Source organism: Heloderma suspectum, chromosome 1, assembly GCF_057233095.1.
Source record: "Heloderma suspectum isolate Gila_16-S chromosome 1, 16-S_ref, whole genome shotgun sequence".
Lineage (NCBI taxonomy): Eukaryota > Metazoa > Chordata > Lepidosauria > Squamata > Helodermatidae > Heloderma > Heloderma suspectum.
In genome coordinates this window covers 301,618,534-301,906,891 of record NC_139458.1, presented here as the reverse complement: position 1 = coordinate 301,906,891, position 288,358 = coordinate 301,618,534, and the positions used below count along the sequence as shown (strand labels likewise).

The 288,358-nt window shown below is 43.8% G+C and overlaps 2 protein-coding genes across 6 annotated transcripts; one reads left to right on the top strand and one right to left on the bottom strand.

Annotated features, from left to right (window-relative positions):
• Positions 1 to 67,431: 67,431 nt before the first annotated feature.
• On the bottom strand, positions 67,432 to 130,083 carry TTK (TTK protein kinase). Of its 4 annotated transcripts, XR_014786605.1 has the most exons (23): positions 130,045 to 130,083; positions 114,529 to 114,672; positions 112,470 to 112,695; positions 111,861 to 111,967; positions 109,784 to 109,927; positions 105,993 to 106,089; positions 105,822 to 105,903; positions 105,632 to 105,741; positions 102,776 to 102,863; positions 101,949 to 102,072; positions 101,332 to 101,510; positions 99,270 to 99,439; positions 98,274 to 98,400; positions 96,614 to 96,706; positions 91,511 to 91,668; positions 91,267 to 91,418; positions 85,312 to 85,436; positions 82,479 to 82,559; positions 81,753 to 81,929; positions 72,481 to 72,571; positions 72,148 to 72,245; positions 70,499 to 70,661; positions 68,699 to 69,379 (listed from the first exon to the last, which is right to left on the bottom strand). XR_014786605.1 is itself a non-coding variant. In XM_084826977.1 (22 exons), exons 2-22 carry the CDS (start codon positions 114,668 to 114,670, stop codon positions 67,511 to 67,513), a joined length of 2,610 nt encoding a protein of 869 aa, XP_084683103.1. In that variant the 5' UTR covers positions 114,671 to 114,672; positions 130,045 to 130,083; the 3' UTR covers positions 67,432 to 67,510. The 4 variants fall into 4 exon arrangements, 3 of the variants coding, with proteins under 3 accessions (XP_084683103.1, XP_084683101.1, XP_084683102.1); XM_084826977.1 differs by lacking the exons at positions 68,699 to 69,379; positions 70,499 to 70,661 and adding an exon at positions 67,432 to 67,549; XM_084826975.1 differs by lacking the exon at positions 70,499 to 70,661 and having other exon boundaries at positions 68,651 to 69,379.
• A 451-nt stretch (positions 130,084 to 130,534) lies between these two features.
• Positions 130,535 to 231,951, top strand: ELOVL4 (ELOVL fatty acid elongase 4). Of its 2 annotated transcripts, XM_084826979.1 has the most exons (7): positions 130,535 to 130,847; positions 132,905 to 133,062; positions 198,763 to 198,950; positions 201,609 to 201,689; positions 222,288 to 222,459; positions 228,124 to 228,251; positions 229,702 to 231,951. In XM_084826979.1, exons 3-7 carry the CDS (start codon positions 198,789 to 198,791, stop codon positions 229,969 to 229,971), a joined length of 813 nt encoding a protein of 270 aa, XP_084683105.1. In that variant the 5' UTR covers positions 130,535 to 130,847; positions 132,905 to 133,062; positions 198,763 to 198,788; the 3' UTR covers positions 229,972 to 231,951. The 2 variants fall into 2 exon arrangements, with proteins under 2 accessions (XP_084683105.1, XP_084683104.1); XM_084826978.1 differs by lacking the exons at positions 130,535 to 130,847; positions 132,905 to 133,062 and adding an exon at positions 163,573 to 163,975.
• The last annotated feature ends 56,407 nt before the right edge of the window (positions 231,952 to 288,358 follow it).

Sequence of the window (288,358 nt, the reverse complement as noted above, 5' to 3'; positions counted from 1 at the left end):
AGCCTGCATGTTGCTAGAGTGTGGGCACCTGAAGAAAAGTCCATCCTATCCAGATAGGGTCACAGTTGGCATGGCAGTCTAAACTGGTTAAAAAAAAAAAAAAGACTCCTGGCCACCTCTGCCACCTGAGCTTCCCCAGAAGAACTCCCAAACTGCTTACTGGGCCCCATGACAGCCATTTTGTGAGAGTGCCCATGACACACACTCAACATTCCAAATGTGTCCACCAGCCAAAAAAAAGGTTGGGGATGCTGTTGGAGTGTCTATCTGTGTTGGGGTTGGGAGATATGGTGTTATGGTTGTTTCAGGCCTTCATGGAGGATCGGTCCCAGGCGGTGGTGCTGTGGACTATTGCTCTATCTCATGGCCATTGGCTTCTGGCATGCTTCAAGGTTCTATCTTCTCCCCTGTGCTTTTTAGTATCTACATGAAACTGCTGAGGGAAAACATAGAATCATAGAATCATAGAATAGTAGGGTTGGAAGGGGCCTACAAGTCCATCGAGTCCAACTCCCTGCTCAATGCAGGAATCCAAGTCAGAGCATCCCTGACAGATGGCTGTCCAGCCTCGTCTTGAACGCCTCCAGTGTGGGAGAGCCCACCACCTCCCTAGGTAATTGGTTCCATTGTCGTATTGCTCTAACAGTCAGGAAGTTTTTCCTGATGTTCAGCCGGAATCTGGCTTCCTGTAACTTGAGCCCATGATTCTGTGTCCTGCACTCTGGGATGATCAAGAAGAGATCCTGGCCTTCTTCTCTGTGACAACCTTTCAAGTACTTGAAGAGTGCTATCATATCTCCCCTCAGTCTTCTCTTCTCAAGGCTAAACATGCCCAGTTCTTTCAGTCTCTCTTCATAGGGCTTTGTTTCCAGTCCTCTGATCATCTTTGTTGCCCTCCTCTGAACCCTCTCCAGTTTGTCTGCATCCTTCTTAAAGTGTGGTGCCCAGAACTGGACACAGTACTCCAGATGAGTCCTAACCAGTGCTGAGTAGAGGGGAACTAGTACTTCCCGGGATTTGGAAGCTATACTTCTATTAATGCAGCCCAAAAGAGCATTTGCCTTTTTTGCAGCCACATCACGTTGTTGGCTCATATTCAGCTTGTGATCGACAACAATTCCAAGATCTTTCTCGCTTGTAGTGTTGTTTAGCCATGTATCCCCACCTTGTAACTGTGCATTTGGTTTCTTTTTCCTAGGTGCAGAACTTGGCATTGATCCCTATTAAATGTCATTCTGTTGTTTTCTGCCCAGTGCTCCAGTCTGTCCAGATAACTTTGAATTTTGTTTCTGTCTTCCAAAGTATTAGCTATCCTGCCCAATTTTGTGTCATCTGCAAATTTGATCAGCATTCCCTGCACCTCCTCCTCCAAGTCATTCATAAAAATGTTGAAGAGCACTGGGCCCAGGACTGAGCCCTGCGGTACCCTACTCGTTACCTCTCCCCAGTTTGAGAAGGTCCCATTGATAAGCACTCTTTGAGTCCGATTCTGTAGCCAACTGTGGATCCACCGGATCATTGTTTCATCTAGCCCACTTTGAGCTAGTTTGCTCATCAGGATATCATGGGGCACTTTGTCGAAAGCTTTGCTGAAGTCGAGGTATGTGATGTCTACAGCATTCATCCAGAGGTTTGGACTGAAATGTCATCAATATGCAGGTGACACTCACTTTTAATTTCCATCTACTCATCCCAGGGAGACCATGGAACTCTTGACCCAGTGTCTCATGGAATGAATAAGTGTGAACAAGGTGGAGGTGCTATGGGTAAGGAAACTGACTACTCTGAATGGAGGCTTGCAACTGATCCTAGATGGGGTTGCATTCTCTCCGATCCATACCCTAGCATATCTACCAGTATGACCAAGACTGTTTCTTTCCCCAAACTAGGTCTAAAATTGGATTGGTATAGATAAATAATCAACATCATCCAACACTGCCTGGAGTTGAAAGGCCATCATACACTCCAGCACCTTCCTCAGAATGGCAGATTTGTAATAATTCCAAACCACCGTATCTAAATTTGGTTTCCTTAATGAAGGCTTCACTGCTGCCTCCTTCAATGCAGTGGGGACAACACAATCCATCGAAGAGGAATTAACCACCTCTGAGGTCCATATCTCTAACCTAGACCTGGCAGATCTGAATCATCAGGATGGGCAATGATCAAGGCAATACGTGGTAGGCCTCAAACCACCATCCTTAGGCTGTGCAAACTGAAAAGTATCTATAACAACCTGACTGGGCTGTACTCTAGCTCTATCCATATTAAATTCTGTCAAAAGTATGGCATCTGAGTCAGAACGGATATGAGGAGACTATATACAAGAAGTCTGGCAAATTGGTTCTTTTGAGGGTTCCAGAGCCTACAGCAAGAAGACACTTCACCACCCAAAAAAGCTCCGCTGGATGACATTTAGCAGACACAATGGTGGCAGAGAAGAAGGTACTCAGATATTCCCCCCTGTACATGTGTAAGTGGTCTCCACATTGACTGTAACTCTTGCAATTTTCAGAGAGTCTGAGTAGTGGTGACTAAACTGATGTACAGAATACAGATGGATTCTCTCTATCAAGTACATACATACTGAGGAAAATGCATTTTACTGCTGCCAGCAGTTAAACCACAGAACTAAGATGCCATTAAAATGTGATTGCCTTGCCTGCAAGGTCAACTGCGCTCATAATTGCCATTTGGATTGTGGCTACAGGGATGTTGTGTGATTAATTATGGAATGGAACCTGTGCCATCTGTAGGACTACCACCTGAAGCCTCTCCTCTGCACCCATGCCATTTTGTGCCCTAACACAGCTATTTTAATTATTATATTTAAAGCTAATCTGAGCATGGATGAGCCCTCACGATATATACATTTTTAAAGGGGGAGAAAAGGCAAGGCTGCCTCAAACTCCTGTAAGCAATGCCCTTGCCATTCTCTCTGTTGCTCCACCCCCTACTTTGGGAGTATTTTGTTCCCAATCACTTTCCTGGCAGTTTTATTTGCTTTGGGGACCTACTGGAGTCCAGATGGTACCTTGATCACTCTGATGCCTAAACAGTTTTCAGAGCTTCAGACATTCTGAAGGAAAGCAGTTGGGAACTCTGGGTCTCACTAGTGCTGTCTGAGCACTGAGTGGCCAGGTGTCCTGTTTCAGAGGACAGTCCTCTGTTTTGGAGAGCTGGCAGAGGACAGTCCTCTCTCTGAAGGTGTCCTCTGTTTGATGGGCTGCCCCGTTCAAGCCTGATTTAAAGCCAAAGCACCATAAGGAAGGACAGCTGCAGCGGGGCCTTGAAGTGGCCCATCAACAGTTAGCACCTGGACTGATAGTTCTAAATTTTCACCTATACACATATATTTGCATATGCAAATACTATACAATTTGGTGTTCTGTTTTGGGGGTGATGCAGTTTCTCTTTTGGGGCAATGCATAAGTGGCCACCCTAAGAGAGTCACCAGCATGACCAACCTTCTTGGCTGCCTCTACCAAACAGTGCAATAAACTTCCTGCCTTTATTGGGGGGCTCTATTTGCCTGGCCTGGTAACCACAGCTTCTCAGCTCAGCTGTCTTTCCACCCATTCTGAAACCTTTGGTACCTTTTCTTCTTTTTAAAAACTTGATCCAGGGTGTATGCTCCTCCCTGCCTCCACCACCACCATCCCGAGCTCAAAAGCAGATAACAACTCTAACAGAAACAACAAATAGGTGCGCCCTTTGCATGAAGGTTGTGGTTTTAATGATATCATATTCTCAATGTGCCAAAGAATTTACTAAAGAATCCTTTGCCTACAAGTTATTCAAGAAGCTTCCTCATTTCTAAGGTCTTGGAACAGAAACATTCTTGAAGGTTAAAGGGATATTCTTCTGTATAGACCTGGGAGCTTTTCTCATATACACACCCTGTGGATAAATTAAATGTCGAAATCTCCTTTTATTATACTGCTTTAATTAGGTGTTCATTTACTTTATCACATGGGGCATCCACTATCTCCTATAATGCTATAGGAGTTCCATGTTAAAGACTTAAAATGGCAGCGAACCAGAGCTCCAGGAAACAGATTTTATTGTTCATGATAAGGCTCCAGAGTCTGGCTTCTGGAACTCTTGCTTCTAGGCCAATTGCAGTGGCACTAGAACACAACTTAGACCCAGGGAAACAAATCAAATCAAACCTGAACAATAAATCCTTAAGTATCCAAGGTGTGGTGTAGTGTGGTATAGTAGCTAGAGTATTGGGCTGAGAGCCAGGAGAGCCAGGTTCTAGTCCCCACTCAGCCAGGGAAGCTCACTGGGTGACTTTGGGCCAGTCACAGCCTCTCAGCCCAACCTACCTCACAGGGTTGTTGTTGTGCGCATAAAATGGAGAGGAGGAGGATTGTGTATGCCGCCTTGAGTTCCTTGGAGGAAAAAAGGCGCAATATAAATGCTTGCTATCTATCTATCTATCTATCTATCTATCTATCTATCTATCTATCTATCTATCAATCTATCTAATGGGCCTCTAAAAATCAACCAAAAAAGACACTATCTGTCAACAAAGTTAAAGCAGCCTATGAAGAAATATCATAGATATGTAACTGTTGCTGTTCTCTAAATACTGTGTGGCCTCTGGGAGACTATAACGTACCTGTGTAGGCCTGAAAACTAGTGTTGTTATGTGTTGAATGCCTGTTTTAGTAGTAGCTGCTTGGTGATGTTCTGAAGGGGGAACAACAGACTCTCTCTTTTAATATTTTTAGATGGGGCTTCAATCAGGTAAATTCAATTCTGATTGACTGGGGAGCCTAGCTAGGTGAAAAAGAGCAGCTGAGAAAGGACAGTTGACATTTAGGAGTGGAGTCAGTCTGTGGATAGCCAGTCAGAGAGAAGGAGTGGTGAGGTTTGGAGATGGTAGGGCCAATTTCTTTCTTTTGCTTGTGCTTAACATGCAAGGCTACAACAGTTGTAGCAGCACACATGTACAGCACACATGTACTTGTGTGTGTGAGTCTGTGTGTATGCACACTTTTGGATAAACTAGGAGTTCTTTAAGTTTCTACCCCAGGGCCCACTTAAGAGAGCTGGAAATGACCAAAAAATTGTGTTGTAGGGCCAGAGCCAGTCACAAACTGGTGACAGATGAAGGTGGAGTTTTGTATAATCAGCTGGCAATTACTGGTATCTTTTCATATTGATATCTAATCCCTCCTTGAAAATTGCTAAATTCTTTGCTACAGCTATTTCCTTGTATCAGGGAGTGCCATAATTCAGCTTTTCTCAAGTTAAATACAGGCATTGGCTCTGGAGGTATTATTACTCAGCCTCCTGATTTCAGGAAGAATTTGCTGATCCAGGTGCTCTAAGTCTGGGTGTGTTTATGGACACTTCTCTTGGCACCCACCAGGCTACCTGCCTCTCCTGGTTTTAATTTTATTTCTTACAATTATTTTTTTTTTAACTGGGAGATTGCCATGCTGCAAAGCAAAGTGCTCCCCTTTATTTGGGTTCAAAAGAGTGTTGTTTTGTTTTGTTTTTTGGTGCTCAGACTCACCATCTCTGCTTTATACCTAGGTTCTTAGGCTAGTTACTTTTTTATTACTTACCAGTTTGCCTTCTGGGAAATGACTGTTTTGTGACTGGCCGTGCCCCCAATGGCAACCATTTAATGAATGAGCAAGCCCCTCCATAGCAGCCATTTTATGAGAGTACCATGACACTGTCAAAATTCAGAATGTGCCCACCAACCTAAAAAGGTTAGGGACCACAGCTCTAAGTAGAGAAAACTGTTTATTTTGTATTGTTTTTCTCCTACCCCCACATGCCTCTCAAAGTCTTCTTACCTATGTCCTGTCATTTCTTCTCCCCTTCTCCTTTCACACTTAACTTTTACCTTATCCCCAACAGGCAGTTTCTTCTATCTCTCCCTCTGGCTGCTTTTACATTCACTTCCTCCTATAACAGCTTCCCTCTCTTATCCCATTCCTCTTTGTTCCCATCTTAAAAGTATTATTATTAATAATAAAAATATTAGTGTTGCCCTCTCTACCCAAATCCCAGAGCCACACCTGCCAGTGCAGTATGCATGGTGTGGCCACGGCACTGGGCAGTCAAGCAAAGAAGCACTGGGCAGTCTGCTCTGCAGCATGGACACCCAGCTGAATATTGGCTGAGGCCCACTGGTAGGTCCCAACCCACAGTTTGAGAAAACACTGGGATAAACAGTGCATGCCAAACAAAAGCCCTTCACTGGCACTTGCCCCTATAATGTGTTTTTCAAAAGTATTAACCTGCTACTCCTCTAGCAAATTACACACTTCTTGCATCATTATCACACTAGATCCAATTCTTATCCCTTATTTATTTACATTTTTGTAAATAAAGTTAGGCACCCCGAAGTCAGGCTATAACATACCTTTGGGATTGTTAAATCCCGAAAAAGATGAAGGAGTGATGACCCCTTACATAAAACATTCAAAGCTACAGTGTCTGCATGAAGTTAATATGTATCCAACCTGATATCACTTTATTCCATCTCCCCAAATAACCTAGAGTAAACTACTTTTATCATGCTGAATGAAATTATACCAGTGAAGTACTTATAAAATTCATATTATATAAATTATAAATACAATTTGATGATTATATATAATTTATATGTGTATAAATCAGTATTATATAGTAAAAAAAGTAAAGGTAAAGGTGTCCCCAACCAGTCGTGTCCGACTCTAGGGTGCGGTGCTCATCCCCGTTTCTAAGCCGAAGAGCCAGCGCTGTCCGAAGACGCTTCCGTGGTCATGTGGCCGGCGTGACTGAACACCGAGGTGCACGGAGCGCTGTCACCTTTCCCGCCGAGGCAGTACCTATATATCTACTTGCAATTTCTTGCTTTCGAACTGCTAGGTTGGCAGGAGCTGGGACTGAAGATGGGAGCTCACTCCGTCACGCGGCACTCGGGTCTCGAACTGCTGACCGGCCGACCTTCCGGTCTGCAGTTCAGCATCTTAACCACTAAGCCACCGCGGCCCTTATATATATTATATAGTACTAATTTATAAATATATAAATACTATTTTTATTCTCCAAACTGAATACCAGTCCCCATATTTTCTAAAGATGAAGGCTCTCCTACAAAACAAATATAACATATGGACACATTTCTATTGCTCACTCCACTTATGCTCAAAGTCTTTCAGTACCAGCACAGTACAATAAACAATCTCCATATTGGAGGCTGTGTGAGGCAACAGTACAAAGACAATACAGGGCACAACCACCACCACCTCAGGACCATAGTGCATAGGACCCCAGGACCCCAGTGACATTATGCCTGAAGATTTCCTTCTCCCAACCCAAATACTTTACACAATACCAAACTGCTAAACTGCTTTCAACAGCCTTCTGGAGATTAATGCTGATCCCTGGAGACTCCAGGCCAATCATGGAGGAGTGGCAACCCTCTCAGATCTGCACAAGTGTATACTTTTAAGAACATTCATGTTTTCTAAGGACTGCACTTTAAATGTACTGAGGCAGCAGTAACTGAAGCTGATGTACCCCATTCATCCATCATCCACCTTAGCTCTCCTCCTTCATATCTATGTGGGATAAAATTATACTAATTTATACTGACTTAAACTAGCAGCTAGAGAAGAAGACGAACAAGAGGCACAGTGGCTGCCTCACTTTTATTTTCTTTTTAAATTTTAAAATATACCCCATCTTTCCTTCACAATTGGCATTCCAAGTGGTTTATCATTTAAGAAAAATGCAGTAAAGCAGCCCTTAATGATACCCAGTACAATTCAAACATTGCCTCGCAGTGCAATCCTACCTGTCTGCAGTTAAGGGATCAGGCAACCCTAGCTACAACTATCTTTAACCACCAGAAGAAGCATATATGCTCTCAGTTCCTAGGGGCCATCTACATGGTTGATTTAGTGTGGAGTGGGAGCACTTTGAGGTCTTTCACGTCACATGACGTGTTGGTGTTAACATTCAAAGCCCTTAACGGCTTGGGGCCAGGTTATCTGAAGGATCGCCTCCTCCCATATGTGCCTGCCCGGACCTTAAGATCATTGTCAGCAGCCCTCCTCTGTGAGCCCCTGCCAAAGGAAGTTAGGCAGGTGGCTACTAGGAGGAGGGCTTTCTCTGCTGTGGCACCCGGCTGTGGAATGAGCTCCCTAGTGAGGTTCGCCTGGCACCTACATTGTATTCTTTCCGGCGCCAGGTGAAGACCTTTTTATTTTCCCAGGCATTTTAACATTTTAGCTTTTTAGACTTTTAGCTTTGCTGTTTTAAATCTGTATTTTAAATTCCTGCATTGCTGCTAGGTTTTATTCTGGTTTTATTCTGGTTGTATTGTTTACTGTGGTTTTAAAGTTTTATATATTTTGTATTGTTTTATTGTGTGCTCTTTGCTTTTAATTTTTGTGAACGGCCCAGATTGCTCCAGCTATTGGGTGGTATAGAAATGAAATAAATAAATAAATAAATAAATAAATGACATCATCTCCAATCCGCAGCCATCCAGTGGCTTCGGTCCTGAAAAGCCACATTTTCAGGAACTCCTTTTTTTAAGTTAAAGTGGGTAGCGGTCCCCCTACTGTGGGCCCCCCTCCTGCATTAAATCCTGGGCTGCCTCTGTGATGTGGCTCTGACCTGGCAGTGACATGGTCAAGGGGTGGGGCCGCCCTCCCCCCTTCGCTTTCCCCCCCATTTGCAGTAGAGGCTTTTGGAGGCTTCCTTCCCCGCTTCCCATTTGCAGGCTCTTTACATGATGCCCTGACCCTGCCATGACCCTGCTGCACTAAATTTTGCCCTTTGTTCCATTTTTAAATAGATCGCTGCTTGAGTTTGCTCGTGAAAAGAGGAAAAGCGGCAAAAAGAGCAGCGAGATCAAGAGCTGAAAGGCTGTGTCATGCAGAAGATAGAGCAGACTTGTTCTTCATTGCTCCTGAGGGCAAAACTAGAGCAAACAAGTGGAAAACGCAGGGAAGTAGATTTTGGCATAACTTTTGGAGAAATTTCCTAAGAGTGAGAGCTGTTCAGCAGTGGAACAGATTGCCGTAGGAGGTGGTGGGTTCTCCTTTGCTGGAGCTGGTATTAAAACGGCGTCTGGATGGCTACCTGTCAAGACAGCTGTAACTGCATCCTGCAGTGCAGAGCCTGCATTGAGTTGGATAAGATGATCTCCGAGGTCCAACCAACTCTAGGATTCTATTTAGTTTATTATATTCTTACTCCTGGAGAAAGTCCATTTGTTTTTCTGCCACAAGCACCTAATGGTCTCTTGGTCCATCTCTGCTGAGGAATAGGGGCCACTTTTTATTGGTCTTGTTTCTGAGCCTTTAGCAGCAGCCTGATACATAGAAATATAGGACGTTACTTTTTTCCTGCTATGGAGATAATGAAAGGAAAGCTTCAGCTGCAACATTTTTGCAAGTCGGGGCACTTCTGAAGGCACAGGAACGGGGCCAGAAAAAAAGTGATAAGAGCCTTTTTTTCACTTATGCTTTCACTTTGCAAATATATACAGTCAGGGCCAGAAATATTGGAACAAGGATAACTGTTTTGGCAGTTGGCCTCTGTACACCACCACATTGAAGTTGAAAGGAAACTCACCCAGATGGGAGCGAAGTCAGGACTTCCAGCTGTAATTCAAGGGGTTTGACATAAGTGGGGCACTAACCATTCAGGAAGGACAGCCAGTGGCATACCCCCCCCCCATCATTGGTGGCTCACAAGTAATGGAACAAATGGCTGACAAGCAGCTGCATGGCCAGGTGAGGCCTGTTTCCTGGGTACCCCATGACCAATCAAGCAGATTAAAGGCCTGGAGGTGGTTCTGAGTGTTCCATTTGCATTTGGTAGCTGTTCACTGGAACTCCCAACATGATGTCCAAAGAGGTGTCCATGTGAGTGAAGGAGGCCATCATTAGGCTGAGGAAACAACATAAACCCATCAGAGAGATAGCAAAAATATTGGGAGTGGCCAAGACAACAGTTTGGAACATCCTGAAAAAGAAGGAATTAACTGGCAAGCTCAGCAACAGCAAAAGGCCTGGAAGATCATGGAAGACAACTAAAGTGGATGACCGCAGAATTCTGCTCATGGTGAAGAGGTAGCCTTTCACAACATCTAGCCAGGTCAAGAACACTCTTGCGGAGGTAGGCATGTCATTGTCAACATCTACAGTCAAGGGACGGCTTTATGAATGTAAATACAGAGGCTTCATAACAAGGTGCAAACCACTAGTAACGCTCAAGAACAGACAGGCCAGATTAGCCTTTGCCAGCAAACACCTAAAAAAGCCTGCCCAGTTCTGGAATAAGATTCTTTGGACTGATGAAACCAAGAGTAACTTGTAGCAGAATGATGGGAAAAGTATGGAGAAGGAAAGGAACAGCTCATGATCCAAAACATACCACATCATCTGTCAAATATGGTGGAGGCAGTGTTATGGCATGGGCATGCATGGCTGCCAATGCAACTGGGTCACTGGTGTTTATTGATGACCTGACTGCTGACAAAAGCAGCAGGATGAATTCTGAAGTGTATAGGGCTATACTTTCTGCTCAGTTTCAGCCGAATGCTGCCAAACTGACAGGACGCCGCTTCATATTGCAGATGGATAATGACCCAAAACATATAGCAAAGGCTACCCAAGAGTTTCTCCAGGCAAAGAAGTGGGATGTTCTTCACTGGCCAAGTCAGTCACCGGATCTCAACCCAATAGAGCATGCTTTTCACTTACTGAAGACAAGACAGAAGGCAGAAAGATCCACAAACAAGCAGCAGCTGAAGGCAACTGCAGTAAAGGCCTGGCAAAGCATCTCAAGGGAGGAAACTCAGTATTTGGTCATGTCCATGGGTTCCAGACTTCAGGCGGTCATTGACTGGAAAGGATTTTCATCCAGGTATTAAAGGCGATCCTTAAGTTTGAAATGATGTTGGTTTGTTCCATTACTTATGAGCCACCAAGGATGGGTGTGTGTGTGTATGCCACTGGCTGTCCTTCCTGAATGGTTAGTGCCCCACTTTTGTCACACCCCTTGAATTACAGCTGAAAGTCCTGACTTCACTCCCATCTGGGTGTGTTTCCTTTCAACTTCAATGTGGTGGTGTACAGAGGCCAACTGCCAAAACAGTTATCCTTGTTCCAATATTTCTGGCCCTGACTGTATGTTTAGGAACCTAAACCAATATAAGTCCATTGTGTTTTCAGCATTTTAGCTATGCACCACATGGCCTCCATGTTTCAGAATGGTGTACAGGGCAAGGGGATGGGGAATGGGTGTTTTTAGGTTTTGGGTTTTTTTAAAGAAAATATTTTATTAGCCTAATTCTGAATCAAGCTGGGAAACATTTGCCCATGTTTCATTTCTGGCATCTTTGAAGTCATGCATAGGGCTTCCTTGCCTGCAAACGTGCTGCAGAATAAAGGTCTCAGCCGGAGGATATGTGAGTTGATATTTCACTACCTTCTAAGTACAAATGCATATGCCATCCCCCACCCCACCTCTGCCGCCAATAGCTTTTTGGAATGAAGAACCGTTACTCTTGCCAACTGACTAGGCTGCAGCTTGGATCCAATGACCTGCACAAAACTGTAAAATATCCAAGGACATAGAGCCACACATCTATGAAGTTTATGGATTTACTACAATACGTGAGCAATTCAATGTATTTGCTAAGGAACAACTGATAAGAGATGCCAATAACGTGAGTGTGGAGTAGTTAATATTTAACTGCAGTGCAATCAGAGAGGCATATGGTGTGGTGGCAACAATGGCACAAGCAGCCCTAGCTGGGCTCAAAAAACAAGGGGGAGGGAAATGCTTAGCCCCAAGGGTCACATTGGAAGTACAGATGGGGAGCCAGGGATCTTCTGATGCAGCCAGGGCCCAAGCATCAGTGGAAGGGAGGCAATACAAACTAGCAACAGAGCCCCCTCACACACATATACTCCAACCCCACCCCATACATACAATGTCCTGATTTGTAGGGAAAGCTGGAGTGCCCGGTTTTAAAAGAGAACCTTGATATAGTGGGCATTATGGAAACCTGGTGGAATGCAGAGAACCAGTGGGATACAGTCCTCTCTGGATATAAACTCTACAGGAAGGACAGGGAAGGGCTGGGTGACCAGCCAGATGGGCGATTAATAAATTTAATAATAAATAATAAATAAGGGCGTACTGGAGGAGGTGTTGCTTTGTACATCAAAGAGGGCATAGGGTCGAGCAGACTAGAACACCTATAAGGGACAGACGCTTCCAAAAAGTGTTGTGGGTGACACTATTGGACTCCAAAACTAATTTACTACTAGGAACATGCTATCGTCCCCCGGACAAGAAGGCTCAAGATGACCTTGAGATGAAAAACAAAATTAGGGAGGCCTCCAAATGAGGAAGTGTTGTAATAATGGGTGACTTCAATTATCCCCAGATTAACTGGATCAATGCATGTTTCAGCCACAACAAATCGGTTAAGGACACAATCCTATTTAGATGTCAGCCTCCGAACTTGGAGGCTGCTGCCTATCCTATGTAGGGCAGATGAAGCATGGAGGGGAACCTGTCCTCTGTGCTTTAGCCACCCTGTATTTGTGGCTAGATTTGTGTTTTCTCACGTCTAGTCACGGCTTTGAGGAGGGGGAGGGAAGGGGTCTGGAGACCTGATATGAAGCTGTCTAAAGCAGTGTCTGTGGTCTCCTCCCCTCCCTGCCCCAGGACCACCCCCTTTTCACCATTTATGAGTGCGGAGATGGCAGTGGTGCAGAAAGAACCTCATTGGCTACAAGGGGGTGGAGGAGGGGGAGGGGAGCGTGGTTTCTGGGAACCGAGGTCAGACAACCTCAGTTTCCAGAAACTGAAAAATCCTATGGCCATCTAGACAGTGTCTAGATGGCCATAGGATTGCTCTTTAAATTTCTCAGTGCCCTAAATGACTGTGCCCTAGAAAAGCTGGTCATGGAACCAACCAGAGGGGAGGCAACCCTGGATTTAATCCTAAGTGGTGTCGCCCAGGACCTAGTATGAGATGTAAATGTTGTTGAACCAACTGAAAACAGGGACTATAGTGCTATCAGATTTAATATATATTTAAGTGGAAAATGCCAAGGAAGTCCAACACACCAACATTTGACTTCAAAAGAGGAAATTTCTCTAAAATGATGGAACTGGTGAAAAGGAAGTTGAAAGGAGGTGTCAAGAGGGAGACTGAAGAACTGAGACAAATAGTGGTGACAAAAGATGATGTTCTCAATCTTATTGACAAATCGAAAGTAAATAAATCACTGGGTCCAGATGGTATCCATCGTGGTGTTCTGAAAGAACTCAAATATGAAATTGAAGTGAAGTGGCCAAGTTTGCCGATGACACCAAATTATTCAGGGTGGTTAAAACAAAAAGGGATTATGAGGCGCTCCAAAAGGATCTCTCAAACTGGGAGAATGGGCATCTGAATGGCAAATGCGGTTCAATGAAAGCAAGTGTAAAGCTATGCACCTTGGGGCAAAAAATCCCAACTTCAAGAATATCCTGATGAGATCTGAGGTAGCAGTGAACAACCAAGAAAGAGATCTTGGGGTTGTGATGGACAGCTCAATGAAAATGTCAACCCAGTGTGCGGCTGCTGTAAAAAAGGCAAACTCCATGTTAGGTATAATTAGGAAAAGAATTGAAAATAAAGCTGCCAAGATCATACTGCCCTTATATAAATCTATGGTGCAATCACACTTGGAATACTATGTACAGTTCTGGTCACCACATTAAAAAAAGATATTGTAGAGCTAGAAAAAGGGCAGGAAAGGGCAACTAAAATGATCAAGGGGCTGGAGCAACTCCCCTATGAGAGAAGGTTACAACAGCTGGGCTTGTTTAGCTTGGAAAAAAGTAGGGTAAGGGGAGACATGATAGAGGTCTACAAAACTATGCATGGCATGAAGAATGTGGATAGGGAGACATTTTTCCCCCTCTCACATAATACTAGAACCCAAGGTCAACTCATGAAGCTGATTGGTGGGAGATTCAGGACAGATGAAAGGAAGTACTTCTTCACACAGCTCATAGTCAAACTTTGGAATTCACTACCACAAGACGTAGTGATGGCCACCCATTTGGATGCTTTTAAAAGAGGGTTAGACAAATTCCAGGAGGAGAAGGGTATCAATAGCTACTAGTCCTTGGGCTGAAAGAAGTTTAATACTCTTGAACTAGAGGAAGAACTCCAGAGACAGACAGCTGGCTTCCACACCTGAACTCAGTTCTTACCTTGTCAATTCATACCTGAGCAAATGGGGTTGGTATGCTGATAAATAGTCAAATAACTAAATAATTGAAAGTGACAGGTTCTTCCCTTTCTGACACAGCTACTGAATCTGCAGCTTTTCCAAGTGCTGGCGAGGAGAACTACATTTCATTTTTCCAGAAGCAGCTCTAAGCGTTGCAAATTATCATCTAGGGCAGGGCTATGCAGAAGGTAGCTCTCCGGATGTTTTGGACCAACTCCCAGAAGCTCCTGCCAGTGAGGCCAATCGTCAGGAATGTTGGGACTTGAAGTCCAAAGCATCTGGAGATCTACTTTCTTCCCACCTTTCTAGGGAATTGGGTTTTACCGTAATAACTTTTATAGATTCTAAAAACCAGACACAGCTCTGAGGTAAGTGGTAGTTTATTACGCTTGCTTGGTTTCAGGTAGTCATCAACATCAACATTTATTATACAAAGCAAAAACCATGACAAAGAAGTATAATATTTGAAAGTACAGTAACTGAAAGTGTGCAGGGATATATACTATACAGTCCGGCCCTGGGCTGGGCAGGGTGCCCCAACACCCTAACAAAGTTTGCTCTAATTTTCTTTGCTGATAATGCAAACATTGCTACTCTATAGGTGGTTGCCACATCCTGATCTGACAGCACAGATTGCATCTACATATGAGGTAAAGTATGGTGATCCCAGAGTACCAATTATAAATTTACCTCTAATGCTGCCAAACATGGGACATTTCAAGAGGTCCTCAGCAAGTCCTCAGTCTGATGTGGGCATTTCAGACCCAGCTGCTGCTCTCTGGGCACCTTACTATAGCATCCTTCCACTATAGGAAGCCAGTGTAGCATAGTGGTGAGAGTGACGGACTGGGAGCTGGGAGATCCAGGTTCTAGTCCCCACTTGGACATGGAAGCTCACTGGGTGACTTTGGGCCAGTCACAGACTCTCAGTTCAACCTACCTCATAGGGTTGTTGTTGTGAGGATAAAACGGAGAGGAGGAGGATAATGTAAGCCGCCTTGGGTTCCTTGCAAGAGGAAAAAAGGTGGGTTATAAATGCAATAAATAAATAAAGGAAAGGAATAACAACAAACTCAGAGCCTTTGGAATCAGGTAGGGAGACACACTGGAGCCCCTTGAAGCTTGGCTTGTTACATGTACAACCCACTCTGCATTCAAGCTGGTGGTGCACTTAAACTAACAATAATCAACATAGGAATTGGCATACCTGATACCTGGTTTGCAGATGTAAATTAGAATAGACCAGTGAGACTTGCAACAAAATGTTGCAGCACTGAGTGCTCCTGTTCAGGATTCTAGCAAGCCAGCCACCTCTTCTTCCAAGATACTCCATTCCATACCACCCCCCATGGTTTTCTGTTCCTTCCCACAATCAGTCAGCATTCCATGCCCACTGAGCATGCTCAGCCCTCACTGGACTGTTCCCCATCACTTAGTTAGGGTTGTTTTTTCCTAAAGATTTGTTGTACTTCAAGCCTGCTGATACCTCCCTTTTGTGCATGGATGGTGCCATTTTGGCTCCATAAGAATCCACACTTGGAGAATGAGTTTGTTATTAGCATAAGGGATGGGCAATGAGGAGAGCATGGCTAAAAACTTCCAAAAAGAGCAGTAACCATGTTAGAGCAAATCACTGAGCCAGTTAGGATCCCAGGCATGTCTAAAGCAGGGGTGAACAGGAGGGAGACCTCCAGATGTTTGAAGCTTCAACTCCTAGAAGCCCCTGCCAGCATGGCCAATGGTCAGGGATGCTGGGAGTTGACTTCCCAAAAATATCTGGAGATCTACTTTCAGCCCACCCCTGGTCTAAAGAATAAAAATCAGTAGAGGTGACCAAGAACCTGCAAAGGTGTTGGGCTTTTGAAAGATGATAATGATTTTGTTATAGCGAGAGAAGATGCTCAGCTGAGTAGTTGAGACATTCCCAGAAAATAACAACAAAATAAAGGCAATCCCATCTCTCTCTCCAAAGAAAAGCACTTAACTGACCAACAAAATCTCTCCGTCTGGGACTTAACAGTGTCTCAGGCAGGGGAAGGGTGCCCTCAGGTGGATGCAGAATGTTTAGAAGCTTGATGCTTCCCTTCACTGTTGCATCTCTATTTTTAATCATCTTCTGGAAAGTGTGTATGTTTGTGGCAGCAATGCTTACTTGACTGATGAGATGGCAATGCTCCTGCCATAGGTGGCAAGAAAAGCTGCCCCAGGCAGGGTGCCTCTCGCCAACCTTTTTCTTTTTTCTAGTGCTCTATAGCAACACAGTAGCAGGGGGAGCCTGAGTATATTCACACGTTCGTGATTGATCAGGCCCAGACCTGGGTGACAAAGTTCTGACTGTCATCAGGAGATCTTGGAAGGCTACCACTGTGCAGTGGAAAGAAACTTGTTCTTATTGCATCGACAGGTACTTCTTAGATAAAAACTTTGGTGACCAAGATGGAATGTAAAGTCCTGCCATCTTAGGATACATGCATGAAAATGTAATGTATGAATCCTGCCTTGCACGTAAAACAGTCAAAGGAGTTGGCTTCTACTTTGTCAGGAGACAAAGAAGAAGAGAGGCAAGTAAACCATGATTCTGGGTCTGGAGTGAAAAGTTATTGAAGCATGGCAGGAGGGGTGACAGGCAAGCTTTGTTCCCAAGTGCCCCACCCTGTCCTCTGCTGCAACTAGCATGAGTATCTGATTAAAAGTTTGGAGCTGTAATATTTAATGTTCCCCATCCTCACTTCTGTGTGTATGTGTGCATCTCTGTATGTATTTTGAAATTACCTGAGGGAGGCGGAAGCATTTCCTGACATACACAAGGCTGGCCAATATGGTGCTGCGCAGTCTTGTTCTGAGAAAGTGTGTATGACTGGCCTGGTTCACACATAATGCTGACCCATTGTTTATTTAAATCATGATTTGTTGCCCTACCCAGGGTTTATCTGACAGACAACCAAACTGTTTGTTTTTTCAGTCCCTGGGTTGTTTGCTTTCCTCCTCATTTGCCTACTCTCTCCCTGTATCCTAAATGCCATTGTGGCAATGTAGTACTAGAATGTAGAGTGAGTAGTGTTGTTTTTTTACTGCTCTTTCCTGTTGCTTTTGTAGCCTGGCAAAACAACCCACGAACAACCCACAGTTCTGTGTTCACACACAACACGTTTCCTGCCTCCCAGCTGAGCAGAGCAGAGGAAGCTGCTCTAGCTGGTCCAGGGACTACAGAAGAAAGCAAGCTCACAGATAGCAAGTGACTAGAGCGAGCAAACAGGGGGAGCAAACAGGAGTTGGCCAGGGGAGTTGCAGTGGTAAAAGAGACAAAGGAGACAGAGGAGACAGAGGCAAAGAGGTAAGTGGGATGCAGGAAGCCCAGGAGGCTGTCCTTTTTCCTTCTGAGTGGCTGTGAGCAAACCAGGTGGTAGAAGAGACAGAGGAGACAGAGGCAAAGAGGTAAGTGGGCTGCAGGAAGACCAGGGGGCTGTCCTTTATCCTTCTGAGTGGCTGTGAGCTCACCAGGTGCTCCTGAGAGCTCTAACTGAATTGGGGTGTATGGCCTGAGTACTCCCAGCAGCTGTGGGCAGGAAGCTTCAGTCTGTTTCCCGCTTCCCAGCTGAGCAGAGCAGAGAAGAGCAGAGGAAGCTGCTCCAGCTGGTCAGGGACTACAGAAGAAAGCAAGCTCCCAGAGAGCAAGTGACCAGAGCAAGTAAACAGGGGGAGCAAACAGGAGTTGGCCAGGGGAGTTCAGCAGGGGAGGTCAAGGGGGAGGCCTCTAACATTTTTTTAAATTATTTTTCTTGTAACACACACTTCCACACCAGTGGGACTCTGCTTTTAACCTCTAGTGAGTAGAGGAGCAAGCACAGGCTAGTCTAGAACAATCAGAAAGCTAGACACAAAAAGGGAAAAGAGGCTATGGAAGAACAAGACTCTCCAGTGGTGGTGACCTGCATGGTGTGTGCCATGTTTGTGTTCTTGCCTGAGAACAACATGGCCTACACCTGCAACAAGTGCAAGTTGATCACACTGCTGGAAGAAAAAGTAAGAGGACTGGAGTGGTGACTGTCGACCCTCCTGGGAATAAGAGAACACGAAGAGTTTTTGGACAGAAGGGTGGAACTACAGCAGCAAAGGGAAGACCAGAAGCTTGAAGAGCAACAGCAAGCTGAGGCAGAAGTGGGAAATGCTGAGGTGAGGAAAAATGCAGTAGAGGATACTCCTTGGAAAAGGTTGAGAGTTAGGAGAAGAGAACTAGACACCACTCTGCACCAGTGGAAGCAGTGGAGCTGTGGAACCATTTCCAATTACTTGAGGATGAGACTGGAGGACAGCCTGCAGAGGAAGAATTACAGGGGAACCTGCATGAGAGTGAGCAAGAGGCTGAAGGCCAGTCACGCAGAGGCGATGAAACCCAGGCCTAAAACAAGAAGAAGAGTAGTAGTAGTGAGAGACTCCTTGCTGCATGGGATCGAAACCCAAGTATGTCGCAAAGACCCATGGACTTGCCAGGTATGTTGTCTCCTGGGAGGATGGATTAGAGGCGTGACTGAAAGGTTGCCTGCACTCATAAAGCTCACTGACAGGTATCCCTTTCCTCTCATCCATGTGGGAACAAATGATACCGCCAAGTGGAGCTACGAAGAAATCACGTCAGACTTTGAAGCTTTGGGAAGGAAACTCAAGAACTTTGGGGCCCAGATAGTTTTCTCATCCATCCTTCCGGTAGTCAGAAGAGGGATAGAAAGGGAAAGAAAAATACTCCGGGTGAATGACTGGCTATGAAGGTGGTGCCGACATGAGAGATTTGGATTCTGGGACTACGGGATATACTTCCTGGAAGATGGGCTGTTGGCAAGGGACAGGTTGTACCTCACAAAGGCTGGGAAGAATGTGTTTGGCCACAGCATGAAGAACTTCATCAAGAGAGCTTTAAACTGAATCCTACGGGGAAGGGAGATGTAAAGTTGGGGGTAACAATGGTTCATGCACCGCAAGGAAGAGAACGGCTCTAATAGCGCCCAATAATAGTCTTCAGAAACATGTAGGAAGAAAGCCAGACTATGAAGCACATGGTCTTCGATGTCTATATACTAATGCCCAGAGTATGGGAAACAAACAGAATGAACATGAACTCTTAATACAGGAGGGAAATTATGACTCGATAGGTATAACTGAGACTTCGTGGGATGACTCTCATGACTGGAATACAGCAATTGAAGGATATAACTTGTTCAAAAAGAACAGGAGGAACAGAAAGGGAGGTGGGGTTGCACTGTATGTGAAAAATACATATCTCTGCACAGAAATACAGGAGGATGAGCTTGGTAGCTCCATTGAGAGCATCTGGATCAAAATAAATGGAGCAAAGAATAAAAGGAACCTGGTGGTCAGAGTCCACTACCAGCCACCCAATCAAGGAGAAGATGAGGATGAAACTTTTGAAAAGGAAATAGCCAATGTTTCAAAGAAGCATAATGTAGTAGTAATGGGGGACTTCAATTTCCCCGATATTTGTTGGGAGACAAATTCTGCAAAACATGACCACTCCAGGAAATTCCTGACTTGTGTGGCGGATCACTTCCTCCTACAGAAAGTAGAGGAAGGAACTAGAGGATCGGCTATCCTTAACTTGATCCTAACCAACAGAGAAGACTTAGTGGATCAAGTAGCAGTTACAGGAACTCTGGGGGAAAGCGACCATGTTATACTTCAGTTCTTGGTTCTAAGGGAAGCAAAAGCCGCGTGTAGTCAAATGCGTACACTGGATTTTATGAAAGCTGATTTTAATAAACTCAGAACAATGATCAGTAAGGTCCCATGGCAAGTGACTCTTACAAGAAAAGGAGTCCAAGATGGGTGGGAGCTTTTAACAAAGGAAATTCTCAAGGCACAATTACAAACAATTCCAACAAGGAGAAAAGGTGGAAGACAACAGAAGAAACCAATGTGGCTTCACAAAAAGCTTAGAGCTGACCTGAAAAACAAAAAAGGACACATATGGGAAGTGGAAAGAAGGCCAAGCAACAAAGGAAGAGTACAGGCAGGTAGCATAGAATTGCAGGGATGGCGTCAGGAAGGCTAAAGCTGAGAACGAGCTGAGGTTAGCGAGGGCTGCTAAAAGCAACAAAAAGGCTTTCTTCAGCTACGTGCATAGTAAAAGGCAGAGGAAATAAATGGTGGTTCAGCTATTAAATAAGGATGGCAAAATGATAACAGATGACAAAGAAAAGGCAGTGGTGCTCAATTCCTACTTTGGCTCAGTCTTCTCCCAAAAGAGGGTCTATGACCCCCCTGGCAAAGGCGAAGTACAGGCTGAAGGGGCAGGATTGCAGCTTGAGATCGATAGGCATATGGTCAAGGAACATCTAATTACTTTGAATGAGTTCAAATCTCCAGGGCCAGATGAACTGCATCCTAGAGTAATAAAGGAACTGGCAGAAGAACTCTCAGAACCACTGTCTATTCTCTTTGAGAAATCATGGAGGATGAGTGAAGTGCCAGATGACTGCAGGAGGTCCCTATCTTCAAAAAGTATAAAAAGGAGGAACCTGGGAACTATAGACCAGTCAGTCTGACATCAATCCCTGGGAAAAGTCTGGAGCAGATGATAAAGCAATCCATCTGGAAGCACCTTGAAAACAATGCAGTGATTACTCGAAGCCAACATGGATTCGTCAAGATGAATCTGATCTCATTTTTGATCAAGTCACCTCCCTTGTGGACTGTGGGAATGCTGTAGACAAAATATACCTCGACTTCAGCAAAGCTTTCGACAAAGTACCCCATGATATCCTGGCAAGCAAACTAGTTCAAAGTGGGCTAGATGAAACAACGATCCGGTGGATCCACAGTTGGCTACAGAATCGGACTCAAAGAGTGCTTATCAATGGGATCTTCTCAAACTGGGGAGAGGTAACGAGCGGGGTACCGTAGGGCTCAGTCCTGGGCCCAGTGCTCTTCACATTTTTATTAATGACTTGGAGGAGGAGGTGCAGGGAATGCTGATCAAATTTGCAGATGACACAAAATTGGGCGGGATAGCTAATACCCTGGAAGACAGAAACACAATTCAAAGTGATCTTGATAGACTGGAGCGCTGGGCTGAAAACAACAGAATGAAATTTAGTAGGGATAAATGTCAAGTTCTGCACCTAGGAAAAAGAAACCAAATGCACAGTTACAAGATGGGGGATACATGGCTCAACAACACTACAAGTGAGAAGGATCTTGGCATTGTTGTCGATCACAAGCTGAAGATGAGCCAACAATGTGATGTGGCTGCAAAAAAGGCAAATGCTCTTCTGGATTGCATTAATAGAAGCATAGCTTCCAAATCCCGGGAAGTACTAGTTCTCCTCTACTCAGCACTGGTTGGGCCTCATTTGGAGTACTGTGCCCAGTTCTGGGCACCACATTTTAAGAAGGATGCAGACAAACTGGAGAGGGTTCAGAGGAGGGCAACAAAGATGATCAGGGGACTGGAAACAAAGCCCTATGAAGAGAGACTGAAAGAACTAGGCATGTTTAGCCTTGAGAAGAGAAGACTGAGGGGAGATATGATAGCGCTCTTCAAGTACTTGAAAGGTTGTCACAGAGAGGAAGGCCAGGATCTCTTCTCAATCATCCCGGAGTGCAGGACATGGAGTCATGGGCTTAATTTACAGGAAACCAGATTCCAGCTGAACATCAGGAAAAACTTCCTGACTGTTACAGCAGTACAACAATGGAACCAATTACCTAGGGAGGTAGTGGGCTCTCCCACACTGGGGGCATTCAAGATGAAGCTTGACAGCCATCTGTCAGGGATGCTCTGACTTGGATTCCTGCATTGAGCAGGGGTTTGGACTCGATAGTTTTATAGGCCCCTTCCAACCCTACTATTCTATGATTCTATGGTTCAACAAAGGGATCCATGCTCAGACTTGTTTCTTTGTGTGAATGGCCCTTGCTGGATTCGAGCGGGAGGCCATAGAAGTCAAGACGAGGTCCATGAAGGCAGTGGTGGGGAACCACTTTCAGCCTGAGAGCCCAATTCAATTTCAGAGCAGCTCTTTTCTGGATTGAGCTTCAGTGTACTGGCCCTCCTCCAATCCATTTCCATGGACAGGCAACAATATAGCACTTTGACCACTTCGCCTGAATTTGATGAAAAGGAGAAATGGAACTGGGTGTGATCCACCCCAGCCCAAAGCTCTATAGGACCTCACTCAGCAGTTTTATGGAGATGTCAGACAACATGGGGGGACAAAGGAGAACTCTGCAGGTCCCCATAGCCTAAATGCCAAAGAGTCAAGCAGTAATGTCCCACAACTTTCAGACCAAGAATTTGTTTTTGATACTGAAACTGAGCTTGCAGTCTTTTGTTGATACTGCTGTTAACCAACTGGGAGTTTTAAAAAATCCTGCAGATTATGGGGAAACTGCTCCTTCAATTGGCAATACCACGTATGGGAATTCTTATTTTTCTAGCAAATCCTTATATTTCAGGGCCTAAGGAATTTCCTGTCACAGTAACTCAAAGCTCCACAAGCTGACCCTTTTCTGCTACCACCAATTCTCTTAGAATATATTGAAACCTCCTAATAGCTTCGTATACGAAGCTTAGGCATGAGGAGTTTGGTATAAGAAGCTTAGGACTTCCAAAAGGCCTTTGACAAAGTCCCTCACCAAAGACTCCTGAGCAAACATAGCAGTCATGGAATAAGAGGAGAGGTCCTCTTATGGATCAGTAACTAGATAAAGAACAGAATGCAGAGAGTAGGAATACATGGTAAATTCTCCCAATGGAGAGATGTAAATAGTGGGGTCCTACAGGGATCTGTATTAGGACCAATGCTTTTCAACCTGTTGATGAATGATCTGGAATTAGGAGTGAGCAGTGAAGTGGCCAAGTTTGAGGATGACACCAAATTATTTACGGTGGTTAAAACAAAAAGGGATTGTGAAGAGCTCCAAAGGATCTCTCCAAACTGGGAGTATGGGCATCTAAATGGCAAATGAGGTTCAGTGAAAGCAAGTGTAAAGTGATGCACGTTGGGGCAAAAAATCCCAACTTCAAGTATAGCCTGATGGGATCTGAGCTAGTGGTGACCAACCAGGAAAGAGATCTTGGGGTTGTGGTGGACAGCTCAATGAAGATGTCACCGCAGTGCACGGCTGCAGTAAAAAAGGCAAACTCCATGTTAGGCATAATTAGAAAAGGAATTGAGAATAAAACTGCTGGTATCATACTGCCCCTATATAAATCTATGGTGCGACCACACTTGGAATACTGTGTACAGTTCTGATCACCTAAAAATTTACACCTAAAAAAACGATATTGTAGAGCTGGAAAAAGTGCAGTAAAGGGCAAACAAAATGATTAAGGGGCTGGAGCACCTCCCCTGTGAGAGAAGGTTACAACAGCTGGGATTGTTTAGCTTGGAAAAAAGGAGGGTAAGGGGAGACATGATAGAAGTCTACATAATTATGCATGGTGTAGAGAATGTGGCTAGGGAGAAATTTTTCTCCCTCTCTCAAAATACTAGAATCCAGGGTCATTCTATGAAGCTGATTGGTGGGAGATTCAGCACAGATAAAAGGTAGCACTTCTTCACACAGCGCGTAGTTAAACTATGGAATTCGCTGCCACAGGATGTAGTGATGGCCACCAATTTGGATGGCTTTAAAAGGGGTTGGCCAAATTCCTGGAGAAAAAGGCTGTCAGTGGCTACTAGTCTTGATGGCTATGTGCTACCTCCAGTACCAGAGGCAGTGAGCCTATGTACACCAGCTGCTGGAAAATATGGGTGGGAGGGTGCTGTTGCACTCATGCCCTGCTTGTGGATTCCTGCTGGTTGGCCTCTGTGTGAACAGAATGCTGGACTAGATGGACCCTTGGTCTGGTACAACACAGCTGTTCTTATGAGATGGGCACCACCACTAGAGACAAAATGAATTATTAAACAAGTTGGTTTATTCATGTGATATTTTATACAAAAGGATTTACTACTAATTACTTTGAGGTTTTAAAAAGAATGCTTGCTGACAGTTCTTAAGGGATTATTGCTAACACTGTTGCTAATACAAGCCTTTAATGACTTTGTTTATCTCAGGCCAAATTTCCTAAACCTCTACCCCAGCCAAATACACCCACAAACAGGATCAGCTCTTGGGTACAGTCCTTCTCTGACACCTAAGCTCCTCCTATTGTAATACTAGCTGCTTAGATAGCTTATTTGGTTAATACCTGCTTGTGTAAACTTTCTTTTGGTAAAGCCTTAGGGCAGCCTCCTGGCATAACACAGCCACCTCCTCCCTGCTTTTGATCTTCACCAGTCACATATCGTTATCACACAGAGCCAAGGAACAGCTTAATATTCAGGCCTTAGCTATTCACTTTCCCCTCGGCTCTTCCCTAGTTCTTCTCCCACATACCACACACCAACGAACTGACTCCCTCACCGACCACCCACTGACCAACTTCCAACTGTCAACTGCCCTTTCTAAACTGCTCTTTCCCACCTAGCTAGAACCCCCAGCCAACCAGAATCTGATGTTTCCCCAAAAAATCAAAAATGAATTTACCTGATCCAGGCCCCATCTATAAATAATAATAAAAAAAACCGATAGTCCTCTCCCCCTTCAGAACATGTCACCAAGCATTTACAGGCCTTCAACACAGTAATAATGGTAGGTTTCAGACCTACATGGAATCAGAGGTCACACAGAGTATTTACACATTGCAGGACATCAACAACAATATTTATATACATAGCATTTTTTCACACAGATCTACTGCAAATCACACAGTGATCTACAGTAGATCCCAGTCTACCTCCTGCCCTCCTCTGCTATAGTCAGTACAAAAAAAGATGTATAGCCATCATATCAAACTCTGAATCTGAATGCAGAATTAGCTTGGCTTCATTAACTTTCATGCAATACAATGCTCCCAGTTCAAGTCTGATCATGCTTTCTCTCATGGGTAAATGAAATAACAGAACTGCCCTACTTGTGTAAGTATTCAAGAGTGTTTAACTATAGCCTGAAACTGTTTTCACACCAAGCAAAGCTAATAAACTAAACAGAGTATCGTTTCATAGCAAAAAAGAAAACCTTCTGGATTTGTTCAACTGAATTGACATTATTCAGCTTAAAAACAAAATTGCTTACTGGTTCTTCTTCTTCTTCTCCTCCTCCACCTCCTCCTCCGCCTCCTCCTCCTCCTCCTCTTTTTTTGAGGTCAATAGCACAGAGGGAGTTTTCATGGTTGACACACCCAGCTCATGGAGTCAACAATAAAACAAAAATCTTTCTCACTTTCCTCTGACAAAGCCCACTTCAAAACAAATGTTTATCTGTTAATTACTGTTAAAACCACTGGGTGTCTCAGCTTTACAACAAAGATGACAAGTGAAAGAAGAAAATAAGTCATACAAAATAAAGGGTGGAATCCAGGATCTGCCTTCTGTGGACAGAAGGGCTCTGCTAACAGATGGTACCTCCACTTGATTTTTGGGGATCCCCCTTGCACCATACCTCATCCCATTCAGTAGGGCCCCCTAACCTAGGGATGGGCCAAAAGTAGATCTCCAGATGTTTTGGATTTCAACTCCCAACATTCCTGACCATTGACTATGCTGGGAGTTGAAGTCCAAAACATCTGGAGATCTACCTTCTGCCCACCCCTGCCCTACCCCTCAGTATAGCAATTTCAGGGGTCTGGAAAGGCTGTTGTAGGGAGGAGGGGTGGGGAAGTCTGCTTAACTAGCATACAGTAGTTGCATGTGCCTAAATATCAGGATCCAACCTATAGTAAAGAGTGTTCAAAATGTTGGGATTTTCAAAAGACATATGGTAGTCAACAAGGGGGCAGTAAACACACAAATTATTTACTTTCAAAAGATCCCCCCCCCCAGTTGTACTATCGGATACTGTTATTTACATACACAGTGTGTAAGTCTAACTAAGTTTATAATTAATATGAAAAATATGGCAGCTAGCCCACAGCAACTCAGGAAATAAAGGATGCATCTGACAAATTTATAGAATCATCAGCAACTAAAAGTTAGGAAAGGCATTATGAGAGAGAACCTTATTCAGATTTCTGTGATGAGGTATGTCTAGTCAAACCAGTTAAACAAACATGACAAAAACACATTTAATTGTGCCAAGCCTTTTAGTGGTACAGATATCAGTTCTAGTTGTCTCTGTTAGTATGACTAACAGAGTTATTATCATTTATGCTTTAGAGAGACTGAAACTATACTTGGATCCAATTTATGTAAGACAGTAATCTCGCATTAGAGGTTTACTCCAATATATCCTTAAGTAAACAGAGAATAGCCACCTCAAATGTAGGGTCACATGTAGGGAACAATATATGAGGAGAGGACATAATCAGTCAGAATCACATGGCCATTTCCAACCAATGTTTGACAAGGCAAAGTCATATGGACAGATCACAGGATTGTTTCAACAGAACACTGAGTGGCTGGTTACCTCATATTTACCAAACTACCGTCTTTGCCAGTTGGGTGAAATGTTAAAACGACCAAAAACCAATTCACAATCCAAGTTGAATTCACTGCATCGAATATTCAGTCAGGTCCAGAAATATTGGAACAAGGATAACTGTTTCGGCAGTTGGCCTCTGTACGCCACCATATTGAAGTTGAAAGGAAACTCACCTAGATGGGAGCGACGTCAGGACTTTCAGCTGTAATTCAAGGGGTTTCACAAAAGTGGGGCACTAACCATTCAGGAAGGACAGCCAGTGGCATACACATACCCCCATTGTTGGTGGATCATAAGTAATGGAACGAATGGCTGACAAGCAGCTGCATGGCCAGGTGTGGCCTGTTTCCTGGATACCCCATTACCAAGCAAGCAGATAAAAGGCCTGGAGTTGGTTCTGAGTGTTACATTTGCATTTGGTAGCTGTTCACTGGAACTCCCAACATGAGGTCCAAAGAGTTGTTCATGTGAGTGAAGGAGGCCATCATTAGGCTGAGGAAACAAAATGAACCCATCAGAGAGATAGCAAAAATATTGGGAGTGGCCAATACAACAGTTTGGAACATCCTGAAAAAGAAGGAATTAACTGGCAAGCTCAGCAACAGCAAAAGGCCTGGAAGACCATGGAAGACAATTAAAGTGGTTGTTGTTGTTCAGTCATTCAGTCGTGTCCGACTTTTCGTGACCCCAAGGACTATAGCACGCCAGGCCTTCCTGTCCTGTGCTCTCTCCCAGAGCATGCTCAAGTTCATATTCATTGCATCGGTGATGCTATCTAGCCATCTCATCCTCTGCCATCCCCTTCTCCTTTTGCCTTCAGTCTTTCCCAGCATCAAGGTCTTTTCCAGAGAGTTTTCCCTTCGCATTAGGTGGCCAAAATATTTGAGCTTCAGCTTCAGTATCTGTCCTTCCAATGAGCACTCAGGGTTGATTTCCTTTAGGATGGACTGATTTGACCTCCTTGCAGTCTAGGGGACTCGTAAGAGTCTTCTCCAGCACCACAGTTCGAAAGCATCAATTCTTCGACGCTCAGCCTTCCTTATAGTCCAGCTCTCACAGCCATATGTTACTACTGGGAAAACCATAGCTTTGATTAGACAGACCTTTGTTGGCAAGGTGATGTCTCTGCTTCTTACTATGCTGTCTAGGTTTGCCATAGCTTTCCTCCCAAGGAGCAAGCGTCTTTTAATTTAATGGCTACAGTCACCGTCTGTGGTGATCTTGGAGCCCAAGAAAATAAAATCTGTCACTGCTTCCATTTCTTCCCCTTCCATATGCCAGGAAGTGATGGGGCCAGATGCCATGATCTTCGTTTTTTTAATGTTGAGTTTCAAACCAGCTTTTGCACTCTCCTCTTTCACCCTCAACAAGAGACTCTTTAGATCCCCTTCGCTTTCTGCCATTAGGGTGGTATCATCTGCATATCTGAGGTTGTTGATAATTCTCCCAGCAATCTTAATTCCGACCTGTGATTCATACAACCCGGCGTTTCTCATGATGTACTCTGCATATAAGTTAAATAAGCAGAGCAACAATATGCAGCCTTGTCGTACTCCTTTCCCAATTTTGAACCAATTGGTTGTTCCATGTCTGGTTCTTACTGTTGCTTCTTGACCCTCGTACAGGTTTCTCAGGAGACAGGTAAGGTGGTCTGGTACCCCCATCTCTTTCAGAATTTGCCACAGTTTGTTGTGATCCACACAATCAAAGGCTTTAGCGTAGTCAATGAAGCAGAAATAGACGTTTTTCTGGAATTCTCGTGCTTTCTCCATGATCCAGCGAAAGTTGGTGATTTGATCTCTAGTTCCCCTGCCTCTTCGAAACCCAGCTTGTACTTCCGGTAGTTCTCGGTTCGCATACTGCTGAAGCCTGGCTTGTAGGATTTTGAGCATAACCTTGCTGGCATGTGAAATGAGCGCAATTGTACGGTAGTTTGAACACTCTTTGGTGTTGCCCTTCTTTGGAATTGGAATGTTCGCTGATTCCCAGGATGTCGATGTTCAGTCTTGCCATCTCATGTTTGACCACCTCCAGCTTACCTTGATTCATTGATCTGACATTCCAGGTTCCTAAACAATATTGTTCTTTACAGCATCGGACTTTCTTTTCACCACCAGACACATCCACAGCTGAGTGTCCTTTCGGCTTTGGCCCAGTCGCTTCACTCTTTCTGGCACTACTTGGAAATTCCCTCTGCTCTTCCCCAGTAGTATATTGGACACCTTCCGACCTGAGGGACTCATCTTCCAGTGTCATCTCTTTTAGCCTTGTGATACGTTCCATGGAGTGTTCTTGGCAAGAATACTGGAGTGGGTTGCCATTTCCTTCTACAGTGGACCACATTTTGTCAGAACTCTCTGCCATGACCTGTCCATCTTGGGTGGCTCTGCACAGCATAGCTTATGGCTTCACTGAGTTACGCAAGCCCCTTCACCACAACAAGGCAGTGATCCATGAAGGGGAAACTAAAGTGGATGAATTCTGCTCATGGTGAAGAGGAACCCTTTCACAACATCTAGCCAGGTCAAAAACACTCTTGCGGAGGTAGGCATGTCATTGTCACCATCTACAGTCAAGAGACGGCTTTATGAATGTAAATACAGAGGCTTCACAATAAGGTACAAACCGTTGGTAATGCCCAAGAACCAAAAGGCCAGGTTAGCTTTTGCCAGCAAACACCTAAAAAAGCCTGCGCAGTTCTGGAATAAGATTCTTTGGACTGATGAAACCAAGAGTAACTTGTAGCAGAATGATGGGAAGAGAAAAGTATGGAGAAGGAAAGGAACAGGTCATGATCCAAAGCATACCACATCATCTGTCAAACATGGTGGAGGCAGTGTTATGGCATGGGCATGTATGGCTGCCAATGGAACCGGGTCACTGGTGTTTATTGATGACCTGACTGCTGATAAAAGCAGCAGGATGAATTCTGAAGTGTATAGGGCTATACTTTCTGCTCAGATTCAGCCGAATGCTGCCAAACTGACAGGACGCCGCTTCATATTGCAGATGGATAATGACCCAAAACATATAGCAAAAGCTACCCAAGAGTTTCTGAAGGCAAAGAAGTGGGATGTTCTTCACTGGCCAAGTCAGTCACCTGATCTCAACCCAATAGAGCATGCTTCTCACTTACTGAAGACAAGACTGAAGGCAGAAAGACCCACAAACAAGCAGCAGCTGAAGGCAGCTACAGTAAAGGCCTGGCAAAGCATCTTGAGGGAGGAAACTCAGCATTTGCTCATGACCATGATTCCAGACTTCAGGCAGTCATTGACTGCAAAGGATTTTCATCCAGGTATTAAAGGCAACCCTTAAGTTTGAAATGATGTTGGTTTGTTCCATTACTTGTGAGCCACCAATGATGGGGGGGGTATGCCCCTGGCTGTCCTTCCTGAATGGTTAGTGCCCCCCTTTTGTCAAACCCCTTGAATTACAGCTGAAAGTCCTGACTTCGCTCCCATCTGGGTGTGTTTCCTTTCAACTTCAATGTGGTGGTGTACAGAGGCCAACTGCCAAAACAGTTATCCTTGTTCCAATATTTCTGGCCCTGACTGTAGCATAGTGACTGTAATGTGAAGTGGCACTGAGGTGTTATAAAAAGCTCAAGACAATTTATTGGAGCTTGGACTGGCTATTTAGTAAATTTCCCCATGAAAGCTTCATTCTTTGAATAGGAAAGAGAAGGTAGCCACAAATTATTTGTTTTAAATGGAAATGACATTTTTCTTCCCTGCGAGGCAGGATCACCATTTGCTCTAAACATTGCATCCCTTTTTTAAATAAATGGTGTTAGCTAGCTGTAAAATGTGTTTGTGTAGCACAGTGTCTAATTGCATCTTTGTGGCGGATGAAAGGAACAAACCAGATACACAGACTTAAATGGGTTATTCAATTGCCCACAACATTATTATTTATCTGAATAGGATTGGCAGAGGCAGAGGGCATGGATCCTGCCATCGAGCAGCCCAATTGCTGTCCAATTCCTCTTCCTGGCCCACCTGCCAGGAGCACTGGTGGTGGATGGTGGGGTCAGGAGCCCTCCACAGCACAGACCACTAATGTGAACCCCTTTCCCTCCACCCTGGATGTGGCAAGCTCGCAGCCCTCATGCTAGCCTGGTCTTGATGCCACATCCCCAAGATCCCTTAAGGGGATCCCCATCAGGGGGGATCGCGGAGCCCAATCCCTCTCCCCCTACCAAACTGATCCAGCCCAGTGCCTATCATGCCCACAAAGTTGTGACGTACATGAAAAACAGTACAACAGCCAAGACTGATCACCTACATATAGGTCAGCTTATTTACACATTGAATAATCTTGCAATGAGGAAGGTGAAAACCTGCCCCCAATTGCTAATTGGAAAGCAGGTAACATTCCTTCCCAGCCCTGACATTTGTCCCCTGCAAGATCTATGGTTACTGTCAGGAGCACCCTAGCTGCCTCTTGCAGTCCCCACCAATAGCCAACTCAGGACACAGACAACGAGGATTCTTTCCGAGGCTTTATTCCTTTATTACTTTATGACTCTTTCAGATACTAATCACTAGCGACTAAGCAAGGAACAGCACTGGGGAAAGATAGCAGAGTAGCCTAAGCTCCAGGTAAGTCAGTTGGTCCCCATTTGAAGGAGAACCACGGGAAGACCCTGAACTTATGGGCTAGGGAGAGATCCTCCCTCTTTTCCTTGGGTCCTCGGGACACGACCGTTGTTTGCGCGCCAAACGAGCAGAGCACCTCCTTTCGGCGCCCTCCATCTGTCGTCGCTCCCTGCGTCTGTGCCAAGCATCCAGCAAGCCCCCCTCTAGCGGTCTCTCACTGCCAGGGTCACTATCTATCCCAGGAATGCTGGCAGGAGGAATCTCTGCCAGCTGCTGTGCTTGTGAGAGATGAGCGAGCTCCTTTCCCATGGATTGCTGTTCCTCCTCAGAATCAGAACTGCTCTGGGCTCTATTGGCTCAGTTTCCACCCTGACAGTTACCAAGTGTGGGTGGGTGGGGACGTCAGTGATGGCAATGGCCGTCACCCATGAGGCCCTTCTTTTATGGGCCATAGGAGAACCTGAGTGAAAATTACAAGCTGCAGCTCTCACTTTTGCCCTCCTTTTTCTGGCCCAGCCCTTGCCGAGTCCATCAGCCTTTCAACTGGCTCAGTGCTCCAGCCATTGGGAGGTGCTGTCGCTGCCACGCAGGCTCCAGATCCCACTGGATCCCTTCCTTTTCTCCACCACCAGCCACACACATCCCCACAAAGATGGCTCCCTGGTAAGCAGGGAACTTTGTTTTGTGTAGCACAATGACTAATTGTGTCCGTGTGGCAGATGAAAAGAACCAACCAGATAGACCGACTTAAATGGGTTATTCAGTTGGCTACAACTTTATTATTTGTCTGAATAGGATTGGTGGAGGCAAAAGGCATGGATCCTGCCATTGGGCGAGCTGACTGCTGTCCTGTTCCCCTTCCTGGCACCCCTGCCAAGAGCATTGGCAGTGGATGGCGGGGTCAGGGCCCACCACAGCACAGACTCCTAATGTGAACCCCTTTCCCTTCACACTGGATGTGGTAAGCTCATGGCCCACGTGGTGGCCTGGTCTTAATGTTTCATCCCAAGATCCCTTAAGGGGATCCCCACCATGGGGGAGCAGAGCACTCAATCCCTTTCCCCCTACCAAACTGATTCAGCCCAATACCTTATCATGGCACAAGAAGCGGGGCGTATGTTTGCCTTACCATTCCCCTCGCCTCGCCACCAGACATACTCCAGCTGTAGCCATTTTTTTATGCCATATCAGATGTCATTTAACCAGATCTGATAGCCTACATCTGATAGGTGGACACCATCAAGCCTGTACAGTTCTTCCTGGCTAAATGCGATGCTGCGGTGCCTAATAACTCTCCTGCTCTGGGTTTCCACAAACACCGCATGGCCTTGTTCATTGTCCTTCTAGCACATCCACTTGGGCCGGGTCCTCTGCCCACCTCCAGACACATCTCCCCAGCAGTCCTGACCATATTATTGTTACTCCAGGTAGATTACATTCTTGAGAATGTCTCACTGAGCCATGCTAATCAAATCAAGGCCCTTATGCACCCCCAATTGTTCTCGCCCAGTTGGATGATGATGGTGTCAGGATAACTATGTGTTGCAGCATGACTTTACACCACTGGTTTCAGTTCATTCCAGAGCATGTCCCTCCTAGACAACCAGATCAGCTTTATCCCTTGATGTAGGCTTAATCCGAAGCCCAGTCTATACCATATTGTGTGTTGCCATGCCCAATGTATGACACCGTGCCTGAATAACCAAACTGACCTGGGTTTTTACCCTGAAACTATAAAACAGATAAAATTAATGATGAGAGGCACTTACTCGAACATATGATCTGAAGGCGGATGCCTTCCAATCACCAGTTGCCTGTATTTTTGCCCCTGGCATTCCCCATTCGGCTGCAGTTGTGGCTGCCCCAATCCTGAAGAAATGTGAGCTGAACCCATGAAGTGGGAGGCCCAGGCACTGGTGCCAGCCCTTAGTATGCTTACCAGTTAGCACCCGGTGAGCAGGGCTAGGTCCTGATGTATAAAGAACAGATCAGGGCTCCTGGGCTGCATGGCTACAAAGCTGCTTGTTGCCCTTAGGGGTCCTGTAGGGATGTTGGAGAATTCTGCCACGGATCTCAGTGAGAACGAAGCCCCCCGCCCCACCACCCTGTGCAAGGCGTGCGAAACTGAGCACTTACCTGGTGCCATTCGCGCTGCTTTGCGAATGGCGGCCACGTCTGTGGCCTCCATTCGCTTCTTCATTATTGCCATGATAGGCTACGTAAATCCTTACATAGCCTATCACGGCTAATGCAGGGACGCCATTTGTGTCCCTGCAGAGGCCATGATAGGTACGTAAATATTTTTTACGTATCCTATCATGGCAAAAAAGGTAACGCAAATGGCGACTGCCGTAGCCACCGCCATTTGCGTTCCTGTTTTTTTGCCGTGATAGGCTACATAAATATTTACGTAGCCTATCACGGCAAAAGACAGGGATGCAAATGGCTGCCGCTATGCCATTTGCGCCCCTGTCTTTCGCTGTGATAGGCTGCGTAAATATTTAAGTAGCCTATCACGGCAAAAAAACAGGAATGCAAATGGCGGCCGCCATAGCTGCCACCATTTGCATTCCCTTTTTTTTGCTGTGATGGGCTATGTAAATGTATACGTAGCCTATCATGGCAAAAAACAGGGCCACAAATGGCGGCGGCTATGGCGGCCGCCATTTGCATCCCTGCGCAGCTCAGTGGCCAGATGGCTGGCTGCGGGCAGCCCCAGCCAGCGGCTCCGCGGAGTTGCCGCAGAGCGGAGCCAGCCAGGAAGAATTTCAGGGGGAGGGACGGAGCACCTCCCCCCCCGCACGGATGTCCCTGGACGAAACCAGGTGTTTCATACATCCCTAGGGTCCTGGGTCCTCTGTCAGGGACTGCTTCAGGTAGACCAGGTGGCCCTCCCCCCTTTGATTGGTTTTTAAATGACTGATCTTAAGGCATATGCCCATTGACAGTATTGTCGTGTCCTGAACATCTAAGGCTCATCCTGTGCCATCTGACTTGGAACCAGCCATCAGTTCACTTACCCATGAGACCCCCCAAAAGGCCAAGGTATATGCTGTCTTGAATAACTTGGCTTCCTACCCAGACCAGCATTACTTGTCAGCGTTATGGCACAGCTAAGCCAGCAGTTTAAAAGTTATGGGTCTCCTCCTATCAGGTGTTGCTGGGCTTTCCCAGCACCAACCCTCTGCCACCCCTCACACTAGAAAAGAAGCACAGGGGCCAGGCCCCCTGTGTGCCTTACTGAAGGAGATGGCTGCTAGATGGATGGACATGGTTTGGGACTCAAGGCCCTGGTTCTGTAGGGATGTCAAATATTTTAGGACCATTGCTTCGGATGGGGTCCAGATGCCGCGTTCCCCTTTTTTACTGGCAAATGAACTAAATGTTTTGGCTGCTGATGTGTATGAGTGTTGATTTTGAGACCGAGTTAAATACTCCCTACATTATTCACTCCCAAGTGCCCACACCTCCTCTGGGAATGAATCCAGATTGATTCTCGCCTCTGGTGCCAAGGACCCAAATCTCTCCTCCTGGAACTGAGACAGGGCATCTGCAATCTTATTTATCTATCCCCAGGATGTGTTGTGCTGAAAACGGCACTTTGGCCAACAAGTAAGCCAATACAAACTTCCTGAGTAGCCGCAGACGTTTGTCTGAGAGTGATGTCTGGCTGTTAATGACTCTGACTACAGCTTGATTGTTGCGCTAGAAGCACACACACTTGTCCCTGAATCTTTCTCTCAGATATACACTGCCAGCAGAATGGGAAAACATTTCAGAAACGTGAGGTCTCTTGTGATGCTTGAATCATGCCAGTGAGAAGGCCATCTTTTTGCACACCATCACCCTTGGAAGAAGACTGTGAACCTCAAGCTCCCTGAGGCATCTGACTGAATTTGTAACTGCGCTCCAGCTAGGAGATGATCCTGCCAAAAGGATATGCCATTGTATTAATAATAATAATAAAATAATAATAGTAATATATTTATTTAAAAAGCACTTTGTTACAAAGTGCTGTACATAAAAGAATAACTCGACAATTTAAAATACATAATTACAGTGATTCTAGTACAACTTAACTCAACTTAATACAATATTATAACAATAGTCTTAATAACCCAAATACACCTAAAAGCCATCAGCATACTTTACTTCAGAAACAACCAACCACTTCCCTCCTACTCAAAAAGACAAGTTTTCAAACTTTTCTTAAACACCTCCAAACTCTCAGTTAGCCATAATGGTAGCGGGAGGGAGTTCCACAGCTGTGGGACAAGGTCCTGGAATGCATGATAATGAGACACCACAATCCGTGAAGTGGACTGGCTTAGAAGAGCCTGGCCCATTGATCTAGTGACCTGCCCTGGGACATACCAGGACAAAAGAGAAGATAGATAGGCTGGGTAATGCAACCTTAGGGCCTTAAAGGCCAGGACCAAAATCTTGTAAAGGGCCCTGGCCTTCAATGGAAGCCAGTGCAAGGCTCTACGATAACAGGTGATATGAACAAAACGGGGAAGGTCAAGAACAGTCCTAACAGCATTGTTCTGAACCAGGATTAAAGGAGGAGAGAGGAAAGAGGGAGGCCTGCTAGAAGACTATTGCAGTAGTCTAGACGTGAAACCAGTAAGGCCTGAACCAAAATGTCCGCAGTCTCCTGAGACAGGAACCTGCAGAGCTGGTGGATATTCATTAAGTAGAAATTACAAGTCTTCACTGTGCTCTCAATAAAGGAGCACAGCGAGAGACGATCATCCACCAGGACCCCCAGGACCCTGGCAACAGAGACTGGGACAAACTGAATACGTTGAAGGCAAAGGGGAGGGAAGGACGGAAAGGGGGAAGGACGATCAGGGCGGAAAATCAAAATTTCAGTTTTGTCCATGTTCATCTTGAGGCAGTGGGCAGACATCCATGAAGAAATCTGTAGCAAACAATCTCTCACCTATGCCCACTCTCTCTCCCCAAGCTGGTCAAAGGGCTGGTAAACCTGAGTATCATTGGCATACGTATGATGCTGAAAACCACAATCAGAAATAAGGGAGCCCAAGGGAAGGGTATAGAGAGAAAAAAGAAGAGGTCCAAGGACAGACCCTTGAGGCACCCCAACTGTGAACAAAAAAGATCTGAAACCGTGCCAGAAAAGGAAACTGAAAAAAGAATGATTTGACAAAAAAGAAGAAACCAGGAAAGAGCAATGCCCACAGATGCTAATCAAGCCAAGAGTATCCCTTGGTCCAAAGTATCAAATGCTGCTGAAAGTTCCAGCAGCACCAGCGCCGATGTATGGCTCTGGGACTTGGCCAAAAGGACGTAATTCAAGACACGAGGTAACGCCATCTTTGTTGAGTGACCAACCTGAAACCCTGACTGAAAAGGGGCAATAAAATTATGAAGAACTAGATAAGGTGCCAACTGGGAGAGGACCGCTCTTTCCAGGATTTTAGATAGAAAAGGTAGAAGTGAGACAGGACAATAGGCTGCACAAACAGACGGGTCCAAAGAAGGCTTCTTCAATGAGGGATGAAGAAGAGCGCGCTTAAAAGAACCAGGGAAATTACCGATGGAAAGAAAGCAATTCACTAGATAAGTCAAAAAAAAGTCAGAAGAAGAGGACAGAGAATAGTGTAAAGAGATGAAGGAAAATGATCAAAAGAACAGGTAGTAAGTGGGGAGGGGAGGAGAGGATAATATGGGAAACTTGATCCTCAGTGACTTCAGCAAACTCAAAGCCACCTGGAGGGTAAGAGACAGAAAGGAGGGATGGGGGGAAAGCATCAGCTAGGGGTGTACGAAATTCTCACCCTGTTCCGATTCGGGCGTCCACAGGGTGGGGGGAGGTGATCTGTCCCTCCCCCCCGGAATCCTCCCTGGCTGGCTGTGCTCCACAGCAAGTCCACGGAGCTGCCGGCCAGGCCCGTCCACAGCTGGACCTCCGTCCGCTGCCAGGCTGCAGACACAAATGGTGTCCGGCGTAGCGGATGCCATTTGCATCCCTGCTCTTTTCATAATAGGCTACGTAAATATTTACATAGCCTATCACGGAAAAGAGCAGGGACACAAATGGTGTCGGCTACACCGGACGCCATTTGCATCCGCAGTCCGGGGCAGTGGACGGATGGCAGCAGACAGACCCGGACCGGCTGGCAGCAGGTAGGGTCAGTCCGGGGAGAATTTCGGGGGGTGGCGCGGGGGACTGGTCCGTTCCGCCACGGACTCCGGGGGGGGGGTGGATTCTAAAGAATCCGGCCTCATTGGAGTCCATGGTGGATTTCTCTGCCAGCCCTAGCGTCAGCTGGAAAAATGGCAGATATCGTTGCCACCTTATTCACAAAAAACTCCCCCAGCTCCACTGCTGAAAGCACTGGAGAACCAGGAGGGTCAGAAGAAGAGGCTGTGCACAATAGCCCCTTAAAAGTTCTGAAGAGCTGGTGGGGTGTGTGAGCCTGAGCAGCGATGGTAGCCTGATAGAATTATTGCTTCACTGCCTTCATATGACTAAAATAGTCCTTTAATGCTGCAATATACTCTGTAACAACACTTTCCTCTCCTTTCCTATACTGCCTCTCCAGGTGGTGAACTTGTGCCCTCTCTAACCTAAGCTCTGCAGAAAGCCAAGCCGGGAGCACTTGGGACCTGGCTGGGGCAAGATGACCAAAAACTGACAGGGTCGCAGACAAAAATATCTCTGCCATTTTGTCAGCCGTCAAAGAATCATTGTTTCAGAACCTCGACCCAGCTAACATCTTGTGAAAGTTGGCCTTGAAAGGCCGCTGGTGTGATCTTTAAAATATCCCTGCAAATGACCTCTCAGTTAGGATGCAATGACAGGAAAGTAAGGTTAAAGGAACAATGGACTAGAAAATGGTCTGAATAACCAAAATCCAATCCCACTACTGAAGACCAGTGAGTTAACTCCCGAACAATAACAAGATCCAGCACTCCACTAGCTGAATGTGTAATGGGGGAGGGAAGGCTGTTAAAACCAAAAGAAGCTAAGATAGACTGAAAACTTGATCCAGTCACACTAGAGTCCAAATGGATGTTAAAATCACCTGCAATAATACAATGCTGCCCCAGGGGAAGAGAGGAAATCCATGCTATAAATTCCTCAATAAACTTCTCCCAGAAGGATGATATACACAAGCTACAAGCTGGCTGCATTTCTCAATACACCCTGACAGGAGCTCAAATGTGGAAGGGGCACCATCATTCAATGGTAATACTTTAAATAGACCCCAAACCTTTGCTATAATAATCCTGACTCCTCCTCCCTGACCTCTCTCCCTAGAGGTGTGAAAACAACTATACCCCAGGGCAGAGAAGACAGCACAAATAGCCAGCTCCTCCTGCTGGAACCATGTTTCTGTAATGAAAGAGATATATCATGCTCCAGGAGACAGTTTGCCAAGAGGTCTGCTTTTCATACTAAAGAGCGAGCATTCCATATAAGACAGTTGATAACTTGAGCCATAGCCTGTACATCAAGAGGAATCACTCTAAGATGACATCTTCTGTCATCTAAAGTCCTCTGAAGCCTTGCAGGGTGTCAATGCCCCACGACCACAGAAATAGCCAACATTGAAGAGATCCTCTAAAAACTTCCAGCCGGCAACAACCAGGACAAAGGTGTTCACAGGACACAAGTGGAATTAGGCCATTAGCCTACATAAGATAGTCCGAAGCACCGGTGGAGTTACACAAGCAATCGACGAAGGAGTCGACAGCATCAACAAACAGCAGTCAAAAGTAAATAAGTAATTAAGTCCAAAGGAGCAACACTGTGGTTTAGTAATAATTTGGTAGTATTACAAATTTAATAATATTTCTGTATTATGCAGTTCTTATCCAATACTACCGGTGGTTGTCACCAATTAGTGACAGTAAAGTCTTCTGCCAAAATGTATTTAGTCCTAAGGAGTAACAAACAAACTTTTGAATTCCAACTCCTTAAATTCCAGCTCCCTTCCAACTCCTTTTCATAACAAACATACACAGAGGCAGTTAACTCCCCTGTGTTCCAAACCAAAAACTTGTTAACCTTGTTGAAAACTTGTTGAATAACTTGTTATTCAAACAAGGGGTTAGCCATTTAACCCTCAAGTCCTCCTTCATGCCTTTTGTTATTCTAAGATCATGGTGTGGAGACGGGATTCTGGCTGTTGACCTTGGCAGGTGAGCACAGAATGCTCTGCCAGGTGAAATTCCCCTACATGCATAATTGAGGTGACCCGAGGGCCTGCATTTCCCTCTGAGTGCACTTTTTGCACTGAAGCAGCAGCTCAGTCATGTGCTGCAGAGCCGCTAACTTGTTTGGTGGCGGGCAAAAGTGGCAGTTCTTGAATCCAGTTGTATGCCTAAGTAGATCAGTTTTGTAGCTGGTCCTTCAGTTTTATCACGCACCAATGGAACCCCTAACCCTTGAGCCAAGTTCTGAAAAGCCTATAGGAAAACCAGGCACTCACCCATGTTTGCAGACCAGCAACTAGGAAGTCATCCAAATAGTGAGTGACCTGAGGGCGACCTACCCTGACTTTAACTGCCCATTCCAGGAAGGTACTGAATGCTTTGAATACTGCACAGGCTACTGAGCAGCCCATTGGCATGGCCTTATCCACATATTTATGGCCATCAAACTTGAAATCCAGCAAGTTGAAGTCCTCTGGGTGTACTGGTTGGTAGCAGCCTGAAGGCCGACTATGTCACATTTTGCCAACAGTGTGCCTGTACCACGGGATTTTACTATGTCTACCACCTGGTCAAATGAAGCATACCGTACCAAGCAGAGCTCTGGTGGTATGACATCATTGGCCAAGGCCCCTTTTGGGTACAATAAGTGATGGATAAGTCTAAATTCTCCAGAAGATGTTTTGGGCACTACTTCTGGTGGTGATACCCTGAGGTTTAGTATTGGAGGTGAGGAGAAGGATCCAGCCACCCTGCTAACCTTGCATTCCTTCTTATCTTAGTTGCCCCCACTTCTTGCTTGTCCCTAGCTGACCTAAGTTTTGCTGCATCCATGGCTATACGTTTCCCTCCAAATGGGATGAGGTGTGAAGCCCTCCCATAGATAATGTGCTGCCTCCTTTGTCCAGAGGGCAAAAGGCATCTGGGATAATTGGTTTGTCAGCTATCCCCAAGGCCCCTGCATCCATCCCTGGTTTGCTATGTCTTAAGGGCTGTGGCCAGATTAGGGGTGGGTGCAAGTAGTTGGGCACCATCACTTCTCTCCTAGCTACCTCCTGAACCTCTGGTGCCCCAAAAGGATGGATCACTGGATCTGAAGGCATGCGGCCCAAGCAGATTTCACAGTCATGATGAAATCTGCACTATGCTCTTTGACATTTTCCTTGATTGAACTCCCAGCATACTTTACAAAGGGATCCCATTTTGACTGGGGTCTGGTATGAAGAAAGGACTCCAGCCTATACTTTATGTATGGCCCCACTACCAAAAGCCATAATTTATCATTTAGGAGGGCCCACACAGCCTTGGGTTTGTGGGATGCTTTTCTGCAAAAGGCTTCATCATATTTGATGGTGGACTGTTGCCTGCTAATGTTTGGGCCCTCAGAAGCACACATGGTTAATTAAGTGCCACCTCCACTGGGGACAGGCAGATATGGCTACCCCATGTATATCCCATAGCTAGGGATGTACGAAACACTTACCTTGTTCCGTGCCGGGCAATCCACGGTATGTGGGGGGTGCTCCGTCCTTCCCCCCCCCCGGAATCCTCCCTGGCCGGCTCCACTCCGTGGCAGCTCTGTGGAGCCGCTGGCCAGGGCGAGCCGCAGCCAGAGTTCCGGCTGTGGCCGGGCTGCTGCGGCCGCAAATGGCGGCCTAAGTATTTACGTAGCCTATCATGGCAAAGGCAACCACGCAAATGGCGTAGCGGCCGCCATTTGCGCCACTGCTCTTTGCCGTGATAGGCTACGTAAGTATTTACGTAGCCTATCATGGTAAAGGCAGCCATGCAAATGGCGTAGCGGCTGCCATTTGTGTCCCTGCTCTTTGCCGTGATAGGCTATGTAAATACTTATGTAGCCTATCACAGCTGACTGCAAGGATGCAAATGGTGGCCGCTACAACGGCCGCCATTTGCGGCTGCAGCAGCCTGGCAGCAGCCAGCTAGGAGACCAGCCAGATCCGCCACTGCCACCCCATCCGCCGCCAGGTAAGCTCCATCCCGGGGGGATTCCGCAGGGTGGCGGGGGGTGGGGAGGCTGTTCCGCCACGGATTCTTTAGAATCCGGCCTCACTGGAGTCAGTGGCGGAATTCTCTGACATCCCTACCCATAGCCTGTGAGCCAGTTGAATAGAGACCTTTCCACTTCATCCCTTCTCCCCACCTTGCTGCCCTTCTTCCCTTTTGTCTCACCTTGCCCTTCCTCCATCTTCGCTTTTAACAGGGAGAACCCATCTACATAACCTCTGTCCAAGATGTGCTCCCTTGCCTTCCGCAAGGGATGAATGATGGGGGGGGGGGCCTCTTCATTGCTTCTGTATGTAGAGGTGATGGGCTCCTCCTCTAACCTGTTCTCTCTGGGAATACCTCCCGGGGATTCTTCTTTTCCCTTTCATTCTTTGCCCTGTGGTGCAAAGCCCACCTGAGGAGGCTGGGAGTGTGAGTCCCCACTGTCCAGTAATCCCTGCTCTGATGAGGGGACCTCACCTGACATTCCCCCACTGTCTGTCTCCCCTCTGTGTTTCTTGGTGCTCTCTTGTCTTTTTGGCCCCTCCAGGTTTTTTTGGCCTTGGCCCTACCCACCCTGGAGGTGGTGAATCTCCTCCTTGCTTGACTCTCCTGCTGGTACCTAGGATCCTTCCCTCAGCTGATCTGCACAAGGCTGTAGTCCCACTGCATGGTGCAGAGAGCTGCGCTGTCCTTGTAGGCTGATCGGCAGGAGCCACTGCAGTGGATGCCCCCACTGCTCCAAGTGCTTGTTAAAGTGGGCCAACGCCCTTCTGCATTATTACAGCCCCTAGTCACCTTGCCTCTTTGGGGGGTTGCAGCTGGTGGAGGCTTTGAGCTGAGCCTTCTGCTGCGTATGCCCCTGGTACAAGGTGGAAAGTGTGGTGCTCTTCCAGGCCCCTTGAGCTTGCCTTCCTTGGCGGCACCCTGTTGAATAAATACTATGAGGGAAGATAACATGAGTGCCTTGTTTCTTCATCTATCTTTTTGTTGTTGTCCATCCACCATGCACCGCCACCTGCCCATGCACATTCCCTTTTTTTGCTTGTTTGAAGGGGGATATTGGGGACACACCTGGGACCTACTGCATGTAAAGTCAGTGCCACCCCTTGTAGTGTTCCAAAGTCCCCTCCCCAACCATGCATATTGCTTGCTCTCCTGTGGCGAATTATCATGTCCACCCCATAATTAATCAATTTTCTCTTTCTTCTTCTTCGTACCCTCATTATTAATATTTACATACTGGCATAACTTTCGGGTATGCTGAGTGAAGTTGACCTGCCCCCATGATGCCCAAAGCCATTGCTCCTCTATCACCCCATGCTGGTTTTGATTGCCTTGCTTGTTACGTGTGTGTGTGTGGGGGGGGGGGCTATATATACATATACACACACACACATATATACAGTCAGAGCCAGAAATATTGGAACAAGGATAACTGTTTTGGCAGTTGGCCTCTGTACACCACCACATTGAAGTTGAAAGGAAACACACCCAGATGGGAGCGAAGTCAGGACTTTCAGCTGTAATTCAAGGGGTGTGACAAAAGCGGGGCACTACCCATTCAGGAAGGACAGCCAGTGGCATACACACACACACATCCTTGGTGGCTCATAAGTAATGGAACAAACCAACATCATTTCAAACTTAAGGATCGCCTTTAATACCTGGATGAAAATCCTTTGCAGTCAATGACTGCCTGAAGTCTGGAACCCATGGACATGACCAAATGCTGAGTTTCCTCCCTCGAGATGCTTTGCCAGGCCTTTACTGCAGCTGCCTTCAGCTGCTGCTTGTTTGTGGGTCTTTCTGCCTTCAGTCTTGTCTTCAGTAAGTGAAAAGTAGGCTCTATTGGGCTGAGATCAGGTGACTGACTTGGCCATTGAAGAACATCCCACTTCTTTGCCTTGAGAAACTCTGGGGTAGCTTTCCTCTCCCTGGAATCCTCCCCGGCCGGCTCCGCGGCAGCTCCGTGGAGCCGCCGGCCAGGGCCAGCCGCAGCCAGAGTTCCGGCTGTGGCCGGGCTGCTGCAGCCGCAAATGGCAGCCATCGTAGCGGCTGCCATTTGCGTCCTTGCAGTCAGCTGAAATGACAACACTCTGGCCCTGTGTGGGATATCACAATGGCTGTCACCACTTTTCCCTGCTCATCGCTCATGTCCCTATAGGGGATGGGAGTTCGGGGGTGCATACACCCCTTCCCCCCACAGCCAAATCATGCCCATTCTCACAGCCCGGGGGGGGGACCTGCTTTCCATCCCCCAGACCACTGCCACTACGCTCCCACTTGCCGCTCTGCAGGGTTGTGGGGGAATACATGCTTGCTCCAGCCTCCCAGGGGTGGTGGGAGGATCATGCTTTCCCACCCCTCCCACCAAGGCCTCCTATGCCATGTAGCCCTGACTACCAACCTCCTTATGCCAAAAACAAGTGAGACTCATGCTTGCTCCAGAAGTTGTATTGTTCCACCTGCTGGTTCTGCTATTGGCCAACTGCTCTTCACTTGTGTCTTCTGCCTTCGCTGGTCCTTGGTCCCCTTTGGTCTTCTGCCAGCTGCTGGTTGATGGCTGGACTTCCTTAATGCCCTCTTCCTCATCCCTGGCCCTTCCTTCTTCTCGGACAGGGTGTAGGCACCCTCTTCCTTCACAGTCTTCTTCTACAGAGCTTCTCTCCTTGGGAAGTCAGCAATGGCAATGGCCAAGCCATCCACAAGGCCCCTCTTTTATGGGCTTTAGGAGGACCTGAGTGAAAATCACATGCTGAAGCTCCCACTCCAGCCCTCCAGTTTCACACCCCGTCTCCACCAAGCCAGTCACCCTTTCAACTGGCTTGGCTCTCGAGCTGCTGGGAGGCACTGCTGCTGCCACAGTGGCATGAGATCCCTTCCTTTCCTCCTCCATCAGCTACCCATGCCCACAAAGACGGCTACCTAATAACCAGGGAACTTGGTTTCATTACGTTAAAAAACTGAGATGTTAACAACATTTGAAAGAGAAGGATCAAACAAGAAGCAGGGATGTGGTGGGTGAAGCAAAAGCATTTGTTGGAATATGAACAGCATTGCTAAGAAAATTAAGGTCATAAATACTACATAGACCCTACAGCCTGCATTTTTAAGCCTCTTAGGGCCAAAACAGGCATTACTTTAAATGTATGTCTAGCAGCTATGGGTTTGTTTGTTTTTTCATTTTTACTCTAAAGTAAGTGCAGGGACGATATCTAGATCTTACCCCCCCCCCCTCCTTCCCATGCTATTGTCCTAATCCAGATAGGGGGCTGCATCTACTCTAGTAAAAATGATTTTAAAAAACATAGCTGCTTAGACACATGTTTAAAGTAATGTCTGTTTTGGCCCTTAATCATCACATATTCAAAATACCTCCACCTCAACTCTGCTTCAATTGAACCGTGTGCAGAGTTTCTTCACTCTCTCTTGTGCCCTACCTGAAAATGAGGTTCTGATTTTGCCCTAGTGTAACCAATGGGAAGAGAGTGTAACAAAGCTGGCAAGGCTATTTAAAAGTTCAATCTGTTTGGAAATATATTTTAAAACTCAAGTAAGAAAACAGTGAATGCCTTTTAACTGGTTAAACAAATTAAAACATGCCACGCAGTAAATATTACGATATGGATGGCTTATAGCGAAAAGTAAATGCAAAAGAACATCATGTGCAGAAGGAGAACGTGAAACATGCAATGACTACAAAGAAAATACATTTGTATTCATGAATCACACAGGTTACATGCTAAGATTACACCATGCAAAATAAACTACAGTTTAACTCTTGCCAACGCCTATTAGAAAACAATTTTAGGGAAACTGTATTAGAGCTTCAAATGGAATAGCTATGACATATAAAAGCTTTAGGAGGCCCAGCAGTTTGAATTGCTACTTAGCTCCAAACTCATGAGGCTTACTGGCATCCAACGTAGAGAGGGAGGAGCAGTGGAGGCCATCTTTGCCTCCACACTCCTCCCACTCTGCATTTTGGCTAGACAGGCCTTTTCACTCACCTAGCTAAGGTGTATTGGAGCAGGAGGAAAGGAGACTGGGGAGTCTTGTTTTCACTATTGGGGTCATCAGAGATATGCTGTTGGAAGGAGGCGATTCCAGCAGATGCTTTTTTTGACTAGAGAATTAATAGCCGCTTTTCCGTGCCAAATTGTCTAAAACTTTTTTAAAGCCATCTTTCCCAGTGCCTATCACTCTATTTGGTGCTGACAAATTCTGTAAAAATTATGCTTTTCTCCATTTTTTAAAAAGCGCTGTTACACCTCTGCATGACAAGAGTTCCTCAGGGGCACTGTTGGGGAAAATAAGTGTTTGGCTATCTCCCTTCCACTTCTTCTGCAGTGAAGACTTGTGCAAAGAATTAATTTCACTTGTCTATTTCTCTGCCTTCCTTTGCTCTTCTTTTTACACCTTTCTCATCTAACAGGCCTGCTAGCTTTCTGCTTCAAGTGTCCTGGAAGGAATTGTTTTGTTTTCATATTGTGAGTTTGTGTGCTGTAGAAATTCCTTCTTGTCTTGGTTTGTCTTACTGTAAGTTTGCAATTGCAAATTTGGGCTCTGAAAAAGTCCTCTCTCTTTGGGTGAGGCTTCCACTTCTTAAAGGGGGCTTGGGGTCAAATCCAACTCACAGGGGTTCTTCAGATGGCCATGCCCCCACCCCCTGACCCAACCCCCTTTCTCCCAACCATTCATCATTTTGTGGTTTCCTGGTTTGGGTGCATTTTCTCCTCCATTCTAAAAGGTTGGAATGCCTCTCCTCAGGCTCAGTTACTGACAATACGAGCTTTAAGCTGGTATTTTTTGTATTTTGGGCCTAAACCTTTTGCCTTTGATGCTACCCCCTTTTCTTTCAGGTCTGTCATCATTGGAATGAAGCCCGCAAGAGCTTCTCTGAAATTGAATTGGGCTGTCAGGCTGAAAGTGGTTCCCCACCACTGTCTTCATGGACTTCTTCTTGACTTCTATGGCCTCCCGCCTGAATCCAGCAAGGGCCATTCTCACAAAGAAACAAGTCTGAGCATGGATCCCTTTGTTGGACCATAGAATCATAGAATAGTAGGGTTGGAAGGGGCCTACAAGACCATCGAGTCCAACCCCCTGCTCAATGCAGGAATCCAAGTCGGAGCATCCCTGACAGATGGCTGTCCAGCTTCATCTTGAATGCCTCCAGTGTGGGACAGCCCACTACCTCCCTAGATAATTGGTTCCATTGTTGTACTGCTGTAACAGTCAAGAAGTTTTTCTTGATGTTCAGCCGGAATCTGGCTTCCTGTAACTTGAGCCCATTATTCTGTGTCCTGCATTTCTGGGATGATGGAGAAGAGATCCTGGCCTTCCTCTCTGTGACAACCTTTCAAGTACTTGAACAGCACTATCATATCTCCCCAATTCTGTAGCCAACTGGATCCACCTGATAGTTGTTTCATCTAGCCCACTTCTAGGTAGTTTGCTAATCAGGATATCATGGGACACTTTGTTGAAAGCTTTGCTGAAGTCGAGGTATATGATGTCCACAGCATTCCCACAGTCCATAAGGGGGATTACCTGATCAAAAAATGAGATCAGATTCGTCCGGCAGGATCTGTTCTTGACAAATACACGTTGGCTTCGAGTAATCACTACATTGTTTTCAAGGTGCTTCCAGATGGATTGCTTTATCAACTGCTCCAGAATTTTCCCAGGGATTGATGTCAGACTGACTGGTCTGTAGTTCCCAGGTTCCTCCTTTTTGCCCTTTTGGAAGATAGGGACAACATTAGCCCTCCTCCAGTCATCTGGCACTTCACCCATCCTCCATGATTTCTCAAAGAGCATAGACAGTGGTTCTGAGAGTTCTTCTACCAGTTCCTTTCTTACTCTAGGGTGCAGTTCATCTGCCCCTGGAGATTTGAACTCATTCAAAGTAATTAGGTATTCCTTGACCATATGCCTATCGATCTCAAGATCCAATCCTGCCCCTTCAGCCTGCACTTCACCTTTGCCAGGGGGGTCATAGACCCTCTTTTGGGAGATGACTGAGCTGAAGTAGGAATTGAGCACTTCTGCCTTTTCTTTGTCATCTGTTATCATTTTGCCATCTTTATTTAACTACTTGACTTCTCATTCTGTATCATGGCATGCAATACATGATGTTTGTCAGCTCATGTGATCCTCCATGTTAGATAACTACTAGGAACACAGGAAGCTGCCTTATATTAGGTCAGACCATTTAGTCCAATATTGTCCATTTTGACTGGCAATGGCTGGCAATGGCTTTCTAAGATCTCAGGCAGAGAGGAGTGTTCCCCAATACCTGCTACTTGAATCTTTTAACTGGAAATGTCAGGGATTGAACCTAGGACCTTCTGTATGCAAAGGATTTGATCCAGGATCTGCCTTCTGTGAAAGGAAGGGCTCTGCTCATGGAAGGTCCCGCCAGCCAATTTTTGGGGATCCCACACGCACACACACCACAGATCACCCCATTCGGCAAAGCCTCCTGACTCTCTGTGTAGCATTTTCACTGGGCTAGAGCGGCTGCTATGGGAAGGAGGAGGCGGGGAAGTCAACTTCTGCCAGTAAATCTGGATCTAGCCCAAAGATTGTGCTCTGCCACTGAGCAATGGTCCTTTCCAGTGCAGGCTTCGGGTTTTGGAGGGTCCTTGCACAAGACACCTTCAATGGGCTCCTTCCTTCAGTGAGTCTACCTTCTCAGACCTATTGTCACCAGCTCCTATTGTTCCTCATCCACTTTCTCATCATTGTTTCCATTTGCTTGGTTGATAGGCAGGGAGGCAGGGAGAAAGTAGGCAATGTACTGCCCCTCCTTCTCACCACCCCCATTGTCTGGGCCAGAATAACTGGCAAGTGAAGGAGCAGCAGTTTCACCCTGCTGGGTGTGGGCCCTTGGCAAGTGCCTGACCATGCCTATCCTTGCCTTTCCCTTATACATTTCAGAGGTGTCAGGTGTGTCTGCCTTTCAGTTCTTGTTGAAGAAAGCCTCAAATCAGTAATCTCACACATGCAAATGTTCAACCTCCAAACAAAACCACACAGAAAGAGACTGCACCCACCCCCACTCAGCAGATAAATAACAGCTGATAGCAGACATCACCTATTAGGGCACAGCTGGGCACTTGTGGCCCTCCAGTTGTTTTGGCCTACAACTCCCAAGATCCCTCACCATTGGCTATGCGGGATAGCGCTGATGGGAGCTGTAAGCCAAAACATCTGGAGGGCCACCAGTTGCCCACCCCTGTATTAGAACTAATCCAGAACCTACCTTCCTTCCTACTGAACTAGTGACAGATGCTGTCAAAGATGCCAAAAATCAGTTAAAAAGCAGTGTACAGGCAAATGTTGATGCAGAGGTTAATGCCACACATGAAGATCCTTTGGTCAGGACTATCTCCTCTAGTCTTTGAAGCAGGTTTCAGAAACACATTTCCTTGCATTCATCCCTGCACACTAGAGGTGGGACAACTTGTGGCCCTCCAGATATTGCTGGACTGCAACTCCCACCAGCCTTAGCCAGACCAACCAACAATGTGGGATGATGGGAGCTACAGTCCAACAACATCTGGAAGGCCACATCTTACCCAACCCTGCAATATACACTCACATAAGGTATGCACCAAAAACAAGACTTGGTTTGGATTCTACTTCAACACTTCATAAAATGGATTGATTCAGCTTGGACTGTTTAGAAGGTCATACAGTGAACCTTAGGTCAGAGTAGGGCTGTATGGATTGTATAAAACCTATTCCGTCTGTGTTTCATGGATTATCAAGCGCCTTTCATTCTGTCATCCACTCATCCACAGAATCAGATTGTTTTTTGTTTCTGTGTTTGCACAAATGCGCAGTTGCACAAATTCGCATGTGCGAAAATGCACAAATTCCCCCCAAATGTGCGTTTTCACACTTTAGCCTATGGGGAAAATGCACATTTTTTGCCTGTTTTTTTATTTTGTGTATTTTTCTATGACGAAATTTGCACAAAATTCAGGAAAGTTTGAAAACCAGTCTGCAAGTCTGAGGAATCACCCGACAGGAGAAAAGCCAGTCTGCTGTGGAATCCATGGGTTGGAAAATCCAAACTTATTTGGTTCCATTGCAGATTTATCTGACATCCCTAGGTCAGAGTCAGAACCTCACTTCAGAAAATCCAAATCTTTGTGTCTCTTTTGGAAATAAACAAACAGTGATGGCTTTTTATGTTTTGATATAACTGAATACAGTTTGCAGGTATAGTATCCCCTTCTGAATGGATGAAGCCTGCCAAATTTCAGACAAATAGGTGCAGGTGTATTATCTATGAGCAGCATTTACATCTTGATTTTTATAAAAAGGGGAACTGTGTGTAACATAAATTCGCGCATGCCTGTCCATTTTAGTTCGCTGATTCCCAAGATGTCAATGTTCAATCTTGCCATCTCATGTTTGACCACCTCCAGCTTACCTGATTCATTGATCTGACATTCCAGGTTCCTAAACAATATTGTTCTTTACAGCATAGGATTTTCTTTTCACCATCAGACACATCCAAAGCTGAGTGTCCTTTCAGCTTTGGCCCAGCCGTTTCACTCTTTCTGGCGCTACTTGGAAATTCCCTCTGCTCTTCCCCAGTAGTATATTGGACACCTTCTGACCTGAGGGGCTCATCTTCCGGCGTCATCTCTTTTAGCCTTGTAATATGTTCCATGGGGTTTTTGGCAAGAATACTGGAGTGGGTGCCATTTCCTTCTCCAGTGGACCACATTTTGTCAGAACTCTCCGCCATGACCTGTCCGTCTTGGGTGGCCCTTCACGGCATAGCTTATGGCTTCACTGAGTTACACAAGCCCCTTCGCCACAACAAGGCAGTGATCCATGAAGGGGTTTTAATGATGTATTGTTTTGTAATATGTTGTGAACCACTTTGAGGTTTTAAAAATGGGATGCGATATATACATGTTCTAAAATAAAAAAATAGTCGTTAGGGAATTATGATGAGTAAAAAACAGTTTGAAGCTTTGTTTTTGTTTTCTGCTCAATGGACACCAACTCATGTTCTTTCTATAGCCTTTGCCAAAGCACTTGTGGCTTGAATTGAGATTACTGCATTGCAGGTACTAATTGCCTTATGAATGCCAGGATGCTTATCAATGCTGCTTTGTGTAAATATTTTACATACGTTGATGCTTCAACATAATTATCACTGTCTGTATTTCTTGCATCAAATTCTCTTCTGAGCTCACTGCCAACATTTTTTTTCTTCCACCTACCTCCATGTGCATGTGTGCGTGCGTGAGTACATGTATATGTATATCCAATGAGCAAAAAACCCTACTGGTTTAAAACCAGAGTTAAGGCAGTCTCACTTTGGCTCAAATGCCCCAAAGCCAGGAAACTGGAAGCTAAGGCTAATAATAGAAGTCAGGTGCCCTGTGATGTTTAGATGCTTCATAAAGCAATACAGAATCAGGACATGGGGCATCTTTGTTGGTCCTGGGCACTCCATCCTCCCCATCTGTATTTGGGCCTGAAAGACCAAGGAAAAGTGTGGGTGTATGGAGGGTAAGTTGTAAGGAAGCACAATTTGTGACACTGTACATTGTGACTGATTGCAGAGTAAATCAGTGAAGGCATCCCTTAGCTTCCAGTTTCCTAGCTTTTTGGAGTTTGAGCCAATGTGAGATAGCCTTAACTCTGGTCTTTTAAACTGGCAGGTTTTTATCACTGAATTTCCTTGGTTTTTCAAAAAGGAAATATCTCCCCAACGTATTTGTGTTAAGATTTGTCACTCTGGGCATTCTATGAACTGCTATACCTCACAGCTATACCATTTTGTCACCTGACATCTTCATGAAGGTATGATGGCTCAGCTTTTGACTATGTATCTTTGCTATCTAATAATAATTACTTAGAACTATGTGCCTGAATTTGTCAAAGCATCAATTAAAAAATGTTAATATGTCAATCTATGCTATATTTTAAGATCTATGGAGAAAGATCACAACTTTTAATCTTGTTTCTAATAAAAAAAAGCAATAGTAGACTTATAACTGGGGCAGAAACTTCACAGGTGGTTTAAACATGTCCAAACAACAGCATAATAGAATATATTGACAACTGAAGTTAGGCTTCAATCCTAAACACATATACCTGGGAGCAAGTCCCCAAAGGGATAGATGAATCTTCCAATTCAAGTTTCTCGGGGAGCAATCCTATGGCCACTAGACAGCAGGTAGATGGCCATAGGATATACTGTTTTCCGGGAACCGACCTCGGAGCCCGCACTCCGAGGTCGGTTCCCGGAAAACTGACCTCCCCCCATGTCCGCACTGCCTTGGAGGCAGCACGGAAAGGACCTGTCCTCCGTGCTCGGAAGAGTAGCGTGGAGCAGCTGAAAATGGGTGGGGCTAGGGGCATTCCGGGCGGGGAGAGTGGATCTGTCTGTATGACACATACAGCAGCCTTCTCTCCTGCTCAGCACCTCCATGGCTGGACAGCCAAAAACATCTGTCTAGCAGAAAAAGCAGGGCAGGAGTGGCACAGAGGGAACGATCCCCCCCCCCCGTGCTTCTCCTGCCTTGCTTTGGATAGGCAGTCGCCTCTGAGTTTGGAGGCAGCCGCCTATCTAGATAGGATTGCGCCCTTAGTTTCTCATTGTTCTCATTTTAATGTCATTCTTTCCCTTTTCTATATTAGTTTGCAATTTCTATAAACTTTTTAAAAGGTCTGCACACAAATTCCCAATATACATATTTTTGTATTTATTTTATGCATGGTTTCCTAGTAGATGCATTTTTGCAAGCGGTTTTCCTTAACGTATTGCCATTTCCACAAATATATGCATGTTTGTGCACATTTTCTCCTAATTAAGACATCTGTGTACACACTTTCCCCTAATGTACACATTTTTGAAAGAATTATTTTGTTCCAAGAACTGCACTGGAAAACTATGAGAGGTGAAAATACCAAAGGATAATTATGTTTTAGTTCATATAATGGTTTGGAAACTGTGAACTCAGTATGTTCTTATTGAAATGTGAACTGAGTCAAATTCTACTTCGAACAGAATGAGCCTTACTCAGGATTGTACTGTTAATATTTATCTGTATGTCAACATGATTTATCTGCATGTCTGCATTCTAGGTTACCATTCTGTTCCTCCTCTATGGAAGGAGAAACCATAAAAATATTGTGTGAAATTTCAGTGAAAAGTGTTTTTCTAAATATTCGATCCACATTTCTTAATCTTTGCAGTGACAATCCAGTAAGGATTAGCTACTTCTCTTCACTTTGACATCATAGTGGGAGGAAAAGTATTAGACCCATTTCAGTTGGGCTTCAGTCTTGGGCATGGGACAGAAACGGCCTTGGTCACCTTGGTGGATGATATGAGGAGGGCTCTGGATAGGGGTGAATGCTCCTTCCTTGTTCTCCTTGACCTCTTAGCGGCTTTTGATACCGTTGACCACGGTATCCTCCTGGACCACCTGCAGGGGTTGGGCATTGGAGACACCGTATTGCGGTGGTTCCGGTCCTTCCTCTCCGGCAGGTACCAGAGGGTAGCACAGGGAGAGGAGGTTTTGGTCCTGTGGCCACTCACTTGTGGGGTGCCACAGGGTTCCATCCTCTCCCCAATGCTATTTAACATCTATGTGAAGCCGCTGGGGGCTATCATCAGGAGGTTTGGGATGTGGTGTCATCAATATGTGGATGACACAGAGCTCTTCCTCTCATTCAATTCTTCACCAAGGTTGGCCATAGAATCCCTGTCCAAATGTCTGGACATGGTGAGTGGCTGGATGGGGAGGAATAAGCTGAAGCTGAACCCTGACAAGACCGAGGTACTTTTGGTGGGAGACAAGAGGAGGCTGGGGGATGTTGACCTGGTGTTGAATGGGGTACAGCTACCTTTGAAAGACCAGGTCCGCAGCCTGGGGGTCAGTTTGGACTCCCAGCTGTCCATGGAGGCTCAGGTGTCAGCTGTGAGCCGGACAGCGCTGTATCAACTCCATCTGATACGGCGGCTGCACCCCTTCCTTCCTGACCATCTGCTCCCATCGGTAGTACATGCCCTGGTCTCCTCTCGTTTAGACTACTGTAATGCGCTCTACGTGGGGTTACCCTTGAAGACGGTTCAGAAGTTGCAGCTGGTACAGAACGCGGCGGCTCGCCTGATTAAAGGCAGCTGCCGGCGAGATCACATCACTCCAGTGCTGAAGGAGTTGCACTGGTTACCAGCTGTTTTCCGGGCCAAATTCAAGGTGTTGTTTTTGACCTTTAAAACTCTATATGGTTCCAGCCCAGCCTATCTTTAGGAGCACCTCCAGCAACACCAGACAGGCTGCTTAACAAGATCAGCCGCGGATGGCCTTCTCTCTGTCCCATCAGCCAGGACAGCTAGACTGGTGGGAATGAGGGAGAGGGCTTTTTCTGTGGTGGCCCCCACTCTGTGGAACTCCCTCCCTAGGGAACTCCGCCATGCCTCCTCTTTAATGAGCTTCTGCCGTGCATTAAAAACGTGGTTGTTCAGGCAGGCATTTGGGGTGGGTTAGGGTATTTTAGAAAATGTTTTTATTGTAGAATTTTATTGTTTTAAACTGTTTTATTATATGCTGTACATCACCCAGAGTGGCTGGGTGACCAGCCAGATGGGCGATTAATAAATTTAATAATAATAACTATCCCATGTTGCTGTGTACTAGGAGGGCATTGTTGCCTTTGGAAATTGCATTGTACCCAACTATCTCTGGACACTCTCCTGCATAATTATACAGTTGGAGACATGTGTTTCCCTGCATATGTACATTCAGATGGAAGCTGTGTTAAATATTTTCATTATACGTATGTAGTTCTGGTCCAATCCGCTCCTCCCTCACCTGCCACTCAGTGATACCGTCTATCATGGTGAGAGGGAGACGGATATTATTTGGTCACAGCTGCTGGGTGGGATGGAGGACACTTGGCCAGCTTATTTCCTACTCTTGCTCCCTTAACCAAATAGAAAACAGTGTTGCTCTCAATGCTTTCCCTTCAGTCTTTTCATTTCTTTTTTGGAACAATCGGGGGGGGGGGGTGACCACGGAAGGGAGGAGGCCTTGTGCAAGGCCTCCTCCTTTCCCCATTACCCTGATCGCCACTTCGGCACTGCCAGGATTGCTGGGGAGTGAGGGCATCAAAAGAAGGGAAGAGGCCTTGCACAAGGCCTCCCCCCCCCCCGCCGGCAGCCCTGCAATGTGCTCTGGGTGATGAAAAAGGGAGGCTTTGCAAGGCCTCCTCCCCTCCCCAACACCATGATCACCGCTTCTCTGCCACGTGGCGACAGGACTGCCTGAGGAGGGGGAGCATCCGGGAAAGGGAGCAGACCTTGCACGAGGCCTGCTCCCTTTCCCAGATGCTCGGATTGCCACTGCAGCACCACTCACGAGGTGATGGGCCTGCCCGAGAGCAGAGGTTCCAGTCACCCTGAGAGGATCGCTCGCTCGCATGCACGCACAGCTCCCAGAAGCTCTCCACCACAGCCATGTGCTGCTGCTCCTGCTGCTTTCTCCAGCATGGCAGCTATTCCCCTCCCCCTCAGCATCCCAAATCAGATGTAAGGTGGGAGGGAGAAGGAGGCTTGTGATGCTGCACATTGTTATGAGAGTTCCAGGCCCTCATTACATGCTAAAAAAAGCTTTATTTATTTAGGTTACTGAATTGTGAAAAAAGCATTCCACCAACTACAATACAAGAGGAACCTGTAGGTCCAACCCCCCCCCCCTCCAAATAATGCTCAAAGAAAGTCGCCAGTCTGTTTGACTGAGCGAGGTGGGTTGTTTTGTTTTTTTTTCAATTTAAACTGCTCTTTCTCCCTCATACTTTCACCAATCTTCCTGAAATGTTCTGGGTATGTTAACCCAACAGTTTTTTGTCACATGTAAATTGCAGAAAGATTGGTGAAACCATTATGATAACAACCCACGTGATTACCATTTTATAGGGTGCAATGCATTTTTTCCTTCAGTGCCTTAATTATACCCGCTATAATCTGCCAACTCAGGATGATATATCATGCATCTGATTAATTGGGCTGTGGTCCATGAAAGGTTATGCTGATTAGATTAGTTCATCTTTAAGGTGCACAAGACTCTTCCCTGGTTAATACAGTTGACAACTTTGGAAATTGTTCCCCATAAAGCTGTGATTAGAAGTAAAAAGAAGGGCCATGGTAAAGTTACTCACTAGTTGGAAGCTAGAGCTGCCAGTCACAAAACTACACCCTGCTCACCTCTCCATCCTGGCTGCCTGTCATTTGCCTTTTATGGAGAGCTTGGGGGAAAATGTATCAATTTTCATAGACACACCATTGTTGTCTCTGTGTCCATTCCAAGTGGCTCCAAAGCTTCAGGAAGACTCCACTTCAGTTCAGGGTGCTTGGAAGACATTTGCTTCACTTCAGACAAGTCTCAAATCTCTTTATACTGACCCACTTTGGTACAGCATTCATCTGAAGCAAATATATATCCCATATATACACACACACACACACACACACACGCTAACTGCCATCCATGGCCTTGTGAGGAAGGAGGAGGAGCGAGGGAGACAGGAGCAGGCAAAGGGAACATCGAGGCCTGCTCCAGTTGGACTGCCCCTTCTTTGGGATATGAGAAGAGGGAGCAGGACCATCCCACCAGCCCTGCTGATGGTCTACGTAATTTTTCCCCTCTTCCCTCCCCATCGCCTTTTCCTTGTGTGTCATGTCTCTTTTTAGGTTGTAAGCCTGAGAGCAGGGATGGTCTTCTTTGTTCATTGATTGTAAGCCACTCCGGGAGCCTTTTTTTGGCTGAGCAGGATAAAAATACAATCAATCAATCAATCAACTTCTATATTGTTTAATTGCTTCAGCATGGTACAGCTAGAGCTCTTTTGTGATGGAATTGATAATATCCAAAGCGTGGACACTTGACTGTTTTTAAAAGATTGTAAGAGCGCATTCCTATGCATGTCTACTCACTGAATTCAATGGAAATTATTCTCACAGAAATGTGTCAAGGATTATATAGGTCCTAAGCACTCAGATCTTTTACACAGCCATGTCACTCTTAATTAGTCATTGCTTACATCTCAAGAGCCGCCCATATTTCAGCAATCCATCTGATGAGAGTTGGCGTCCCATAATTGCGCCACTCTGAGTGTGCTTTCAGCCAGTGTGAGGAATTGAGGTGAAGCGTCAGATTCTATCTTCAGTTCTGGCAGTTCCCAGGACAGCATGCAGAAAACACTAAAGCTCTCCTAATCAGTCCCTCCTTAGCACTTGGGCTGGGGCTCTACATTTGCTTGAAGCATTTCCATTGCTTTGCTGGGGAAGAACTCCTACACTTGCTCTCCCAGTGACATTCAGCCACTAGCAGCTTTCTCATTCTATATAACCTCAGAAGGCATAGCATCAAAGTCGTGCGTAAGTGAAAGAAAGGAAGCACTTGGCGTACATGTGCACACATCTGTCTGTTTTACTGTCTCCACTGAATTATCAGAAGCACAGTCTTCTATGGCACGGGTGAACAGATGTGACTATCCAGCACTAACTGCACTGTTCTTGAGAGATGAACACACTGTAAGGACGTTTGCGGAAAAACACCGTAACAGCTCAATCAGCATGTTTACTTGGAAAAAGCCCCCACTGAGTGCAGTGGCATGTAAATCTGCATAGGATTTCAGCCATGGACATCAGCCAAATCACACTGAACTTAGCACAGCTTACTTCCAAGCAGTTGTGACCAGGATTACACTTTTCTGTACATGTCGGGCTCTGAGATATAGTGCTTAGTGAAGTCTACAGGGATGCCTCTTTGCATGCGGAAGATCCAGAGCTGTGCCCAACCCTCATCTGTCTGTGCAGATTAGGCCTGTTCAGCTCATGAGCCAGCAAGGCCATCCACCATGTATGGTGTCTCTACAGGGGCTTGATAAACCACCTATTTTTGCTGCCTACCTGGCTCTGGGATCATTGGGGGGGGGGTGCGGAGTCATGAACCTGGTAGATCATCATACATGACTGGTTGGCTATGTTTGGTTTGATACATTACATCTGTCTTCCCCAACCTGGCACCCTCCAGATGTGTTGGACCGCAACTCCCAGCATCCCCCAGCCCACTTATACAGAACAAAATCAGCCACTTGTCAGCATATTATTCTTCCTTTCTTTTTAGAAGCCGGGGAGGAGGTATGAGATGTTATATAGTTAAACAGAAAGGCACAACACAGCTAGAGGATTGCTGTGATGGGAAATATGAACAGGAGGGGGCAGACATCACCAATGAATGCCACCAGTTCAGGGCCAATGCTAGGGTAAGGCAGGTGTTTGTTTAAATCTGTTTAGAAGACAATAGACTAGACTAGTCTTGTCAAACTCTAATCTCTTATGAGCAAGCTAAGTTCTTATCCAGTATCACACCCTTCCCCTCTCGGCTCCTCCTGTGCAGTGCCTTGGAGCTGGAGGACTCTGCCTGCTCTTTCTATTCCCATCCCTTGGGGAGGGAGTGGGGCTCAGTCACCACTGAGGATTTATGAGATCATAAAGCACTTTGGAGGGATGGGCTGTAAATCTGATTCAGAGCTGTGTTTATAAAGGAGCAATGTCATATACCCTAGTTAAGAGGGCTCTGCATAAGGTTACACAGCTGCCAGTTGAAGCTCCCTCCACTTAGACTGCTGCCCACATTAAAAAGTTCAAAATGGATGGCAACATATTGGCAGACATTGCACCATGGATGCAATTAGTACTACTATGCCATTGCACATTGCTGGCTGGGGGATTCTGGGAGTTGTAATCCAACACATCTGGAGAGCAACAGGTTGGGGAAGGCTGCATTACATCAAACACAGTGCAGGCTTGAAGCTCAAACAAACATTCCCTTTTTACTTTCCTGTGCTTACAACACTCACTTGACCTATTGGGTGGCATAGAAATGCTATATGGAGCCAGTCTCATGTGCCGTTTTTTATCCTCAAGGTCCTCTTTATCTCTCCTGGAAGGTTGGGGAAATATTTTAATGAGCGACACTTCAGATTACCAAAATAATCTTTACAAATACATGCAATGACTCAGCTAAGCACCATAGAAGTACAAATAAATTCTTGTGTCACTATCGATGAACCCCTTTGCGAAAGCTCACTGTTGTGAACAGAGAACTACCATATACCCCTAAAATAAGAATTACGCCTGCTAGCAACAGTTTCTTCAGTTCCCATGTTATCCTAAAGATTTTATGTCTGCATATGGTGGGTAAGAGCATTCCTCAGAGCATTCTGGAAAAGCATTCGGGGCCTGTGGTGATGAGGTTATTATTTTCATGCCTCTAACAATGTGCTTTGAGCTGATGGCTACAGCTGATGACTGTACTGAGGGAGAGTAGGGTTATTCCCCCTTCATGGATCACTGCCTTGTTGCGGCGAAGGGGCTTGCGTAACTCAGTGAAGCCATAAGCTATGCCGTGCAGGGCCACCCAAGACGGACAGGTCATGGCAGAGAGTTCTGACAAAATGTGGTCCACTGGAGAAGGAAATGACAACCCACTCCAGTATTCTTGTGAACAAAATCCCATGGAACATATCACAAGGCTAAAAGAGATGACGCCGGAAGATGAGCCCCTCAGGTCACAAAGTGTCCAATATACTACTGGGGAAGAGCAGAGGGAATTTCCAAGTAGCACCAGAAAGAGTGAAGCGGCTGGGCCAAAGCCAAAAGGACACTCAGCTGTGGATGTGTCTGTAGTGAAAAGAAAGTCCGATGCTGTAAAGAACAATATTGTTTAGGAACCTGGAATGTAAGATCGATGAATCAAGGTAAGCTGGAGGTGGTCAAACATGAGATGGCAAGATTGAACATCGACATCTTGGGAATCAGCGAACTAAAATGGACAGGCATGGGCGAATTTAATGCAGGTGACCATTCTATCTACTACTGTGGGCAAGAATCCCTTAGGAGAAATGGAGTAGCACTCATAGTCAACAAAAGGGTGGGAAAAGCAGTACTGGGGTACAATCTCAAAAATGACAGAATGATCTCAGTACGACTCCAAGGCAAACTATTCAACATCACAGTAATTCAAGTCTATGCCCCAACCACTGAGGCCGAAGAAGCTGAGGTTGATCGGTTCTATGAAGACCTACAACACCTTCTAGAACTAACACCAAAAAAAGATGTCCTCTTCATCATAGGGGATTGGAATGCTAAAGTAGGAAGTCAAGAAATCACCGGGATAACAGGCAAGCATGGCCTTGGTGTACAAAATGAAGCAGGACAAAGGCTCAGAGTTTTGCCAAGAGAACACGCTGATCATAGCAAACACTCTTTTCCAACAGCACAAGAGGCGACTCTACACATGGACATCACCAGATGGTCAATATCGAAATCAGATTATGTACTTTGCAGCCAAAGATGGAGACACTCTATACAGTCAGTAAAAACAAGACCTGGAGCTGACTGTGGCTCAGATCATGAGCTGCTTCTTGCAAAATTTCAGCTTAAATTGAAGAAGGTAGGGAAAACCACGAAACCATTCAGGTATGACCTAAATCATATCCCTTATGAATATACAGTGGAGATGACAAATAGATTTAAGGGATTAGACCTGATAGGCAGAGTGCCTGAGGAACTATGGACGGAGGTCTGTAACATTGTTCAGGAGGCAGCAACTAAATCCATCCCAAAGAAAAAGAAATGCAAGAAAGCAAAGTGGCTGTCTGATGAGGCTTTACAAGCAGCTGAGGAAAGAAGGGAAGCAAAAAGCAAGGGAGAAAGAGGAAGATATATCCAACTGAATGCAGAGTTCCAGAGAATAGCAAGGAGAGACAAGAAGGCCTTCTTAAATGAACAATGCAAAGAAATCGAGGAAAACAATAGAATGGGAAAAACTAGAGATCTTTTCAAGAAAATTGGAGATATCAAGGGAACGTTTTGTGCAAAGATGGGCATGATAAAGGACACAGAAGCAGAAGAGTTTAAGAAGAGGTGGAAAGAATACACAGAAGAACTATACAGGAAAGATCTGAATGTCCCTGATAGCTAAGGTAGGCTTCAGCAGTATGCGAACCGAGAACTACCGGAAGTACAAGCTGGGTTTTGAAGAGGCAGAGGAACTAGAGATCAAATCGCCAACATTCACTGGATCATGGAGAAAGCAAGAGAATTCCAGAAAAACGTCTATTTCTGCTTCATTGACTACGCTAAAGCCTTTGATTGTGTGCATCACAACAAACTGTGGCAAATTCTTAAAGAGATGGGAGTACCAGACCACCTTACCTGTCTCCTGAGAAACCTGAATGAGGGTCAAGAAGCAACAGTAAGAACCGGACATGGAACAACTGATTGGTTCAAAATTGGGAAAGGAGTACGACAAGGCTGCATATTGTTGCTCTGCTTATTTAACTTATATGCAGAGTACATCATGAGAAACGCCGGGTTGGATGAATCACAGGTCAGAATTAAGATTGCCGGGAGAATTATCAACAACCTCAAATAAGCAGATGATACCACCCTAATGGCAGAAAGCGAAGAGGATCTAAAGAGCCTCTTGCTGAGGGTGAAAGAGGAGAGTGCAAAAGCTGGTTTGAAACTCAACATTAAAAAAACTAAGATCATGGCATATGGCCCCATCATTTCCTGGCATATAGAAGGGGAAGAAATGGAAGCAGTGACAGATTTTACTTTCTTGGGCTCCAAGATCACCACAGACGGTGACTGTAGCCATGAAATTAAAAGACGCTTGATGCTTGGGAGGAAAGCTATGCAGAAGAGACATCACCTTGCTGACAAAGGTCCGTCTAATCAAAGCTATGGTTTTCCCAGTAGTAACGTATGGCTGTGAGAGCTGGACTATAAGGAAGGCTGAGCGTCGAAGAATTGATGCTTTCGAACTGTGGTGCTGGAGAAGACTCTTACGAGTCCCCTGGACTGCAAGGAGGTCAAATCAGTCAATCCTAAAGGAAATCAACCCTGAGTACTCATTGGAAGGACAGATATTTGAAGCTGAAGCTCAAATATTTTGGCCACCTAATGCGAAGAGTAAACTCCCTGGAAAACACCCTGATGCTGGGAAAGATTGAAGGCAAAAGGAGAAGGGGACGGCAGAGGATGAGATGGCTATATAGCATCACCGATGCAATGAATATGGACTTGAGCACACTCCGGGAGAGAGCGCAGGACAGGAAGGCCTGACGCGCTATGGTCCATGGGGTCACGAAGAGTCGGACACGACTGAACGACTGAACAACAAGGGTTATTCCACCAGTCCTGCTGAAGACCTCCTTCATAACACCTCCACCTCCTCAGCTGTCACCAGCAGCAGCCATTCCAGCAAGCTGGGCTGAGGTAGGTGAGAGGGAGAGCAGGGCTATTCTATCAGCCCTGTTAAAAGATTTTTTTCCCTCTCCCCTCCCCACTCCTTTTTCCTTATGTGTTGCACCTTTTCAGATTGTAAGCCTGTGGGCAGGGACTTTCTTGTTTAATTGATTATATGTAAGCTGCTCTTGGAGCCTTTTTGGATGAGGGGCAGCATAAAAATAATTCAAATAAATACATAAACCCCCTCAAAGTATCACGAACACTTCATAATATAGGCAAGGTAGCTCTCTTGTGAACCACAACTGAAAATCCGAAAATAAGACACCACTATTCTAAGCACATACACTTCATTTTGCAGCAACGCCCCACCGCCATGTGTTTGTGACTGTGGCTGGCCATTTCATGCACTAGAACGTCAAAGGAATCGATGGTACAGAAACTAGTGCATAGTCTCCCGCTGTCCCCATCACAACTTGTCCTTTGCTACACCAGGCATTATTAAAAGTATGAAATGCTAATCAAAGGATTCTTCTAGGTTTTGCACATTAATGTAGGTATGTGATAGCAGAAAATGACTTTTTTTTTAAGTGCTGTGCCATTGTTCATAGCTGTGCTGTTGTGTAGGGGCCCATTAGAAATAATAAACGGGGGGGGGGTTAATGACCCATCTTCCAGCCAGGTCAAGGAAGGTCAGGAAATGGAGGAAGTTGCTTATTTCCTATCCACAGAGCCACTTCCCCCACCAAAGGTGAGGTAAAGAGATCACCGCCCCGGTTCTGCAGGCTAAAAGCATTCCTGGTGTTGAATTCAAGTGTAATAATAGCAAGGCACTTGTCCATTCTGAGAAAACTCATGCAGCGGTAGAAAAACCACCACAAATCAAATCAGAAAAATAATGGAATGAAGAAGCATAAATGGCAGGAACACAACAGGTTGGCTATTGCACTGTGTGAATTCAAAGTGAAATGTTACAGTAGCATGGAAAGCTAGTATAGACTTGTCCTATAGCGTTGCTGAAATTATATCTGCTGCTGTCTCTTCTAAATAGCTACGAAATGCACAAAACCGGTGTTCTATATGGAACTTAGCATGCCTAGGGCCTGCATGAAGAACAGGGCAACACGTTAGCCTTTATATCAGTACCAGAGAAGGAAGATGATAGGACTTTGCTTCGCACTTGATGAGAATTAGAGCACTTCCAGGTATCAGAAAGCTACCTGTCAATATGAGCATTTAGAGCTCCATCTGCCTGAGGCAGCCATGGTACCCACAGAAACATGCCATAGCCTCTATGGTTGCAGGATACCCATACTCTGTGCCCCCTTCTCTTTTGATCTAATGAGAGGAGGCCTTTGGATTGGTTGGGAACAGTTCTGAAGAGAAGAGGAAGCAACATGGGCAGCAGTGGTTAAGATGAGCCAGGCTTGCTCGTGAAGGGAAGGAGGAAAGGTGGAAAAATAGGGAGGTGGGCACGGAACAGAGGAAGGCAATGGGTGGAAGGGAGATGTGTGTGTCTGTCTTGCATGGGCATGAGAGAGAGAATGGATGGGATGTGAGAAAGAGTGTGACAGGGTGGGCATTCCAAGGAGAAACAGGGCTATTAATGGCTACCAGTCATGATAGCTATCTATCACCTCCAGTATCGGAGGCAGTATGCCTCTGAATCCCCTATGCCTCTGAATCCCTTTAGAGAGGTGCACATACAGGGAGAAAAGTTCAGAATGATTATACACAAATATTTTAACTATGAAATTCAGTACTACAAGATGTAATGATGGCCACTGATTTGATGGCTTTAAAAGAGGTTTAGACAGATTCACGGAGGATAAGGCTATCAGTGGCTACTAGTCATGTTAGCTATACAGTTACCTCTAGTATTGGAAGAAGTACGGCTCTGTATCCGAACGCAGCTGGCCAATGTTTGAGGGTGGGGGGATTATTTGGGGATGATCTTCCTATTGGTTGGGTGAAATTAATTTTAAAGGAATTTAGAGGTGATTTTGAGAACTTAATTGGCTTGTCTTCTGTGAAATGAATGTTCAGTTTACAGCTAAAATTTGTGGGATCAAAGGGGTGGTTTTGTGTTTGAGGGTTCAGAACACACCTCTGCCTTGTACTCACATTCTTTGGCAAGGTACTTGTCTTTTAGCATCACCAGTTGGCCTTCTGTGAAATGGGTATTTTGCTTCAATAATAAAGTTGGCCTCATGGCAGCCATCTTGTGACAACACTCAACAGTACAAATGTGGCCATGGGCTCAAAAAGGTTGGGGACTGCTTTAGAGCTACCATAATTGGGTTGGCACAATAATTCCTGTTCAAGCCTCTAGTTGATCCCGCTAATCATTGGCAGTTAATGTCTTTCAGTTAGTGAAAATCAGCCCTGTGCTTGAGGGCAGATAAGTTTCCGGCCTGTCAACATATCAAAGCTTTTGGGAGAAGCCAATCAATGATAGCAATCCCTGAATGACTGCATCAAGAGGCTGCATAAGGGGGCTTTTTACAATTCTCATCTAACACTTTTCAGAGTACAAGCACCTTACAGTTGGTACTTATTCTCACAGCAGTGACTCAACTAAGGCCACCCAGTGAGCTTCATGGCTGAAGATTTGAACCTGAATCCCACACATTTATACCTAACACTCCATCAACCTACCCGTTATGAGACAGCCTATAGTGGTTTCTTAAAACTTTATCATTTTTAACTGTTAAAAATGTTGCAATTGAACAAACTGATGAACTACCCCCTCCCCTTTTGTAAACTTACCAGTCTTCATATAATAGCAGAGGATTCTACCACTATTACCATCCAGGAAGTCCCTGAAACTTAATTAAAATTAGGACAGAGTTCACAGAATTTTCAATGACAAGATGCTGTCACAATGATGCCATGAGACTGACGCAATTGAAACCCCCCCCCCACATTTAACTAAAATGTATCTACATATTTCTCTTGATTGCAGAACTCAGTATTTGCCAATGTGTGAATTTTGCCTCAAAAGTGGGAAAGAAGTAATCAGGGCTGAATAAAAAAGGACCTCATCTGAGATGTGGAGGGAGTGAGCTGGTGGAGCTCCAAAAAACCAAAACATGTAGGGCGCTTGTCTCCCCTCCATATTGGAGTAGTGATGGGGAAACAGAAGCTTCTCCATTTTCCAAGCTCACATTACATTATTTATCTCAGCTGTTCTCGGCCCTAACACAAAGAAGTAACTGGGTAACCTGGCATATCTCTAGTACATCCCAACTGTGCATACACTGAAGATCATGGAGAAGGGTTGTATCCATTTTAGATCTAGTCCTACAACCCTCCAAAAAGTCCTGAAGCCATCCTCACAGTACCTAGTCAAAGGATGCTGAGAGGCCCAGAACTGTATTACTGTAGTCCAAATGAAATGCGGTTTCAAACCAAGGTTTTGAAACCACTCTGAAACGGGTGGAAGGACTTCCTGGAGTCGAGCAGCAAACAATTGCTTTATAATAATAATAATAATAATAATAATAAGAAGAAGAAGAAGAAGAAGAAGAAGAAGAAGAAGAAGAAGAAGAAGAAGAAGAAGAAGAGGTTTGATACTTGCTAGTAACTATAGGAGTCAATCAGTTAAGGATATTATTTTCAAGAGGAACCTGATTACTACTTCCTTTATTTAAACCATCTTTCCCTCCTCTAGAATTTGTGCAGTCTCCCCATATCAATTTATTAAGGACACAATCCTATGCATGTTTAGACAGAAAAAAATGCTACAACCCCCAGAATTCCCCAGCCAGCATAGGATTGCTCCCTAAATCATTCCTTTATTACATTTCTACACTACCAAATAGCCAAAGCTCTCTGGCCAGTTCACAAAAATTCAAACCCTAAAATACAACACATAATATAAAACCTTTAACATAGAAAAATTTAAAACAGTTTGACAAAGCAGCGATCTTGGCCAGCTCAGAGTCACTGGAGAAGGCTGCAGCTTCCTCCCTTCCCCAGCAACCCAATCACTACTTTACCGATGCCATTAGCAACAGTAAAGCAGCAATCTCGACTGCTTCAGGGGTGCTGGGGAAGTAGAAAGACTCCTCTCTGCCCCAGGGCCCTTGACTTGGTTGCTGCTTATCTCCCGTCTCTGATGAGAGATCAGAGATAAGGGGATGGATTCCTTTGCTTATCTCTTATCTAAGATGGAAGATAAATAGGAAGCATTGTATGGCAGATGAAGAAATGTGTTGGTGGTTACACTCTTTGCACCCCTGATCTAAGATGTCAGTATATGGCAAGCAAACAGCACTTCTCACTTGCCTACAAACATTTCTTCCCTTGCCACACTTACAATCTGTTTAACTATAAGCCACCGCTGGCCCTATACCATTAGGTAGAGTGGGGCAACTGCTTCGGCTGCAGTGATAAACTTCCCAGCTGCCCTCAGGTGTGGGGGAGGATGCTATTCCGTTGCCACCATCAAAGTAAGATTCAAGAGCCAGTCCAGTCAGCTTCTGGGGCAGGGAGACCATCTTGTCCTTTGCCTCAGGCAGCAAGAGGTGGGGCTTGCTCTGCTGTAAGTCCAAAGGAGGGATTCCTGAATGTATTTATCAGTCAAGCTGATATACTGCATACCTAATAGCTGTGAACAAGGCTAGCATTTCAGGGTCTGCTATAGTGTGAGGGAGAGATGTTGGTCTAAAAGCCCTAACCATCAGAATAGCCTATTACTACTAAAGATTAAGCAGTTAGATACTATTCTTGCCAAGGCCCTCCATGGCCTTGATCCTTCACTATTTCAATCTAAGCAGCACACACTATGTGTTACATACTGGAAGGCAGGGTACTAATATGCTGTTCTGCTCTGAGGAGCAGTGTAGGATCTGGTGGCCTCCTCTGTATCAAGAACTTATCCCTGACGTGATGATTCTCACTAGGTACCCAATAAATACGTTATTGGGGACTTCTGAAGGAGAGACTAAAAGGCCACCACAGAGAAGACTTAATGCCATATATGACAATGTTTTTAAAATAACATGGTTGCACTCATGATAGGATGCATACATAAGATTGCATCCATTTATTTTTATCTGATCTGCTGCAGTCCCTTCCATGATATGCTGTATGGTTCTAGAAGGTTTCCCCAACCTTCAGCAGTAGTTTTGCAAGGGAGCACAGGGAGCTGCAGTTGGTGGGGTAAATCAGCAATAATTGGATTCCTGCCTTGTACAAGCAGAAGCACTTTCTGATAGCAAGAAGCAAACACAGGATAGAACCAATCTTCTCTAATGTTCAAGTCCTCTCTGTGTGAGTCTGCCCACTCTCCTGGTGAAAGCTGAGGATAATAGTTTAAGGAATCTGAGAGATTCCCATCAAAATGCCACAGTTCCCTAGAACACAAATAAGTTCTCAATGTACAGTGAGGAGCAGTTATGACATCACCAACCAGTACACGTATTCTCTCTCCCTGCCCTATTTCCATGACCCAAAATTCCACAGTCCAACTGCAAAACTGGTTTATGCTGCACAATAACAAGAGTTACCTGTTAGCTTTTAGAAGGCCTAGGAAAACTGCCAGAAATAAAGTGACAAACCTGGAGGAAGCAGGGGCTAAGAGGAAGTTGTGACTGCCATGCAACACATCCAACCCACCATGTTTCAAACTTTTTGTCGGCATCTTGCTAAAATTGGCCACAAGAAAGGGCTACTGCTGAATTGGCCTGAAGAAAAGAAAGGAACAAGGTCTGAGTTCAAATAAGGGAGTGAACAGGGGAAGACGACAAGGAAAGAATATAGGGAACGAATTGGTCTAAGGCAACCATAAGCACATTGCTGAAGTCACTGCTTTTCCTAAGGTTGATCGTGTGTCCTACTTTACAGAGGACAATTCTATATTTGAAGAGCTGCCCAGTCCAAGGCCAGTTTAAAGATAAAGAACCATAAGAAGGAACAGCAGGGGCCTAAAGCTGCCCAACAGTTAACACCTGGACACCAGACTGAGCAACAGCACACAGGTAACCTGGTCACAGTCTTCTCTACTAACTAGCATGCGATGTACTGGATTTCTGTTGAAATTATAGTAATTATCTCTAAACGTGCATCTACACATATAAATTAGCACATGCAACTTTTCTGCAAATCTATGTCCTCTTTTTGGCAATGCTTAAATGGCTACCCTAGCTTTTCCTCTTACCACTGCCACTGGAATGGGCCATAGCAGAACATAACTAAAGGGGAGCCAGAAGCTAGTGCCTGAGATAAGAGTGCGGCATAGGACAGGACCACAAGGGATGGAGAGGGAAGAACCCAAGGGAAATGGTGAAGCTTCCAGAGTTGGGAAGCTGAGAGCTGGCAATTCACTTACTAAGCAGCTGCTCTTGTTTACAGGCCTAGCTCCATACACATCCCCACTGTTTGGTGGCCGTTGTGATAAAGTAACGATTAAAACAGTGCTTAAAATAACCAGATTTGGAGGCTCACTACCTAAAAACAAGCAGCCATACCAACCCCCAAGAATTGCACACAGAAATAAGTGCAGCTACATTAAAGCAAGCCACATGGCATTTAAAAATAAAACGTTGCTATTCCAGAGACTGCAATGGAAACAAGTGATAACCTATGAGCTAAATTATTCAGCCACAATGCAGGCTCAATATGCCATAGAATGTTCTCTTTGCTTGAGTGATGTCATCGTTATGAGGAAACAGCTACCAACTGAACAGTAATGAGAAACCAATTAACAAAACTGAAAAAGTGAAATACAAGATTTCAAGGGAAGTATTATTATTTTGGTTACCTTTCCAAATTAGAAAGCAGATTTTCTAGGATATTGTTTATTTAAAACACACACACACACATTGAGAACATTAACACAGTATACATCATTTTATTTCTTTTATTTACAAGATTCAATTTCTTGTTTATTTGCACACCTGGTGTCACTTATAAATCAAAATGTTTCCATGACAGTATGTACAGAACACCACACGTGGGAGTAAAAGCAGCTAAACTGAAGTACTATTTTACACAGAGTTCCCCCACCAGCAGTATCTGAAAATCAATATGGCAACTAGACCTGATGGAAAAGAAAATAATGAATTCAATCTTCAGGATAAACACTGACAAGTATTAGAGACTCCCAACTAAATCTGTGTTGGAATGAAGTCTAAATGTTTTCTGCGCTACTTTAAGAACTGCAGCAAAATATCTTCCACTTTTTTAATTCATCCACAAGTATTTTCTATCCAAATCCTATACGCAGTGAACTGACCTGTTAAAATTATATGGCAATGTTGGCTATCCCATAGGACTGATATGCAAATATTAGACACAGAAATGGTGAAAAAAATTAGCTGAAACCACAGATATTAAAACAATTTTAAGAGGCAAGACAAATCAGTTTAAACAGGACCAGCCTTTGCCTACAATAGTGTATCATATCTTCCTTAATACATTTTTAAACTAAAGTTTGGGCTCCATGTTTACCGATCAGAGTTTGCAAAAGCAGACACATCTAAACCTTCGCCTTTGTTGCACTGCTCATATAAAGTCTGAAATTTTAAAAAAGCAAGACAAATTATCAGAAACGATCCTCTTTTCTTTCAAATCCCTTTTCAAAACTCATAACCTGGCATGGAACTTTTGACTTAATCCTTTTGACTTTATCCCCCTCTGAAAGAAAGCCCAAGTAAGTATATTATCTGTATTTTATCACATTATTTAACCTCGGCTCTCTTTCCTACTCTCCCCACACCAACCCCAGTTGTTACTCTTTGCTCTTCAGTCCTTTTGCTCCCTAACCCACTGTTGAAATGTAGGGTTGGAGCCAATTTTGTAGAAGTGGAAATCTGCTCATGCAATGGGATTTCCCCATCCTCTCTTTTTTCCCCTGCAGTCCCCATGCCCCCCCAAATCTGCTTCGGAGGGTCCCCAATCCTCCAACGCAGATTTGGAGGACACAGGGGAGGGGAAAGCCACTCCACCACCAGTGGTTTCCCTTCCGCTGGTAGAACTGCACCACTGGATCCAACCCTCTGATTCTAAGTATCTTTGGACAAGATCTTTTTTGCTTATGTGCTTTTACTCTTGTAAAAGTGCCATGTAGGTGTGGCAATGTATAAATAATAAATAAATGAAAGCACCATGTACATAAAATGTCAGCTCAGTGTGCCTCTTGGCACACTCTTGTCTGGGTTGAGGTTAAACATACACACTGGGAGTCCAATGTCACAAGGATTCTGTGGAGTATAAGAGCCAGCAATGGAATTCTGTGCAGAATCTCATTCTCCACTTTTCTCCTCCAGATACCCCTTGACTTTTCTACCAGAGAATAAAAAATTACGTTTAGCACTGAAGTATCTTTGTATAAGGGGTTTTAGATTTGCAACGCCTGATGTTAACAAGGCAGTTCCAAAATCAGAGTAATAATATTCTGGCCAGAGTAAAGAGCAAGCATTGGGGAAGTTTGTTTTTAAGATTTGACTAAAATATTAAAATCTCTCCGAAAAGGAGAATTTGCCATCACTTGCTGAACTTTAACAAACAAATCTCATTCATTCATGTATCCCTGAAAAGATTCAAGTGCTATAGAGTTTAATTAGGAGGACGTGGAATTTATGGGCAACATCCAATATCACGCAAGCAGACTTCCATTTGCAGAATGGGACTACCTCTTCCTCTCCATTGCCCTGCAGTTCTCCGAATCTGCTCCAGAGGGTCCCCAACCCTGCCGAGCAGATTTTGGGTTCACAGGGAACGGGGAATCCATTCCGCCAAACTAGCCCATTCCATTCACAGGTGAACACTGTTGGATTTCGCCCTACATTTCTACTTCTGAATGAAAAATGATAAAGCAATTGATCATTTTTTCGCATAAGCCTATATATAACCTTACCACTTGTGTATTTTAAATCAAAATTTACTCTTTTAATTTAATATTGTATTTGGCTTTAAAAACAAATCACAACCATTTTCATTATTCAACCTAAAACATATAGCTAGAAGACAGGAATGTCAGAGGGAATATAAACCATGTCCAGAAGCAAAACAGGTACTTGAATTCCCTGTGCTATTTTTTATTGTTCACTCCAACAGAACAGTGGGTATATTTCCAAATGCAATTTTACCTCCCTTTAATAGTCAAGGTTAAATTTAATTTGACTGGAGGGTGAGAATTTGTTTTTTGGAAAACAGACAAGCCTAGAGGAAATCCGATTAGATATTTCCATATTTAAGAGCTTGGTAATTTAAGATAGTTTTCTTCAAACCCCTGCAGCCCAGGCTTGTTTACAGAGGCAAAAATTAAGGATATTTTAGCTACATATCTATGCTTACAATTCACCACAAGGTTAGTGTTCCTACTGTGAATTTTGGATATTGAATACTGCTGCTCAAGATGACACCTTCCTAGGATAAAATGAAGAAATGTTTCCCCAATTATCCCATAGGTACTTTCCCCTGACTTTTAGTTCACCATTTTAATGTAATCCCTTAACTAGCTGTCCCCTTGGATTTTTATTGCAGGATGAGTTATCATTTAAACAAGCCCCCTTGAGGGAAAAGTGGCATAAACAATTAAAAATAGTAATTCCTACAAATAGATGACAGGTTGGGCTTCAGCAGCTATTTTCATATTGTACGCTGAAAAGTATGCATGAGAGAGAGAACCAGGGTTTTCCCCCTCTGGATCAAGGCTAAAACCATGAAATAGTTTCTACTTGTGTCCCGTCTTAGTTAAACTGCTTCAAAACAGCTAATATACACAACGCTGATAATGATGGCTTGTAAAATATTTTGGGAGAAAAAGATGTAGGTTTCATTTAACACTTCCTAAAAAGAAGTAAATCTCCAGAACAACCTCTTTTTGTTTTAAGTTAGAGCATTTTTGTGGGGGTAAGCTGGAGTACTCTTTATTTTAGGATTATGTAGCTTTTTTTAATTTGTTCTCCTACATTTGTTCTCCTACATTTCTTCAAAGATTCTGTGAGTTCACATCTTTTCTTTCCTATGCCATGCCACTTCCTATTACTGGAAGAACATCCCACAGTGTAAATAGCAAACAACTAGCGTTTCTGCCTTTTAAGATCCACTACTTCATCAGCAACACATTTCTTGACCCGTTATTTTTTTGTAAACTCTAATACCACCAACCGTGAATACCATTCCTCACTATACATTTGCTACACCCAGAGCCCACATACTCTCTTGTCCAAAATGGACTGCAAGCAGGAACTGTTTAACTTCTATATTATCTTAGTCCTAAGTGTTACAAATATTAAATTACTGTAGCAATACCACTATTTAAAATATATTTACTTACTCTAGCAGCTCTAGAAATAGAGTTAGGAGAATTCAAGCCAATAAGATGACCGAGGATACGTTTCATTTCCTCTGTTGTTCCTTTTGTAGCCAAATGCCCTAGAGGAATTTAAAATGCAGTTATGCTTTATACGTATGGCCAATATTTTTAGTTAAAATGTGTGAAAATTTGGATACCACACAACTTAGGGACGAACCTTAGGCTAACAGGTATACTTTAGTCTGTGAAAGTATTAGCTGAGGGAATGAACACAGAGGATCACTTTTCTATAAAATAACTCTGGTGAAATTAAGTGAAATGCAGTAGTAACATTTATTATAAAGCTAGAGTTACCTGTTTGTGATTTGGCTTGGATATGCACATAGGGATGAATCAACAATTCAGAGACCGATATTCTTTGTTTAGGATTCCTTACTAAACAGCGCTGAAAGAAATTGGGATGAATTTGAAAATTAATCTTCCAAAAAGAGCCAGTGTGGCGTAGTGGCTAGAGTGTTGGACTGGGAGTTGGGAGATCCGGGTTCTAGTCCCCACTTGGCCATGGAAGCTCACTGGGTGACTTTGGGCCAGTCACAAACTCTCAGACCAATCCACCTCACAGGGCTATTGTGAGGATAAAATGGAGGAGGATTATGTACTCTGCCCTGGGTTCCTTCAGGAGGAAAAATGGCAGGATATAAATGTAATAAATAAATAAAAATACACACTGTTTTCTGAAGATTATACCTACAAATAACTTAGATTTTCACATTTTACATAGGATTATATCTACTGAATGAAAGTTGCACTCCATTAATTTAGTTTGTGCCTGGTAGCACAGGGCTCAAGTCTGCATTTTAAAGACAGAATAGATTCTGTGAACATTCCATGTGACAGGGTACAATGGGCACACACTAAATGAATGCTCCTGCTATTTCAGAGAAATTGGTCACATCTGAATAATCATATCTCAGCTTATTAAATTAAAATATGCATGAGCCTTTTGTCCATGCATGCAGCCCCTCCGTGTGAATTGCAATTAAACTACAACATCTCTAATTAATAATAATTTCCCATTTCGTCCAAACTGGAAAACTATTTTACCAACTAGGGAACAAGCTAAACTTCTTAACTACGGTTAAAGATCCTGGCTTGTTCCAAAGCTGGTAAAGACAGGTTGCTTACCTGTAACTGTAGTTCTTCGTGTGGTCATCTGTGCATTCACATGTATGGGCTCTGCACCTGTGTGGAATCTTGTTTCGGGAAAAACTTCGATTGCTAAGACATTTTAGGTGGGAACCTTTCCCCACTGTCTAATGCACATGCTCCCATGGGTTCCCACCTATTCCCCTCACTTCCCTTAAGACCAACGTAGTGGCAACACTTGTTAGGAAAGCTTCTCAGCTTACCAGCTTGTCAACTTGACGTTTTATTCTATCTTCTCTCCTTCTGTCGTTTTTTCCTACCTATTTAGTTTTGCTTGCTTGCTTTTTGCAATCTCGCAATTGCCCGTAAAAGTGTATGGCCATCCGGGCCCCCTTTAGAAAACACATGCAGTGCAGGAGTAAATGATCTCTGTCAGATGGACATTCTCTCTGCCTCCTTTGTTTGGGAGAGAGACACAAAGTGGACTCCTGCCTGCACTGCCAAGCCTTTTCAAAGAAAACTAAGAGAACCCATCCTGACAGACTTAAAGTGGTGCTTTGGCAGAAAGCGCTACAGGCAGTTGAGGATCCAAAAGTTAATATGGCAGCCCCATCTGTGTCACGGCCACAGACTCCCCACATCAGCCAACCAAGCCCACTACTCAATCACCTGTCCAGATAATAGAAAAATCTCCTCATTCTGAGGACACCTCAGATGTGCAGGTTTTGCCTTCTACACCGGGCCGGTCATGCTTCTCTGGCTCCTCCTGCTAGAACCTATACCTCGCCATGGAGAGCTGAGATTACAGTCCGTTGCCATGGGTCTCCAGACTCAATGTTTTCCAAACCATTCACTCGAGGTTTTTCCACTACTTACTACTGAACCTGGGACTGATCACACTCCCCACCAAGTTAGGACTGATGCCCAGGCTGGGATTCCTCCTACGGTCACCACAATACTGTGACACTGACTGCTTTGATCCCTATCACGACCCTCACTACCGTAGATGGGAATATCTTGACAATGACTGTTATTACCATCAACCATCTGCTACAGTGTCTAGGCCACCTGCTGCAGAAGGTGTTTTCTTGGCGCCCCCACTGATTCCTTGAAGTCAGATGGTACCCTCCATGCCTGTGGGTCAGGAACGTCATTGCCACCAGCCACTGTCTTCAGTACCGAGGCTGAGGGAAGACACCGATACTTTACTGACCTCTCATACACTGGTGCCAGAACTTATGGTGTCGCTTCTACCAGGGGTGTCAAAGGCTCCAGTCTCCCTCAAATCGACACTACAGAATCAGGGCCCTACCAAGGAGATAAAGTACAAGCGGCTGATGCTGAATTCCTTGCGCAGCACCCAGCACCAAATTCAATCATCAGGGAAGCGGCCTTGGGAAAGTCGCTTCAACAACATTCATCCCCGGTGGACAAAAAGGATGGAGGCTCGTCCTGTTGGGCAGGTGTATCAATTCATCCACGTTGTTGAGTTTAAAAGTAGCAAACTACCAGGCAGCGATGTCCCAAAGGAGGAGCCGATAACCTGACAAGGTCGGCAAGTTGTCTGAGTACTTGCCAGATGATAAAAAGGAACTAGCTTGATTGTTCCAGGGCGAGGCCTTAAAGCTCTCCAGACAACAGATCCACACAGCAAGACATCATGTGGACTGCAACTCTAAAGTGCTTGCTGAAGCAGTTGCACTCCATAGACATGCATGGTTAAGATCAGCAGGACTCTCGCAGAAAGCACGATCCAGGACTGAGGACTTGCCTTTTGATGGTCTGAGGCTTTTCAGTACAAAGACAGATAAAACTTTGGATTCCATACAGAAAGCCTGGAGCAGCAACCACGACAGAGGCGCTGGTACTGACCACCACCTAGCCAATTTCAATCACAGCAGTCCACTGCTTTCCAACATACACATCAGAGGCAGACACTGTGCAGACAATACCCGGCACTGAAATTCAGAGGCTCCCAGAGGAAAGGGGATGGCAATAACAGGTGGTGGCTTTGACTCTGCCCTTCCCAGTCCCTTCTGCCTCTCCCCCCAGTTTGGCAACCTCCTTTTCAGCTTCCTCCCGGCATGGAAGGAAATAACATCGGACACCTGGGTTCTTTTGATTATTCAGTGAGCATACAGGATCAAATTCAACACCCTTCCTCCCACTGGTACTGTGAAAACCACCACTCCGTCTCCAGTTTTACATCAGGAGGTGCAGACATTCCTGAAAAAGGGAGCGATTGAATCTGTTCAGAAGGACTGCCTGTACAATAGCTTTTATTCCATGTATTTCACCGTACCGAAAAGGGATGGATGGCTGAGACCAATCTTAGACCTCAGAAAATGGAATACCTTCATCAACCCCAGGAAATTTCAAATGATTTCTCTGGCACAGATCCTTCCTCTCATCTTCCGGGAGATTGGTTTTCCTCCATCAGTCTCTAAGATGCATACTTCCACATAGCTATAAAGTGTCTTTATCACTGTTTTCTTTGTTTTGTCATCGGGGAAGATGCCTACCTGTTGTGTGTGCTACCCCTCAGCCTTTCCACCGTGCTGAGGGTCTTTACCAAATGCATGGCAGTTGTCTGTGCCCACCTGCATGTAAAGGCAGTAGAGATCTATCCTTGCATCGATGACTGGCTGCTGGTAGCACCAACCAAGAATCAGCTGTGGAGATCGATGGGGTTGACCTGTTCTCTCCTAGTGAGTTTGGGATGTAAGTCTGGTCCTGTTTAACTTCAGAACCTGAACCAAATAGGTCTGAAACGCCCCAGTGAGTAGCCAAGATAATCCAAACAAACATCACTACAGACAAAATTTTAGAAAAGTACAAAAGTATTTTAGAAAAGTACAAAATAAAAAGAAAGTGCTGGCATGGTGGTTATAGGAGTGTTAGAAACTTTATCTGTGATTACAGGGAAAGAGAATACAACAAAAATAGGAGATTATTTAAAAGACTTGCAATTGCCAAAGCTGGTACTATGAATTATCTGCTAATAAGGTAACGGCTTGAGCTTCTAACATTGTTATGACTCCTCCTTCCTATCCTCCTGCTTACTACTTGCAGTTTGAAGCTAGACTAAAACAAATCTAAACTAAAACATAAGGTTAACTCTTTTCTTCTTCCTGCACATTACTTGAATTATAAAAACATTACTAAGTTCCTGTAGGCATGTGAAGAATAAAGGTAGAAGTCAAAGTGAATGGAAAACCCAAGACTTGGAAATAATTCCATGTCCCATCCTCAGAAATAACTCCAAGTCTCAAGCTCAGAAATAATTCTATGTCCCAAACTTAGAAATAATTCTAAATACTACTTTCAGAAAAAATACTCTTAAGTCCTAACTTCAGAAAATATTCTAAGTTCTAAAGTCTAAGAGTCTAAAGAGGTCCATAGTTACCCAAATCCTGGGGTCTGGGGGCAAGGCAGAAAAAGCGAAGTGAGCAGAAGCAGCAGAAATGAGCTCTTGCTACCTGTGCTTTTATATACTTCCTCTGGATAAAGGTGGGGCCCCCAATGAGTAATGAGACAGCAATCTTGCAGTCAAGATAGGGTGCATGTGAGGCTAGACCACCTGCTCACCAATCAGAAGTAAGGTGTCTCACCTATCTCCCACAATCTCACATGTTCGGGGAACATTTCTGGCACTACTACAAATGGGTTACTTTGAAGTGTCTTAAAAGGTGGCCAAAAATCTGCCATCTGGGCATGTTATCTTGATTGACATATTTCTCCCTGGTTCAGCTTCTTTGAACTCATGGCCATCTTTGGTCATATTTAATGATATCCACCCGAACACCTCCCAATTGCCACTCCTGCTCAGGGCTACACCCCTCCCCCACACAACTGGCTTCAAGTAAGGATATTCTCTTATCAGCAGGTGGACACCATGAGAAGTCAAAATGGTACTTTTCCTCCTCTTAGTAGGCATCTGAGTATGCTCAGTTCTTCTGTTCATTTCGCTCATACACTCTGCCGTCACACTGTGGCCTTGAACAAGCTCCATGAAGCCACTTATAAAGACAGCTGCACTCCCCTCCCTTCTTCAAAGCCAGTCTTGCAAAATCTCAATTAGTGAGATAACATCAATTAGCATAGAATCAAAACTTCAAGGTCTTCTCGCCCAGGGGTCAAGACTCTGGAATATAAATCTGATTCTTAAATATGAATCTGAAGCCTTTTAGGGGCTCTTCTTGTAGGTTACCCCAAAGTCCTCATTCAGGTCATTCAACCATTCCAGATCAAGTTAGCCATCTTCAGTGTTTTGCTAGCAACATTTAACCCTTTTAGTACCAGATTAACATGGGGTTATACATCAACTGGGAGAAGTCCAACTTAAAGCCCGTGCAGGAGCTTTTGTTCGTCAGAGTGGCGTTGAACTCTTGCAAGGGCCAAGCATTCCTCCCCATCAATCGATGTCAAACCATTGCTGCTCTCGCTACAGAGCTTCAATCCTGACGGAAAGTCTCAGCATACCAGATGCAGAGCCTTCTAGAACTTATGGTGTCAACAACTGCAGTGTTGTATCAAGTCTGCCTCAGAAGGAGGTTGTTACAAGCCTGGTTCCTCAGCAACTTCAACAACCAACAGGATGCCCATCACACTCGTCTGTGGTTGCTGCTCGAGGTGAAACAGTCACTCCAGTAGTGGACTATATTGGACAACCTAAGGAAGGGCATGCCATTCCTCCAGCCGTTCCCCTCCAGAGTAGTCACCACAGACGCCTCTCTCATGGGGTGGGGAGCTCATTGTGCAGGCCTAATGGTACATAGTCATGGCAGCCCCAGAGAAATCACAGATCATATCAACCTGCTGGAGCTGCGGACAGTGCAGAAGGCATTGACAGCATTCAAAATGGACCTTGTAGGCAAGCTAGTCCAAATAACATCGGACAACACTGCAGTTATCACCTACTTGAACAAGCAAGGAGGGACAACGTCTGCACCAGTCATGACATTGATGCTTCAAACCCTTCTTTGATATGCAGACCATCACATCGGCATAGTTGCTGTTCATGTTGCAGGAGCTGACAATGTTCTCACCACCTGCTTAAGTTGCATGTTGCTGACCTCCCACAAGTGGGAGATGGACCGAACAGTGTTAGCAGATCTGTTCAGTTGCTGGGGTATACTTGTAGTGGACTTATTCGCCATGGAACATAATGCTGTCTCCACCACATATTGCAGCAGAGCTGGCCACAGGCAGAATTCAATGGGGGATATCTTTATCCTGCATTGGATGGGGGGCATACTGTGCTTCTTCCCCCTGATCCTGTTGATCACATAGGTGATACCAAAGATCAGGTCAAACAACACGTAATGCATTCTGATCATCCAGTGGTGGTGTCCATACAGCCGTGGTTTGCTCCTCTTCTGCGACTGTGACAAAACCAATACATCAGACTTCCATCAATTCCATCTCTACTGACCCAAGAGAGAGGCCGAGTGCAACATCCGGACTTGCTGACATTGCACATGACGGTGTGGAGGATTTGTTGATGGTTCACAAGACCTTACCACTGGCTTTGCAAAAAGTACTCGGTGCTGCCCATACACTCACAACATGCACCTCGAAAGTGGAAAGCGTTTGTAGCTTTTGCTGAAGAGTGGAAATTTGACCCTCTCAGGTGTGGTATATGGGAAATTCTACTGTTTTTACTTGCATTATTCAAGAAAGGTCTTTATCTTCCCTTCACGTTTACCTGGCCTCTGTTTCATCGGTTCACTCTCCTGTTGAGCAATGTTCTGTTTTTGAGCACCTTATCGCAAATGAATTACTAAAGGGAGTGAGGAATTTGGCACCACTGCTCCAGTCCCGACATGGAGCCTTGCGGTTGTCTTAAAGGCATTACTGTCGAAGCCATTTGAACCTATGGCGAGAATAGATCTGAGACTGCTGTCCTGGAAGGTCCCATCCCTTGTGGCAATAACATCAGCAGGACAGCCGGTGAGCTGTGTGCGCTTTGAGTGGACGAGCCTTGCCTTGTTTTCCATAGAGGCAAGGTCATGTTGCACCTTGATGTGTCCTTTCTACCTAAGATGGTGACCAATTTTCATATAAATGAGGACATTGTCTTACCAGTATTCTTTCCATCGCCCTCTACTCCTCTGGAGCCCACATTACATTCTCTGTATCTTCGAAGGGCTTTGGCTTTTTACAAGGACAGGATAAAGTTGTTCTGTAAGTCATCTCATTTATTTGTCTGTTATGGAGAAGGGTGGAAAGGACTGCCTATTTTCTCCCAGTGTTTTTCTTCATGGGTTGTCAAAACCACACCAGTTAGCATATCAGGTAGCTGGCCTTGATTTGTTGGCACCAATTCGTGGACATTTGATGCAGGCAGTGGCAACATCAGTTGCTTTCTTTATAAAGAAAGATCTTTGTAAAGCAGATCTTTGTAAAGCAGCAACATGGTCCACTCCATCAACCTTTATTCAGCATTACCACTTGGATGCCAGGTTGAGAGTCAACGCAGCGTTTGGATGTCCAAGTCCTGTCATCGATATTTAACTGAGACACCTACCCACCTCCAGTAAGTCAGCTTGCTAATCACCCATATGTGTGATGCAGCGAGACCACGAAGAAGGAAGACAGGTTGCTTACCTGTAACTGTAGTTCTTTGAGTGGTCATCTATGCATTCAAATAACCCGCCCACCATCCCCACTTCAGGTGTCAGTGTGAATCTTAGTACTGACACCTGGAGTGGCTTCTTTTTCCTGGTTTTTCCTCTCAGTTACAGGGCCACTATGCTGGTTTTAACGGAACTGAGAGGAACAGGCAGGAACCCACAGAAGTATGTGCAGTAGACAGCGGGGGAAGGTTCCCACCTAAAATGCCGTAGCTATAGAGGATTTTCTCAAAACAAGACTCCATGCAGGAAACCAGTGTTTCCCAGGTGAGCCCAAACAAGTTAAATATAGATTTTCAGGATTAATTACAACTCACACAAAAAGGGACTGTATGCACAGGCAAAAAGCTTTCCAAAACCGGGCCAATATATTCATAAAATAAATGGATTCTCCTGTTCCCTACTTCTTGCATATTTTCCTATATAGCATCTAATGTATCTGCTGCTCTCAAAGTGCTAAGAAGCAAGAGAGAAAACTGGTGTGAATTTTTTTGAGCTACATTTGTTTGGCTTATAATGACATGAAGACATATTTAGCAATACAAAAAGTAACTACAGCACTATTCACTGACTGTACAGAACTATGTCTTAGAACAAACAGTTCATTACCACCTTACTTATAACACGTTTTACATCATTTTCTCATTTTACAACATTTCTGAAGTTCTGTGAGTGCTGCTTATGTAGCCGTAATAGCACAACCTAGTTACAAGAGGGATATATCAGAAGGATCAGTAGAGCCCTGAGGTTTGCACAAGTACCAAACAACTAGTTTAAAAACCCTACATATTTCATTAAAATGCGTAACATTTAGTGTATCTTTAAAGAAAAGATGAACTGGACCAAGGTAGGTGGGGAGGTGAGTTCAACTATTTTCATCAGCATAATGGTATGCAATTAAACTTGACACACCAGAACACAGCCCACCCCCATGGCTACCAAGCTTTTTGGTTTTTAACGATACATTAAATGTGATCATATATTTAATATGAGTAGTTTGATCCTCAGATATAGTTGTCACCAAGATGGAACACATGTATCTGAACTATTACTTCAGACTGCAGGCAAGGGCTCACATGATTCGTTCATTTATGAAGTTTCCCTGTACAGACAAACTTGATTTTGAAGATCAAAAGTTCTAGGCACGCTTCTCCCACACAGGCTGGTTATCTATATACAGGCAAATTATTCAGTCATGTGAGCCATTGGCAGTTTTAAGTTGCAGCCAAGATGCAGGTTTAGCAATACAGTTTAGCTACTGAGGAGAGTATAGTATGTTTGTGTTTTTGGAATCTAAAATTAGAGCCAGCAAATGACAATCAGGAGGAAAATAAAGCTTTTCACAGAAGCATTTCTATGATGCTGTTTGCTATTGAACTCTTCAAGCACAAACACACCACATGCATTTTGTGATTCTTATTTTTCAACACAAGGGACCTGAATGGTTAGACCTGAATGGTTTGAGAGAAATCAACGTATGTAAAGGTACATTAGCTTGGTTCCCAAGAACCATGAGCCAAATGAAGCTTACAGTATTTTTAAAACTGCAACTCCCCAAAACACCCCTCTGCAGGGGTGGTGTCCCCCTTGCAGACTCTGGGTGATTCCTCCCTCCCCCAGCAGCCCACAAGCACCCATCCCATGCTGTTCAGGTGGGTCCCTATTCTCAGGGAGGCTTTTCAGGAGGTTGCATGGGGGAGAAGAGGAACCTTCTGCTCATCTCTATGCGATGATCTCCCCTACTAAAAACAGTAAGATGTCAGAAATGGTTTCCTATATATAAGTCATTTAACACTTAATGTGGCAAAGGAAAAAGTATAACTAAACAGTGATACAAAAGGATACCTTTAGGACATCCTGGAGATCTTTTTCCTCAATATCAGGAAATGCTATTTCATAATTAGGGTCAATTATGGCATGAAGTTTTGTGATCTGATTTGTTATGTGCTGAAATGGAGTTCTTCCATAAGTCATACAATATAAAATGCAGCCCAATGACCAGACATCACTTTTGGGACTGATCTAAAAACAAAAGCCAGGAGGAAGAGAAAAGATTTCCCACTATGATTTTGAAATTCTTGCCATGAATGACAATGTACCTGGTGCAACAGAGCCTCAATTAAAGAATAAGGACATTACAAAGCCTGATCAATAACACACTTTGTGATTATGCATATTGGTAAAGGCAGTGCATTCACCTATCAGGACAAGTCATTTTCTCAAAGTTACACCACAGAGAGAAATATACAACAATTTTAGAATTTAAAAGTCATTTTACAGAATCATTATTTTAAAAGAAAACAATTTACAATGAGTAACAGGTTTATAAAAATTGTTCAAGAAACTGATGCACTGATAAAGCATCCAATGGGGTACAACAGATTATTTAATAGCCGAAACCATAAAATTTTCTTTTTTTAAAAAAAAGCTCAATCTCCTATATATTTATGGGACTACTTTATTCACATCACTACATCCAAGAAAACCAATAATTTTGTGCCAGGTTTGCACAAATTTAGAAAGCAAGATGCAAAGCATTTCCCCCTTTCAACTATAGGGAAAATATATTACCTTTGACCTTGACATGCTGTTTTCTCCACAGGAGGACATGTCTTTGATTGCCTCTGGTGGCATATAATTAACTGTGCCAACCTAGGAGTATTAAAAATAACAATAGATTTTAAATGACAATTATGTTTAAGAATACTGTCTCGGATTGGCTGAAATTTTCTTTGAAAGCTCACTCTAAAAAGGCCTTGAGAAACAATGTTCTTAAAACCACAATTTTAAAATAGGTGGGTTTCAGCGAGGCAGACAATAAGCAGAATTCCGCTGTAATTCATTAGAAACATTAATGCAGAGATAGAAGTTTGTCTAGGGTGACTTCAAAAAGATCTGAACACACACACACAATGCTTTAAAACACACACTGTGTTTTGATTCAACAGAGGAAACAGTGATATGGGCAATTATAGAAAGTCCCTAAAAATGCTAATACTATTATTTCTTATTATTTATTAAATTTATTAATCGCCCATCTGGCTGGTCACCCAGCCACTCTGGGTGATGTACAGAATATATAATAAAACAGTTTAAAACAATGAAATTCTACAATAAAAACATTTTCTAAAATACCCTAACCCACCGCAAATGCCTGCCTGAACAACCACGTTTTTAATGCACAGCGGAAGCTCATTAAAGAGGAGGCATGGCGGCGTTCCCTAGGGAGGGAGTTCCACAGAGTGGAGGCCACCACAGAAAAGGCCCTCTCCCTTGTCCCCCACAAGTCTAGCTGTCCTGGCTGATGGGACAGAGAGAAGGCCATCCGCGGCTGATCTTGTTAAGCAGCCTGTCTGGTGTTGCTGGAGGCGCTCCTTAAGATAAGTTGGGCCGGAACCCTATAGGGTTTTAAAGGTCAAAACCAACACCTTGAATTTGGCCCGGAAAACAACTGGTAACGAATGCAACTCCTTCAGGACTGGAGTGATGTGATCTCGCCGGCGGCTGCCTTTAATCAGGCAAGCCGCCGCGTTCTGTACCAGCTGCAGCTTCCGAACCGTCTTCAAGGGTAACCCCACATAGAGCGCATTACAGTAGTCTAAACGAGAGGAGACCAGGGCATGTACTACCGATGGGAGCAGGTGGTCGGGAAGGAAGGGGTGCAGCCGCCGTATCAGATGGAGTTGATACAGCGCTGTCCGGCTCACAGCTGACACCTGAGCCTCCATGGACAGCTGGGAGTCCAAAATGACCCCCAGGCTGTGGACCTGGTCTTTCAAGGGTAGCCGTACCCCATTCAACACCAGGTCAACATCCCCCAGCCTCCTCTTGTCTCCCACCAAAAGTACCTCGGTCTTGTCAGGGTTCAGCTTCAGCTTATTCCTCCCCATCCAGTCACTCACGGTCTCCAGACATTTGGACAGGGATTCTACGGCCAACCTTGGTGAAGATTTGAACGAGAGGTAGAGCTCTGTGTCATCTGCATACTGATGACACCGCACCCCAAACCTCCTGATGATAGCCCCCAGCGGCTTCACATAGATGTTAAATAGCATTGGGGAGAGGATAGAACCCTGTGGCACCCCACAAGTGAGTGGCCACAGGTCTGAAACCTCCTCTCGCAGTGCTACCCTCTGGTACCTGCCGGAGAGGAAGGACCGGAACCACCGCAATATGGTGTCTCCAATGCCCAACCCCTCCAGGTGGTCCAAGAGGATACCGTGGTCAACGGTATCAAAAGCCGCTGAGAGGTCGAGGAGAACAAGGAAGGAGCATTCACCCCTATCCAGAGCCCTCCTCATATCATCCACATATACTATACTGAATGATGAAGGCAATAGTGTATAAATCTCTTTAAAAATAATCCTATGTGCTCAAAATAGTTGCCTGTGCGTCTAATCTTCCATCCTAGTGAAGGCAGGGGCAGCATTCCTCAGATTTTGGACCCAGCACACAAATAACGCATCCACAGGAATTAAGAGATCATGAGTGAGCTGTGGGATCTTGCATCCTTTCCCTGTCCTCTAAAAGCAAGTTCTTTTTCCTGACTTAAAGAAGTTAAAGAATATATTAGTAATGATGTTAACCATGGTTAAGGCCAACCAAGTTTGCTGTTGCTTAAGAAACCTGGTAAAATGGGAACCCTGGTTGTTTTGAACCACAATTAATGTCTGTGCCACTGTTAAGACAGGAGGGAGAAATCCAGGATAGGAAGAGAAGTTGCAGTCACACAGTCTGCTCCTGATCTCTTAACCTGAACTTGTAACCTTCAGTTGAGAGAGGACCACTGTACACATCACAAGCCCAAAGTGAACTGGATCGTGTTTTTGCTATTTTGTAGTCTTAAAAGTACAAAGCAGTATTTTTTCAACTCTGTAGAATTCCATGCCACCCCACCCTTTATGCTGGAGGTAGGTAACCTGTGGCCCTCCAGTTGTTGGATTTCAGCCCCCATCAACCTCAGCCAGACTGACCAATTTTCAGGGATGATGGGAGTCATAGACAACATCTGGAGGACCATAGGTTCCCCACCACTGTTTTCAGCTGTATGGGCTATATCAACCTGGTCCATCTCAGGTGAAATACACCTTATACATTCTCTCTCTCTCTGTCCCACACCTTCAGACCTCGCCTTGTAACACTTCAACAGCAGCCTGATGTAATTGGGGCTCTGACACTGAAAGAATCATAAGCTCACCAGAGGTGGCTGCGAATCCTGCAACATCAGTCTTATCACCCAGTCAGACAAAACATGCGAACACAAATAAAGACATGCAGAATTCTTTACATTCCTCCTGGTGACCACATGCTCATTATGAAAACACTGATACTAAGAACTCACCCAATGCAAATGTAATTTTTATTATTTATTTAAGGTAACACAAGGATGCCCCAATAGTCTCACCTGTGAATCTTTAACAATACTAGTCACATCTGGCTGCATTTGGTTTGCAATACCAAAATCTATTAGTTTTAACATTCCATCTACTAGCAGAAAGTTTGCTGGTTTCAGATCACTATGAACGATGCCTGGAAAATAATATTTTGTTCAATTAGCCCAAATTAAAATGCAATTTCAGAGTTTAATGGCCAGTAAAGCATGTACTTACTCTTTCTCACTCACTCTCACAAGGGGGGAGGGGTATTCCAAATCCTAGGCACCTCCAATCTAGGCAATTAAACATGGGATTTTTGCAGCCCTGACATGAGACTGTGAGCTGTAGAATTCATTCTTCTCATAGGAGTCCTTTAATCTCTTTGGAGGAAGGTATTTCTCTCTTTTATAACTGCAGAACCAAGCTAGAAGACTCTCTGGAACCATCTTGCAGCTTTGGCTGGTGCTCCAGCTGTGTTCATTGCTGGTACGGTCAGACCTAGCCATGGTCCTACATGCAGTAGTTAAATCTCAATAGGACCGCTGTTACATGCTCTACATTGGGCTGCCCCTGAAAACCACTTAGAAACTTGAACTAGTGCAGAATGCTGCTGCTGAAGTTTTTGAGCGGGGCAAATTCCAGGATCATGTAATCTTTATTAGCTGCACTGGCTGCCAGTTTGTTTCCAAGTACAATTCAAGGTGCTGGTTATTACCGTTGAAATCCTCAGTGCCTTGGGACCTGGCTACTTGAAGGACCATCTCCTCCCATGCAGACTGCCTGTCCTTTGAGATCAGCTGCTGTGCCCCTCCTTATGTGTGCCTTCACATACACGGTGTCCTGGATTTTTAGAAAATAGCTAATTTTGCTTTACTGGACTTGTTGAGAAGGCTATTGAGAAAATGCTAACCCACCTCTCTTAAAACAATATGTCTTACTATGAAATGCAAATACCAAATGTCAGTGATGAGTAATTCAGAATTAAATATGTAAATAAATAAGAAGTAGTAATTGTATTAAAGGGACGTTAATATAGTTAACACACAGGAACAAGCACGTTCACAATGAATTATGGGTAAGTGACATAAAAAATAATGATCAAGTTGACCTGGATCAAGTTGACCTGTATTATTCCAGGCCAAAAGTGTACTTAAAGCAGTTGCTTATCAATTAATGAGCAAAAAATACTCTGTAAGGTATAGACATCAAAAGGCTTGATATACAGATGTCTAGAAAAATTTATAGACTGATGTTTAATTGCCAAATTTTGAGTAAAGAGTTATCTTCTGAAAGGTATAATTCAAAATTGATCTTATTTAGCCTGAAAGGTGAATGTGTAAGCCTTTTTGTAAGTTCTAATTTTGTTTAATAACAATAAGATAATTAAGAATATGAACCCTAATTGATGGAACAGTAGATAGTATTAGCTATGAAGTAATTTCTATGCAAAAAGATATAAATGTGCTGATTTTAGAATGTGTGAGCTTCTTATTAAAAGCTCACCAGGCCTGTGTATCTGTCAGCTGGATAGCCTATTCAGTATTGAATGGGAAACTTGGTACTTAGAATGAGATCTTTCATTTTTAGGGCACAATCCTATCAAGATAGGCGGCCACCTCCGAACTCGGAGGCAACCGCCTATCCAAAGCAAGGCAGGAGAGGTACAGGGGGATCATTCCCTCCGCACCTCTCCTGCCCTGATATTTTCCGCTAGATAGCTGTTTTCAGCTGTCTAGCTGCGGGGGGCTAACCAGGAGAGGAGGCTGCATGTATGACACATAGGATGTGTCGTACATGTAGCTCCTCTCTCCCCGCCCCAGAATGCCCGCAGCCGTGCCCCTTTTCAGTCACTCTGCGCTCCTCTTCCGAGCGTGGAGGATGGGGCTGGGAGGAGGTCAGTTTTCTGGGAACTGACCTCAGAGCGCAGGCTCCAAGGTCGGTTCCCGGAAAAGAGCATATCCTATGGCCCTCTAGACAGTGTCTCGTGGCCATAAGATTGCTCCCTTAAACTATTAGGACTAGTAGTCTAAGAACAAGAAATGTTTAGGAAATTCTATTTCCTGTTAAGCTACTAAGATCTAAGAATTTTAGCAAAGCTCTGTTTAACAACAAAAATGGCTTATGTTATTTTATATAAGTTATTTTAATGTGGTGTTACAAGTATATTTCTTCTTTTTTTTTTTCAAAAATGGATCAAAATATTTTTCCTTTACTAACTCTTGTTAGTATAAAACCAAAACTGAATCTACCTAAAACCATTTTTGGTGGTATGCTTTGTTTGAAGTGTATTGATCAGCTATGGGTAGTAAACTACCAGCCAAAGGCTTCCTAAATACTGGAGCTGTAGTTTGAAAACACTCAGCAAATCCATAACAATTGCTGCCAATGCACAGGAGGGCTTTCTCAATGGCAGCACCCTGTATATGGGACTCCCTGCCCCAAGAGGTCAGGTCACCTTCCTGTTGATCTGTATTCCTCCAGCAACTGTGGACTTCTCTCTGAAAAAGCATTTGCCTTTGTTATTTAATTTTATTTACTGACAGCTAGTTTTGTTTGTGTTTTCATCTTTGCTATTGCTTTTAGCTTGTTGTAAATGTATTTTAAAAGCAAATGATGGTTGCATTTAGACTATTTATATTTTGTAAGCCCCTTTGAGCAGCTTCTTTTAAGGAGGGCAAAAGTGGGACAAACATTTTTTAAATAATTAAATATCAAGTTCACTGACAGAATAAGGCATAAATTTTTACTATGTAATGTAACTAAGTGCTGTACTTAAAATGCTCCATTCAACTGTTGATAAACTTCCTTATTATAGCTATTGTATGAAAAAAATGTAACTGAAGAAATCTTTCCATGCATTGTCTAGCATATTACTGGTCTCAAGAGGACACATGCATATTCAGCCTTGCACAGGCTTCAGTCAGTGGTTCTACACATGCTTTCAATCTTTAGGCATAGATTTTTTTAATTGAGATTAAGGGAGCAATCCTATGCGGATAGTTGACTGCCTATCCAAACCACGGCAGGAGGAGCACGGAGGGGATCGTCTCTTCCATGCTCCAGCTGCCCTGCATTTGTGGCTAGATGGCTGATTTCAGCTGCCTAACCGCAGGACACTGGAGCACAGGGCGGGCAGGCCGGATGACACATGGGAAGTGTTGTACTGACACTTACGAACTCCCCACCCCATCCCCGGGAACACCCCCTTTTCCCCTGCTCTGCGCTGCTCTTCTGAGCGCAAAGCGCGGGAAAGATCGGTGCAGCCTACGAGGCAGCAGGGGAGGGGGTGCGGAGGTGGTTCTCTAGCTACCATAGGATTGCACCCTAAGGTATACTTTACCATAAGGTATTCTATACTTCATTTGAACACTATAAGCCTTATTGGGGATTGCCTGCAGCTAGCTCTTGAATTCAGAGTTTTAAAACACAAACAGATGTGAATTGCCTTGCAGGCCAAGCTGGACTCCAGTTTACAGATAGATCATGAAGATGGAGGGAGGGAGAAATATGTAGGCTGGCACATTTAACTTCTTAGAACCAGCCTAGGAGGTAGGTCTTTGAAGACTTTTTCAGTGGCACACCACTGGCTCTGTTCCCTCAAACATTTTAAAGTTAGTTCTTGTGATGTGGGGTTTTTTTTAAACTCTTCTACCAGATGATTGTTTTATCCTTTTGTAATTTCGTTATGTTTTATTATCCTGTGTTGGTATGTTGGAATGTTTTATGCTGTGCTGGATTTTATTGATCTGTCATGTTTTCGTATTATAATTACTTAAACTGTACAATGCCTAGAGAATTTATTTTATCAGAGAATTTTCTTTAATGAATAAAGATGTGCATACTCAAATCCAGGTTGCCAACAACAGCAAACAAAATGGCCTTGACTTCCATCCTCAGATCTTCTGGGATTTCAGCCAAAAACCCACTCACATGTGCTCCTACAACCAAAACAAGGAACTAAAGCTAGAATCCCAAGAGACCTGGTGCTTTCACTTGCAGAGGGAGGAATTACTGATTTTCTTTTCCAACGGCAGCTCTTCATGCTACATTTAACCATGCTCTGATCTTCAGGAAGAGCTTGTTGGGCGTGGAAGGTGAAGCGATAACAGGAGTGCCAAGAAAGCCCCATTGTGTTCATGGTGAGCTTATTGGACTGGGAACCGGAAGATCCGGGTTCCAGTCCCTACTTGGTCATGGGAGCTCACTAGGTGACTTTGGGCCTGTCACAGACTCTCAGCCCAGCCTACCTCACAGGGTTGTTGTTGTTGTGAGGATAGAATGGAGAGGAGGAGGATAATGTAAGCTGCCTTGGGTTCCTTGCAAGAGGAAAAAAGGTGGATGTAAATGCAATAAATAAATAAAATGTCTGGCCCTTGGGATTCCAGGGAATAGCTTCTCTTTTAATATATATAATTGCATTGAAAGGAATCAAAAGTTGTAACAGCAACAGCTCATGCAAGCTTGTAGCATCAGAGATATATAGATGGAGCACTAAAAAGAGGAAAGGACTGGGCCAGTGCAGGAAAGAGAAACGCATGATAGGATGAGAGCTGGAACTGAGCAAAGCCTGCAAACAGCTTGATGGGCTTTGAATGGGGCATATGGAAGACAATGAGCTCTTGCTTCCATTGCTGCTATCTGGGCCTATATGTAACTCTGCAGCATCTAAGCACTGGCCACAGGTTTTTAATGTGTTCAGTTAAAAAATCCATCCATAAGGCCGAAGCTAAAAGCCCGTCCTCAAGAACACCACAGCACAATTAAAGCTAAGCCTTTATATCTCATTGCTACTAGTGGCATCATTAGGGCCAGACTACTGGACAGCAGTTCAAAGCCCTGAAGCTTCAAGAGCTCCCAAACAGAGAAAAATATTTCTGTGTTGTTGTTGTTGTTGTTTTAAATTAAATACTGTTAGGTCAGAGCAAAGCTCCAAAAAGTCATACTTGCCATCTTCATTTCCCAATTCCCAGAGTGCCTCTGAGCCCATATGGAGCAACCAAGGCATTTCAAGGGATGCAGGTGATGCATCAGCCAAGGTGATGCAGAGAACATCTTGCTCAAGCTTCCCTCAAAACTGACAGCACCACTGATTGGCACATTTTCAAATAAAGTGTTATCAGGAGTTAAGTGTATGAAATATCTATTAGTGTAGTGACCAAAGTGTATGTGCTGTCCTTGCTTTCAGGATTTTGCCAAAATGTAGAGATTGTATGGCAATTTAATATACCTGAGACTTAAACAGATAGAAGGAAAGACAGTGCAACAACAAAGCAGATGCAATACTTATAGGAAGTCCTAGAACAAAGCTTGCATACAATGTGATATGCGACAAGAATAACATACCTTTTAGAACTGTAAAGAAATTGAAGCAAATCTATACCGCCTGATAGCCGAAGAGAGCTTCGGCTATTGGGCGTATAGAAATGAAATAAATAAAAATAAATAAATCTAGAAAATCATTAGGGAAGCAAAGATCTAAATACGAACCCTCCAACTTCATTTATATCATGTATTACATTTATATCATGTATTCCTTTCCCATTACTCAAAGGCGTACATAAGGTTCCCAAGCAGACTTTTATCTGGACACTAATCAGACCCGGACCTGCTTAGCATCAGGAAGGTTTCTGAACCACTTGTCTTCAGACCATGTCCTGGAACCAGTCAACAGATTAAAAGAAATAAAAACATGCACCCTGCCTTTGCAGTGCCCTCCCCAAAAGAGGCTCACTTGGCACCAATTCTTAAGACTTTTCAGCACCACACAAATACCCTTTTATTATCACAGGCTTTTAAAAATCTTGCTTAATCTGATTTAATTCTATGGATAACATGCTATGCTTTTATTTCCCTACTGTTTTATTATCATCTGGCTATTTGATTGTATTGTCTTAACTGTTTATGTTCTTTGTTAACTGCCCCTGTGTGCAGCAATGCTGAAGGGCAGGGCAATAATCTTCCAAGCAAACAACTTTTATAGATACCATGTTGGTGAATTGTATGGACAGCTTCCAACATATTTTTCCAATAACTCTTCCGTTCCCACGGGTTAATTGTCTTTTTCTTTTTAAGCCAGCTATTAAGATCAATATTTCCACACTCCATCACCATGTAGATATTCTTCTCACCAATTTCACTAAAACAAGATTGTTATAAAAATGAAGTTATATTTCATGAAACAATTTTGGGAGAGCAGGATTAGACTGATTTGTAAAAATATTTACTCACTAGTCATAAAGTCGGATGATCTTATCACTATGTTGCTGAAGTTTATTTAAATGAGCAATCTCATTTTTATAGCTTTCCATGGTCTGTTGATCTGCCTCTTCTAGATCCACATATTTGATGGCATAAAGCTGCTTCTTTTCATCAAGTACTTGGAATACCTGGGGGCAGGGAGAGAATTACAGAAACATCAGGTTTGCTTGTTTTAAAATACACTCTCAACATTTACTCAATATACTTCCATGGATTTCAAAGTGCAAAGTAGAGAAAGATGGCAGTCTAGGATTGTATGCATGTGTCTTAAGTATGTGTGCCTCCACCAGGTAAGTAGAGTGCTGACCTTTCTCTGTCCTGATAGATACAGCACACATGGCTGCATTCTATGCCCCCTTTCAGTTAAATGACAACTCTGCAAACAATAGACTATTATTTTACTTCACCAATAGCACCTAGGTGTTTGCTTGTTTTAGAAACCTCTTTTAAAGAACCTTAAAACATGAAATGATTCTTGATTTGCCTGCATATGATAGGCACATGCCCCCAGCTGACTTGACTATTTCATTAATATGTACGTTTGCAATTATGACTGTAGGAGACTCAGATATTTATCATTGACTTAGGAAAAGTCACTAATATGTTCTGAGACTCCTTGAACTATATCAGTGATAGCAACTGAATAAAATCATAAAGCTATGACTTATATTATTACTGCTATTATTATTATTATTAGCTGCAGCTGCTGCTGCTCTTTGGACACATTTACTGGGAAAACAGGTATGATGACAACAATTTTAATTAAAACATTTATGGACAGATATTCCAGCCAACAACAATTTTAATTAAAACATTTATGGACAGATATTCCAGCCACAAAACAGTAGTAGTTTCATTTATCAATTTGTTCACAGTACTTCAATCTTCAAAATTAGGCAAATAATCAATATTCTAGACTGAATTAATCTATTAAGGGAAGTCCTTCTACTGAGAATGATATGCAGGTTATCAGTCAGCTATCAAATATCGCACACCAACTTCAGTCCTCCTAGGAGGAACATTATATAAATGTATTTTGTACAAAGCTTAACACGTCTTTAAGAAATAGGAGTTCAGGCCTACAGAGACAGAGTCATCACATCTACCTCAATAAGCTCCACTATTTGCCTCTCATATCACTGTCACAAAAAGAATCTAGATAACCTTAACAATAAATCCCCATATCTGACACTATAAGACTTTCTTCCTTTTGAAGGATTTTTAACAGATATGGAAATATTTAAATTAACGCAAAATCGAAATACATTTTTAAGGCTGCAATTCTATGCACACTTACTTGGTAGTAAGCCCATTAAACTCAGTAGGACTGACCTGGGTAGGCCTGACTTCTGACCAAACATGCACAGGATTGTACTACAAGTGCTTAAGAATCATGACCACGACTCATTCTGTGAAAACTGTGTTCATTAAAAAAACACACACAGAGAAGTTGAAAAACTAGTGAGTAATTGTAACAGGCTTTTCTTCCTCCAGAGATAGACCCCTGCATTCTGCCTTTAGCATTTGGTAAGGAAGGGCCTTACTGAACACACCTGGTTGCAATTAGTTCTGGCATGATGAAACCGGACATCTTCACTCCTCAGGAATGCCAGCTTCTCGGTTCCATCAGAGTAAACTCATGGAGAGTTCATATAGTGTAGTTCAGTGCTAATCTTGAAACGAGAAGAACCTGGGATCAAATTAGGCTTACTATGCAACCTTGGGCCAGTCACTGTTTCTCAGGCTAACCGCCTTTTAAGGGTTGACAGGAAGGGGGAAATAAGCTAGTATGTAAATCAATTCTTTAATGTATTTTTCTTTATCATTTAGTAGTAATAGTATCCCATCTGAAACCCTTTGAAAGAAGATTGATATACTGCTACTACTACTAAAAGATAATGCAAAAACATTAAAAAACTGATTAACATTTTGTTGAGCAATTATGAAATGATGAAATAAGTATCTGTTAACACTGAAACTGCCAGTTAACTTTTAGTTTAACAAGCTTTACTGGTGCAACAATCAATCAGCTTTGTGATACAGTCTATACATCTGTAGTGTACAGAAAGAATAGTGAATTAAGCTAACGTTTCGTATACTATTTCTGGGATACTTTCACATAAATAGAATCAGCAACCAATTGTGAAGTTATGATGACTAACAGCAGCAAACAGAAAGACAACAAAGTACTAAAAGGGAATATGTAAAACTAATTGTCCAGTCCTATGTATGTTTACTCAAAAGCAAATCCCACTGAGTTCAATGGCACTTACCACAGGTAAGTGTGCACAGGATTGTGGCCCAGCATTACAATGCTATGCATGTCTATGCAGAAGTCTTACTGAGTGAGTTCAATGGGACTCTCAAATAAGTTTGCAGAGGATTGCAGCTTTCTATCCACGTTTAATTAAGTTTACCTATGTTATGCAAGTATTTATTCAGCACTGATTTTTACAACAGCAATAGGCTAGATCTATTAGGGAGCACACAGACAATTGCGGGCCACAGGATACTTTGGACTCCTGGATTCAAAGTCAGAGACAGCGCTCTGACCACAAATTCGGGAATCCGCGCTCCAGCCTCCCTCCCCCTCGCAGCCTGCATGGAAACAACTGTGCCAGCTGCCACTCTGATGTTGGGAACTTGACCTTGGAGATGGGATAAAGGGATACCAGTGGGTGGGGAGGTGACTGGAGAGGCTGGGATACAAGCTATCCTGAAGCCTCTCCAGCCTCCTCTGGAATGTCTGAACTAGACAGCAAAAAAGCCTGTCTAGCGAACATGCAGAGCCTCAGGAGTGGCGGAAGTAAAGATCGCCTCTTCCGCTTCTCCCAGTTTGCTCTGGGTGCTTGTAAGCCTCCAAGTTCAGAGGCTTACGAGCATTGGAGGTAGAAGTAATAAGATTGTACCCTTATTTAGATTCAAACACTGCATGGCCTGATTTGTGTTTGTTCTATATTTTAGTTTATAAAATGTAATTTCCACTTTGCAAAAGCATAAGTAAGCATTGTTCCTGTACCACAGCATTTGTTAATATCATGAAATATTAAGTAAATTGGAGCCAGATGACAGAAATAGGGAGAAAGCTAGAGCAACACAGCAGATGAAGTGTTTACTAGTGTAAGCCTTTGCATATCTCCTCAGAAGCAAGTCCTATTGTATTCAAATAGGCTTTCTCCAAGTAAGCCGCTTGAATTACTCAACGCTTTTATCCAGTTTATAAATACCTAATTTTAATTAACCCATAGCTTATATTTTACTTTCCTCTGCTCCACATCCTGAGACATTATCTATGTGCCTGTTCTATATCTGAAATATCACTGTACAGGCTTAATTGAGCAGCGCTCTAGATATTCTGTGAAGTGATATTCATTCCCAGTATATGTATACTGCCTTTTAACAAAAAGTTTCCCAAGGCACTCCTCAGATCAAACAGTTTTATTCCCTCCACCCAAAATGAAGCAGTAACACAATATAAAACTAATTCAGACCAGTAGCCTAATACACATACTTCCAGTTAATTCCCAAAGGATTGCTGGAAAAAATGTTTTCACTTGTCTCTGAAAAGACACCAATAAGGAACATAAATGAATCTCTGGAGAGCGAGAATACACCACAACTGAAAAGGCCCTACTCCTCAACCAATCAGGAATAGAGACTCATCAGCTGATCTTCAAGTCCTGGGGGGCTCCATATGGGAGAAGTCAAGGGCCAGGCCATGTGGAGCTCTAAAAGTCAATGGCTGCACTTTGAACTAGATCTGGAAGCAAACTATCCGCAGTGAGTAACACCAAACTATGAACCTGCTCCTAAGGGGAGTGATCCCTTCTAGAACAGGAATTTTACTAACTAAGCAGTCTACTAAGCTCCATGCTATTTTCAACACAATCTTGTCTGGGTTGAGCTCCAGTTTAATCACCTTCAACCAACCCATGACGATTCCAAACACTTGTTCAAAGTAGCACTACCATTCTTGGATCTTAAGAGAGAGGAGAAACAGCTGGGCATTATTAGTATATTGGCAAACCCTTCACAACAAATTCATCCAGCAGTCGCATGTTGATGTTAAAAAGACCCCGTGGAACTATAGGGGAAACTCCCACAGGGAGGTACAATAGCATCTTATGGAGCCACGCAAGGGACGTACAGTTGGTCCCATCCACCATGATATTTAAAAGGACTTTGAAAACCCGCCTATTTCAAATAGCTTTTCACTGATCTTTTGTTTTCTGTCATATTGCTATTTTATGGATGTTTTATTGCTGGAACTCTGGAAATGGGTGAATAATGCTTGCTGAACTCTTTTTTAATGTATTGGGGTGGGGGCTTGGTATTTTAAAGTTTTATTATATCACTGTATTTTTATGCCTGTATTTGTTTGCTAACTTTGGCAGACTTGATCCAGAATGGCAGCTTATAAATCTTTAAATATATGAATGAATAAAACACCCCAGCATCACCATCTAGAACCTGCCAACCAGGAAGAAGCAAACCACCACAAATGGTTCCCCACTCCCAATCCAGAAAGGAAGATACCATCCTGGATGGCTTTTGATACCATCAACAGGTCCAGGAGAACTAATAGTGCTTTAAGTCTCCAACACAGCCTCTCTCATGGCATTAAGTCATCAGCCAGGGCAACTATGGCAGTCTTTGGCCCATCCCTATCATCACTGCTTTGGTCCATCCCCTCACCCGTCCAATCATACTTCACATGCATGGCAGGAGGCCCTGTCAGAGATGCAGGATGCTCGCCACAGCATTCTTTCCAGGCTCCACTGTCTCACAGCTGTGTACCCCCACCCCCACCCCACCTCCAGAAACCATAGAACTCTACCCAGAATTTCTTGGACTTATAATAGTGACCTGATTATGAGCACAATACTAAAAGAGTGCTACTATCTACAATACCAAAACAGGGATGTGGACACAACAAGAAATGTTCCCTTACATCATGTCTGTGATTACTAGCAGAGTTTTAAGGCCTTAACGGCTTGCAAGCATTATCTTCACATCATGTTCTACATGCAGCAGTTGTCACCAAATCAGACGGTTTTATATTTAAAACCTTACCTTACTTGATCCTCCACTGCCGATTTGTTTCAACACAGTGTACCATTTCCCTTTAATAGCAATGCATTCATTTGACCGTGCAGAACCTGAAATCTGAATACAGGAATATATATTACGGAATGCTCTCCCTGAGGAAGCTCACCTGGCACCAACACCATCATCTTTTTTGCACCAGAAAAAGATGTACTTATTTTCCCAGGCATATGAACATTAATTATGCCCCAACTGCTGTGGGTTGCTTTTGTGGTGTTCATTCTAGGCTGTGAGACAGTAAGAGAGAGATTTTGTGTATTGTGAGGAACACTTCATACTGTATTGCTTTTAGATTATGTACTCATAGTGTTTATTTTTATTGTGCTGGTTATGGTTTATATTGCTTTTGTGTTTTTCTGTTATTTTAATTGTGGTTTTCTGTACTGTGTATGTCGCTTTGAGACTACTTTTTGCAGTGGGAAGTAAAATATAGTTTTTTTATAGTAATAACAGGTGTTTGGTTGATATTGCCTGTCCTGGCTACATACATACATCTACAACACTATGTTAATACACTTCATTAAAATTCAAGTGTTAAATCACCTTGCGTAGTAATGACTGCTTTACATTGAATTCAATCATGGTAGAGAAAATTTGCCAACATGCTGCAGATTAAGAAACCAATTTACATCAACACACACTAGCTCAGTTTATTGGACACTGTAACCTGAGGCCAGTGTTTGAATAAGAATGGAAAGAGTTGTGTTGTGCATCTCTAAAATGCAGGAAAGCCAGGAACACGGAGAATCCTAGTACGTATATGGAGGGTAGAAATGGATTGGATTCAACAGTTCTGTGAGTGGAAGGGTTGCTCTTAGCACCTGCTACTGGAAGGCAGCTTCCACCAACACCCCTCACCCCAGATCTGCTCTGGGGGGGGGGACAATCAGTAAAAATAGTCTTCCCCTCTTTCATTAGTGAGAGCATCTTCTGGACTGTAGGCTCTTGCATTCAACAAAGGACCACTTCCATGAATGGAAGGGCACCTCTGGATGCAACCTGATGTGTTTGGAAAATAGCATGCATAGAAATGCTGAGTGCTCCACGGATTCCTACCCTTGCTAATGCAGCACACTGATGCAGTTCAAAGGAGAGATGCTATTCATATCAGAAGATTTAGAAATATACTTAAATATGGTGTCAATTGCACATACCCAACTGATCATTTAAAGAAGAGCGGGATTTGACAAGAGTTCTATATTCCTCAGCAGATGGACAACAACCCAATTCATAGACCAAACATGCATGTGGCTAATACACAGCAGATGGACCTTTAATACTGACATCCCCACTGTGTACACCAAAAACCATGCTCTCCTCTGCTAAGATATTCTTCCTAGCCAATACCTGAAATGTAAGGCATGCCCATATATTGATTATTTAAACATTCTTTCCTTCTACTGCTCCAAACTATTTAGCAATAGTTGAGTCAAGTCTGTCACTACGATTTCTTTTGCATCTGCCGGATTACTCCTCAATTAAAAGCTAAACATAGCTCTGAAGTCAGCATAAATTTAACTGACTCAATTCTTAACTGCTTGCTTGTCTAGATCAATGAGTTGTTATGCCCACTAGTTGTGAATCAATTCTTTTTTATCAGAATAACTTATTTTGGAAAGATTGTTACCTGCAATCTAGTCTGAACTTGGAATGGAGTTGCTGGCGTACAAGTTTGTAAATATGAGACCTGGTTATATGGTGTGGTTGTCTTTCCCGTGAGAAGAAAATCATTTGTTACAACAGGAGTACTGAAACTGTCAGAAACAATCAGTCATTACAATCCTTGCATACACAGTACTACTCTCTGCCAATCAACCATATCTTCAGGTATTGGTTTCCTTCTGAAAACCAGTATTTGAAGTTGAATATATAGTTTTAAAGTTTACTTAAAGTATTTTATAACTTCTGGCTCATTAAAAAGGTAATCTACCTTGCTCTAGCATTTTAAAGAATTGTCCATACAATACCATACAGTTTTATGGGATTGTATCCAATGGTGGCATTGCCTTAACAGAAAGCATTTCCACTAGTGTAAGTCAGGGTGGGAAGATTTTTGGTGATCCCCCTTCCTAACTGAAGTCCTCTGTAATATACCCCATTCTGTGCCAGAGGGTCCCCTAACCCTCAGGAGCAGCTTTTATGCTCAGGAGAGGGGAATGAGCAAAAATCAACTGCACTGTGTAGGGATGAGCAAAAATCAACTGCACTGACTTGTGAAAGCAGAAGAGCTTTTTGCACAAAGCCGCCATTGGTTGCAACCCTTAATCTTCAGAATCTTGATGTGGCTGGAGTCAGACCAAGAAGGTGACGCATATATATATTCCTAGATTATTTTTTTCTTACGCCACATAGGATTACTGTTGATCGGATGTCATTTCAATAATTTAAAGAATACTTTTAGTCTAAAGTTTAACCCAGTATCCAAGCCATTTCTTCAAATTAAGCTGCATATGAAACACTCCGAATATATTTCAGCCAAGTGTTAAGTTGATACATCTCTTTTCTCGTATACAAACTACTAATAACTTACTTAAACTGTACAAAAGCAAATTCCAACAGAAGTCTACAAATAAAATCAAATTTTAAGAAAGAACCACTACAGACACAGCCACACACAAGTTACCAGGCCATATAATCATGCAGTGAGCTGTTGTTAGGTGTTGCACCAATGAATGCCTGGCTGTTTCTCTTTGAAGCAGTCTCTGGAGGTGAACATTTTTGCACAGTTGGTTCTGGTGGTGAAAACCGTTTAGAAACTGGAAATGCTGGATGTTCAAAACTTGAGGTTTTTCCCTACAAAATGGGGAAAACCTTTATGTCACCAGTTCTCAAGTGAGCATATGTAGTATAAAATATACTTATTTCTACTGATCTACATTTGCTAAAAAAAAACAAAACAAACATAAGTGGGAATCAAAGGCAAACAATTTCACTTGATCTCTTTACTGCATACTGCTCTCCTAAAGTTTACCCCATATACGTTCAACAGTTTGCACGGCACCAGCATTTGCATGAGGTCATCATGCATACTAGAATCTAGGCAACACTAGGCAAGCACAAAGTTAGCCTGGGAGCTTGTCACAAATGTCTGGGCAACCAGTACCATCCTCACTCAGTTCTAGCTTACTAGAGAAGGGAATACTGGTAGGATCATGCTGCATATGTTAAGACAAGTACTGCCTTCACACAGCACATAGTTAAAACTATGGAATTCACTACAACAAGATGTGGCAATGGCCACCAATTTGGATGGTTTTAAAAGGGGATTAGACACATTTCTGGAGGAGAAGGCTATCAATGGCTACTAGCCCTGACAGCTAGATGCTACCTCCAATATCAGAGGCAGTATGCCTATGTACATCAGTTGCTGGGGAACATGGGCAGGAGGGTGCTGCTGTACTTGTGTCTTGCTTGTGGGTTTTCTGTGGGCAGCTGGTTGGCCACTGTGTGAACAGAATGCTGGACTAGATGGACCCTTGGTCTGGTCCAGCATGGCTCTTCTTACATTCTTGCTGGCTAGTCATATGTTGCCAATACCAAGTTTCAGTAACACATTTTACAGATGCCTATTGGGTAGCGTAAATTAAAAAAATGCAAACAAATAGCTACATATGAACTGGTTCCTGGGCAATTAAAGGCTGGCTGTAGGAGATCATACCACTCCCTAGGAGAAAATGAACAATTCTAACCAGTGTGCAGCAGCCACAGCAGCTTGAAGAACTTGATGGCTGAACATGGCCTTTCACATTTCACAGCTATTGACAATGGCTAGGTTTGTTGTCAGCAGGGGAAACTGCACAGTATAGGTCGTTTCCCCCACCCCTGCACATGCCCCTTGCACACCTGGCATTTCCTTAATTACCCATGCTGCATTGCAGGTTGCTGTGTCATCCAAATTCAGCACGCAGCATGACTGGGGTGGCTTCTAACTCTCCCCATAATCTCTACTACAAGCCTTGGGGTAGTGGGTGATCTTGAATCTTTGACAGGTGGGGAAAAAGCAGGGCACCCCAAGGGTCAGGCCAGCCATTTGAACCCTGGGGATAATCCTGTTAAGGGGGTGACCATCCCATTTCCCCACCTCTCAACTGTCAAAGGCTACCAAATAAGCCTCTATACAGTCTAGCGTTGCCTATAACCTTGTGTGTCTGACAGCTCAAACAAAGGTCCAGTCAAGGTAAGCCACTATATTTTGGATAGCCGCAGTTGTGCAAGTGCACAACTGCGAATAACTGATTAAAAGGGGGAGTTAAAATGGGGGGGATTTGCACACATTCCACAGGGCTGGGAAAATGTGAAAAAAAATCCCAGCCCTGCATTTGCGCAAAAAAAAAAGGGAAAGGGGAAAAAAAAGTTTAAGGGCTCCAATCATGATCAGAATCGGAGTGGGGATGGGGGATTTAGAAGCAGACAAGTCGGGTTCTGCCACCAAGTCCCCTGGGATGCTGGAAGGAGCTGGCTGGAGGACCTAGGGGGAAGGAGGGGGGAAACAACCCACGCCAACCCTGATCATCTGTTGGATGCTTCAACCACACACTGTGAATTGTTCACAAAACAACCCACAGCGTGTAGCTTGTCACCCACTGTGGATTGTCGTGCCACGCGAACATGCCCGATGCCAACAACTTCACAAAAACAAAAAAGGACTAAAACTTCACTTAAGAGTTTGAAGCAAACAAGATCACCTCAGAGTTTCTCTTATGCATCGCTTCAAGATGAGGCCATTTATTTCCAGATGGAGGACAATTTAATCTGAATTGCTCCTTTTCCTTTTGGTTGTTTCCAAGAGAAACTAAATGCTGCTGTGGTCTCTCCTGACAGCTCGCCTCTATGGTCCTTGGCTCCTCACGCTGTTCTTCAGTTTCTGAAACAAATTTACTAGTCATCCAAATGGGTATGGGGGAGGTCCCAGTAGGGATATAACAACAAAACAGCCAGTGGAAGAAGAGCTGTTGAGGGGGATAAAGGAGTAACTCGGGGTAGAAGCTGAAACCATCCTTAAGGAAAGGGGAGGGTGTGTATTTGGATAAAGTGACCTTTTACAGAAGCCCTAAGTTACAGCAGAGGCAGAAGGCCTAAAATTTGGGGCTCTGCGGCAGTTGACAAGAATCTGCACTGTGGACCTTGTTTTTGTTTAGTTGAAGGAATAGTTTTAGCTTCCTCCCCCACCACTTTTATTTCATTTTCAGCTAGGCTGACTATACTGTAGCTAATTCCATGCTCCACTAGAGAAATAGCACCAAGTTAAAAACCCACTGAGAACAGATACCTTTGTCAGCCCAACCACACAGTTAAAACAAACCTTTTCTTATAACAGTATAACTGGAATAATATTTATTCTTTAAGGTTAGAGTTGAATTGGTAGCTACTTCTGAGCTTTCTTCATCTGACAGCTGCAATTCCGTAAGCCGTCTGCTTGATAAAGGCTAAATAAAAGTAAAAAAAGTAAAAATAAGACCAAGAAAAAATCCCAAATGCAGATCTGAACCACGTTTATATATTAACAATGATTAATTTAGTTGATTATTTATTTCAGTATCATGCATGCAGATTTATAGCCTGCCCGCCTTTAAATGCTCACAACCAGGAAACACTATTTCCTTATAACAACCTTGACACAGAATACTACTATAACAAGCTGACTTGTTTCAGTACACCATAGGTAGGGTTAACTACAGTTTGTCCAGGCTCAGACATAATATGAAACTGCTGCTACTTAAAAACTGAAACAAGAACTTCCAGTGTTCTCATGACTGCCCTGAAGGAGGGGAGAGTGCAGGCCCAGCTCAACCAGACTTATTCCCATAGCGCTAAGAACCATGGGTTAGTATTACATCTGAACAAGGCCAGCATCTGTACCTGCGCATTTTTAAAACTTTGAAAGGAGCCATCTGCAGTTCACTGGCATAATGAATAGTCAAGAGCTTGTAGGAAATGGAACAGATCCAGTTTCTTTGTGAGTACAAACCCTACCTATATAGCCTCATTTAGTAGTAAGTTATTTTGGTTCTTGCTTCATGGTGTTCATACATTCCTAAATTGGCTACATAATCTGATTCCATTTCTTTGATCCCCACCTACAATCTTATCAACCGTAACTACTATCATGAAACAGAGCATTCAACTTACCTTCAAGTCCTCTGGTGGATTTGAATAATTTCCATTAGGCTTTGATTCATGAAATGGCAAGTGGATCAAATTACTGCCAGATATTTGCCTAAGTTATCAAAACATTAATAATAGTTAAAACAAAGCCCCACATGTAGAAGTAACTGTACTCGGACATTAGCATGGAGAACAAGCTAAACAAAACTGCATACTCTTAAAAAAAATTAATAGATTGCTGTTGACACAATAATATGGAGACCCCTGAGGTAAATATTGTCCATAGAAGTAAGAATAAGCCCAAATATCGTATGACAAATAAGAAGATACCACTAGGAATACACAAACAAGGCTAGTAAAAGATTGTGAAAACTGGCAGCTAGTGTTATGGGTGTCGTCAATGTGTGGCTGATGCTGAAATACAGTCAGGGCCAGAAATATTGGAACAAGGATAACTGTTTTGGCAGTTGGCCTCTGTACACCACCACATTGAAGTTGAAAGGAAACACACCCAGATGGGAGCGAAGTCAGGACTTTCAGCTGTAATTCAAGGGGTTTGACAAAAGGGGGGCACTAACCATTCAGGAAGGACAGCCAGGGGCATACAGGGGAAGGACACACACCCATCGGTGGTGGCTCATAAGTAATGGAACAAACCAACATCATTTCAAACTTAAGGGTCGCCTTTAATACCTGGATGAAAATCCTTTGCAGTCAATGACTGCCTGAAGTCTGGAACCCATGGACATGACCAAATGTTGAGTTTCCTCCCTTGAGATACTTTGCCAGGCCTTTACTGCAGTTGCCTTCAGCTGTTGCTTGTTTGTGGGTCTTTCTGCCTTCAGTCTTGTCTTCAGTAAGTGAAAAGCATGCTCTATTGAGTTGAGATCAGGTGACTGACTTGGCCATTGAAGAACATCCCACTTCTTTGCCTAGAGAAACTCTTGGGTAGCTTTTGCTGTATGTTTTGGGTCATTATCCATCCCCCATATGAAGTGGCGTCCTATCAGTTTGGGGGAAGTCGGCTGAATCTGAGCAGGAAGTATAGCCCTATACACTTCAGAATTCATCCTGCTGCTTTTATCAGCAGTCAGGTCATCAATAAACCCCAGTGACCCAGCTCCACTGGCAGCCATACATGCCCGTGCCATAACACTGCCTCCACCATGTTTGACAGATGACGTGGTATGCTTTGGATCATGAGCTGTTCCTTTCCTTCTCCATACTTTTCTCTTCCCATCATTCTGCTACAAGTTACTCTTGGTTTCATCAGTCCAAAGAATCTTATTCCAGAACTGGGCAGGCTTTTTTAGGTGTTTGCTGGCAAAGGCTAATCTGGCCTGTCTGTTCTTGAGCATTACCAGTGGTTTGCACCTTGTTGTGAAGCCTCTGTATTTACATTCATAAAGCTGTCTCTTGACTGTAGATGTTGACAATGACATGCCTACCTCCGCAAGAGTGTTCTTGACCTGTCTAGATGTTGTGAAAGGGTTCCTCTTCACCATGAGCAGAATTCTGCGGTCATCCACTTTAGTTGTCTTCCATGGTCTTCCAGGCCTTTTGCTGTTGCTGAGCTTGCCAGTTAATTCCTTCTTTTTCAGGATGTTCCAAACTGTTGTCTTGGCCGCTCCCACTGTTTTTGCTATCTCTCTGATGGGTTCCTTTTGTTTCCTCAGCCTAATGATGGCCTCCTTCACTCACATGGACACCTCTTTGGACCTCATGTTGGGAGTTCCAGTGAACAGCTACCAAATGCAAATGTAACACTCAGAACCACCTCTAGTCCTTTTATCTGCTTAATTGGTCATGGGGTGCCCAGGAAACAGGCCACACCTGGCCATGCAGCTGCTTGTCAGCCATTCGTTCCATTACTTATGAGCCCCCAATGATGGGGATGTGTGTATGCCACTGGTTGTCCTTCCTGAATGGTTAGTGCCCCCCTTTTGTCAAACCCCTTGAATTACAGCTGAAAGTCCTGACTTCGCTCCCATCTGGGTGTGTTTCCTTTCAACTTCAATGTGGTGGTGTACAGAGGCCAACTGCCAAAACAGTTATCCTTGTTCCAATATTTCTGGCCCTGACTGTAGTGCTTGCACAAGCAACAGTAGTGAGTCACGCGACATTATCTAGCTAGTGCAAGCAGCTGGAACCTCAGTGTGCACTTGTGTATGAGTATATGTTGAGAGACTAGGTGTTGGTTAACCTGACACATGCCAGTTTCCTCATACAACAAGTGATTGGAAAATTTTCTCCTTTTTAGTTATGGAAACTACTATCAGGGTAGATAAATATAAAGCTGTATTTCCAACACTCCACTACAAGTTCAACTTCTCCAGCAAAGTTTGACTTCTGATAAGCTATATGAACAATCCAAAACAATTACCTTGAGGGAGTGGACTACTACAGGGCTCAATGGAACCTTAATCCTTCTTCCTTGCTGGCCTTTTGGCATTCTTAAATCACAGAATACTAGCCACAATGGAAAACCAGTGCATGGCTCCCCAGAATCTCCCCCACTCCCCCCGCAACTTCTTACAATGTCACTGGACTTCAAGTTACTCCTGCTCTGTATCCTAAATATTTGTTTTCGGTCCACTGATTTGACTCGCTCATAATTCATTTTAGAAGCAACACAATTTTAAATGTTTATCTATAACAGGACTGGATAACTGCAGCCCTCGGACTAATTTTTAAAACCCTCAAGATTGATCTGTCCCTCCCCAACAAACCCCCCGGGGGGGGAGAAAGAGAGAGTGGGCAGGACTCTGGCCCCACCCACTACCGGCATGTGGCCCCTGACAGATTATCCCTGGAAATATAGCCCTTGACAGAAAAGAGGTTGCCCATTCCTACTCTACAACAAGTTTAATATAACCATACCTCTTTGGAGCACTGGTCATACGTGGAATATCCACCTTCACAGAATTATCTGTATCATCGCTCTCACTGTCACTTACTAATTTGATGGGAACTCTCCCAAAGGTGCACATCTAAATATTGAAACATAATGGAAGTTATCAAATGCTAAAATCAAATACAATATACACCAAAGAAATATCTATCTATCTACCTGGTTAGATTTGTTCAATTGCTTCAAGGGTTTCCGTTCACCCAAGACCAATTCACTCTCTTGAGAGAAATCATTTTTATCCCTGAAAAGAAAATGTGGGACATTGCATTTGTAACAAGGCAGTTGAAACCATAATAGAAATAATTCTATGCCGTATCTTACATTACTCACCCAGGACAAAGGCTGGAAGTACTGGCAGTAATCTCACCAGAATCAACATTTTTTTTCCTATTCAGGAGGTTTCCAGCTACATTGTACGAAATTGGTACTGCAGATATATAATTTATCAAGACACAACATTTTAAAGTTTTAACCGTGATAGCTTTAGCAAAAGTTGAATATTTAAAAATTAAAAAATACCTATATCTATAGCTATTATTTATTTATTTTATTTATTTATTAAATTTCTTAATCACCCATCTGGCTGGTCACCCAGCTACTCTGGGTGATGTACAACAGTACAATTTAAAACAGTAAAATTACACATTAAACATTATTTAAAAATCCCTAACCCACCCCAAATGCCTGCCTGAATAACCAAGTTTTCAGTGCGTGGCGGAAGCTCATTAAAGAGGGGGCATGGAAGAGTTCCCTAGGGAGGGAGTTCCAGAGTGGGAGCCACCACAGAGAAGGCCCTCTCTGTCATCCTCACCAGCCTAGCCGTCCTGGCTGATGGGACAGAGAGAAGGCCATCTGAGGCTGATCTGAGCAGCCTGTCTGGTGTTGCTGGAGGCGCTCTTTGAGATAGGCTGGGCCGGAACCATATAGGGTTTTAAAGGTCAAAACCAACACCTTGAATTTGGCCCGGAAAACAACTGGTAGCCAATGCACCTCCTTCAGCACAGGAGCGATGTGATCACGCCGGCAGCTGCCTTTAATTAGGCGAGCCACCGCGTTCTGCACCAGCTGCAGCTTCCAGACCATCTTCAAGGGAAACCCCACGTACAGCGCATTACAGTAGTCTAGAAGAGAGGAGACCAGAGCATGTACTACCAATGGGAGTATACCTATAGTATACTCCCTGTACCTATATAGTTTGCTATATTTCTCAATCCATGTATTAAGATACCATTTTACCATAATATTGTAAAGTCCTGTAAGAAATCTATTCCCCCCATCTAGTAATGAACAGATTTTAGACAATTGTTTGGGTTTGAGTGAGCAAACCATATCATGATCCCAAACTTAAGGTAGGACGTGAATGTTGAGCTTTTTCCTCCTCCTCCTCCTCCAATCATGTTCCGTGCTATATCTAGGTCTCTGTGTATGCTGCAATTCCAGACAAAAAGGTCTTGTGTGTGGTAACAAAAAAAAGGCAGAAACTGCAGGTTTCTTTAAAGCCCTTATGGTGATAAAAATAAGATTGTAATCATATGGGTGATGTCAGCTGAAATCTTAAGAGTCAGAGTGCTGGCTGAATATGATATACAGTGATTAGGGGTGGGGTTTCAGTGCCCTGCATAGGTTCTTGCCTTTGCCATGAGTAGCATCAGGAGAAGTTATGCAGGACAGTAAAAAAAACTTCAGAGCTATGCAAACAGAAGAAATTAAGCAGGCTGCAGAATTTAGCTTCTCTCAGCATATAATTTGTATTATCTAGGTCCAGAATGTTTTGTTCTGTTTTTAGCAAGAATTATATACAGCCTGACTAAACCTGAATAGAAGAAAAATTAAGCACGACCCATTTATACTTTGGCAAGAAGTAGAAGTTCAGAGAACTGTCCTTTTATCTGTCCTGAATTTCTGACCATTCAGCTTAATTGGATGACCCTGGGTTCTAGTATCATGATGGCGGGAGAAATATGTTCCCCTTTTCTCGTCCCCTCCCTCCTTCAGCCATTTCATGTAAACTGGGGTGGGGCAGAGTTAATATACATTAAAATAAAATGAGCCATGCTGGATCAGACTGAAAAGCCTATCTAGTCCAGTATTCTATTCACACAGTGGCTGACCACATGCCTATGGGAAGCCCACAAGCAGGACATGAGTGCAACAGCACCTTCCCACTCGTGTTCCCGAGCAACTGGTCTACAGAGGCATACTGCCTCCAATACTGGAGTTAACATATAGCCATCATGACTAGTAGCCATTGATAGCCTTAACCTCCAGGAATCTGTCTAACCCACTTTTAAAGCTGTCCAAGTTGGAGGTCATCACTACATATTGTGGCAGTAAATTCTATAGATTAATTTTCTGCTGTGTGAAGAAGCACTTCCTTTTGTCTGCCCTAAATTTCCGATCATCAGATTCATTGGATGACCTTGGGTTTTTGTATTACAAGAAAGGAAGAAAAACATATGGATGCCAGGGTAGAAGATACTTCCTGAAATGAAAGCGGGGAGCATCAGGACTTCATGGAAGTAACTTTTGTTGCAAGAGAATGTTGGCTACTAGGGGTACCCCCATGCCATGAGAGGTGTTATCTTGATTTAAACTTAACCAAAGGAATTAATATTTTAATCAATAAACCTTTTATCATCAGAAATATCTTTTAAGGGCCACTGTTTATGTACTGGTCAAGAAATTAAGGGCCTGGAAGAAAATACAATTATTACCCTTTATAATACAAACATACAAAATGTCAGGTGAGTTGGTTAGAAGACAAGGTTCTGGCTTCTTTTCTAAGAACATTCATTTTAAGGAAAATACTTGCCCTGAAGTGCCAAAAGGTTTGCCTGCAGGAGGTCAACCCTGCACCTGCTGATCAGAATGGCCATGACTCAGAAACCACACATGAAACTGCAGACACATCTATCAGCATTAGGAACACAGGAAGTTGCCTTATACCAAGACAGATCACTGGTCCATCTAGCCCAGTACTGTTGACACAAGCTGGCAGTGGCTCTCCAGGGTTTCAGGCAGGATTTAGTGAGACAGGACTTACTTTTGCAGAAGAAAGTTTCTTCTTCAACAGAATTTGTCTTTCTGTACCCTTGATAAATTCATCTTTAATAATGCTTTCTACCAATTTTCCCAGAATGTGAATTAATTGGCCTGTAATTTCCTGGACTAATTTAAAAATTGGTGTTGCATTGGCCACTCTCCTATCATCTTAGTACAGAGGCCAATATTATGGACATTTACATATTTTTGTTACAAGACCAGCAGTTTCACATTTGAGTTCTTAAGGGCACAACTCTATGGGATGCACCCTGGATACTCGTAAGCCCCCAAACTCAGAGTATACTATGCAGAGAGGGAGGTGCCTCGCACCTCCTGTGCTGCCTTTTTGCTAGATGGGCAGTTTCACCTTTCTAGCAGAGGTTTTGGGGAGGGGGAGGGAAGGAGGCTGGGGCGGTGCTAGGAAAAGGCATAAGCCAGCCCCCCCAGCCTCTTCCCCTCCCTGACCCCAGGAACGCCTCCTTTCTCTCCTCTCTGCACTCCATTTACCGAGCATGGAGAGGCAGCCAGTGCGGTTCTCTCCATGCTGGCTCTGAGGGGGAGGAGGAGAACATAGTTTCCTGGCTCCAAGCTTGAAGCCCTGTCTTCTCGAGTGAGGAACCAGGAATCTGAAAAATCCTATGCCCCCCAGACTCTGGCTAGGGGACATAGGATTGCTCCCTTAAGAACCCTCAGATAAATACTAACTGAACCTGAACTTGATTGTTTTCAGTAAGGTCTAGAACTTCACCTCGTCACCGCTATTTGCTTCAGTTCCTCAGACTCCCTTCCTGAAAATATCAGTTCAGGGACAAGTATCTGCCCTACATCATATAGGCTGCCTTGGGCTCCTTGGAAGAAAGGGGCGATACAAATGTAACAAATAATAAATAAATCATCTGCAGTGAAGAAAAATGCACAGAATTAATTCAGTTTCCTGCAATCTATCCTCCTTTAGCATGTTTCCGTGTGCAAATTTATGCTCACATAATACTGAAGTTTCCTCAGAGTGAAGATTACCTGAGTGCAATTATAGGCCTTTGAATTAAAAATTACAAGATCCCCCTTATTTTAATACTCACCTGTCAAATTCTCTTTTTTTTCAATAGAAAGCAGCTGCTTTTTTTGTAAGCTCAAGTTTCTTAGAGCAATGTCCAACATCTCTTGTGGAACTGCTCTACATTCTGCAGCTTTTTCAAGCAGCTGTTTAGACTTTTTTACATTTCCTAGTAAAAAAAGAAAGAAAGAGAATCAGCTGTGCTTTCCAGAGGAAAAAAGAGAACACAATGCATTTTTTAAAAATTAGCATCCCTTTCCAAGCTGTTGGATTTTCTTTCCCAACCACAATGCTCTGCCAAGTTGTTTTCCCTTTTCAGCATGCCCAGCCTTTGTTTCTCTGAAGTGAAGCTAATTTCGGGCATGAAAATTCATGCAGTACCCTTTAGCTTGCTTAAGTAAAAGCTAGTAAATCAGAGGGCTTAGAATTAGGCAAATAAGTTGCATAACTTACTCCAACAGCAAAATTTGGCAATGTTCATAAACACCTGTAGAGTCAACAGGTGTTCAGTTGCACGTGGACCATTTGGAGATAGAAGGTGCATATGTTTTCTCTATTTACAGATTACATCTCAGAGGGAGCAATCCTATGGCCGCTAGACAGCCAGAGGATATCTGGTTTTCCGGGAACTGACCTCCCCCTACCTCGAGCTGCCTCAGAGGCAGTGCAGAACAGCCCCATGCTCCACTCTTACAAGAGCATGGAGCGGCTGAAAAGAGGTGTTCCTGGAGAGTGTTCTGGGGCGGGGAGAGAGGAAATGCCTGTATGATACATCCAATGTGTCATACAGCAGCTTCCTCCCCTGCTCAGCCCTCCCGCAGCTACACAGCCACAATCGGCTGTCCAGCTGAAAAAGCAGGGCAGGAGAAGCACGGAGGGAACGATCCCCTCCGTGCTTCTCCTGCCCTGCATTGGGTAGGCGATCGCCTCCGAGTTTGGAAAGTGCGGAATATCTTAGGCAGAAGGGACATCTTTCTTTTTCATTCAACACACATCTAAAGCAAGTTGCCCCCTACTCCACAACAATTATCCTTAACTCACAGCACAAAAAGAAATGCCCATGTCAATTAAAAATGGGCTACTTATGATCAATCAACTAAAGTTTTAGTTAATTATTACTCAAGTAATAATTTAAAGCTTACAGCCCACCTCTGTTTTATTATTCTGGGGCACGATTCACTGGGTGGGAGAGGTTTTGAGAATGCAAGGTGAGGGAGGGCTTATAGGACTGAACATGAAGGAGAGCAAGACTAAGTTACTCTTCCAAACACACCCAGTCTGCTGGATGCAGCTGGCTCTGAACAAGGGCAGAAAAGGTCCCTTTAATCTTCTGTCATCCAAGAGGAAAAACAAAATGCTTTCTCTAGCTGGAGATCACCGTGGGCTGGGAGAGGCAAAAGCCTCTCCCACCCCCAGCGATCCTTAGATCTCAGCAGGCAGGGAGGGGAGGTGCGTTGGGGGGGGGGAAGTGTTGCGAGGGGAAAGTGTGGGTATGTGTGGGAGGTGTAGAGTGGAAGAATGTGTGCGCACTTGGGGGGGAAAGGGGGAAGTGTGTGAGCTGTGAATAGGAGAATATGTGCAGCCCCTGCCCCACATCAAACACCAGATGTGGCCCTTGGGGGCAAAATTGTGCACGGCTACTTTCTATGGATAGGCCAGGCCAAATTATGTTTTACAATGGTAACTACTCAGAGAAAATTTCAAATATTTCTAAGCACAAGACCAGAACATAGCACCAACATTTCTGCCCCAATGGTCAAGAATTAAGGCCACAGTCCTGATCATAGGAGAATACAGATGCAATCCTATATTTAGATACAACATGCTGGCCAGGGGATGCTGGGAGCTGGAGCACCTTTTTCTGTCTAAACATGCACAGGATTGCCCTAGCTAAGATAAAACCCCTAGAATGGAAGACTGAAAATAAGTTTAGCACTCAGATGCTACATTAAGCCTGCTGCTACCGGTTCAACACTTTGCTTTCTACGGTCTCTCATACCAAGACCACTATTACTCCAGGGAAGTAAAGATGATCAGTAACATATTTTTATAGTTAAGACTGATAAGCCGTGCTATATTTAATTGGACCTGTTTCTACAAACCTTGTGAGAGTTCAAATTGTGCAAAAGCTACATGAACAAAAGCAAATTTCTTGCAGTTCAGTCTAGCAAGATGGAACTGATCACGTGCCTCTTCCGGTTCTTCAATGCTGAAAAGAAATATTTATTTATGTAGAGCAAAAAGTATACATTCTTTTGAAAACTAAGTGTTCAGCAGAAGCTCAATAATTTAGCACAAAGTTCTATCCCAGAAAGGAGGGGTATAGCACTGAAACGGCTATCATCTAGTAACACTGCCATTCTGATCTCTGCCACCTCTCAGAATCTCTGTAATAAATCCTTTAATACAAAGGCGTACCAAGAAAACTACCTTCCAGACATGGTGCAGATACATTTCATTTAATATGATCATTATTACGAAAACAACCAACATTTTCAATATAATCTAATTTTCCCCATGCATGAACAATACAATACCAAAGAACAACTGACTGGGCCCCAATTCTAGAAACATACCAAGAACCATGTTGTGTGTTCTGTCAAGCCCACCAGAGGCATGCCATTAAAAGGCAACAGCTATTAAAAAGAAGCTGGAACAATCAGGCAGGAAGTAATTATCTCTGAAATTTTTTGTCAGACTTCAATACTTACGCTTTCAGTTCTGCAAATCTAACCAGAATATGAGCATAACTTTCATTTTGGCTGTATTTCTCTGCAGACAGTGCTTGAACTGCTTGACTGTAACGACCAATCAATCTATTCAATAAGCTAGTGTCAGTCTGAGGAGTACCCTTTTTCTCCAATTTAAGTAAAAAACTCAACCAATCTTCAGGATTATTTGCAGACATCATAATCTGATTGACTGTTCCAGAGTTATCTAAGAAAACAAAGAGAAATACATCTTATACAGAGCATGATGCTGAAATTCTATCCAACACTGGTGCAGGAGAAGCTTCTTTATACTAGCAGTATAATCTACAAACAGCTGGGTACAGTTAGAAAAACCAACACAAATGTACTGTTCACATGCCATGATACAACTCACCAAGCAGAGGAACCTTAAAGTGGCTTCACGGAAATGGGTTGCAAGAAGGATTTTGAATGAGCAAAACAAAAATTCTTTAGTTTTATACAAGCACCAAGCATACCTGCAAGTAAATACTGGACACCAAGATGTAAATGTGTGTCTCAGTACACGCTAACGGTACAATCTTACGCATGTCTACTCAAAAATAAGCCCCATTGAGTTTAATTTAGTTTATTCCCAAGAAAATGGGTATAGGGTTACAACCTAAATGAATCTCATTCAAAGTGAAAGAAATACACAGATATACAACAGGTTAAAATATGATTGAAAAATTTGAAGTGCCATGGATGAACTGTAGAGGTATTGTGCACATTGCTAAATTAAAGTACGGAGGGAGCAATCCTATGGCCGCTAGACAGCGATTAGACAGCCACAGGATATGCTGTTTTCTGGGAACCGACCTTGGAGCCCGCACTCCAAGGCTGGTTCCCAGAAAACTGACCTCTGCTCACGTCTGTGCTGCCTCAGGCAGCGCGGAGAAGCCCTATCCTCCACGTTCGGAAGAGGAGCACAGAGCAGCTGAAAAGGGGCAGGGCTGGGGGCATTCCAGGGCAGCGAGAGCGGATGTGTCATACAGCAGCCTCCTCTCCTGCTCGGGCCCCCCGCAGCTAGATAGCCAAAAATGGCTGTCTAGAAGAAAAAGCAGGGCAGGAGAGGTGCAGAGGGAACGATCCCCCCCATTCTTCTCCTGCCTTGCTTTGGATAGGCGGTTGCATTGGTTTTCAGTCCAGTGTGTCTAAGTACTTCAGTTGTTTCTTGCATATGTTCTTTATGAAGAGCACCTTCATAAATAGATACACCCTATTTAATGAACCTTAACTATGTTTTGCTAGGAAACTTTCAGGGTCTAGAAATTTTGCACTTACATCTCAATTAAAATAATATATAATTAAAGCAATCAATCTACTCTATTCTTAAATATTTTTCTATAGAATGGAAATTCAACACTGTGGAGGGGAGGTGCTTTGATTCTGATGAGATAGCTGCAGATAATTTTCTTCCCTGAGAGGAAGTGACCTGCCAAATGGAAATTCAGCATTTGGCGAGGGGGTATCAACTTTTCTATGAACTGAGAGCTAGAAGGTCCTTTAGTATACAAAACTGGCTCAACATTCCAAGAGGTGAAAAGATTCTATTTATTGCTGTCTGTTAGAAACATCAATAGAAAAGCGAGATATAAAATGCTCTAAGTTAGCCTATCAAAGAGAACAGCTTGCCATGTCATACAGAGCTAGTGCTGGAAAGAGGACCAGAATCTGCAAAAGGCAAAATCATTTTCCATAATTTCTTCCTGTTAAAGAAAATGAAGTTATAGAATAATCCTTCCTTATCTTTTAAGGCTCATGAGACAAGTGGAGCAATAAAAGTCACAATGCAAGACAAAATTCTTCTTTAGAAAAGACAAGGGGAAGTATAGAAAATAGTCTTACAAAAATGTAGATTTTGTGTATGCAAGTGAAGGAATTTAACAAGAGGAAATATACACTTTTCCATTGCAAATTTAAACAATCCAACGATTTCACTACAAAAATGCATTGTTACTAGAATACTTAAAATACAATTTGGGGGAAGCAATTCTTACTATTTAGTTGGTCACTAACTTACTTAAAAGATACTACATACCTGTTGTATCAGCTGATATCTTAGTCAAGTTAAGCTCATCTGTAATATTGTCCTCATTTTTATATTTGCTTTTTAGGTCTCTAACTCTACTCATAATAGAAGCAACAAACATCCCCGTTTCACTTAAATCTTCTTCCTGCATCTCTACAAAAGGAAAAGTCAAAGTTAAGTACAAAAGAGCTCTACAAAAATAATTTGAATCTAGTGGTTCTGAGAGAAAAGAAACGTCAGTTCCTTTATTACCAATATTTTGCTCCAATTGTTAAGCACAAAGACATCTTAGGGCGCAATCCTGTGCATGTTTAGGCAGAAAAAAGTCCTATAACTCTCAGCATTCCCCAGCTAAGAATTATAGGACTTTTCTCTATCTAAACATGCATAGGACTAGGCTCTTAAGGTAATTTCAGCAAAACAGAGTAATAGCTCTTTCAAGCATGCATAATTCTATGACAGCTATCCTAATCGCACACACTTAGAAATAAATTCAACTGAAATCAACAGGACTTACACATTTTCTTTAAGGTGTTAATTTTCATATTAAAATATCAAAAGAAATTAAGTATCTTGATAGGGAAAAACAGTTATTTGCCTTTGCCTTAGCTTTTAAAAAAATTAAAATGCAATACTTTGTATGTTCCCTCAAAGCTAGTCAAGCAACTTTTCTGAGGATGTGACACAATCATACATACATGTATGTGCCAATCTGCTGGCAAAACAGCAAGTTAACAATCTACTTATGACATATTGACGTGTCAACAAGGTTACAACATCTACCATCTGTTGAAACTATAAGGCCATCCAAGAGAGTTGCCACATTTGTCTCTCCCAAATCCACCCTTCAACCTATACTCATCCATATCTCTGAGGCGAAGTCAAAGATTATAAAAAGATTATGTCTTCATGCCTGGATGTGGAGTGGTATATAAATGTTGTAAGCAAATAAATAAATAAATGTTGAAGACGTGGGATTCTTTTTAAAATTGTATATACATTAATTAATTTTAGTTATATTTGGCTAGACACTTTTAGTTCTACTCTTACTCAAGATCCTCTATATCTGTCTAAACAAAAATAAAAAAGTAAACAATCATAATATTCTTAAACATTTTTCTATAGCTTGGAAATTCAACACTGTGGGGTGTGCATGCATTGGTACCTCTCTCTGCACCAACCAAAATGACTGAAGGGGGCTATTAACAGGTATGGTGGAGTGTTCCTCTGAAAAGGGATTTCAATTTGGTCATCTTCAAAGCCCTTTCAACCCTGTGATCTAATTTAAGGTTCTAATAACATAATTTATTGTGGTCAACAAGCCAGAATTAAAAGCACTCAAAAACATTTACAAAACAAAATACAGCAACATAAATAACATTACTCAAACATACAACAATACAAAAACAGAAACTCTAAGGTAGCCCCCCCCCCCCAACCTTTCAACATCAGACGCTAGTTGCTTCCTTGTTCTCATTGCCACTGAGAAAAATTTGGTCACAACTAATGAAACTGATGGAATTTATCTAACAACAGACATTTAACATAAAATTGGGCTGATCTGCCTGGTAGTGGCCAATAAAGGAGCAATCATTTCCTGCCTAGCTCCAACACAGAAATTATAAACAAGAGAACATCTTCCACCAATTCCACCTCCTGGTCATTACACACAGACAAACCCTCAAGGGCAGGGGGACACCATATCATCCCCAAAGCATTTGAGAAGGAAGCACATAAAACGAAGCCAAAATGAGAGTCCTGTGATATTTAGCTACATGGAAATTACTCAAACAATTGTTATTATTTACTAACTGAAAAAAGTTGTCATAGAGAATACCTAAAGAACAAAGCAAGCAAGTTGCACATGAGCAAGCAGAAAGATCTTGAAAGGAAGTATCCCAAAGTCTTTGCTTTATTAGAGCTATCACAGAATCAAAACAATCCTATTTGAAGAAGGAAAGAGGATAACATCCTGATACAACAAACTCTTTGAGCCACACTTCATCCAAGCGCTATTGTGGCTATCATCATCAGGGAGATAAGATAGAGGCCCCGGGTATCACTACCCTCTCAAAGATGTAAATCAATTTAAGATTCTGCATTAGTTTTCAGGAAAGCTAGTTTCTCACAGCTTTGAATCCTACTTGTAGTTGGAAGTTCTAAAACTCCAGAAGTTTCAATTAGTTAAGAGTGTGGTAGCAGTTGGCCGAGGGAGCATATAACCTCTGCTGATAGATCTACACTAGCCCCAAAACTTTCTGGCAGAATTTGAGCCACTGTTTTTAACTTTTAGAACTCTGAACAGCATGATTATGGGGGTATTCCAGGGAAAGCTGTTTTCCAAATGAACTGTCATTGGACAGGACCCGGTTCCAAGTGTCAGCATTGTCTGTTAGGCTGGTTGACACAAAGGGCAGGGCTTTCTTACTGTTGGCATCCTCCCTAGTATTGCCAGAGCACTTGCATTTGGTCTGCAGAACTCTATTTTGTCTTTTTGTAGCTGGCAAGGGCTAGCAGCTCACATCAACAGGGCTCAACTGTCAGGTCCCCCCTCTACTGAAATGGAGTGAAATTCTAGTAATACCCAAATGGCCTAGGACACCTTAATGCAATGAGATCAAGACCCTGCCATTCATTAATTTACAAGACTAAGTGCCCTGCACACTGTTGTGACCATTCCACCTGGTACCAGTTCACACATCATGTCTATGAACCATTTCTTTAAAAATAGCCTTGACATCTGTCCTTCTGTTCCCTGAAGGGAACAAGTAACTTATTAAGTTACTGTGCATGATCTAAATCATCCTGCTGCCCCGTCCCACTGCAGCCCTGCACCTGAGCAGTGTGCTATTTCACCCACTGACAACATTGCAGCAGCCTGTTTTAACCTTCCACAATAACCCAATTGTGGAGAGGTGTGGGGTGAATTACAGGGGCTTAACTCGGTGCTTCCAGCATCACCCCAACAAGGGGGGTGGCTCTAAAGCACTGGAAGTTTACAGGATCGGGACCAAACTTCATACACAACCTCCCCTAGTTTGAAGGCACCCAACGCACCATCAAAACCTTGCACAATTACTCACAAAGAAGAGGAAATCCTGTATGCACCAAAAAGTGGGTGGTGGCTATAACACCTTAGAAGTTTGCAGGATTGGGACCAAACTTCACATGCAGTCTCTCCTAGTCGGGAGGCAACTGATGCACCATCAAAACTCTGTCCAATTAGCCCAGAGGGAAAAAACTGGTGGAACAAAAAGGGGGTAGCACAAATAAACCCTTGGGAGGTTGCAGTATCGGGACAAAACCGTCAATTGCGCATTTCCCCCCATAGCCATTGATGGCACAGACACCTTTATTGTCCAAAATCAACAATAAAGTGGAGTTGCGCATTTCATCCCCCCTCCCAGACATTGCTAGCAGAGCTGCTTGTTTGCTATAGCGCTTTAGCGCAAAGGCACAATTGCACATTCCCTCCCAGCCCCATAGCCATTTTGCTTCTTCATGGAAAAGTGACCGAGAAGGAAGAGGGGGGTGGGAGCTATAACTCCCAGACAGTTTGCTGGAATGGGGCAAAATCGCACAGGTGGGGTGCCTTCATGGAGAGCGTCCAGATGCTGTAGTGAATTATTGCGGAACAGCGCTTCTTCATGGAAAAGGGAGCAGTTCTTTCCCTATTCCCCTATTTTTCCCCATTTCCCAAGTTGCGCAGTTTCAAGTAGCAATCAGGGAAGCCCATCATTGTATAACTTTGCTGTAGCGGGGTAGTGTAATGGTGTGAGGCTGTCATTGTACTCAGGGAAAGCTATCATTTTGTGACTGTAGCACAAAATTGGGGAAGGCTGTGCATATTGGGCTGCAGTGGTCCCTGTGCTGCTTGTAAAATCTCAGAAAAGGGCTCAGCAGGCTGGAGGAGAACTGCTCTTGCCAGGCAACTCTGTAGGCAATTAGAATAAGCCACACTGAGCCCCACACAACACGATAACTCACGGTGGGTTACTGCAGACCGTGGGTTATCAGAGTGACTTATTTTGGTCAAAAACATTCCTGGCAGACAACACGGTAACCAACAATGGGTTAAATAACCCATCATGGCTTATCGTGTCATCCAAACCCAGTCTATGCCTATTAAAGCTCCTAGCAGGGTACCCATCTTTGCACCCCATCATCCCAAATTTTTGCCCAGAGGCTTCCTGCAGCCTGGGAACACTTGATATTCCCAGATGGATGTGCCACTGTGGCCTGGGAATGTCCGACTTTACCCTTTGTTTTTGGACTTAACCTACCTCAGGACTCTCCTCTTTTCATAGCTATCAGCATACCAAGGATAGTAACAATCCCCTCCCTTTCACTCTCTTCCCACCACTAACCTTCTTTGACCTTTCACTCATCCTCTATTTCCTTCTCAAGCCACTCCCTCCCTTTCTGGGATAGCCTTCAACTCTTGCCTAGAAACCAAGCATGCATAAGTTAATGCTCTTTTGCCTGTCTTAATAAACTGTGTCTGATTTAGATCCTGATGTCTTGGCTCTGTTTTTCTTCTTAGAAACCTTATGATAATGCTCAAGTATCATCTACAGTTCCTTTTAGTTTGGTGTTAGTTTCTGACCCAGCGTTAGTTTCTGACCCAACGTTAGTTTCTGACCCTGCTCTACTGGACTGACAGTGGCCTGTCCTCCAGCAGGGATACAGCCAGGGGTTGCAGATAGCAGAGTTTCCCCTAGCACCAGACTAATTCCCCAATTACCCATTGTTCCTGCAGGAAACATTCAGAGGACATGAAGCTAAGTTCAAATTCGTGTTAATACATGTATAGCAGCACTACACCAGCATACCAGCACTACACAAGTTCAGTACACCCATGCAGGTTTGGTTTTTATGAGGATGGTTGAGAGCATGGGGATTCAGAGGAAAGGGTGAATTTTATTCCAGGTTTAACTGATGTTTTCTTGAAACCTGCCCCTATTATGGACTTATAACTGTTAGTTATGCTGGCTTTTACTTTTAATGTTTTTTAAATTGTTGTTGGGTGCTCCAAGGCTTTTTACAGTATATGGTAGGTTACAAATGTGATACAATAAATATAACAAGCAAGCAGCTATAAGACCAAGAGTGTATGTCAAAAATGAATATAATAAGGCTGTTTCACACTTTAGAATATGCCTGTCCTTATAGCTTTGAAGCCTGCAGACCAAGTACACAGGGCAATCTTTCCCTTTGAAAGGCTTTCAATATTGTCAAATAAAAAAGAGAAAGGGGGCAACAAGAAAAAGTACATGTAGCATTTATATACCATTACCTTTTGAACTCTGAATTATTGTTACCTGTAAATTCTTGCTCAGCAAGTGTCAGTTTTAAGTATTTATATGTTGCTTAATCCTCTTCATGAAATGAGCAAATGAAATCTTTTCAAAGAAATTAGGTTGTTTATCCAATTATTTAGGTTATCAGGAAGATGAACTTCCAAATACAAGATTTTACATGGAAAGGGCAGATCAGGTTTGGATCCTGTTTTAGTGGAGAAGTAGGCCAAGAGCTGCACAGCTCCTTGCCATAAGCAAATAACTCAGATTTGTAGCAAACCCTGTGTAAAAAACCCTGTAGTCGGAATTGCATTTCATTTGGGGCATGCTTGTGAATTATAGGTAGACATAACCTTAAGGGTGGGTGCCTATCAGCTTTACATAAAAAGGAGCGTCTGAGGTATTGCAAGACCTATTGCTTCATTCACAATACACTTGAACATATACACTTAAGTTATTAAATGCCTAAGAGGATTGACTGAACTAGACAAAATTGTTAGAATAATCTTAATATCAGGTTCAACTAAAATGGAGGGATTATCACATTAAGAATCAAGATCAGGAACAGATTAGGATTCAAAAGATGAAATGTCTCTGGATGCAATAATAGCGTACAATAAATTTCTATTTCTTAGTAACATGTCCCTCCCTATCAGGTTTGCAAATCATTTCTGAATATAATACATGGTTCCACTGTGCATTGTTACTTTAGGTTTAGAAATGTTATATACCTCTTCCCACCTTTCTTCCTTCAGAGAACAAGAAATGAAATACAAGAAACTCAGGGCATAGACTGAAGACTCACGATACAGTAACCTTGCTAAAGCGGACACATCAAAGTCTTGTTCGTGCCTGGATGGAATGCAGGCTATGTACACCACCTTAAGTTCTAGGATGCAAGAAAAGTGAGATATAAAATAAAACATCTCACATCATAAAAGTAAGATGTTCCTTTCCCTCTTAGCTCTAATTTGCAGGATATCTGCATTACAGAGTTATTTCTCAGGGCCATGGATTATCAGTAATTATGGAGTGTGAGAGTTATTCTGTAGGTTCATCATTCTCAAACTGGTGGTGGTGCAATAAGATATGTCCAGGTATGGATGGCCTCTCAAGGCAAGGACAGCCTTCCCACACCACCAGGCAAGACACTGGTGGACTGCCTTCTCCTTAGCAGAGGATCCACCACATTGGATCTGCAAGGGCTACTGCTAGCACACTTGCTCCCTCATCCTAGTCTGATTTAGGAAGACCTGCCACTTTATTCTACAGATGTTCAGGTCCCATTTTAGTCTTCTTCAAAGGCAAGGACTGGATTAGATGGATCCCCAGTCTACAGATCCTCACATTCATCAACAGCCTGTATGTACACAATTGTGAGCAAGGATCTCTATACACTCCTAGATGAAACAGACAATTCATTTGGGGTGGAGGCAGAAAGCTAACATGGAATACATTTACAGGAGGGGCATTTTCAAAGAAGTTTGAGAAAATCCATCAGTAAGTTAATGATATGTTTTATGATTAACCTTTATGTTTGATCAAAAATAGGCTTTGGCTATTTTAGGCTTTGGCTATTTTAACCACTATTCAAGAAATGCTTCCCACCTAACTCCAAGTTCAGGATCCAACACAGACATGCGCAAGTTATGACCCACCAAGCTAAATTTAGTCAATTAGAACCTAATAAGCTCCTGTCTGGAGAGCATCGGCTTTGGGGCGCTATAGAAATGTAATAAATAAATAAATAAAACAGGTATTTGATTAACAGAACATCAAATGCCTATAAGCAATATTACACTTGTAATTTAGGTCAGATGTAACTATTTTGCTACACTCTACAAAGCAAAGTCTTTAGGGCACTCTTTTATCTGATCAGACTCTGATTTTGAAAGGAATGGGTGAAGAAATTCTCATGTCACACACTGCGAATAGAATAAGAATCAATGATTATGAACACCAAGAATAGTGTGGGAATGATTTTTAAAAATATGTATAATAAGCCTGTCAAGAAAAATGTTAAACTGTGTCTATACAACTTGCCATCCACTAAGCTAAATGCAGCCCATTAACTCTGTATTGCAGCCTGGCAGATGCTTGACAACCACACTGGTTTTGCATCCCCGACAGGCTTATCAAGCTCCAATTTACTAAATGTAGCTTTGGGGGTCACAAGTTGGGCATGTCTGTGTTAGATACTGAACTAAGAGTTTGGTGGAAAACATTTTCTGAATAGTGGTTAAAGTAGCCAAGGCCTGCTGAGAGATCACAGATAAAGTTTATCATTTACTGTGGTATTTAGCCAGAGTAAGCCAAGAAATTATTTTTCTAAGTGAAGAAGCTTAACATACTGGCTGAGAAAATACTACACTCATTTGGTTTTGTTCAGGCTGAGGGAAGACAACAAGGATAAGCCTAACACGGTCCTATAAAGAGCATCTCCACTACCACTTGAAATGAAACTACTGAAAGGAAAATGGCAATAGTAGGCTCATACAATCTTAGATGGAAATGTACTCATAAAACACAAAGCACTAAGGGAACAACCTTAAATAATCCCTTGAAATTAGTCCCAAAGGACCAAGCTTACATATAGCTAGTTACAGAATTGCCCTTAACAGGCAAAGATTTCCCACACTCTCACATAAGGAGAATTAAGAACCACCCACTGTGTTATATCAACACCTAGACCCAATGCCCCAAATCTCATTCACACAGACGCAAGGGGAAGCCTCAAACATTTTAAATTACAATACGAGAAAGTTGTACAACTTTACCCATTGGCAATAAAGGATTTTGCTCAGTTTGCTCCACTGAGTGAACTGGATAGTTTTTTAAACAAACCACTCCCTCACTTTCAAGTGATCCCAGCATCTTGAGCAAATACAGACTTGTAAGAGTTTGGAAGCACACAAGCATTTTTTCTATCTCAATTGGCACATTTCCTGATGACACACTGTACTTTTTTATTCTAGGGTGGTAGCCATGTTAGATTGCTGCAACAGAAACAAATTGTCTTGCAGCACAACAGGTATGATGTGGCATAAACATGCATGGACTAGAGTTCATTTTGACAGGTGTCAAAGCCTTTTTTTCAGTTTGCAGATGCATTTTTCTACCGGTATCAGGTGATGAGGAAGAATGTAAACAATAGGGCAGTAAAGGCCACAAAATTCAAGACTGCACAGTCTGTGAGCCGCACTTCCACCAACTATAACGAATTCTTTTTTCCCCAATCTTTTATTGTGGATTTTTACAAAACAAAATAAACTGGAAACATACAGCCTAAAAAAAAAGAACGAAATAAAAATAAAATACAGCAACATGTTCAAAAATCCTGTTTCTAATATTACAATATTCAAGAAAGAAAAAGGGGGAAAAACAGGTTACACATAAACTTCAGTAAAAGCAGACCAAATATCCACATAAAGTCCATTTGCATGTTACGCCTATATACAAGTCTTTCAAACGTTGCTAGCGTTGTTAAGTCTTCAGTCCATTGCGTTATAGGCAATGAGCTTTTATCCTTCCAATATCGCAGTATCAGTCTTTTAGCAACCAAAAGGGCGTGAAAAATCCATTTACGCTGACCATGAGTTACATTCCAAGAGTGAGGGAAAAAGTTTAATACAACATTTACATCAGTAAATATTAAAGAGCTTTCCAATACAAAGTTTATCCATACAATGACTTCCTCCCAAAAGGAGGCGGCCATTGGGCATTTCCAAAACATATGAATAAAAGAAGCATTGACTGCATTGCACCTCCAACAATTAGCCAAATTTGACAAGCCTTTACTAAAAAGACATTGTGGCATCCAATAGACCCGAAACAAGAGCTTTTGCTGAATAAAGTGTAACCGAAGATCCATTGAAATGTCTGATACAGACACCAAAATGGCAGTCCATTGATTAAGCAAAATAAGACGTTCCAATTCCCTGTTCCATTCCTGCTATAAACCACTTGTATCATATTTATTCATTAATAAATGTTTATAAACATGAATCAGAAGTCAATACATCTGATGAGCTTCAATAAGTATTTCCAATAGCGAAGGAGACTCCGAGGCAGTAAAAGCAGCAAGACTGAATCTAGATACCAACAAATGTTTCAATTGCAAGTACTGCCATTCTGCTGTAGCCAGCAGATCAAATTGATCTCGCAAAGTTGAAAATAACAAAAACTCATCATCACCCCCCACTAACTGATCTAGAGATCTTATCTGTCCAGGTCCGTCATAAAAACATTTTCTTGCCAATTCTTAAATCTGGATTTCCCCATACACTCAATTTAGCATGGGAAAATGGATCAAACTGTAATTGACATGACATTATGCGCCAAACTTCCCTAACTGCCAAATCTGCGGGAGGAGCTCTGTCTACCTTAATATGCCGAGAACCTAACGCCTTCCATTTAAAGAGAGGCTCCAGACAAGAAGACTCCAATAATGACCAAGGAGGAAAATCTAATTTGAATGGAAAAGACCAAAATTTATTCAACAAATAGGCCCGGTGGTACATAGCTAGATCCGGAAAACCAAACCCGCCTTCATTAATTGGAAGTTGTATCCTTTTTAAAGATATTCTTGGTGGAGTGGAACCCCAAAAGAATTTACAAATGAAAACATTGAGTTTTTGGAAATATTTGCCAGGTATAAATATAGGGATCCCACGCATAACATAAATAAGTCAAGGTGTGGTATTCATCTTAAGTGTATTCACCTACCCCATAAACTCAACTTTAAAGATTCCCATCTATCCATATCTCGTAAAATATCAGTTATCAATTTGTTTAAATTTAAACTAATCATTTGAGATATATCTCTAGGAATAATTATTCCCAAATAAGTAATGAACTCTGGGCACCATTGAAACTGCCAATTGGCTAATTCACTAGAGTATATCCTATGTCCAATTGGCATTATTTCCGTCTTTGACCAATTAATTGAATAGCTAGACAATTCACCAAAGGTATTAATCAATTTAATCAAAGCTGGAAATGACAACTGGAGTCTCGATATAAACAAAAGGATCATCAGCATAAAAATTAGTTTTAAATTCTAATCCAAAATGGACAAATTTATTTATTTATGTATTTATTCGATTTATTGGCTGCCCATCTGGCCAGCTACCTAGCCACTCTAAATCCATGTATGCTATTATTTTGTCTAATAGCACACGCCAGGGATCCAAACATTAATTGAATATCTATGGGGAAAGTGGATAACCTTGTTTGGTGCCCTGCCCTAGTAAAAAAAACAAAGCTGAAAATAAACCACTGGTCATTATTCTCGCTCTAGGAGCTGAGTATAAAATGTTAACCCATTTCAAAAATTCTATAGGAAAACCAAAATTAGTCAATGTAGTAAAAATAAATTTCCAGTGAATTTTGTTGAAGGCCTTTCCTGCATCCAGGAAAATGATGGCCACCTGATCAGTTCTTTCAGCGCTTAAAGCAACCAGATCAACAACTAATCTAAGATTATCATCCCCCTGTCTATTTTTAATAAATCCCACCTGGTCTGGTCAAACCAATACAGCCATGACCTGTTGTAATCTATTGGCCAAGACTGCTGTTAATATTCTGATATCTACATTAATTAATGATATAGGTCGATAGTTTACACAATAGGTATGGTCCTTGCCTGGCTTAGGAACCACAGTAATATAAGCATCATTTAACGATGAAGAAAGGGAGCCCACTTCAAAAATATGGTTATAGAGGCGATACAACTTTGGGGCCAAAAAAATGAGAGAATGTTTTATACCATTCAATTGGGAATCCATCCAGTCCAGGTGATTTCCCAGTTTTCATCTTCATTATTGCATTCATAATTTCCTCTAAACGCAAAGGAGCTAGAAGACTTCTCATCATTAAGAAATGAAATGTTAAAATGCCAAAGACCGGGGGCCCTAGGAGTATCAGAAAATTGCAGTTCCAAACATACTAGGGTATGATCTGACACTACCAATGTGTCAGTATTGCAATCTTTGACATACTAAAGTTGTAGAAATAAAAAAATAGCCTAATGTAAAGCAATTATGGTGAACTGGTGAAATAAAAGTATACTCTGTCAGCAGGATGTGAAATTCTCCAAGCATTAAACCATATTCCATCATATAAGGCTGGAGCGCCAGTCTCACCGCAGACTGAGTCTTGGGAGAAGGTGTACTCCTATCTAACACAGGATCTAAGACTGCCATCTATGACTAACTCAAGGAATATTTGTGCCACACCACTGAATAGTGCTGCCACCCTCTCAAAGCTGTCATCCTCTCAATCTCACACACACACACAAAACTTCACACAACACATGCACGAAATTCACTGCCACAAGATATAATGGTGGTCATTAGCTTAGCTCCCTTCAAAAGAGGATTAGACAGATTCATAGAGGATAGATCTATCAATGACTGTTAGTCGCGACAGCTGTATGAAACTTCAATATTCGGAAGCAGTGTTCCTCTGAATATAATTTCCTGCAAGGCAACAGTGGGGGAGGATTTTGCACTCAAGCCCTAATTATGAGCTTCCTGGAAACATCTCATTGGCCACTATGGGAAACAGGATTTGATCCACCAAGGCATTTCATATGCTTCTTAAAGTGAAGGCAGGAAATATGTCTATACAGAGTCCTATATTTTGCTTTGTGCATTGGCTCCTCTATAACCTACAAATGCAGCTCTCCTCCTTCTGTGGACAGCTTTGCGTTCCTTGTCAATGGATATGGTGGTGAACAACCGACCACCATTTCTGATCCCTGAGAGAGGGAGAGAAGCAAACAGACTTTAACACACCATCCAATGTCATAGTTCGCTCATAGTGCCAATTCATAGTTTGTTGTTGGGTTAAGCTCTGGGCTGTTTAATTCTACAACAACCCATAGTTCTGTGCTCGAACATCACATCAAACAACCCAGGAATTCCTAGGTTCCTAATTAAAGCTGATTAAACGTGGAAGTGACGAGTTCCCAGGAATCGCTCGCTCCCTTGCTCACAGCCCTACCAATTCATGAGTTAAGCAACCCATGAATTGCCATTACAAGCAAACTAGGTCAGTGCCTTCGCATTCCAGGGAGGGCCAAAGCCTTGCTCAGCCTGCACCCACCCTCACATTATAAGACATAGATGTGAACACTTTTCTTCTGTCTCTGTCAAGGGCAGGCAAGACAGCTCACTAACACCTCTTGTCCAAGGTCCTGACAACCATGCCCATGTAAGAACAGGTGTTCTTCAACTAGCCCCACCCTCACTATCTGAAACTAGTGGCCTGTCTAACTATCATCTGTTTACTTCTTCAGATGGCCAGCCCAATTCCTATCTTCCACCCACATATAGCGATGTTATGTATGATTCTACTGTGCTATTAAGTGAACATAATGTTGAATGTTGTACTATTTATTTTCTGGCAAAAGGAGCAATGTTCCCCACCCCTTTGAGATGAAACTATGAATCGCATCCTTTTTTGCCTGAGCCGAAGAAATTACATGAATAATTCTGTAGTGATCTAGTTCTGTAATTTTGTAGTGGTCTATTTCTGTTCAGAAAATACATACTAAAGACTCAATTTCTATTTTACTTGACACTTTTGCATAGACCCTGTACATCACTCTTATCTTTACCCACATTTATGAGTACTTGAATCACATCTAGTACCCCATCACACCACTGCAGCGTTTTCTGAAACAAGGTTGTTCTGCAATATTCTTTCCAACTCAAGGAAAGAGCAACACAGAATTGCAACACATAATACAAAGCTATCCCAGTTGCTTCCCCAGGCTTTCAAGGTCCAGGAAAAGCAGCCAAAATATCACAGCATTTTTCCCTTAGCTGATAAGCACACCAAAGTGGTGGGCAGTAACTCAATTTTGAAAAGCCAAGAAGAAGCAATCCTAGCTGAGTGGCCCTCTGACTCCAGATAAAAAGTATTACTATAAGAAGAAATAGGCTGCTGCCCTAGTTATACTTACTTGGGACAATGCCTATTCTCCACACACAATTGACAAGCTGTACCTTAATTTTTAACAACTTATGCCTTACACTCCAACAGCTAGCAAAGTCAGCAGTATTCTGTTTTCAGACTATCAGCACCATCCTAAACATGCTTACTCAGAGGTAAATCTCACTGAATTTAATGGGAAGTATGCAAAGGAATTACAGCCAAAGTAGTCTCCAGAAAAACTTCAACCATTATTCAATGCATCCTTACTTGGAGAGTGAATCATAAGAGCTATGCTGGATCAGACCAAGGGTCCATCTAGTCCAGCATTCTAGTCACACAGTGGCCAGCCAGCTGTCGACTGGGAACTACAAGGAAGACACGAATGCAACAGTGCCCTCCCACCCATGTTCCCCAGCAACTGGTATACATCAGCATACTGCCTCTGATACTGCAGCCATCAGCACTAGTAGCCATAGATAGCATTCTCCTCCAGGAATTTGTCTAATCCCCTTTTAAAGCCATCCAAATTGGTGGCCATCACTACATTTTGTGGTAGTGAATTCCATAGTTTAACTATACGCTATGTGAAGAAGTACTTCCTTTTATCTGTCCTGAATCTCCCACCAGTCAGCTTCGTGGGATGATCCTGGGTTCTAGTATTATGAGAGAGCATTGGGACTGACTTCTGAGTAAATATGAATAGGCTTAAGATACATGACAGGTGTTTGTGTGGAAATTAAAGTACTGTCTGTCACTACGCAAGTTAGTTAAGCTTCAGAGGAACAGTAAAAAAATCTAGTTTCATCTGCACAGTGGTGCTATATCTTACCTCAGCAACTCCCTTCAAGCAACAGTTTGTCAACTGTTTCTGGAGTGGGAATATTTGAAACTCTCCTATTGACTACAAGGATATACTTATAATTCCAGTAAACAATTGAGCTGTACTAATGGAGTGGATCTACTTACACACGTGCCATTTCTACAGCAGAGAGCCAAAGCAAGCTTTGAGAGTTTGTTTCCTTGCCAACCATTTGAGAGATTGTTTCCTTGCCAACAATATTGTTTACTTGGAAGGCAGTCCCAATTATTGAAATGAAATTTGTTACCTATTTAACTGTGGTTAGGCTGCAGGCTTAGGAAGATTACATCCTGGAATATTAGTTGTTTGAATACCTAATCCTTTATAGCCATGAGCCACAGAGACAACATACAGAGCAACCAACACAAGAAGGACACACCTTAAAAGTAGAAGGGCTCTCCACCCCCAGCTTCCTCATCTACATTGAAATCCTATTGACATAAACTATAATTTTAGAAGAATAACTTATGGCTTTGTTTTTAATTTACCCCAGAAAACAGAAGATGGCAAAGATTTTAAGCACTGAATTCCCTACATTAGAAGAAAACAAGAAAAAAAGGTCTTTATATTTCATTTGTTTAGAACGGGGAAGAGCTGCAGCCCAGTGGTAGAGCATATACCCTAGATTCATAAAATCCCGGTTTCAACCCCTGGCATTTCCACGTAAGGCTGGAAAAAGGGTCCTGTCTGAAAACCTGCAGACCTGGTGCTAGTCAGTATCAACAATACTGAACTAAGGGTACAATCCTATGCATGTATAGCCAGATAAAAAGGTCCTACAACTCCCAGCATCCCCCAGCCATATGCCTGGCTTGGGCATTCTGGGAGTTGAAGGCCTTTTTTTTCTGTCTAAACATGCGTAGACTGCACCCTAAATAGACTAATGTAAGTTTCATACAGATAGCCTGTATAGCCCACCTTTCAACAGAATATTCCCAGGGTGGGGAAAACAATATAACCAGTAAATCAATTACCATAAAATCAACACACACATTTTAAATCTATATCTATCCCTCTAATTCTGGACGCCACCGGTGCTGGCAACCCAACCCCGATAGATGTAGAAGTACATAACATTTTGAAAGGATCCCACCCGCCCACCGGGTACTTGATTTCTTCGCATGCGTGTAAAATAATGCTCCGCTCCCGTTAAAACTCTCCCTGCTCTGGCCTCGTACGGGGCGGCGGCGCCGCCGTGGGGGTATTTTTGGCAGCCAGGGCAGCACACACACCCCAATTCTCTGGCATAGGGCGCCCCTGCCCCCCGCCCAGGCCTCTCTGACAGATACTGCAGGGAAACGAACGTCTCCTGGCTCGAATGCTGGCTAACAGGCCAGATATTCGCGGGCTCACGAAGGCGGAAGCTGAGCCGTTCCCCTCACCCGCTGCCAGACCACTGACAAGGCCGGGGAAGGTCGGACTCACCGCTAACGTGCTGTTGCTTCCTCTCTCCCGCAACGCTGCAGGGAAGCGGGCGGGGAGGAGGAACCGCTCTCCTGTGTTTGAATTTCGCCAACTGGCTCGTGATTGGCCAGCTCAGTAAACTGAAAGGAGATGCGTCCAACTGCTGGTTGGAGAATCACTCGGTGAGCGAGGGGACGGGCCGCTCTCTCCCGCCGCTTCCCTGCAATAAAATGACGGCAGCCACTTTCAGGGGTGAGCGCGAAGGCGACCGCACCGCCCACCTCGCATCGCTCCGCCGCCGCCGACCCTCCAGCCGATAGAACGCGCGCTTTAATGACGCACCGAGGCCCGGCCCATCGTGCCGCCTGGGCCCTCCGTTCCGCGCAACCTAAGGAGGCGGGGCCTGGGTGCAATTCAGTCCCGTGCCGCTAGAGCGGCAAAGAGGGGATGACGCGAAAGAACGTTCCCCGGGGGGAGGGGGATGACGTCATAGGAAGGGGGCTGAGAACGGGGAGTTGGCGGAAGGTGTGAGGAAGGGAAGGGCGGCGGGCTCTGAGCGAACGCGAAGGGAAGTTCAGAGCAGCGTGAGGAGCAGGTTATCCCCAAGCTGCTTTCCGGCTTTGTTTATGAGCGTTAAAAACTCAGCAGCCTGCCAGCCTCCAGTCCGGAAGCAAAATAAGCCATCAAATAAAGCCCGTGGCTGCCTAGGCTGGCGCTGAAGGAGTAAGAGGCGGACCGGTGCGCGTTTACCCAGAAGTGCGTTGTGAGGTCGATTCTAAGGACTGAGCTTAAGCCTGCAATCCTATAAACGCCCTTAACTGGGAGTAAGTGCCAGTCAAAACAATGGAACCTCCGTCCGAGTAGGCATATAAAGATTGTACCTCTGGGCAACCTCGTGGAGGTTACCTCTGTTGTCGAGTGGGGCATGGGGGTTGCTAGGAGAATGCACTCATTCAGACTTGGCATTCTCAGTGGGACATATTATAAGGAGACAGCCTCTAGTATCACAACGCCAAGCATTTTCCAGCAGGGTAGCCACGTAGTCTGTAGCAGCAAAAACAACGAAGAGCCTTGGGACGCCTTGTTGTTGTTGTTCAGTCGTTCAGTCGTGTCCGACTCTTCGTGACCCCATGGACCATAGCACGCCAGGCCTTCCTGTCCTTGGGACGCCTTAAAGACTAACAAATGTATTTTCTCAGGCATTAGCTTCAGATGCTTGAAGGGTCAACCTGAAATTGGCGAGGTAGGGGAGAAAGATGTAAATGGTATTGTTGGAAGGGATTGAAATGTAAAGAACTACAGACAGTGATAATCATCTTAACAGATGCCATTCATAGTTGTTAGGCAATAACACAATCATTGTAATGGCGAGCCATAAAAGAACATAAAACATAAAAGAAAATATGTTTCTTTTAACATATAGAAAAGCAAAACTGAAATACAGCAAAGTGCATTGATTATCACCATAACTGTTGCTATTCACAAAACGTTGGGTGCTAACAGACATCTTTTCAATGGTGAACTGATTAACGTATGTAGTATGATGATTAAAAAAAAAACACTTTTGCCCCTATTCAAACCACAGGAAATAGAGCTGAAATTCTTAACTAATTGTACTTTGGCAACCTTACATTGGTATCTGTCTTTAAAATTCCTTTGTTCAAGAATAGCCACTTTAAGGGAGCAATCCTATGCATGTTTAGACAGAAAAAAGTCCTACAACTCCCAGCATTCCCCAACCAGCCGTGCTGGCTGGGGCATGCTGGAAGTTGTAGGACTCGTTGTGTCTAAACATGCATAGGATTGTGCCCTAAGTCATTCACAGAGGTTGAAATGTTACCCCACTGGTTTCTGAACATTGCCATTCCTTATGTCAGATTTGTGACCATTTATTCTTTTGAGTAGAGACTGGCCCATTCGTCCTTTGTAGAGTGCAGTGGGGCACTGCTGGCAAATGATGGCATGTATCGCATGATGTATGAACCCGATATTGTGGATGGCATTATTAGGTCCTGTAATAGTGTTGCCATGAACTTGAGCACGCTCCGGGAGAGAGCCTGGAAGGAAGGCCTGGCATGCTGTGGTCCATGGGGTCACGAAGAGTCGGACACGACTTAACGACTGAATAACTATTGTTGCCAGCGTAGATATGTGGACAGAGTTAATATCTGGGTCTGCCACAGGATCTGGTTCCTGTGTCTGCATCTCCATTGTGAGATGTGGTGGTGGTGGTGAGTTGGGGGCTCTCTGTAAGCAAGTACAGGCCTACCACCCAGGGCCAGTGAGAGGGAAGTGTCATTGCCCAGGATGGGTTGTAGATCACTGATAATATGTTTGAGTGGTCTTAGCTGGGAACGATTGGTGACAACAAGTGGTGTTCTGTTATTTTAAGGCCAGCTGAAGCCAGGGAGCACTGGGACTAACCTCCTATCAAAGACAGAAACAACACATGTGAGATATTGATAGTCTTTAATGAACAGCTCAAGGGACTGAATAGATCCTACAAAGATAAAGATACATGTAAGGGGTTGCCAGTCCACCCAGCAGGACTTCTGTTGCTCGTTGGCAGCTGCACGGAGGAGCAGCTAGAAGCATCATGCTCATGGCTGCTGGTTATGGGGTGGGCTCCTTCCTGATCTGTAAGGAATTGGGTGTGGGATGGATCCTGTATCTGCGGGAGAGTGGCCTGTGGACAACAAAGGGAGACACTGAGGGCTATGAATAAGAGTCAGCTTTGGAATACATGGTACCTGGACCTGGATGCATAACAAGTGCTTGTGAGAGAAGAGAGGGAGTGGTACCATCTGAGTGGTCAGCCTGATAAGGGTGCGGGGAGGAGAAGTTACTGACTGTAACCATACACACATTTTCTCCCTTGCAGGTTGCAGCGGAACCACATACTTTCATTGGTTGGTTGTTCTGCTCCATGCATCCAGGGTGTGGATCTGGAAAGCAAAAGGGAACATGAGTGTTCTATTGCAGTGGTTGGAGTGGAATGCCTGGCCTTTGTCAGCAGAAAGCCTACCTACGTTTTCAAAGGTAACCTACTTGTAAAGAACTGTAACACTAACAGTAAGAGGTGAAAAGGTCAGTTTTAGCTGGCTCAGTTTGCATGACACAACATGTACACAAGCAGGAGAGAGCAGATGCACTGCCTGCAGTGCACCCGCCATTTCTGCTTCTCCTTGTTGTTGTTGTTCAGTCGTTAAGTCGTTAAGCAATGGGTTTGGATGGCACGCTAAGCAACCTACAGTGGAGCTGATCATGGACTGCTAAGGAACAGTGGAAGTGGCAGGCACAATCTCTCCCACTCGTGCCGTGCCATATTGTGTGAACTGGCCCAATGTATTCTAAGTTTACTGTGGGCATCCCATATCTGTCAGTTGCTAAAAAGAAGCCAGGGCCAACCTGAGATTTTGCTCCCTGAGGTAAAGTAGCAGATGGTGCAGTTCCCCCCCTCCCCATCAAGTTATTTTGGCAGAAGACCCAACAAACAGCTCTCCTGTCAGTAAAAATGCAATAATAATAAATTGGATGTCTAGCGGTTTTCTGCTCTTTCATGACAACCCAACTCAGTATTAAATACAGCTTTTAAAATCAGCTACTAAACTGCGCCAGGTATCTGTGCATGTGTGTATGTATTATATTACTCATGCAAATCTCATAGGCACCCACCACAGTCATGCTTCTGGGGGCTACTTTCAGGCTTTGCAGGGTACAGTCTGAAATGCTATAAAAGCTCCAAAAATGGTTTGACAAGACAGACCTTGGCAAGACACAAATGAATATGAACATAGGTAAACATTCTATATACGTTCTGTGGAGGTAAAGGCTCCAAGTAGGGGTGCATGAAAGTCACTTACCTGGTCTCGCAGCTTTTCGCAGTGGGGGGGAGGCGCTTCGCTGCTCCCCCCGCGAAGTTCAGGCCAGGGGGGGAGGCTTCCCACCTCGCCCGGCCGAAATTCAGGCCAGGGGGGAGGCTTCCCGCCTCGCCCGGCCGAAATGCAGCCTGGGGAGGAGGCGCCTCGCCTTGCCCGGCCGCGAAATTAAAAGTTAAAAAAAAAAAAAAACGCCCCTGTGATAGGCTACGTGACGATTAACGTAGCCTATCACGGCTAGATCTGCAAAGTCAGCCGTGATAGGCTACGTTAATCGTCACGTAGCCTATCACGGGTGACTTAAAAAAAAAAAAGTGTACGCTAATGGCGGCCCCCATAGGGAGCCGCCATTCGCGTTCCTTATTTGGTCGCTGTAGTCTACGTAAATCTTTATGTAGACTACGGCGAAAATAAGGGCAACGCAAATAGCGTTGCCCTTATTTTCGCCGTAGTCTACGTAATCTTTACGTAGACTACAGCAACCAAATAAGGAACGGGAATGGCGGCTCCCTACGGGGGCCACCATTATCCGTACGCGCTTTTTTTTTTTTTTTAAAGTCACCCGTGATAGGCTACGTGACGATTTACGTAGCCTATCACGGCTGACTTTGCAGATCTAGCCGTGATAGGCTACGTTAATCGTCACATAGCCTATCACAGGGGCGCTTTGTTTTTTTTTTCTTTTATTGGAATGGCGGCGGCGGCAGCCGGTCGAAAGACCGGCTGCCGCTCCCGCCCCGGACAAAGACCCGACGAACCGCCGGCCGGATCCGCTGCCGGGAGGGACATTCGCCAAAGGTAAGTCCCGTCCGGGGGGGGGCGGGGGGGCGGAGAATTTCTCCCCGAAACTTGTTCAGGGGGCCGAACACGTTGGCGCTCGGCCCCCCGAAGTTTCGGGGAGAAATTATCCGCCATCCCTAGCTCCATGTCATCTAGATCAGGGGTCTCCAACCCCTATGCCGCGGACCAGGACCAGTCTGTGGCCTGTTAGGAACCGGGCCATAGTAGGGGTGTGCGATCCGTCCCTCCCCCCCAGAATCCTCGCCGGCCCCGGCTGGCTCCGCTCCACAGCGAGTCCACGGAGCTGCTGGCCAGCTCCAGCCACTGGTGGACTTCCGGCCACTGGGACGCAAATGGCGTCCGCTACATGGACGCCATTTGCGTGCCTGTTCTTCAAGTAATAGGCTACGTAAATCTTTACATAGCCTATTACTGCAGGGACGCAACAGGGACGCATATCCTCCAGCGAAACCATCCCCCCCGCAGTCCGTGGAAAAATTGTCTTCCACGAAACCGGTCCCTAGTGCCAAAAAGGTTGGGGACCGCTGATCTAGATTGTTCTATATAAGACAGTGCAAAGAGGATGCTGAGAGGTAGCAGGGGAAGTACTCTGTGCATTGCTCTTTGCAGTCCTCTCCCACCACCAATTTCCCAGTAGTAATGTATGTATAATGTATGTATAATGTATGGCTGTGAGAGCTGGACTATAAGGAAGGCTGAGCGCCGAAGAATCGATGCTTTCAAACTGTGGTGCTGGAGAAGACTCTTACGAGTCCCCTGGACTGCAAGGAGGTCAAATCAGTCCATCCTAAAGGAAATCAACCCTGAGTGCTCATTGGAAGGACAGATACTGAAGCTGAAGCTCAAGTATTTTGGCCACCTAATGTGAAGAGAAGAGTCACTGGAAAAGACCCTGATGCTGGGAAAGACTGAAGGCAAAAGGAGAAGGGGACGGCAGAGGATGAGATGGCTAGATAGCATCACCGATGCAATGAATATGAACTTGAGCACACTCCGGGAGAGAGCGCAGGACAGGAAGGCCTGGCGTGCTATGGTCCATGGGGTCACGAAGAGTCGGACACGACTGAACGACTGAACAACAACCCACCACCAAAGTTTTGAAGTGGTGTGGCTCCACACTCGGCTTGAAATCATATCCATCTGCAAACCAACCTCCATATATTCTGCTCTCAAGCAGCTTGTAAAAATACAAGTCATTAAAAAACAGAGGCATCCTTTTAAAAACATACATAGTAGATTTCACAATCTGCTGGGGAATTTCTTCTTAAAAGTCTTCAGCCTGCAAGATTATTTGACTCCTAGAATACTGGTTTCTAAAGGATTTGGGTGGGGGGGATTCAAGTGGATGTAGAATTGCAAATTCACATGCCCAAGCACACGCTTCCCTACCTCCTCCCTATACTTGCTGCTGCCTACGAGCTGCATGCTGCCTGAATAAGCTGTGGGTGGACAGATGAAACTGGAATGAATAAGCAAGCACACTGCTGCTGTCACTGCCATAGCAAACAGGTAAGTACCATGCGACTCAGCTCCCAGCCTCTTCCATTGCCACCAGTAAACAGCACGCCATCTCTTCGTCCTGTGTCAACCAATTAAAAGGGGAGAGTAGCACACCAGAGCAGCCTGTAGGAGCAAATGTGGATAGGTGGAAAGAAAAAGGTCCAGATTTCTCTCTCCAGCCCTATGTGCAGGAAAAGAACTGTGGGTGCTGGAACTCAACTGGGCAGTTGCACCTCTACTGAGACACTTTCCTTTTCAGAGGTTCAGGGACTGGCAGGGGAGGCAGCATGCCTATAATCCACCACCTTCAGATTCTGCCACCTGAGACAAGGGATTCAATGTGCCGCATGTAGAATTGGCCTTGAAAGAAGCTGTTGCAACTTTTGTGGTTCATAGTTAAGATCTGTCAATTCATATATTAAATTCAAAAGGTTAAGTTTTGATAGATCATTTATGACCATTCCATTGGTTCTCTTTGGGTCATAGTTATAGGTCAATCAGCTGGCGAATATTGAGGTAATTGTAGGTCATAGGTCAGAGGAACCTGACTGAACCATATGAAAAGGCTCAGAGTAGTCCAGGGTCAGTTAAGAGTCTTAGAAATGCATTTCTCAAAGTGCTGTGGAGATTTGTAAAGTTACAGGCATCTATTTTATTTATTTATTTTATTTAATCTCTATACCACAAAATAGCTGAAGCTCTCTATGCCTGCTTGTACAACTTAGTTGTGTGTGGTGGGGGTTCCTGTTTTTTCTCCTAACAGATGACAGTCATGGGAACTTTTTGGCCTTAATCTACCATTAAATCCCAATAGAAGATGTTGTCATCATCCAGGATCAGTTAAGAATCTAAGAAGCATGGTCTTCAAAGTGCTATGGAGATTTGTTAAGGTTAATAGGTATCCATGCCTGCTTGTAAGATTTAGTTGTGGTGCGTATTCCAGTAGGTAGTGGTCATAGGGCCCTTTTGGCCTTGATCTGCCATTAAATCCCTATAGAAGAAGAAGTCCAGGGTCTGTAAAAACAGGGACATTTGGTGGTCAGTGGAGACAGACAACATCCAGAGAAGAGTCTAGAAAGAGATAGGAGACAACGGTGAGATCACTGAAGGCAGAAGCTGTATGAGTCAGCCAAAAGAGGAAGACTCTGGAGATGGTTGTCCAGGATAGTTTCTGGCCAGAGTAACACTGCAAGGCCATTGATCTCAGGAAGATTTTAAAGGAGGCAACTGTGACATCTTGACCATGCCCTGGTCCAAGTCCCTGACAAGAAGGAAGACTTCAGGGAATGCTGAAGTAAGCCAGCTACACTAGGGAGAAATTTTCCATCTCAAGAAGTTCAGGGTCTGTTGTGAGTGATAGCTGGGAAACTGTTCAGCCCTGTATCCTTCCAGTGAGTCCCTGACCAGAGAGAGAATTTCAAGGCTTGTTTGTGTCATTCTATGAAAGCTTATTAGAATGGAGTTGGGGAAAGGATAACTTCCTTATGAGTTTCATTTAAGACAGGGGTGGGCAGTTTGTGGCCTTCCAGATGTTTTAACTTACAACCACCATTAGCCTTAGTCAGCATTGCCAATGGTGAGGAATCATGGGAGTCGTAAGCCAAAACAACTGGAGGACCACAAGTTGCCCACCCCAATTAGGGAAATGAGTTAAGGATATAATAGCTTTCTTAAAGGGATGGTACACACGTAAATAACTACTGAACTGTCTTGTTAACATTTAACATTATTTATATTGGTATACATTATAAATAAATATGCTTTAAGAAAAATGAACATATTAGTTTGCTTTTAAGATAATTCTGTATCTGCTTGCCTCAGGCCTAAAGCCTAATTACCTGCTGCTGTGATATTGGTGAGGTACTAAGGGGAAGGTTTTCTTGCAGGGGTGACAAGCCTTTCTCAGCCTGAGGGCCAAATTCTATTTCAGAGAAGCTCTCAGGAGTATGCATTCCAATGGTGGGTATTGTGAAATTTCAACAAAACGAAAAAGAGGAAAAGAAAAAAATAGCTACAGAAATTTGAATAAATCCATTTCAATGTGTGCATATGAAATGCGTGTGTATGAATGAGAAACAGCTTTCTAAGAATTATACATAAACTTTAAAAAAAGCAGACCAAATATCCAAAGAAATATCCATTCGCAGGTGGCGTCTATATACCACCCATTCAAACGCTGAAAGCATTGTAAGGTCTTCAATCATTGCATTATAGGAGCTCAGGATTTATCTTTCCAATGTTGAAATATTAGTCTTTTAGCTGTTAAAAGAGCATGGAGAATCACTTTGTGTTGACTGGCTGACTGTGCATTAATTTCCAAGAAGGAGGTAGATAATGTAAAAGGACATGTACATCAATAAATATTAAAGAGTGTTCCAATACAAAGTTTAACTGTATAATTACCTCTTCCCAAAAAGAGAGAATTATTGGGCATTGCCAAAATATATGGCAGAGGGAGCAATCCTATGGCTGCTAGTCAGTGGCTAGACGGCCATAGGATATCTGATTTTCCGGGAACCAACCTTCCTCCGCACTGCCTCGCAGATAGCACGGAATAGCTCCGTGCTCCACACTTGGAAGAGGAGTGCAGAGCGGCCAAAATGAAGCATTGTAGGGGGCGTTCCGGGGCGGGGAAGGAGGAAATGCCTGTATGACACATCCTGTGTGTTGTCCAGCAGCTTCCTCCCCCACTCCGCCTTCCTGCAGCTACATAACCGCAATCAGCTGTCTAGCTGAAAATGCAGGGCAGGAGAAGCACAGAGGGCACGATCCCCTCTGTGCTTCTCCTTCTCCTGCCCTCCAAGTTCGGAGACGGCCACTTATCTGCATAGGATTGTGCCCTAAACGACATAAGCTATTCAGACAGAAGCCACAGCAACCACAGACCAATGCTATGCATGTTTACTCAGAAGTAAGTCACAGAGCAATGCAATGAAAGCAAAAGTGGCAGCAAAGTAGAGCATTTTAGAAATTATTTTAAAATACAACAAATCCGCCCTTTATAAGTATCTCAGTACAAGTAAGCCAAAGGACAACTTCAGCTCGGTTCAGTGCATGTCTGCTTAGAAGTAAGCCACATTGCAAGGCACAATTTAAGTTCCAGGCAGCCAACAAAAGTGCAGACAGCAAAACAGGTTTCCTCTTATACTTCTCCATTGCTCTCACTCTCAATCAGACAAAGAAGCAAAGTGGCACATCTTTAAAATTACAGCAATAACAGAAATTGACCTGGTTCACATGACATGGCTGGGTCTTCGTGGGTTATTTATTCCATGATGAGCTGTGGTGTGTCCTGGGTGCATGGGGCTGCCATTTTGAATATGTGGTGTGTTGTACGAACCCGCCCATTGTGTGTTATTTAAGGGTTAAACAGCCCTTGCATAACCTTCAAGTAGTAGTAATAAACCACGATGGCCAGGTTCACATGATGCTCAATCACCCTGCTTGGAGGTTGCATACCAACAACCAGCAGCAGCAGCAGAGGGCAGCAGCTGGGAAGAATAGAACAGCAAATGCAGACATTCACCTGCTCTTTCCTAGCTGTTGCACTGAGGGCCAGGGCTCTCTATTTTATACAATTTTACATTCTTTTATACTTTTAACATGTGCCTGGGAAATTCATTGGATAATCTCGGGGGAGGGGAGTACCCCTATTACCGTGGTCACAGGTAGGGAGAAGTATGGCAGTGGGGGATTAACAGGCCAGTTGAGGAGAAGATGGGCTACATACTTTAAGCCTATCCCATCTTCTGGTTCATCCTCCAGCTGGATGTTTCCTGACTACCTAACGAGCTTGCCCTTGGGTCTGGTGGTGGTGGTGCTGAACACCAGGTGGGTCCAAAACAAAATCTCCCTCATCCATGATTTAATTGTGGATGAGAGGGCCAACCTGGTATGTATTACTGAGACCTGGGTGGGAGAACTGAGAGGGGTTAGTCTCTCCTAGCTGTGGCCTCCTGGGTACTCGGTGCAGCACCAGCACCGACTTGAGGATCGGGGAAGGGGCATTGCTGTGGTCTATAGGAATTCTCTGTCCCTCTCTAGGCTTCTTGTTCATTCGAGTGCTGATCTTGAGTGTCTATCTATACCTTGTGTTGGGTACCTGGGACAGATGAGGAATTAATTGTGTGCCAGGTTTGGACAACACGGCAACCGGTGCTGCATCATGGGTAATTATATAAAATGCGGTCATGTGACTGACACGCGTGGGGGGTGGGAAAAGAATCAACGATGCATTCTTTCGCCACCGCAATCATGTGAACCTAGCCAATAGAGGAAGATACATCATGGTTAATGGGTATTTTGAGACTATAAGTCTCAATGTATTATCAGTCAATGCACTAAACCAACCCAGCTCTTGGTTTTGCACTAATCTGGTAAAGGATACTGAGAACTTTAGAGGAAGGAATGGATAGCCTCTGGAGACCTTAACGTGGTTATGGAACCACAAAAAGATAGATCCATTATAAGAAATACCAACATTAATACCACTTCAAGATCTTTCTCAAGATGGTTGAAGCATTGGAGTTTAGCAGATGTCTAGCATGATTTAAATCCAGAAAAAAAGGACTACATATTCTATTCAGCCCAACATGATTCCTATTCAAGGAGAGATTTTATGTTTGTTCCTCTCAGTCTATGTTTAAAAAGAATTTAATCTGAAATAGAAACTAGGCTGAACTCAGCCATTTGCTAATAAGTACTGAATAGTTTAAATCAGACCAAGGCTCATGGAAAAAGATATGGCATTTAGATCTAATCATAAAAGAACAGATGGTAAATACTTAGGAATATTCAGGAATATTTTGTTTTCAACAGGGGCATGGCAAATCAATTTACAACCCTATAGGATATATTTGCCAGTAATATGTGGTTCTTTTAATAACTGAGCTGCAAATAATAGGACACTTTTGATTAGGGATGTAGTGAGATTAGAGAAAAGACCATTTAGTTAACACATATGAACAAATAGAAGTTGCCAGAAAAAAGTTGTTCTCGTGAAGACATGAGAAGAATAGAAAGCACTGGCTTAAAAAGAAAATATATTTATTTATTTATTTATTTCATTTATATCCCGCCTTTTTTCCTCCAAGGAACTCAAGGCAGCATACATAATCCTCCTCCTTCTTCCATTTTATCCTCACAACAATAACCCTGTGAGGTAGGTTGGGCTGAGAGTCTGTGACTGGCCCAAAGTCACCCAATGGGCTTCCATGGCTGAGTGGGGACTAGAACCTGGATCTCCCGACTCCCAGTCCAGCACTGGCTTATGAAAGATATTTCATAAAGAAGGACAAAGAGGATAAATTATGGCAAACAGCTAATAAATGAGGACAAAATACAATCCCGATGGCAGCTAAGACATCAAGGGTGCTATGCTATGCATGTTGAGACAGAGAAAAGGCCTACAACTCCCATCATGCCCCAGCCAGGCCTTTTCTCTGTCTAAACATGCATAGGATTGCACCCCAAGTCAGATAACAAAACTTTTACAGAAATCTAAAGAATTTTTAAAACTATCAAATTTTGGTTGAACAACCATATTTTATCAGGAGCTTCCTTGACAAAAACACAGTTACCCAGATTTTCACCATCAGACAATCCAAAATTAAGCGAGCTATTAACAAAAGAAGACATCATGAAATACATTCCAAAATTAAAGAAAAATAAGGCCCTGGGCCTTGATGGCCTAGGGCCAGGGGTTTATCAGTCATTTAGCAGAGAATTTGTATCAGTTAAGAAATAATTATAGTTTAAGGGAAGGAACAGTACCTGAGAGTTCAAATCAAGCAAAGAATAGCACTCACACTAAAAGCAATAGATCCAGCCTGTATAGATTCTTGTTGACTAATCTCACTTCTGAGATAAGGACAGGAATTTTAGCAAATGAATTGAAAGGTGTGATCCAAAATCATATTCATCCTGATTAAGCAGGTTTATCTGCTCAAGAGTAACTAATTGAATTGAATTGCACAATAGGATGAGGAAGGGAAAACTTTGTGAATCTAAGATTTGGTTGCATATTGGCAAACTTTGGGTTAGGGCTATGTGTAAACCAGCCCATTGTTTATTCTCAGAGATAAGTCCATAAAAACAATATAAACATATACCAGTTGGCATCACCATTATCCTAAACACTACAATCTGGGATATATTGATTTCTATGGGCTTAATAACTCTGCACTACTTTGGGTAGGAAAAATTTCCAAACAGGAGTTTTAGCATTGTAGTCAAAGTAGAGGAGTGATATATCTACTATGTTGTGAGTAGCAATGTCAGAGAAATCTGCAACAGATTCAAATGAGTTCAGATTTCTATGAATCTGTGGATTCCATAGTGGGCCAGCGTTTTCCAAGTCATCCAGATTCCACAGACTTGTGGACTGGTTTGTTACTTTGGGGAAGGGATTTGTGAAAAATCACACTTGCACTAATGTGCTTTAGTGCTAATGCGCACTTGCAGAAGGGGAACAAAATTCTTATCCGCCCCTAAAAAAAAAAATCCGATTCTGTTAAATGAGCGGACGATGGAACAAAAGATGCCTGAGAATCCAAGAAACACAACATTTAACAAAATCCGTTCATCCCTAATTGTGAGGAGGCCCAAATAATCAACCTGGATCTCTCAGAGGTATTGAATAACATTAATTGGAGAATCTTTCTGGATTGCATTGGCAGGATGGGGCCGAGAGGTCCTGTATTGCAGTGGCTGTAATCCATTTGGAGGGTGCTCTCAGAAGCCAATGTTGGAAGACTCCTTCTCTCATCTGTGACCTCTGGCTTACAGGATGTTGTAGGGTCTCTTGTCTTCCATGCTGTTCATTAAACTGCTGGATAAACTAGATGTGCGCTAAATGTTATCAGTAAGCTTATAATGCCAAGATCTATGTATATCCGAGCAACTATCTCTGACGATACCCAACTCTGTTTCCATCTTCTTATCCCAGGAAGGCGGTGAACATTCTACACTGGTACGTTCTACACTGGTACATTGGCATCAATTTTGGAGTGGATGAGGGCAAACAAGGCTAATTCTGGCGACTGGAGAGTAGGTGTGCAACCTGTTTTCTATGAGGTTCCACTTCCCCTTTAAAAAAGGGCACTATTTTGTCCCCAGTATTGTTCAACATCTATATGATGCCATTAGGAGTGGTCATTAGATTCAGGGCAAGGTGTCTTTAGTATGCTGATGTCACAGGGAAATAGAGCTGGGTGTCATCTGAATCAGGAGAGGTTATGCACATTCTAAACTGCTTCCTGGATGCTGATGGGGTGAATGAGAGCTAATAAATGGAAGCTAAATCCTAATGGCAGAGACCCAAAGGGTGGCCAGTTCCAGGTCTAGGAATTGGGTTGTTTCCCTGTTTTGGAAGGGGTTGCACTCTCTCTGAAGGAACACGTACATAGTTTGAGGGTACTCCTGGATCCATCTTTCACACTATAGGCCCACTCAGAAGCCCATAGTACCTATTACCAACTACACCTGTTCTTGGATAGGACCGAACCACTGTGATCCATGAACTGGTAACCTCACAACTAGACTTCTGTAATGCACTCTCTGTGAGGCTGCCGTTACACCTGGTTCAGAAGCTGCAGGTAGTGCAGAATGGAGCAGCTAGGTTACTCAGTGGATCACCTAGCTATGTACATATTACACCCTTGTTAAAAGAACTCCAGTGGCTGCCTAATAGCTACCAAGCCATGCTCAAGGTTGTGTTGTTAATATACAACGCCCTAAATAATTCAGGACCAGGATACCTAACAGACCATCTTCCCCTACCTATACCCAGTTAACCCCTGAAATTTGAGAAAGCCTTTAATGGATGTTCTGCAACCAATAGAAAGCTGCTAGGTGACAGTGCATAAGCATACCTTCTGAGTAGTGGCACCCACCTGCTGGAACACTCTCCCACATGTGATTCAAGAGGCAGAAACTGTGGTAAGTTCCAAATGCCTATTGAAAACATATTTGTTCACCCAGGCTTTCCCTGACTTGTAATGGATTATGTCACTGTCCTGTTTTATCGTCATTCTTGCTGTAAAACTTTAAATTATTTGTTATTTTATATTGTTTTTATGTTTTATATTGTATTATATATACATTTTAATGTGAGCCACTTAGGGATTTTTAAAATTAAATGCTATAGAAGCATTATACATTAATAAAATCATCTTCATAGCTTGAGGGTGTTTCTGGATCCAGCCCTCAATGACTAGGCAGTGGCAATAGCTAGGAGAGCCATTCACCAGCATTGGCTGTGCATCCTTCCCTAGAGAAATCAGAACTGGTTTTAGTTATTCATAGTTTAGTTGCATCTAGTTTAGATTATTGTAATGCATTCTATGTGAAGCCATCTCTGAAGACTGTTTGAAACTCCAATTAATTCAAAACGCACTGGTCAGAGTTTTAACTGGGGCTTGCAGATTAGATCATGTAATTACACTACTATGTCATTGTCATTGGTTTCCAATTTATTTCCAGGCCCAATTCAAAAAGCTGTTTTTGAGTTTCAAATACCTGAACAGCCCAGAACCTGAACTCCCTCCTTCCATACAATGCCTTAGAACTGAGTCAATTACAGAGGTCCTGCTCTGTGTCCCTTTACTCTCAGAAGTGTGGTGAGGAGGCACAAGAGACAGGGCCTCTCATCTGTTGAGAAAAACAATGCTTTCCCAGTGGAGATCCACCTGCTTCCATAATCCCTGCTTGCCTTTGAGAGCAGGAAAAGAACACATCAGGTTTTTTCTAGGCATCATTTCAGAAATGGTTTTCTGATCATTTTAATTTTTAACTGATTGCTGATGCTTTTAAATTTATAATTTTAGATGGGCAGAGCAATCCTATGGTCCCCGGAAGAGCATCCCAGGGACCATAGGATATGGAGGATTCCCACTCTCAAGGCTGTAGACCAGGGGTCTCCAAAGTGGGCACCATACCACCCACAGGCACCATGTCATCTGCAGACACCTCCAATGGCACCTGTGAAGGGGTCCCCAACATAGCCCCGAAGGCACCTAATTTTTTTAATTGTTTTTCCTTTTTCCATTTTTTAAATATACTTACATTAATTTATACGAAATGCATACAGTGTTCTAGCAATTATACATAGGATTCAACAAAAGTGGACCAAATATCCAGATAAATATCCATTTGAAGGTGGTGTATATATTCCACCCATTCAAATACTGAAAGCATGGTCTGATCCTCCATTACCTTATAGGAGGTCAGTGTTTATCCTTCCAGTGTTGTAATATCAATCTTATAGCTGTCAAAAGGGTGCACAGAATCCATTTATGCTATTTGTTAATTTCCACAAAGCAGGTGAATAATTTAAAAGAGTGTGTACATCAGTGAATATTAAAGACTGTTCCAGTACAAAATTTATCTGTGTAATAACTTCCCCCACAAAAGAGGCAACTATTGGACATTGCCTAAACATATGTTTAAAAGAAGCATTAGCTGTATCGCGCCACCAGTGATTAGCTGAATTAGACGATGCCTTATTAAAGAGACATTGCAACGTCCAATAGACATGAAACAAACATTTTTGCTGAATAAGATGCAGCCTAAGATCCATAGACATGATGACACGTAGATGCGAAAACAGCAATCCGCTGATGAGGCATTTTGTGGTGGTGCCCACAGCAGTTTTTCAAATTCCCAAATGTGACCATGGGTCCATAAAGATTGAGAATCCCTGCTGTAGACACTGCTACAACCTTGGGAGCGGGAATCTGACACTGGGCTACTCCCCTTTCCCCATCCTGTCAGAGCTGCCGTGGAAAGCACTATGACAGCTGCTCTTCCAAGGTCATAAGAGTAACATCAGAAAAGTTCAGGGATGTGGGGAATGGAGAGGCTCTGCAGGATCCTACAGCCTCTTTGTTGTTGACCCCATTCACCACTGTTAAGTCAGTTAGATGGGCTCAGAGGCCCGTCTAGCAGAAATTGCTTTTGTTTTTAGGAAGAATGGGAGGTGAAATCGCCTCAATTATTCCTCCCGACCTGCCTGGCTCTTGCAATCAGGGCTTTGAATAGACAGAGGGCTCTGATTTCAGAGCCTTCCGTCTATCAGAAACTCAATCCATAGGATTGTGTTCTAAGGGAGCAAGCCTATGCAGATCGACAGTCGCCTCTGAGCCCGGGGGTGATCACCTATCCAGTGCAGGGTGGGTGGAGTGGCGAAGACCGGATCTCCTCCTCACTCCCACCACCCTGCTTCCGCAGCTAGAAAAGTGATTTCGGCTGTCTAGCCACGGGACCTCTGAGTGTGGGGAGAGGTGCGCATAGGCACTTCTGACCTCCCCACCCTGGCCTGCCCCTGGGAACACTCCGTTTCCTGTTCTGCACTGCTCTTCTGAGCATGGAGCACAGGGCCGATCTGCGCTGCCTACGAGGCAGCACAGGAGGGGGTGGAGGTTGGTTCTCTAGGAACCAACCTATCCTATAGCCGTCTAACTGCTGACTAGTGGCCATAGGATTGCTCCCTAAATGTATTGTTTGTTTATAGTCTACTTTGAGTGTTTCTCTGACATAGAAAGTGGGAGAAATTATATTTAAATAAATAAAATGCTAATCTACCCCAATGGGATGTTTTCAGTCTAATTAGGGATATAATCTACATAGTCTAAATGTAAATACTTCCTCAAGGTTCGTAAGAAGATTTTGTCAATCTTACATGTGATGGAGAACAATAGTTGATTCCTCTCCCTTGGGATCACATTCTAATAAAAAAATTAGATGAACTCATAGCCAATAGATGACTCAAATATCACAACTTTACTCTTATCACATCATGCAAATAATCAAATTTCCACCCTTAACCACATAATTTCAAAATCAAAGGCCAGTGTAATAGCATACAACTTGCACAATGAACACTTACTCACACACACACACACACACACACACCAGTATATTGCCACAAGACACTCGGATGAAGATTAGTTGAATATTATTTCAGAGGTAAGGATGCAAAATCTTCCTCGCAAACAAGTACACACCTTCAGGTAGCTGACATACCCATTAATGTTGTTGTTGTAACAATAGCACACACCTGCAGTGTATGAGACAGCAGACTTATTAGATACTACAACACGATTTGACCATACATGTTACTATAATTTCAACAAAACACCATCAAAACATCAATTTGGCATATTGTTATACCCCAAGTAGGCATACGTATTTTCCAAAAGTGTATTCACGACACCTAGTATGTTAGATGTTGTGATAATGATGCCTATTTAAAGTGAGCTTTTAAATGAATGCATTATTCACACTGGCACGGTACAAATTAAACTTTACAGAAGAAATCTGTGTATCCATCATCTGAATTTATCAATAATTGGTTTATCTACAAGATTAAACATTCACTAGCAGCCAAAAGCCACAATTATGGTCCATCTGTAAGCTATAGCTTTGATGAAGGGTAGGAAGCTCTGAGTTGCTCTTTGCCTCATTCATTCATCGGTAGCTGACTGCTAGGGCAGTTATCTTGGCAAGTACAAGGGAGAGGGCCTTCTCGATAGTGGCCCCACACCTCTAGAATGAGTTGCCATCTGGGGTCCATTAGGACCCATCTCTGTGGCCTTTAGAAAAGCTCCAAATGCCCAGTTGTTTTCGCTAGCTTTCTCCTGTTTAACCCATCCTGCCAGCTAATGATGTAAGCAACAAACAGGTATAGTTCAACTCACAGGACAATTCCTATAGCAATAAAGTAAAGCTCAGATGCTTCATAAGACTAATACAAGACCAGGACAATGTTCATCATCTTTACTGCTCTCCAAAACTCCATCTGGATTTAGGCCTGAAAGACCAAGGAAAAGTGTGTGTATGTGGAGAGTAAGTTTGCAAGCAAGCGCAATTTGTGACATTGCACAACATCATTACTGATCACAGGGCACGTCTGCTAAAGCATCAGTCTTGGTTCCCAATTTGCTGGCTTTGTAGAGCTTGAGCAAACATGAGATAGCCTTAATTCTGATTTTAAACTGGCAGGCTTTTGATAAGTGGATTTCCCTGGGTTTTGAAACGGAAATCGATCATTACAGTGTTCTGAAAAACAAAAACAACTTGGTAGATTAGTGCAAAAGAATAGATATGTCCTTCTAGGTTTAGAAAGATTTACTTTTGAGTCTGCCTGCAAAGGATTCCCGCATACCTTTTTCATTTCCCTCCCTCTCTTTATCAGTGATCTATTTATCTGTCAGACAGAGTGGTTCCCTCAAAAATCTTGTCTCCATTGACAGTTTCTTGCTACCGTTCCCAGAAACCTGCACTGGGAACATTTCACTTATATGATAAGACGATCCAATAGACTTGAATGGAGTGGGCCGCTGCTAATGTTTAAAAAACAAACACTGAACTAATCTCAATGAAATTTAGCCTATTTAGGGCACAATCCTATGGGGATAGTCAGCCGCCTCCGAACTTGGAGGCAACTTAGTATCTAATGCAGGGTTGGGAGAGTGCGGATGGGATCTTGGTGCTCTGACCGCCCTGCATTTGCGGCTAGATGGCACCTCAGAGCGGGGTGGGGGGAGGCCAGATGGCACACAGGAAGTGTTGTAATGGCGTTTCCACCATCCCTTCCCCTCCCCCTGGAACACCCCCTTTTCCCCCACTCTGCACTGCTCTTATGAATGTGGAGCCAGGCATGAACCATGCCGCCTATGAGGCAGTGCAGGAGGGAGCAGGGAAGCGGTTTTCTGGTAACCGAGCTGGCTTCGAGCTCAGTTTCCAGAATACGAAAAATCCTATGGCCATCTAGCCACTGTTTAGCAGCCGTAGAACTGCACCCATACTGGCTATTCACAAAATACTATTTATCTAACCATCTCCAGCTAACGTCTCTCTCCTACGTCCTAGACCTTGGCAAAACAGTGTCTTAATATTTACAAGGGGAAAATTCCTACAACAGTATAATTATAATGATATTTTGTTTAAAATACAAAAACCAGAAGCTAGCAAGTCAACAGATACTGTTAAGCTTTAATTCAACCTTCTTGATTAACAGTAGAAACAAGGGATTTTTGGATCTTGACAAAATGGTGTTTGCTTTTTTAATTCAAGCAAAGGCTTATAAAAGTACTGATGCTAGTTTACACAAAAATAAGTCAACAGGATTGTGGAAAAGTTACTAGTCACCAGTTCTACCATAGTTACTAGTTCTACCATTATAAATATAAGTTGTTTTAAAAAACAAAAATTATCCACCAAAATCACCACTGTGAAACTTGGAAAACCGCACAGAAATGCTAATGAAAGTCAAATATATTTTCTGACAAGAATGTCTTTAATAGGGAGGGAAAGAGGGAAGAAAACAATAGGAACAATTCAGTTAATATACAGTTTAAGATAAGCTTCTAAAATGGGAGAAGATGGAGTCTCATACATCAGTTATCCAGAACAAGTAAGCATTTAGGGTCTCTCCTGGCAGGCCAGTTTGCTACTACACAGCCCTGGGATGGAATGGTAGGCCTCCGCCTGCCTTGCTGTGCCCTTAAAGCTGTGCTAGACTAATGTTGTGTGCGGGAATTTGGCTACAGTTCTCTCCTTCACTGCCTTCTATAGCTAGTGCTTTTTAATTGCTCACTCTTCCAGTGGTCTCCCTGATCTCTTTTCTCTCTCAGATCTTCCACTCTCAGAAATTCCTCCTCAGGATCTCCTATGGCAGCTCTGAGGGCCAAAAAGAGTTCTGCTCCAGGAATCTTGCAGCAGGGAGGGCAATGGGTTAAAGTCCCGCTATACCCCAACCCCCACCCTGCTAGGGTCTTGTACTGTGTAGCAACATGTAGTTTGAGGCTGAGAAATCACGGTCAATAACTAAAGGAATAGGCATTGCACATAGAATACACTAGATTTCTTCTGCAACATAGAATCCCTCTGAAAATAATGAACTGGCAGCATCGAAGCTTCATAACGAAAATGAGCATGCACGACATAACTTTTGCCAGCAGTTGCTGCCACAAGCTTTAATGGGGCAGGAAAACCTTAATAATTTTTGGACTGATGAAGGATTGCCTTCCTCAACAAGCCTGAATAAAGTATATCAGTAGTCTTCATAAAAATGTGAAATATGTTATAAGCTTGTCTGAAAATTGGAGTAAAAGGGGTTACTTTTAATTTGCTGTATATGTGGCAATCTTCCTTTTGGTAGTCAGTCACAATGCTCAAAGGTTATTGAGTCTTCCAATGAAGTTGAATGGTGGGAGATTCAGGACAAATCAAAGGAAGTACTTCTTCACACAGCGCAAAGTTAAAATATGGAATTCAGTATCACAAGATGTAATCACGGCCAGCAACTTGGATGGCTTTAAAGCGGGATTAGACACATTTATGGAGGATAAGGCGATCAGTGGCTACTAGTCCTGATGGCTATATATTACCCCCAGTATCAGAGGCAATATGCCTCTGTATATCAATTGCTGGGAACATGAGCAGGATGGTGCTGTTGTACTCATGTCCTACTTGTGGGTTTCCCATGGGCATATGGTTGGCCACTGTGTGAACACAATGCTGGACTAAATAGGCCTTTAGTCAGATCCAGCATGGCTTTTCTTATGGATGCATTCCAGCTGTACAAACCTCTGAGGTAACAGTATTTATTACATTTCTATATTGCCTATTAGAGGAAGCTCTCTGGGCGGTCTACAAGACAAAACCACACAGACTGTAGGTGGTACATCCAAGTCTGTCCAAAAATCAGATGTAATGAGATATTACATCATAGCAGAACACAGGAGTGCCTTCCTGAGTCAGGTAAGAGAAATGTTGCAGAACTAAAAATCAGATCATCATGCACAATTGCACATACCAAAGGCTAAAAAAAATGACACAACTTCATCAGTGGTGTATCTACTTCAAAACTGGGTCAAGCCCATTGCTGTACACATGATATCATTATCATCTCCACAACAAAAGCGGTTTGTCAGCCTCCAAACTGATGAGGATATATTACGTAAGGCAGCAAAATTATGCTAGGTTCACAGCTGATAAACTTGAGAGTAATCCACCTCTGAAGAATATCCATACTATCTTGAAAATGAACCACTTGAAAACTTTCAACAATATGTGCAAGAACAGGTGAAAAGCAACGGAAGAGCAATAATTCTGAAAGCAGTCAGGGTACTATTTTGGTCTCATCACTGTGGTGGCACAGAGCCAGTAACATCAGATAGCATATATATTCTCCCTTGGTCCTTTGCAACTCCAGAAGTAAAACAACCCCAAAGTTGTTTTACTTTCAGGGCTGGTCCTCCCATGAAGCAAGGTGACCCGACCACATCAGGCAGTGGAATGGCATATTGTACTGTTCCTCCCCCCACCAGAAGCAGCCACTGCTGCCACCTTGCTACCTTCAGCAGGTGCTCTGGACAACCCTGCCAGCCACTCTCCTGCATTGGCATTTGCCACAGCAGAGCAGTGGCCCACCCTGTTTCCCTCTTTGTGTGCCCCCTTACATTTGCCACTGCCACATCAGCAAGAAATGGTTGCTGTGTTCTTGCAAGAGCCCCACAGCTGCTGCTTCCAGCAACATGGCTCTCCATAGAGCCGACGCAGCAGCAACAAACATAAGGGGAAGGGGGTAAGCAACAGGGAAAGGGAGGTACGTTGCAATGGTGCATGTTCTCTCCCACCTCAGGTGGCAAGGGAGTTTGCACCGGAGCTGTTTACTTGCATCAAAATGTAGCACCAGCTGAAGTAATGCCAGTGGTGATCAAGACAACTTTGGTAATGTAGCTATATCTGAGCTGTCCATGGCTCTGATAGAAAGTAGGAAGATTGATGTGATTTTTGACAGATATCAGGATATATCAATTAGTTTTTAAGAATGGATCAAATTCAGCGTATGTCCCCGTAGAGTAGAACTTAAGTCCCATTAATTTCAATAAGTCTGCCCAAAGTAGCTCTAAGTTGGACTTATGTTGATATTTTACCTAGTGAAATGACAGAGAGGAAGAATCTGAATTCCAGGTACAGAGCATCATGGCCTTTTACAAATCATTAGGCACTGGAGAAAATACCTGAATCAAGCTATAAACATCACTATTCATTCAGGTCTCCCCCCACCCCTTTGTACTGATTTTCAGGAATGTACTTTTATTCTGCAGTCTTATCACTTGTTCTTTTATAAATATCACAAGTTTTGTTTACATTTTAAATGTATTATAAATATTTTAAAGTTCTTCGTCATGGTCTCTGTGCATCACACATATGGGCTCTGTACCTGCACGGAGCCTCAATTCAGGAAACTTTTATAGCGGAGGAACATTTTTGGACAGGAACCATCCCCCACCATCCTACTGCGCATGTCCTAATGGTTCCCATCCAATTCCTCAGTTCTCTTTTGACAGCCATAGTGGTTGCCTCGACAGGAACTTTCTGTGTCAATTTGACCATTCATGTGATTCTGGCTGAGGTTAGATTTCTTTTTGTTTTCATTTTATTCTAGCTTTTTCTCTTCTATCGTTACTCTGTCTTTCTCTCTTGCATTTTTTATTTTGCTTGCATTGTGATCGTTGATCACTATCCGCCTCAGGCAGATGGTCCTATGGGCACCATTTTGAAAGTGTGTTTGTTGTAGGAGTAAACTCCCTCCCACAGACGGACACTCTTTGTGCCTATTCTGCCTAGGAGAAGCTCATGTGGTAGAGGTCTGCCTGCACTGCAAGTTTTTTTTCAAAACAGGCACAAAAGAATAGGGCCGATAGACTGAAGGCGGCCCTTTGGAAAAAGGCTTTGGAAGCAGTGGATGCGCCCAAGGAATAGAGGTCTTGCATTTCAAAGGCTTCTGCAAAATTCTCAAGTATGACCTGTGTCGGCAAAGCAGTCGACTTTGGCTACGGAGCACATGGCTCCACTGACACCCAGTCACTCTTTGTTGCTTTTGGTGGCTAAGAAGAAAGCAAAGACTCCAAAACCATTCATGGACGAGCAAAGGAGAAAGAAAAAGAAAAATACGGAGAAAGAGAAGGAGAAACTCTCTGTTCCTCCTCCTCCACCACTTTTAGATTCACCAGCACCAACTGTTTCAGCGTCGGTACCGATGGCTTCGGTACAGACTGCAGATCCAGGCCATTCAGTACTGATATCGGAGGGTGAAATACGTGACCCCTCGCCTGTTCGGTCACAGTTGACTACACCTCCACGGGTACAACCTTATCCTCCACAGACTTGTCACCCTGATGCTCCATGCTCGAGAGAGAGATCTCCGGAGTCGCTACGATCACTGAGAGTGGATCGTAGAATGGACCCTTCTAAAGACAGAGATTGTGCAAGATCTAGATCACCAATGTGGGAGTGGGACGAATACCCTGATTACTGCAACCCACCAAGGAGATCAAATTATTGGGAGGATTGGGAACATTGTGATTGAAACAGATACTATGTTCGTATGCGTTACCTGGGAGCGCCAGTGCCTCGATATTGAGCTGCTCCTTCAGTGTTGCTGTCCCAACCTCCAGTGGAACCAGTCTCTCCAGCACTGCCTCCACCAGTGTTGCATAATTTTCTTCCTCCACCGGTTCCTCCTTGTTCTTTGTCATTGATGAACAGACAACATGAGCCACGCCGCGACCTATCTCTTTCAGTCACATCGCCGGTACCAGTACCACACACGGAAAAGTCTCTTGCGACTGCAACAACCCAATGTTGAAGACTCCCAATCAGATTCTACTTCTTATTTGTCAGTGTGTCCTTCCATCTCTTCCCCAGATGAAAATGTCTGTAGCCAAGACAGAGCATTACCATTGGAAGTTATGGGGCATTTCACTGATGAGGTGCTTTGTATGGCACAATCGCTGGGAATCGAGACCCAGCAGCCTATGGAGAAGATACAGAATCCGGTACTTGATGCTGTCTATACGGAGTCTTCCACTCCGGTAACAGTACCGTTTCTACCTACCTGGTTGCAAACAGTACATCTTTCATGGAAGGCCCCATCTTCAATGGCTCCAACTTCTAAATGTTTGGAATCAATGTACAGGGTGCAAGAGAAGGAAGTAAGCTTCTTGTTTACACACCCGAAACCAAATTCCATTATCGTAGAGTCCTCGCAGGGGGAATCGCAAAAAATGCATGTTTCACCAGTTGACAAGGAGGGCCATTGACTAGATCTGCTTGATCAGAGGATTTATTCATCCACTGCGTTAGGACTTCATGTTTCTAACTGCGTTCTAAGCAATTATGGCCAGATATCAACTTTTTCTGTGGGAAAAAGTTGGATCTTTATGTGATTATTTACCAGACAATCAACATGAACTGGCCAGGGAATTTCAGTCGGAGGCTTGAAATTGTCAAAGCAGAAAATAAATACTGCTTGACACCAAACCGATTGCGATGCGGAAGCAATGGTCGGAGTGATAGCACTCCGTAGATATGCGTGGCTTCACTCGGCTAGTCTAACTCTGGAGGCCAGATCACAAATTGAAGATCTGTCTTTTGATGGGGCAGGTTTGTTTAATGCTGGCAGCGATGAAGCGATGGATAATGTCCGAAAGGCCAAGACCGCAGCAAAGAAAATGGGACTGGGACAAACTCAGCAGCCTTGCAAGCCACATTGCTGCTTCTGACAACAGCCTTATTACCCTCCTCGTCAGAGTAATGACTGTGCAGCACGCCAGCAACCATTCGTTCAACACAAGCATTCCTATGTGCCCAGTCGCTATCATCAGAACCGAGGGAAGAATGAATCAGCCTCAAAGCATCGTCTTTACCTTCCAGCTCACCCATGTCCCTCTGCTGTTGGATCCATTATTCGGAGACCATCTGGCTTCTTTTTTCACAAATTGGATTGTAATAACATCAGACACTTGGATACTAAATATTCGCGAGAGATACAGGATTGAATTCGAAGCCCTCCTGCCCCTTGGTACAGTAAAACGTTCTATGCCTACAGACATCCTGCTGTTGGAAGCAGATACTCTCCTCGAGAAGGGAGCCATCCAGCGTGTGACACCGACTCAACATCCAGATGGGTTTTATTCCCATTATTTTATGGTACAAAAAAGGGATGGAGGGCTTCGACCAATCCTGGACCTCAGAAATCTAAACTTCTTCATCTCCACAAGGAAGTTGTAGATGACCACACTCGCAACCATCCTACCGCTTCTACAGGAAGGTATGTGATTCGCAGCAACCAATCTCAAGGATGTGTACTTTCACATAGTGATCCACCCTTCGCATCGCAAGAACTTTCGCTGTGCTATCGGTCAACAGACTTTTCAGTTTCGAGTGCTCCCATTCAGATTGGCCATGGCTCTGAGGGTATTTACAAAATGCATGGCTGTAGTCTGCGCTTTCCTTCGGACGCAGCTAATAGAGATATATCCATATCTGGACAATTGGCTAATAGTGGGACAGTCCAGATTGGCTCTATGTCGACAAATCGCTCTCGTATGCAACCTTTTGAAGGTTTTAGGTTTGCACCTCAACAAAGAGAAATCCAAACATTGCCCATCTCAAAAAATTCTGTTTGTTGGGGCTGTCCTGGACTCCAGAGCTGGAAAAGCCTTTCTCCCACCAAACACGATAGCAGCCATTACCGGTCTAGTCACGGAAATATTCTTTTGGAAAGAAGTGACAGCTTTTCATTCCCAACATCTTCTCGGATTTATGGCAGCTACAGTTTCAGTGGTGGAATGGCCTCAACTTTGGATGCGACCTCTTCAAAATTGGTTTCTTCGTGTCTTCTCCATAACAGACAATGCCCATTGGGTTCGAATAGGGGTGCCGGATGGTATCCTGCAATCTCTTCAGTGGTGGACAGCGGTCGAGAATCTTTGCCAGAGACTCCTTTTTCAACCAACTGCCCTGTACTGTGTACTTACAACTGACGCTTCACTCCTCGGGCGGGGACCAAATTGTTTGTCTCTTCAAACTCAGGGTCTCTGGGCTGCATCAGAGAAAAGGCGGCATATAAATCACCTAGAAATTATGGCGGTGTGGAGGGCATTGAAGGCCTTTGAACACAACTTGTCTGGTCATCATGTACAAATCGCGTTGGACAATACAGCAGTTGTCTGGTACATAAGCAAGAAGGGACTGGGGCATGCAGTTTAATATCTCTGACCCTAAAGATCTACCATTGGGCCATTAACAGAGGAATTTGCTTGTCAGCAGTATACATTGCAGGGAAAGACAACATACTAGCAGATTCTCTAAGCAGGCTCTTTCAGCAATCTCATGAATGGCAGCTTGCACCCGACATTCTCTGTCATCTCTTTCATATGTTGGGGGCCCCTAGAATGGACCTGTTTGCGACTCCAGAGAATACAGTATGCAAGAATCTCTGTTCAAGAGCAGGGATGGGAAATTGATCTCTAGGAGATGCTTTTCTCCTTCCTTGGACAAGCAAGCAACTTTACCCATTTCCTCCCTTTCCACTGATACCGAAAGTCATCGTGAAGTTGCTTGCGGACAAGACAAAGGGGATCCCAATTATGCTGTGGTGGCTGCAACAAAGCTGGTTTGCTCCCCTGCTAGCCCTTTCCAGGGACAGGTATTGGCGCCTCCCATTGACTCCGACTCTGTTGTCACAGAATCAAGGGTAGGTGAGGCATCCAGACTTGAAAACTCTCAAGTTAATGGCTTGGAAGATTCGATAGACCTTACCTTCTGCTGTGCGGTCAGTTCTAGAAGCAGTGAGGAAACCCTCAACAAGGCACTCCTATGCTAATAAATGGAAAGCTTTTTCTACATTTATCGCTACCGACAACATGGACCCCCTCCATTGTTCTTGGGATTATATTCTTCATTTTCAACATTCCTTATTTCTCAAAGGTTTGAAATATTCTTCTATCCGAGTTTATCTAGCAGCTATTTCTGCTTTCCATTCACCCATTGATAGTTGCACAATTTTTTATCAACCTTTACTAAGGCAGTTCCTCAGAGGACCAAAGAACATTGCTCCTCCGGTTCGAGCACCAGTATCTCACTGGAGTTGATCAGTGGTGCTGCACGCCCTCACAGCTGAACCCTTTGAACCACTTGCCTCCGTCGATTTACGTCTCTTATCTTGGAAAGTGGCCTTTCCTGAAGCCAGTTAGTGAACTTTCTGCATTGAGAATTGATTCTCCGTACCTGATTTTTCACAAAGTGGTTCTCCGTCCGAACATTACTTTCCTTCCTAAGGTAGTGTCAAGTTTCACCTGAACCAGGACATACATTTACCAGCCTTCTTCCCAACCCCATCTCTGTTGGAAGTATCTTTGCATTCACTGGATGTTGGGTGGGCACTGGCTCTTTACAAAGCACGTGCTGACTCCCTCTGTAAGTCCAATAGACTGTTCATTTGCTACAGAGGGCAGCGGAAAAGTTTTCCGGTATCATCGCAACGACTAGCTTCATGGGTTGTCCAGTCCATTCATTTGGCTTATGAACTAGCTGGTCGGATGCTGTCGCTGCATGTAACAGCTCATTCAACAAGAAGGGTGGCTACTTCTGTAGCGTTCAACAGAGGGGTGATTTTGCCTGATTTATGCAAGGCTGCAAGTTGGGCAAAGCCATCCACATTCATGACATTACAAGTTGGATGTCTGAGCAAGAGCAGACTGTAGTTTCAGTCATGCAATCCTATGGTCTATCTTACATTGAAACACCGACCGACCTCCAGTAAGTTAGCTTGTTATTTACCGTATGTGTGATGCACAGGGACCATGAAGAAGAAATGCAGGTTGCTTACCTGTAACTGTGGTTCTTCAAGTGGTCATCTGTGCATTCACACAACCCACCCACCGTCCCCGCTTCGGTGTTGATGTCGATACTTTTGTGTACTTTTCCCTTTAGTTTCGAGATCTCATTAGGCAGTCTCAAGGAACTGAGGAATTGCATGGGAACCGTTAGGACATGCCGTGGGACAGTGGGGGATGGTTCCCACCCAAAAATGTTCCTCAGCTATAGAAGTTTCCCGAATTCAGGCTCTGCACAGGCACAGAGCCCATATCTGTGAATGTACAGATGACCACTCAAAGAACCACAGTTACAGGTAAGCAATGTGCATTTATTGATCGTAGTCATCCCGGTATAACTATAATGGTTGTTGGAGGGGCTGGCAAAATCAGCATGACACATTTAGAATCAGAAGGACTACATGGGCAAAGAAACTTGTTAGTTACAAACCAAGTTATTAAAAACACATCCCATAAAGAACCGTGCCGTAGAACACGTCATGGAACCAACTAGAGGGGAAGTGACCCTGGATTTAATCCTAAGTGGTGTCGCCCAAGACCTAGTACAAGATGTAAATGTTGTTGAACCAAGGGATCCAGGCCGGCTAGCTTAACATCTATTCCGGGCAAATTGGTTGAAAGCATTAATAAAGATACCATTAGCAAGTATATAGAAGGACAAGCCCTGCCGAAAAAGAATCAGCACAGTTTCAGCAAAGATAAGTCCCGTCTCACTAACCTTTTAGAGTTCTTTGAGAGTGTCTACAGACATTTCGACAGGGGTGATCTGATAGACATTGTCTACTTATAGACTTCCAAAAGGGTTTTGATAAAGTCCCTCACCAAAGACTCCTGAGCAGTCGTGGAATAAGAGGAGAGGTCCTCTTATGAATCAGTAACTGGTTAAAGAACAGAAAGCAGAGAGTGGGAATAAATGGTAAGTTCTCCCAATGGAGGGAAGTCAATAGTGGGTCCCACAGGGATCTGTATTGGGACCAATGATTTTCAACTTATTCATAAATGATCTGGAATTAGGACTGAGCAGTGAAGTGGCCAAGTTCGCCAATGACACCAAAATATTTAGGGTGGTTAAAACAAAAAGAGAGTCTGAGGAGCTCCAAAAGGATCTCTCCAAACTGGGAGAATGGGCATCAAAATGGCAAATGAGGTTCAATGTAAGCAAACGTAAAGTGATGCACATTGGGGCAAAAAATCCCAACTTCAAGTATAACCTGATAGGATCTGAGCTAGCAGTGACTGGTCAAGAAAGGGATCTTGGGGTTGTGGTGGACAGCTTGATGAAAATGTTAACCGGGGGGAGGAGGGGAATCTCCACACCAATAGGTTTAGTTCACTTTCCACTTTGTTGTGATTTTTACTGGAGTCAAATCTGCTCTGAGACACGGGGGTCGAAAACCCAGACTATACTGATGCTTCTTTGGGGCTCTTCGAAAGTCACACTCACTTTACTGCAAATTGTTTGGGTGGCTACTAGGTGGAGTATCGTCCACATCATCATTTAGAGAGCCTGTTCCCTCCCTCCCACTCTCACCTTATTCTGCACTTTCTGCTTTCTCTGGCCAGTATATGTGTTAGGAGACCCTCCCCAACCTACGTCCAACCCTCCCCAACCTATGCCCACCAATTTTTAAAAATTTATATTCCCTCTAAAACCACAATAGCGAGAGGACTAAATGTGGAGCAGTGACCCCTCATATTACCACAGTAGGGGGGCACTCAGTCACTTTAGTTAGCCTGCTTTCAATCTTTAACATTCCCCCCTTCAATGCATGTTTACTCAGAAGTAAGAAATAAATCTCACTTCCCTGCAGTGAAAGGGTTAAAGGCTAATTGTAGGGACTCGCAGTAAAGCGCTCTTTCGCTTCTCTGTGGCTCCCTTAAATTGTGATTGCAACATTGTGCTTCTTTATCTTCTTATTGAGGGCAGGGGGAAGGAGAAAAGGGGAGGTGGAATGGGATGAGTGTGCACATGGGGAAAAATGGGATGGGGAGCAGTAACTCCGCAGCAGATTGCTTGAATGCGGTGAAATTGGGGTGGGGAGCTAGAAATGGGGAACATTGCAATCCTATGCATCTCTACTCAGAAGTAAGCCCCATTGCGTTCAATGGGGCTTCCTCCCCTGTAAGTGCTTTTAGAATTGCAGCCTACATCTCCCAGAGGAGTTCTGAGAAACAAAAAGAGAAACATGGAGGAGGAGGATCCTTTCCAAAATGGGCAAGTTGAAATGTATACTTTCACAGGAATGGCCACCAGAGGTTAGTGGTAGGCAAGGTAGAGTAAATACCACGAGGTAGCTCAGAACTCCAGCTGCAAAATGGCAGAAACATCAGGGAAACACAAGGAGGGGAAATATTGGGGGAACACCCCTTGACTGGAGTCAGTGAGGTCACGGCCAAATAAAAGACACACCCCTGGGCAGGGCCATCATGCCAATGTAAATGTGGAGGATCGGTACACGCTGCAACAAGAGCACAAACAAGCCAAATTAAGGAAAGCAATTGGACTAAAAGTAGTCTCAGAAAAAAGTTTTTCTGCAAAAGTCTCCAGGATGGCTGTGAGATGGCCATGACGTCATTTGCCCTGAGCAACCTCCAAACACAGGCAACTCGCAGTAAATCGCTTGTGGAGACACCCGCCAGTGTGCGGCTGCTGAGAAAAAGGCAAACTCCATGTTAGGCATAATTAGAAAAGGAACAGAATAAAACTGCTGATATCATACTGCCTTTATACAAATCTATGGTGCAACCACACTTAGAATTCTGTATACAGTTCTGGTCAGCACACCTAAAAAAAGATATTGTAGAGCTGGAAAAGGTGCAGAAAAGGGTAACTAAGCGTGCAATCCTATGCATGTTTAGGCAGAAAGAAGTCCTACAACTCTCAGCATGCCCCAGCCAGACATGCTGGCTGGGGCACGCTAGGAGCTGTAGGCCTTTTTTTCTGTCTAAACATGCATAGGATTGCGCCTTAAAATGATCAAGGGGCTGGAGCATCTCCCCTATGAGGGAAGGTTACAACAGCTGGGATTGTTAAACTTGGAAAAAAGATTAAGGGGAGACATGATAGAGGTGTACAAAATTATGCATGGTGTGAAGAATGTGGATACAGAGAAATTTTTCTCCCTCTCTCATAATACTAGAACCTGGGGTCATCCCATGAAGCTGATTGCTGGGAGATTCAAGACAGATAAAAGAAAGTACTTCTTCACACAGCGCATAGTTAAACTATAGAATTCACTACCACAGACCATAGTGATTGTCACCAACTTGGATGGCTTTAAAAGGGGGTTGGATAAATTCCTGGAGAAGGCTATCTATGGCTACTAGTCCTGATGGCTATGTGCTACCTCCAGCATCAGAGGCAGTGAGCCTATGTACACCAGTTGCTGGGGATCATAGGTGGGAGGCTGCTGTTGCGCTCGTGTCCTGCTTGTGGGTTCCTGGTCGACAGCTGGTTGGCGATTGTGTGAACAGAACACGGGATGGACCCTTGGTCTGATCCAGCATGGCTCTTATGTTCTTATGACCTTCTCTGTGGCACACCATTTTTGCAGTGCTCTCCCTGGACATATTTGTATGGTGTCAACTACTAACTTTTAGTTGACAAATCACAACTGCTTTATTCACTCAGGCTCTGGCATCTTTTGGCTCAGCCATTTAATGATTAGGTTCCTTTGCTGTTCTTTCCTTTTATCTGCTATTGGAGGGTATTTCCAGATAGATAGATAGATAGATAGATAGATAGATAGATAGATAGATAGATAGATAGATAGATATAATTTATTTCCAGATGCAGGGCTCATTGTGCTACCAATCCAAAGGCCTTGTGCAGCTGTTCTGATTTTTTCTGCTTAACGGATTTTCCATGATAAGAAAAAAGACAGAAGTGGTGGGGAAACACAGGAAGACCACCAGTGGAAGATGACAATGTGTCTGGACCCCTGTAAAATCCCAAAAATGAGATACGGTGATGGAGCCATAAAAGCCTTGTCTGGAAGCACCCATCTTTCCATTTAATTGTTATACTTTTTATTGTATTTTAGCACTCGGGAAAGCAATCCTATTGCTTATAGCATACCTCCTCTCTCTCCTGTTCACCCTCTCTGGGCACCATAGTAGAGAGGACTGGGCCCATAATTCTGCCTAGAGAGAAAGTTCAAGCAGACACCTCTGCCTGCTCAGTTGCCTGTTGTCTCCCTCTGGGCAGTGCAGCATAGAGGGCTGATCATAGGAGTAGCCACCTCATCCCTTGGATCACTCACCTGCACTCTCCCTCTTGAGTGGCGGGGATTGGGCCTAACTAGCCTAACACTCCATATCGCCCAGCGAGACAGGGCAAGTAAGCAGGTCAGATGGTGGCTGATGGTCCTCCTCAGCCACTTTTTTCTCACTCACTCCCACTGGATAGCTGCATCCAATTCCTCCCACTGCACTGATGAAAGAGATTGGGTGCACAAGCAAGTAGAGCATTCCAGAGGGAGAGGCCATGCGAGCAATTAGAGGGAGCAGCTACCATCACTTGCCCAACCCTCCCTGCTGAGAGAAGGAAAAACTGAGCAAGAAGCAGCAGCTGCTGCTTCTGGATCACCCACTCTACCAGGCATGCTTTTCAGGATGTGCAGAGGAGAGTGCAAGCCAGAGAAGGCAGCAGCTGCTACCTCCTCTCTCTTGCTCACCCGCTCCGGGCACCGTAGGAGATTGGATTGCTCCTGTGGCGCTGCCTAGAGAGACAGAGGGTGTAAGCATCCACCTTTGCCACTCAGCCTTTCTCTCCATCTGGCCCCTGCAGCGTACATCCACTGTAGTGGCCAGAGGGAGAATTCAGGTGAGCAAGGGCCAGGATGAGGAAGCTGCTCCTTCCATGCCCAACCCCATAGCTGCACACCCGACCACACCAAACCTGACCACACCAAATCTGCCCTGTCCAGCGTGAGCGAGAGAGCAAAAGGTGGCTGCTGCTCAGCGGAGGAGCAACCACCACCTTTACCTGCTCGCTTGCCCTGACTCACCCGTGGTGGGGGTTGGGCCCAGTCCCCACCACCGTGCCACTCGGAGGTGGCTGCTCCTTCTATGGCCAACTCTCTGTGCTGCGTTGCCCAGAGGGAAGTGTGGGCAAGCGAGCAAGAGCAAGCAGAGGTTACTGCTCCGTGCCTCACATTTTCTCTCTAGGCAGCATTGTGGGCTCAATCTCCCCTGCTGGGGTACCCAGACAGGACGAGCAAGAGAAAGGCGGTAGGCCCAGCTGCCGCCTTTGCCTTGCTTGCGTGATGCTTCCCTCAAGTGGCAAAGCTCAGGGAAGGTGCCCTTGGGGTGGGAGGGGGGCTCCCTGGCTGGGGGGTCTGCTTCCCCCACCCAACGGCCGCTTTTCCTTCAAAATAAAAGCGGCGGCATCAAGCACCCCTTTTCGAATGCATGCTGAATGCCGCGTTCAGGTAGGCCCTTAGCAGCAGCCGGACACGCGTAGGCACCCGCAGGGCCCTCCCGGAGTGCCGCGACGGTGCCGAACCCTGAGGCTGGCCCCAATTACGCGACGCACAGATCAGGCTCCAGGAATACCCTCGCCATCGTCAGCGCAGCGCGGGAATCGGCGGCCCGCGGTGCCGCACAGCGTACGCGCTTGCGCAGCCCGGGCAGGCTGGAAGAGCGAAGTGAGATGTCCCCGGGAAGGGAGGGGGGGGGAGAGGAGAAAGGGGGTCACGTGACGCAAGCCGAGATCAGCGCTACGGTCCATCCCCAGGTGCCGCAGCCTCGGCGCCTGTTCTTCTGCCTTGCCTTGCCTTGCCTTTCCCGCCCGGCCCCCGGGCACGGGAGTCGTCTGTAGCGAGGCGGAGCCTGGAGATAGATACCCGGAGACAGAGATTTAAATTGCATTCTCAGCTCGAGTAGGGCAGCAGCAGCAGCCCCGGCGTCGAGCCACAGCCACGCGCGTTGCCAGTTCGTCCTGCCGGCTCCTCCTCCGCTGCTGCTGCTCGCCCGCCCGCCCGCCCGCCATGGGTCACTCCGCCGCCGGAGAGCCGGGCCTCATAGCCAACGTGGTGAACGACACCTTGGAGTTGTACCGCTGGACCTTGAGCATCAGAGGTAACCAAGCGCCAAGCCGCGTCGCGCAGCCAAGCCAAGCTTTTGTTAAGCTCGCCGCCGCCGCCCCCGACCCCTTCCAGTGCGCCCGCAGTCAGCCTGCCCTTTTTCTTTCGCCCTGTCCCAGGCATCCCATTAGCGCGCCTGGCTGTAGAGCACCTGCCATCCAGCTCTTCTCCTTGGTGCTCCTGCCCCAGCGCCGCCGCCCTCCATCATCTTTCAATTCAGTCCATAAAGAGACGGCTGCCTCCCCCTCCCCCCTCCCTCTCCTTTCCCCTCCGTCTCCCATTCCTTGCCTGCTGTCACTGTCACACAGCGGTCAAAATGGCTCCGTGGCGCTTGTCTTGGCTAAACCCTGCTGCTCTGTGCCGTCTATGAAGCAAGGTTGCAACGCCGAACGGATTTGGGACGTACCGACATGTCTTTAGCTTGGGCCCGTTCTCACCTATTCTCCCTACCTCTGAAAGTGGATATTCTTCTTCTTCATCATCATCATCATCACCACCATCATCATATCCTTTAGGCCGGGGAGACGCCAGTCGTACATACAGCAGAAGGAGCAGTTCTATTTAAGTTTGCTGTATGGGGTTCTGTTAAACCTCTTCTTAATGTTTGCCTGACTTCCTCAAGTATTAACCATGTATGAAGCATTTAGAATGGGAAGAAAGATCTAAAATCCTTTGTATTATAGACTGTGCTAAATTGTAGCCATGTTAACCACTGATACTGTTGATTACCGCATAGCTGCTCTTTCCAAGCATGCACCTCTTAACTGGGAGCATGCCAATACAGAACGTCATGTGGCTACTCCACACAATAATACTTAAAAAGACGTTTGCAAACTGTTCGTGATGGGGACACTCAGTGAACCGTGTAATATTAATATTTGAAGGGGAGTTGCATGTTTACCACATGGCCATGTACTCATCTCCCATTGCTAATGGCATTCGCTTTGGGAACATGTGGAGTCCATGCTGAAAACATCTCATTTTTATATTGTGTTTTAGCAACTCAGAGGCTATGTGTTTGCTGTGGCACATTAGATCTAAATACTGACTCGAGGCAGATCCCAGTTTTCCATGATGGACTAAATGTTCTGAGCCATTGTCATGATTTACACTGCAAAATGAATGCTATGGCATAGTTAGATTGGATGGTTATATGCTGTTTATAATTAAGTGGAGTCTAGTTCAGGGCTTGGTTCCAGCATTTCAGTTTTCAAGGTGTGGTTGGTCAGGCCCTTTCTTTCATGTTTGAGTGGATCTGTCATTGCAACATGGAAGCTGAAAGTAGAATAGAAGTAGCTGGACTTGGTTGATAGATCAATATCAAGTGTGATCAGTAATAATCAATCATTTAGGAATCCTATCATTTAGGATTGGCATGAGTGGAACAAGTTCACAGTTCTAGGCAGATCACAGGTGCAGGAAGATAATGCAGCTATGTCGAACACAACCCTGTGCATATTTACTCAGAAGAAAGTCCCACCTTGTTCAGTGGGACTTACAGGTAAGCGTGCATAGGATTGCAACCTTAGAGTTGCTTCATATATTATGCATACAATCCTGGCTTCCGAAATGTATACTTGCATAATAAATAAAACATTTTACCCATTAAAGGGCAGCTGTGTAATTGGAAATGCATATGTATAGCTTCATGTATCATCCATGTATACCCTTCTGGAGCCAGGATTGCATTTAATGTGCACTTAAAACATAATGTGTGAGGTAGTCCTTATACATACAGCTTCTACACAGCTGTAAAGATGGTTAACCACTTATTTGAAACACCAAGATGATTCCACAATATAAGATGGATTTCAGTGCTGTGGAATTATGGAATTCATGTGGTCTTGGTTATAGATTCCAGGAGTTCATTATTACATGACCTGCCCTCCTTCCTGCTTCCACCCCGTTCTGCCAACTGTCAAATAGTAAATTAATCTTATGTTTTCACTTCAAGGAGCACATTTTTCCATGATCTGCATTATTGCACTTCATGGGTTGTATCCACTGTAAATCAAACTTGAGCCCCATTCATTGCAGTGGGTCTACTCTAAGTAGGACTAACACTGGCAACAACCCCATCCCTTGATCTCACCTTCAGGCATGTTCAAATATATTAATTCAACATCTACATTTTTCCAAAACTTAAAAGATCAAGTAAATACAGTAGCGGTATGTTTCCAATGAACCATTTTCCCCTCTCATAGTGGTTTTACAATATTCTTATTTAAAATATAAGCAAACTGTTGTGCTAGTCAACAAGCTTAGTTTTAACTTTAAAGCTTAGTTTTTAGTAATAAAATGATTTTGTGATTCTTGTTGATAATTACTTTGCCTCCTCAATATTACTGTTCAGTGTGCTGAAATAATCAGCAGCCAAAAGATCACCTCCATAGTGTGGAGTAAACTGGCAGCAAACAAGAATATTATAATATGGACTTACAACAGAAATCACTTTGCTGTTTCCTTCTCTCTGAGGGAATGCTAGTTGGCGTTTTGAGAAAACAGTGCCTAAATTCTCTTGGTTTGTAGACTATTTGAGTTTCATTCATAGTTGTCAAACAGTGTGGCATAATCTGAGGTTCCATAATGACAACATATTTTAGTTAAAAATATTAAAGCAAACATTTTTAATGTTGGGGTTCTTTTGGCTCTTTGGGTGAACATAAGATTGTGGGGACATCGCTTGGGTGAGGAAGAACATAAGAATTTAGTTGCAGTCCTAAGCATACTGACCTCCAAATCAATATGTTGGATCCACCAAAAGCCTCTCGTAGATGGAAGGACTCCTTCTGGCAATGTGAAGCTTTTTGATCTCTGTTTCACTGGTCTTTGCTGACTCCCCCCTCCTCCTGCAGTTCCCTACGTGCCCCAAAAATCTGCTCCAGAGGGCTGGGGAGCCTCTGGATCAGTAGTGGGGGTATGTGCTGGCAACTACAGAGGGAGGGGAAATCAGCAAAAATAATCTTCCCCACCTTACCCTCAATGGAAGTGTTCTAAGTGGAACTCTGCTCAGGGACGCTCCTGCCGGCAGAATAAAACTCTAGATCCAACCCAATGGGAATAGCTTGCAAGCAAATAAAGTTAGGTTTTGTGTTTCTGTAGTTAACAGGCATCTGTAATTTTTATATTCAAATTAATATTTGTACTATTTATAACAATATCGTTACTTTCATAGTGCTTTTCCTAAGCTCTCAAAGTGCTTCACATATATTATTTCTGTAACTGTTACAACAACGCTGTAAGCCAAGTATTCCTGCCAGTATTATTAGTCACACGTTACAGATAGGGCAGAAGACTGTGTGGCTTTCTTAACCCTTCTCAGTGAGTTCTTGGCTGAAGAAAATTCTGAGCAAAGGACTTCCACCATAGCTCATTTTAACTACTATCCCATATTAACGGTTCTTTTTCCTTTGCCTAAGCTTTATTTTGGAAAAAGAATGGAACAATTTCTTCCAGCATCTCTAAAGTCAGTGCAAAGTCCATATTTTAACTACATCTACTGCTTTCTATTGTACTGACAGGGTTTGAAAGCTAGAGGGTTCTAGATGAAGCTTTTATGGGATAGAGATGAGTACTTCTTTATTCTTGTCCTTCCATATCTCACTGGTACTCTGCCTTCCCACACCCATTGTAATGTTCTTTAAATCCCAAACCTCTTTTTTGTTAATTATCAAAAAGGGACCAAATCCCATGAAATTCTAGTAAAATCTGAATTTTCTGGTACCAGACATACGGTTTTGTTTAAACCTGATTGTAGAACTCCCTGATAATAGTAGTAATGCTACTCAGCAGATGAATCAGAACATCTTTTGCTCTGCAATATAATTTCCCAATCCACATCATCTTGAAATTATACCACGCTGCTATAGCCTTGCCCAGCAATCACATCATAAAGGCCTTGCAATGTGTTAATATTGCTTAATGAATTAAACATTTCACCATATTGAAACCATCACTGCAAAGCATCATTGCACAATGAATGAAGAAACTTTATTCTCACTTAGACACCTACACAGTTTCCCTTCATTGTTCCCAAAATTCCCATATTTCCAACATCAGATTCCCCAATTACTTTTGTTGATCCTTCCCATCTCTAATCAGATGCCCCAGGGCCTACTCTCCCAACTGTATTGTGTCATCATGATGTGATTCTTTCTAGGCAAGTACTTTCTGACATAGATCAGCAGTCAAGGCCATATGTCCTGCTGACACCTCATAATTCCACCTTGTCTTCCATGCTCAGAATGCCTTACAGTTTAGTCTTACAAGTGTTTGTAGTGGCAGGTCAGTGGGATGTGATAAAATTCCCCTCACAATGATGAATACAGCCTGGGTCTCTATTGCAAACAGACCACTCAAAAAGTACTTCTTGGTGAAGCTGAAAGTTTGAGTCAGTCATTAAGTGCTATAAAGTTCAGAAAAGAAAATTATCTTCTTTGGAATCCATGCTGACTGGGCTGATGAGAGTTGTAGTCCAATACATCTGGAGGGTGCCAGGTTGGGGAAGTCTGATCTAGAGTATCAAGCTTTTGTCCTGTCCACATCTGTTGGACGTTCCACTCTTACTCCCCAACATTTGTGTTCATCTTGATACTTAACTTCCAGTTTTTCTGTAAATTGAGAACCTTCCAGATGAAGTAAATAAGGAAGAATTATGGGGAAAATAACCTTAATGCTTTTATTTTATTTTTATTAAGTATTTATGGACTAGAAACCTAAGGAATATGAGGTTAGTAGAAACATGAACAATTTTGACAGATTATTAGTACCATTAATAAATATGTACAATATAATTATTATTAAGGTCACATAGCATCTTACCATTTAGTTCCATGTGATTCCTATATCACATGATCACAAGAGGCAAGTAAGAGGAGACATGATAGAGGTGTACAAAATTATGCATGGTGTGAAGAAAGTGGATAGGGAAACATTTTTCTCCCCTGTCATAATACTAGAACCTGGGGTCATCCCATGAAGCTGATTGCTGGGAGATTCAGGAGAGATAAAAGGAAGTTAAACTATGGATTCCCTTCCACAAGATGTAGTGATGGCCACCAGTTTGGGTGGTTTTAAAAGGGGATTGAATAAATTCATGGAGGAGAAGGCTATCGATGGCTATTAATCATGATTAGTCATGATGGCTATATGCTGCCTCCATTATCAGAGGAAGTATGCCTATGTATGCCAATTTCTGGGGCAGGAGGGTGCTGTTGCACTCATGTCCTGCTTGTGGGTTTCCCATGGGCAACCAGTTGGCCACTGTGTGAATGGAATGCTGGACAAGATGGACCCTTGGTCTGATCCAGAATGGCTCTTCTTATGTTCTTATAGAGAAAAATGGAGAATGGAGCTGCAAAGAGTGATTTAAAGTGGAACTATATCTGTAAAACAAGATGAACATAATAAATATAGCCCTTTGGGAAAATTTTTATAAGATTTTTTTTTATAGTATTATCCATATCCAATATCGTGTTGGAAATAAATATGGAGACTAGGAAGTCTACCAGTAGAAGTCAAAATGATTATTGCAAATAATAGTAATAAACAATCTGCAAGAATGGTGTAAAATGTCTGGCGTGCCATGCTAGTGTATCATCTAATGCTTCTAACATTTGAAATTCTGGATGCTATTATAGAGCATCTTACTCCATGGAGTCCTTAATTAATTAATTAATTAATTTGCCACCCATCTGGCCAGCTCCCCAGCCACACTAGTCAGTGTACAATACTAATAACAACATGAAATACAACAATTTACATAATCAACTGAACAAAACAACATAACAAAACAACACTGCTCTAAAAAATCCTGACCCACCCCAAATGCCCACCTGAAAAGCCAGGTTTTTAAAGCCCGGCATAAGCTCATCAAAGAAGGAGCATGGCGGGGATCACTAGGGAGAGAATTCCATGGAGTGGGGGCCACCACAGAAAAAGCCCTCTCCCTAGTCCTCACCAGCCTAGCTGTCCTGGCTGATGGGACAGACAGAAGGCCTACCGAGGCCGATCTCATTGAGTGGTGTTGTTGGAGGCACTCCTTAAGATAGGTCACCGCCACACACTTAAGGCATGTTACCACTACAGGGGAGAGTTATGAATGTCTGAATACCTTAACTTCACTTATATGGTTTCAAAAATATTTTTTGCATTCATTTTTTTTTTAAAAAAAGCTCTTTTGGGGACTAGTGACCTTTAGGCCAATATGAATAATAATGCATATGTTTTCTCAGCATTATTCTAGCTAAATAGAATTTTTGCACAAGAATACTTTTTATCCCCTTTTGTTACTTATTTAGACTTCACACCTTCAAAATATTTAAGTAAGCATGGGCATGATTTGAGAAGTGAACATCATTCTAAAATCATAGGAGGTAATGTACACATAGAACATAGAAAGGACTAGATTTACTAGTCCTCTCTCATTCATCTGAACAGAGAAGGTGAAGCCACACATGTATTCCTTTGTGCATATAGATCACACCTCCCCATTGAAAAGAATGGGGCAGCCCATATAGACAACATATCTGTGAGTACATCTGACTGCATAAGGGTCTCTGGATCATGGCAATAACAGCGCAGCTCACATTTTAACGTCAGTGAGAAACAAATGCCAGGATCCAAACAGCCCCGTCCGTGAGCAACTGGGAAGCATTTCCAGACACACACAATGTGTGTGGCTGGTTCCCTTTGTGCCACATCAGAGGCTACTGTAAAGAGTCCCCCAACCCCCAGAAGTACATATGTGTGTGTGTGTAAAATTTTCTTCGGGGAAGTTCTGATCCCTATTATGCAGCATAGGTGGCATTGTCCAACTGATGGATTCTCCAGGATAGCTGTACAATCCTTTTGTATCTCTTTTTCCATTACCTCTTCCCATTTCCAGTTTAATATTCAAATTGAACAATCTGTAGGTTGGGCAGCTGCAGCTAGGATAGTTTTATGGCAGAAGAACAATGAACTGAGCTATAGCACTCCACCATCATTTTGACTGGAGATTATGATTAAATCATTTATAAAAGCTTCTGTTATCACAATGCATTGGATTGGATCCAAAGATGTGCTAGTGGAATAAATTCTGTTTGTGGTGGTGCTCTGTGAACTGTTGTGCAAGAGCTAGTGAAAGGCTTTGCGTGGAAGATCTTCTGCTAGAGATTGTGCAAGGCCCTATGGAAACAGAAGCACACCTCTTCTGTTATTCTTTTTATGCAGAGACCATGCACTCTTTTATTCTGCACATGGAAGAGCTCTGGATCCAACCTACAGTTAGATACTCTCTCATATATTGTGGTATTGTGTGGCTTTTTGGCTTAAAATATGAAATTTAATACTACAGCCAGGGAAGCATTTGTAGAACTGTATATTTTGCTGTGGAAGTAAGTTTGCCCCATATTTCATCTAGTTTTGCAGGAACATCTCAGGAAGCTAATGACTATATGAGTAGAACTGTGGGAAATGTTTTGGTTTTCAGCCTTTTACTTGGAAGCAATTGCTCCAGAGGCAGTATTCATATATCCTCTCAGTGCCACCGATTTAGTGCATTTCAACCTGTATCTGTGCTTGGAGTGCTGGGATAGGAATGGGGCAGAGAGATGTTCTCACCCGGAACTCAATGCGCATTTGAACGTTCATAGAACAGAAGAGTCTGCAGTATATGCGACAGCTAGCAACGTGAACTGCAGGTGATAAATGTGCATGGGAAGGCTGGAATGGAAGAAGAAAAGGGAGATTTTATAAGGCATACGAACATAAGAAGAGCCATGCTGTATCAGACCAAAGGCCTGTCTAGTCCAGTATTCTGTTCACCACCAGATGCCTGTGAGAAGCCTCAAAATAGACGTCATTGTAACCTTTCCTTATAGAATAGTTGCTCTAGTCCCTTGATAGTTTTTGCTGCCATTTTCTGCAACTTCTCCCTCTGTTCTGCATAACTAGATTTGGAATAGATTGAGTTCATGGTCCACATAAAGTCATTCTCTGATAATTATACAAAACAAGGTATCTTACTATGGCTGGATCCCTATGCGTATGTAGTTTATGATTGTATGAACACTTACTTGGACATGAGTCTCATTGTTATCAATGGGATTTACATCTCAAATAGAATGATTAGGATTGTTCTGTTAAACTGCTATGCTAACCAGAAATATGTGGAAGTATTGTACTGAAGCTAATTGTACCTTTCTCTAGGTAGTCATACTTCTGGGACTTGGATACCAGTCCTAGAGTACAGTTCATACCAGTTTCTGCACTGTAATTCTTATTTTAACACATGACAGTACTTTTTCATCTGAGGGCTCAGTCTAGAAAGTATTCTTCTGAGAGAGAAAGGGAACTCATAATTCTTGTATTCAAGGAAGTTGCTGCTTGGAGACATCAAGAAACGTATAGCCATTAAAACAAATTCAGTTATTATTACACTAGTGAAATGCATGTTCTAGGAAATCCAGGGCCAGTGCTACACCATCATTCCAAGTGGGCATTTAGAGTGCAATCTCTGCATGTTTGCTCAGAAACGGGGCCCACTGTGTTCCCTGGGACTTTGTTGTTGTTCAGTCGTTCAGTCGTGTCCGACTCTTCGTGACCCCATGGACCATAGCATGCCAGGACTTCCTGTCCTGCACTCTCTCCCGGAGTGTGCTGAAGTCTATATTCATTGCATCGGTGATGCTATCTAGCCATCTCATCCTCTGCCGTCCCCTTCTCATTTTGCCTCCAATCTTTCCCAGCATCAAGGTCTTTTCCAATGACGTTTCTCGTCGCAGTAGGTGGCCAAAATATTTGAGCTTCAGCTTCAATATCTGTCCTTCCAATGAGCACTCAGGGTTGATTTCCTTTAGGATTGACTGATTTGACTTCCTTGCAGTCCAGGGGACTCGTAAGAGTCTTCTCCAGCACCACAGTTCGAAAGCATTGATTCTTCAGCACTCAGCCTTCCTCATAGTCCAGCTCTCACAGCCGTACGTTGCTACTGGGAAAACCATAGCTTTGATTATACGAACCTTTTTTGGCAAGGTGATGTCTCTGCTTCTTACTATGCTGTCTAGGTTTGCCATAGCTTTCCTCCCAAGGAGCAAGCGTCTTTTGATTTCATGGCTACAGTCACCGTCTGCGGTAATCTTGGAGCCCAAGAAAGTAAAATCTGTCACTGCTTCAATTTCTTCCCCTTCTATATGCCAGGAAGTGATGGGGCCAGATGCCATGATCGTAGTTTTTTTAATGTTGAGTTTCAAACCAGCTTTTGCACTCTCCACTTTCACCCTCAACAAGAGGCTCTTGAGATCCTCTTCGCTTTCTGCCATTAGGGTGGTATCATCTGCATATCTGAGCTTGTTGATAATTCTCCCAGCAATCTTAATTCCGACCTGTGATTCATCCAGCCCGGAGTTTCTCATGATGTACTCTGCATATAAATTAAATAAGCAGGGCAACAATATACAGCGTTGTCGTACTCCTTTCCCAATTTTGAACCAATCGGTTGTTCCATGTCCGGTTCTTACTGTTGCTTCTTGACCCTCGTACAGGTTTCTCAGGAGACAGGTAAGGTGGTCTGGTACTCCCATCTCTTTCAGAATTTGCCAGAGTTTGTTGTGATCCACACAATCAAAGGCTTTAGCGTAGTCAATGAAGCAGAACTAGACATTTTTCTGGAATTCTCTTGCTTTCTCCATGATCCAGCAAATGTTGGCGATTTGATCTCTAGTTCCTCTGCCTCTTCGAAACCCAGCTTGTACTTCCCGTAGTTCTCGGTTCACATACTGCTGAAGCCTAGCTTGTAGGATTTTGAGCATAACCTTGCTGGCATTTGAAATGAGCGCAATTGTGCAGTAGTTTGAACACTCTTTGGCATTGCCCTTCTTTGGAATTGGGATGTAAACTGACCTTTTCCAGTGTTGTGGCCATTGTTGAGTCTTCCAAATTTGTTGGCATATTGAGTGCATCACTTTAACCGCTTCATCTTTTAGGATCTTAAATAGCTTGGCTGGAATACTGTCATCTCCACTAGCTTTGTTGTTACTAATGCTTCCTGAGGCCCACTTGACTTCACTCTCTAGGATGTCCGGCTCAAGTTCAGTGACCGCGCTGTCATGGCTATCAGGGACATTCAGATCTTTCCTGTATAGTTCTTCTGTGTATTCTTTCCACCTCTTCCTAATCTCATCTGCTTCTGTTAGGTCCCTGCCTTCTTTGTCCTTTATCATGCCCGTCTTTGCACAGAACGTTCCCTTGATATCTCTGATTTTCTTGAAGAGATCTCTAGTCTTTCCCATTCTATTGTTTTCTTTGATTTCTTTGCATTGTTCATTTAAGAAGGCGTTCTTGTCTCTCCTTGCTATTCTCTGGAAATCTGCATTCAGTTGGGTATATCTTCCCCTTTCTCCCTTGCTTTTCGCTTCCCGTCTTTCCTCCGCTACTTGTAAAGCCTCATCAGACAGCCACTTTGCTTTCTTGCATTTCTTTTTCTTTGGGATGGATTTAGTTGCTGCCTCCCGAACAATGTTATGGACCTCCATCCATAGTTCCTCAGGCACTCTGTCTATCAGGTCTAATCCCTTAAATCTATTCCTCACCTCCACTGTATATTCATAAGGGATATGATTTAGGTCATACCTGAATGGTTTAGTGGTTTTCCCTCTGTTCTTCAATTTAAGCCGAAATTTTGCAAGAAGCAGCTCATGATCTGAGCCACAGTCAGCTCCAGGTCTTGTTTTTACTGACTGTATAGAGTGTCTCCATCTTTGGCTGCAAAGTACATAATCAGTCTGATTTCGATATTGACCATCTGGTGATGTCCATGTGTAGAGTCGCCTCTTGTGCTGTTGGAAAAGAGTGTTTGCTATGATCAGCGTGTTCTCTTGGCAAAACTCTATTAGCCTTGGTCCTGCTTCATTTTGTACACCAAGGCTTGCCTGTTATCCTGGTGATTTCTTGACTTCCTACTTTAGCATTCCAATCCCCTATGATGAAGAGGACATCTTTTTTTGGTGTTAGTTCTAGAAGGTGTTGTAGGCCTTCATAGAACCGATCAACCTCAGCTTCTTCGGCCTCAGTGGTTGGGGCATAGACTTGAATTACTGTAATGTTGAATGGTTTGCCTTGGATTCATACTGAGATCATTCTATCGTTTTTGAGATTGTACCCCAGTACTGCTTTTCCCACCCTTTTGTTGACTATGAGTGCTACTCCATTTCTTCTAAGGGATTCTTGCCCGCAGTAGTAGATATGATGGTCACCTGAATTAAATTCGCCCATGCTTGTCCATTTTAGTTCGCTGATTCCCAAGATGTCGATGTTCGATCTTGCCATCTCATGTTTGACCACCTCCAGCTTACCTTGATTCATTGATCTGACATTCCAGGTTGCTAAACAATATTGTTCTTTACAGCATCGGACTTTCTTTTCACCACCAGACACATCCACAGCTGAGTGTCCTTTCGGCTTTGGCCCAGCCGCTTCACTCTTTCTGGTGCTACTTGGAAATTCCCTCTGCTCTTCCCCAGTAGTATATTGGACACCTTCCGACCTGAGGGGCTCATCTTCCAGCGTCATCTCTTTTAGCCTTGTGATACGTTCCATGGGGTTTTCTTGGCAAGAATACTGGAGTGGGTTGCCATTTCCTTCTCTAGTGGACTACATTTTGTCAGAACTCTCCACCATGATCTGTCTGTCTTGGGTGGCCCTGCACGGCATAGCTTATGGCTTCACTGAGTTACACAAGCCCCTTCGCCACAACAAGGCAGTGATCCATGAAGGGGTCTCTGGGACTTACTAGAGTAAATTTGCTCTTACTAGGTAAATTTGCAGCCTTAATAATGTTATGTTTCTTGCTATTTAGGCATTTGGAGGTGCCTCAATTTATCCACATTTCTGTTTAGCAGTAGCGTATAGTACAGCAGAGTGCTTAAGTGAAAAGGTAAGCACAGCAGGTTCAAATCCAGAAGTAATTTAGATTACAATGAAAAAATAGATTTATTCTTAGGAAATGAGGTCACTTGGAATTCAAAACATAAAAGAAAATAAGGGACTGGGGGTTTTTTTGTACAACACCTCCCTCCCCTGAAAACTTGGGAGGTGTAGGTGCATATCTGCTTTAATTACAGAGTTCTAAGAGTCAAATTCCATTTCCAAATTCATATACAAGGGACGAGGGGGCAGACAGACAGCCTCCATTGACCCTAAGTACATGTTTCCAGTCAAACAGCAAAGAAACAACAAACACAATTTACTGCATAGCAATTTAAAACTCCTTAACAATTTAATTTCCATTAAGATCTCAAACTATTTACACTGGTGAAAACGCGTTTAAAATTCCTCCTTAGCAAAAGGATCTCCAAAAAAAATCATTATTCCATACTGTTGGCAACAGACTATATATTAAGAATGTTCACTGGTAACATTAACTTCAGATGCATTGTTCATTTTATTTTCTGTTCTTATGGAGGTTTTCATATATTAAGGCATTAAATATTAATTATGTGTTCACCTGCATTCTTCTACTATCAGCCACATTTTAATGCAGAAACTCTGATAGATTTTGTCTTCCTGGGCCTATACTAGCCTGCCCTAACCTGGTGGCTTCCAAATGTGTTGGACTGTCAAAGGCCATGGTGACTGGGAATTATGGGAGTTGTGGTGCAACACAACCGGAGGCCACAGGGTCAGGAAAGACACATAGACACAGTATTATCCAGCCTTTAAGATTATGGGAGCAAGTCTTACGATCACAAACTCTCTCTCCTTGCTGTCTTAACTATGTTGCCTGGTTTGTGCATAACGCTAAGCCAGGATTTGTTTAGCTTAATTGTATGTTTGAACACCTGAACCCACACTAGGCAACAAACTGTGGTTTATTTTGGGACAATAAACTCCAGTTTGAAACCATGGTTTGAAGTTGGTTTATGAATACTGCCTCACTTTAACTGCGGATTGCCATTATCTGAACCTGGACTCCTGGCTTATTCTTGGTTTGTTTCTGTGCCCCATCCCAGCCTCTTGCCAACCTACAGAGATGCAAGTCAAGAGCAGTTAAAAAAGGAACTGCTTTCAGGATAAACTGCTCTGACTTTCCCCCCAAACTCCTCATTCCTCCTCATTCTCCCAGGCAATAGTTTTCTTTCCATGCCGTACTTTTCCCTAAGCACAAGGCAGAAGTGGGGTTTAGTTTCCAAATGTCAAACCACATATTTGCCCCCACAAAATACAATAAAATACCCATTTCACAGAAGGCAAACTGGTGATGCTCAGAAAAACACATACCAGCAAAATACATATCTCATCAAAAAAAAGCCCCAACACAGAAAAATATCCCACCCAAAGAACAACAATCCCAAATCTCCCCACAAACATACACTCCATAAAATCTCCATGAATACATAGGCAAAACACAGACACCACAATAACAACAAAAAACCACACACACAAACACAGGCTAAACAGGCCCTTACTGCCTCAAGAGCATTTGTGATACCATCTCAATATTGGCAGAAGAGGCAGAGAGAAGAAAAATGGGAATTAGCCAAACAAGTCATGATTATTTGTCTGCTGACTGACTGACTTATTTGCAAGACAGACTCTGGCTTCTTCAAGAAGCCATGTTAAAACAAATCTTTTGTTGTTCAGTTGTTAAGTCATGTCCAACTCTTCGTGACCCCGTGGACCATAGCACGCCAGGCCTTCCTGTCCTCCGCTCTCTCCCAGGGTGTGTTCAAGTTCGTAAAACAAATCTTTGCTTGGCATTATATGCAAATGTTAAGTCTGCACCACTGTTGACCCTGGTTAAAGCTAAATGCTCTTAATCCAATTAGCTCTTAATCAGGACTTGAAGGTGGTTAAAAATCCTGGCTAAGACTAAATTCTGGTTAGCACTAATTCATGGTTAATATTGTTGCAAATAGAATAAATAACAATGGAGAGAATGCCATAACCTGATAATTATACCGTAACTATGGTTAAGAGGCAGGTAACATTGTGTCTGCCTTGTATCAGCCCTCAGTGACTTGCTGAACAGCTACTCAATGAACTTTTATGCTAAATAATTTATTGCATGAAAAGTGAACCTAAGAAATCATCTGTGCATTATTGTTGCATTAGAGTTTCTTTTACATGCAGTAGAGACATTTAGTGGTGCCCCTATTACTAGGCTGACCATACGTACCGTTTTTTTCATATTTCCTGACCGTCCCGTCGTTTTAATATAAATGTCAATTTTGTCCCGTTTTTAATTTTTTGTAAAAAACTGAACGCGTTTATCATAAGGCTCTATGCTAATCAATGCGTGCAGTAAAACTACTGGTGTGACGAAAGAGGAAGTTCCATTTCCTTTGTCCAGTCAGGGCCAGGCTTCTTGAACTAGCGACGATAAGACACCGCCCCCTTGCTTGTTTGCAGTGGCGGGGAATTCAAGAGGCAGTCGCTAAGCCCCATTCAGCGTGTGGGAGCCAGGAGGGTGAGTCTTACTGTTATTTCTACCATCATCCTGCCCATAGAGATTCTTTCTGCTCTACATTCAGTTTGATTCGGACTTTTCAGACTCATATTTCAGCTCAACAGGCTGTTACCTATTTTTTTATTACAGCGGAACCTCTACCTAAATTTTTGTATGAGTTCTGTCACTGAAGAATAATTGTTCGCTTAATATGTTCATGTAATAAAACTTTTGTTACCGTCTTACTTTTTCATGAATATGGAATATTACATAACCCCATCCCGTTTTTGTCATCCCAGTATCCCGTTTTTGTCTCAAGGAAATATGGTCAGCCTATCTATAATGGAATGCTCTCCCCAGTGAGGTCCCCCTGGCCTCTACTTTGTTGTGTTTTTGGTGCCTGGCAGAGATCTTTCTATTTTAGATGTAATTTTAGTCATGCTGACTGGTTTTTATCTGGCATTTAAGACCATGCTGCTTTTAAAATTTTTGTGTCTGTTATAACCTGTTCTGTAATATTTGTATTTTAATTGTTTTTCTATTTTCTTTTATATAAAGTCCCCAAGGAATTTATACTGAAGGATGGTGCAAAAATATTTCAAATAAATAAATGATCAGCAGTCACCACAGAACCTAGAAGTTATGGCCATATGATAAAATGAAGCTTCTTATTGGCAGAATTTAAATAACAGACAGAAGAGAGTCTAAGCCACCAGCAGGCATAATAGAGCTGCTAAAACCTGTATTAAATTATTTTCCATAAAATGTATAGCTATTTATTTATTTATTTATTTATTTATTAGATTGGATTTGTTTTACTTTTAGTGCTAATACTGAAGGCAAATTAAGCATAAACAGATTTTGAAATGTTGTTCACTTAAGACATGACCCTGGGGGAAAAGCTATAATGATCTATAGCAAGCTTCTTTCAGTCATCTTTCTACTTAATTGTGAACATCTACTTACAGCTTGAAATTTATCTCTCTTTCATAATGGAACCTAATTATAGTTTGCAGCATTTAATAAGCTTTCTCATTTTAAGACAAAAGCAGGAATGTTGGACCTTTAAAAAGGTCCAGTTCATGCAACTTTGGTCTGATAGCAGCAATTCAGTTTTTTCTGGATCTTTATCTATACTTTGAACTCCTGCAGGTTTTCTCACTCCCTTCAAGGATGGTAGATTTTATCTATATCTGCATGGAATCATTGTGCATCAAGAAGTAGCTAGATCTGAGGAAATTACCTTTGTCTAGCAGTGGGTTAAATGTTCATAATTCGATTGTTCAAGTTCACATTTCTTTAAAGTATACAGGTAGCATGGCTGTACTTCACTGGGAAATTCTGCTATGCAACCTTAGTATTGAAACGAAGAGAAATTTCACAAAGGACTTTCAGTGTAGAAAGACGAAGACAAGACTAGGACTACTGCAACTGTGTTTTCCCCCAATTCTCATTAATTTAGTTTCAGATGGACTGTATCGTTACTTGGTTGTCTCAAATTAACAAGGGGTGTGTATATGTTTGATAATGAAGCTTCCCCTCCATATGTGGGTTATCTTTCTAGAAGCAACACTGCACAGTGGAAATTCCAAACAGCACACTGATGGTCATGTTCTCACAGAATGGTTAGTCAGGATTCGAGAGGATGAGTCATGTGCTTGTACATGCAGTCCCTTTGCTCCTGCTTGGCTCCTCCCACCAGCTGGAACAGCTAAATAACTAGAATTCAACACTTACGATGTCATTCAAACCAGGATTTGTTCTTGGTTTATGTTTCTTGGCTTGCTTGGGAGAAACAAGCCAGGAGCTCCAAGTAAGGTGACATTGCAAGCTTTGAATTCCTGGTTCATCTAGACACCCCTGCTGGTAGGGACAGCAAAGTGACAGCAAAGGGGCTGCATGAAGCAGTATGCAACTCATTCCTAGTAAGCTAGATTCTCTGGAATTTTTGCTTCCTGTTCTGTGTAAACATGGCTATTTTGTGTCCATGGTGCTCTTGTGCTGTAAAAACACTGCTAAACAAATGGCAATCAAAAATCACCAGACAAGAAGCTCATGGGCTACAACAGCCCATGAGTTCTGGGTACCTTGGAAACCATGGCAACAAGCCAGATTTGCACGACACAGCAAGCTGCACTGGTGAGGGTACTTATGCTGATAGCCCCAACATGCAGCCAGCATGCACGGTGGGGGAAATAAGCCACTGTGGCGTATTTCCCCCACCATGATCATGCAAAATGGTCAATATCTCAGACTCATCTACCTTATGATTGTCATGATTTTAAAATGGAATAATTCTATCGGCTTCCATGAGCTGTATGGAAGAAAGACAGGATACAAATATGATAAATTAGAACGAACTCACTGCTCATCTTTTGGCAAAGGTGATTCTTACATGCAGTGGTGTGCAGTTGATTGCTGTTGTAAACAAGGAAAGGGATCGGTATGGTTTGACTGACTGATGTCTGGTTTAGAACTTAGGACTGAAGCATACCATTTGGCATATTTAGTTATTAGAAAACTGTATATTTCTTGATATTTTACTACTCCTATTAAAGCTCAGTAATAGCCGTGTTTTATATTAGGTTTCTCTGAGAAGCATTATAGCCTGATTAAGTCACTTGAATAGAAGCAGCCACTACTCTGGTTTCTTGTTAGATTTATCTACAGAATGTATTGTTGTACTAACGCTGCTCCAAATTTTTGTGAGGTTAATTTTTTTGATACATTGCCATCCCGGGGTAGGGAAGTATCCATAAAACATTCTTACCTTCTACCTTTCATGCATTTTCATGCTTGTTTGGAACCACTGTTTCTCAATAAGCGGCTGTGTCTGTATCATTATTATTTTTACTCACAAAAGGGTATGATCCCAACCATGATGACATCATGGTCCCATCTAGCCAATCAGATGTCATGACATCCCTGAGAGAAAATAAAGCTTTCCCATTGCCCTAATTCTGATTGGGGGAGGGGATTTTTCTTTTTTGCCCTGGCAGCCAGGCTAGTGCTCCCTCTGCCTCTGCAAAGCCAGCAAAACTTTTGCCCTAAACTTGCCAGCACTGTAAAGCAAGACTTTTGCCCTGAGTCAGTTGTCATCATGTGTGATTTACCCATAAGTAGTTGGTGCAAAATTAGGAAAGGGATTTCTTGCCAAGATGCAATCCATGCTGCACTGTACTGAGCCCAACGCTCAGTGCTGGTAGTGTAAAAACACAAGCATACCTCTTTGATGATCTATTTGCTGGGCCGCACAACCCATATTTTGAGAAACACCTTATTATGCTTGGGGTGAAGAGGATGCTTTCATTTGCAGAACCTACTTTCAGTCCCTCGAATATTTTACAGGAATGACATGTCAGTATTCTGGGTTGAACACTACTGAGGTTGTCATTGTAGGGATGGTAGACAGAAGTGGAACACTTTGTTAAAACATGGTGTGCTGTATTTTAGATTTGGTACGTTCAGATATGTACCCCTCTCCACTAAGGGCTGATTGAGATGAAATTAGAAGTAGTAACGAAGAGCTGGATCCAGACTTTGCATTCTACGAACAGAAAGGTTTCTTCTGTCCATGGAAGACAGGGAGAGATCTCACTGGCAGAGGTGGGGAAGCATCATTTGCTGATTTCCCTCCTCCCCCTGCAGCCACTTGCGCCCTCTGAAGATCTGCTCTGGAACATGCACCAACCCTCTGGAGCAAGTTTTCAGAGGATGCAAGCAGCTGCAGGGGGAAGAGGGAGTCAGCAAATGTCAGCTGTCTTCACATGGAGCTTTTATCCTGCGATTGAGATTTCTCCCTCACGGAGGTTTGCGGGCTCTTTACATGATGCCGTGACCCTCCAGGGCGTCTCCTGCATTAAATGCCCTTTGTTCCGTTTTTAAATAGATTGCAGATAATGAGCTATCGAATTACCCCATTGTGTTGCACTTGAGTTTCCTCCATGAAAAGAGGAAAAGCAGCAGGAGGAGCGAGATAAATGAAAGATATGGAAGACTCAGATACAGGGAGAAGGAAGGGGAAAGGGGAGGGGGGGAAAGGAAGCACATGAAAAAGGGAGTCGTGATCCTGCACTTAAAATGGAAGCAGAAAACCCCGTTTTAAATGCAGGATTTTAGGCTGGTATACAGATGCCCATCACATTGCCTCCCCTTCCTCTGGTGGGAATATCCTGTGAGTGGACCACCTCTCGGGATGCTCCCACTGGCAGGAACGAAGTCTCAATCTGACCAGAAGATGTCAGCTTCTATACTATAGTGTGGTTAATACATCACATTGTTACATTGGTAGCCCACTCTTTCTCCAAGGAGGTCAGAGCAGGTTTTAATCTTGAAACAACTCTGCAAGGTATGAAGACAGTAACTTGCCCAGGGCACCCAGCAAGCTTCATAGCAGAGGACAGCTTTGAATCTGGGTTTTCCCCATCAACACTAGTCATTGCACCATGCTGGTGCAAAAACCGCTTGTCATATCACTACTTAATCAATATTTAATTATTCACAACAACCTGATGCAGCTGCCCTACACATGGTAGTATATAGGGTGCTTTAGTCCATTCGAGATCCTGAAAATAGAATATAGGCCCCTTTGATCCAACAGGGCCCTGGTTACTATATAGACTAGAGAATATATCCCACTCCAAAGCTACCTGCTTTAGAAAGCCTATTTTGACCTTGCAGAAGTTCTGCAGTCATGCTGATGTATTTATATAGATAACATCAGTGCAAAAATACATGAGTTAGTAAAATACAGAAAACAATCCTTAAAACTAAAATGATAAAACTAATATGCTTAAAAGTCAACTTGAACTTGATGTTTAGACTAACATGCTTAATACTAAAACCACTCTTAAAATGATTGCACCAAAAAGCAGTTTGGCAGAAAGGAGGCATTCCAGGGGCATGTCAGGGTTGGACAGAGGATGCTTTGGGTCTGCTGGATCCAAAGCCCTCCTATTCCCCCAAGTTGCTCCTGGATTCAAGGGGGAAACAGAGCAGCTAGCACACTTATTTTCCTTCCCATTGATTCCAATGGGAGGGAAAATGTACTAACAAATTCTTTAAAACCTATAAATGTGTGAAATTAAGCAAAGCAAAATACAGACTTTTCAATCAACCTCAGAAAAGGAGTTTCAACAAATTATAGAGCAAATTAGAGAGAACAGAGGAGAAAAAGACACCTGAAAGAAACGTCAGGGAAGTACTTACAGACTTTTACATTAATGTATTTTGGAAAGATCATTAAACTGTTGGTCAGTAACTCCATCAGCAGAACCTATCCACTAAAAAATGTTCTGAGTTATGTTTAGAATTCTCCCCTAAACTACAAACCCCAAATCCTTTACAGCCCAAGAATATCATTTGCTAGATCCCATCATCAGGTGGGCAGCCAGGGAAAGCGTTATGGATCTAACTATTGGGAGAGGTGAAGGGGAACAAAGGACTGGGGATGATACCCTTGTGTGGTATTCCACATAAGGAAGGCAGATTACTTGCAGTGGTTCAGAGGTGTTGTTCCAATGGGAGGCCACAGTTGAGAATACTTGTTCTGGTCTCTCTTGAATGCCATATAAAATGTATTTGTAGCATAAACTGGAAAAAATCAACTTATATCCCCATACCAAAAAAGGGAAGCACCAAAGAATGTTCAAACTATTGAACAGTGGCACTTATTTCACATGCCAGTAAGGTAATGCTCAAGATCTTGCAAGGTAGGCTCCAGCAATTCATGGAATGAGAATTGCCAGATGTACAAGCTGGGTTTAGAAAAGGCAGAGGAACTACAGACCAAATTGCCAATATCCGCTGGATAATGGAGAAAGCCAGGGAGTTTCACAAAAATGTCTATTTCTGTTTTATTGACTATTCTAAAGCCTTTGACTGTGTGGATCATAACAAATTGTGGCAAGTTCTTGGTGGTATGGGGATACCAAGTCATCTTGCCTGCCTCCTGAGGAATCTGTATAACGACCAAGTAGCAACGGTAAGAACAGACCACGGATCAACAGACTGGTTTAAGATTGGGAAAGGAGTACGGCAGGGTTGTATACTCTCACCCTACCTATTCAACCTGTACGCAGAACACATCATGCGACGTGCTGGGCTTGATGAATCCTAGGCTGGAGTTAAAATCGCTGGAAGAAACATTAACAATCTCAGATATGCAGATGATACCACTTTAATGGCTGAAAGTGAGGAGGAGCTGAGGAACCTTATGACGAAGGTGAAAGAAGAAAGTGCAAAAGCTGGGTTGCAGTTCAACCTCAAAAAAACCAAGATTATGGCAACCAGCTTGACTGATAACTGGCAAATAGAGGGAGAAAACAGGGAGGCAGTGACAGACCTTGTATTTCTAAGCGCAAAGATTACTGCAACGCTGACTGCAGCCAGGAAATCAGAAGACGTGTACTTCTTGGGAGGACAGCAATGACAAATCTTGATAAAATAGTTAAGAGCAGAGACATCACACTGACAACAAAGGTCTGCATAGTTAAAGCAATGGTATTCCCCGTAGTAACCTATGGCTGCAAGAGCTGGACCATAAGGAAGGCTGAGCAAAGGAAGATAGATGCTTTTGAACTGTGGTGTTGGAGGAAAATTCTGAGAGTGCCTTGGACTGCAAGAAGATCAAACCAGTCCATACTCCAGGAAATAAAACCAGACTGCTCACTTGAGGGAAGGATCTTAAAGGCCAAACTGAAGTACTTTGGCCACATCATGAGAAGACAGGATACCCTGGAGAAGATGCTGATGCTAGGGCAAGTGGAAGGCAAAAGGAAGACGGGCCGACCAAGGGCAAGATGGATGGATGATATTTTGGAGGTGACGGACTCGACCTTGGGGGAGCTGGGGGTGGCGACGGCCGACAGGAAGCTCTGGCGTGGGCTGGTCCATGAAGAGTCGGAAGCAACTGAACGAATAAACAACAACAAAACTGAAGCAAAAGCTTCCAGTCTCCTCATGAACATGCCAAGGGAAGAGGGAGCAGAAGCCTGAAGGCAGACTAGGCTTGTTGACATAATGCTAAACTATGGTTTAGCCTTAAATCCAAACACAGCCTCTGTGTGTGTGTGTGTGTGTGTGTGTGTGTGTGTGCGCGCGCGCGCGCGCTCGCATGTATACATATACCGAGTGAGGATAATATTGCATACATCTGATAAGGTGGTCTCTGTTTCAAGTAACCTTATGCCAAAATGAATCTGTTAGTCTTGAAGATGCCACAACACTTTTTAATGGGTTTAACAAAGCAATCCTATGCATGTCTACTTAGAAGTAAATCCCATTGCGTTCAATGGGGCTTACTCCCAGGCAAGTGTGTATAGGATTAGAGCCTAAGGAAAACAAGAAGTTCAGAAGTCATTTTCAACAAATTTGCACTTGAGTAGACGTGGTCACCTCTAAGAGAAAGTTCACATTTTTTATGGCAAACATGCCTGTTCATTCTAAAAGTTCTACATATTTTAGGCAGGAATTGCCAAGAATAAAATAGACATTCTGACTAGGGAAAAATACTACAAGAGTTAAATTAGATGCAATAACTGACATCTGTGTTGTATTTGCTGACTCCAGTATACAAGATTGGGAACCAGTCCTACAAATAGTTATTACTGAGTGACACATTTTCTACACGAGTTATTCATTTTAAGATGAGTATATAATATGTATTGTGAAGATTTGCACCTGTTATTGCATATAGAACCACACCCACTTGTTCTGAAGTTTAACAATGTATATTCTTATAAAAATGTGTAAAGCTATTTAGAGGATGCTAGCTGAAGCCTTGTAAAACATCTTGTTGATGCTGGCTACCAAGACATGTGTCTGATAATAATCATGCACCCTTTGGATGTCTTTGCGCTCTTTTACCAGCAATGGTCTCTCAGTAGATTAACAGAATTAATGCAAAGTGCCAGAAAATATATATTTAAAACAGTCTTTATATGCTATCATAATAAGCTGATCGGATATTTCAGTAATATCAAACAAAGTGTACTTGAGCATTGAATTGAAACATCAGTTAAAACTTTCCTAGTGGATACTCACAACTTTTAAAAAGCTGTTCCAGGGAAAAGTGTAGTCTGGAAGGGCTATAAAGATTTATTCACAGTGAATGTTTCCTTCTCAGTAATGCAGTTGCAGACATCAGAAGAAGTAATGCTGATTGGACAGAAGGGTGTGCTAGATTGGCCCTGTAAGTGCCTTTGTGCTGAAAATAGCAGTCATCGCTATTAATACTTGGTAAGGCTTCCCAGATGAATTAGTGAGTAGCAGTTTATAGCTAAGGCTTTTTGTATGAAAATTTAACTAACCGAATACTGATTTAACATGATACATGGGCATAGGACTACTTACCAGGATCTACCATAACTTTAAAAAAGTGCTTTCCAAAGCCAGGATGGAAAGTAGAGATTAACAAGACAGGATGCAATTCATAGTTATAATCTAGCTAAAGTTTTGATCCAGCACTTTAAAATCCTATAAATATTTAGTTGGAAAAATTATATCCATACTTAAGTCTCTCCCAATGAAATGAGTGGGACTTAAAAGTGGTTACCTTTGGAGTGTGCTCTTCTTTAATTTTTTTATGTATGTGTTTATCACTATACCGTACACTGAGGGTAGTATCTAATACTCCAGAAGAAGACTTTTGCCCATGCAACAAAATTTTCTCTCCTCCCCACCTCAGCCCCCCTGCTCTGCCACCAATCTGTTCTGGAGATTGATGTTCTGGAGCCCCCAACCCTCTAGAGTAGATTTGGGGGTCGAGGGGGGGCTATAGGAGGAAGGGGAAATCCTTTCCAATGATGGATGCCATCCCATCAGGGGAAGATGGATACTACTCTGGAAGGTCAAATACAGATTTCTCATAGCCAATATTTACAATGCCCAGCACCTTGAAAATATTGGTAGGGGTTTCTAAATCACTTTATCTTAATTTTAATGTGCATACTTATGCAAACTAAATTTTAATATGTTGCTATCACATTGATATCAATAGTTTTCAAATAATTTCCATTCATCCATCACAATTTTATGAAACTCAATGTTTGTACATGCTTTCTTATTGTTACTGGTGCGGTGTGATATAGCCAGGAGATCACTAGGATTAACTGGCTGCCGTAACTTTGAAGCTTCAGGTGTTTGCTTCGAAGTGACTGTTCTTTAGCACCACCCAGGAGGCACGGGTGGATATTTTAATATCCACAACACGTGGAAACAACATTGGCTAGGAAACTGTCTTCCACAATGCCAAAGCTTGCCCTGCATCTTGGAAAAACCACCTGGATTTGACCAGCCCCCTGTGATATGGACAACCTTGAACCGAATTCGCATGGGTCATGGTAGATGTGCAGATGCCCTTTATAAATGGGGCAAAATAACCTCATCAAATTGTGATTGTGGGGCTGAAAAACAAACTATCCAACACATAGTGACAGAGTGTCAAAACCGAGCCTACAATGGAGACTTTGCTGATTTCCTGGCTGTGACAACTGAAGCAAAAAACTATATCTGTAACCTAGACATACGTTTGTGATCTTCCTGTCTATATTTTATATTTCATATTTATTATGCTCTATGTTTTTATTGTAACGCAATGTGAATGTGGCATACGATAGATAAATAAATAAATATTGTTACTGGTACTTTTCTAAATTAAATCATACAACAAACTTATAGTCCACTATCATAAGGAATTCTAATATAGCTAGGTTTATGTATGTGATTTGCTTTGAACTGTTTCTTAACAACACAGCTATTTTGCTTGTGATCAAATTAGAATCTGGGTGTTAGGATTTGAAAGACAAACTCATTAATCCACTGAACCATTTGGTCACTCTGTCAGTCCTAACCAGGCAAAGGCAGTGGTAATTTTGATATGAACCAGTTGTATGCATTTGACATCAAAGGAGGCTTGGACAGTATCAGCCTACTGTTGAGGTCCAGTGAACACCTTTAAAGTCCTAGCTGGGAAAAAAAAGGTACAGTTAATGTCGGAATTACTCTAGTTTAACATAAACAGAAATTATTGGTACCACATTCCCAAAATGTAATGTAACTGAAAAACTGTTAGGGAACATGGGACCCCACACTGTTAACACCAATTAAGCAATTGTCATTGGGCTACTGGGAAGCCCTGGAGGAGAAAAGAGAGGAGAAAGCAAAACAGAAACCTAAAATGCATAGGTGAAATGCTGGGTCCACAATGGAAAGGGTCCAGTGTACCCCAGTAGCCTAACAAGATTCTGTTTTCCTGCCAAAGAATGTTACAAATAAGGAATCAGAGTTGCAAATTTGCACTATAGTGGCCCAGTCCCCCAGAGCAAATTTTGGGGAGATGTAGGAGAAGGGGGAATCTGCTCTGCTGTCAGATGCTGTTCTTTTGATGGATAGACACCAGTGTTTATTTCTTAAGGCATTGTGATGTAAGACAATAACTCTACTCCCATCTGTTTCTCCTGCCCCCACCCCCAACAAATATTTGAGGCGTGGAGCTGTTTCAGTGCAAATAGGGATCCCCCGGAGGATGACCATGAACAGTTGGCTTTTGGGATGTGCAAACTGCACCTGAAGGATTCTATGTTTATGGAGGACAATGTTTTCCATTTAGGAAAAAAAAATAGGTGATAGAATTTTGTATGTAGGAATATTAATCTTTCCTATTATAGAAAGAATGGTGATAGCGTCATTTAGTTGATAAAGCTTACACAGCTGAGAATTCAGAGTCATTGGTTCAGGAATACAATACAAATGTTGTTAGGATAAAGTAATACGATATTCTCTTGCCTTAGTTCTTCTTCTGTAAAATGTTGTACATATCTAACACTTCAGTAAATATACTGGGTGCAATCCTATGGTTAGTAAAAAGTCCTACAACTCCCACCATGCATAGAATTGTGCCCTAAATGGACATGGTGATCTCCAAAGTCCCTTCCAGTTCTTTGACTCTATACTCTGGCTGGATGATTTAGTGCAGCGGAGAAGGATTTGTATTTTGAAGATACAGGCAAATCCTCATTTAGCTATGAACTCTATTTGGTGGAAAGGCAGTAATCTCAGCCTAAACCATGAATAGGATAGTATGAAGTATAAATAAAAGATAGAAGAATTGTAAAGCACACCACACAATGATAGTAATTAAATGTAATCAAAAAATGTGTATATTATATGTCCTGTAATGTGCATAGTTATTGTGCTTGCTCATCTTCCTACGCCTGTATACTAATAGTAAATTAATTCTCTGGATGTGGATCCTTAAGTAGTCAAACAGCACAGTCCACTCACATGGGAATGGTATCAGCAGACTTGGGCAAACCCCAAGGTTTGCAGAAGTACAAAAGATTTTTAGAGGAACCTCCCTCCCTCCCGCTAAGTTGGAGGGACCCAAAACAGCCCAATAAGAACTGAGCATGCTTAGTGGCAGTGGAATGCTGGCTGATCACTGGAGGGGAAAAAACAGAAATTCGAGGGAAGGGGATGTGTGAATGGACTGGAGTGTCCTTAAAAAAAGGGCATGGCTGGCACTGCGCACTGCAACATTTTGCTGGAGAGCCTATTTGTTGAGTCTAATACAAAACATTGTGATCTTTACCAGTGTTCACCCAGGGGGTTTTGTGTGTGTGGGGGCGGGGAGGTACAAGGATCTGAACATAATAAGGACACCCATATACAAGATAGTGGTTTCAGCATACTTGCGTAAGCCCATGATTATACATAAAGTAATAGTTTGTAAATTAAAAGAAAATTAAAGGAAACAAAGCAAATATGCCCAAAAAGTACTAGGCAGGCTTAGTGGCTTCCAGATGCCACGGGCTGTTGAGAGCAGTTGAGTGCCAGATGATGGAAAAAATATAAAAGTGGGGAGGGGAATTGGCCCACTCAAGTGCCTACTCTATTTATGGTATCCTGAAAGAAGATTAGGGTCAGAAGGAAGACCCAAGGGGTTAACCCCTCCCCCTGATATATGGAGGGTTCAAAATGGGAGACAGGAGAAAGCATTTTTTCTCTTTCCCTCTCCAGAACCAACACCTACCTCCAATATACCAATAAAGTTCTCAGGCTCAAGGCTTTCTGCTAGGCGTGAACCAAGTCACTAGAACACTGTATAGCAATGGGGGTCAGGTGTGTTTCAGGACTATGGGGGAAAACCAAGTTGCCCTTTCTTTTCCTCATTTGCACACCCCAAACAGTAGTACAAAGTTCCTGTGCAATGCTGGCTGGAGCCCTAAACTGGAGCACTCCTATTAGAGGCTGGATGGGGATATACTGCTACATTCTGTTTCCAGTTCCCATTTGCCTATGTCCTAAAGGTGACCTTTCAACTTATTTGAGGATGCAACATTAAGGCACTTGTCTGTTCAACAGCACACTGGGCAGAAGACATAGGGCAGAATCCAAAAGGGTGCTTACACCCCCCACCAATTCCTTTCTACCCCACTGATCTCCTTCCACAAGCAGTGGGTCCCCTCAATTTCGTTGTGCAAGCAGAACCTACTGCTTACACAAGGGAGATTTAGCACTTCTTAGGGGAAGCCCTGAAATGAGCAGAAATGCGCTTTTCTGGAAGGAGGCTGGTTGGCGGAGTTCCCTTATGCGAGCTCCGCCAACTGGTCTCCTTCCAGAAACGCACTAAACTACCATTGCGCTTGTGGGGGTACAATAAGTGGTGGGGGCTACTTGTGCAATGGAATTGGCGGGGGGGTAAGTGAATCAGTGGGGGTGTAAATCCCCTATTGAATTCTGCCCATCATAAGGTAGTTTACTGACTGTGCATGGAGGGAGGAGAAGATCATAACTTCTTGCCCTGTCCCAGCCCCCCCAATGCATGTTCAGTATAACTTCTAAAAGACCCTTCACATATACAAACTGACCATGCAGAGAGAACCATGTATGTGCAGTTTGTATACACAGAGGCTCTTTGAGAAGTTACAGGGCAGAAGGTGGGCTAGCAATTGTAATTCTACTCCGCTTCTACATACATTTATTAAAGTACCTCATAATGTCTGCACAATGCTTTTGTTTAAGGTGCTTAAATGAAACTGCATGCTCTATAGATGTTCTGAAAAATAATTGCCACAGCAGTTATTGAGAGGCTGCTCAGAGCTTTTTCGGTGGAGTGTGATATAATTAAAATTATATCAAGTTTTGAAATCCCTACATACGAAATTCATATTCTGGGTGTGTGTGCTCAGTATAATCAAACTTTTATATTTCCAAGACGAGAGAAAGATAAAATTTAAATTGACAGTTGAGATGCTCCAGCTAGAATCAAATGAGAAGGAACAGTTGAGAAAAACCCTTAGGGAGGGAAGGGTGAATGCTCAAAGCAAGTGTCATGAGATAAATAGCTTTACATTGTCCATTGCTAGGTATCCAGGCCTGCTCTTTGAAGGGCAAGGAAGAGAAGAATACAGGCAGGCTTCAAGGTTGGGAGTTGACCAATATCAGTGCAGTAGGGGGAGCCTGTGCTGCAGAAATTTGAATAAGATCGAAACTTCCTGGCTCCATCACCTCAATAATGTGTTCTATCAGTAATCTGGGCTGCTTGAATCCTGTCTATTTAGTGTGTAGGATAGCCTCGCTTGGTTCACTTACTTTTTATAGGGCATCTACTTGAGTTATCCTGCTGTGTTTTCCCCAGTCTCCTTCTGCCTTTTTTGAGACCACAGAAAATCTGACTTTAAAAAAACAAAACAGTAGCACAATCTCCACAGGTATGGGTGATTCTGTTCTTTCCATCTTCTCCTAGAGGCATGGTTTTGTTGTATTCTGCAATGTATTGGACAGGTTGACTTATTGCCACTCATCGTGCCTTTGCTATTACCTTTCTGGTTGAAACCATTTTATCACCCAGTTTTGGTTGGATTTTTTAATCAATCTTTTACTTAACTCTAAAATGTGTGTGTGTGTGTATTTGCACAATAAGACATAAGTGTAAGAGTGTTATAGCATTAAAACTCTAATTAAAATGTATTTTTAAAAGGTGCCTTTCTGTCTCTACCATTTTCTTAACCTTTTTCAGAATTAAACATTTCCAATCTACCCTTTTGATCTAAAACAAGCTTAAAACCATCTGTTTATTTCTTTCTGATATTTCATACCAATCACCGATTAAAAAGTGCTTTAGTGCATATTCAGTAATGCATCTTTTAAAAAAAGATTGCTTAGGGAAAAACATATTTTTAATTGTCACACAAGTAAATTGGACATTCCCCTTCCTCACCCACAGTGGCTATGTCATGATCACTGATGAAAAAGCACTATACCACCCTCTCTCTCTCTCTCTCTCCCTCCTCTCCTCCTCCTCCTCCTTCACACACACACACACACACACACACACACGGATAGTAAATTTCAATTCTACTTGTAGTTTGCAGAAGAAGAGCAGTGTTTGAGTAGTGCTAGTGTCCTCCATCAGGGAGCACCCCTGGTTTTTGGTCTGCAGCATTCTGATATTCACCAAATGGAGGAGACTTCCTTAGGAATCCATACAGCCAATAAGCTTTATGTATTCTAGTGGGCGGCCATTTTACTCAAAGCTATTGGAAGGAGTTGGGCAGTGTCCAGGAATGTTAAGGATGCAATCCTATAATACGTACTTGGGTCTAAGCCCCATTGATAAAAGGGACTGCAGAATAAACATATATAGGATCACACTATAAAAGTGCATCTTTTTTCCATCCCTCTATCCTCTAAACAATTCTTTGCAATTGTTCATGGCTTCAGCAGTTTCCATGGTATAGCCAAAAGGACTACACTATTGAGGCTGCTTACTGGGTCTGATTTTCCTTTCTAATGTTTGTTTGTGATTACATTTTTATATTCTGCCTTTATTCCACCATGGAGCTCAAGACGGTAGCTCTTTCAAGTTAGAAGGGAGAATGTGAGGGCCATGGGGCTCAGTCCCCACAGGCTGACAGGAGTTGCACAATTGTCTGGAGCCAATTTTTATTTTTCTCTGAGGAGAAAAGGAACAAAATAGGGAGGTTCAGGGAATGGAAAAGAAGACGGTTGAACCTCATTTCAGTTTTCAGGATTCACAGAAGTCCCGTTGAGGTATTCCAAAAATGTAACCATAGAGAGAGGATCCTGTGGAGGACAGTAACCACCAAACATTGTTATATTTCCTCTTCAGACCTCCCCCATCAAGACAGGGAGGACAGTGGTGGAGGGAGCAGGTGGCGGCATGCACTTCCCCATCTCCCCTCCACAGTTACATTTTGTGAATGTATGAAGAGGGAAGGCTAAAACCAGACCACTGATAAGAATAATGGCAAGAATATGGCTTTCTTCACATGGAACTTTTATCCTGCGATTGAGATTACGCCTTCACAGAAGTTTTTGTGCTCTTTGCGTGACGCCGTGAACCTCCACGGCGTCTCCTGCACTAAATGCCTGTTTTTAAATAGATCGCAGATAATGAACTATCAAATTACCCCATTGTGTTCCACTTGAGTTCCCTCCGTGAAAAGAAGAAAAGCAGCAAGAAGAGGAGCAAGATCAATGAAAGATAATGGAAGACTCAGATATGGGGAGAAGGAGGGGGAAAGGGAAGGGGAAAAGGAAGCAGGTGAAAAAGGGAGTTGTTGTGATCCTGCATTTAAAATGCAAGCAGAAAGCCCCGTTTTAAATGCAGGATTTTAGTCTGGTGTACAGATGCCTGTCACCTCGCCTCCCCTTCCGCTGATGGGAACATCCCCTGAGTGGACCACCTCTCGGGATGCTCCCACTGACAGGAGCGAAGTCTCAATCTGGTGTAGAGATGGCCTATGTTATGTGCCTGGGCAGAAGCTACCTCAGATGAGAACAATAATGAAAACAAAGGAGGAATGTGTCCCGGGGTGAGCAACTTGTGGCCCTCTAGATGTTTTGGCCTATAACTCGCACCAACCCTAGTCAGCATAGCCAATGTTGATGGATCATGGGGGTTACAGGCCAAAACATCTGGTGGCCATCAAGTTGCCCACCTTGTGCTAGCATCAATGTCCTATGTACCCCAAAGTATCTCTAATATGATGGGATGTGTGTTAGACTTTTGTGATAGATTTCTTGTATTATAAAAAAGTAACAGCAGTACAATTACAGCAATAAATAGTATGTTGATAGAAGAACAATAATTTATTCTCTGAAACTAATGCAGGTCCTAAAACAAGCAATAGTTTAGATGCTGATCCTAAGCACATAGAAGTATATTTGTTAAAAGAAAGAAAAAATATTAACAAGTGCTTAGGACTGGGATGGGTAGTAAGATTGAATACACATTTAAATGCATGAAGTCAGTTGATTAATATTGAAAAAAGTCTTGACTGGTTTGGTTACTCAGAAATTGCTCATTATCTTATCTTTGTTGTTTCAGTGTCTTCTAAATACTTTTATTCAGAGGAGTTTGAGGGGCGGGGGTTGGCATCGTATCAGCTGTCTAAGCCTGCAGTTCTATACCCATTTACTCACCCTATTGAATTCATTAGGGCTTACGTCCAACTAATAAACATGCTTTTTTATTCTATAATTGTTGTGTTTTTATTATATTTTAATATATTTTATTTTAATCAATTTTAATTATGCCTGTAAGCTGCCTTGAGTGCCAGTTTTTTGGTAGAAAGGTTGGGTATAAATCAAATAATAAATAAATGCATAGGATTGTGCTGTAAGTTACAAAATTAGTAGCATATAGAAGTCCTAATTTTTCACTGATGGCTTTTATTCTTCTAACAAATGCTGTGTTGGTTCTACAGAAAAATGAGATATAAATATATTAAAAATGTATAAGGCAGTTCTTCCGGGTTGAAGTCAGCATCGTATTGTAATTATAGTCCTAAAAGGTGGCTAATAAATAAATCTATGTTGACTTGAGTAATTCCGGAAGCTTTTATACTAGTGGAGGTGGGGGCACTAAGTGCATTCTTAATGGGGTTAGATGTCAGCGTCTGAGGACCTTGACATTTACATTAATTGCTGTAAACTTACATTAATATATTACATGGGATCTTTTGTATAGCGTTTTCCCCATTGTTGCTGAGCAATTGATAAACCTAGCTCATGTGCCCATCTTGTGCTTAGGCTATCAAGTTTACTATATATTATGTTCACTACCTTCTCATATAGCTGGGAAACTAACCCTTTGATAAAGGCTCCTTCTTATTTTTGATAGGATGTTTCTATAGCTTATGAAATGTTGTGGTTGCAGCAGTTGGTAAGTATCTAGCATGGTTTCCTTGCATTCTAGCAATTCTAAAGCAGCTTTTTGAGATTATTGTCCATAAATGTTGTTCCTGCTTTTTTAGCCCAGGCTGTAAACTGGTGTGTGGGTTTTCCTGCTCCCTTCTTCAAAGGGGAGACATTCTAAAAATGGAGTGAGGGGAAAAGTTGAGGAGCTGTTTGGCCTATGATTTCCAAGCAATGGCTTGGTACCAGTCCTACATTTTATGCAGAGCAATCCTATGGAGGCTGGGTGGGGAGAGTATGTGGTAGAGAAACTGCCTCTTCCAAGCCCTACCAAGTCAGAAGTGGGCAGCTTTTTTTCCTTTTAATTTCTATTTCACTTGACGGTCCTTCTTTCTTTCTTTCTCCCCCACCCCCACACTCTCATTTGTTCCTGTGGGTGGGAAATTCACTATACCAGCTGCAAGGCTGGTGTGGCGTTTCCCCCGTTTTAAGGAGATGGTGTCTCCAACAAGGGAGCCTCCATCAATACATGCCCAGCACACACCCTATTTATTTATTTATTTATTTATTTTTCTTCATAAAAATCCCAGGGCGGGTAACAACCATGTTAAAACAACAATAAAACAGCAATACATTGCTGTAAATAAACATATAATAAAACCAATCAAACAACAAGCAGCAAGATAAATTGCAGTGACAACTAACCACCATAAATGCCCAGGTACACAGATGGGTCTTAGCCTAGTGGAGGACATTCCAAAGCTGGGGTGCCACCACAGTGAAGGCCCTACCTCATGTACTTTTCCGAATGTCGGACAATGATTTGGGATTGCCCCATCCCCCAAATCTAAGAGCAACAGCAGAGAGAGGCATTTCATCAGATACCTGGGTCCCAAGTTATTTAGAGTTTAGTAGGTCAGCACCTTGGTCAATACCAGCACCTTGGATTTGGCCCAGATACAGATAGGCAACCAATGCAGCTCTTTTCAGGATTAGTGTTATATGCTCCACACCAGCTGTCCCTATCCCCATCTAGAAAACCACACTTTGGACCAGTTGTAATTCTCAGATAATTTCAATGGCAGCCCCACATAAAGTGCATTACAGTGATCCATATATGAGAGGTTGTCAGAGGATGGGTTGCTGTGGCTAAGCTATCTCTGGCCAGGATACTGCAGACACCTCACACCAAATCTCCTGTTGCCGTCTCCTAGCAGCTTCATATAGAGCATGTTGGACAGAATAGAACCCTATGAATCACCATAGCACAACTGCCATGGTATTGAGCAAATGTCCCTCAGTGCTACTTTCTGGAAACAATTCTGTAAGTAGGAGTGGAACCACAATTCCACCCATGCTCCGAATCCCCAACCCACAGAGTCAATCTAGCAAGATACCATGGTTGTTGGTATCAAAAGCCACTGAGAGATCCAGGAGAATCTCCTCCGGCAAAGGTAATCCATCAGGGCAATCAAGGCCATGTTAGTGCCAACGCAAGCCAGAAGCAAGATTGAAATCAGTCTGAATAATCCATTCCCTCCAAGTGCTTCTGGAGTTGCCCAGCCACCACCTTCTCAAGATCCTTGGCCAGAAAGTGGATATTTGTGACTGGGTGATAGTTATCACAAATCTCCGGGTCCTGGGAGGGCTTTTTATGAGTCAATGCACCAGAGCCTCTCAAGAGGTATTAACCATTCCCTGGACCCACCAATGCATTCCCCACCCCCACCCTGGCTAGATGTCATAAGCTATAAAGGGCAAGGGTCAAGTATACACATGGTCAGCCAGACCTTTCCAAGGACCTTGTCCACATCACCAAGCTGCAGCAACTGAAACTGATCCCACACAAATAACTTATGCTCAATGGTTTTTCTCCCTACTGTTGACAGAACACCAACAGCGGAGAAGCAATGGTGGCAGAGGTTGTCACCAGCAGGACATCTCCAGCAGCAGCCTACTACTACTTCTGCAAACCTAGGTCCACAATATCCTATGTCCCCTGGAGTGCCTTCCCAAGGACTATTAGAGTACACTCTAAAAAGTATATTGTGCAAATATACCCATTTCCTTTGAGAGGAGAGCTGCATTTTCAGTGCTACAACTTTGAGCTGTATAGCTATTTATTTATTTCAGAAATTTCTATGCTGCTTTCCATTTTAATAATAATAATAATCCCAAAGTGGTTTACAAAGTAAAATCATGATAAAATACAATAAACCAATCAACAGACCGGTAATAAAAATAATCAAATATATTATTAAAATAACTGGCAATGATAGTGGTCAGGAAAATGCCTGGGCAAACAGATATGCTTTTTGAGTTGTTGGTAGAAACACTCCACACTAGGACCCCGCCTGATCTCAATGGGGAGATCATTCCACATGGAAGAATGATCCACAATGAAGAAGGATACATTCAATATAGGAAATTCTCAGCAAAATAACTTTAGATCTGTGCAATCTATGCACGTAAAGATTTTTTTTTTTTAACTGCATATAAAACTCCCATGGACAGAGTATTCGAAATATATTACCTATATTGTTTAAGGTTTTTTTCTCAACTGAATCCATTCTGAATGTGGGAAACAAAAGGCTAATGTTATCAAATTGGAACTTCCAGGAATGTAATTTACATTGCAGTTGATGGAAACAAATAGAATGGCCAATAAAGAGATATAAAGCAATTCAGCTCTTTGCTTTGCACATCTGTTTATTTCTACAACACTTAACATAATGATATACAAGGTATAAAACGTTGAGTCTGCAATTATGTAAGTAGATCGTATCATATATACTCATAATGACATCAGTCCTCTGAGTGCTGTTGGTTAGTAGCCAAAACCACCACCACCCACACAAAATAGGGAGGTATCAGCAGAGTTGAGGGAACCCTGAGGTTTGTAGAAGTACAAGAAATCTTCCGGGAAGAAACCTTAAGGGGTAAAACTCCCCTGGCCAGCGAACAGGCCGGTGAGGACTGTGCATGTTCAGTGGGTGTGGAATGCTGACAGACGGTTGAGGGGGATGGAAACCCAGTGGAGACGGGCAATAGAATGAGTGGCTGGATGGAGAATGGAGATCCTGAACAGGAAACACCCTACACCTTTTGTTTCAGGACCACTTGCTTAACTGAAATTTTTTTAAAATGTAGTGAGAAAACATGTTTTCAGTAATTTCCTGTCTGTTTTCCCCTAGATAAACGTGTCGATGACTGGCCCTTGATGCAGTCTCCATTTCCTACACTGACTATAAGCACTCTTTACCTCCTCACTGTTTGGCTCGGTCCTAAATGGATGAAGACAAGGGAGCCTTTCCAGTTCCGCTCATTGTTGATTTTTTACAACTTTGGAATGGTTCTACTTAACTTCTATATTTTCAAAGAGGTACCTTTATTTCTATTCTCGCTATGAGTGAGTGTGTGTGTGTGCATGTGTGAGCACAATCTTATACATGTCTACTCAGAAGTGAGTTCCATTGAGTTCCCAGGTAAGTGTGTTTAGGATTGCAGCCTAAGTGATTTGTTAGTCATGATCCAGAATTTTGGCTAAATGAATTACATTATTCAGACCATTTTGTATTTATTTCGGGAAGTGAATGAATTTTTCTTTGGAATTGGGTTGGATCCAGAGGTGCATGGAGCAGAACTCCACAAGGGCCGAAGAGGGAACTCAATTTTTGCCAGTGCCCCCCCACCCAGCAGCCCCCGGAAATCTGCTCTCAACAATTGGGAGACCGTCTAGAGCAGCATGCAGGAGCAATGAGGAATCGACAGAAATGGCCAATCTGTCCCCTTCCTCCAGTGGGGAGCCAACACTGGATCCCATTGCCCTCTATGAATGTAGATGTCTTTATTGAGTTGTGAGTTGGGTCTCAGTGGAGTTGGGAGAATTAACTAAAACTGTGGGTTCGGGGATGATTTTGCACAGGAACAATTTTGAGTGGAATTTGGCTTCATATACTATATGTTCTCCTGACGCTTACATCATAGGAACTAAAGAACGGAGTATTCAATTTGCGATGTTGACACTAGAAAAACTAGTTTTGGGGAGCAAAAGGATGGTAAAGACAATTATTAGTGGCCATTCATGATTATGGAATGCTCAGTAATCTGTGTTTCAATTGTCTAGCTAGCATATGGTTTATAAAACACAGATTTAGTGTAAAGTATGGAGTGATTTCAGTTTGCATCTTGCCGTGTGTGCACGATAAATAAGATTGCCCTTCATGAAGTGGGGTTTCTACAGGCAGCTAAATCTCAAAAAGTAAATGGATTTCTTGACATGGGGCATTCAACTGGGCTGTTGAAGAAAGCTGATTCAAAGTGGAAGTGACAAGTGTGAAGGAAGGAGCATGCTCACTCACTCACATGGCCCTGACAGCCCCATGGTTCAAACAACCCATGGATGGTCATTAAACATGAACCACTAAAGAAAATAAATTAAGAACAATGTATTTAAATAGCTATTCTCTTCATCTTGGAAATTAACTTAATTATAAGAAAATATTCCTTTTTCAATTTTCAGAAGTCAGTATACTTTTGCAAATTCAATTCCAAGTTGTGTCCCTAGCTAATAAAGGAATACAGCCATGAAATGGTGTAATGTTAATAATTTGTTTACTCCCAGTAGAAAAGCTGAATTGTTTTAGGGCGCAATCCTATGCATGTTTAGACAGAGGAAAGGCCTACAACTCCCAGCATGCCCCAGCCAGCAATGGGTTGGGCATGCTGGGAGTTGTAGGCCATTCCCCTGTCTAAACATGCATAGGATGGCTCCCTAAGGGAGCCATCCTATGGCCGCTAGACAGTGGCTAGATGGTCATAGGATATGCGTTTATCCAGGAACTGACCTTGGAGCCCACACTCCGAGGTCAGTTCCCAGAGAACTGACCTCCTCCAACTTCTGCACTGCCTTGGAGGCAACGCAGAACAGCACCACCCTCCACACTCACAGGAGGAGCACAGAGCAGCCAGAAAGGGGCATGGCTGGAGGCGTTCCAGGGTGGGGAGAGCATAGCTGCCAGTACAACACATCCTATGAGTCGTACAGCAGCCTCCTTCCCCACTCCGTGCTCCTGCGGCTAAACAGCTGCAATCGGCTGTCTAGCAGAAAAAGCAGGGCAGGAGGAGCACAGAGGGAATGATCCCCTCCGTGCTTCTCCAACCTTGTTTTGGATAGGTGGTCACCTCCGAGTTTGGAGGCGGCTGCCTATCTAGATAGGATTGTGCCCTTGGTGTCTTAACTGACTTGAGAATAGATTCTCTTCTGTATGGGAATGGTCTAAATTATATGCAGTTCATAAACCAGTTGTGAAATGTTTATTTATACAAACTGGAATTTGAAACAACTAGCCAATAATGGGGGATAGGTGTCTTCAGAATTTCTTCCTTTAAATATTATTTGCAGGGCTGCATTTGTCTGTGGTTCAATGTTTGGATGAGTAATGCTATGAACTGATAGTTCTGTTGTTAAACTAGCCAATTTGAGTTACAGATAAAGTTACAGAATGAGTCACAGACCTGCACCCGCCTGTATGAAGAGGGCAGCATGGAGTGACGTTTTATAGGACTCGTGCAATGCCCAGTGTGTTGCTGCTCTGATAGGTGTGTTGAAGTGAATGGTCTGCCAAGCTGGAGCACAAGACTGCACCTCACCATATAGCATTAAGCAGCCGGGCTTTGCTCAGACCCTGTGCACTGCTAAACAGTTCCTGCTGAGTAATCTGGGTGTTAGGAGCATTGAGAAGGAGCAGGCTGCTGGAGGCTCTAAGGTGATGTGTGAGTGTGTGTGAGAGAGCCACAGTTTGAAGTAAATGGTCCATCTTGTCACACAGCACGCTTGGTATAAGAGTAGTACTTTGGGAGAAGAAGGAATATGATGGGGAGAGGTAAACTGGAGCTTTATTAGGTGGCTCTGACCACCTTCCTCTCTGTCTGTGGCAATGTTTTTACAAATATTGCTTTAAATATTTTAAGTGGTGATTACTCTCATGAATATTAACCGTAGTTGTAGAAGATTAATTTGTGAATTTAATGTTTGCAGCTACTTTTGGCATCAAAGGCTCGAGGATACAGCTATATCTGCCAGAGTGTGGATTACTCAGATAATGAGTATGAAGTCAGGGTGAGTAGTAACTTCTAATACCAACTAATGAATCATATATAAGTTAAATGCCCTTCAGTGGATGAATATGCTCTACCAATTTTCTGCCATTGGTTCTATCACTGTTGGGAATACCAAACCAAGGGCAGTATCCAATTGGGGCCTACCATGCACAGCCAGCCCCGCTGGTTCTGGTCCACAAGCAGAACACCCCTCTGGCCCCAATCCTCAAGTGGCCCCTACCAATTGCACGATGCAATATCGCACTTCCAGGGGCAAGCCCCCAAACGAGCGGAAATGGTCGTCTGTGGAAGGGACAGGGCTCCGTCGACTTCACCCTTTCCAGAAGCAAGCATTTCTGGTCATTTCGGGGCTGGCCCCCGGAAGCGCAATATCACATTACATAAGTGGTAGGGGCCCTTGTGGATGCTTCCCACACACAGACTGGAACCAGTGGGGCTGGCTGCATGTGGTGGGCCCCAATTGGATACTGCCCCAAAGGCCAAACTACATGTAACATTAAAAGTGCTTTGTAATAAGTCTACTTCATCTGGCCACTTTATTTTAAAGGACAAGGAGCTGTGTGGGCTCCTGGTCTGAATTGGGCCTTGCACCAGTTTCCTACCAAAATAATCTTCCCCTGCCCCAGCTGCAAATGGAACCTTCAGGGGTGGGGTTGGGGATAAATAGTAGTTCAGGAGACATGTTTTAGTGGGAAACTGTGGTGGGCCCTCAGTTTGAATGACGATCATGACTCTGGCTCAGTGGCTGCTCAGAACAGAAGTGGCCAGCCTAAGCATGCTTTCTTAAATGCAAGTTTAACATAATATGTAGTTTGGCCCTAAAATTAATGTTTTGATCTTTTGCTTACAGGAGGGGGTGACCCTCAACTCCCATCATCCCTCACCATTAGCTATGCTGGCTCGGGCTGATGGCAGTTGTAGGCTAAAACATCTGGAGGGCCATAATTTGCCCAATCCTGGCTTAGAGTTTCGATAGAGTATTTTAAACATATCTATTAAATATAAAATATATTGCTCCCTGGTTTTCTCTACAAAATTCAAATTAGTTTTAAAACTAGGAGATAGAAATAGTAGAAACATTAGTGATTTCCTACACTTAAATTTACAGTGTATCCAGAGGATATAAACAAATCCTATCCCCAAATGCTAAAGATGTGCAGGGTTATTTATTCTACTTAGTTAAAGGTAAAGTGTATTCTCTGTAATCTACAAACCAGAATATGAACCATGATACTAAGGTGTTTTAGTTTGCCATTGTTCACGCCTGTCTGAAACATATTTTCTTGTTTGTGAGGATCAATTCACACTAGCCAGTGTGCCCACAAACTCTCAAGGCAGTTGAATGGGGACTCCCAGTTAATTATGCAAAACCAGCGATTATATCCTTTTATTTCAATAGAATTTTTATGTCCTGGTTTTGATCTGAAGGCGCTGTAGGTTGTTCCACAGAGGTTATACCAAAAGACATCACAGGGAGCAATCCCAAAGATGCAGACTCAGATAAAGATTCAAATGCAAATAACATTTCACGCCTACAGTCGGACTGATAGTTCAAACAGTTTTCATCACACCATTGCAATTTCTCTTTGGGTTTGAATTGCTATGCTGAAAACTTGCTGAGCTATGCACGGAGCCAGTTTCGTTTTCACGTACTTACGAAGTCACAGAGTGCAGGTGTTGAATCATGCCTTTGCACTGTCTTAAAAAAATATTTTTAAAGGGTATATAGGAATAGTGAGCTTGCTTGTACTTTTGAAGTAAAAGTTATGCACAAAAACTTTATGTGCAAAAATGTCTGTATACTGTTCTCAGCCTGCTATAATGTGTTAAGTCATTTATGAGATTCCATGATTGCTAGAAGGTGAAAAACATGGATTCAGGAAATGTGGGTACTGATATAAACTAATGACAAGTGACAACTATATTAGTCTCTTCTCACTGCATTGTATAACAGTTAGGGAGGAACCCTTTGTGTTTGGCTTCAGGGTGTTTTGGTGAACCTTAATTCTAGTTGCTATAACAAAAGTCTAGTGAGAAAGTCATGGGGTTTAGCAACAATTGTTCAGTTCTCTCCCTGAATCAAACTAATGTCCAGAGGCTCCCTCTGCGGTTAATTCCAGCATGTCATATAAAGAAGCAGAATTTCCATTTGGCCTCAATCCAGAAAGACACCTACACTCAAGCACCAATGCGTACCTTGAAGAAAGATAATAGGTACAGTCAAGTAGGCACTGCTGCTTTGCAACATCCATTCGTTAAGGATTAAAATGAACAGTAACTGTGCAGCACTGCATAGTCTTCAATGGAAATTACTCACAAGCTATAACGTATGTAGAATGTTAGGCTGTAGACTATTGATGAAGAATACCTATCTTCAGTATCATGTCAGAGACGTCTTTGGAAATTTTGGGTTGAGAAATCCGGGGGTACTTGCAAAGATAATTTTTGTGACATCTTTTGAAGCAGAATACTCATTATATTAACTGGCTGATGGTTAATTGGTTTGGTATATTAACTGGCTGAAGGCAATGTTCTGTGGCAGTAAATATTTGGATCAAGGATTCTCTCTTCTCTTTATTTTTGGACTTGAATATTACTGAAAGCTCAGTTTTTAATGCTGAGTAAGTGTAAGCCATAAAGAAACTTAGTATAACTGTCTACATTTTTGCAAACATTGGAAAATCTACAAGGCAAACGTTTCTTTCTTTTTCTTTTTGCAATGTGTCAATCTGACCACATAAAGGTTCAAACATGCAAGTCTTCAGCATCCAGTCTTACAGTTATTGCCGATATTATAGTGCATTGCCACAATCCAGCAGTATATTCCATGCACAATATTTATTTTTTAATTGATTACATTTATTAAACACCTCATAAAATACATTTCTTTGGAAATTTTACAGTACAAATAAAATGATAATAAAATGAACAATATAAAACTAATAAATGTGCCAACATAGCATAAGAGGTAAAACCACATTGCAGGGACTAAAAAAATAAAATATAAACATACTAAAATATTTTAAAAGACTTTAAAAGATTTTTAAAACCTGGGAGAATAGGAAAGTCTTAGCCTGGCACCGAAATGTTAGCAGTGCAGGTGTCAGGGAAACTTCCCTGGGAGAGCATTCCAGACCTGGAGGGTAACAACCCCAAATGCCCTCTCTCTTGCTGCCACCCTCTGAGCCTCAAAAAGAGAGGGCACTTGAAGAAGGGCTTTTGTGGATGACTTAAAATATGGGCAGCTACATATGGGAGGAGGCATTCCATCAGATCCCAAGATCCCAAGCCACATAAAGCTTTGTAAGTCAACATCAGCACCTCAGGACTGGAAAGAAATCAAGAGTCAGTGCAGGTGAAAAAGGACTGGTGTGATATGATCATAACATCTGGTCTCGGAATTCTTGCAGTCATATTTCGAACTAGCTGAAGTTTCCAGATTGTCGTCAAAGGCAGCCCCATGTACAATGCATTACAATAATCCAAATAGGAGGTTACCAGGGCATGGTTCACTGCAGTTAGGCTATCCACTTCCAGATAGGGTTGTAGCTGGGATACCAGCCAAAGCTGGTAAAAGGTGCTCCGAGTCATAGAGGCTAGTTGAGCCTCTAATGACAGTGATGGATCCAGGAGCAAACAAGCTATCCTTCCTGAGAAGGCTTTCCAACCATTTCAGTGGAGGAAGCCAGTTCATAAAAAATACAGATTGTGCCTGTCCATGAAAATGTATAAACAAAAGATCTATGTGAGCATCTAGATCAAAGTACACCTATTTTAGCTACACAGGAACTAATCCCAGCACAGAGGAAATGTACCACCCATGTAAATAGGCCAGTGCCAGTACTACTCTGGCATCGATCAAGAGAAACAACAACCCATTATTTAAAAGAGCTTTCAGTTAAAATAGTTATCACAAATGGGAAGTTCACTTTCAAATACAAGGTACAGAGATCAAGGACCTCTCATTGACCCTTTAGTGGTAGTTGTTCATGTAATCTTTCTGTGCCATCTGGTGTCTTAACAGTCTTAGATTTTACATATATGAAAGCTTGCTGAAAATAAATGGGCATATATATTTCTGATATAATTTAGTTAAGATATATTTAGAACACTTTAAGTTAAGTATTCAAGAATCTGTTGACATGCATTACTGACTGTCAAGCTAGTTTTAATAGCATGTTATAGAACCAGTTGAACATAATATTCAGTGCTTTGGATTTTGTTCTATTGTTGATGTTTATTTGGTAGTTCTGTTCTTTTCAGTTATATAGTATATATTTAAAGGGTGTTTTTAATTTTAAAAAATAGCACAATTTGAAGTTACATCCTATTTTTCTGCTGCTATTACTAACAATGCAACCTGTCTGTTCTTGATCTAAGGCAGCAAAACACTGTAAGCCTCTGTTCTCACCCATGTCACTGATTGTCTAGCTGGCCTTGGGCAAACTGCATGAGAGTTTTTTAATCATTTTTTCTCATATGAAAACTGCAATAATAATAGTTACATATAACCTCAAGTATAATGCTCCTGTCTGAATTAATGTTTGTATTTCTCTTTGAACTTGGATCTCAGCAACAAGTAGCACTAAAGCAGAAGGCTTATACCAGAGTAATCAAGAGTACTGAAATAAAGTTTGCATTTCATTTCATGCTCTTGGGCACCAAGGTCTTCAGGAATCTTTTTAGGGTTGGAAAATTTAAACCATAATAGACCTGGATATTTAAATTCTTCATACTTGAATAATTAAAAGGAGTCTCTTCAGTGAAGTCAGTGGTCAGTTCCATTCCCGTGTTTGGTTAGGAACTGTATAAATGGTGGAGTTTTAGAACTGAGTTGTACTTTTATAGAGTCACAGGACTAAGCATGTGGTATATCAAGTAAAGGAACTGAATTTTTGTATAACTTTTGTATCTTCTGTATATTCACAGCTATTGGGAATGGTACATAATATATCAGTAGGAACCTTTTAGAAAGCATTGTTAGGGAAGAGCTGCTTTTCCATTTTGGTTTGGCATTTCATTCTGGTCACAGTGAAAACTCTAGTAAATAAGTTCACAACCTTTGTCAGTTTACTTTAGTGAGTTTCTTTCTCCAGTCATTTTTACAAGGTGGCTGTCTTGTGTGTTACAGACTGTGGTACATTTTGAAGTGCAGTCGTTCACCATGGCCATCCCCACAGCCACACCCTCAAGGAGAGTCCAAAATTACAGGCAGCTCTGTTGATCCATATCAACAAACCAGTCCCAGGAGTTTTCATCTCCATGAGGAGCAGGGTTGCAAAGCTAATGGGCCTTAATTGCCCACTCAGTATTGTTGTTGGGAAAATGCATTCCCCACCTGCCACTCCAGCTACTGTGAGGACTGCAGCTAAACTCAGGGAACTCTGATGGGGGTAGGATATGACATCAGCATCCCTGCTAAAAAAAAGAAGAAGTGCAACACTGTTTCTATGCAAGCCCTCCATCACACTTCTGCCCCCATTGCTTAAGCCACACAGTGTGGCATACGGCTTGATCCTGTGGATGTTTACCCAAAGGTTAGTTCTAGTGTGTTCAATTAGGCTTAATCCCAAGGTACACAGAGTACTTACAGCCTCAGAGTGCTTCTAGACAGAGGGTTCGTAGTGCTACCAATCAAAAGGCATTGTGCACCTATTCATCTTTTTCTCCTTAATGATTTTTTTCTGTTAAGAAAAAAGTTGGGAGAAGTGGTGGGAGAACATGGGAGGGTCACAAGTGGAAGAGGACATTGTATGGACCCCCTATAAAATTCCATGAACAAGGCAGGATGGTTGCACAATAAAAGCCTCATCAGAAAGCACCCTTAGACCCACTTCACTTTTTTTTTTATTAAATTTTTTAATGGCCCATCTGGCCGGTCACCTCACCACTCTGGGCAATGTACAATAATACAAACAGTTTAAAAACAATAAAATTACACATTAAAACATCATTTTCTAAAATTTCCCTGGCCCACCTCAAATGCCTGCCTAACAACCAAGTTTTCAATGCATGGCGGAAGCTCATTAAAGAGGGGGCATGGCGGAGTTCCCTAGGGAGGGAGTTCCACAGAGTGGGGGCCACCATAGAGAAGGCCCTCTCCCTTTCTCTTGGTGATGCCTATAAGAAACTCAGGCTTCAATCCTGTCTATGAGTAACTGGATGGGCAAGTCTCATTGAACTCAATGGGACTTCTGAGTGGAAATACATAACATGCACTTTGAATCTGTAATTCTAAGTACACTTAAATGGAAGTAAATTCTGCAGAAACCCAGTGGGATTTACTTCATAACAATTAATGTTTTCCCCCTCCTTCCCAGGCTGTATCTGCTTGTCATTTTATTTAAGAGATTAACATATTCTTAGTGTTCTTCTGCCTTGGCATACAATTATATTCAAGATCCAGAAGAACAGAAAGGTCAAACAGAGGGAAAACTTTTTCAAATTTGATAGGTTATTTGAAAAATGCAAATCTGTTAACAGTAGTGTCACTTCTACCTGTTCCCTGGCCATTTCCTTTCAAATTTATTTTGTGACTTTGACTACAGAAAAAAAAAGAGATCACTACTCTCTTTTTTTTTTTTAAATCCTCTACAAGTTCATTTACTCATTCATTTCCTTTCTATATGGTCCAATAGCCAAAGCTCTCTGGGCAGTACACAAAAATTACACTGCAAAACTACAACATAATGAAAACAATATAAAATTTATTTATTTATTTATTTATTTATTTATTTATTGCATTTATACCCCGCCTTTCTCCCTCTCGCAAGGAACTCAAGGCGGCTTACATTATCCTCCTCCAAAAATCTTTAACATACAAAATTTAGAAACAATTTAAAACCGCTAAAAAAAAGTTACAATAAGATACTGGGATTTGATAAAACAACAGACATTAAACCCCCCATCATATGCCATCAGATGCCTGGGAGTAGAGGCAAGTCGTAGTCTGGTGCCCAAAAGATAACAGTGTTGGCCCCGGTGAGGACAGCGTTCCACAGTTGGGGAGCTACCATCCAGAAGGCCCTTTCCCTTGTTGCCATTCTCTAAGCCTCCTTCAGCGGAGGCACTCATAGGAGGGCCTCAGATTACAACTGTAGTGTATGGGTAGGTTCATATCAGGAAAGGCACTCCATCAGATATTGTGATCCCAAGCCTTAAATTGAACTCGGAACATACAGGTAGCAAGTGGAAGTGGGCTAGAATTGGCGTTATGTGTTCAGACCTTCTGGTCCCTGCTATCAATCTGGCTGCCACATTTTGCACAAGCAGCAGCTTCCAAACCATCTTCAAAGGCAACACCACATAGAGCACATTGCAGTAATTTTACTTGGAGGTTACCAGAGCATAGACTTCTGGAGCCCTTCCAGACAAGAGCATAGCTAGGCCACCAGCCAAAGCTGGTAGAAGGTGCTCCATGCCACTGAGGCCACCTGAGCCTCAAGTGGCAATGATGGCTCCAGACCAGCCCCCAAGCTATGAATCTGCTCCTTCAGGGGGAGTGCAACCTCATCCAGAACAGGCTGAACACCCTCCATCCAGTCAGAAAAATCACCCACCAACAGCATCTCGGCCTTGTCTGGATTGAGTTTCAGTTTATTAGCCCTCATCCAGTCCATTATCGTAGTCAGCCACTGATCTAGCACATCCACAGCCTCACCTGATGAAGATGAAAGGAGAAGTAGAGCAACACGTCATCAGCAAACTGATGACAACACACTCCAAAACTCTGGATGACTTCACTCAACGGTTTCATGTAGATGTTGAATAGCATGGAGGACAAAACTGACCCCTGCAGAACCCCATATTGGAGAATCCATGGGGCCAAGCAAAATCTCCAAAGTACCACCTTCTAGAGCTGACCATCCAAGTAGGAGTGAAATCACTGCAATGCAAGTACCTTCCACTCCCAACTCAGAAAGTTACTCCAGGAGGATACCATCATCAGTGATATTAAAAGCCACAGAGTAATCAAGGAAAATCAACAGGGTCACACGTTCCCTGTCTCTCTCCCAACATGGGTCATCATACAGGGCAACCAAGGCAGTTTCTGTGCCCAAACCTGGCCATCTTCAGCAGGTCATCTACAGTAATGGACCATTTTTCCACATATGTTGAAGGAAAGGATATTTGAACTTCATGCTCTGAGGTTCCCTTCATTATTCCTGCCAAAGATTATTTTCCTTAGGGGATTGAAAATTGATTGCCAAAAAACCTTCCCCGACTGCTCAATGTATTGATAAAACTTAAGAGTTGCCAGATTGGATTTTAACATGGGCCCTTTCACAGCTTCAAAACAACATGGCAAAAGCAAGCCACCTAATAAAAAAGACAGCTGTGTTGTATTTGGGGGGTGGTGGGGCAGGATGGGGGAAGAAATCAAAGAATATGTACATAAACCTGCCTGCCCACTGCGGTCAACATTTGAGGCCAGGTCTGTGTTCTGCTACCTTTTGAAGACACAGTTGGTAAATATACAACAGCGGACCTTCAGTTGTGGGACCCAGGCTGTGGAACTCCCTTTCCAGAAAGTAGAGTGGACACTTATGAATTGCCAAAGAAAGAAATTCATCACCAAAAAAGAGGACAAAAGGTGTTGCCAACTTGCATAAAATTTGCATATGCTAATTTATATGTATCAATACAATTTATTGCCCAACCAATAAGAGAGGCTCCCCCCCCCTTTCTCCTTCTATAGAATCCTGGGAGGTTTCCTCCTGTGTCTCGACAAAAGCACTCTCCTTCTTTCCCTCCCCCTACATTATTTCCTTATAGCACGCATCGTTACAGGAACACAACTGTAAATCCTTCTCTCTTTTAAAGCTCCCGATGCTGCAATGAGCGAGGCTCCACTTTAACTCCTCCCTTAAAGCTGGCAAAGCACTTCACAGCCTTTAGGAGACACCTGTGAATACTTGAAGCACCCTGGCCCCAACCAGCCCTTTTTCTAATCCCCTTTCTCCTTTCCCCTGAAGCTCCCAATGCTGCAAAGGAATGAAGCTATGAATTAATTACTTCCAAAAAGAAAGGATGTAAACATTAAAGACAAGCCTCATCGAACACAATGGGAGTTACTTCTGAGTAGACACTAATTGATTTGTGCTGGAAAACACAGGACGAGAAACACAGGGACAGGAAATACCCCTTGACCAGGGCCGTGGTGAAAAGCACACCCCTGGGCAGGGCTAGCATACCTGAGGTAAATGCGGGTGTTGGGGCACACAACAACTATACTGTGGAGAACATGACTTAAGGAAAAGAAGCAGACTTAAAGTAGTCTCAGGAGATCTGGTTTTTCCATGAAAAGCTCCAGGGTGGCTGCCACAACGTCATGTGCCTTGAACAACCTTGAAATGGAGCCAGCTCGCAGCAAATCGACCATGGAGACACCACCCTAGAGTTTCAATAAATACCAGGGCCGGCTCTATTATAAATAGTGCCCTGGACAAGAAGTTCCTTTGGTGCCCCACCACCACCAGTGGTCAGCTTTGCAGGGCCACCTAGAGGGTTTATGGGGCCTGGTGAGGTCTGATATTGTGGGCCTTGCTGCTGCCCTCTACAAAGACTGATGTATAAGTGTAGAAAGCTGGGGAGAACATGTGAGAATTCTTGCATGCACAGACTATATCTGAGAATTCTCACCTGCAGTTCCTCCTTGCCCTGAGATGAAGCAGAATGTTAGATGTGCTTAATGTTTTGCCTACGTGGAGATAAGGGAATACGGATCAGGTTGTACTTTTCCAGAGTACCTCCTCCAAATTCCAACCCCCTTCTAGTAAAGCTACTTTCTGCTTCCTGGGGCTCAGTCTCACAGGTCTGCTGGTTGTGGCCTGCAGCTGGTCTTCTCCACTATTTAGTCAGGAAGAATCCCTCCCCTCAGGCCTAGCCTAACACCACTCCTACTCCTATTCTGGGGTAATAGCCACAGAAAATTACTCTCCAATGGCACCTTGCCTGGAAATCTTAGGTGGCATGCACTCACTCACTCACTCCTTGAATTCTGTCCCTGGCAGGCCTGGAGTTCTTCCTGTGCCCAGAACAAGCTACCTGTTCTGCCACAGAATCCCTCCTGAAAGCCTTCTCTTTTCCTTCTCTCCTTGCAACAAACTTTGTAACCGGGGCTACTTGGCCTGCCTGACCAATCTTACGTCACTGCTGCCCAGGCCTAAAGATTTTACCTTAACTTGGTGGGTTTAGATTCCCTTATAGTTGGGCTGCAGGCCTAGCTAATAAGGAGGCCCCTCCCTTACACCTTCCCAAGGATATCTTTTACAGGCAGCTTAAGCCTCAAATTGTTCAGCTTTATGCACAACTATGTAAAATATTTACTTCATCAGGGCTGGGGAGAGGTCCCCTTATGTCACAATTACATGTTGAGATTCAGTGTAATTTCACACTCTAATATACCATATCTTCTTTTTAAGAAAACTTTAAACAAAACACCAAGAATTCTGGTGAGCAGTGTGGCAGGGTCAGGGCAAGGGGCCAAAGCAATTGAGGCAGGGGGGCCCTTGCTTTGTGGGGGCCTGGGGCAAATTTCACACACGCACATACATACACACTGCGCAGCCCTGTATCTTTGCAGTGTTGCCAAGATGTATGGCTTGTATATGGCAAATGACATCAAAGTGGAAATTGGGGAAAAAAATACTTTAAAGCTAATTGAAGGAATAGCATTTTTGTAGTTAGTACCCAAACATTCTGTAGAACCTTGAAAAAAAGGTTACAGATACTTGCTTTTTGCTACCCTAGCTTACTGCAGACAGTACAGGCATCTCTACACCAGCCTTAAATCCTGCATTTAAAATGGGGCTTTCTGCTTCCATTTTAAATGCAGGATCACGACGACTCCCATTTTCACGAGCTTCCTTTTCCCCCACCCCCTTCCCCCTCCTTCTCCCCGTATCTGAGTCTTCCATTGTGTTTCATTGATCTCGCTCCTCTTCTTGCCGCTTTTCTTCTTTTCACAGAGGAAACTGAAGCGGAACACAACAGGGTAATTTGATAGCTCATTATCTGTGATCTATTTAAAAATGGAACAAAGGCCATTTAGTGCAGGAGACGCCTTGAATGATCACAGTGTCCATGTAAAGAGCCCGCAAACTTCCGTGAAGGAGCAATCTCAATTAAAGCTCAGTGTGAAGGAGCTCCATCTTTAAAAAAAACAACACACAGCTACTGAGCTCACCATGGTGCCCCACTCAGCTCTCCTTGGCGCCCCCTCAGTTTGGCACCCAGCTCACCCACCCCTACCGCCAGCGCTGATAAAGACATATCATTCCATGCAAAGTCCTACAGAGTGGCTGTGTCAGTAAAAATTCTGGGAAAGCCAGCTTTCAGTTTTTTTTAAACTTATACTTTTAAAAAGGTTAACGTTGACAGCTGAAAAATTGAATTAGTTAAAAGTTAGCTAAACTTTTAAATTGAATTGAAGTTAAAAGTTAGCTACTTGAACTTTTTAACTAGTTCATTAACTAGTTAATTCCCATGACTGCAAACAGTAATTTTTGCAGACTTTTGTTCAAAAGAGACAAGAGACTAGTTTCCTAAACAATTCTGTGTGTATTCACCTTGTAAGCACAGCCTACAAGTTTCTGTAAGAGCAGCATATTAAAGTTTATAGTACTTACTGTGTAAGTATACATTTTACTTAATAATTTTGGAGACATTTTGTAAATAACAAAAACATTTATTTGATCAGTTATGGAAATGAATACAACGTTCTGCTTTTTATCTTCTCCCAAAAGGTGTTGCCTTCATCAATGCAGTGCTTTTCAGAGTACTTTCTGTATTATAGCTATGATTAGTGGGTGTGAGCTCAGGCCTTGATGTGGGAGATAAATATATGACTATCTGGCCCAGGGGCAAAGCATACATTGAGTAATGTGCATTTTAATACCATTTCTGGTTTATATCTGGGAACTCTTCGCTCTGTAGGCATCACTTTTTCCTTCATCCTCCCTCTTATTTCCTATTATACCAGTCATTACACAGAGATAGATATAGATAGTTACAAATTTACATATAGGCCCTTTCTACATGAGGCATCTATCGTGCGCTCATGATTGATCACTCATAGAAGTTCATGGGTCTGATACACAACGCTGTCACCCTCCAGGGCACCTACCATTCTTTGCAATCTTTATCACTTTTTTTTCATGATGACGAAAGTCCGGCATTTTCCCTCCTCCCGCTATGAACAGCAGTAAACCTATGGTGTACTGATGAAATTGTGCTTTATCACAGATAATACTACAGCGCCATCTAGTGGCTTTATAATGAAACATATAGAACTTGCCCAGAAATGGGGGGGAAGGAAAAAAAACACATGGAAAGCAAACAACTGTAATCCTGCAAGGAATCCAGAAGCAGAAGCCCCAGTAAAGTCGTGGGATTTTAGCTTCATGTAGAAAAGCCCATAGACATAGATATGTAATATAGACTATTTGGCATAACCCAAATCTATATATATCTTAAATTGTCTTCTATAGCATTCAGTTCAAAGTCTCTGAATAATAACTCTCAAATAATATGCTGGGAGGGACCTGCTGATGATAGTTCACAAGGCTGCTAACAAAAAGTATTTGATACAAGCAGGAGAAGGGCATACAATGGCCAGGGAAGGAATCAGACATGTTTTATTTATATCCCATCCTTCCTCCAAAGAACTCAGAGTGGCATATACGGTTCCCCCCAATCTTACTCTCACAATAAGCCTGTGAGCAGGTTATGCTGAAAGAGAGAGTGACAGGCCCAAGGTGACTCAGAGTGACCTTCCTGATCGAGTAGAGAATCAGACAGAGGTTTCCCAGCCACAGTCCAACACTCTTAGCCACTCCATCACACTAGCTCCCACGCTGTTTGTAAACGAAGGCAGTTTCACTGATACCAGTTTTGAAAACCATTGCTACCAAAAGGGTCTGAGGAAAGAGGCAAGAATTCAGAATATATCCTGATAAAGGCTGTATTTAAAAAAATAGCAAAAAGTATTTTCTTTAAATTTGCCAAATCTCCAAGACAGAATTTCCAGAATGTTTTAATGCTGCTTAAATGCCGTGCCAGTGGACTTCTGCTCATGAAACAGATCTTCTGCTTGCTCTCCTCCCCACCAGCAGCCCTCCCCACCCCCAGCACACCTCCCAAATTTGCTCTGGAGGGTCTCCCAACCTTCTGGAGCAGATTGGGAGGTGCTCAGGAGACCTCCAACAGGAAGGGGAAACCTTTCTACCAGCAGTTTCCGTTCTACTGGCAGATGGTCAAGGCTGGATGTTGTTGTTTATTCGGTCAGTTGCTTCTGACTCTTCGTGACTTCATGGACCAGCCCACGCCAGAGCTTCCTGTCAGCCGTTGCCACCCCCAGCTCCCCCAAGGTCGAGTCCGTCACCTCCAGAATATCATCCATCCATCTTGCCCTTGGTCGGCCCCTCTTCCTTTTGCCTTCCACTTGCCCTAGCATCAGCATCTTCTCCAGGGTATCCTGTCTTCTCATTATGTGGCCAAAGTACTTCAGTTTTGCCTTTAATAGCCTTCCCTCAAGTGAGCAGTCTGGCTTTATTTCCTGGAGTATGGACTGGTTTGATCTTCTTGCAGTCCAAGGCACTCTCAGAATTTTCCTCCAGCACCACAGTTCAAAAGCATCTATCTTCCTTCGCTCAGCCTTCCTTATGGTCCAGCTCTCGCAGCCATAGGTTACTACGGGGAATACCACTGCTTTCACTATGCGGACCTTTGTTGTCAGTGTCATGTCTCTGCTCTTAACTATTTTATCAAGATTTGTCATTGCTCTCCTCCCAAGAAGGAAACGTCTTCTGATTTCCTGGCTGCAGTCAGCATCTGCAGTAATCTTTGGGCCTAGAAAGACAAAGTCTGTCACTGCCTCCACGTTTTCTCCCTCTATTTTCCAGTTATCAATCAAGCTGATTGCCATAATCTTGAGTTTTTTGAGGTTTAACTGCAAGCCAGCTTTTGCACTTTCTTCTTTCACCTTCGTCATGAGGTTCCTCAGCTCCTCCTCGCTTTTAGCCATCAAAGTGGTATCATCTGCATATCGGAGATTGTTAATGTTTCTTCCAGCAATTTTAACTCCAGCCTTGGCTTCATCAAGCCCAGCATGTCGCATAATCTGTTCTGTGTACAGGTTGAATAGGTAGGGTGAGAGTATACAACCCTGCCGTACTCCTTTCCCAATCTTAAACCAGTCCGTTGATCCGTGGTCTGTTCTTACTGTTGCTACTTGGTCTTATTCATTCTTGGGTATTCATTGCTAATCCCTAGAACAAAATATCAAGGTAAATATGCATAACAGGGCGGAAAACTGCAACCAACATTTTTTATATTAAAATAACAGATCCAATTTAAAACAACAGAATATAAACATCAAAATAACTAAATCATATACTTAAAAAAAAAAAAGAACAAAACAAGCATAGTCCCAGTTTGGGCATCGTGGCAGCAATTCCTGGGTTGTTTAACCCAGGAATTGCCAGGGACAAGTGGAGAGTGAGCCACATTTACGATTTCAATTAAAAACCCAGGAACTGGGCTGTTTCATGACATGCAAACCTGGAAACTCTGGCTTGTTTATTGATTAAATAATCCAGAGTTAACCCAACAATTGCCCATACTTTGTTGTTGGGTTAACTGTAGGTTGTTTAACTCATAAACAACCAAAAGTTTCTGGGTTCTCACATCACAAAACAACCTAGGAACAATGAGCAAAAAGCGAGCAGAAACGACGAGCGCATGGTTAGCATGCTCCACTCATCCCTGCAATTCCTGAGTTAAAAGAATCCAGGAATTGCCATCGTGACATCTGAACTGGGTCATTGAAACCCATTACCAGAAATCTAAAAAGAGACTAAAACCAATAGTTTTACCAATACAAATAATTATAAATTGATTGGAATAATAATATGAATGACTGTATAAATGGAAAATGTATGAAATCTGACATTATATTATTTATAATTAAATAATATTTTAAAAAAAGAAACACCCAGTAGTTCAAAAGCCAATATCTAAAAGTCATGTCAAAGCCAGCAGTTTTTAAAACCTGCAATTAGCCTTACAGTATCCTCCTCTTCACAGCTACAACGCTGTGAGTTAGGTTGAGCTAAGAGTCTGTGACTGGCTCAAAGTCACCCAGTGAGTTTCCATGGCTGAGTAGGGACTAGAACCTGGGTCCTTCAAATAACCAGGCCCTAAGCCATTTGGGTCAAAAACAGCATTTGAATTGGGTCCAGAAGTATGCCAGCAACTGGTGCAACTGATACAGTAGTGGAGCAACATGTCCCAAGCATCTGCATCTGTACCAGTTGAATTTTCTGAGTCATTTTCCAAGACAGCCCCATGTTCAGCCCATCATAGTAGTCTAGCCTGGTTGTACCTAACTGCGCAGAGAGCTTCGGATATGGGACGGTATAGAAATGTAAGTAGTGGTGGTGGTGGTGGTGGTGGTGGTGGTGGTGATAATGCAGACAAGATTCTAAGCCTACTCTAAGTATCGGGGACAGTACATAAGGAACTGTTTATAACTCTTCCTGTATTTTTTTAACCCTAGAGAGGACTGAATTAAATTGAATAATTGGGTATAACTGGAGTAACTGTTTCGAAAAATGGAATAGACCAGAAACGTTCACCCATTATTTACTATCCCATTGACATCCCTGTTAATAATCCTTTTAATCCAGTATTCTTAAAGGATATAACTTTATTCTTATTGTATATAGTCATAGGGCCAGCCTTAGGGATATGAACCGGGCACCCTCCCAGGGCACCAAACTGAGTTTTGTTGAGTGTACTGCCTGCAGTGGGCTAGGGCAAAGGAAAGCAGTAAGTGTCTTTAACTTTTTTTCCCAAAGTTTAAGAGGTTGTCTGAGTACTGACTGTAAAAATGAACTTCCATCAGTTAGCTTTAAGTATGTTCCTTTTTCAATGTCCAGTTTAGTGTAATTTGTTCTAGATAATAATCAGCAGAATACCGCTTTACTTTGAGACAACGTTACCAAGTGCTATAAGAACTACAAACACTATAAAGGACTATAGATAATAATGGAAGAAATTGTAAGTTGACTAGGGCACTCCTTGCCCAAGGTCCTATTTCTCCTAGGGCCAGGCCCATACACACCCAGTATGTGTAGGATTGTGCTGTTAAATGCTTTATAAAGGTATGCCACCAATAACTGTCCATTTCCTTTGTTATGAAATGCCTTACATCTAATTAAGGATGCAATCCTATCAGTTGCGTCCTCATTGGACAGAAGCTTCTGAGTGTCCATTGCCTTTCCGGGCTGCTGCCAGCAGGGCAGGAGGAGTTATGGAGATCATTTTCGCCTGTCCATTGCCTTTTGTTTTGTTTCCCCTCTAGACTTCCCCTTCTGAGTCCAACTAGCAGAGGCATGCTGGTGGGGGCAGAGCTGGAGAGGCCATAGGATTTCTCATATCCTGGCCTCTCCTCCCCTCCCCGCCCACTGCAACGCCCCCTTTCAGACCTCTCTGAGGTCCTCCAAGATCACTTTTGCAACCTCATAATGTAGGCACCACAGTTCTTTCCACAGTGGCTGCAAGGGGGTGGGGGAATGGGCCTGGGGAGGGATTGGATTCTGGAGTCCGCCTTCCAAGGTCGTAGCAGTGTCTATGGCCTCAGAGAGGGGACTCCAAAGAATCTTATTGTGTCTGGGATGTTCTCCTGGGACATTTACTTCAAAGCATAAAGAAAATGAAATGTGTGATACATGTTGTTGGGACAAACAGAGTGAACATAGACCACACTTTAGCTTTTGTAGGATGACCAGGGGGGGATCTTCACAACAATGGAATGAGAAGCGTGTTGGAGTATTATCCGAATATTCATGAAATTGGCTTTGGTCCGTCAGGGACACATGAAGCAAGAAAAGCCAAGTGTACTGTACCTTTAAAATCTGGTTTTCACAGGTCACACAGCGCTTGAAAAGAACATACTTCCTGGTTTGGTGGGAGGAGTAGAACTGAACATCATCAAACTGGCACGGGCTGGACAACCAATGAGAGAGTCTTGTTTGCTGCCCCTGTCCGGGCTCCCCCCTGCTACTACGTTATTATGAATGGAGAGCAACTAATTCACAGTTCTGAAGGCTCCCCCCTGCTACTACATTATCTCCCTCCCGCTTTTCCCCAATGTGTGTGCTTTTGCCTTGAGAAGCCCAAATCTCCAATTCTCCAGTGCAGCATCTGAAGGCTCCCACTGAGAGCATCCCACCCACCCCAATTTTGCCCCATTCCAGCAAACTGTTGGGGAGTTATTGCTCTTACCCCATTTTCTCCATGTGCCCAAATTTCCCTGAAGAAGCCAAAATCCTGCGGAGATATTGCTTCCACACACACCCTTTCTCCTTCTCCCTGATCACAGGGAGAAGCTTCCTGATCCCAAATGATAGCTAGTGCAATAAGGCTCTTCACATCAGAGGAGGGACTTTACATAACAACACAGAAACCACTTTACAATGCATCAGAGAAGCGATTTAACAGAGCATCAAAATAGCGATTTAACTGAAGCAAAAGAGCATTCTAGGACTTTCTTGTGTTGGAGAGGCAGATGAGTTACTGAAGTTAGCCTTTAACCCTTTAGTGAGTTTCCTTGACTCCGTATGCATTGAGATATGTTAAAGATTCATTGTAGGGGAGAGAGATTTAGTTCTTACTTCTGAGTAAACATGCACAGAAGGGAAGAGCTATACAGAGATTCTCATCCAGCATTAAATAAGTTAAATATTCACTGCAGGGGAGCTAGATTTATTTATTTTATTTATGAGTAAACATGCACAGAAGGAGGGATATGTTAAAGATTAAAAGCAGGCTAGGTAAGGTGAATGAGTGTTCCCACTAGTGCGGTTGCTGCTGCACTCCTGGGGTCTTTCTCAATGGGAAAAACTACTTAGACTGGGAAACAAGAGGGAATGGGGCATCCCACCCCCTTGACCATATCACTACCAGGTCACAGAGACACACCAAGGAAAACATGTGGGGGGACATAGCACACTGTGGGCAAAGCCCCATGGGAGCCACATTTTAGGGGAAAGACACGGTAGAAGCACAGAAACTGCACCTTTTCACGAGGAAAGTGGCAGCTTTGATGTGGATTGGCGACAACATCATGTGTCGCAAATGTCCTCAGAGTGCCCCCCCTCTGCAGTAGATCCTCTGAAGATTGGCCCCTGGTGCAGAGGACGTAGTCTTTCTGCAAAGGGACTTGCTTGCTGCTTTTTAAAAAGAAAATCTGGAAAGAGTACACATCAGTGCTGGAAACATGGGACACATATTCTTTTTTTAAAAAGGAAAAGCTTCACAAAATAGATGGATGTCACATTTTTTTAAAGGGCTGAATGAGGCTCTTGTAGTTTAGTACTGCAACAGTGGTACACTCGGCTTCTGGCAAAATACAACAGGACAAAACCTAAAGATCATAAAACAGCCAAAGCTGAGGGAGAGGCTTGTGTCACTGATCACTACAAAACATGTTATCTAGACGGTGTCCATGACACTTGTGCATCCACATTCCACAAAGTACTCATAATCACAGTTGACTACAAAAGTTGTCAGTTCCACAGTTCCTATCAACAAAAATGGCAGTATGGGTGCTGGGAAACAGCACTTGTACCTTCAAGAACAACCTCTGGATCCCTCATATTGGTTGTGCTATAAAGTGCTCATTTGGAAGGCCCATGTATGAGCACTTGACATCCTTTAAAACATTCCACTGAGTTCTAGGACTTGGTGGACATGAATGTCCTGCTTTAATCAGAAATCAGTGTGAATCTTGTGGTATTCTGAGATTTGCTTTAAACCTGCATTTCCCTTTTCTGAACAAGAATCCTTTTTAACCTGTGCCGAGTACCACTGTTTTGATTGGTCATCTGTGATGAAGAAAATGAGGTGTGGTATGTGTTTTTCTTCCACACATTCTAATATGTGATAAAGGTTTTGCAGTAACATTGAGGGGACTGAGTGCCTGTATTAGTAATCTGTAGCAGGTGACGTTGAGTGTGGGAGGCATTCTCCTATGCTGTAGAGCAGGGATGGGGAGCCTCTGGTCCTCCAGATGTTATTGCACTCCAGCTGCCACCAGCCACAGCCAGTATGGTCAATGATCAAGGGTGATGGGAGTTGTAGTCCAATAATATCTGAAGGGCTATGGATTCCCTAACCCTTCATAGAGTCTGAGAACTCAAGTTGTCTTTTAAGGAACAGCTTGTATTCCCTACTTTTTCTCCAGGGTTTTCAGATTCTATGTTTAAGGTTCCTGGTTAGTTTTCCAAGTGTTATTTATATACAGGGTGTTTCAAAAAGATGGACCTGATTTGAAATCGCTATATCTATGCAACCACGAACCGCCCATGAATGAAACTCTTACCACTTGAAAGGGTGGGAAATGATTACCGCTAGATGCCTCTCTCAGCGCACAAACAGCCGCTAGCCTCAGTCATTCGCTAGATGGCAACCCCACAACACAAGGCGTTTTGCGTTCTGCCGTTCAGCAAGACTGAATCCACAATTGCGGTGCAGCGTGCGTTTCAATGGCGTTTTGGCATTGATCCGCTAATGCCAAAGAGCATTTGTCGTTGGTACCGACAATTTGAAGGAAACAGGCTATTTATGTAAGGGGAAGAGCACAGGGCGACCATGCGCTCCAGAGGAAAACGTGAGAAGAATTCAAGAGAGTAGCCTGCGCAAGTCCACTCGTCGTGCCAGCTGAGAACTTGCGATCTCTCATACGACTGTCTGGCGTGTGTTAAGGCGACGTTTAATCATGAGGCCATATCGGTTGCAAGTTCTCAGCTGGCACGACGAGTGGACAGTGCCAAAACGCCGTTGAAACACACGCTGCACCGCAATTGCAGATTCAATCTTGCTGAACGGCAAAACGCCTTGTGTTGCGGGGTTGCCATCTTGCGAATGACTGACGCTAGGGGCTGTTTGTGCACTGAGAGAGGCATCTAGCGGTAATCATTTGAAACTCTATGCCCCACCCTTTCAAGTGGTAAGAGTTTCATTCATGGGCGGTTCGTGGTTGCAGAGATATAGCAATTTCAAATTGGGTCCATCTTTTTGCAACACCCTGTGTTTTTAAAGTTTTAAATATTTGCAGGCAGGGGTTTGTTTGTTTTTAATGTCATGTTTTGGTCTGTTCCATATAGGAAGACCATATAATGCATACATAAAACTTGTACTCCATTTATTTGTAGACTAAGGACTCTGTATATTGCCAGAATGAACTGGAAGGAGTTTAAGGGTGGAATCTTGCTCCAGCCCATATCATTGAGAAGCTCTGCCTTTAATCCTGTGCAATCAGGGATCCCATGGAGGACTGTAGCCATGTTCAGATTACAACTATTCTTCCAACCTTCCCCGTCAACATGGGGAGAGAGCAGAGCTGGCAGGCACATCCCTGCCTGCACTCCAGTGATACAAATGTTGAACTCCTGAAGAGGGCTAACACCCCATAGCAACAGAATGTCAAAAATGTGGGGGGGGGGGCTTCAGAGTAACAGGACACCAGGCTAGGTGATACTTCAGTCTGACCCAATATATGATTTCTTACATTATTATTTCTATGTTACAGATAGCAGGGGCTTTATGGTGGTACTTCGTATCAAAAGGAATTGAGTATCTGGATACAGTATTTTTCATCCTAAGAAAAAAATTTAACCAAATCAGTTTTCTACATGTCTATCACCATTTCACTATGTTCACTTTGTGGTGGATTGGCATAAAATGGGTTGCAGGCGGACAAGGTGAGTAATCTCAGACAAGGAACAGAAAGTGAAACTTATCTTAGAAGTGAATATTCATTTTGATACTCATATGTAAATACTTTTCCTGCTATAGCAATAGGATAAGTGTGTGTTTATTTTTGGAATGTTGAATTTAAAAGGGACATCTTTCCTTCTCTGGGAAATGAGGGGGAGGAAATAAATGTATGACTGTAGTCCTAGAGATTATGAAATCTTTTCTACATGGGCATAATGTTATGATTCAGATTTTGCATGCATGTTCTTCTTTTTGTGTTTTAAGTTTGCTCACTGTATGAAGCAATGCACAGGTGTGCCCTGCTTGAGCTAGAATTCTGCAACCACAAAACAGATAGAATTGTGGATTGTGTGTTGCTTTATCCAGCATATTTCCATAGTGATTAAGGGTGCAATCCTGTTCTTGTTTAGACAGAAAAAAGTCCTACAACTCCCAGCATTCCCCAGCTAGCCAATATTTTCTGTCTAAACATGCATAGGATTGCACCCTAAAGGATTTACGGCCTATGTTTGCCCATTTTATTCAGAATTAGGTCCTAATAATTTTAGTGGGGCTTGCTACCTTGGATTGCTACCTTCTCCCTTCCTCCCTCTCTCTCTCTCTCTTTTACCAGACAACAGTTTTAAGCCTAGCCATAAATGTGTATCATCTCACTCTATACATAGAAATTGTTTACTAAAGATACAATACAGAACCCTGTCCTTTTGTTTTGTTCATTTTTTACTCACATTAATTCATTCTATAAATCTCCCTTTCCTGTACCACAATGGTTCTAACCTTGATATGGATAAGTTCTTCAAAGAACCTCTTCTTCAAATGCACCTCTATAAACAACCCTTATCGGGTGAGAACAGGATAAGCTTCTTCTTTCCTAACCGAGATATTGCCACTGCCCCTTTGCAAAATGGTTTTGGTTTGGGGTTTTCTTTTGTTCTTCATCATGTCAGACTGCATAATTGGATTTTCTTGCTATTCATTTCAAAATTCTGTGCACAGGCTGCAATGCCTAAAAGTAAGTTCCCTTGATTGCATTGTAAGAGCGCAATCCTATCGAGAGAGGCAGCTGCCTTTGAACTCAGAGGTGACCACCTATCCAAAGCAGGGCAGAAGACGCATGGAGAGGATCGTTCCTTCCGCACTTCTCCTGCTCTGCTTTTTCTGAGGCTGTCTAGCTGTGGGAGCATGGAGCGGGGAGGGAGGCTTCTGTACGACACATTGGATGTGTCATACAGGCAGCTACGCTCTCCCCGCCCCAGAATGCCCCCAGCCATGCCCCTTTCCGGTCACTCCGCACTCCTCTTGCTAGCGTGGAGGGTGGAGCTGTTCCATGCTGCCTTTGAGGTTCTCTGGGAAGCGACCTTGGAGCGCAGGCTCCAAGGTCCCAGAAAATGGCATATCCTATGGCCGTCTAGCCACTGTCTAGCAGCCATAGGATTGCTCCCTCCATTGATAAGATTTATTATCTAAGTTGAAATGCACTAGTGAGATTCATTATTTCTGTATTTGTATTACAAAAGATATCATTTAATAGTCAATATACAATATAGTTGAGCCATGGATAAAATTGTTGTTGTTCAGTCGTTAAGTCGTGTCCGACTCTTCGTGACCCCATGGACCATAGCACGCCAGGCCTTCCTGTCCTGTGCTCTCTCCCGGAGTGTGCTCAAGTCCATATTCATTGCATCGGTGATGCTATCTAGCCATCTCATCCTCTGCCGTCCCCTTCTCCTTTTGCCTTCAATCTTTCCCAGCATCAGGGTGTTTTCCAGGGAGTTTTCTCCTCGCATTAGGTGGCCAAAATATTGGAGCTTCAGCTTCAGTATCTGTCCTTCCAATGAGCAGTCAGGGTTGATTTCCTTTAGGATGGACTGATTTGACCTCCTTGCAGTCCAGGGGACTCGTAAGAGTCTTCTCCAGCACCACAGTTCGAATGGATAAAATACAAGGATACAAATTGACCAAAAATTGCAATCCCTTTTGTGAACTCCTAAAAATTAAAATTCATATTATTACTGTGCCAGTATATTCTGCTCTGTTAATTTAATATCTAAGAGCCCAGCCTTGTGAGCCTCTGTGCTGGCACAGCAGTCTATAAAATATGATTTAGGAAGACAGACATGAGAGCAGACAATTAGGAGCTATGGCTGCAGCTATTGGTACTGCTATGCTGATGAATGATAATTTTGCAAGCAGGAGTGGGCCCTGTAGCCTTTCACAACTTGTATGCCAACCTCCCTTCCCACTAGAAACTGCACATATGGTTGGTGCAGGCTTGTAAGAGTTTATGAGACCCATCCTGTAGTCCAAAAAGACCCACAGGATTTCATGCAAGGGGGCTGGCATTGAGAACACAGTGGTGCTGCAGCAGGGACCTAATTTAGATTGCAAGCTTCTTGGGACAGGAACTTCTTATTTTCTTTTGTTTTATTTTCCTTCACATTATTGTGACAACACAGTACAAATAAGAATATAGGATGCAATCCATTGTCCTAACACAGGTGCAGCGCTTGCACATGGAAGAAATGACAAATGGCTTAATAGACCCCTGATTCCCAACCACCTAGCATGAGCACATACTTGCTGGGCCATCATAGAGTTCAGGAGCTCTGTACGTGCCTCCCATATCTACATCTAATCCTCCTTTTCTTGCAATTGGGCAAACAGGGTGGCTGAGTGGAAATATGGGAGGTACACACAGACTTCCTGATCCTAGGAATGACCAAGCATGCTGTTTTTGCACATACTCACTAATGGGGGAGGGGATAGGATTCTATAGGTCAGGGGTGGGGAAACTGTTTAGCCCCTGGGGATCTCTCTTTGGCTCATCCCCCTGGGACTGGATGATGTCAGGAGCAGACCTTGCCTCAAAAGCCCTGTCCCCTGACGTCATAGGAGAGTTTCTCCATGCAGAGAAAGGCACAACAAAACTGCTTCTAACCCATGCCAGGCAGGAGGAATTGCTCCATGCCTTTCTCTGTATGGAGAAAAAGACAGTCCCTCTCAACAGTATCTACTGTTACAGGTAGCATTTCTCTACTACTGGGAGAGGAACTCCCCCACTATTGTCTCCAGTCATTGATTGGGGATAACAGCAGAGTTTCCTCTACAAAAAATCTGCCTTACTCTACCACTGGGACAGGCAGCAGGGCCTTTCCAAAGTTTGCTGGAACTCCACAGGCCGGAAATTCATGATCCTTGCTATAGGCCTTGATAGTCCATCTGTGTGCCAATATAGCTCCAGTGCAAGGATGGAAGTTACTTGTATGATCTCCCCCCCAAAATAACTCAGTAAATATATGTCTGAAATAGAGAGCCATTTCCTTTGTTTACTCCCATGACTAGGCCTGTTAAGTTCTGGACATTGATACTCACTGATGCAACTAAATGTGTAAGAAGAATCAAAGCTGAGAATTCAGCTTTATTGATTGATTTTATTTGATTTATTTAATTTCTATACCGCCCAATAGCCGAAGCTCTCTGGGCGGTTCACAAAAACTAAAACCAAACAACACACAATAAAACAATTTAAAATATATAGAACATTAAAACCACAATATAACAATACGACCACAATAAAACCTAGCAGCAGTACAGGAGTTTAAAATACAGGTTTAAAACAGCAAAGATAAAAATTTAGAAAGCTAAAATGCCTGGGAAAATAAAAAGGTCTTCACCTGGCGCCGAAAGGAGTACAATGTAGGTGCCAGGTGAACCTCACTAGGGAGCTCATTCCAGAGCCGAGGTGCCACAACAGAAAAAGCCCTCCTCTAGGGGTGGACGAAAGTCACTTACCTTTTCTCGCAGCTTGTTCGCGGTGGGGGGGAGCGCTTCGCTGCTCCCCCCGCGAAGTTCAGGCCGGGGGGGGAGGCTTCCCGCCTCGCCCGGCCGAAATTCAGGCCGGGGGGGGAGGCTTCCCACCTCGCCCGGCCGAAATTCAGGCCGGGGAGGAAGCGCCTCACCTCGCCCGGCCGCGAACGCGAAAGTAAAAACAAAAAACGCCCCCTGATAGGCTACGTGACGATTCACGTAGCCTATCACGGCTAGATCTGCAAAGTCAGCCGTGATAGGCTACGTGAATCGTCACGTAGCCTATCACGGGTAACTTTAAAAAAAAAAAGCGCGTACACGAATGGCGGCCCCCATAGGGAGCCGCCATTCGCGTTCCTTATTTGGTCGCTGTAGTCTACGTAAATCTTTACGTAGACTACGGCGAAAATAAGGGCAACGCTATTTGCGTTGCCCTTATTTTCGCAGTAGTCTACGTAAACATTTACGTAGACTACAGCGACCAAATAAGGAACGCGAATGGCGGCTCCCTATGGGGGCCGCCATTCGCGTACGCGCTTTTTTTTTTTTTAAGTCACCCGTGATAGGCTACATGACGATTCACGTAGCCTATCACGGCTGACTTTGCAAATCTTGCCATGATAGGCTACGTGAATCGTCACGTAGCCTATCAGGGGACGTGTTGTTGTTTTTTTCTTTCATTGCAATGGCAGGGGCGGCAGCCGGTCGAAAGACCGGCTGCCGCTCCCGCCCCGCTCGAACACCGGACGAACTGCCAGCCGGACCCGCCGCCGGGAGGGACATTCAGGGAAGGTAAGTCCCGTCCCGGGGGGGGCGGGGGGGGCGGAGGATTTCTCCCCGAAACTTGTTCGGGGGGCCGAACACGTTGGCGCTCGGCCCCCCGAAGTTTCGGGGAGAAATTCTCCGCCATCCCTACCCTCCTCCTAGTAGCCACCCGCCTCACTTCCTTTGGCAGGGGCTCACGGAGAAGGGCCGCTGATGATGATCTTAAGGTCCGGGCAGGCACATATGGGAGGAGGCGATCCTTCAGGTAACCTGGCCCCAAGCCGTTAAGGGCTTTGAATGTTAACACCAGCACTTTGAATCGGGCCCGGAAATGGACTGGCAGCCAGCGCAGCTGGAAAAGTACTGGCGTAATATGAGCTCGCAGGCCAGTCCCTGTTAACAATCTTGCTGCCCTATTTTGGACCAGCTGAAGCTTCCGGACCGTTTTCAAAGGCAGCCCCACGTATAACGCATTGCAGTAATCCAGACGAGAAGTTATCAGAGCATGGATAACTGTAGCTAGGCTATCTCTGTCCAGATAAGGGCGTAGTTGGTATACCAGCCTAAGCTGATAAAAAGTGCTCCGTGCCACTGAGTTCACCTGTGCCTCAAGTGACAGTTCTGGATCCAAGAGCACCCCCAAACTACAAACCTGATCCTTTAGGGGGAGTGCAACCCCCTCCAGAACAGGTTGAATATCACCTAGCCGGGCAGACGAACCACCCACTAACAGTACCTCCGTCTTGTCTGGATTGAGTTTCAGTTTATTAGCCCTCATCCAGTCCATTACCGTGCCCAGGCACTGGTTCAGAACAGCCACTGCCTCACCTGGTTTTGATGAGAAAGAGAGGTAGAGCTGGGTGTCATATAGCTGAATTGATTATATATGTTAATTTCCCATATTTTATATTTAGAACTGAAAATGTTTTCCCTCTGTAAATGCTACACCCTAAATCATTGTAATCCACTATGAAACCAAATGATTTAAACTTTGTTTTAATGTGTAATAGAAATAAAGAGAATATAATGATATTAACGTTCCTGTAACTTACGAATATTTTTTTTCCTCTCAACAGCGTTTTTTGGAGCTCAAATTAATGCTTTTATTCATGTTATTATGTATATGTACTATGGACTAGCTGCTTGTGGCCCAAAATTCCAGAAGTACCTTTGGTGGAAACGATACTTAACCATAATGCAGCTGGTAAGTAATGTTTCTTTTTCAAACTATTATATATGGTGGGCATTTAAAACCTACTAGAAGTGTAGCATTAGAAGGATCATCATACACACCACACCTCTGAAGCAGGTTCCTTTGTACTCATATCACCCCATCCAGATTATTGTAGATCTGGAAGGGCAATAAGGAATAAAAACGGAGTTCTGAGCCAGAATGGTGTAGGAAAAGAAATAGAATTATGCATAAAGCATCTAGTAATAGCTCTAAGAAATGTGCATCAGCTAGAACATTTCTTCCTTACATAATATCTTAAAATAATTATGTAGAAACAACCTGCATGTTAATTGGTTGAAAATATTCTTGCTGATCCAGTGATTACACCATGCACACAGCATGGAATAACTTGTCTTACACATGCAAACCTTCTCTGGATTCCACTCTGCGGGCTTACAAAGACCAGATTCAGAAGGCTGCCCTCTGTACCTGTTGGTCCTTGCTGGATATTGCTATGTATGGGCAAACAAAAAAGTCTGAGCAGTTTGAGGAAGGTGATCCACTGGCCACATATAAACAGAGTTTAAAATGAGGTGACCTATTTGACCCCCACATTTTATGTAGATCATAGATTTTCAGTCAGAATCCTTTCCTATCCACAGCTATTTTAAAATAATGAAGTCTCAACACAAGAAAATATGTTAGGATGTTGCAATAAATAAAGTCAGCAAGCTTGAATTTAACCTTAGCTGGACTTTCTGTTATAGATGTAGGGCAGTATCCTAGCAGGCCATTGCACGAGCAGGGGCCACCGCTGATTCCATTCTGCAAGCAATACCCAGCACCTGCACAGTGGGGATTCAGCACTCCCTCTGGAAGCCCCGAAACTAGTGAAATGCTCACTTCTGGATCAGGAGAGGTAGGTAGAGTTCCCTTATGCGAGCTCTACTGACCTGCTCTGTTACAGAAATTAGTGTTTCTGCTCTTTTCCAGTTCCTAGAGGAAGCACTGGATCCCTGTTGCACAGGCGGTGGGTGCTGCTAGCAGAACAGAATCGGCGGTGGCCCCCACTTGCACATTGTCCCATTCTGCCCCGTACTAAAATAGTTTTCCTTGGTCATAAGTAAAAGTTACAGAGATGATGAAGCTTGGCTTATGGTGAAGGATGTCCATGCTTTCATGTGGAAATCATTGTTTGGAATGCATAGCACAGGCATCTGAGTAGCTGTTGGTCATTAATGCAGTTCAGTTTCTATAAGTAGCAGATGCATGTCCTTTTTTTACCACAATAGCTACTGTCATTTTACTGTGGAACTTTTGTAATGGTTTAGAAAGTATACCTTCTGTTTTCCAGTTTTCCCTGTTTTTCTTTCAAGTCTATTATTAATGTTCAGATATGTTTTCAAAATAAATTATGAAATGAAATCTAACAGAAGCATATGAATCAAGGCCTTTGACATTCTGTTTTTCTACTTTTCAGATACAGTTCCACGTGACTATCGGCCACACAGCCATGTCTATTTATATTGATTGTCCCTTTCCCAAGTGGATGCACTGGGGTGTCATTTTCTATGCTACCACTTTCATTGTCCTGTTTGGTAACTTCTACTATCGGACATACAAGATGCCCAAGCAACCAGTAAAGAATGGCAAGATTGCCAATGGTGTTGTGGCAAATGGTATAAGCAAACCAGAAAACGGTCTAGTTGTGGAAAATGGAAAAAAGCAGAAGAAAGCAAAAGGAGAGTAACTTGATCCAGGCCTTAACCATTGTTGGCAGTGAGGAGTCTCCCATTTGGTTGTAAAAGAGAAAGAAACATCCTATCCATACCAATTGACCTTTAGGTAATTGAAGAGATAGAAAACATTATTTATGAAGATTGTTTTAACAACAACCCTTCAACTTAAAATGTCTATTGTAATTATGTAATTATTAAGACTATCATGATTTCTTTGTAAACTTTTAGACTGCTGGTGTTGGAAATGTAAGAAAAAAGTACTGAAATAACATATACTGTTGGTCCAGTGGTTAATATTACAATTAACCAAGGATACAATTGACCTTTTGAAGCAGACATTTCTTTGAAAAAACAAATAATTAAAACATGTGTTGGGGGTAGGGTGGGAGGGTTGCCCATTTTTTTCAGTGTAGTCTCTTAGACTAGATTATGCCCTAATTTTTCTATCACGTCTGCTACAACTTCTCCTATTGTGTGGAAATACACCTACCTCTTCAAATAACATTTAACATCACATACTAATTTCTGAAATATGGACTCAGTCCAATATAAATCTTGTTTTATGCTAATTAGAGAAAATGTTTGCCTCTCATTGACAAAATATCCTTTTTAACTAATTCTTCCTCTAAAATATTTGAAAGTCTTTGTTTGAAACAAAGGACAAACCATGGTCTGGCTCCGAGACCATCCCTAAGATGTAACTTGTCTCCAATTGCAAGAAACCCATGACGCTAATGCTCATTAAAATGGTTGGATGTTATATTGAAGGGAACAAAGGACAGAACTTTTGCTAATGGCCTACTTATTTAGTGCAGGGCATGTTAACTATAAGGAGAGAAAAAATCAGTATAAAGTGTCTTGCAGTTGAAAGCCCCCATCCATCAATAGGACTCAAGTTAGTCATGACTAAGGGCTTCTCCACACCAGGCTTTTTATCCCGCAACTTTACTGGGGCTTCTGCTTCCAGATTCTTTGCGGGATTAAGGTTGGCTCCTTCACACAAACTTCCTGGTTTTTTCCAGGGATTGCCTTTATCTACAAGTTCTATATGTTTCATTATACAGCCACTAGATGGTGCTGCTGTTATAGCGCAACTCCATTTACAGGGACAAATTCAAATTGCGTTTTTTTATTAGCTCGTTATTCCCATTTCAAATAAAGCCAAGGAAATGGTTGGAAAACATGGGAGAGGCCCTGAGAGGGTGACTACATCATGTAAAGGACCTGCAAACTTCCGTTAGTAACCAATCTTGATCACAGGATAAAAATCCCGTGTTGAGAAGCCCTAACTTTTTCCATTGGATTCAATGGGACTTATTTGTGATTAACTTTAGCCAAATTGGGCTCAAGTGCTTACATGCCATGAGCAAATGCACCACGGATGTATTGTTGTGAATGGTTTACTCACAAGATGGTCTTGCTTCTTAGTACTGTAATACATAGAGACTCATGAATTGTTTAAACAGGCAGTGTGTATACACGCACACTCACTATTGATTGTTCTTGCAATCATGTCACTGCAAGGGCAATATTGGCTGTTAAGATTCTACTCCTTCCATACTAGCTCTTAAGTCTAATTTCCATGGCTGTTCAACTCATCTTTCCCTCTGCTTCACCATTATGGATTCTCTCTAATGCTTATTGTCAGTGTACCTCAAGCTCCTTTCTACCATGAACTGGATACATTTTATTGTACTATGTGAAGAAAGTACAGTAAGAATTCTTGATTTGCACAGCCTTGGAAATTGATGGAGAGGCAGCATGATTTGCTCTAACTTGGAGTGACTTTGAGGCCGAGCTGGAACTAGAACCGAGGAGGTCTTCAGATTTCTTTGCTCTGACTACTAGAGCCATTCTTAGATATTTATAAGAAACAGACCTCACTGGCCATGTATTTTATATCATGAAATAAAGCTAGTTGAGACAGAAGCTCATAAAATATTCTCTTTTACTTTAACCCATCTTGTATTGTCTAAAATAAACAATAGGACAACAAACCCACATATTTCCTGATATTTACTATGTCTGTGACTTAATGTTTTTACCCGAAACTCTAATTTTCAATCCAAAACATAATTGGAAAAGTTATTAATATTTTGGCATTGAGCACAGTTACAAGTGAATGTGGTAGGCAGAAGTTAACATAGTAGGCTGCTCTCCAAAAGTAAGCCAAACTGGAGGATGAAATAATATCCTGGCCCTAAGCCCATGGCAGAGGGAGTTAGCCTCATTGAACACAGTGAGACTTGGTTATGAGTAAACATGTATAGGATTGCATTCTTCGATTCCACAGTAGATATATTGGATCTTAATTGGTCTGGGACCATTAACTAACTTTTTTTGCTTAGTTTTGTTCCCTTTGTGCGATCGAAAGGGGAGCATAAAGGTGGGCAACTAACATCTTAAGACATAATAAACTGAAATTCTGTTGGTTTCAACGGGGTAGAATTAAGCACGTGCTTTATTCTTCCATTGAAATCAGCGGGGCTTGCATGGCTGGATTGTTTCCTTAAAATGTATGGAAATTTTATAAAAGTAAAACTGGTTCGGATATACTTTGTCCTCTTTGTAGTGTAGTAGGATTTCAACATGGTGTGATATTCTGTCATAATCCAGATTAAGGAAGGTATTTTGATCAAAAGATACATGGTTTTAGCACTTTACACATCTACAGATAAAACTGAGAAATGTTCTCTTACAACAGTAGTGTGGTTTTTGTTTGTTTTTTGCCACACCTTTTGACATAGATTTTATCTGGCATAATTTTGTACATACTTAGATATCCCTGTATTGTGTGCATTATAGATTCATATCCATGAGAATACAAACTAACCCTGAGGTGCAATTGCAGCAGAATATTGCTGATAAAAACCTGAAACATTTGTTGCAAAGAAGTCCTTGGCAGTGGGGCCCATGCCGGCAAGACTGATCTTTCAGTGCAAAATGTACTTGCAATATCTGGATCTAAAGCTTTCCTGGCATGCTTGACTTTGTGGCAGATGCTATTCAATAGTGGTTGAGATTTAGGACTACTTCGCACACTGCATTTTTTATATGAAGATCAATTGCATTATAACTTTTTCCCAGTGGCATAATTGTCTTTTGTGGCATGCATGTGCACACAGATTGGAAAGCCACTGCATTTATTGGCTACCTAACCTATGTACATGCGCCCAGAAAAGACACTACCACTCCCATGTAAATGTTACTTTTTTCCTGAAGCAGAAATTCATTTCTGTGTCACAGAAAAAGCAGTGAAGGAGCTTTAACATGTTCATCATCTACATAGCATTCCTACTTTGTTCTGTTCATCTCTGTGTGGTTGGAAACAGAATATGTTGTAAATCAGAGTTGGATTATTTTTTGAGCGGTGTTAAGAAATAGTATGGTTATAATGACTCTTTTTCTTCTCTGTATTCAATCCCTGGCATCTACAGTTTCAGGTTTTTTTTATTTATTTAAGAATATTTTAGGCCTCTTTTAAGGGTACAGCTCTCTCAAGGCAGCTTGCATATTTAAAACATGATTCAATAACAGTACAAAAAATAGTAAATATCAGTAAATAATAAACATCCAGCCTAGAGAATACTAAAATAATTGCAGCTAAGAACCCATCAAGAGAAAGCACAATTCAAGAGAAAGCCAAAGAGAACAGAGGGGTCTTCAGAGCTTTCCTAAAGGCCTTCAACTGTGGGGCCTGACTGACCCTAGATCAGGGGTCCCCAACACCGTGTCTGCAGGGGCCCCTATCCCTGGCCCCTTCAAACTTTTTTTTTTTAAAGATAAAAACCTTGAAAAAAGTTAGGGTACCAGGTTCTCCTTCCTGTCCCTGAACCTGCTGCAGATTAACTGTTGGCAGGCAGGCAGAGAAGGAACGAGTTGCTTTCTGGCCCCATCCAGTCTTACACCCACACAGACCTTTCCCCTGTGCTGTCTCTAGCCCCACTCCTAGTCTCTAGCCTCACTATTTCTGTCCTCCAACACCTTTCCTTCCTATTGCTCTTCCTTATCCATTCCTAGCCTTCTTCTTCTCTCTCTCTCCCTCTCCTTCTCTCTTTCAGTCCTCTATCCTTGCTCTTTCTCTCCCCACTACCTCTTTACCTTGCTGTTTCCCCCTCCCTCCCAGCCTCCAGCTTTGCTATTTCTCTCCCCACCTCTTTACTGTGCTGTTTCTCCCCCGCCCTCCCACAGCCTCTAGTCTTGATCTTTCTCTCCCCTCTACCCCTTTCCTTGCTATTTCCCCCTCCCCCAGCTTCTAGCTTCACTATTTCTCCCCCCACCATAATCTCTTTAGCATGCTTTTGACTAGCCAGACCCTCATGACAGCCATTATTTGACTAGCCACATCCTCCATGGGAGCCATTTTGTTGTGGTGTCCACAGTTTCTCACATTCCCAAATATGCCCATGGGTCCAAAAAGGTTGGGGACCCCTGGCCTAGATAGCAACTCATTCCAGAGGCATGTGGCCACTCTTGTATTTGTTGGCCAAACCACCCTCAATGCCGGACAAGTGAGACAGGCCTCCACCGCTGACCTTAGCAAGTGTTGCAGAACGCCTCTCTCTGCCAGTTAGATGGGTTAGATGGACAAATAGCCTGGCCTAGTATAAGACAGTGACTTATGTTCATATGATGTTCAACTTTATAAAACAATTGAATATTTGACGTTCTACTTCACTCGTTTATTAAGAAATCATTTAAGGCCCCACCTAGTCATATCTCATATCGCACACTAGCCTTCAGCTCTATTATTCAAATTATGTAGTTTGTAGATTTTTTTAAAAAATGCAAAGCAGAATACATATAGATGAGTCTGATGTACTTTAATTGGTAAACTGAAGATCATTACTGTAACATTTAAAATATGTGGGGTTCTTCTAAATACAGTTAAAATGGTGGGAGGGGGCACTTGTTGGTAAAGAGAAAGTAGTATTTTGTTTTCCTCAGCATACCACCTGATTACACTTTCAGATCTCAAACGTACATTTGAAGGTGCTTTTAGTATCTTTATCCAGAAATCTTTAGAAGTGGCAAACAATGGGCTGTTTCCAGTGTTTGTTCCCATCAGCCGGAGCACTCCTTGAGCAGAGCTCCTCTGAAGATGCTCCAGCCAGTGGGTAGGGGGTGGAGAGGTGATTTTCATTTATTATTCCCCAATGCTGCTTCCTATGCTATTCCAGATGGTCCTCTAACCTCCATAACAGATGGGGGGGGGGTTATAGGGGACTCAAAGGGGAGGGGGGGAACGAGCAAAATTGCCTCCTCCTCCGATCCACTACAGAAATGTCCACTGAGTCAGAAGCCTTTGACAGATGTAGGGAGCCCTTCCATCTGCAGAAGGCAAATTCTGGATCCAACCCAATATTTCGAAAGGTACTTACGGAGTAATGTGTACAGTCATGAAGTCGACAGAAATCTTCATAACTGCTGCAACTGTTGTCTACATGTCACTTTTTTTTAGAGCTTGGAATCATTTTCTTTTAAAATCCTAGCCCTGTATGACCATCTCATCTCTTCCCTTTCTCCTTTCTGGAGGGAGAGATGGGACAGAGAAATGTTGGAGCAGCGGACCTTTAATCTTTCACTTTATTCAGATTCGAACATCGTGGCCCAACAGCCAGGTGATACATGTTGGGCTTGTATTGCCAGAATTGGTGCTTCTGTTTTGGCATGTTGTTGCTTGGGTTGAAGAGATATTTGATACTGGCTGCTTGCATGACACAAAATTTTGAATGCATTCCATGTATAAACATTAGGAAAACCTTTTTCAGGGGTGTTTTTAGATAAGATAACAAGTCATCTTTGTAACGTTGCTACTGTGAAATGTAATACGTCAGAAATCAAGAGACAAAATTGTCTCAGACCTCTGAAACTGTTTTCAGATAATGGAGGTGCATTCATTCTATACTAACAGGGCATCTGGCTTTCTTGTCTACATAAAACACAGAAATGTTGTTAACCTGTGTGTGTGTGCGTGCGTGCGCACGTGTGTGATTGTTTTATGTGCCAATGACAAGCTAAAATGGATAGACTGTGAATAGGAGTTTTCTTTTTCTTTTATGGCCACTGATGTTTGATTTTCAGCCATTCTTTCTGCTGTGTTCTGATAGTATCATGTAAACTAGTTCCAGTTCAATCAATGTTTACAACTATATTATGCAAATTTTATAGTCACGTTCTCCAATGTGGAAATGCAAACGCGCTTCAGTGCTGTATGTGAAAAGGCTTCAAGTCAGGGCTAGAGAGTCTCTGGTCTTCCAGTTGTTAGTAGACTATAAGTTCTCTCATCCCTGACCATTGACCATGCTGGCTAAAGATGATAAGAGTTAAGAGTCCAACATCATCTTCAGGACCACAAGTTTCTCACCTCTACTTTACATGATGGAGAAGGGACCCCAGTATTCTTCCTGTATAATACATATACATATTATATATGTATGTACCATATAAATGTATGGTGTATGTACATATGTCTTAAAATTATCTATAAACACACATGACCTGGGTTAAAACCAGGAAGTCATCTCAAAAGATATTGTAGTGTGAGTAATAATTTGAGGTTTAATTTCTTATCTAAAGTATTTAAATTTTATTCTTTTGGTACAGCTGTATTCCTACATATGGACTAGTGCCTTTGCATACTGTTATTCACTTTTATAAAGTGGCCTACTGGCTACATATGTGTGAATAGTATCACATCCTGTGTGATTGCAAAACCACTTGGTGACATGATTAAGCACAGCTATAATAATGAATATAGTCCCCACTGTCCGTGGACCATGCATATTGAATCAATAAGCAGTTTTAAGTATCTGCAATTATCTGTGATTGATAATAAAGCATCACTGGAACCTATTTACCATTAATGAGCAATTTCATTTTAAATTCAACATGATAAAACTTACTATGTTTATTACAGTCTGTCAAGTCAATAAGTGGAATAAGCCATGATCTTCTTTTTATTAGCTAGAGGCATTAGTTTATTTCATTTTCAATCCCTGTCTCTGGTACATACACTACATTAGTTTGCTTTTGCAAAACAAAACAGTCAAAAGAATATATGGACCACAAACAGGTGATAAGTCATGATAAAAACTAAAATGTTGGTTGTTACTTGTTCAGATATCAATAAGGGGTCCAAGATCAATACACATTATTTTTGATATTTATTTATTAACGTATATACATTAAGAGTATATTGTACTTGAGCTTGCTATTTGACAAATTGTGTGTAAAGACAAGACCCCTGCCTTAGTTTAGAATCTAACTATGGTCTGCATTGTCTTTCCATGACTGCGTTCGCTAAAGATGGAAGGTAACTCCTGAATATGAACCCCTAAGAAATACTGGTCCATAATTTCTTGACATTCAAAAATGTTAAAAATGCTTTTTAGGCTAGACATCTCTCCATGTGCCCAATCTGCCAAGGTGTGCTGTTGGTCATGGAGTTTCCCAGCAGCCAAACTGGAGGGGTTGCATGTAACCAGCATTAGGTGGCTAGATGAAATTATAGTGTAGGGATTTCATCTAAATATGCAAAGTAGTTTACAAAAGGCAGCTTCCCTTGATTTCAAAGAAGACAAGTTTCTATGAGGTCATTTCCAGCACTCAGTTGAAATTCTGTAAACTTGCCTATTAACAAAAAGAAAAAAGATTGTGCGATGTCAAACCATGATTTTCTGCCCTGTGTTATCAATATACCATCTTTTATAGACATGAGTACATAGGGCTGTGGAACTGACTGCTTCCTAAGAATATTTGTTAGTTTATTATAAACTATTCTATTGTATGATATGTAAAATCTTATTAATAAAGACAAAAATGAAAAAGAACCCTTTCTAAATGTGTTACTTCTGCTTTAGGGAAGCGCCCAAAGTATTATTAGGGATGTGGAAGGAGAGTTGTTCAGGGAATTTCCCTATTTAACTCAGAATACACTGTTTTACTTTGAATTCTCTATATCAAAATCTCATTTATTTCAATTACAGTTTGAACAGCCAGCAATCCTGGTCTAATAAACATTACTTTTGCTTAAGGGTGGAACTGGTATATTGGGAGGAAAACATGGGATTCCTAACTCCAAGGCAAATGGGGCGGGGGGCAGGGTGACACTTGTAATTGATAGACTGGAGGGACTGCTTAATCCCCTGCCTTCTCCCCATAAGTCTCCCCAGTGTGGCAGTCTCTTTTAACTCAGGGGAGGCGTGCTGGGCCAAGGGGCATAAAAACCTGCTGGGAAGACTTCCGGGGGGGGGGGAGTGAAATGCCCTCCCCACACACTGATCCTCCCCTACAATTGTTCTTCATCCCCCATTCACTGTTCTCTCAGCAAACATAATAGAAGCATGCAGTTCCCCCTCTATCCCATTGAAATCAACAAGGAAGGGTTTTTTAATTAAATTTTTATTCTAAAATTGCAACAAAACAAATCTATAAAGAGGAAAAGGAAAAAATATAACTACATAGATTTGAATATATCAATTTCAATACAAGCATATGAAGTGTGTGTGTGTGTGTGTGTATGAAAATACAGCTTTCTAAGAATTACACCTAAACTTAATTCAACAGGAGAAGTTGCAACAAAAGCAAGCTCCATTGTCTGGTAAATAGTTTTCATAATAATTGTAGTGTGACCAAATCCACATATCTGTTCATTCAGGTTTTATAAAGCCGCATCTTTTTGCACAAGTAGGATATTTTATTTTAATCTTTGGATGTGAGATGTGAAACTAGTAGTTAACCTTAAAGCTTTTTTGCAACGACAATGACAACAAAACCCACCCCAAGTATAAATAACGAGGCCACATCTCTCTTTCTCTCCCTGAATACCAGACACAAGGAACATTCTAGGGAACACAGAGCAGCATTAATTAGAGGCATTTGAGTCACTCAGAAAACATCTCAGTGCAAGGTAACATACAGAATGCTTTCCTCTATACATGAGTAGTGGCTAAAACTCTTCCTACATCAGCGTCCATATAATATTTGTAAATGTAGGCTTTCATAGATTCAGAAGGTATGCCTCATTCATATCATAGTATGACCCTTCACTGTACAGGTCTATGCATGTCATAGAGCTCCATATTAAGAGCTCTTTAAATCTGCTTACAAAGCATCTCACCCAAAGCCAATTTGGAACAGACTCGGGAAGCTGAAGATAAAGGAACTGCATTTGCTGAAAACTGTTACCACATTCTGATGTGGTGTTGTTATTAAGGGGACAGATATCAGGGCAATTAATTTCATTGTCGGTTTTGTAAGCCTTTAAGTATCCTTATGTTTTTAGGCTCAAGTGATGCCTTATGCAAGGGACCTTCCTATTTATTGTTAGTCAGAAGGTATGAAGAATGTCTTCGCTGTCAGAGCACTGGTTCATACAGCATGGTGCCTTTAAAAATTTAATGGCTTGATCTTTCTTCCCGTGACTGCAAAGGGAGATAGATGGTGCCAGGAACTACAATCCAACTTTTGGAAATACTAAGATTATATAGAAACCTAGTAGATTATGCTTCAAGCACAAGGATTTGTACTTTAGCCTTTAAACATTTTTATGACTGACTAGACTTGTAGAAACTAACTAATTTTAAAACATTGTCCAAAGACCTTATTTGGAGATTTAAGACTCTACTATGTCATCTTATATGAGCTGTGATATTGCAACTAATGATGCATGCATACATAATCCCACCAGAATCAATGGGATTTGTGCACGAGAATGGCTGAATTAGAAATTTCAGCCATAATATACTGAATGTCCTTTGAGAATTCTTCATTTAAGACAATTGGGCAGCTTCTGTGGTGAAGTGCTGATTTTATGTTAATAAGGATGTAAGATTATCCTGAATGGGCACATTAATTTATAGAATTTATAAAATAACATTTCACTATTGGATAGGTAGAAAGATTGCTAGAGGAATGCTGTATTGTTGACTTTGCTTGTTCTCTGTATAACCAGAATGATTTATTATATGCATTGGGCTTGAATCAGATGAGAGAAAATGGCTATATATATTTTTAAATGGCAAATTAATTTTCTTGCAGTTATCATGGGGTGGATCCAGAAACTTCATCCCCCAACCTGCCGGAGCCAATTTGAAGGGCGTGCAGGGGACTGCCAGGGGAAGGAGAAGATGCAAAAGTCTTGTTCCACAAATGGTGTCCTTCCACTGGCAGAATGAAGGAACTTGGATCCAACCCAACATTATCTGCTGCTTATTTTCAAGGGTGGAAGTAGCAGCTAATAAATTAACATATGTGCCATTTTATGTCCCAAACTAATTTTAGCTTCTAGGAAATTGATTTTTTAAAACTTATTTGGAATTCTGGAACTTCTCTGGCTACTGTATATAATAGGGTTGGCAAAAAATAAATAAATGCACAGAAGTATTTAACATTTGTTTTTTATCCCTCTTTCCAATATACATTAACACAGCACAATGTGAACAATAACGCAACTGGCCCATTGTATTGCTCTTAGCAGCCACAGCAGGATCATTCTGACTTCTAGCAGTGCAATCCTATACATATTTACTTGTAAATAAGTCCACACTGTGTTCAGTGGGAATTACTCCCTTTTAAGTGTGTACAGGATTGCAGCTCAAGATGCTGCACAAATGGCTTTCTAGTGACATTTCTATACCTTTGGGCTGGGAGTAAAAGCATGAAACTACAAGGCTCAAGGTAGCGCACATGTACTATATGTGTGTAGAGGCAGAAAATATATTGGGTTGGATTCAGACTTAGTCATACTTAGCGTAGACCCATTGAGATCAATGGACTTAAATTAGCCATGATTAACTTAAATCCTATTTATTTCAGTGGGTGTACTATGAGTAAGTCTGGGTCTAACATTGTTTTTATTTTATTTTATTTTTTGTCAAGTTCTAATCCTGGACTTTGTATTTCTTTGTATCCAGCCTTTTCACCAAATTGTGCTCAATGCAACTAACAGTAAAATACAAAGTAAAATGCAAACAACGATCAAAACACAAAATCAGGTAGGTAAAATATCCGTAAAATAAATAAAACTGATAAAAACAACTACCAGTTGAACCAATTGTAGCCATAACAGTCAGTTTATGAGGCCAACGGCCTGTCTAAATAAAAACATCTTTGCCTGCTGGCCAGTAGGTCATCGGATTAGGGGCTAAATGGGTCTCCTTTGGCAAGGGCTTTCAGAGCTTGGTGGGAGCCAATGAGAAGGCCTTCTCTTGAGTTCCCAATAAGCACACTTCAGATGTTGGTGAAACAGAAAGAAGGGCCTCTCCCGAAAAAAAAAAAAAAAAAAACACCTTATGGGAGAATGCAATCTTTCTTGTCATCTAAATCTGAGTGATGTAGCACTTTGCACTACGTCATAACCAACACTTAATTGTGCCCACAGACAGTGATCCTGTTATAACATGGTAATTATATGTTATATAACTATTGTCCTGAGCCAATAGTTTGCTGCATTGTAGACCACCTGAAGCTTCAAAAAACTCTTCAAGGAATCACAGAATCATAGAATAGTACGGTTGGAAGGGGCCTATTAGACCATCGAGTCCAACCCCCAGCACCACACTGAGGGTGTTACAGTATTCCAAATGAGATGTAACTAAAGCATGTGTCACCAAGAAGGTCGAATTCACTTTCTGCTAGAGTGTGCTAAATACAGTGACTTGAGATTCAAATATATTTTCCCACTCCTGAAGAAGAGGTTGGAAATATCAAGGGAAAAGGTGCTCATGTTATTAAATGGATGGGATTATTATGCTGCTTTTAGAACAGCGAACTACATTAATTCTGCTCTGAAAGTGAGACAAGGGGCTTTGAATTTAAACCCCCAGATTTTGTTTAGTTCAATGTAAGACAAGCCAGTATGATTTGGCCTGAGGTTTTAAATATTAAATTTTAAGGGTTGTTTTTCTGGATGTAACCAGTGGCTGTAGTTTAGTCATATATGTTTTAGCTTTATGGACTGGTTCACTGTTTTGCAAATGACTGGTTGTCAGTGCAATAAAATTGAACTGAACTCAGCATGTGTCACCATGGCCAGATCTGAGAGAAAACAGATCTGGATAAAAGGTCCTTAAAGGCAAGGAAATAAAGGAACAGGGAACCAGGGACAGAATAGCCAAAGGAAGGGAAGAGATTCAGCCATTAAGTGAGGTCCAGGAGCCTGAAGGAAAGGTCGGGCCCAATCTACAGGAGACATCTTCCCATGCAGTTTGAAAACACATTTTCTTAAATTTGCATCTCCTCCTACCATGGCGCACACAGCCAATTAATGCAGTGTAGGCTTGATATAAAACTCACTTTTATGAGTCTGTTTCCCGCCTCCCAGCTGAGCAGAGCAGAGCAGAGCAAGCTGCTCCAGCTGGTCCAGGGACTACAGAAGCAGGCAAACTCCCAGAGAGCGAGCAAACAGGGGGAGCAAACAGGAGTTGGCCAGGGGAGTTGCAGTGGTTGAAGAGACAAAGGAGACAGAGGCTAAGAGGTAAGTGGGCTGCAGGAAGCCCAGGGGGCTGCCCTTTATCCTTCTGATTGGCTGTGAGCTCACCAGGTGCTTCTGAGAGCTCCAACTGAATTGGAGGGGTGTGGCCTGAGTACTCCCAGCAGCTGACTGGGCGGGAAGCTTCAGTCTGTTTCCTGCCTCCCAGCTGAGCTGAGCAGAGCAGAGCAGAGGAAGCTGCTCCAGCTGGTCCAGGGATTACAGAAGCAAGCAAGCTCCCAGACAGCGAGCGATCAGAGCGAGCAAACAGGGGGAGCAAACAGGAGTGGGCCAGGGGAGTTCGGCAGGGGAGGTCAAGGGGGAGGCCCCTAACATTTTTTTTTATTTTTATTTTTTATTTTTTTAACTAACTTTTTTCCATTTATTTGTCTTGTAACACACACTTTCACACCAATGGGACTCTGCTTTTAACCTCTACTGAGTAGAGGAGCAGGCACAGGCTAGTCTAGAACAATCACAAAGCTAGACACAAAAAGGGAAAACAGACTATGGAAGGACAAGACTCTCCATTGGTGGTGACCTGCAAGGTGTGTGCAGTGTTTGATTTCTTGCCTGAGAACAACATGGCCTACACCTGCAACAAGTGCAAGTTGATCACGCTGCTGGAAGAAAAAGTAAGTGGACTGGAGCGGCGACTGTCGACCCTCCGGGGAATAAGAGAACACGAAGAGTTCTTGGACAGAATGGGGGAACTACAGCAGCAAAGGGAAGACCAGAAGCTTGAAGAGCAACAGCAAGATAAGGCGGTGGGAAATGCTGAGGTGAAGAAAAATGGAGTAGAGGATACTCCTTGGAAAATGGTGACAGTTAGGAGAAGAAGAACTAGACGCCACTCTGCACCAGTGGAATCATTGGAGCTGTGGAACCGATTCCAGGTACTTGCGGATGGGATTGGAGGACAGCCTGCAGAGGAAGAATCCCAGGGGAACCTGCATGAGAGTGAGCAAGAGGCTGAAGGTCAGTCAAACAGAGGCGATAAAACCCAGGCCTACAAGAAGAAGAAGAGAAGAGTGGTAGTAGTGGGAGACTCCTTGCTGCGTGGGATCGAAACCCAAGTATGTCGCGAAGACCCGTGGACTCGCCAGGTATGTTGTCTCCCGGGAGGACAGATTAGAGACGTGACTGAAAGGTTGCCTGCACTCATAAAGCCCACTGACAGGTATCCCTTTCTTCTCATACATGTGGGAACAAATGATACCGCCAAGCGGAGCTACAAAGAGATCATGTCAGACTTTGAAGCTTTGGGAAGGAAACTCAAGAACTTTGGGGCCCAGATAGTTTTCTCATCCATCCTTCGAGTAGTTAGAAGAGGGATAGAAAGGGAACGAAAAATACTCCAGGTGAATGACTGGCTACGAAGGTGGTGCCGACGAGAGAGATTTGGATTTTGGAACCATGGGCTATACTTCCTGGAAGATGGGCTGTTGGCTAGGGATGGGTTGTACCTCACAAAGGATGGGAAGAATGTGTTTGGCCACAGCATGAAGAACTTCATCAATAGGGCTTTAAACTGAATCCTACGGGGAAGGGAGATGTAATGTTGGGGGTAACAATGGACGTAGGCGCATGCACTGCAACGGAGAGAACAGCTCTGATAGCGCCCAGTAATAGTCTTCAGACACATGTAGGAAGAAAGCCAGACTATGAAGCACATGGTCTTTAATGTCTATATACTAATGCCCAGAGTATGGGAAACAAACAGAACGAACTTGAACTCTTAATACAGGAGGGAAATTATGACCTGATAGGTATAACTGAGACTTGGTGGGGTGACTCTCATGACTGGAATACAGCAATTGAAGGATATAACTTGTTCAAAAAGAACAGGAGGAACAGAAAGGGAGGTGGGGTTGCACTGTATGTGAAAAATACGTATTTCTGCACAGAAATACAGGAGAAGGAGCTTGGTAGCCCCATCGAGAGCATCTGGGTTGAAATAAATGGAGCAAAGAATAAAAGGAACCTGGTGGTCGGAGTCTACTACCAGCCACCCAATCAAGGAGAAGACAAGGATGAAACTTTTGAAAAGCAAATAGCCAATGTTTTAAGGAAGCATGATGTAGTAGTAATGGGGGACTTCAATTTCCCCGATATTTGTTGGGAGACAAATTCTGCAAAACATGGCCCCTCCAGGAAATTCCTGACTTGTGTGGCGGATAACTTCCTCCTACAGAAAGTAGAGGAAGGAACTAGAGGATCGGCTATCCTTGACTTGATCCTAACCAACAGAGATGACTTAGTGGATAAAGTAGCAGTTACAGGAACTCTGGGGGAAAGCGACCATGTTGTACTTGAGTTCTTGGTTCTAAGGGAAGCAAAAGCTGAGTGTAGTCAAACGCGTACCCTGGATTTTAGGAAAGCTGATTTTAATAAACTCAGAACAATGATCAGTAAGGTCCCATGGCAAGCGATGCTAGCGAGAAAAGGAGTCCAAGATGGGTGGGAGCTTTTAACAAAGGAAATTCTCAAGGCACAATCACAAACAATTCCAACAAGAAGAAAAGGTGGAAGACAACAGAAGAAGCCAATGTGGCTTCACAAAAAGCTTAGGGATGACCTGAAAACAAAAAAAGGACACATACAGGAAGTGGAAAGAAGGCCAAGTAACAAAGGAAGAGTACAGGCAGATAGCACAGAATTGCAGGGATGGCGTCAGGAAGGCTAAAGCTGAGAATGAGCTGAGGTTAGCAAGGGATGCTAAAAACAACAAAAAGGCTTTCTTCAGCTACGTGCATAGTAAAAGGCAGAGGAAAGAAATGGTGGTTCAGCTATTAAATAAGGATGGCAAAATGATAACAGATGACAAAGAAAAGGCAGAGGTGCTGAATTCCTACTTTGGCTCAGTCTTCTCCCAAAAGAGAGTCTATGACCCCCCTGGCAAGGGCGAAGTACAGGCTGAAGGGGCAGGATTGCAGCTTGAGATTGATAGGCATATGGTCAAGGAACACCTAATTACTTTGAATGAGTTCAAATCTCCAGGGCCAGATGAACTGCATCCTAGAGTAAGAAAGGAACTGGCAGAAGAACTCTCAGAACCGCTGTCTATTCTCTTTGAGAAATCATGGTGGATAGGGGAAGTGCCAGATGACTGGAGGAGGGCTAACGTTGTTCCTATCTTCCAAAAGGGTAAAAAGGAGGAACCTGGGAACTACAGACCAGTCAGTCTGACATCAATCCCTGGGAAAATTCTGGAGCAGATGATAAAGGAATCCATCTGGGAGCACCTTGACAACAATGCCGTGATTACTCGAAGCCAACATGGATTTGTCAAAAACAAGTCCTCCCAGACAAATCTGATCTCATTTTTTGATCAAGTAACCTCCCTTGTAGACCGTGGGAATGCTGTAGACATCACATACCTCGACTTCAGCAAAGCTTTCGACAAAGTGCCCCATGATATCCTGATGAGCAAACTAGCTCAAAGTGGGCTAGATGAAACAACGATCCAGTGGATCCACAGTTGGCTACAGAATCGGACTCAAAGAGTGCTTATCAATGGGACCTTCTCAAACTGGGAAGAGGTAACGAGTGGGGTACCGCAGGACTCAGTCCTGGGCCCAGTGCCCTTCAATATTTTTATTAATGACTTGGAGGAGGAGGTGCAGGGAATGCTGATCAAATTTGCAGATGACACAAAATTGGGTGGGATAGCTAATACTTTGGAAGACAGAAACAAAATTCAAAGTGACCTGGATAGACTGGAGCACTGGGCAGAAAACGACAGAATGACATTTAATAGGGATAAATGCCAAGTTCTGCACCTAGGAAGAAGAAACCAAATGCACAGTTACAAGATGGGGGATACGTGGCTCAACCACACTACAAGCGAGAAGGATCTTGGAATCGTTGTCGATCACAAGCTGAAGATGAGCCAACAATGTGATGTGGCTGCAAAAAAGGTAAATGCTCTTTTGGGCTGCATTAATAGAAGCATCGCTTCCAAATCCCGGGAAATACTAGTTCCCCTCTACTCAGCACTGGTTAGGCCTCATCTGGAGTACTGTGTCCAGTTCTGGGCACCACACTTTAAGAAGGATGCAGACAAACTGGAGAGGGTTCAGAGGAGGGCAACAAAGATGATCAGGGGACTGGAAACAAAGCCCTATGAAGAGAGACTGAAAGAACTGGGCATGTTTAGCCTTGAGAAGAGAAGACTGAGGGGAGATATGATAGCACTCTTCAAGTACTTGAAAGGTTGTCACAGAGAAGAAGGCCAGGATCTCTTCTTGATCATCCCAGAGTGCAGGACACGGAATCATGGGCTCAAGTTACAGGAAGCCAGATTCCGGCTGAACATCAGGAGAAACTTCCTGACTGTAAGAGCAATACGACAATGGAACCAATTACCTGGAGAGGTGGTGGGCTCTCCCACACTGGAGGCCTTCAAGACGAGGCTGGACAGCCATTTGTCAGGGATGCTCTGACTTGGATTCCTGCATTGAGCAGGGGGTTGGACTCGATGGCCTTGTAGGCCCCTCCAACCCTACTATTCTATGATTCTATGAAGCAAACATAATCTTAAACCAAATTAATTTGGCTATGTAGGTGGAGTCCCGGAACATCAACAAGTTTTCTTCCTTTAAAAAAAATATTTTTACATCCATTAAGTGATGGTGCAAAGGAGTGAAGATTTTAACAAAAACGTCATCCCAAAAACAACATGCTGACTTTCTCAGGAGTAAGTTTCACTGAAGAGAATGTGATTTACTTCTGAGCAGACGTGTATATTGGCATGTTTTGAACTAGTTGTTCCTTGAGGCAAAGTCATAACAAGGACAAAGGAGAGAATTTGAAAAAACCTTCCAAACTTTATTTATTTTTATTTTTTTAAGGTGGGGAGAGGGGACCGGAAGCAGCACTGCGTTCACTCTTCAGTTCACTGAGCGGGGCAGAGAGAGAGAGAGGTAGAGAAGCCAGCAGAAATGTGTTTGTGTTATTCACAAATTCACACCTCCCCTGGTACACATTAGCAAACACTATTAAAAAACAACCCAGTCTTGATCAGCAGAGGGTGAAACCAACAGGAATGGGTTAACTCTTCTCCTCCATGAGAGGAGTTAATGCATTCCTGTTGAGTCCACCCTTCATCAACACAACTTTCCATTACTCCTTGCAGCGCCATTCCCCACAGCCGGCACTGAAGCCACTCCTCCTCCCCCTGGAGTGGTACTGCAAGTTTAGGACACACTGAGTTCCAAAATGCAGGGAAGTCACAGTAAAGGGGAAATTTGTCACAAAAGGACTTTGCGAAAATGTGGTTTTTACAGCAAGAAAATCTGGGACTGATACAGATTGGGGGTAATGTCATGTGTTACATCCATTTGTGAGGCACAGTAGCACCACAGTAAATTTCCCTGTGTAGATTGGGCCCAAGTGAAAGAAACACAGATCTAAGAAAAGAGAAGCATAGAAGACAGGAAACAGAAGAAAGGAGGAGGCAACAAAAGGGCACCATACCTTTCCTACTTGCAAGCCACCAAAGAAAGCTACTGTGAATACGGTGGACTTGTAATGAGTAGAATAGCTTGAGCAAAGCTCTCCTAGCAGAGAATCCAGTATAGCATGACACAGGCAACTGAAGATGGTCCAGAGATTGCAGCTAGCACAGAATGCACCTGCACTAGCTGCACCTGCAGGAACACCTTTCCCCATATGTTACTGCCTAGTCTTTGAGGTCAGCTGGGGAGGCCTTTCTGAGGGTGCCATCACTGGCAGAGGTTAAAAAATGTATAACTTGTCAGAGGGCCTTATTGGAAGTAGCACCCCAGGTATGGAATTCTCTCCCCAATGCCAAGCTCCAGTTGGTTCCCATGCTATTGCCTGCCTTGTTCTATTGTCATAATCTCAGGTATTTCTCACCTGCAAAATGGGAATATTACTTAGTTGCCTTTGGCTGGGTTCTTGTGTAGTGCTATTGGACATGCCAAGAGTTTTATATTAGATTTCCTGATCTATTGTAACCCAGATATAGATTTATATTTGTACACTGTATGGCCCATGTGGTACAGTAGATAATTGACATCACTGTGTCCCCCCACCCCACCCCCACCCCACCCAGCAGCATAGCAGGCCCTTCCTGAACTATATATGGATCTGATAAAAGGATAAAGTTGAGTGTTAACTCAACCTTAAGTAAGTGATGGCACCTTACTCCAAAAGCCCTGATGACTCTCCTAATGTTTTATATATGTGCTAAAGCACAGGGGGGAAGAATGAAATGTACAGATAGATCTGGGAATGGGTAATGTGATGTCATGATTCTGGGCTAGAGTTCATTGACTTTTAACACCTGCTGCAACATTAATTGCACCACAAAATAGAAGAATTATACCATCAAGTCGAAATAATATCACTTTGCTATATCAGTTATTCCGTTAATAAAAGTTCCTCTGCCAATACAAGTCCAACACTTGGATATTAATCACTTGCCATCTGATGTCCCTGCTGTCAGGGATGAATCCAAGTGCCTTGAGATGTCTACACCTCCCATTCTGAACCAGAGTTGGAGCAGCTAGATCAGAGGCCAGGGGAGGGACCCCACCCCCCACCCCCCACCCCCCACCCCTGCAATGAGCCAAGATGCTGCGAGAGATTCCTCTGAAGACCTTGACAAACAGACAGCTCAGTCTGAGTCCCTGCCCCTTCCCTCCACTGTGAGAACTCAAGTTTCCAAGGACGAGGAGGAGGAGGAGGGGGGGGGCATGACTTGAGAGACACTAGGGCATGTCGCAAAGCAGGAAAAGTTAGGGGCAGGGTTCAGATGCTCCTCCAGGATAGCCATCTTGGAAGCCAACATAGGAGGGAACCACCCTAAGGGAGCGGCATCACTGCAAAGCAAGTCTGGCAATGAGGTTCACGCCCAAACTGTTGGCAACTTCACTACCCTCCAGTTTGTCTCCTCTGATTAGGGATCACAGATTTATTGTTTAGGAGCCTGAGGCAGTCTGAGAGTTTCCTGGAATCTGCATTTATAAAGAGGCTAGTCCATTTGCAAAAACAAAGTAGTATTATCCTGATGCTTTCTCTCCTTGTGATATTGATTGCGAAGGGGGAAGGACAATCCATTTCTGACACTTGCCCACACACCCAGGGATGAAGCCAGGAGGCTGATACTGATTCATAAGGGCAACACCTTTATCAATCACAGGCACCTTTAGAACAAACAAAAGGTGGAGAGGGCAAGTATATAACAAAATGCTGAACAAACAACCACTCCCCAACTCAATCATAGCCACTCCAATACAAAAAGTGTGACCCATAATCACAAGGGCGAAGACCCTGGGCTTTCAGTGCTATCCACACCACAGCCCAAATTAGGCACTGTAACATCACTGTGATTAAAATAATGGAACTCTTGATGAGACCCCATGATGCTATGGAAATGGAGAAGGGCAAGAGCACAGCAAAGAGCCAAATAAGTGCTTTTTTGTAGGCAGATACTGTGTCCCCATTGGTTGGTCTTCAGCTTCAGAGAATTATCAACAGCCTATTTTGAGAAAATACCATATCAGACAGACCTAAAGCCCTGTCAGACTTGTCCTTCAGGGATGCAGCAAATAACTCACTCTAATGGCATGGTATAAGTGTAACAGCATCATTGCCCAAAAAAGATTAGCTTTATTTTCAGAATGGTAAATTCTAGATAATTGCCCAGTCAAGTCTCCCAAGATATCTGGGCTCACTGGTCATCTCTTATCTCAGGATAATTTTGCCCAACCTTCTGAAGTATTCCTAACCCTAAAGTCCCCCGATGTCTTGGCCTTGAGCAGACAAAGCCACACAGGCTGTGCTTCTAGGCTCTTACACCTAAGATGAAATTCAAACTGAATCATGTGTTCTACAGGGATTAGCCAAGTAGGAGCTAAACCTACTTTAGGTCTAGACCTGAATTCCTGGAACTCCCTGATCCAACCATTACAATTGTTCCTTGTATTGGGAGCAAGTGATGCTGCAATGATATGCTGAGTCTCTCAATGCCAAGGCTCCGAAGCCCCAGAGGTATTCTGTATGGCTTGCCAAATGCCATGGGGACAAGTTCTCAAAAGTGCTTAATCTGAAAATGAGATAACATATTGGTTACACCAGCTTTCCCCAGCCTGGTGCCCTCCAGATGAATTAGACCACTCCCATAATCTCCAGCCAGCATGATGGGTGTTGTAGTGTAACACATCTGGAAAGTGCCAGGTTAGGGAAGGCTGAGCTATGCCTTTCCCATGCTCCAGCACATGACAAGCCACAAAGAGGGTGTTTGCCCAAATTAGTAAGGGGAACTGTTGATTGGTTATCACACAAAAACCTAACTGCGGAATCCTTCAGCAATTCTGCCCACAAGTGGATTGTCACCATTGTGGGGAAAAGCTCAAGGGATGCAAGATCCTTAGTAAAATCAGACTGTTCCCATGCAGGGGGCCACTTTTTGGCACACCATCGATCATGTAAATAGACTCCAAACTAGCAGAGGAGGGTGGCTCCGATTTCAGTGGGGCTGTTAATCCACTTCGGGTTTTAGTCAGAACCAGCCAGAATTCTAAAGGAGCAATCCAAGGTGCTGACCCCTATACCCCAAATTGTTTCAGCACATTGGATAGCTCCTTTAGAGTTCTGGCTGGTTCTGACTGAAACCCAGAGTGGATTCACAGCCTCAACGAAATCAGACCCACTGCCTCCTCTGCTCCAAACCCCAGTCTACTTAAGGCAACCTTCAATACCAGCTCAATTAAAAGTTCATACCTCCCAAAATACATACCATTGCAGCCCAATAAAAATTCCTCTCACATGAGCAAATTGGCTTGCATATGGCCTGACACTGAAAAGAGTGGCAACTGACCATGCATGGGATTAGAATGCCACCCAAGGAAAGTGCGGCCAGTTGCAACGGTACACAAAATTTAAATGTCCACCCAGCTCTTGAAGCTGATTGAGGAAGCTTCTTTACCTTCCTACATTGCTCAATATGATGTCTAAGCATAATCAGCTTAAGAGTCGACAGATGACAGGTTTGCTTGATTCTGTCTATCTCGGTCCTGAGGACTGTGGGGCAAGGAGAAGGGCCCTTGGTTTTTCCCTTAACAAGCACACTCCAAGGTGAACACTAAATCAGCAAAAGCCTGTTTAAGCCGGACGCAATGCTTCATGGGCACTGGTCACACAAACGAACAAAAAATCATCCAGACAGTACACTGTAGAATGAAGTACTAATGTTGCAAGCCATTCATATGCATCTCACAGGTATTCGGTGCCACCGTGCAGTTTATTTCCACACCAACATGAAATGAAAATTCCTGTGGGACTTCGTGGCATGGCAGCCACTGATACACAAGGAGATGCACTATACGGGGCTAAGTGACCATGCAAAGTATATGCCACATGGATGAAATTTCAAGCCGCATCCAAGTGGCCCTGGGAAGGAGGTGTATTAAAGCTAATGGTACTATAAACTAGTTATCCTTGGGGGCGGGAGGACACAGAATTCTTCCTGCTTGTTTGCCTTTTTGTTTGTCACTCTGAGGTGAAAGGAACTGCCTTCTGCCTCCCATTCCATCGCGCATGAGACTAAACCTACTTCCTAAAGGTATTACCTTCCTGGTATTACTAATTCAAATACATGCAGCTATTTTATCTTTATATCCTTAACAGATTTTCTGTGGTAAGAAAAAGGTCAGAAGCAGCAGTGGCAAAACATGAGAGGGTTACAAATCAAAGGTGATGTTTTCTGGGCCATCCATCTGTGAGTGAGGCATAGAATCATAGAATAGTAGGGTTGGAGGGGCCTACAAGGCCACTGAGTCCACTCCCCTGCTCAGTGCAGGAATCCAGGTCAGAGCATCCCTGACAGATGGCTGTCCAGCCTCATCTTGAATGTCTCCAGTGTGGGAGAGCCCACCACCTCCCTAGGGAATTGGTTCCATTGTCGTATTGCTCTTACAGTCAGGAAGTTTCTCCTGATGTTCAGCCGGAATCTGGCTTCCTGTAACTTGAGCCCATTATTCCGTGTCCTGCACTCTGGGATGATCAAGAAGAGATCCTGGCCTTCCCCTCTGTGACAACCTTTCAAGTACTTGAAGAGCGCTATCATATCTCCCCCCAGTCTTCTCTTCTCAAGGCTAAACATGCCCAGTTCTTTCAGTCTCGTAGGGTTTTGTTTCCAATCCCCTGATCATCTTCGTTGCCCTCCTCTGAACCCTCTCCAGTTTGTCTGCATCCTTCTTAAAGTGTGGTGCCCAGAACTGGACACTGTACTCCAGATGAGGCTTAACCAGTGCTGAGTAGAGGGGAACTAGTACTTCACATGATTTGGAAGCTATGCTTCTATTAATGCAGCCCCAAAGAGCATTTGCCTTTTTTGCAGCCACATAACATTACTGGCTCATATTCAGTTTGTGATCTACAACAATTCCAAGATCCTTCTTGCTTGTAGTGTGGTTGAGCCACGTATCGCCCATCTTGTAACTGTGCATTTGGTTTCTTTTTCCTAGGTGCAGGACTTAGCATTTATCCAGTTTTGTTGCGCTCCAGCCTATCCAGATCACTTTGAATTTTGTTTCTGTCTTCCAAGGTATTAGCTATCAATTGCAGATGACCAATTTTGTGTCATCTGCAAATTTGATCAGCATTCCCTGCACCTCCTCCTCCAAGTCATTAATAAAAATGTGAAAGAGCACTGGGCCCAGGACTGAGCCCTGCAGTACCCCACTCAGTACCTCTCCCCAGTTTGAGAAGATCCCATTGATAAGTACTCTTTGTGTCCAATTCTGTAGCCAACTGTGGATCCACCGGATCGTTGTTTCATCTAGCCCACTTTGAGCTAGTTTGCTCATCAGGATATCATGGGGCACTTTGTTGAAAGCTTTGCTGAAGTCGAGGTATATTATGGCATTCCTACAGTCCACAAGGGAGGTTACCTGATCAAAAAATGAGATCAGATTTGTTTGGCAGGACTTGTTCTTGACAAATCCATGTTGGCTTCGATAATCACTGCATTGTTTTCAAGGTGCTTCCAGATGGATTAGTTTATCATCTGCTCCAGAATTTTCCCAGGGATTGATGTCAGACTGACTGGTCTGTAGTTCCCAGGTTCCTCCTTTTTACCCTTTTGGAAGATAGGGACAACATTAGCCCTCCTCCAGACATCTGGTACTTCACCCATCCTCCATGATTTCTCAAAGAGAATAGACAGTGGTTCTGAGAGTTCTTCTGCCAGTTCCTTTATTACTCTAGGGTGCAGTTTATCTGGCCCTGGAGATTTGAACTCATTCAAAGTAATTAGGTGTTCCTTGACCATATGCCTATCGATCTCAAGCTGCAATCCTGCCCCTTCAGCCTGTACTTCGCCTTTGCCAGGGGGGTCATAGACCCTCTTTTGGGAGAAGACTGAGACAAAGTAGGAATTCAGCACTTCTGCCTTTTCTTTATCATCTGTTATCACTTTGCCATCTTTGTTTAATAGCTCAACCACCATTTCTTTCCTCTGCCTTTTACTATGCACGTAGCTGAAGAAAGCTTTTTTGTTGCTTTTAGCATCCCTCACTAACCTCAGCTCGTTCTTAGCTTTGGCCTTCCTGATGCCATCCCTGCAATTCTGTGCTACCTGCCTTTGTTGCTTGGCCTTCTCTACACTTCCTATATATGTACTTTTTTTGTTTTCAGTTCATTTCTAAGCTTTTGTGAAGCCACATTGGCTTCTTCTGTTGTCTTCCACTGTTTTTTTCTTGTTGGAATTACTACTACATTATGCGTCCTTGAAACATTGGCTATTTGCTTTACAAAAGTTTCATCCTCGTCTTCTCCTTGATTGGGTGGCCAGTAGTAGACTCCAACCACCAGGTTCCTTTTATTCTTTGCTCCATTTATTTTAACCCAGATGCTCTCGATGGGGCTACCAAGCTCATCCTCCTGTATTTCTGTGCAGAAATACGTAGTTCTCACATACAGTGCAACCCCACCTCCCTTTCTGTTCCTCCTGTTCTTTTTGAACAAGTTATATCCTTCAATTGCTGTATTCCTGTCATGAGAGTCATCCCACCAAGTCTCAGTTACATCCATCAGGTCATAATTTCCCTCCTGTACTAAGAGTTCAAGTTCGTTCTGTTTGTTTCCCATACTCTGGGCATTAGTATATAGACATCGAAGACCATGTGCTTCATAGTCCGGCCTTCTTCCTACATGTTTGTGAAGGCTATTATTGGGCGCTATTAGAGCTGTTCTCTCTGTTGTGGTGCATGAGCCTTTGTCCATTGTTACCCCCAACTTTACGTCTCCCTTCCCCGTAGCATTCAGTTTAAAGCCCTCCTGATAAAGTTCTTCATACTGTGGCAAAACACATTCTTCCTGGCCTTTGTGAGGTGCAACCCATCCCTTGCCAACAGACAATCTTCCAGGAAGTATAACCCATGGTCCCAGAATCCAAATCTGTCTCGTCAGCACCACCTTCATAGCCAGTCATTCACCCGGAGTATTTTTCTTTCCCTTTCTATCCCTCTTCTGACTACTCGAAGGATGGATGAGAAAACTATCTGGGCCCCAAAGTTCTTGAGTTTCCTTCCCAAAGCTTCAAAGTCTGACGTGATTTCTTCGTAGCTCTGCTTGGCGATATCATTTGTTCCCACATGTATGAGAAGAAAGGGATACCTGTCAGTGGGCTTTATGAGTGCAGGCAACCCTTCAGTCACGTCTCTAATCCATCCTCCTGGGAGACAGCATACCTGGCAAGTCCACAGGTCTTCGCGACATACTTGGGTTTCGATCCCACGCAGCAAGGAGTCTCCCACTACTACTACTCTTCTCTTCTTCTTGTTGTAGGCCTTGGTTTCATCGCCTCTGCTTGACTGACCTTCAGCCTCTTGCTCGCTCTCATGCAAGTTCCCCTGTAATTTTTCCTCTTCAGGCTGTCCTCCAGTCCCATCCTCAAGTACCTGGAAACGGTTCCCTAGTTCCACTGCCTCCACTGGTGCCAAGTGTCTTCTAGTTCTTCTGCTCCTAACAGTCACTCTTTTCCAAGGAGTATCCTCTACTTCATTTTCCCTCACCTCAGCATTTCCCTCTTCTGCCTCAGCTTGCTGTTGCTCTTCTAGCTCCTGTACTTCGCTCTGCTGCTGTAGTTCCACTGTTCTGTCCAAGAACTCTTCATGTTTTCTTATTCCCTGGAGGGTCAACACTCGCCGCTCCAGTCCTCTTACTTTTTCTTCCAGCAGCGTGATCAACTTGCACTTGTTGCAGGTGTAGGCCACGTTGTTCTCAGGCAAGAACACAAACATGGCACACACCTTGCAGGTCACCACCACTGGAGGCAGGGCAACCACACAATAAAAGCCTAATCTGGAAGCACCACTAGAGATGGTAGGGAGAATACAAGGAGTAGGCTACAAATCCTGAGTGACTTCTTTTGCTGACCAACAACAACATTGATTAGGTGTGGGATATATAACTATAAAGCCTACATCTATCACTTGGGAAAGGGTGTTTTAAAATTGTCTGGTTGAGTAAGGGAGGAGTATTTGTAAGTCATTGGGACATAAAGACAAGTCCAAACAGGCCACAATCTTCTGCCCACTTAACCTTGATTAGCCTTTTATCTTGTGCTTGAATACTTCAACAGGAAGCAGATTTATAGTACTCAGTGGAAGGTAAAGGAAAAAAGAAAGAAAAGAGCATTCTCACAGAGCCTGTCCTGTGATCATTCAACTGCGTAATCCTGCTCTCTCCTGACAGAACAACTTAATCTGAATAACCTATCTTAATCTGATAGTGGAGTTTTGGTATAAGGAAAGTTGGCCTTTATATGCAGTTTTGCATACAGACAGGAGATATACCACAGCAAGTTCACAAAATCTCCAACATGGCAACTGATGGACTAGCAATGCAAAGATCAGTGTTCAAACCCCTGTTCAGCCATTGCACAGTGCATGAGAGCTTGGGAGACCACTTCCAGCAAAACAGATAAGATGGAGGTGTGCGCTGTGAGTAGGTGGTTTGTCTGCCCAGCCAAATGGTGTTCAACCAGTTCTGGAGGGGACTGCGCTCTCCTGGCATAAAGGATCAGGTTCATAGCTTGGGGGTGCTCTTAGCTTCAGCATTGTCAGGTGGCCTCAGTGTTGGAGAGCACCTGTTATCACCTTAGGCTGATATACCAGCTGTGACCCTACCTGGACAGAGAGAGTCTTGCTGCACTTCTCCATGCTCTAGTAACCACCTGCTTTGCATTACTGGGATGCATGGAGCTGCCGTTAAGATGGTCTGGAAACTTCAGTTAGTCCAAAATGTGCAGCAAGACTAATGACTGAGAGTGGCGGGTGCAATAATATTATGGGAGTACTTTTACATCTGCAGTGGCTGACAGTTTCCATGCCCAGTTCAAATTACTGGTATTACCCTTTAAGTCTTAAGCAGTTTGGAGCCAGCTTACCTGAAGGATCACTTCCTCCCACATATACCCACCCGGAATTTCAGAATATCATCAAAAGCCACCAAATGAAGTGCAATGGGTGGCTACCAAAGAGTGAGCCTTCTTGGTGGTGGTGTCCTGGTTGGCTTATCTGGCACCTACATTGTAGTCTTTTCATTGCCATGTGAAGACATTTGTATTTGCCCAGGCAGTTTTGACTCAAGACACACAAAACAAACAGGAGTGCATGAACAAGCACAACCACAAGGCACAAGGAATGGAGCTTAGATTAACTCTGACTCAGGGATTAATTAAGTAAATTCATTACAATGGAATTAGAAAGGAAATAATTTCATGAGAAAATCTGGTGAGAATAACGCTGCAACATTCTCTTCTTCTCTTTAGATGCATTTGATTCAGAAATATATGTAATTAGCGCAATTTGCCACACTCTATGTCTTCCATGTCTCCATACATTTTTTTTAAATGTTTCTCGAGCATCTCATTTGAGTAGTTACATATAAAACAAAGTAAGCCATGTTGGTCCATATGAAAAATGCCCAGATCCACAGACAGGAAAATCCACACACAGGCACAGACATTTGTGCATTTATATGAACTTAGTAAACTGCAGCTGGTGCAGAATGGGGCCACGTAATACATCAATGTGGGGTGAGGTGGGCCCAGATCATATGGCACCTATACTTCACCAGCTGCACTGGTTACCAGGGCATTTCTGAGCTGGTTTTTACTTTTAAAGCCTTAAGTGATTTGGGAGCAAGTTACTTGAAGTTACTTGTAGGGAGGCTGATACGACCTTAACCACTTTGTGGGCAGTTAAGTGAGCAAGTACAGGCCTTTTCTGTAGTGGCCCCACACCACTGGAATGGGTTGCCATTGTAGGGCTATCAAGCCTCATCATTGCAAGGTTTTGAGATAGTTCTGAAGAATTACTTGTTTTCCCCAGCTTTCCTTGAGCATGTTTCATTGGACTGTTCTGAGTTTTTAGCTGGAATTGTGTTTTATATATTAGTACTGTCTGGAGTGATTGTTTTATTGCTGGTATTTGTTGATTGTATTAATTTTTGCTGTTATATCATTGGATGAGATTTTATCATATAAGTCATTCTGGGATGGCTTTTGCCCTTAACAGCAGTCTAGAACTATTTTAAATTAAAAAATGAATACATTTTGGTTTGGTCCTAATAGAGGTGTTCCCTGACCATGGATTTTGGAATTTTCCTGTGGGATAGCACATTCAGGTGTGCATTACCTGAACAACCACTAGAGGGCAATGGTGGCTGGATTAACAGGATTGGTATCGTTTGTAAAAGAAGGTACATGATGCAGTGATGGGGACAAAAATAACAGGTAGTTAGTACACGTTTTAAACTTAGCACCAGCATTAAATAAAACAATGTCTGAAAGCAGACTTGACTTTAAAGATGTGTGTGTGTGCACGCGCACAGACGCTGTCTGTTTATAAGTTTGTATGCTTTTTATATTATGTATAATATTGTATTTTTAAAGGTTTTAATCTTTGTAAACCACCCAGAGAGCTTCAGCTATTGGGTGGTATAGAAATGTAATAAATGAAGTGAAATAAATTAAAAGAAATATTAACCTGCCTAGAACCCACATCCTTTTTGCTTGTTTTTCCATTTATACTTCACCCTTTGGCCTCAGTGAGTCCATAAGCACTTTACAATCAAATGTTATCAGAACAATGAAATAAATTTAAGCCACAACGTTTGCCATACTGTTGAAGCTATGGATTTATTTACTATATTTTTATCCCACCTTTCTTCCAGCATGGAACTCAAGGTGGCTACATGCAGTTCCCAGGGGGTCTCCCCTCCAAGCATGGACCACAGGCCCAGACCTGCTTAGCTTCAGCAGTAGAGAACATATGTTTTGCATGCGGAAAGTTTCAGGTTCAATCCCTGCCATCTCCAGTTGAAAGGCTTGGGTAGCAGGTCATGGGAAAGACCTGAGACCTCTCTACCTAAGACCCTGGAGAGCTGCTGGGGTTGGTGGGCAAATCGTTTGACTTGAAGTAAGACAGTCTTCCATGTTCCCCAAACACCATAGCACAGAGTGCTGAACTTCAGGCCCATGGGCCAAATCCAGGTCTCCCCTTCCCATGGCCCCGCCTCAACTGCTGATTGCTTGGTGGTTTCCTGGCTACTGTGTGGGGGTTTCCCTCCCATTCTGTAAGGTTGGAAAGCCTCTCCTCAGGCTCAGTTACTGGCAGTAAGAGGTCTAAACTAAAATATGCTGGTATTTTTTTGGGACCAGCCACTTTGCCCTCGGCCCTGCCCACCACTGGAATATGGCCCCCGAGAGCTTCTCTGAAATGGAATTTGGCCCTTGGGCTGAAAGAGGTTCAACACCCCTGCTATAGGGGACTGCGGACTCAAACTGTGGACTCTGTGCCACCAAGCCAGGGGAAGGGATTCTATCTGATGTCCCAGAACCTCACAAAGAACTCTGCAGTCATTCCATGCTAGCTGCAACAGCAGAGCCTGGTGGTGCTGTCCACCGACTCATCTTCCCTGTGATCTCCTCCCCACCCTCTACACTGCTCAGCTGAACAGTAGTCCACAGTTCTGTTGCAGCAGAGAAAGTAGAACTCCGTAGCTCCTTATCCCTCCGCCCCACTGCTCAGCGCTTTTCTCGCCAGCAGGGCTCTCCTCCTTTTCATTCCACACAGCAACATCAGCAGTCAGTTAGCGTGAGCTCATGCACTGGCACAAGAAGGTGCTAGAAATGCGGCCATCTGATTGGTGGGGGGGCTTCCTACCACAGCACCACCACCACCACCCCAAGCAACAAACAGTTGTGCTTTGAGCAGCTGGATGGAGAATTCAAGCTGCCATGTGAGGACAAGTGGGAAGGGAGGGAGGGAGTGTGGGCTTTGGCTGCAGAGCTCTGGCAGGCAGGGAAGGTGGAGAGGGTACCTTCCTTGCCCAGAACAACAAGCCTCCCCTAACAACCCAATAAGAATGCTTCCACATGCATGCTCATGTCTCCATCTCTCCTTCACTCCAATCTGGCTACTAAAAAAACTTACCTACTCCTAAGTCTTGCAAAAAAACCAAAAACTGAAATTGAAAAACTTTGCACCCCATTAAAAGTACATGTTGACTTATTCACCTGCTTGAAACACATAAGCATCTACATTTTTGAATCCTAAAACAACCATGGTATCTCTTTAATGGTGGTCTTCTGCGCATATGTTGAACGTCTTGTCTTTTGTAAAGTGTCCGGATAGCAACTCAGCACCCCAATAAGTCCAAACTAATCGCAGATATTTTATGGTCCTTCATACTTACTTATCAGCGCATTTCTGCCAATATTATTCCATGCTTTTTATTTTTCTATGAAAGGGGGTGAAGCATGCTGCAAATATTCTCGAAGGGAAGGTCTCCACAAGGTCTCCATTCATCTTTCTGCCTTTTAAAACAAATCAATATTTAGCATCTTATTTCAGAGTTGAAAGAGATTTAAAAACAAAACAAAACTATATAGCAGCTTTTCTGACTATTGACCTTGAACACTGATCAGGATATCAGAATGCTCACACTGACTGGAGAGGCAAAGCAGAAAATCCTAATTAAATCACCAGGAGGCATAATTTCCTCCATACATCACAGGCCCCAAGAAAAAAAGAGGCCGTTTTTATCCATAATAGAGATCTTGTTTACCAAGTCCATGGCACATACTCTCTCTAGAATAATGAAGTCTGTGTGTTGAAACAAATCCCTGCCCTTCTAGAGTCAAAGAACATCCAGGGTCTAAGAACAAAAAGCTAATACCCCCTTAACTCTTATAGTACCAGCAGGAATCAGCGCAATAGACATGGTTATTAAAGTCATGCAATATTACATCAGAGCCAAGCTATTTAATTCATGATGCCCGCTGAGACATCTTCCACATGGCAATTGCTATGCCACACCTCGGCCGCAATGTGTAGAGTGGCCTGCCATATGGATCACTCCTGCTGGGCATTCTGACCCAGTAGTGGCATGAAAACACATGTGTGTGAGAGAGGGAGAAGGGAGGAGGAGGAGGGAGGGAGGGAGCTCTGTCAGGTTTCCGACTGTCGTATTTGACCATATCTGAGCCAAGATTAGGATTAGCAAAGGCTTCCTTCAAGTGTTTTCCTCCACTCAGTTATAATGGCAAACAGGAAGACAGCAGGGCTGCGCTTGCCACCCATTGGGGGAAGGAAGGTCTGAAAGGGCTAATCTGATCTATGCACGTAGGTTCTCCCTGTGATTTGAATCATGCAGGGAGCCTATGGATGTACACAGGAAGCTTCTCTCTTTAGACTTCTCCCCCCCCGACACATGAACAGCAGGGGGTGCGGGTGGGGTCAGTGGGGCTGCAATGGAAAGGTGGAGCTCATGGGTCTGACAATGGATATTAGCCAAGACAACCCAAAGAGAGCTAAAACAGTGACTTGGTTCACACGACACGGCTCATCAAGGGTTATTGATGACAAGCTGCGATGACCACATAACAACCCTCGCATAACCCATGGTCTGTTCTAGGTTTATGCAAGGGTTCTTTAACTCTCACATAACCCACCCTCACCAGGTTCACATGACAAAACAACCCCCAAGCGGGAGCTGGATATGCAAACTGGGAGTTACATGTGCCCCATACGTGGCACAGTCTCACCTTGGGCTAAATAACCCACAGTGGGCTGTCGTGTTCTGCAAACTGACCCCTTGTGTAGCAGCGCAAGAGCGGACTAGACAGGCCTCCAGTGCAATCCAGCCAGGCAGTTCTTAGGAAAGGTGGCCTTAAGACTGAGAGACCAAGGTCACTGGCAGGATTTTCTGGGCAAAGACACAAAATTTGTCCTCTATCCATCTCTGCTGCCACCTTTGATACCTAACTTGATGTCTTCTGCTCTGGCCTCTTACAAGTGTTACAGAGTAGCTCTCTTTTGAGTGAACAGTATTGACTCTATTTTGAAAAACAGCAAAAACCCAGACGTCTTCATCCCCAGCCTCAGCAAAGGTGGGAGAAAGGCACAGGCATGGGGTTGAGAACAACATGCAAGACTAGATCAAGCAATTCAGTTTCTAATGGACTTCTTAAAATGCATTTCCCAAAGGCAAAGGGGGGGGGTCAAAATTCAGCAAAACATTAATGTACTGGATAGCAAGAGTGATATCTGATAAGTTACCTAGTCAACTACCTGCAATATGCTCCCATTGTTGAACTCCAGCCTTGACACCTGTCTTTTAAGACAGTCATTGATATGCAAAGTCATCTTTTCTTAAAAGAGTAAGAGATAGCAAGTAGGACCTTTGTTTCCTGCAAGTACTGCCATCATCCCCAAACACCCTGTTTTGTTATACCAGATGGAAGGCCAACTCAGTCTGTCTCCCATAGCAAGTAGCACCATTTCCAACGCCTAGGAGCAGTGTCTGGCTCATCAAAGTTGTGAAGTCACTGCCTTTCTCTGAACTGTATAAGAAGCCTCTGGTTGGGGCAGTCCCGAAGTCCCCCTCTTCCTTGAGGTGGGGGCCATGCTGCTGAAATCACTAGGTGCCTCACCCCTGCAGGGGTATGGTGCCACACTGCTGCTGAAATCACTCAGTCTCTTCTCCCAGAGGAAAGGCTCCACGCTGAAATCACTGAAATCCCTAAGTTCCTTGATTGCCAGAGCAAGATGCCAACAGCGGGTGCTTTGCCTCCCCTAGTCAAGGCTCTCCGCTTTCCTTCCTCTTCACCTGAGACCAGGAACTGTAACACGCACTCGTTCCTGTCTGCAGGAAAGGCCTTCAGCCCAGGGAAAGGTATAATTGTTTTTAGAAGGTCTTACTACAAATTGTAGCCTCCACCCCGTCTTTCCCTTCTCTCTCTCTCTCTTTTTCTCTCTGTGTGCGCGCACGCTTCAAGCCTCGGGAAGACTCCTTCCCACAGTCTTGAAAACTACTTTTGGCCTGGAGCTCAGCTTCACCAAGAATGCAGCCAACTTCCCACCAAAGCATAACTTGGTGAAGGCTGGAGCATCCGCAATTGGTCCTAAGTGTTAAATCCATTTGCTCAGCGAATTCTCCCAAAACTAGTTTGTGCATTTGAATCTTTGTAAACCCCAATAAATGTGACACTGTGGTGTCTGAGTGTGAATCTCTTTGGGTGGGAATCGCCTTCTTAGCCATAGACACTCTATTGCCAGTGTCTAAAGATTCCTTATAAGCGGGCGTGTGAATCTCGTTAGAACGTGTGCAAGTTTGTACATGGGTCTAACTAGAGCACATAATGTAACAGAGAAACAACAAAATAAATGTGGTAAGAAGTGAAAGAGATAATGAAGGAAGGGGGCCGGCACACATAGGACGCTAGGTTATATCAAGCCAGACCACTGGTCCATCAAGGTCAGTATTGTCAGCCCTGACTGGTGGTGGCTTTCCAGGCAAGGTCTTTCCCAGGCTTACCTGGAAAATGCTAAGGATAGAACCTGGGCCTTTTGTATGCAAAGCACAGTCCTTCCCCTTACATCAGGGGTGCACAACCAATGGCCCTCAGACCATATGCAGCCCCTCCAAGGGGTCTTGTGCAGACCCCATGACTCCCAGCAGCCATGGTAGAATTTACTGTCGATTTTGCTTCCATCAAGTTTACCACTGATTTTGTCGCCACCAGTGCCACCAAATTTATCACCAATTTTTTCCTGTGCTGCCTCCCCTGCTGCTGCCAATTTGTCCCTGGTCCTGCTAATGATGATTTCCCCTCAGATACAGGCTCCTTTTACAGGTGGATCATCGGACAGTTACACCATTATGTATTGCTATCCAAATTGGCTTCCATTGACTTTTATTATCTAGAACAGATCTAAAATTACCTCCTGCTTTGTTAATATAAAGACCACCTAATTTCTCTCTCTGCTCCACTGACAGAAGGAGCCTGGGTGCTTTGACCAAGATGGAAAACACCCTTGAGAATAGCTGGACATTATATTTCTCTCCCCTCTCCTTCTTCCCAGCATAATCATGGGCAGCAAGACCTTCCTGGAATCATCACATGACCTGCTGACTCCACCCACACTACACCTGGGGCTAACTAGTCTGGATTTGCAGACAACGTGGCTTCAGCATCTAGTCACTTTTTTCCTTTCCCATCTTCCTTCTTCCACCTGCCTTTTTAACATCTTGCCTGAAGAAGAGATCTGGGGCTCTCGAAAGCTTGCACAATTCTTTTGATCACCTTTTGGTTGGCCTACTAAAAGTATTACAGCAATGTGGATTTTGGAAAAATAAACATGTGTATAGCACTTTTGAGTGTTCAAAGTACTTCCAATGGATTACCTAACTGTGATCCTTACAACAGCCCTATATGGGAGTCAGTATTCTTTTTCCCCATATTGCATATGGAGAAGACTGAGGCAGAGAGGCCCAAGATTCAAAGTAGGGGCCTTCTGATTCAGAGCTCAACCTCTTAGCCACAGTGCCACATCAACTCTCCAATTCAAGGTATCTATTTGCTATTTGTGGTGCTGCAGCTTAGGGTACTTCTACATTGCAAAAATAAAACCTTTTAAAACCTGGTTTCACTACGAGAAGCCTTGGCTTTGCGAGGGTGCTGAAATGTTTCTCTTTAAAAATTCCTAGCTTCCCTTCTCAGAAATACAGTTCCCAGAGGTCCATCAGATGAATGCTATGACAGCAAAACAGTTTGTGTTCTGGGCGGGGGATCTTCACAACAACAGAATGAGAAGCGTGTTGGAGTATTACCCGGATTTTCATGGAATCAGCATTGGTCCATCAGGGACACACGAAGCAAGATAAGCGGAGTGTAGTGTACCTTTAAAATCTGGTTTTCAGCGCTTGAAAGGAACATACTTCCAGGTGGGGTGGGGAGAGTAGAACTTAATGACATCAAACTGGCAGGGGCTGCTCAACCAATGAGAGAGGCTTGTTTCCCACCCCTGCCCAAGTTCCCCACTGCCACTACATTATGAATGGAGAGCAACTAATTTTCCCCATATGTGCACATATCCCTGAAGAAACCAAAATCCCCAGTTATCCAGTGCAGCATCTGAAGGCTCCTGAGTGCCCCCACCCCCACCCCAATTTTGCCACATCCCAGCAATCTACTGCGAAGTTATTGCTCCCACCCTATTTTTTCCCTATGTGTGCACTTTTGCCTATTGCATCCATACCACTCTCCCCTTCTCCCTTTCTCATTCTCCCTGCTCACAATGAGAAGCTCCCCTAAACATGAAAATCATTACTGCGATAAAGCAGAGAAGGGACTTTACATAACAACAGAGAAATTACGGAACATCAAAGAAGCACAACAATGCAGTAGCAATTTAAGAGAGCATCGGAGAAGTTTCCTGCCTCCCAGCTGAGCAGCTGAGCAGAGCAGAGGAAGCTGCTCCAGCTGGTCTTGGGACTATAGAAGCAAGCAAGCTCCCAGAGAGCAAGCGGTCAGGGAGAGCAAACAGGAGTTGACCAGGGGAGTTAAGCAGGGGAGGTCAAGGGGGAGGCCCCCAGCATTTTTATTTATTTATTTATTTATATTTTATTTTTTTAACTTTTTTTTCATTTTTTAAAAAAATATTTGTCTTGTTACACACACTTCCATACCAGTGGGACTCTGTTTTTAACCTGCAGTGAGTACAGGACCAGGCACAGGCTACTATAGAGCAACCAGAAAGCTAGACACAAAAAGGGAAAACAGACTATGGAAGGACAAGACTCTCCAGTGGTGGTGACCTGCATGCTGTGTGCCATATTTGTTTTCTTGCCTGAGAACAACATGGCCTACACTGGCAACAAGTGCAAGTTGATCACACTGCTGGAAGAAAAAGAGGACTGGAGCGGCGACTGTCAACCCTCCAGGGAATAAGAGAACATGAAGAGTTCTTGAACAGAACAGTGGAACTACAGCAGCAAGCGAAGAACAGAAGCTAGAAGTGCAACAGCAAGCTGAGGCAGAAGAGGAAACTGCTGGGGTGAGGAAAAATGAAGTAGAGGATACTCCCTGGAAAAGGGGGACAGGAGCAGAAGAACCAGAAGACACTCAGCACTAGTGGAGGCAGTGGAACTAGGGAACCGTTTCCAGGTACTTGAGGATGATACTGGAGGACAGCCTGCAGAGGAAGAATTAGCGGAGAACTTGCATGAGAGCGAGCAAGAGGCTGAAGGTCAGTCACACAGAGGCGATGAAACCCAGGCTTTCAACAAGAAGAAGAGAAGAGGAGTAGTAGTGGGGGACTCCTTGCTGCATGGGATTGAAACCCAAGTATGTCACAAAGACCCGTGGACTCGCCCGGTATGCTGTCTCCCGGGAGGATGGATTAGTAACATGACTGAAGGGTTGCCTGCACTCATAAAGCCCACTGACAGGTATCCCTTTCTTCTCATACATGTGGGAACAAATGATACCGCCAAGCGGAGCTACAAAGAAATGACATCAGACTTTGAAGCTTTGGGAAGGAAACTCAAGAACATTGGGGCCCAGATAGTTTTCTCATCCATCCTTCCAGTAGTTAGAAGAGGGATAGAAGAGGTAACGAGTTGGGTACCGCAGGGCTCAGTCCTGGGCCCAGTACCCTTCAACATTTTTATTAATGACTTGGAGGAGGAGGTGCAGGGAATGCTGATCAGATTTGCAGATGACACAAAATTGGGCGGGATAGCTAATACTTTGGAAGACAGAAACAAAATTCAAAGTGATCTTGATAGGCTGGAGTGCTGGGCAGGAAACAACAGAATGACATTTAATAGGGATAAATGCCAAGTTCTGCACCTAGGAAAAAGAAACCAAATGCACAGTTACAAGATGGGGGATACGTGGCTCAACAACACTACAAGCAAGAAGGATCTTGGAATTGTTGTCGATCACAAGCTGAAGATGAGCCAACAATGTGATGTGGCTGCAAAATAGGCAAATGCTATTTTGGGCTACATTAATAGAAGCATAGCTTCCAAATCCCGGGAAATACTAGTTCCCCTCTTCTCAGCACTGGTTAGGCCTCATCTGGAGTACTGTGTCCAGTTCTGGGCACCACACTTTAAGAAGGATGCAGACAAGCTGGAGAGGGTTCAGAGGAAGGCAACCAGGATGATCAGGGGACTGGAAACAAAGCCCTATGAAGAGAGACTGAAAGAACTGGGCATGTTTAGCCTTGAGAAGACTGAGGGAGATATGACAGCACTCTTCAAGTACTTGAAAGGTTGTCACAGAGAGGAAGGCCAGGATCTCTTCTCGATCACCCCAGAATGCAGGACGCGGAACAATGGGCTCAAGATACAGGAAGCCAGATTCTGGCTGAACATCAGGAAAAGCTTCCTGACTGTTAGAGCAGTACGACAATGGAACCAATTCCCTAGGGAGGTGGTGGGCTCTCCCACACTGGAGGCATTCAAGACGAGGCTGGACAGCCATCTGTCAGGGATGCTCTGACTTGGATTCCTGCACTGAGCAGGGGGTTGGACTTGGTGGCCTTGTAGGCCCCTTCCAACCCTACTGTTCTAGGATTCTAGGATTCTAAGTGAAAGAGCGCTTTTGGGGGAGTTACTACAGTTAGCCTTCAACCCTTTCGCTGCAGGGGAGTGTGCTGTATTTCTTCCTACTGAGTAAATATGCACTGAAGGGGGGATCTGTTAAAGATTAAAAACAGGCTAGCTGAGGCGAATGAGTGTCCCCACTACTGTGGTAATGTGAGCGGTCGCTGCTGTGCTCCTGGGGATTTTCTCAATGGGAAAAACTACTTCTGTTGGGGAAACAAGAGGGAATGGGGCATCACACCCCCTTGACCACATCACTGTCAGGTCACAGAGACACATCCAGGATTTAATGCTGGCGGGGGGGGGGGGCACACTGTGGCAAAACAGGAAGCTGCTTTCAGTTATAAAAAAAAAAAAGTCAGAGCAAAAGGAGTTTCAGAAAATGCGGCTTTTCTAGAGGGAAGTGGCTGGTTGGCAGTGGATTTGTGACAATGTCATCTGTCATGAAGGAACTCAAAGTGCTCTAACGTCACACTAAATTGCTTGTGAAGACAGCCCCTAGTTCTCCGTTTTATTTATTATACAAGCCAGACGCCCACAATGAAAATAAGCTTTGGAAATATAAGGAGTTGACTTTGGCCGGGCAGAAACTCTATTGTCTTTAATAATGGGGGATTGATCTAATTAATGGTCTCATTCTTCCAGTGGGAGTCCCTGACAATTATGAATAAATACAGGGAGGAAGGGGTGAGGCTGTGTTTCTCTGTCCTTATGCTGGTGATTCCATAATCTATGATATAGATTCTACACATCCAACAGGCAATTGCAGTTCAAATCATCTCCATGTCCTTTGCTGTTTGCAAACAGATGATCCGTTCTCTTGCAATTGGATATAACCCTTCACTGAAACTCATTGCGGATCTGTTTAAAATGATGGAAGACTTGAGCAACCCTTTGTTTGTGCAGCCCTCACCTGTTGCTGGTCAATAGCTGCAGTGGGGGCGGGAGGTGTTTCTCTGGAGAAGACGCCTTGATCAGGCTTTGGGCTGCCTGATGCAAAGATGGTGCTCCCCGCCCCAGAAACTGACTGGACTGGCTGTTAAATCTTACTTCAACACTGGCAATGGGATAGCATCCTCCACCATACTTGAGGGCAGCAGGGTAGTTTAGGGGGTGCAGGGCAGGCCTCATCATGGCACACACAGCTCTGCCCTCCAACACCATGCCACTGCTTCCTCCCCCCAGCACCTGCTGCCTGAGGTGGTTGCCTCACTCTGCCTAATGGTAGGGCCGTCTCCAGCCTAGGTATGCGTCATACAACCTGTGCATTTTACCTTTCCTGTCTGCCTCTATTCTTCATCTTAAATCCTGCATCCAGAAACTCTTCTCCGGTGACCTACAGACTGGCTGACTCATGAAGTGATGGGTTAATTGAGACACAAGCAAAAATTGATGCATAAAGAGTTGCAGTTTCACCAGTCTCACACTCAAGCTGAATTCCTAGCAGGGACGTTGCTCTATGCCAGGCACACAAGTTCCATGCACACCATGCAGGGCTCCTATTCCAAGAGGTCCCAACTGCTTGGCTAGGGCAGTTCAAGGAAAGGGGCAGCACTTTTGCTGCAGAAGCAGAGGGAAAGAATTCAGTCCACCCAGGGTGTATTGATCAAGGTCCTGATTTTGTCAGTTCCCAGTCATCAGTCAGATTCTTTTGGTTATCAAGATGAAACAAGCCATTTGTGCAAAAGATGACAGTTTATTGATAGAAAATGGATGCAGATTATATTCACACACACACACAAAGAAAGTTCATGCTTTACCTCAGTCGACAAAGCAGGCACCCTTGTCGCAAGCTGCTATGTCTATCTGAGTGCCCAAGGCAGATGTGGAGGCCCTTCCTGGGCCACAAGTTTCTCTAGGCCGGTAGCATGCACATTCCTCCTTAAAGTGAGACCAAAGGGTGGGCCAGCAAGCTGGATCTTATAAGCTTCCCTTCTAGATGCCTCCTTCTAGCCCATGAGCAATGCCTCTCCCCCGCCTCTCTCAGACCAACAGGCCCACAAGAGAAGGGGGGCTTCTCGCCCACCCCAAAGGTTCTCAAAGCATTTCACTTGGGAATCTAATTGCCTTTCAAGTGGGGGAGTCCCCCACCCCTTCTGTGAGAATCAAGGCAATTCACCCTTATCTCTTCCTTCAGGATGACATAATTTAGCCATCCTGGCATAAATAGCTTCAAGCCAGGCTGTGAATTACCAGCCTGTGTTAAAGGACTGCTTTCTTAACCATAGAACTGCTGGTTAAGTTAAACTACACAGGTCTCTATGCAATTAGGAACTCTGTAAAGTCCACATTTTCTGCCCACCAACCAACCCACTACACAGGGCTGTCATGGATCTGCCACTATTAACCCAAATGTACTTAATTCCCTGGCAGGTGCTTGCTGTGTTCCTCCCTCGGTTCTTTCTGCTTTTGCTATATTCCATTTCTGGTTGCCTTTCTATAGCACAGGGCTGGCCTTCCAGATGTTTTGGCCTACACCTCCCATCATCTCTCACTATTGACTGTGCTGGCTAGGCTGATCTGGAGGGCCACAAATTGCCCACCCCTGCTATTGCTTCACGCCGTCCTTTGACACCCCAACCCATCCCTGCTCTTCCTGAGTTGCAAAAGCGTATATTCCAAGGCTGTGGGTTGTGTGTCAAAGAAGCCAAAGCCATTCAAGGAAGGAAAGAAGCAATAACCTATCTAGGACATGGGCCCCTGCGGTGTCCACTGTGTTGTCCTTGAGAACCCATGTGCCTGTAGATACCTCTCTGGGTACCCACCAGTCTCCCAGGCCCTCCTGTTTTTTATTTTATTTCCTAAGATTTTTTAATTATTTTCTTAACTGGGTGGCTGGCACACTGGAAAGTGAAGGAGTGCCCTCCAGCACCATCTTTACTTGGGTTCAAAAGCGTGGTGTTGTGTTTAGAAGCTCAGCCCCCACCTCTGCCTTGTACTTGGGTTCTTCGACAAGTTACTTTTCTTTTAGTTTGCCTTCTGGGAAATGAGTGTTTTGTGACTGGTCAGGTCCACCATGGCAGCCATTTTATAAACAGGCAAGCCACACAACCCCATGGCAGTCATTTTGTGAGGGCACCCACAACACACTCAAAATTCTAAATGGGCCCACTGACCCCAAAATGTTGGGGACTCCAGGGCCACATCAACCCTCATTGCCTCCTCCTTGATTGGTCTTAAGAACTAAACACTTCTGCCTAACTAGATTAGGGACTGAACTGACAAATGCACTGTGCTGGTTCTTTTATTGCATTAACTGACCTCTGCGCAGAGCTGAGACTTAATCTAGCTTCAGCAGTAGTAATGGATCAGAGGTATTATAGCCTTCAGGATCCAGAAAGAGAATCTGGGACAAGCTCTGTGACTCATTTTCTTCAAGATGTAAAGTATCAGCTTCCTGCAATTCCACTTTCTGAAGGAGAAATAATGGTCTATTGAGGGAGGCGTAATTTGCTGACACATTCTGTCATCTAACAAAGGGAATCTGCTTTTGTTTTTAATGACTGGAAACAAAGCAAAACACCAGGCAGCTCATATCCCTCAGTAATACAATGAAACTTCCTGTTACCTTTATATTATGAATGGCTGGGAGAGTTTATAGGCAGTTTTGTCAGAAAGATTGTCCTCGCCCCACCCTGCAAAAAAACCACAAAACACACCACACAATTCAAGTCATGTACTTTAATACACCTCCAGAGCTCTACATGTCACAGGAAGGTCTTAGCATAAAGGGGTAAACGAAACATGACTCCACCTCCCTGGCAAAAGAACACCATGTCGACTGACAGCCCATTAAGTAGAATGATCAGAAAGAGTCAGACGAAGACAGGGCATCTCTACACCAGCCTAAAATCCTGCATTTAAAACGGGGCTTTGCGAGTGGAGATGGGTCAAAGAAGAGTCAAACAACAAAGCTTGGGTTGAAAATTGGGCTACATTTATTGAAAATATATCTGCAAAGGGGTACCTAGGACGGGCAGCTGACTGTGCCAGTGACTAGCTGGCACTTCTCGGGCGAAACCACACCCAGCCTGAGGGGTGGCGTTGATCTCGCCACCCCTCCGGTCTGCCCCTTGTGGGGGAGGTAGACCTTCCCCTGTCACCCCCTCCCCTGGTGTCACACAGCACCTGGGTGAGTGAGGAGGGTTGGTCTCCCAGGCAACTCTTATCCCCCCGCTGAGCCGCACAACCAGTTCACCGCACAACCAGTTCGGGGGGCCTCAGGCATCACCTGTCACCATAAGGTGCCTCTGCATGCACACCATCCCTAATCTCTTTCTGCTTTTGCCCGTCCTAGCCGCCACCAGGAGTCACAAGCCTATTGCTTGTGAAACTCCCCCCACCTGCGTTGAAGGACTTCTCGCAGGCCCCTTTGCTGACCAGACAGAAATATGTAATTCCCTGCATTAGACAGGTGGACACTGTCCTGCCTGTAATGCTCCCTACTTGTCCAAAGAATTTCCTGGTGGGTGGTGCATCCATCACCCCGTTCACATAGGCCATAAGCCATTCCTCTGTTCACTCTCCGACATGCCCTGCCAGTGGCAACGTCATTTCGGGCCTTCCGGTTGATCCGTGAGAGCAGTGAGGACCGCAATATGGCTACTTCCGGCCAGGTATGCTGGACCACCTGCACATTAACCAAGGCCTGTTCCGATCAGGTCCTTGCCTGGCTTACAGCCCAAGTCGTTCCCTCCGTCATGCAGCACCTGGACCTGCTGAGGAAGACTGACCAAACCTTGGTGGAACAGGGTGAGGAGCAGGAACTCCCACCGCATGCCCCGTCTGCCAAGCCACTGGATTGTATCGTTTCGAGGTAACTGAAGCGTAGATCAGAAGGCCAAAGTAGAAGCCCTTCATGCAGCCCCAAAATACCATACTGTGCCCACATAAGAGCACCCGTTCCAGCGTACACCGAGTCTGATGGTCTAAGGAATAAGACCATTAGGGCTTAAACGAAGGAAAAATTAGACCAGGCAGAAGCAGAATTGCGAACGCCAGGCTGGAATGCATAGAAGCGTTATCTCCCCACTGCCGTAATGTACATATGAGAAAAACCTAAAGCGGCTGCCGCGGAGACCGCTCCAGTGCAAAAAGAGGGGGTCCTGCATTGGAAATCACCTAGGCCTAGCATGAAAGAGCTGAGGTGTTGACTGCCCATAGTGAAATTTTTATCAGTGGTGAATGTCAGAATGACAAAAACCGGGGTGCCTCCACAAACCTGTGGCTTTCAGTAAGAACCTGTAAGGCCCTGGCGGGGCATGACCTGTTTGACCTGCACTTGGCAGCAGGCCATTGCAGTGCCCTCACTGTACGGATCAGTGTTTGACCCCTGAACGCTGAGGTGGATTGCATTGGGACAGACCTGTACGTCGGAGCATCGCAAGGCCCTCATGGATAAGACAGACTCGGGAGCTGGAAGCAACCCTAAAATCCCAAGGGCGCTGAAGAAGGCTGTTGAGGTTGCTGTGTGGGGTGGGGAAACGTCATACTGGGAAGGGAAACAGAGGGCCATAATCTCAAGAGCCCAAGAAGGGTATCTGGAGAAAGAGGGCACCTAGAATCTGATAAAACAAGCTACATCCGTTCCAAAACCCATACTGCACGCCTGACCCTGGAATCCAACGTGGAGGCAGTAACTGCCATCGTCGTGGCCCAGAAGGCTAAAGCAGCCAGCTTGCCCCTCATGGTTCCAGCAGATAGCCCCTTGTTCCCCAAATAAAAGCAAATTGCAGCAAAAGATCTATAGGCAAAGGGGGCTTGGTATCTGTAATGGAGGTTCGTTCCCAAGGCGGGGAACTCCCTGCCTGCCCCGTCGTAGGCGGCTCCAATACTGGGAGCTTGGCTCCAGTACGCCGGTCTCCCATAGTACTGCAAGGATGGGATCTGATCGCAGATGCACCCACGAGGCTAAGGCCCAGAACCCGACGATCGGATTTCGTGACAAAGCCGGCAATTGGGTTTGCCAAACCCGGCACATGGCGGGCCGAAACCAGATGTTGTGACGCAGACACTGGAGCGTGAATACCCTGACCAACGACGTGATGCTCAGGCTTCGAGGACCGGGACTCCAGAAAAGTAAGGTCCTGACTAATTTCGGCAGTGGCAAGATGCCCTGCCCACTGTGCGGAGCGCCACTGAACTTGTCACATGTTTCCGAATCCCAGGGGAGCAGCAGCAGCCAAGCGAATCTGCAGGTCGGCCTAAAGGAGCAGCCTAACCCCTGAAGAAAACATCAACAGAGTCCCGTAAACTTGAAAGCAGGCACGTGGGTCCACGCAGACAGCAGGAGTGACCTTGGTTCGATGGCAGCCCCTGGAATGCCCATAGAGCCAGCACAGGAAGGGCCGGCCAAGGGCCACTACCCTACATGGGGATTGAAAAATGCCCTACAACTACTTATGGGGGCCACGAGGGAGACCCTAGGGAGATGTGAAACCGCCCAGAGCTGGGCCCGAAGGACGAGAAATATGTTCTGCAGGAGGCAGTGACAGTGGTTAAGGGGGGCCCAGCTTGATCGCCTGGAATGAAAATGTGACCACTGGCTATGGACTCCAGGTGGCACATGCCCATCAGGGACCAGTGGCTGGGATCCCAGAAGGGAAAACTGCCTCCTCAAAGGAGGTGTATCGCACTGAGCACAGATGATCATGGATCTCGTCCTTAACAGACTGGCCATTGGGGAAGAGAGGTTACAGCGGACATTTGGGCACTATACTGAAAGGGATAGATAGATATACTGAAAGGGATAGATAACCCACCCACCCCTTTTTCCTTAGATAAGGAAAAAAGGGGTGGGCTACAACCTGTTCTGCTAGTACTACCTTGTTGATGCTTTCGCAAACCCATCGATGCATGGCAAGGACGGAAGTTGATTGCGAGCCAAGTATGGCTTGTGCTGACCCAGGAAAGGGGTCCTAAAAAACCTGGCGCAAAGCCGTGTTCGAAGTAGAACACGTTCTGCCGGTCAGGCAGCATCTCGAAGGCCGGAGGAGCGGCACAATACAACTGGGCTGGGAGACAGTAGGAGGGTCCTGCAGTACACCACGACCTAGGCCATTCCTAGGGGAACCCCACTATCCTTCGGCTCCTGGACAAGAGGTGCATGGCCGCAGCCCACAACGAAGGGCAGCACACTAGATGGAAATGGGACGGGTACCAGGAGCATACGCCCCGAAGCTGTACCACCAGTGCAGCCAGCGGTGATGAACCATTGGACCCTAAGTAGGCCGAGGGCCAATGCAGGAGACAGTTTGGCAAGGACGTGCCCTCTGTCAGATCTGTTGCTGAGACCTGGCTGGGGAAGGGTCGTAAATTTGGAGCCGGAGGTCATGATCCTTCAGGTCCCTGGCAGGGGCCTGCCAGATGCTAGCAGAAGCGGAGATGTAGTGGACAGAGCTACAGGCGGGTGCCAGGCCCTCATAAAGGAAGGGGAACCCCCGAAAGATTAAACGGACTGGGACAGGAGCCCCTGGCTGAGCCGCACCAGCCATGGAGGCTGCGGTGTATCGGGACAGTGGGAGGGACGGCCACCCCAGGGGGGAAGTCAAGGCAACCAAACCCCAGAGGACCCGATAGCCCCCCACTGGCCACGTAAAGTAAGGTGCAGATGTCTCACCAATAGTCGGGGCAACCGCACCCAGGTCCCACATGAGCAAGGGGAACAATGTCGCTTGTGGTGCTGCGACAAAGAAACCCCAGGAGGGTGCACAACCTCCAGCAGTGATGTGCGGTCCGGATGAGCCCGCGAAGACAAAAGCCACAGTGGCATCCAGGCGTGCTGCAATAGAAAGCAACTGTGAACATTGCGCCTGCTGTTGCATTTGATTAGGCCTGGACCACGGTGATTCTACTGGGCCAGGCCGGGGAAGGAGGTGCAGTCCCAGAGGTACGTTCTGCCCCTGCCAGACGTGAAAGGATTGAAGCCAGGACTGGGCCAGCATCATCCTCGGGCTCTGGGTCGCAGCTACATTGTGGCCTTTCACGGGGGGTCGTGGAGCTCTGCCCTACTCTGTACCGCCCCCCATCCTTTCTCTGGGGGGTGGGGAAAGCTGGAAGGTGGAGCAGAGGCGAAAGCCTAAAAGGTCTGCAGGCCCTGAAAGAAACTGAGCAAAGGAGGGGCTTGCACTTGCCACTTCCGGAGTCACGCACCTGGAGGTCACACTGCTGGGCTATTTGGCCAGCTGCACACTGAGGGGGTAGGGGGCGAATGAAGTACTATAGTTGTGTCTTACCTGTCCGCCCGCATGGAACTCAAGGTGGCTGCATGGGAGTCCCAGGTGGTCTCCCCACAAGCACTGACCAGACCCAAACCTGCCTGGCTTCAGCACCGTGGCTGGATAATGTCCAGGGGGGCTCCCATCCAAGCACTACCAATACTCAGCCCTGCTGGCAAGTACACCCCTCCCCAGTGGGGACCCCAAACTTTTGGGCAGAATGCCCGGGGAAACCGGCCCGGAGAAGTCCAGGGAGGTACTTGGGGGAATAAGAGGGCACGAGCCCACAACCACCAGAGCCAGACCCGCGGTGTCATGCCTGCTCCTGCCACGGAGCAGCTGCTCCATAGTGTCATGCCTGCTCCTGCCATGGGCAGCCACAACCGGCAAGCGCCAGGGAAGGCACGGCCCCCGCAAGTCACACGGCATGCCCGCCGCTGCTCAAAAAAGGGGAAAGCACCAGTTACTGCTGCAGCCTCCAGGGACAAGCCAGGGCCAGCCGCTGCAGCGCAAGGACCATTGGCAGAGCTGCTGTCGCGAGAAGAGACACGAGACTCGTGCGTTGCCCCAGTGAGCGCACGCTGGCGGCCATGAGGTTGCGGCCAGGGGGACACATGGCAGACGCCAGGCGAGGCGGGGCCGCGTAGGGCGCTCAACGTGCCTGCCGCGGCCGGAAAGGCGCGGTGAGCATAGGCTGCCGCCGCGGCCACCAGGGTCCAGCCGTAGCTGGTTGCCCTGGTCGCCGCAGTGCAAGGGCTGGTGACAGCGCTACCGCCATGATGGAGAGAAGCACAGGGCGCATGCGCCACCCAGAGCAGGCGCAGGCACCCCCGCTGGCCCAGCCAGATGCTGGGTAAGGTGTGGGCCGCAGAGGTCGCTTGGCGTGCCCGCTGCCACCCGACAGATGCGGCAAGCACCGGCCGCCACTGGGAACAAGCTGGAGCTGGTCATGCTGGGAGCAGCGTGGGGTGCGTGCACTGCCCTGAGCAAGCACAGGCACCCCAGCTGGCCCAGCCAGACGCCAGGTAAGGCGCGGGCCACGGAGGTCGCTCGGTGAGCCCGTTGTGGCCCGACAGGCGCGGCAAGCACTGGCCGCTGCCGACAGGGACCAGCCGGGAGCCAGTCACCCCGGGATCAGGGAGAGGCGCGGGGCGCGTGTGCCACCCAGAGCGAGCGCAGGCGCCCCCACCAGCCTAGCCGGATGCTGAGTAAGGCGTGGGCTGCGGAGGTTGCTCGGCGAGCCTGCCACCGCCCGAAAGGTGCGGCAAGCACCAGCTGCCGCCGCCGCCGGAAACCAGCCAAGAGCAGGTTGTCTCAGGAGCAGCGTGGGGGCCGGTGGCAGGGCCACCGCCAACGATGAGAAAAGGCGTGGAGCGTGTGGCACGCGGCTCGGAAGCGAGGGCCCTCTCTCGCACATTGTCAGCTGCGAGAGCAAAAGAGTTGATTTGGGAGGGGGCACAGAGCTTATGAGGGCTCTGCCGACCCCTCCCCTGCCTGGTGGTGCCAAGGGGGGGCACCCAATAGGCAGCAGCCACCTCTTCTCACCCCACCCGCCCGCAACACCCCCCCCCTTTGCCAGACAAGCTGGCGCCGGGGTTAGGGCATTTCTGCTTGCATTTTAAATGCAGGATCACAACAACTCCCCTTTTCACCGGTTTCCTTTCCCCCCTCCCCTTTCCCCCCTCCTTCTCCCCATATCTGAGTCTTCCATTACCTTTCATTGATCTCACTCCTCTTCTTGCCACTTTTCCTCTTTTCACTGAGGGAACTCACACAACCGGGTAATTTGATAGCTCATTACCTGCGATCTATTTAAAAACAGAACAAAGGGCAGTTAGTGCAGGAGACGCCTTGGAGGGTCACGGCGTCATGTAAAGAGCCCACAAACTTCCCTGAGGAAGCCATCTCAATCGCAGGATAAAAGCCCTGTGTGAAGAAAGCCACAGTCACCAGCTGCTTCCAACTCTAGCTCTTTTTGAAGAACAATTGGTTCGTGTATGTATCCATCAAGCTGTTGCACCCAAACATTGCTCTACCCACACTGTTAAGGTGTTTTTTGTTTCTGAAAATTAGATTCACAACTTACACCTACAATTCCTATTCTTATCTTTGCATTCAGTGGATTGGCAGGCAACACATTGGAATGCAAATGCTATCTCACTGCCATAGAACAGGGGTAGGTAACCTGGTGCCTTCCAGAAGTCCTGAACTACAGCTCCTATCAGCCCCAGCCAGCATGGCCAATGGCCAGGGATTATTGGAGTTATAGTCCAAAACATCTGGAGGGCAGTAAGAAATTGTTTGCCCCCAGTGAGATTGTCAGGTAAGGTCCTCTAGTGTGTTTCTGTAGTGGTAGGAAAACAAACTCTTTCTTTACCACATTTCTATGCCACAGCAGCACACATGGGTCCATCCCATTTAGTCTTCACAACAACCTGCACAGTAGGACTGGGCTAAGACAGCTTTCCCTAACCGGATGCCCTCCAGATGTTTTGGACTTCAAGTCCCACCGCCCTAGCCAGTTTGGCCAATGGTCAGGAATGCTGGGAGCTGTAGCCCAAAGATCTGGGTAGGGGAAGGCTGGACTAAGAGATAATGTCTGTTCCCAGTTCACCAAGAGAGCTTTATAGTTGAGCTCTAGAACGTTGAAACCAAGCTTGCCCTGTCCAAGTTTAACATTCTGTCCACAGCACCACACTGCCTGTATACTACCCCATTGAGGTAATACTGCAGTCTGTAAGGTAGTACTGTATAGTTTAGTGCAGTGCTTTTCATCCAGTGGTATTTGTACCACCTGACTCAGAGCCTTTCTACACAAGGCTTTTATTTTGCGCTCATGATTCACAGTAGTTTGCAAGTCCTTTACACGATGTCATCAACCTGCAGGGTTTCTCCTGTGCTTTGCAACCATTTTAGCATTTTTTTCCCCTAATGAAGAAAGTCTGTTATATATCTGAATGGCAGCATGAAACCTAGTTTATTTGCGCAATTCCGCTATACCACAGTGCCACCTAATGGAACATATTGAAAGGCAGAGAAAGAAAAACCCTAGGGAAAAAAACACACATGTAAAGGAGCCAGTCTTAATCCCACAAAGAATCCAGAAGCAGAAGCCTTGGTAAAGGTGCAAGTTAAAAGCCTCATATAGAAAAGCCTATACTGTGAAGTACCAGTGGTTGAAAAGCACTGGTATAGTGCTTAGAATGTCAGACTAAGGACTGGGGAGATCCTAGGGTCTCCCACTTAGGCAAAACAAAGAGGACAAAAGAGGACACCAATTTGTGGCGGACACATTTGCATGTGTAAATTTATATGTATAGGTGCAAACTCTGAAATAATAACTATTATTAACCCAATTCAAAGTGCTGGTATTAACATTCAAAGCCCTAAACAGCTTGGGGCCAGTTTATCTGAAGAATTGCTGCCTCCCATATGCACCTGTCCGGACCCTAAGATCATCTTCAGTGGTCTTTCTCCAGGAGCCCCTGCCAAAGGAAGTGAGGTGGGTGGTTACCAGGAAGAGGGCCTTTTCTGCTGTGGCACCCCGATTATGGAATGAGCTCCCTATTGAGGTTCCCTTGGTGCATAAGTTGTACTCCTTTCAATGCCAAGTGAAGACCTTTTTATTTTCCCAGCTTTTTAGCGCTCTAGTCTTTTAGCTGTGCTGTTTTAAATCTGTATTTTACATCTCTGCATTGCTGCTAGGTTTTAGTCTGGTTGTACTTTTATATTGTCGTTTTAAGTGTTTATATTTTATATCGTTTTATGTTGTACTTTGTGGCTTTAATTTTTGTGAACCACCCAGAGAGCTTCGGCTATTGGGTGGTATAGAAATGAAATAAATAAATAAATAAATAATTGATATAGAAATACAATACCTTTCTCCATAGCGGAGAAGACTGACCAGGTGACCTGTGTGCCTGCTGTCTAGGTGTGAACTGTTGATGGGCCCTGTCGAGCCTCCGCTCCAGCTCCCCCTCCTTATGGTGCTTTGACTTTGAACAAGGCTTGGACGGGGCAGCCCATCAAACAGAGGACACCTTCAGAGAGAGGACTGTCCTCTGCCAGCTCTCCAAACCAGAGGACTGTCCTCTGTAAGGTAGGACACCTGGTCACCCTAGGAGACCCATATTCAAATCACCAGACAACCACGAAGCTAACTGTATTTGTTTGCTTTATTTATTTGGAATATTTATAGGCTGCGTTCCTGAGTCAAATCCTCCCAATCCTCCCAATATTCAAGTCACCTAAAAATTAATAAAACACTAACAAAAGGGTTGTCACACAGAAGAAGGCCTTAACCAGTTCTCTACTGCCCAAGACGGAAGGACACAAAATAACAGGCTTAAGTTACAGAAAAACAGATTGTTTGTTTGTTTATTTATTTATTTATTGCATTTATACCCCGCCTTTTTTCCTCTTGCAAGGAACCCAAGGCGGCTTACATTATCCTCCTCCTCTCCATTTTATCCTCACAACAACAACCCTGTGAGGTGGGTTGGGCTGAGAGTGTGTGACTGGCCCAAAGTCACCCAGTGAGCTTCCGTGGCCGAGTGGGGACTAGAATACGGATCTCCCGGCTCCTAGTCCAACACTCTTGCCACTACACCACACTGGCTCCTTGTTGAACATCAAGGAAAACTTCCTAATGGTCAGAGCAGCCCAGCAATGGAACCAACTGCCTAGGGAGGTGGTGGGCTCTCTGTTGCTGGATATATTCAGTCAAAGACCAGACAGCCATCTGTCAGGGATGCTTTACACTGGATTCCTGCACTGAGCAGGGGGTTGGACTCAAAGGCCTAAAGGACTCCTTATCCCTTTCACCTGCAGCTTACTGGAAATTAAGGCCGCAGTCTTATAGTTATAACAAACTTAACTGTGAGTAACCCCACTGAACTCAGTGGGATTATTTCTGAGAAGACATCAATAGATGGTGCTGTGAAACAGTGATGCACCAGAGAACTTCAAAGCCCCCCCCCCCCTCCGCCAGGCAAAACTGTTTTTCTTCCTAGACGTACGCACCCAATCTGTTTATTTTCAGAAAGAGTGACGGTTGCATGATTTTCTCTTCTCCACCCAGGGCCAAACTACACATGGCACTGAGTTTTGTGAACGTTCCCCTCCCTTAAAGAAAGCAAGAAAATAGCTGCTAGAGGCTGCAATCAGGATTGGAGAAAAGGTGGGTTTAGAGGAAGTAGGAAACCTTTTCCCAGACTTCCATTTTTTCTCTCTCTCTCTCCAGGGTTCATCACAGGGAGCTTTTTATCCTGCTATTGAGATGGCTCTCTCTCTGAAGTTTGCGGGCTCTTTACATGATGCCATTACCCTCCAGGGTGTCTCCCGCCATGTCCTCCAGCCTGTCTTGTGTTTTACCCAGATGCAAAGAATGTGGTATTTTCCCCAGCCCACGGAGCAGGAGCACCATGACGTCCTCGTGAAATTCTCCAATAGTGGAAGAAACCACTGTGTCTGCCTGCTGTGGCTGTTTGTGTGCAGTTGTTGGGGACGTGGTCAGGATAAGGAAGGCACTGAGGATGGGAGCGGGGTTGCATGGAAGGAGACCCAAGCAGATCTGACAGGCGTGAGGGCAAGATTTGCCTGCTGATTTGCGACTCCTGCCTCCACATTTCTCAGTTGGAGGGGGAAGAGGGTAAAATGCCTCCCAGCAATGAAGGGAGACACATCTGATCCCCCACCCCACCAAGCTCAGAAGCAACATCCTCTGTTGATTCAGAGCACCCCATTAAGTTCAGTGGGCCTTACTCCCAAGTAAGTGTGCTGAGGGTTGCAGACTTACAGCACAATCTTATATTTTATGTCTACTCAGAAGTAAGTCAGAGGTTTCCTGGGGGCTGAGAGAAAACAGTACAGCAGAAGTTAAGCTGTGAAAACAAGACTCCCCCCTCCTTTGCACATATGGGAGGGAGGGAGGCACTCCCTCAGTGCAAACCACGTGGCTGCCATGTAAAGAAGCCCTTCCTAATCCCGCAAAGAAACCGAAAGCAGGAAGCTCCGGAAAGGATGTGGGGTTTTGCAGGGGTTTTGCTTAATGTAGAAACACCCTCCATCTTCTCTTCCTGCTACAGAGGAAAAAGCTACACACATCCATGGTATCTTTATTCCTGGGGGGAGAAAACCCGTAGAGGGAAGTGATTTTGAGAGGAAAAAATATTTTTTTAAAGGAAGGAATAGTTACACAAAACTCTGTAATTTGTAGGTTGGCACTACAAATCACATTTTAGCTGTTCAGTCAAATTCATTACAAAACAGTCCTCATGTGAAAATAGACAGTGTAGCAAATTGCAATGGATCATTGTGACAGCAGGCAAATCTTTTATCCCTGTTGAAATGTTTCTGAGTTATCCACCCTCTCTGAAGTCCTCTGTCCTGTAGGGGTAAGAAAAGCTTGCCTCAGAGTTAGGAAGCAGAGCAATCACTTTTAATGAAGCTAGAAATAATACATACAGCAACCATAGATGTCAATCAACGTTATGAGAAGGAAATTGTGAATTGGCTCATTGACATTGTGCAACAAAGCCAATTCCACTTCCTGATGAAGTGATTTACAGATCCTAGTTCTTTTACTCTCTCTCTCTCCAAAGGATGTTGGCAAACTGCTATTAATCAACGCCACTCTCTTCAGGCATAATCTACCCTTGGTTGTTCCTGCTAGAGCCTCACTGATTTCAATAGTACTTACTTATGAGAGTAAGTATCAGAGGGTGCAACAGGAATTGAAATAAGGGTTAATTTTCCATCTATATTGTTACAACTGAACAACCTATTTCTATCACTCAGATTGCTTATTAATAGGCCAGGATGGGTGGATGGATAGATGGATGGACAGTGTTTAATCAGGGTGTAGCCCTGAAAAGTATTTGCCTAAAAATATTTTAAACAAACAGGAGCTAAAGTTTAGTAGATAGTGGTCATTCTCCTTCTGTGTTTAGATCAGGGTGTTTCCAGATAAGACTTTTATTGCCTCCATGATGGAACTTTATGGGAGGTCCATATGATGTTATTTTCCACCCATAGCCCTCTCATTTTTTCCCTACCGCTTCTTCTGTCTTTCCCCCCCTTCTTCTTAGCACAGAAAATCCATTGAGAAGAAAAATACATAAGAGCTGCACAATGCCTTCTAATGAGTAGCCCTAGGAAGCACCCAATGATAGCCATCAGAGCTTGGAGAAGAGGACCCTCCCCAGCTTAGAGGAGGTGTGCATGGGGCGGGAGGGGGAATAAATAAATTAAAACTGCATCTTGGCAGTGGTGGCGTAGTGGTAAATGTTGAAGTAAAAGCACTGCTTACAGCAGTCCCTATGTCATGCCACCAAGGAGAGTTCCAAAATGCAGGCAGCCACATGAATCAATACCAACAAAACAGTTCCAGTACTTTTCATTTCCACCTAGAGCAGATCTTTTGCAAAGCTAATAGGCTCTAATCACCCATTCAGGGTGTCTCTACATTAAGCAAAAAACCTGCAAACCCCCCCCCCCATCCTTTCCAGAGCTTCCTGCTTTTGGTTTCTTTGAGGGATTAGGAAGGGCTTCTTCACAGGGCAGCCACATGGTTTGAACTGAGGGAGTGCCTTCCTCCCTCCCTGGCAAGTGTGCAAAGGAGCAGGGGAAGTCTTGTCTCCATAGCTCGCAGCCCCCAGGAAACCTCTGACTTACTTCTGAGATTGTGCTGTAAGTCTGCAACCCTCGGCACACTTACTTGGGAGTAAGCCCCATTGAATTCAGTGGGGTGCTCTGAAACAACAGAGGACGTTGCTTCTGAGCTTGGTGGGTGGGGGAACAGATGTGTCTCCCTTCATTGCAGGGAGGCGTTTTACCCTCTTCTCCCTCCAATTGAGAAATGCGGAGGCAGGAGTCTCAATCAGCAGGTGATTCTGGCCCTCGTGCCTGCCAAATCTGCTCGGGTCTCCTTCCGTGCAGCCTCGCTCCCATCCTCAATGCCTTCCTCATCCTGACCACACCCCCAAAGACTGAAAACAAATGGCCACAGCAGGCAGACACAGCAGTTTCTCCCACTATTGGAGAATTTCACGGGGACGTCATGGCGCTCCTGTTCCGTGGGCTGGGGAAAGTACCACATTTTTTGCGTTTGGGGAAAACACGGGATAGGCTGGGGGAAATTGTGGGAGGCACCTTGGACGGTAACAGTGGCATGCAATGAGCCCACAAACGTCCAAGAGAGAGCCATCTCAATAGCAGGATAAAAGCTCCATGTGATGAACCCTTCAGGACCAAGCCACTCCAAAATACTTTGCTTTGCAACAGGGTAGCTCACAACAATATATTGTTGCTGGGAAAATCCATTTCCTCCCCAGCTACTGTGAGAATTGCAGCTCAGCTCAGAAGGAGCAGGGAATTCTGGTGATGGCAGATAACATAATGTCCCTGCTGGCCAAAAAGTCCCAGCTCTTTGACCCTGTGAGCCCTGGTTCCACTACATCACTGCTTGACAGTTTGGAGTGAGACAGAGAAAGATAGCTGAGATTTGCCTGGAGACTCTACAGGATACAGAAAAACAAGATCAGTTGTGAAGAAGAATATTTTAAGAAAATTTCTTCTGATTGCTATAATTCTTAAGAGGTTTTTAAAATAAAATAACATCATCAAAAGTGGGGAAACATGCATTTTTTAAGCAAAGGGGTTGGCATGAATATCCAGAACACAGGCCTATGTAATATAACAATAGGCAATGTGTAGAACCAGTGAGCTGTGCCAACAAACAAAGACAAGCTTCCCAATAAACTAATACAAACCAAAACACTCCATGTGCAAGAAACCAAACAAGGATGCACTGGACCAGTCAGTAATCGAGTTTTGATACAAAATTTGTAATTTTAAATGGTACACTTAAATTCAATAATTATTTGAAATAGTCATACGAGAAGTCCACAGATTTTCAAAAACAACGGTATCAGTAAAGGTCTTAACAATCAGTTTCACAAAAGAGTTATACCAGGCAATCTACAGTTGTCTCTGGCAGTCTACAAGTTTTCAAACACACCAGTTGCATCTGGCAGTTTGCTACACTACTATGGACCCTGATGAGATTCCATTTCAAACGGGAAGTCTTCTTTGGGTATTCAGATAGACATAACTCATAACAGTTTATAATATTTACAAAACACATGACAGTTTGTAAGGACTGATAGTGTTGGAAAAACACTGCTGTGTCTGCAAGTGGTTGTAGAACTGGTTGTAGGAGTATTGACTTTTGGGGAAGGGTAAACTGAAGAAACAAGAGGGATTATCTCACCATTATCCCACCCAAAAATATAGGCTTTTTTGCCTTACTGACTGGCAGACTGTTGACAATTCAGTCATTTAGGAATGTTAAATTGTTTTTCCATGTGTTTTGTAAATCACTGATACTCACTGACACTGTTGTTTTTGAAAATCTATTGACTGTTCATATGACTACTTCAAATAACTATTGAGTTTAAGGGAGCAATCCTATGGCCACTAGACAATGGCTAGATGGCCATAGGATTTTTCATTTTCTAGGAACCAACCTCAGAGCCAGTGCTTAGAGGTCATTTCCCAGAAAACTGCCTCCCCGTCCCCTCCCCCACCACCTCGTAGGCAGCGTGGTTCATCCCTGGCTCTGTGCTTGTAAGAGCAGTGCAGAGCAGGGGAAAAGGGGGCATTCCTGGGGGCAGGGAGGGGACAACAGAAGCACCGGTATGACACTTCCTATGCTCTGTCCAGCCTCCTCTCCCCTGCTCCGAGGCAACCCAGCTAGACAGCCAAAATCGGCCATCTAACCACAAATGCAGGGAGGAGAAGATCCCCTCTGCACTCCACCCACCCTGCACTGGATAGGCGGTCGCCTCCAAGTTTGGAGGCAGCTGACTATCCCCATAGGATTGCGCCCTAAGTGTACCATGTAATATTATACATTTCGTATCAAGAGTCAATTACTGGTCCAGTGCATCATTGTTTGCTTCCATGAACCAGTGAGCTGGCCAGAAATATAGTTGCTTCTGCGGAATGACATGTCATCCAAAACACAGTGGCCGGGTTCAGATGTTATGCCCAAAAAAATATAGTAGAAAGGGATTCAGGCTCATGAACTCTGCCCGCTTCTCGTGCTGCTCAGATTCCTTACTTTACTTTTTTATTCGTGGTAACTATACTTCACCAAGGTGTCTGAATGGAAGGACCATGGCTCAGTGGTAGAGCAGCTGCTTGGCATGGGGAAGGTCCCAGGTTCAGTCCCCAGCATCTCCAGGTAAGCTGGGAAAGAGTCCTGCCTGAAACACTGGAGAGCTGCTGCCAGTCAGTGTTGACAATACTGGGCAAGATTGACCCAGGGTATGACTCAGTATAAGGCAGTTTCCTATGTTCCCATGAGCTCTGTATGTGTGGATAGATGAGCACCTCCTACTCTCCTAAATGGCACTGCAGGAGATGAGACACGTTGGGTGACAATACTGCACAGGGTAAGGTAACTTAACTAGCTTAGTGTCACAAAGTGTCCCTCTTGGCAGAGGGGCACATCTCCTTTTCTCATCCCAAATAAGCCACCACAGCCCCTAAATAAACAACATGACCACATAAATGCAATGACAGACTTTATTCATACTTATTACAGTACAGGAGCATTCAAGTCAGTAGCTGCAGGATCAGGATCACTTCTTGGGAACTGTAGTAAACAGCTGCAGGCCCAGAATGGATGTCTACAGTGTAATATGGGTAAGTACTGATAGAATAAGGATGAAAGTCAACAGTGCAGGCAAGTAGCTGCAGGATTAGAGCAAGTCCATCAAGCAATAAAGGCAAGTAGCTATAGGACCAGAGAGAATGCTTATATAATGATGCTAGATGCAGATAATTATAGAGTCAGGATTATCTCTTACTGAGCTTATTGTGGAACTGAACAAGCCTTTTCTTGTCCACTTGTTCCTGTGTGTTCCTGACTGCTGCCACACGGGAAGATCTCTCCTGTGTTTCCTAGCAGTCATTCCTCTGCTTCAGCTTTTTGACCTTCTAAGAAGCCAGCTGCTCTTTGCTCCTTCCTTCCTTCCACCTCCCACCCCTTCTGTTCTTCCTTCCTTTACAGTTGCTCTTTCCACCCACTCCTCCTGGACCTCTTTGCTCCAGCTCTGTCTTTCTTATCTGTCCTCTAAGCTGCTCACATTCGGGTTTTTATCTTGTGCTTCTGCCCTGCCTTCTCCTTTAGAGTCCTTGAGCCATTTAAAGAACCCCTGCCTTCATTCCATTTCTTTCTGTTTAACCACCCCTCACTGGCTGACTACTGCTGCTGGCCAACAAGGAATAGTTGGGAGGTTGTACAGTGACCCTGGATTGCTCCTCACATTTGGATTTTTCTTTAAAGAAAAAAAGAAGTGGATGTTAAGGATGAACATTGAAGGTGCCCATGAAAACTATTTTTGAAACTGTTTTGCAGACTTCAATTTTCCTCCCCATGAAGTCAGTGCTGTATTTTATACCTTCTGGGTGCACTTGACAATCGCAAATGCAGGGAATTGTTGTCAAGACAATGCAAAAAAGAGAGAGAAAGAAAGAGTTCAGATTTAATTCAATAACAACATTTTGTTTATTCATTCTCACAAGAAATGCTTGAAGCATAAAACAGTCGCAAAATAATTTCAAACCTATTTAACAGTTTAGTCTTCACAAATACACAGTGACATCTCAGGAAATTCTTCATCACTGAATGGATTCAGCAATGGGATGACTATTATTAGTGTGCGTGGTTGGTAAGGTGGGGAAATCATTTTGGGGAAGTATAGAGTTGACTATAGCCAGAAGGAAAAAGGGAGACTCAGCCAGGGGAGGGCTGAAAGTGAAATATATGAAGGAAGGGGATGGCGCCTAGGAAAAGAGACCCATCCTTATAATATTTGTTGAGCTCTGCAGTGGTAATTGGATTTATGTTTTCACATCCATCTTAATGGTTTCCTGGGGTGTACTACGAACCAAAAAGCATTGTGCAGCTGTTTCATCTTTTTCCTCTTAATGGATTTTTTTGTGGAAATAAAAAAGATGGAAAAAGTGGTGGGAAAGACAGGAGGATTTCAAACAGACAACCACGATGACTGGGATTGCACCCCACCGCATAAAATAAAATCCCATGAATGACGCTGGGCAATTGCACAATAAAAGCCTCTGGAAACACCCTTAGCATGGGGAAAAAACATAATATAAGTGATGCATACAGAGAAAGGACTGGATCAATTTTAGGCCCATTATAACTTTAGTTTTGCAAATGATTTCTGGTTAACATGTCATGTAAAAAGACATTTGTGCTTTGTTATATGATACTTAAACTCAATCTCAATCTCTTTCCTTTTAAAAAAGGAAGTGACAACTCTCTTTCAGGATGATTTGTTCTTAGGCAGAGTAGTTGTGTGAAAATAAATTTATTCCAACAGTTAGTCACACTGTAATAGATTCCTTGGCTTCAGATCAAACTGAGAAACTACCCCACCCCATGGTGATTCCTCTTCCTTTTATTCTCACTACCACAAACCTGTTGGGCAGAGAGAGAAAAGCAGAGAGGGAGAGAGAGAGGGACTGGCCCAAGGTTAAAAAGTGCATTTAATGTGCTAAGCAGGGATTGGAATCCAATGTGCTATCAATTATACCACACCATCTTTCATGTGTATGTTTAATATGAAAGGTTTATGCTGATATATGCTGGTCATTTAATTGTGTAAATTTGTTATGCATAAGAACGTAAGAAGACCCGTGCTAGATCAGACCAAGGGTCCATCTAGTCCAGCATTCTGT

Coding starts and splice junctions, on each gene's coding strand:
- TTK (XM_084826975.1), bottom strand. CDS start 114,670: ATGCAGGAAGAAGATTTAAGTGAAACGGGGATGTTTGTTGCTTCTATT. Junction 102,073..102,775: donor ATCCACCAGAGGACTTGAAG/GTAAGTTGAATG, acceptor ACTTTTATTTAG/CCTTTATCAAGCAGACGGCT. Junction 69,380..72,147: donor CTATTTCTAGAGCTGCTAGA/GTAAGTAAATAT, acceptor TTAAAATTTCAG/ACTTTATATGAGCAGTGCAA.
- ELOVL4 (XM_084826978.1), top strand. CDS start 163,885: ATGGGTCACTCCGCCGCCGGAGAGCCGGGCCTCATAGCCAACGTGGTG. Junction 222,460..228,123: donor ATGGGTTGCAGGCGGACAAG/GTGAGTAATCTC, acceptor TCCTCTCAACAG/CGTTTTTTGGAGCTCAAATT. Junction 228,252..229,701: donor ACTTAACCATAATGCAGCTG/GTAAGTAATGTT, acceptor TCTACTTTTCAG/ATACAGTTCCACGTGACTAT.